This window comes from Elephas maximus, chromosome 3 (genome assembly GCF_024166365.1).
Source record: "Elephas maximus indicus isolate mEleMax1 chromosome 3, mEleMax1 primary haplotype, whole genome shotgun sequence".
Classification (NCBI taxonomy): domain Eukaryota; kingdom Metazoa; phylum Chordata; class Mammalia; order Proboscidea; family Elephantidae; genus Elephas; species Elephas maximus.
Genome location: NC_064821.1, coordinates 55,499,997 through 55,786,505, shown reverse-complemented (window position 1 = coordinate 55,786,505; position 286,509 = coordinate 55,499,997). Strand labels below are relative to the sequence as shown.

The 286,509-nt window shown below is 45.1% G+C and overlaps 7 protein-coding genes and 1 long non-coding RNA gene across 19 annotated transcripts; 4 read left to right on the top strand and 4 right to left on the bottom strand.

Moving 5' to 3' along the window:
• Positions 1 to 11,041: 11,041 nt before the first annotated feature.
• On the top strand, positions 11,042 to 18,860 carry FAM131C (family with sequence similarity 131 member C). The gene is made up of 7 exons (XM_049875512.1): positions 11,042 to 11,045; positions 11,576 to 11,691; positions 14,198 to 14,233; positions 14,529 to 14,622; positions 17,196 to 17,378; positions 17,591 to 17,701; positions 18,543 to 18,860. The coding sequence occupies exons 1-7, from the start codon at positions 11,042 to 11,044 to the stop codon at positions 18,800 to 18,802; spliced, it is 804 nt and encodes a 267-aa protein (XP_049731469.1). The 3' UTR covers positions 18,803 to 18,860.
• A 919-nt stretch (positions 18,861 to 19,779) lies between these two features.
• LOC126072611 (chloride channel protein ClC-Kb-like) lies at positions 19,780 to 32,314 on the bottom strand. 5 transcript variants are annotated; one of them, XM_049878022.1, is made up of 20 exons: positions 32,266 to 32,314; positions 31,549 to 31,654; positions 30,177 to 30,305; positions 29,249 to 29,377; positions 28,469 to 28,608; positions 28,037 to 28,114; positions 27,825 to 27,915; positions 27,140 to 27,265; positions 26,566 to 26,650; positions 26,344 to 26,445; positions 25,517 to 25,601; positions 25,046 to 25,219; positions 24,666 to 24,735; positions 24,381 to 24,488; positions 23,773 to 23,986; positions 22,541 to 22,674; positions 21,737 to 21,825; positions 21,506 to 21,589; positions 20,673 to 20,759; positions 19,780 to 20,308 (listed from the first exon to the last, which is right to left on the bottom strand). In XM_049878022.1, the coding sequence occupies exons 2-20, from the start codon at positions 31,646 to 31,648 to the stop codon at positions 20,261 to 20,263; spliced, it is 2,073 nt and encodes a 690-aa protein (XP_049733979.1). In that variant the 5' UTR covers positions 31,649 to 31,654; positions 32,266 to 32,314; the 3' UTR covers positions 19,780 to 20,260. The 5 variants fall into 5 exon arrangements, with proteins under 5 accessions (XP_049733979.1, XP_049733976.1, XP_049733978.1 ...); XM_049878019.1 differs by having other exon boundaries at positions 19,781 to 20,308; positions 24,381 to 24,491; XM_049878021.1 differs by having other exon boundaries at positions 19,781 to 20,308; positions 21,506 to 21,586; positions 24,381 to 24,491.
• Positions 32,315 to 36,855: 4,541 nt separating this feature from the next.
• Positions 36,856 to 42,862, top strand: HSPB7 (heat shock protein family B (small) member 7). Of its 2 annotated transcripts, none has more exons than XM_049878017.1 (3): positions 36,856 to 37,154; positions 37,662 to 37,795; positions 39,063 to 42,862. In XM_049878017.1, the coding sequence occupies exons 1-3, from the start codon at positions 36,965 to 36,967 to the stop codon at positions 39,240 to 39,242; spliced, it is 504 nt and encodes a 167-aa protein (XP_049733974.1). In that variant the 5' UTR covers positions 36,856 to 36,964; the 3' UTR covers positions 39,243 to 42,862. The 2 variants fall into 2 exon arrangements, with proteins under 2 accessions (XP_049733974.1, XP_049733975.1); XM_049878018.1 differs by lacking the exon at positions 36,856 to 37,154 and adding an exon at positions 37,177 to 37,289.
• Positions 42,863 to 53,414: 10,552 nt separating this feature from the next.
• Positions 53,415 to 55,757, bottom strand: SRARP (steroid receptor associated and regulated protein). The gene is made up of 2 exons (XM_049875881.1): positions 55,613 to 55,757; positions 53,415 to 54,231 (listed from the first exon to the last, which is right to left on the bottom strand). Exons 1-2 carry the CDS (start codon positions 55,644 to 55,646, stop codon positions 53,804 to 53,806), a joined length of 462 nt encoding a protein of 153 aa, XP_049731838.1. The 5' UTR covers positions 55,647 to 55,757; the 3' UTR covers positions 53,415 to 53,803.
• Positions 55,758 to 72,112: 16,355 nt separating this feature from the next.
• ZBTB17 (zinc finger and BTB domain containing 17) lies at positions 72,113 to 112,770 on the top strand. Of its 3 annotated transcripts, XM_049878013.1 has the most exons (16): positions 72,113 to 72,233; positions 74,416 to 74,502; positions 105,111 to 105,317; positions 106,168 to 106,356; positions 107,007 to 107,147; positions 107,424 to 107,549; positions 108,161 to 108,393; positions 108,507 to 108,649; positions 108,753 to 109,053; positions 109,540 to 109,627; positions 109,715 to 109,831; positions 109,921 to 110,041; positions 110,274 to 110,404; positions 110,709 to 110,918; positions 111,023 to 111,112; positions 111,193 to 112,770. In XM_049878013.1, exons 3-16 carry the CDS (start codon positions 105,113 to 105,115, stop codon positions 111,456 to 111,458), a joined length of 2,361 nt encoding a protein of 786 aa, XP_049733970.1. In that variant the 5' UTR covers positions 72,113 to 72,233; positions 74,416 to 74,502; positions 105,111 to 105,112; the 3' UTR covers positions 111,459 to 112,770. The 3 variants fall into 3 exon arrangements, with proteins under 3 accessions (XP_049733970.1, XP_049733971.1, XP_049733973.1); XM_049878014.1 differs by lacking the exon at positions 105,111 to 105,317; XM_049878016.1 differs by lacking the exons at positions 72,113 to 72,233; positions 74,416 to 74,502 and having other exon boundaries at positions 105,228 to 105,313.
• Positions 112,771 to 112,831: 61 nt separating this feature from the next.
• On the bottom strand, positions 112,832 to 210,529 carry SPEN (spen family transcriptional repressor). Of its 2 annotated transcripts, none has more exons than XM_049878011.1 (15): positions 210,138 to 210,529; positions 172,975 to 173,295; positions 169,555 to 170,031; positions 140,502 to 140,683; positions 139,002 to 139,202; positions 134,967 to 135,118; positions 132,301 to 132,426; positions 131,313 to 131,426; positions 130,148 to 130,261; positions 129,094 to 129,194; positions 116,193 to 124,371; positions 115,235 to 115,741; positions 114,888 to 115,082; positions 114,164 to 114,322; positions 112,832 to 113,999 (listed from the first exon to the last, which is right to left on the bottom strand). In XM_049878011.1, the coding sequence occupies exons 1-15, from the start codon at positions 210,218 to 210,220 to the stop codon at positions 113,868 to 113,870; spliced, it is 11,043 nt and encodes a 3,680-aa protein (XP_049733968.1). In that variant the 5' UTR covers positions 210,221 to 210,529; the 3' UTR covers positions 112,832 to 113,867. The 2 variants fall into 2 exon arrangements, with proteins under 2 accessions (XP_049733968.1, XP_049733969.1); XM_049878012.1 differs by having other exon boundaries at positions 140,502 to 140,662.
• An 8,058-nt stretch (positions 210,530 to 218,587) lies between these two features.
• LOC126072609 (uncharacterized) lies at positions 218,588 to 248,742 on the top strand. Of its 2 annotated transcripts, none has more exons than XR_007516538.1 (3): positions 218,588 to 237,105; positions 240,123 to 240,353; positions 245,707 to 248,742. It is a non-coding gene; the product is annotated as an uncharacterized LOC126072609 (long non-coding RNA). The 2 variants fall into 2 exon arrangements; XR_007516539.1 differs by having other exon boundaries at positions 240,123 to 240,901; positions 245,710 to 248,742.
• Positions 248,743 to 258,071: 9,329 nt separating this feature from the next.
• FBLIM1 (filamin binding LIM protein 1) lies at positions 258,072 to 285,939 on the bottom strand. 3 transcript variants are annotated; one of them, XM_049878009.1, is made up of 11 exons: positions 285,747 to 285,822; positions 282,219 to 282,274; positions 281,993 to 282,057; positions 281,533 to 281,802; positions 274,994 to 275,190; positions 274,253 to 274,370; positions 270,467 to 270,636; positions 264,713 to 264,891; positions 263,780 to 263,897; positions 259,668 to 259,797; positions 258,072 to 258,963 (listed from the first exon to the last, which is right to left on the bottom strand). In XM_049878009.1, exons 4-10 carry the CDS (start codon positions 281,780 to 281,782, stop codon positions 259,684 to 259,686), a joined length of 1,146 nt encoding a protein of 381 aa, XP_049733966.1. In that variant the 5' UTR covers positions 281,783 to 281,802; positions 281,993 to 282,057; positions 282,219 to 282,274; positions 285,747 to 285,822; the 3' UTR covers positions 258,072 to 258,963; positions 259,668 to 259,683. The 3 variants fall into 3 exon arrangements, with proteins under 3 accessions (XP_049733966.1, XP_049733967.1, XP_049733965.1); XM_049878010.1 differs by lacking the exon at positions 285,747 to 285,822 and adding an exon at positions 285,871 to 285,939 and having other exon boundaries at positions 258,072 to 259,797; XM_049878008.1 differs by having other exon boundaries at positions 258,072 to 259,797.
• Positions 285,940 to 286,509: the final 570 nt, after the last annotated feature.

The window sequence follows — 286,509 nt, the reverse complement described above, 5'->3', positions numbered from 1 at the left end:
TGATTGTCCAATTCAAAATGGCCAATACTGGTCCATCTCAGCTCATTGATGCCTAGGATATCAATCTTTATGTATTCCAGTTCATTTTTGACAACTTCCAATTTTCCTAGATGCATACTTCGTACATTCCACATCCAGATTATTAGTGGATGTTTGCAGCTGTTTCTTCTCATTTTGAGTTGTGCCACATCAGCAAATGAAGGTTCCGAAAGCTCGACTCCATTAAGGTCAACTCTACTTTGAGGAGGCAGCTCTTCCCCAGTCGTCTTTTGAGTGCCTTCCAACCTGCGGGGCTCAGCTTCTGGCACTATATCAGACAATGTCCCACTGCTATTCATAAGGTTTTCACTGGATGATTTTTTTCAGAAGTAGACTGCCGGGTCCTTCTTCCTAGTCTGTCTTAGTCTGGAAGCTCCATTGAAACTTGTCACCATGGGTAACCCTGCTGATATTTGAAATACCGGTGGCATAGCCTCCAGCATCACAGCAACACGCAAGCCACCACAGTACGACAAACTGACAGACGAGTGGTGGACATTAGCTGTGCTAGCTTTTTAAATAATTCTTATTACTCTTCTATGCAGACAGCTAAGTCTACCCTCTTAGCTGAGAAAGGGGAAACTACAGAGGCTTCAGGTCCCACCCTGCCTCATGGGAAAAGAAGTGGGTGACCGATACTTCAGTAGGTGGCTAAGGACATCAGGAAAGTGACTGGGACCAGATTAAGGCAACTAACTCTATTTCCAGGAGCTATTTTGTGTTTCTTATCTATTTTTAAGCTCCTGTTTGTTGAGCATTTATCCTGAGCTGGGCTGAGCCTTTACTCTCTGACCTAGTTAGTCCTCATTCAACCCTGCGAGGGGGAAATGGGGCTTAGAGATGGGAAGAGTCTTACCTGAGGTCCCACAGCCAGGATATGGTATTTGAATTCAGGTCTGTGTGACCCTAGAGCCTGAGTGTGTAACCCCTGCCCTTCGCTTCCTCCCATCCCCATAAGAAGGAGAGGTACTGAGTGTGTGGCTGATGCTTAAAAAACAACCTTCTAGGAAAATTCAGGAATCTCAGGGTGGTGCAAAAAGTTAATGTGCTTGGCTGCTAACCAAAAGGTTGGAAGTTCAGATTCACCTGGAGGTGACTCAGAAGAAAGGCCTGGTAGGCTGCTTCTGAAAAATCAACCATTGAAAGCCCTGTGGAGCACATTTCTGCTCTGACACACATAGGGTTACCATGAGACAGAGAATCTCTCAAGCCGTTCATATTTGATTTGGGCTCTGCCGCCACTGACGGTGACAGTCTTCCCTCCAGCTCCAGGATCTCAGTGCCCACCCCATGCCCTTGACACTGTGACTTCTCTTCCTGCCACAGCCCTCTCCTCTTTCAGGCCAACCACTCTGCCTTCTGGCCCCACTCCAGGGATCTCCAATGAACCGAGCACTGGGGAGCTGTGGGAGTAGAAATTGGAGACCAAGGGTTTTCTTCAGGGAGGTCGGACATCTGGTTATGTCTAGGAGAAGGCACAGCTCTAAGGGGGGCTAACCAGAGCCACCCACAGTATCCAGAACCACTAGCTGTAGGCTATCCCCCAAATTCTATCTCGCCTTGGTCCTAGCAGTGCCAGTGATCAGAATCTTACAGTGTGGTAGTGGGGGAGACCAAAGAAGGGGAAGATAGGGCCTTGCCCTTTGGGAGCTCAGCCTGATGAGGGAGGCACACCTTTGCCCTTGGAATAGCCTAACGGGGGAGGGAGGACACACACAAACACACACACACACATGGAAAAACACCCTAAGAACACTGTTAGGTGATCAGCACTGGTTAGTGTTTGGAGCACAAACTTTGGAGTTTCAGACAGGCCAGGGTTTGAATGCTGGCTTTGCCAGTTACTAGCTGGCATAAGTGACCTTGCATAAATGATTTAACCTCTCTGAGCCTCAGTTATCCCTTCTGTAAAATGGTCATATAACACCTACTTTGCAGGCTTGTTGTGAAGGTTAAATGAGAGATAATGGATGAAAAGGCCTAGGACAATATCTGACATGTAGTAGGTACTCAGTAAGCAGTAGCCACAGATCACTGCAGGCCAGACTGCACCCATTAGGGCCACTGGTGAGGGAGTAACCTAATACAGCTGAGGCCAACCCTGGCACGCTGCCTGGAGGAGGTGAGGCTAAAAAAAAAAAAAAGCAGGGTGTTTAAAGAGATTGGGCCACGATGGCAGTGGGAAGTGGAAAGGGGCCTGGTGTGTGGAAGATGCTACAGAGGACCCCCTTGTCTCCCTTCATCCTTTTCTGGGAATAGAAAGGGGCCCCTTTGGGCAGCACTGAGCTGTACAAGCCACCTGAAGAAGATGTCCAGCTCCTGCAGCCCTGGTGTCCTGTAAACAACTGTCCTGGGAGCAGAAGGCACTCTGTCCACCTGAGGCCTGGTCCCTCTACTAAGCTCTGTGGCCTGCACTGTGGCAGTGACTCACGAGGCCAAGAGGTGAGGACTCACCTTCAGTGGACTCTTTCTGCAGAGCTCCCAGGGCAAGACCCACCCCCGGGGATAGGACCAGAGGAGCAGCTGACCGAGATCTGGCCAGAAAGAGAACGTGAGGCCTGGGAGGGGCAGAGGAAGCTGCTGTGTTTATGGACAGCTTGCTGTGGCAGGTTCTCCATCCTCATGGTAACCCTTTCCAGCTGAGCGCTATTATCCTCATTTCTCAGGGCACTCTGAGGCTCCTGAGGGGCTGTGTCACCTGCCTACAGCCCCAGAGCTGGCAGTGGAAAGTTGGGATTGCAACCCAGGGCAGGGACCATAAGGCCTTGTCCACCGTGTCGTCTTTGGAGCTGCGGACAGTGCCTGGCACACTGCAGCTGGGGAAGACACACCTGGGGAATGGTGGGCTGAGGGGTCGCAACATGCATTCAGCCACAGGGTGCTTGCAGACGAGGCCTGCAGCTGGCCATGGAGGTGGCACCATGGGGGCTTTGGACCCTGGCTGCTGTTCAGTTACTACATGGCTTCAAGAGGAGGTTTTCCCTCTCTGGGCTGCTGGGCAAGAGTAGGTTAAACATGGTCCCTCCCTGCCCTCCTGGGGTTTGGCACCCTGGAAGACACCACAGGGGAACAAGGCAGCCAAGATGACTGATGGGCTGGTACCCAGAGCCCCAAAAAACAGCTGAAGGAGTTGGGTGACGCTGAAGAGGGTAGAGATGCTTCAGGGCTTATACTCAGGAACAATCAGAGAAAACCAGTATGAGTTTTGCAGCAAGAGGGGTTTAGATTAGTCAGGAGGAACTGCCTGGGTGGTTAGACTCTAAAGCAGATTGAAGAGCTGGTGTAGGAAGGCAGAAAGCATCCTTGATAAGCAGAGGAAATGCTCTACTTGAAGGCAGAGGGATGGAGGAGACATCTGGATGACTCTCTTCTCCTCCAAGGATCAAGATGGCCCCCTCCAAGTTCCCATGACAACCAGAGGCCTGTCCCCCTGTGGCCAGGGCAGGTGGGGGAGCGAGCAGGTCTGAGAAGGGACCTTAGACCTTGAGGTCAGGGGACTAGGGTGTGGACTGGGAAAGGGAGGGGTGCCCCCATAGCTCCTTTGAGAGAGGGAAGCAGCTGTAGGAGCCGAGGTTAGGGGTCTCCTCAGGCCATCCCCCAACCCCCACCCCATATGAAGTGCTGTGTTTTTCCAGTTGCTGGTGGTGACGTGGCCACCAGTCCCAGCTGGGCGAAGAGCAGCAGTGATTTCACCCTGGGCTGGTTCATTACCTGATGTCTCCATGGCAACCGGCCTGTGACATCATGGGGCCAAAGTCCTCAAGGGGAGAAGGCGGCTTATGGCAGAGGCACCCAACTAAGGTTGGGGGGCAGGCAAGTTGGGAAGGGGCTGGAGCCAGGAGCCCTCCCCCTCTACCACCACCTAAACAAACGACCTTGTTCCAGCCATGTCTCCTCTGGGCCTGTGAAGTCACCTCCCAGATTCTTCCATGCTGGGCTCCCCTTCTCCCTTCAACTTGGGGCTGGAGAGTTTTCAGACACCTTCATGGGACTGTCAGAGGCCCTAGAAATATTCCAGGGGCAACCCGTAGGCCGTGCCACCCAGTCTGCACCCGGGCGGGCCCCGGCTTGTGCATGTGACATGCAGAATTTCTGGAACCTTCAAACTATTTTGACTGGGACCCATAGGAATAAGTATATTTTGCATCATGACTCAGTAGGTACACATAGAAAATTCCTACATAGGTGTGTGTCTATGTAATTCAAACAGAAGCTTCATGAAACAGTACTCACCCTGACTGTGCACAGCGCGTGCTGATATTTTCCATTCTATTCAATTCCATTTCATTTAAAAAGTGTATAAAACCCGTTGCCATTGAGTCGATTTCAACTCATAGTGACCCTATAGGACAGAGTAGAACTGCCCCATACAGTTTCCAAGGAGCGCCTGGTGGATTTGAACTGCTGACCTTTTTTGGCTAGCAGCCGTGGCTCTTAACTACTATGCTACCAGGGTTTCCAAAAAGTATACATGACCTAGTAAACTGATTGCATGATCTGAAAAGTGCACCCCATGGTTTGAACACTGCCTTCGAGGGGCCTGGACAACACAGATGTGGTACAGATGGAGACTCGGAAGCCCAGAGAAAGGCAGTTCAGAGTCACAGGATGACTGAGCCAGGACTCGTGATAAAAAGCAAGCTGTATGGAGTGCTACGGAGTGCCAGGCGCAGGGTTGAGTGCACACAATCCCATGCTGCCCTCACCACCCTTACCTCCTCGTCTCCGGGTCCCTGCTCTCAGACTCGTTGGCTCCAATCTCTCTGTCCCATTGACTGCCTTTGGATGGGAATCCCTGGGCGGCACAAAGGGTTAAGTGCTCGACTACTAGCCAAAAGGTTTGAACCCACCCAGAGGCACGTTGGAGACAGGCGCGGTGATCTGCTTCCGAAAGGTCACAGCCTTGAAAATCCTATGGAGCACAGTTCTCTGCGCACATGGGGTTGCCATGAGTCGGAATCGACTCATCGGCAGCTAACAACAACGGTGGATATGAGCTAGACATCAATAACACACACCGTGTACAGACACTGGAACAGGCTATGGGCAGATTCTAGAACTCTCTAGTGTCTTCCAGATACTAAGTCCAGTCCAGTTTGGATGAAAACTTTCATCTCGTATCTAATTCAGCATTTACCTTCTCCCTCCTGGCCAGGGCTGAGGGTCACAGTCTGCTTTTGTTCTGCTGCCCCCTCTTCGTTCTTAGGGTCCCTTTCTCCTCTGACACGTTGGGGTCTGGCATGAGGACTTTGTGATAAAGTACCAAGGTGTTTTTATTTATCTGGAGGTCTTGTGTCCTCTTCTGGCTAACACTGGCTCACTGCTGAGGCCTCTGTGTGGCAGACATCCACATTCATTCTTACAACAAATATTTAATGAGCACCTACTATGTGCCATGTCCTATGGCAGGTGCTGGGGCTATAGTGATGAATAAAAAAGCGGAGGCCCCTAGTCCTCATAGAGATAGCATTCTTTCTAGTGGGAGACAATGAACAAGGAAACAAGGGAAAATGTGGGCAGTGATGGTGCTAGAAGAAGGGCAAAGCAGGATAACGCAGTTACCACCCAGTTGACTTCAACTCACAGTGACCCCATGTGTGTCAGAGTAGAACTGGGCTCCATAGGGTTTTCAATGGCTGATTTTTTCTGAAGTACATCACCAGGCCTTTGTTTCAAGACACCCCTAGGTGGACTTGAACATCCAGCCTTTTGGTTAGCAGCCAAGAACCTTAACTGTTTGTACCACCCAGGAACTCCATTGCAGGGTAAAAGGGATAGAAAGGATCAAGTGACACATAAATACGAAAGTGAGGGAAGGCTTCCTGAAGTAATAGTGTTCGAGCAGAGACCTGAATGGAGTGAGGGTGTGAACCTGTGGCTTTCTGGGAGGAGACAGTTCCAGGTCGGGGGAGGCCCTGAGGCAGGAGTGTGTTTGGCATGTCTGAGGAGCAGCCAGGAGAGTGATAAGTGTGGCCAGAGTGGAGTGAGGGAGGGAGGAGGAGGTGGTAGGAGATGACATGGGAGGGGGGACCATAGGTCTCCCAGGGTTAGCATGTGTTATAGGTTGAATTGTGCCCCCCAGAAATGTGTGTCAACCTGGCTAGGCCATGATTCCCAGTATTGTGTGATTGTCCACCATTTTGTCATCTGATGTGATTTTCCTATGTGTTGTAAATCCTATCTCTGTGATGTTATTAAGGCAGGATTGGAGGCAGTTATGTTAATGAGGCAGGATTCAATCTACAGGATTAGGTAGTGTTTTAAATTAATCTCTTCTGAGATATAAAAGAGAGAAGTGAACAGAGAGACAGGGGACCTCATGCCACCAAAAATGAAGAACCAGGAGGGGAGCATATCCTTTGGACCCAGGGTCCCTGTGCTGAGAAGCTCCTAGACCAGGGGAAGATTGATGACAAGGACCTTCCACCAGAGCCCACAGAGAGAGAAAGCCTTCCCCTGGAGCTAGCACCCTGAATTCAGACTTTTAGCCTCCTAGACTGTGAGAGAATAAATTTTCTCTTTGTTAAAAGCACCCACTTGTGACGTTTTTGTTACAGCGGTACTAGATAACTAAGATCACATGAATGAGTTCTCCAGGGATCCTTCTTGGTGGTGGGGGGCATGGTAGGGGGGCCTGCTGGGAGCAAAGCACATGGTAGGGAACAGTGCACAGAAACCAGAACAAGGGCTCCAAAATGATCTTAGGGGGAGGGTAGAGCACCCCCACTGCCCTCTAGCCCCCTCAGCTCTGTCCCCCGCCAACACCATGACAAGTCTTCTAGTCTCCAATCAGCCCACTCTCTACCTCCCCCACCTACTAGCTCCCAGCCCTGCCTCTGGATTTGAGTGACCCCTTCCACCTCCCAGCCCTGAGACCCTCCCTGGCCTCAGCTTCCCCCAGGAAGCTCTGCTGTTGCTGTCATGTGCCATCTTGTCAGTTTCGACTCATAGCAAGCTCATGTGGCAGAGTGGAATTGCCTCATAGGGTTTCCTAGGCTGTAATCTTTATGGGAGCAGATCACCAGGTCTTTTCTCACGAGGAGCCCCTGGGTAGGTTCTAACTACCAACCTTTCAGTTAGCAGCCCAGCTCTTAACCATTGTGCCACCAGGGCTCCTTAGGAAGCCCTACAGGCGGATATTTTCTTTTGCTGCTTCCATAGGCTGGCCCAAGAAAAGAGCGGTAGGGGCCTGCACCCAGCACAGGGCGAGACTGGAGGCTGGGACGAGGCTCTTGCAGAAGCACCCCCTCCCTGCTTCAACCCAGACACAGTCCTGCTGTACCATCCCCGGCTCCTTGATTCTCCCTTCTAGACCCTATGGTTTACTCAAGCTGTGCTCCTGCCGAGAACACCCTCCTCCCAGCAGTCCTCCTGGCTCAGCTGCCTCCATCAACTTTCCTGTGCAGCCCCCCACCTCCCCAACTCATCGCTCCCTTTGTGCTTTGGAAGACAGAGCGTGAGCCTTGGGTCAGGAGGTCAGGGTTCTAATTCTGACTGCCCTGGGCAAGTGATTTTCCCATCTGTGCCTCAGTTTCCTCATCTGTAAAACAGCTACAAAGTCTTTCCTCTCTGGGTCAATGTGAGAATTCAGTGCCATCACGCTGCAGGGAGGGCTGTGTGGAAAGAAAGCTCCATGAGTGCTAGGGTCCCCCCTGGGTCCCCCCGGTGTTTGAATGAGGAGTTTTTATGCCGGTTTCCTCTACAAGACTGGGGGCTCCATGAGGGCAGGGACAGAGTCTTAATCTCATTTTGTTCCCAGGCACTTGCCCAGTGAAGTGTAGTAGATGGATAAATGAATGGATGGGTGGCTGGCTGGCTGGCTGGCTGGATGAATGATCATCCTCCACGTTGTCACATAACTGGACCTTTCTCATCCAGTTATGGGCCACAGCAGGACCCATCATCTCACTTGATTTCTTCATAGCTATGACCCCTATCTAAATGACCTTACTCATTTGTGAGTTTTTTGTTAATGGTCCATCTCCCCCACTAAAATGTCAGCTTTGTGAAGGCAGAAACCAACTCTGTCTCATTCATCACTTTGTGCCCAGTGCCCAGAACAGTGCCTGCACACAGTAGGTACTCAGCTAATATTTTTTAATGAATCAAAGAGCAAATAAATACATTAATTAAATGAAGTATACGGGAGTTCCAGTTGTCCTCTGGAGATGGAAAGATCTCCTTCAATTCAGTCCATGAATTCAGTCCAAGAATTCCACTTAGAGAAAAAGACACGCACTTGTCCATTCCCTCAACAGTTTCTGCTAACCTATTAATGTGCTAGGCACCAGGATGCATCAAGAAACAGGACACGGTCGCTGCCTTCAACGAGCTGCCACACATAAATAGTTTTACCAAGACACTCTATGCTAAATGCCGTAATAAAGGTAGAACTCATTCAGTAAGTGTTTACAGAGCACCTACTATATGCCAGGCACTGTTCTAGGCTCTGGGGACAGAGAGTGAGCAAGGAAGCCGCTGTCTCTGGTCTCATGGAGCTGACATTCACCCAGGGTAGGTAAGGGGGTATGGTACGTGGTGAAAGCTTAAATAAACAAGGCATAACAGAAAGTGATATGTTATAAAGGAAGTAAAACTGGGCAATGTGACAGGCAGTGGCCAGTGACCAGAGTCGGGACAGGGAGGGCCACATGGGTACAAGGTCAGGGAAGACCTCTCTGAGGAGGTGACCTTGAGCTGAGGTGTGAATGATGAGGTTGGGGAAGAGCTGGGGAAAGAGTGTTCTGGGCAGAGGCAACAGTAATGGCAAAGACTGTGAGACCAGAAGAGACTTGACCATGTGAGGAGCAGAAGGAGGCCAGAGTGGCCAGAACAGAGTGAACAAAGGGGCAAGACAACTGAGGTCTGGGATAGGATAGGTGAGCTGGCCAGGTAGGGCTCTGAAGGCTGTAGGAACGTGCTGGCTTTTCTCCCAAAGTACAATGGAAGAAAGCCGTGGCAGGCTATAGGCAAAGGAATGACCCAATCTGACTTAGAACGTAAAATGCCCAGTGGCTGCTGTGTGAAGAGTGGACTACAGGGACAGGAGAGGAAGCAGGAGACTGTTGTGGTCCAGGAGAGAGACAGTGATGGCTCGGACCAGGGGAGCAGTGGTGGAGGTGGAGAAGGATGAGCCTGGAATGTATGTTGGTGAGTCAATAGGATTTCCTGGTGGCTTGGTTGGGATTGAGGGGGAATGAGGGAAGACAGGACTCCAGGAACTCTTAGGTTTTTAGTTGGTTCAACTGAGTGGACAGTTGCATCATTTCCTGGAGTCAGAGAGATGAAGAAGAATGGACACGGGTTTGTGAATCCTTTTTTGCCCAGACTGGTTTGAGATGCCCATTGGGCAGCCAAATAGGGAGTTGGAAGTTCATCCAGGAGTTCAAGCGAGGGCTTAGGGCTAGAGGTGTAAGTGTGAGCATCAGCAGCACGCAAATGAGAGAATGGAGGTGAGAAAGGGCACAGGATGGAGCTGTGGAGCAGCCAACAGTTAGGGGTTGAGCAGAGAAGGAGGAGCCAGCAAAGGGGACAAAAAGGAGCAGCCAGGGAGGTGGGAGGGAGGCCAGGAAGAGAAAGAGGAGGGCTGGGCAACATCCATGTGCTGCTGACAGGAAGATGAGGACAGAGAAGTCACCATTGGCCTTGGCCACATGAGGTACTGGCTGCTTGACAAGGCCTGTCTCATGGAAGCCTGCTTGGAGTGAGGAAGGAGAAGATGGGAGACAAGGAGACAGACGTGCTACGCAACTCTTTCCGCAAGTCTGGCCGCAAAGGAGGGCAGAGGTTGGGGAAGTAGCTGAAGGCAAACAGAGATGGAGAGAAGGTTTTTAGAAGATGGGAGATGCTTGGGCTTCTTGGATGCTGATGGCCTGACCCTGTCGTGAGGGGACTTGATGAGGCAGGAGGCAGGAGAGAGAACACAGAAGAGTTCCTGAGCAGAGGCAAGGAGGCATTGCAGTACACGCGATATTCATGGAGTGATTCGGAGAGAGAGAAACACTGATGACCCAGCAGAGAGAACAGAGCCCCAGGTAGACGGCAGGGATGCGGCCAGCTCCTGTGTGGAGGAGCTGACCTTGTGGCAGGAGAATAAGTAGAGGATATGGGCAGAAATGCAGGCAGGATGATGACTTGGGGTGGGAAGATCAGGGTGATGCCATCGAAGGCTTCTAGATTTCGGTGAGGGGTGAGGAAAAGCCAGCAGCAGAGTGTGAGGAGGTGAGCTGCGGTGTTGGAGGTTTGAGAAGGAAAACTAGTTACTTTCAAGTCGATTCCGATTCATGGTGACCCCATGTGTGTCAGAATAGAACTGTATTTCAAAGAGTTTTCAGTGACTGATTGCCAGACCTTTCATCTGAGGTGGCTTTGGGTGGTCTTGAACCATCAACCTTTCAGTTAGCAGCCAAGCTCATTAACCATTTGCACTACCCAGAGACTTGAGCTGGAAAGGTGGGGTGCAATAGTCCACCTGGTGGGAAGCAAACTTAGCAGGAAATGTAGAAGGATTATTGGGCAGTGTCCAGACTAGGGGTCACCAACTTAACACAAGGCTAGTGACTTCCTCCAGCAACATTCAGCTCCTCAGGCCCAGGCTCAGAGCAGATGGATAATTAGGTTACAGCCGAGCTGAGAGTTTAGGTATCTGCAAAGGAGCGCATATAAGATGAGCCAGGGAGTCTTAGCTGGGCAAGGAGGGAAGTGAGGGCATACAAAGTTATGGGAAAAGAATAGGACCAATGGCCTGGGGGTCTCTGTAAGGTCAAAAAATGTTGGAGTGTGAGTCTAGAATTAGGAAAAGGGAGTAAAAAGAAGCTGGGAAGTGAAGGCAGGAATGCAAACAAAAACATGGACACCAATGTTCATTGCAGCACTTTTCACAATAGTGAAAACAATCAAAATGTCCATCAGCAGATGAATGGATAAACAAAATGTGGTATATACTCACAATGGAATATTCTGCAGCAGTAAAGAGACATGAAGTCCCGATGCACGCCTCAACATGGGTGAGCCTTGGAAACATCATCCTGAGCGAAATAAGGCAGCTGCAAGAGGACAAATCCTGCCCAATCTCACTTACACGAAATAAGCAAATATAGAGAAACCAAAGGTTATTAATGGTAACCGAAGGTGGGAGAGAGGGAGAAAGGGGGAATTTTTGTTTGAGGGGCGTGGAGTTTATGTTAATGGTGGAATGTTTTAGAAAAGGATAGCAATAGTGGTGGTACAACGTGAAAATGTAATCCATGTCATTGAATTGTAAACGTGGAAGTTGTATTGCCCAATGTTTTGGCATGTATTTTCATCACTGTACGTGTGTATGTATGAAGAAGATGGGGTAAGAAATTCCTACAGAGAGGACCAGCTAGGAGAAGTGTGGCTGAACCCGTCACCTGCTGTGGACTTGACCTTTCCTTTCTGTAAAACGACAAAGGGTTATAATACAGTAATACCCATCATGCAGGGCTGATGTAAGGTTTTGTAAGCAGTAGGGGACTGAGCTTTTGTAAATTCCTCCTGTCATTTTTATTTTCAGATCTGTTCACAAGTGCCCACAAGGACTGCCCCATGCCCCAGGGCACAGACCCCTTGAACCCAGACCTGCCCTCCAGCCACCCGCCCACCATTGCTCCAGACCATGTCACTGGCAAGGTAACTGGTCACTCTTCACCCCTTCCTTCACCCCTGCTTGTGCTCTGGTCCCGGGCCTGTCCCCTGCAGCTCCCCACAGGGAGCAGAAATCGTTCCAATTTCCTTCCCTCCCTGCCAAGCTTGGCTACTTCCCGTGGGGTCAGGGACCTTAAGGCATTCAGCCAGGAGGGGCCTGAATTATGCTTTGCCTCTAGGCCCTGGACTAGGCAGTGGTGTCAGTAGGGCGTGGGAGGTGGAGGCAGGGAGTGCAGACTGCACCAGGTGACACTATCACAGGGTGACACCAAAATGACTATGTATAAAATTTTTGTGCAGTGTTTCAGCAGAAATTCATTACTTTTCATAAAAATATTCCTGTCGTTATAACAACAAAAAAAGTTTTCATAAGCCCAGCTTACATGTATCAATATACCTAGAAGGCTAAAACTCTAGGCTAAATTACTTTGTTGAGAATGAAGTAGCAACTGAAGGACAAGAAGGAGCAATATACAGGAATTACGATTTACAAGTAACATTAGTACAAAAAATGTTACTGGTCTGGTACGGGAAGAGGTCCGTGAGGAGGGCTGACACCATGAGTTACCACACTGAGTGACACCAACCCTAGTGATGCCACTGCATCTCAGAAACTCAGTTTCTTCTTCTGTAAAATGGGAACAGTGCCACTTACCAGACGGGTAAAAGCTTACCTGGAGAAGCATAAAAACATAACGTAGGCATAATTCCTACCACAATGCTATGTGGTATATGCTCAAAAAAAAGGGGGGGGGCAATTATATGACTGGTAGGTTCAAGCCACAAACCATGGGGCAAGGGTGGCAATTATGCTCCAGGATTTGGAGCCCCTAGCAAAATCCTCCTAATCCATATGGATGAGAATTCCATTCCAGAGAGCAGTGCAGGCTGCTAAGGAGCTGTGGGCTAGTAGCAGAATTTGTTATCTGCAAAAAAACCTTCAGTACAGGACTCTTTTCTAAACAAGCCTGGTCCCAGTGGTGTCACTAGGGTTGGTGTCACCCCGTGCAGTGACTCATGGTGTGGTAACTCATGGTGTCACCCCCACACCACCGTAGACCTTCTCCTATACCAGACCACACAGAATTCTTAGTAATGTTTTATGTACTTAACGTTACTTGTAAATCATAATTCCTCTATATCACTCCTTTTCCTTTGATCACTACTTCATTCTCAAAAAAGTTATTGATAGAGGTTCACAAATACTAATTACCACAATATTGTAGCTAAAACACCAGAAAATTTGACAAAATCAGCAAATATAAGAACACCAAAACCAAACCACTGCCGTCGAGTCGCTTCCAACTCATAGTGACCCTGTAGGACAGAGTAGGACCACCCCACAGGGTTTCCAAGGAGTGGCTGGTGGATTAAAACTGCTGACCTTTTGGTTAGTAGCTGTAGCTCTTAACCACTGTGCCAACAGGGTTTCCATTAGAAGGTTCAAAAAGTAAATTAGCATAGAATTTTAGCCTTGTAGGTGTATTGAAAGACCTCTTTAAAGTGTTAAAAAGCAAAGATGTCATTGTGAGGACTAAGGTGCACCTGATCTAAGCCATGGTGTTTTCAATCACTTCATATGCATGCGAAAGCTGGACAATGGGTACGGAAGGCCAGAGGAGAATTGATGCGTTTGAACTCTGGTGCTGGTGAAAAATATTGACTATACCGTGGACTGCCGGAAGAATGAACAAATTTGTCTTTGAAGAAGTACGACCAGAGTGGTTCTTAGAAGAGAGGATGGGAAAACTTTGTCTCGCTTGCTTTGGACATGTTATCAGGAGGGATCAGTCCCTGGAGAAGGACATCATGCTTGGTAAAGTAGAGGGCCAGGGAAAAGAGGAAGACCCTCAATGAGATGGACTGACACAGTGGCTGCAACAACGGGTTCAAACATAGCAACGATTGTGAGGATGGCGCAGGACCGGGCAGTGTTTCATTCTGTTGTACATAGGGTCGCTGTGAGCGGGAGCCGACTCAGCGGCACCTAACAACCAGGTATACTGATACATGTAAGCTGGGCTTAGAAAAAATGTTTTTGTTGTTATAACTGACTACAGGGATATTTTTATAAAAAATAATAAATTTCTGCTGAAACAGTGCACAAAAATTTTATAGGCAGTCATTTTGGTGTCATCCCCTCTGATAGTGTCACCTGGTGTGGTCCGTACCCCCTGCACCCCCTAGTGACCCCACTTCTGAGATGTTAAGTCAATAGTCTAAGGATAGCTGGCTAGGAAATGGCAGTCAGGTCTCAAATCCAGGTCTGACCCATCCCCTGCACCCACTGCCTCTCCTGGCAGTGCCACCATTGCCATCCCCCTCCTCTTTCTCTGTACGAGACACTAGGGCAAGGCCCACAGGTAGGCCGACCCTGGCCTCACAGAGCACCAGACGCTGACCTGACCCACCACCCAGGGCTCCAGGACTCTGCCATCTGCTGGCCCTGGGTGCCAGGCACTGCCTGATCCTCTTTCTCCTCTTGTTTTAGGACAAACAGATGGATTTCTGTTGGGATCCTTGGCAGGTCAGTGGACTTGCCTGTGCCCCAGCCTAGCCAGCCATAGCTGACACCACTATCCCCTCTGCTGTGCCCAGCCTGGGCACACAGTCCTGCCAACTCTGGGAGGAGGGAAGCTGATGAAGACAGCAGGGTGGGTGGTCCTGTGGGAATTAGTAGGATCTCCCTGGCTTTACCTGCCCTGTCCTGTCCTACTGCCCAAGGGTTCAGGGGTGGGCTGGGCATTGGGGGGTGGTATTGGTGGGAGAATGTCATCTGGCAGGTGTGCCCCATCCTCTCACCTCTCCTTCCCATCCTACAGAGGTGCTTCCAGACCACCAACGGCTACCTGTCTGACTCCAGATCCTGCTCCAGCAACTATAACGTGGCAGCCCTGGCTACCTCGTCCCTTGTGGGTAGGTTCCAGCTGCCCCTCTCTTACCCTTGTAGTCTATTGGCCCAGCCCCAGACACTGGGGGCAGCAGTGGTTCAGCGGTAGAATTCACACCTTCGATGCGGGAGACCCGGGCTTGATTTTCCGCCAGTGTACCTCAAGCGCAGCCACCACCCATCCGTCAGTAGAGGCTTCTGTGTTGCTGTGAGGCTGAACAGGTTTCAGAGGAGCTTCCAGTCTAAGAAAGACTAGGAAGAAACGTCTGGTGATCTAACTTTTGCAAATCAGCAAATCACTTCTGCAGGGAGTGAGGGGAGCAGGAAGGGCAGGGGCAGCAAAGACAAAGTTGCAAGAGAAGCACATTCTCTCTCAGCCTGATTGCAGGGGGAGCTCTGGAGCATAAATTACACCGTAGGATTTATCACACTTTGGGGCAGGGTGGCTGGACTTTTGTATGTCCACATCAGCCAGTCACTGGCTGCCCCTGGGGGGCCTCGGTAACCCCCCGGGCAGGCATCTCTGGCGAGGCATCTCCCACCAGCTAAAGGCAATGTCTTAATCATCTAGTGCTGCCATAACAGAAATACCAGAATTGGATGGCTTTAACAAAGAGAAATTTATTCTCTCACAGTAAAGTGGGCTAAAAGTTCAAATTCAGGGCGTCAGCTCCAGGGGAAGGCTTTTTCTCTCTGTCGGCTCTGGAGGAAGGTCCTTGTCCTCAACCTTTCCCTGGTCAAGGAGCTTCTCAGGCACAGGAACCCTGGGTCCAAAGGATGTGCTCTGCTCCCAGTGCTGCATTCTTGGTGGTATGAGGTCCCCAACTCTCTGCTTGCTTCCCTTTCCTTTTTATCTCTTGAGAGAGAAAAGGTGGTGCAGGCCACACCCCAGGGAAACTCCCTTTACATTGGATCAGGGATGTGACCTGGGTAAGGGTCTTACAATCCCACCCCTAATCCTCTTTCACATAAAATTACAATCACAAAATGGAGGACAACCACACAGTACTGGGAATCATGGCCCAGCCAAATAGATACACACATTCTGGGGAGGACATAATTCAGCCCGTGATAGGCAATTCTCCTGAGAAGGGTGCAGATATGAGCCATTAGCAGTGGCTGGGGGATGGGCACCAGGCCAGTAAAGAGGTCTCGGCAAGGAGCCCAGCAGCTGTTAGGGCTACAGCTTGCCCACAGCCCAGCCTTCCAGATCTTTCTCAGCCTGCCAGCCTCTTCGCCCCATTTTATTAAATCCCTCCCAGCTACCTAAGGTCCCTTGCTTTCTCCCCTCCCCACATTTGCCTATGCTGTTTCCTCACCAGAAACACCTGCCCTCCACCTCACCTGCCCTTCAGGGGCCAGTTAAACACTACCCCCTTCTCGAAAACACCTTCCCTGTTTTCCAACACTCCCCAGATTGGGGAAGGGCTCCCCCTCTTCTTCTTCACCCTGCCTTTCCCATTTTCCCAGAGTTTTTTGTCTTTAGTTTCCTTTGTAGAAACCTCATCTTTCTTAAATATTGCTATTCCTTACACTGTGGCTTCAGGGACCCCCAGTGACTCCCAGATCTGTTTTTCAGTCTTGGCTAATGAAGATGCTGAATCATGCTTGACAGCCCTCTCTCAGTCATGTCCACGTCCAACTGGTCTAGTCCAAGAACTCCCCCAGCCTACCGCCCCCACCCACCCCAGCCCTGCCCTGACTCTTGCTGGGTTATTCCAATGGTGGCTAATGGTCTCCCTGCCTCCACCCATGGCCCCCACGACCTGCTAATTAGGAGGTTTTTCCTAAACAGCAGTTCTCACCTGTCGCCCTGTCACTCTCCTTCTCACTATCTAGCTGTGGCTCCCCATTGCTATAGAGAGACATACAAGCTCCTGAGCCTGGCTCTCCAGATCTGCTTGGCCTTTGATTGGTTCTTTGCCTATCCTGTCACCCCAGTCCTGGTGTTGCCCCCATGTCTAACCCCCAGTAGTCCTAGAATCACACGGAACTGTTCTATGCCTTCGTCCTCTCCTCATCCCTGAAGTAGCCTCCAGTCTTGCCTTCATCTGCCCAAACCCAGCCCCATCCATCAAAGGGCAAATCCAGTCCCACCTCTTCCAGGAAGTCTTCCCTGCCTGCTCCACCCGATCAGATTGTACTTCAGTGGAGCTGGCGCTGGCCCAAGCACAGGAGATGCTCTGTCAGAAATTGTTAATTGATAATGGACAATGGATCTCCTCGGGCAGAAAGGTCTGAACTTGGTCAGAGGGGGAAGGAGGGGTATGGCAGGCCTGGGAAAGAAGCACCAGGTGGGCCATAACATTGACTGGGAGCAGGGCATTGGCGGGCAGTGGGGAGTGTCTGAGTGAAGTAGGGCCGTAGAGCTTGAGGAGGGCGAGAGGCAGTGAGTGGGGACAGGCATTGGCCAGGCATGAGGAATTACATAGGTACAGGGCATTGGGTGGGTATAGGGCTTTGAGGACATGGGACATTGGGTGGGAACAGGGCATTTGGTAGTCAGGGGCACTGGATGGATGTGGAGTATAGGCTGATGGGTGGGCCTGAAGTACTGGGGACCTGGGATATTAAGGTGACTTACCCTCAATGCCTCCAGGGGTGGTGCAGAGCATCAAGGACCACATCACCAAGCCCACAGCCATGGCACGTGGCCGCGTGGCCCACCTCATCGAGTGGAAGGGCTGGAGTGCCCAGTGGTCAGGCTGGGAGCTCTCGTCAGCCGAGGATGAGCATTACTGCTGCCTGCCAGATGAGCTGCGTGAGGCCCGCTTTGCCGCAGGTCAGCCTGGGGGTGGGTGTGCAGATGGGGGCTGGCGGGGCTCTGCAGGGTCAGCCCTTGGGCACTGTCTGGGCAGGGAGCAGTAATGGGCATGGGGTGGGCAGGGCAGTAAGTGGGCGTTCTTGACCACTCCCAGCCTGTCCTACTGCCAGCTTGGCCTGGCACCCTCTGCTTGTGCCCCCACTGAGTTGGGTCTCACTGTCCCCCCACAGGGGTTGCCGAGCAGTTCGCCATCACAGAGGCCACAATGAGTGCCTGGTCCTCACTGGACGACGAGGAGCTGCACGCTGAGAACAGCACCCAGGACATTGTCCACCTACAGGGTACAGCCCAGGGGGGCAGCAGGGCGGGGCAGGTGGTAGAGCTGAGGCCAGGTGCCTTGTCTGCCACCAAATCCACTGTGACCTTGGGCAAGCCCCCTCCTTCCCTCAGCCTTAGTTTCCTTGTCGTGAAATGGGGCTGGTGACCCTTGCCCTGTTCACGCACTACCCAGGGATGCCATGAGCCTAAAGGAGAGAATAGTAATTACAACGGATAACATGATGTGAGTGCTTACTGTGTGCCAGGCACCGTGCTTCACATGTGTTATTTCACTTCATCCTCACAACAGCCCAGGAAGTAGAGCCGGTTATTATCACCATTTTACAAATAAGGAAACTGAAGCACCAAGAGATTCAGAAACTGCCAGATTACACAGCTAGAGACATCAGCCAGGATCTGAACCTTAACACTGGGCAGACCAACCACCTTTCTAGAAACCCCGGGTGACTGCTGAAGGCTTCAGCGAGCCTGGGTCCTGGGTGAAGCCTAAACACAAATTGTCTCATTTAATCCTCTGACAGTGAGGGGCAGATGAGGGGGAGAGGCCCAGGAGGAACACTGGGTATCCCATTTCTCAGAGCTGCAAGGATTCGAGGCCAGCCAGGCTACTCTAGAGCCTGTGCACCTAACCGTTAGGCTTGGGCCACTGCTACCCCTGGAACCCCCAGGGAGGAAACTGGGTCTCAGAGAGGTTCAGTGACTTGCTCAAGGTCACACAGCTCAGCAGCAACAGGGATCTGGATTCAGGTCCTCTGTTCCTTGCCTTCCCTCAGACACCAGGAGTGGGTGAGGGACAGGGTCCAGGCAGGGCTCCATCCTCATCCCCACCTGTTGGTTTTCCAGACCTGGAGAGCATCTACCTGCAGGACAGCTTCCTGAGCCCCTCGCAGGATGACAGTCTTCTGGCCTTCTCCTCCCCTGGCCTCTCCCCCAATGGCTGGCCCTCACCCGAGGAGCCCCCCATCACAGTGGCCTGCCTGCAGCCCCCCAGCCCTGAACTGCAGCATTGGCAGTGGCTGCCAGGGGACCCAGCTCAAGGCTCCCTGTCCTTCGTGAACAGCAGTTCCCTCTCCGAGGAGGAGGATGAGGTGTTCTATAACTGAGACGGGGCTCACACCCAGGATGTGGCCTGGTGGGCTGCTGGGCACACTGGGGGTCCAGGCTGAGCACCCCTCCAGCCCTCGGGCAGGCACAGGGTGGGTGTGGCAGGGATGGGGGCTAGCACTCCTTGCAAACACTGTGTGCCTCCATGGACCTACCCCCAGCCGTAGGAGCTATACCCGCCTTCTCCTTTCTTCTTTACCTGGCTCAGGTGGGCACCTTCCCCTGCCAGGGTTTCCACCATCAGCAAACTCAAGAACTCTCAGAGCAGACACCAGACAAGCCGCCCCAGAGAGGCTGACAGCCAGGCCTCAGGCAGGCAAACTGTGGAAGGTGCTGGAGACCCACTCAGTGGGGTCTTGGGATGCTGTCTTGATCCTGGGGGGCTCAGTCCTCCCCCACTCCCTCTGTGCTTCTGCCTCCCTCACAGGTAGGGCAGCGCCTTCTGGTAGCTAAGCATTCCCTCCTCAGCTCTCTTCACCAGGACTTCTATGGTTCTGTCTGGAGTGTCTGTCCCTCCCTCACTTTCTGAACTTACTTCCTGGGTACTCCCACCCCAGGGATTCGACTCCCCATCCTGCACCCCTCCTACCTCCCTTGAGGTTCTCTGAAGACATTAAAGTGGTGGATTTATCCTGGATGAACTTGGCCTGGTCTCTACCTGGGAAGGTTGTCCTCGGGCCTCTGGGGGATCTAGCAAGACTTAGAGGGACACACACAGCCTGGGGAGGCCCCATGGAGGATACATAAGGCTCTGTGGACTCCCTAAGGAGCCACATGGGGGCCTACTGTATCAGCCCTGGCTCAGCTAAGCAGAAGACTGGGTCTAAAGGGAAGGTAACTGGGCCACAGGGTCCCACTTATACCCGAGGACAACTGTCATGAGACCTGGTGGAGGGACTGGCTGGAGCTCTGCCCTAAGGACCATCTTCCCCACATCTCCCTGCCAGGAAGTGGGCATGAGGAGGAGTGGGAGACCAGAGACCTAGGACTGCAATGCCTGTGACCACCAGGGGCCCCAAGAGCTCAGTCAAGGGGCCAGGACAGGTAAGAAGCCAGATGCCAAGTCAGCATCCTTGGAGCTAAGGTGAGGGATGAACAGCAGCTGTGGGGATCAGCTTTATTTTTCTCAAGAGCCTGTGGTTGGGCATCAGACAACCCTCATACAGCATGTGTGCCTGCCCTTGGTGACAGGATACGCCAGCCTCCTTATTCATGAATCTGATGAACATTCACTGAGCACCCACTGTATACTGGCTTTCTGCTGCCCAGCTCTTTGAGCTCTGTCCAAGGTGGAATTTGTCCTTCAAGACATGTAGTGGCTGCCCCGGCAGGACAGGGCTAGGTTAGAGCTGCCTGTTTCGCCAAGGAGTTGAGCTGGGCTGGAGGCATGGGGGCGTGCTGGGATGACAGAGAGTCACCAGGTCACTGAGTGCCCCATTTTATCTGGCCAGGCTGGCTCACTTTGGGGCTGGTGGATTCGTCAGGTTAGAAATTGCTTTCTCCAACTAGAACAGAGAGAAAGGGAGTTTAGGAGGGAGGATGTACAGCAGGTTACGAGTGGGAGCTCCAGCTTTATTTGATTCCCTCAAGGGGTCAATTCTAGGGTAAATGTTAGAGCCGGTGCCTGCCCATTGCACAGATGGGAACATTGAGGCCCAGAAAGTGGCAGGGCTGGTCTAGACAGCGGCAAAGTAGTAGTAGCCAAGCCCAGCTGGCCCATCTTGGGGGCTGACAGGAAGACTGGGCCAGGAAGGAGGTGCTCATCAGAATTCCAAAAGCCCTGCTTCCAAATTTGGACGGAAGGATATTAACGCCCCTCAGCCCTGTAGCCTGCTCCTCAGCTTTGCTCCACCCTCGGGACCCTGGTACCTCCACCCAGGACACGAAGCCCACAGCTCTGCCCCGCAACGTCACGAAGAGGGACTGAAGGTTCATCAGCTCAAAGAGGTGGTGTGCCTGTGGGGAGTGTCAGGAAATTCTAGTGGGGGGAGAGTCCACCCCAGGGAGGTGTCCATCCCACCCCTCTGGCCTCAAGGTCTCCCCAGCCTGGGGGCTTTGAGCAGAGGGGGAGGTCCTGATGAGAGCTCTTGCCCCAGCCATGCCCACTCCCCACATCTCTGTGGAAAACCAGGGACCTAGACCTGCAATCTCAAATGTGACCACCAGGGGCCCCCAGAATCCATCTGGGGCTTCAGACGGAAAGGACCTGTCCATCTAGCATCACCCAGTGGCAGAGAAGAGTCCGGTCCATCCCTGGATCCCCAGCTGCTTCTGCACTGCCCTCCCCCTCACCCCCAGCCCGCCATGCTCCAGGCTCTGTGCCTGGGGGGAGGGGGAGCTGAAAGAGGGAGATACTTGCATTCAAAATGGCTAAGTAATTTGCCCAAGATTACATAAGGAGAATGTATGTGGTAGACCCAGAATTGAAACTGTGACTTGGTGCAAAAACCGTACTTCTAACCACTGTGTCTCTCCATCCAGGGGCTTCTATTTCCTAAGCCCTCCCACTTCCCTGGTCCTTCTGCATCATCCCAACACCCCTGGGAGTGAGGCACGGATAGGGCAGGCCCTGCTATACCCATTCTCTGGATGAGGAGTGGACAGCAACATGGCCAGCGGGGGAAACTGGAGCCTAAGTTTCCCAACCAGGCTCTTCCGCTCTACCTCAGTGGCCTTGTCTACCCATGTGCCTGAAAGCTTACCTGTTGCAGAGAGGTCTCTGGGGACAGCTGCAGGGTCATGGGCTCCATGGGACAGCCCCCGGCTAAGATGTCCTGGAGACACTGCTGGATGGGGGAGGGTTATGGGGCCTGGGCCAGGAAGCCTCCCCTTCCCCAGGCTACCCCTCTCGGACTGCCTCTCCCACAGATCAGCTGCCCCCCAACCCCTGTTGCCCACACCCCCGCCCCTGCTGACACACCACTAGTGCCCACCTGGTGTCCCGGAGCCCAGGAAGGTGACTCAGCCTGGAGGGCCTGTACCAACTGGGCCCTTCGTACAACGCCCACGAGGATTTGAGATTCTGGACAAGTGGAGAAGGAGAGGAGGGGGAGAGGAGCATTATAAAGAAGAAAGAATTCATTTACTGAGCACCTACTATGTGCCAAGAGCTGTGCTAGTTGTTGACATGTCTCCCAGGAACCTCCCAGCAGCCATATGGGTCAGGAGCTATTAGCACCCATTTTGCAGAAGAGGAGAGGTTAATTGTAGCTCTAGCTATATCCTTCCCCAAGATTCAGCTTACATGTTTTTAAACAAGGGCCGCCATTTATTTGCCTTTAAAATTATGGTTTTTCTCATGGCAACAAGGGTTGTGGGGAGGTAGGGGTGCTTGAAGGGGACCCTGAGTGGGGGAGGCCTTTTGGGAAGATGCTAGTAGTGTCCCCATCCTCCCATCCCCACTCTCCGAGCACACCAGGCCTGGTTCCTAGAATTCTCCTGGGAAGATGGTTAATAATTCCAAGAGTACCATTCACCAAGCACTTTATAAGCATCCTCCCGTTTAAACACGTCAGCCACGTCAAAGTAGGGTAGTTATTATCTCCATGTTACCGAGGAAACTGAGGGTCAGAGAAGTGAGGTGACTTGCCCAAGGTCAGGCAGCTGGTAAGTCACAGATTCAGGTTTGCCTGACAGCTCCAATGCCTGGCCTACCCTGGGCCTGAGCTTCTGCGGCCCAAGAGGAAAGCCAAGGGAACCCGCCCTGCCCAGCCAGCCTCCCCACTTCGTGCTGGCACCTGTGCTCTCCACCAGGGAGTACTCAGCCACGTCTGTGGAGGTCACGACCTTGACCACCTCATCCAGTGGCGTGTCCTTGGCCAGCGTGGTGATGGCGCAGTTCATGAAGTGTTCCACAATCACACCTTCGGAGCTGTGGGCAGAGGGACAGGGTGGGGGGACATCCAGACCCCAAGATGAAATGGGGGATCTGGGGAGCTTTGCTGGAACAGGGACTTGTGGTTCTCAAGTGTGGATAGGTACTGAGGGGTTCCCGGAATGAGGAACCCCAAGGTGGGCAGGAACCTGGGGCCCATCTCACCTAATGGTCTGGCTCTGGATCCAGCCCCCTGAGCCCCTATCTCCCCCAACCAGCCCCACTTTGCTCCATTTTATCCAACAGGCTGCCCTGAAGAATTTCATTTTTAGAAAAATTTCATGGCCAAAAAAAAAAAAAAAAACCCAAAATTTGAAAAGCACTGGAGTAACTACCCCATTTTACAGATGGGGAAACTGAGATTGGGAACAAGGCAGCAGCCTGCACACATTTGGAGCTGGGTCTTGGACCTGGGACTCCCAGAGCCTCTTAGTCCTGCTTCTCCCAGGACAGAGGCTGCCCTTGTCTGGTCAAGTGAGGACCTCAAAGTTCACTTCCTTCCTCTAGGTCCCAACATTCCCTGAACAAAACAGAACAGGGAGTGAAGAGAGGGAAGAGGGTCCCCCAGATCTGGCGCTTATTGGTATGACCTGGAGCAAGACACAGCATCTCTCTGAACCCCAATTTCCTCACCCAACAAATGTTATGAAAATGGAATCCTTAGGTAATGCAAACAGATAAACGAGCTTGGCTGCTACCACAAAGGTTGGAAGTTAGAGTCCACCCAGAGGCACCTTGGAAGAAAGGCCTGGCAATCTACTTTGAAAAATCAGCCATTGAAAACCCTATGGAGTACAGTTCTGCACACATGGGGTCACCATGAGTCGGAGTGGACTCGATGGCACATGGTGGTGGTGTGAAGATGGACCGATGACTGGTAGGCCATCTGAAGTCCAGGGAAGCCAAGAACTTGCCCACAGTCAGACAGTGGTGACAAGAGGGCAATCACATGTCTGCCCTTCCTTCCAACCCCCACCCATGTCCAAGGTCAGCCACGGTGGGCTTTCTTGTTCATGTGTAGGGAAGGAGCCCCCACCCCCAACCCACCCCAGACACCATCACCCCAACAGCCAACCTGAGCCAGGCATCACTCACCTGATGTTGCGGCCCCGGATCCATGGCAGGTACGGCAGCTTCTTGACAATGATGGTGCCATCATAGAAGGAGGCCTGGCAGCTTTGGGCGATGGCGTTGGCCACCAGCACTGCCATCAGCACAGGCAGTGCGTGCAGGATCTGGCCAGTCATTTCGAAGGCCAGCATTGCAGTGGAGATGGTGTGGGTCACCGCCCCTGAGAAGGCTGCAGCTCCTGCAGGGTGCAGAGCCCAGTGGGGCAGCTCAGGCTGGGGCCAGCCACATGGGAGGGCAAGACAGGTGTGGCTATGGCCATGGGCCAGGTTGGGAATTGTCCAGAGGTTCCCTGACCCAAGGCCATACACTGGCCACTGTTGCAGTGCCCTAAAGCCCGGGCTGGGTGAGTGGGAGAAGGAAGAGTAAGGGGTAAGGGAATGGGGACCCAGAACAAGGCAGGAGCTAAGAAAGGGTAATGGGTGCTCAGGGGATGGGGGCTTGAGGAGGGGACAGGTGGGGGCTCATCCATAGGGTCAGGGAACACCCTTATGTCGTGCAAAACCACAGCGGGTGCTCAAGGTCCACCCCAGCCCCATGATGCTTGCCCACCCAGCGGGGACCCAGCCACTCACCTGCCAGGGCATACCCCCCGGGGATGATGGGATAAGTGACCCCTCCAGCCATGATGCCCTCAGGGAAGGCGACAGAGAGGGCCTCTCCAAAGAGACGTCCGATGGCAGCTCCTGGACGCAGACTTGGGGTAAGGAGGAGGGAGCCTGGCCGACCTGGCCCCTACAGCCTCTACCGCTGGTGATCAGCCATGGAACAACTCCAGGGATGGATGGGGTGGGCTAGAAGCCCCTGCCATAGCCCCACTACAATAACCCTGAATCTTTCCCCAAGGGCCTCAGACTCACCATAGATGAATACAGGCATGAAGTACCCAGCAGGCATGGGGATCGTCGTAGCCAGAATCAGCATCCAGAACTAAGGGCAGGGGACACGGGAGTGTCCGAAAGAGAAAGAGGGTGTCCAAATATGCTTTCCTTCTTCCCTCTCAACTTCCCCTTTAAGGGAGGTATAGTAAATTATTCCCATTTTACAGATGAGAAAACCAAGGTTCAGAGAGCTGAAGTGACTGGCTAGGGCCACGCAGAGGGCAGGGATCAGATCAGGGAGTCTGGGTGGAAGGCCTGGCTCTGGGCTGCATGCCGTGTGTGGGGAAGCACCCCCCCCCCCACCATTCCAGATCTCAGCTCTGTGCACACCCTGGCGTGAGTGGCCACAAGATGCCCACCTTCATAACCAGGAAGAAGGCAAGGGTCCCCAAGACGGTGAACTGCGGGTGGTACCACTCGAACCATAGGTTCTGGGGGTCGGGCTTGGCGGGCCAGGGTGGTGATGAGTTCCTGGTGATGAGCATCCACGAGTTGTTGTCGATCAGGGAGTCTAGAAGTTCCTTCATGGACAGCTGGAGCAGGGTTGGGCAGAAGCCTGCATCACGGGGGCCCAAGGCAGTCCCCAGCCACCCTCCCCACCTGCCGCCTGCCTCAAATCCCACTCTGCCACCTCCCAGCTGGGGGACCTTGGCAAGGCCTCTGAGCTTCCCTGAGCTGCAGCTGCAGCTTCCTCATCTGCAAACCGATGGCAGGTAGCTCCCTATATACGGGTGTCGCCAGGACGAAGTGAAAGGGGGAGCTCAAGGTGGGCACTGAATGTTGTCTCCCTTCTTCCCCAGCTCCTCTGCCCCCAGCCCTGCACCCCTTACCCGAGAGGCCATGAAGCGGCCCATGCCAGGGGGGTAGGTGATGGAGGCAAGGATCAAGGTCACCAGGGCAGTGTATACCGGCTTGCTAGGGGAGGAGGGGATGGTTAGCTCCAGTGACACCCCTCCCCTCCCCCCACCATGAAGGGTGAAACAGGACCTCACCGGGCAAGGGCAGACCCCTGCCCCCCACCAGCTAACAGGAGAGCTGGGAGGAAGAGGCAAGGGAGCGGAGCGGGGGTGGGGGGAGCAGGCATGAGCCAGCCCGCACCCCAGAGGGAAGAAGCATCTGTTGCCCGGGACCACTGGATACAGTAAGGGGCAGGGCTGATGGGAGAGCTGGGTACAGAGGTAGTCTGGGAGGAAGGACAGGGCCAGACCAGGCCAGGGTGGGGCTGGTACAGGGCTGGCCCATGGCAGGAGGAGGGCAGACTTGGGTGGGGGAGTGGGGGTTCTGTGGGAGGTTTGGGCTTGGTGAGAGGAGAAGGCATCATTGAGTGGATGCTGTCCCAGTGAGGACATCAGGGTTCAGTGAGGGATGGGACATTAGTGAGAGGGGTATGGGCTCAGGGAGAAGGTGGGGGTTAAGTGAGGTGGTTGCTAGCCCAAGATGGAAGGGTGGGGCCAGTGACTGTGGAGGCTTGGAGAGGGGTGTTAGTGAGGGGGTGGGACTCCATTAGTAGGGCGTGGGCTCCAGGAGTTTGGGGGCTCAGTGGGAGAGTAGCCATTCAGTGAGAGGGTAGGGCTCTATATATAAAGGAGTTGTGGGTTCAGGGGAGCTGGAGCCAGGGGTTCCTCTAAGAGGCCTCCAGCCCCAGTCCAGCACCTACCTGGTAGCCAGCAGTTTGGAGATGAACCGATTGGTCCTGGTGAAGCCAAGGAAGATCCGCTGACAGAAGAGGTATGCACAGCTCAAGATGCCACAGATGGCCCTGGAGGTGTAAGGCAGATAAGCCCAGCCCCAAGTTCCTCCGCAGTGCCAGAGGCAGTGGTTCGGGCCTGGGGGAGGCCCCCAAGTGGGTTCTCTCAGGAGGCCAGAGGCTCCCACTCACCCCAGCACCACAAAGAAGAAGATCTCCGGCAGGTCAAAGGGGACGTCCACTCGGAAACTGGTCTTGAAGAGGGAGGTGATGGTCTCTTGGGGAGGAGGGGAGTTGGGGGGCAGAGGTCACACACCTACCCACCCAAACCCAAGTCCAGAATTACTAGGCAGGGTGGGGGCAGAGCCAGGTCCTGCCCACAATACCCCTTTCCTGGCATTCAAGGCCCCCTGAGCCTGGCCCTCGCCTCCCTTTCCGGCTTCACCCCCTCTGCTCCTCAGAGCCCCCCACCTTTTATGTCCAAAGGGTTGGCTCCCTTCTATCCTCCTGGGAGGAGGATGGGGAAGAGGAGAGAAGGGAAGAGGAAAGGGAGGAGGGCTGGGAGGAGGGAGGAGGGAAAAGGAAAGGAAGAGGGAAGGGGAGAGAGAAGGAGGGAAGGGAGAAGGTGGGAAAGAAGAAAGCAGCGTGAGGAGAGGAAGAGGTGGAGGCAGGAGGGGAGGAGAGGAAGGCGAGAGGAAAGGGGAGGAGGGACAACCCTGGCCCTGTTACCCAGGCCGGCGAGGGTCAGGCCGCGGGCGGGGCTCACCCTGCTCGTTGTTGAAGACCGCCAGGAGGCGGAACATGAAGGCCCCGCAGGTGGAGGCAAAGAAGCACCTCCAGTAATCCCAGACGGTGTAGTGGGAAGCCAAGACCTCGACGCTGAACAAGACGCCTGGGGGCGACGTGGAGCTCAGCCCCAACCCCACCCATCCCAGGCTGCAGGGCTCCAGGGCGGCACAGGGGTCACCTGCTTTCTCTCCTACACCTGGACAGACTTCCATTCCCGTGGGTGGTGAGCGGACATGAGGGGAGGGCAGGGCCTGAGCCCTGGGCTGGGACTCCAGGACCCTTCTGACAGAGGAACACGTCAGCGGGGAACGCACGTCTGTGCCCAGTCCGGTTCTGGATCTTCCTGGACATGTTATTTAATTCTCACAACAACCCTACCGGGCAGGGACACTCACAATCCCCACTTGACAGATGAAATGAGGCTCTGAGAGGTGGGCTCACCAGCCCAGGATCACACAAGGTGAAATTTCAAATCCAGGTTTGTCACCCGGAAGCTTCCTGTCATCCCACCCCATCCCAGCCTTGGGGTGGCTGCACCCGCAGCAGGAACCCCACCCCTCCATCAGGCCTTGCAGTCAGCAGAGGAGGGTCCGGCTGTGAGGGGCGGGTGGGGAGGGAGGCGGGGAGAGGTGCAATCGGCGAGACGCAAGGGGGGGCCTCACCGCTGAAGGGAGCCCCGAAGACTGTGGCCACGCCCACCGCCGCCCCAGCCACCAGCATTTCCTTTTGCTTGGTCTTGTTGGCTTTAGGGTTCTGGGAGAATCCGAGTTTTGGGCTCAGAAATCAGCCCCTACTTCTCCCAGCTTCTCCCCTCACGAGCACTGGCTGTTGGGGACCCCATTCCTCAAAGGGGGGCTCACACTGCACCCCTTACCTCAGACTCCCTGACGGCCTTGGTGCGCACGAGGCTCAGGTAGGCAGCTATCATGGCAGACAGGTGCACGAAGGGGCCCTGCGGAGGGGAGACGTGGGTGCAGGGTGGGCACCCCGGGGGGAGCTGGGGCCCTTTCCCCTCCTCCTCAGGTGTGAGGTGGGGGCAGAGAGCGCCCCACTCAGGGCCAGTGGTGGCAGGGCTGCCCACCCATATCCTTCTCTTCCATCCCCCAATCCCCAGGGGAGTACTGAGGTGCCCTTTATCACACTCTGGGGACTTGACCTGCCTCCTCCAAGACTAAGAGCCCCCAGAGGGCTGACCCAGCTTCAGGCAGGGTGATGGGGAAAGGCAGGCAGGAAGGTCAGAGCAGGGTGGGGTAGGGTGGGGTGTGTTGGGGTGGGGTGGGGTGGGGATGCTCATGCCTGCGCATACCACTTTGCCCAGGAACACTGTGCTCTCGCAGGCCAGGGTGCAGGTAAGGCCCACCACCTTGGCCCCAAAGTTCTTGATATCCAAGTAGTCCTCCAAGACCACGCCAGACAGGATGGTCTTCAGCTCCGGGATTCCAGAGCCTTGGTGGGGGTGGAGGCGGAGGGGGCAAGAGGAGGCGCAATATTTAAACTCTTAAATTTTGACGCTGCACCAAGTGTTTTCACATCACAAGCTTGTTAGATCCTCACCAACCCTGTGAGGTTAGGATTCATAAACCCATATCTCAGATGAGGAAGCTGAGGATCAGAGAAGGGAAGTGATTTGACCATGAACTCCCAGCTGGGCCTGGCGGACAGCTGCCATGCAGTGGGGGGACCTAGGATGGGAGCTCAGGCCACCCCTGAAAGCACACCTGGCACTCTCCTCTACTGGGCTGGAGCTGGAGGCAGAGCTGAGGGGCCTGGGGGAATTGCGCCCCTCCATTTGCCCCACCCTGGAATGCCCTTGGCATGGGTCCTGCAGGGGACCTACCACCAGTCCTTCTTGTCACGGCCCAGAGGAGCCTTCAGAAAGCAGGTAAAGCCAGCAGCCACCCAGGAGTTAAGAGATCTGTCATTCTCACTGTATGTCTTTGGGCAAACAACATGACTCATCTGAGCTGGGCTATGAGATGCGGTTACTGATTGCTGCCTGCCCCCATCAGAGGCCCCATAGGGTATGAAAAGACTTTAGCCAGTGGGGACTGCAGTGCAAGGGCAAAGGGGTGGCACCTGGACTCACCTCCAGAGGAGGGTGTGATGCTCTGGGAGAAGCCCGATGAGAAGGAGGTGAGGGCCATGGGATACACAGTCCAGGAGATATACCGGAGCAGGTGGCTGTCCCCAATCTCCTGGTACAGCCAATTGTGTGCTGGGGATGGCAGGAAATCAGGGAGCCACCCACAGCCACTGCAGCCCTCAAGCTCAACACTGTGGTACCCAGATACCATCCAGAAAAGGGAGCCCCAGGGCCACCCAGTGAGTGGCAGATCCTAAGAGGAGGTAGCAAATAGGACCCTGAGTCCATATCCCAGTTTTTTCACTTCCTGGCTGAGTCACCTTGGGCAAACAACTCAACCTCTCTGAGCCTCTGTTTCCCCATCTGTCCAATAGACTAGTGATGGTACCCCCCTCACAGACACTGTGAGAACTAAATGAGGCAGGCGTGAAGTGCTTCACACAAAGCTTTGCGCATAGTAGGTCCTCATTATGGCCACTAGGGAAGCTCCTGGAGAAGATGATTTAGACTCTTCCTGCCCCATGTCCCCTTTTCCAGGGAGCTCTTAGGGTGGAGAGAGCCTGCTGAGGCATACGGAAAGAAAGTTTGGTGCCTAGTGGTCTAGACAAGTGTCCTCCTCTAGGGTAACCAAGCTGAGAGCAAGTAGGAGGGAGGAGAAGGAGCAGGGGTGGCATGAGAGGTGGGCGCAGAACTCAGACAGGGAAGGGCCCTTGGAACATTCAGGTCTCTGTCACTCACTACACATGAGGAGGCTGAGCCCCAGAGAGGGGCAAGAGCTGCCCAGGGTCACACAGCGAGTCAGGAGCAAAGCTGGGAGCAGACCCAGGCCTTCTCTCTGCCCCACCCCAGCTGTGCCTGGCAGCCCATCTGGCATCCTCAAGAGCGTGCCTGGAAGCCCTTGGTCCAGAGCAGTGTGTGCGTGCCAGATTACCTTGGACTACACTCCCGACTGCAAAGCTCATGGCATAGCTGATGAGGGCCATGAGCACTCCGAGGGTCATCAGAAGGTGCCAGTCCTCGCCCATGTGGAACAGCTTCTGCTTCAGCCACTTCAGGCCATCTATGTAGGGACGTCAGGTCAGAGCCCAGGATGGGGGTGGGGAATGGACAACCCTTCCCTGGAGGCCCGCTCAGGCTCTGGGCAGGAAGGGCTGGGATGGGGGTGGGCTGGGGCCAAGTGGTCCTATCCAGGGCAGCCTGGAGGGGGCTCTGCCTCACGGGAGGGGCGGAACAGGTTTGTGGCAGGTGAAGGTAGTAACACAGTGGGTACCAGGCCTGTTGCCACTGCCGGGAGGCCTTTGTCCTCTCACCCTCCCCTCTCCGCCCATGTTGTTGTCGTTACTTGCCACGGAGTTGATTCCGACTCATGTCAACCCCATGTGTGCAGAGCAAAACTGCTCCATAGCATTTTTAGGGGTGACCTTTTAGAAGCAGATTCCCAGGCCTGTCTTCCAAGACACCTCTGGGTAGGTTCAAACCACCAACTTTTTGGTGTTTAACCATTTGCAACACCCAGGGACTAACTGTGTCCCATACTGGGGCACTTCTGGAAGAATGAAAAATGGGGGAGGAGGGGAGTGTGGATGGGGGCCAGGAGCTACAGCTTTCGTCAGTATCTCAGAAGGGTCCTTAACATAGAAAGCCAGAGAGTTTAGCAACACTCCATTGTCCCACGATCTGTGTGGCTGTCCTACAGACCCCACTGGTGCCAGGCCAGAGAGCCCCTGCTTGCCCCCTAGGAATCCCCTCTGCCCATTGGCTGCCAACCCAGCCTGGGAACTGGCCCTCACTGGTGGTGGGTATCAGCCCCAGGGCTGCACATAGCCTCTTTCTGGGATCCCCATCTTCTCTGCCCCCCAGCTAAGGGGATGGTCCTGATCTCAAAGTAGCAATGCACTTGGGCTCCAAGGAAAGGTGCTAAGTCCACACTCGCCCAGCCACTGGCTGTGGCACTATCGGGCACCTCCCCTCAGGGTCCCCACTGGTGCAAGTGAGTGAGATTCAAGTCATCCCACCAGGGAGTGGGAGTTTGGGTGGAGGCCTGGCTACAGGGCGGGCACAGTGATCAGACCTTGGGGCTGCATCTCTCAAAAGCAGACACCTGGCACACCCAACCCACAGACAGATGGACAGATTCCTTCCCTCCCTGCCACCCAGGAGACTCTGGGCAGTGATATCCCAGGAAAATGAAGGAGGGGGCAGCCCTTGAGCTTCCCAGTGGGTGGGGGAGGTGGGGCCTGAGTAGGGCTGCTGTCCTGAGCAAATGGTCTTGGTTTGGGAGGGGAAGGGGACCCAGCTCTCACCTCGGATGCCTCGCTGGATACGGGGACATGGGCTCCATAGCTCCCGCAGAGTCACGGGGTTCCCCGAGGACCCCTCGCGCAGCCCCACCAGCTCCTCCATCAGCTTCTTGGTGGAGCAGAGGAGTGGACCCTTCCTGAGCTGCTCCCAAAAACTTACCCTGCCATTTGCCCTGTCCTATCACTGCTGCTTCCCAAACAAAAGAATGTGTGTGTGTGTGTGTGTGTGTCTGTCTGTCTGTCTGTCTGTCTGAAGTCACCCGGTCAGAAGCGGACATAGGTCTGGGATGCCCTCACCACTGGAGTGGTGTCCATGTGTGTTGATGTGCAGGTTGGGTGGTGGGGGGGGCAGCTTGCTGAAGGCCCAGCAGCAGCTTGGTGACAGGCAGGATCCCTGACCTCAGATCCCCTCTTTCTTCTCTGGCCACCGCTCCCACCTCCCGTGCGCTTGGCTGCCTCTACTGCTCAGAGCAGCTTCAGCCTGGGGGATGCCATTCTCTCACTGTGGGGTGCACTCACTCTCCCTGTACTGCTCTAACTACCCATGCCAACCCCTGAACACCCCTCTCAGGCTGCAGAGGTGGGAAAACCCCAGGCCCAAACGGAGACCCTATGAGGGTTAAGAGAGGTGCTGGCTCCCCGGCCCCTGCCCTCCTGCCCTAGCCTTGGCAGGTCCCATCCAAATCCCCTGCCCAGCTTCGCACCCAGTGGCCCCCTCACCTCTGCCAGTCCACCCTGCAGTGGCCCCAGCCAAGCCTCCTCTAACAGAGATTCCTTTGCCTCCAGCTCAGGTGCACCTGGACAGGTGTGAGCTCCACCAATCAACACCCTTCCTCCTCCCTCGCCCCACCCCCAGCCCCGGGGTTTACTGTGGCCATTAAGAATGTCCTTGACAAACCACCCAGAACTGCCCAGGCTGGCTGAGCTGTGCAGGGCAGAGCCGCCAGGAGGGCTCAGGGTACGCTCCCAGCCCCCAGGAGCCCAACTGCACTGCCCGCCCCATGGTGCTGTGGGTGGGGCCTGGGAGGGGATCGCATGTACACACTAGGACAGTGAGGGTCATCTGCCAGGGCAGAGGGCCAGGGGTCTGGATTCGCAGAGCTGGGCATGGAAGGGGTTTGAAAAAGCAGAGGAGGAAGGGGGAGACCCCAGCAAGAAAAAGGACACGGGCAAATGTAAAGGGGGCCTATTATCTCTGCATCCTTCTGTGTGCCAGGCACTATGCCCAACCCACCCCACAATTACCAGGAGTGCTTGCAGAAACCCATTGAGGCCGACAGGATTAACCCATTTTAAAGAAATGGAGTCTCAGAGCCAGATTCCCACCCAGGTTTGCCTGACTCCAAACGTGTACAACCTGCTCCACTTTCCTGCCTTGGTGGTTCATCTCATTCAAGGGCAGTGATGGGGCCAATAAGCTGGAGCAAGGACAGATAATTGGGTCCCCCAGAGGCCTTCGAGCCCTGGTGAGGAGCTAGGGCTTGATCCTCCTGTCCACCCCTTCCCATCTCAGAAAAAAAAAAAAAAAAATTGCTTTTGATTCCAACGCGTGGTGATCCCATGTGTGTCAGAGTAGAACGGGACTCCGTAAGGTTTTCAATGGCTGATTTTTCAGATGGAGATCACGAGGACTTTCTTCCAAGGTGCTTCTGGGTGGACTTGAACCTCCAACCTTTAGGTTAACAACATTAACCATTTGCACTTCCCAGGGACTCACTATCTTAGAAGACTGTCTTTCTAGCTGCAATGCCCAAGGGGCAGTGGCTCTGGCTAGGAGCTTCATGATAAACGCCACAGACTTTGTCCCACCCTAACAGAGGGTAGGAGCATGGGCATCACTGGGACATGGTGAGGGAACGAGCATATGTTGCCAGCTCCATGCCAGACACTTTACATTTGAGACACCACTGTAAATTGGGAATAACATCACTGTTTTGCCAGATGGCAGTTGGAGAATCAGAGAGGTGCAGTTACTCATCTGAGGTCACACAACAGAGGCTGAACCCAGACCTGGACTGTGAGGCTTTGCCCCTCCCCAAAGCTCCTCCAGCTCCTGTGGCTTAATCAATGGGGTAATGGTCTGGGTACAAAGCAGAGGATTGGTGCCTGATGCCACCCTTGGGAGGTTTGGGCAAGAGATTCACTGCCCACAGCCCCCCAGACAGAGCCCCCTTCTGAAAATCATTATGGCCCTTCAAAGACTTATTAAAATCCTGAGAACCTGAGCCACCCCCTGCTCTTAGACACCAGACCAATTTAAAATTAAGAACACGTGCTCACGCACACGTGAGTGCGTGTGTGTGTGTGTGCGTGCGTGTGTGTATTAGGGAGTATGGGTGGAGAGCTTGCTGTTTTGTGTGGACCTGGGCCCACTCTTGCCCTGGTCACCCCAACCTGTTGACTGTTTGTAGTAACAGGATAACTAGCTGTCCTGTTGACATCCCAAACCCAGCCTCTGGCCTCAGGCAGCTGCCGGCCACAGTTCCACAGCCAGCATCAGCTAGTCAGCCGGCGCTGCGTGTCCACACCCTCACCCTCCTGCCCTGTGAGCACCAGGAAACTGAGAAGAAGGCAGCAAGGGAGCATAGGGCCCAGGGCAAGCCTCTAGCAGAGCCATTTCCACCACGTGGCAGCTCCTAATATCTCTCTCTTCCCCCTGAAATACTCAGCAAGTGGAGAGGAGGCAGGTCAGCATGGGAGAGAGCAAGCTTGAAGCTAGAGCAACTCTGCCTCTCCTGACTGTTCTTCCCTACTGGGAATCTCGGTTTCCTCTTCTGTCCAACTGGGAAAACCTGGGAGTCACGGGGTCAGGGGCCTGTATCTGCCTAGTCCCTAGAGCCAAGAACAGTGCCCAGCACATAGCAGGTGTTCAATAAACATCTGCCTAATGATGAAACACTGGCCTGTGAGCTGGCTGTGTGGGGAGCTGATGGAAATAGATTCCCTGTCCTTTCTCTAGACCTCTATATCGGAATCTCAGGGTGCAGGGGGAAGAGTCTGTTAAAAGCTTCCCCAGGTGACTGGGATGCCCTGAAAGGTTTGGGAATCAGTGGCGCGGGTCATCCCTGAAGCTCCTTCGATCCCTGTGAACTGAAGGGAGAGGCATGCCTGGAGACAGAGGAATAGCCTTAATGACTTTTTGAAGTCCCTCTTGGCCACCAAACCCAGAGAGCCCAGTAAATGTGAGGGTGAAGCCCCAGGGATGGAAAAGTGGGAGGAATGGTGGGCGGGGGTGGGTAATGGGATCTGATGTCCAGTAGTCATGACTCAGGCCCTCAGCACCATGACAGTGTGTCTGCATTTAGCCACTGGCTCCTGTTTCCCTGGCAAGCGGCTGGCTTCTGGGCCCCCCACCCCACCCCACCCCACCCTCCTTCCATGGCGCCTCAGTGCTGGTAACTGCCTGACAGCCAGACTAGAACCCTCAATGATTCAGTCCTGGCTCAGGATGGGTGACAAGGGCCAGGCAGGGATTTCCACTGGGGGTGATAGACCTCTCTTGCTCCAGCCACCACCTGGACCCCTAGCTCAGCCTATGCTCTGTGCTCTGCCATGCCCCCACTTCACATACCGCTGGCACAAGTAATTACCCCTGTGGTTGGAGCCCCCCAAGGATGAAGCTCCTTACTGGACTCTGTGGGTGGCAGAGGAAAGAGGAATAGTCCCCACCTTTGGGAGGCCCCAATCTAACAGGGAGACAGAAGAACCCTTGTTCTGGAGGGATTATCAGTCTGATAAGAGAAAGAGAACACAGCCATGAAATCAATGAATACAGGGAAGTCCATGTCACACTGTTAGGACTTGGGATGGGCTTCTGGGTAGGGCACCCCTGGGTGGCTGGAGCAATCCAAGAGGCCTCCATGGAGGAGGAGGGCCTTGAGCTGATCTGAGAAGCAAGGGCAGGTCTTGGAGAGGAGAGTGAGAGGCCCAGCCCTCCAACCCAGGTGGAGGGCCTGTCATCTCCCAAAATGGCCTTCCCACAGTCTCTGCCCCCAGTCTCAATGATTCTGCCCTGACTTTATTGAGTCAGGGGTGGGCAGAGAGGGGTATCTAAGCATTACCCATACATGTCTCCATATATGTATGTTCAAATCATCCCAGCCTCCAGAAGACCCTCAAGGTCCAAAGCAAGGGCTTGGGATCAGATGCCTGTGGGTTCAAATCTCAGCTCTGCCCCTCACAGCTGTGCAAGCCCCTCCATTTCTGGGAAGTCCCATTTCCCTGTCTATAAAATGGGAACAGCACCTCCTCCTTCCCAAACAGGGCCATGCTGGTAAAGAACGCAGCCAGGAGCTGGAGTCCAGAAGGCATGCAGAGCTAGAATAATTGTCTTTGAGAATTCTCCTTTAGCACTAACTGAAACCCATCCCACAGCAGTCTCAGGTGTCTGGGCGGAGATGGAGGGCAAGCAGACAGTGTCCCAGCAGCACAACCTTTTAAATGTTTAAGGACAATCATCCAGTTATCTGAGCCCAACTCCCAGTCTTGCCTCAAGCTGCCAGCTCTCTCCTCCTGGGGCCCCTAAATGTTCCAAGAATCAGAGGGGGAGGGCAGATATGGAATCTGGTCCCTGTGGGAGCTGGCAGGGGGACAGCTGCACATTCTACCTCCTCCCCGCCAACCAGGCTGTCTCAAACTTTCCTAAGAGATGGGCCGTAAACATCGTCTGCCCTGAGGAAAGCAAACCCTCACCTCATACAAGGTCCAGCAGAGGTCAGGGTCCCCTACGTACCCCTGACTTTCTGACCTTGCCATCTCCTGGGTCCCTGGAGCTGTTTGTGGAGTCAGAGGCTTGGACCCCTCTGTCCTGATCACCCACCACCCAGATCCCCCCCTTACCAAGGACTAGAACTTCAAGGGAGAGGGATCAGAAAATAAAAGAAACCCTGTCCTCAAAGAGCTTACGGTCTGATGGAGGAGGCACAGCCCTCAGAAACTAGACTCTGAAGGGGGAGACACAGTCTTTAGGGAGCCCCGGGACTGACGGAGGAGACAGAAAACACAGAAACAGCCAGAACCTTCCAGAACAATAGTCCATCAAGCACACAAGGTTGTAGGGCAGGCAGGGGGTTCTGAGTGCGAGGGGCCAGAATCCAGCTCCCCAACCCCCAGCATTGCGGAGGCCCCTGGGCTGGTGTTATCAGCCTGGAATGCCGGCGGCAGTGAGCTCAGCCCGCAGCCTGCGTTCATCGCCTGTCAGCAGGGCAGTCTGTGGAGAAGAGTTCCAGCCCCCTCCAGGGCCGCAGAGAGGCCTAAATTTAGCTAGTAGACAAGGGGCTGGCCCAGAGCCCAGGGACAGTCGGGCCTTATAAAGCGCCGGCAGTTGGGCCCCCGAACGCTCCCCCAGAGGCCTGTCACCCACATCCCTCTCCTGTCCACCCCCTGCCCTCCTGGACAGGGCCCGGCTGCCCACCCGTGGATGAGCCACCGGACCTCCTCCACCTTCAGAGCGGAGAGAAGCTTCCATTCCTCCTCCTCCTCCTCCTCTTCCTCCTCGGCCTCTCACGCCCTCCCAGCCCAAGACCCACCCATGGACAAGGCCCTGAGCATGTTTTCTGAGGATTTTGGCAGCTTTATGCGGCCCCACTCGGAGCCCCTGACCTTCCCAGGCAAGTGCCGGGGGCTCTGAGGGGAGGGAGACATGCAGGTAGGGGACATCCATTCCAGGGGACCATTGAAGATGGCCAGAGTTGGTGCTGCACAGCCTGCAGCCAAGTGGCCACCAGATGTGGCCGTGAGCACAGGTGGGCCTCCAAGGACAGCTAGGGCCCGGGGCTCAGATATGGCTCTGGTGGCCAGCTGTGGCTGGTCCTAGCTGGAACCCTGGAGGGCTGGGTGGGGCTGAGGCGTGGGAGGCATACGCCAGCCTCCAGGCCTGGAGAGGGGTTGTTACTGCCAGAGTCACACACACACCCCCGGCTATGCTGGGGTGAGGCTCCATCCCCACCAGGGAAAAGGTAGGCTGTGAGAGGTTAGGGGGCACAGAGGGCTTTAGGGGCTACAGCTGAGGAGGAGGCCAGGCCAAGGGAAGATGCCTCTTTCCCAACAAGCCAGAGACGCAGGTTCTTGGAAGCAAGTCTTCCCCTGTGTCCAGCTCACTGCAGCCTTCCCCACAGCCCGTTCTGGGGGGCAGGGCAACATTAAGACCCTCGGAGATGCCTATGAGTTTGCAGTAGATGTAAGTGACTTCTCACCGGAAGACATCATTGTCACCACCTCCAACAACCACATCGAAGTGCGGGCTGAGAAGGTAAGCCTGGCCTCCACCCCTTCTGTTCCTTATCCTCTGCCTAGTCCACCCCCTGCCCTCAGGACTCCCCTACTCCCATGCTCCATCCTAGGAACCCAGACCCTGACCAGGGCCCCTTCCCTCCCCCACAGGCTCCCCTAGGATAAACTGGGGACCTTGTCCCCTGTAACATATGGGCCATGGGACCCCCTGACTGCCTCTCTCTGCCCGAGGGTACCCAGGTTCTTTCTTCATGTCCCCAAGAGCCCAGGGCAGAGGGGAGTCTGGGGTGGGGGTGAGAGGAGGGAGATGGTGATGGTGAGGGAGGACAGCTCCTCTGGGGGGTGGGAGGCGGTACAGGAAGCAGGGTTAGGCCTGAGCAGCAGCAGGGAGGAGGTCCCCCACCTGACACACCTTCAAGCTCTCTTTCCTCCAGGAACCAGAGGACAAGCCCCCTCCTGGGAACCCTGAATTGGGCCCAAGGCCAGGCAGAGGGTCCCATGGACTCCAAACCCCATACTCCCTCCACCCACAGGTCTCAGGGTCACTGGGTCACTGGGGTCCCTGAGTCAGGAACTTTCAGCCAGGAGAAGGGTGTGACCGGGACTGAGCAGGGATGCTGCCCCAGGTGGGGTGGCAGCCACAGGTGCCCTGTGAGAGGAGGAGAGGGTCTGCTCAAGGCCCCCTCTGGATCCCCATGGCCTGGCTTCCTTCCCTGAGAGCTGAATGAGGGGGCTGGAGTCCTGGGCACCCATGCCAGCGAAGCTAAGGACTGTGGGCGCCAGCACCAGCAGGCAGCACATGCCAGCTTTGCCACCCCCCCGCGGTGACTCAGCCGCCTCAAGCTCCTCTGGACACTGTGTGCTGGCCGAGCTGTGGGGGAAGGGCCACCGGCCCAGCCCATGGCAGGGGACACTCAGTGTGTTTGGGTGTCCAGGAGGACAGAGCTCTTGTCTTTGCCACCTTGTCCTGTGTTGCTCAGGACCCCAGATTCTGAGCCATTGACACCAAGCCCCCTCCCTCATCAAGCCCCTCGCTTACCCCTTGGAACTATCTGAGTTCACCCAGTCACCTCTGTGCCTGTCCCTGCTTAACCCATGGCCTATGGTCATCCCCACCCTGGTCAGCCCCTCCATGCAGCCTCTACACCTGCAAACAGAGCCCCTCGACCTCTGAGGGCTCGGCCAGGCTTAGAATGGTGGGAAGGCGCCTCTGAAAAAGGGTATGGGGCTTTTATGCATGGGACAGGGGTGGGGGCAGCCAGCCCTGACCCACCTCTCTTCCCCAGCTGGCGGCTGACGGCACAGTGATGAACACCTTTGCCCACAAGTGCCAGCTGCCTGAGGATGTGGACCCCACGTCAGTGACCTCAGCCCTAAGGGAGGATGGCAGCCTCACAATCCGTGCGCGGCGCCACCCGCACACAGAGCACGTCCAACAGACCTTCCGGACAGAGATAAAAATCTGAAAGCTCTTTCCGACCACCCTTAACCCCTCAGCCCCCACCGACTCTCCCACTGTCCTGCCGGACAAGTTTACCTACCCCTCCATGACAGCCCCCAGACATCTCAGCCAAGCTTCCAGACCCTGAAACCCCCCAGGCCCCAGGTGGGTCATCCCCCCAAATTAGGGCCTTCCACTCTGCCCAGGGCAGGCCTGAGACCCCCTTGCCTCACCCATAGCCCCCAGCTTCCAGATGTGGGTTCCTTCATTTAAGCCGTAATAGAATGGCTAAAAAAAGAAAAAAATTTTTTTTTCTTTTTTTTTAACCATTCTATTCCAAATTGGGAACCCAGAGAAGCCACTTTGGGAGAGGGGGACTGGGCCAGGCAGGACCTCTGGGCAAATAATCTGCAGGACAGACAGTCAAATCCTTTGCTCTATGGAGTCTCTACAGGGCAGGGGCTGGAGGACCCAGGACCTGGGACTCCTTGGCCAAGGGGAAGGGAGAGGTGGAGGAAAGATCATAAAGGTGCCCATTTCAAGTGGCACTGCCTGAGGGCATAGGGAGGCCAGATCAGACATCCGTGAAGGTGAATCTCCCCCACCACTCTCCAGGCCCCAAACCAACTGGCAGGCTGCCTGCCCACCCTGGTGCCCCCAAGCCCGTGGGGCCCATTCCCCAGTCAGCCAGCTATGCCAGGGCAGTGCCATGTAGTGTCTGTATATAGATGGGGTTTTTCCAATACAGCTGGTTCGTGCTAAACTGTGTGTAACTCCTGCCGTCTGTTACCTGCTACTGGAGCCTCCAGGGAACACCTGGACGAGGGGTAGGGCTGGTCCTCCTCCCTCCCCCCAATATGCCTGGGGCACCTGGGGCTGCCTCCACTGCAGACAGGATCACCCGACAGAGAGTGGAAGAGAGAGCACGAATGGGATGTCAGGTCCCCAAGGTAGGACCCCAGCTTCTTGCTAACCTTCCCTCTGGCCAGGCGCCTCTCCCGTTCTTCCCCCTCCTAATCTAGGAACCTATACACGTAGTGTGTGTTTGCCACACACATGCACCCCCCTATCATTGTCCTTCAAATATCAAGCAGTGTCCATTGGTTGAGGCCAAATCAGCTTTACAGTCTCCATTTTATCAATGGGGAAACTGAGTCTCTGAGCAGTTGAACACCCAGCTTTCTCACTGAAGGCTGGATTTAATCCCAGGGTGTCAGAAGCTGTTCTCTGCCCATGTGTACTGGGGAGTATTTCCCCTCACTCTGTCTCTCTTGGCTTATGCACCCTGCCCCACACCTTCCTGCTGGGGTACAGAGGTGGGGGGGATCATAGGAAGAGCCCATAACCAGTCCCCGATGCAAGACAGGGACCTCTGTCAGCCTTAACGCCAGGAACCTGGCTTCTCCCAGTGACCCTGGCTCAGTTTCCCATCTACAGAAGCAAGGAGAAACAGGGAGGTTAGTTATGTCCCCGGGGGAAGGGGCAGGGCCAGCCTTTCCCCTCCAAGCCCTGCCATTTTGGGGTCATTGGAGGAGGGTGGGGGAGGTCATGGGAGGGTCCTGGCACTGCACCCTGTGGACACTATAAATGACAGAATCGCACACTTCTGGAGACCACCTGCCTGAGGTCCTCAAATTTGGGGTGGAGCTGGAGCAACTGGATGTGGAACCCCAGGATAAGGAGACACACCTGCCATGAGCAGAGTGGCACTCTCAGATTTTGGGGGGCTGGTGGGCTGGTGGGATGTCAAGTTAAAGCTCAACACATGAATGTACCCTTGGCTTCCTTGTGATCCCCTAGACCCACCTAGGCGGTAATTCTGGGATTATTTCGGTGGAAAAGCTTTTGACTTCTCCAACTTCCGTTTTTATTCATTCATTCATTTATTCAAGAGAGATTTATCTATGTATCAGGCACTGTCCCAGGTGCTGGGACACAAGGGTGGACAGGCTGTACCAGGTCCCCTCTTGAAACCCACTTTGTACCAGATTGGGGGGAGGGGGAGGCTGAGGCCCAGACAGGCTGAGTAACTAGCCCAGGGTCACACAGCTCAGAGGCAGAGCCCCCTGGAACCCAGCTGGGGGGCTGGCTGGTTCAGGGAGCCTGGACACTGTCTTAAGGGGTCCTCACACTCCACACACACCCAGGTACTGCCCAGTGTCAGGTGCTGCCCAGCGCCGCGGGGTTCCGACAGAAGAAGGGGAGGGGAGGAGAGGGGGCGCGGTATTTCCAGCCTCCATGACTCACTGATTCCACTGAGCTATTTGCAGCCCCGACACTCATCGGCCTGGCGGAGAGGGGAGGGGCCGGACGAGACCCCCCCGCTTCCCTTCCCCCGGGGTCAGGCTCACCTTGGCGCCCCGACTCCAGTGAAGCCCCTCCCTCGGCAGGCCAGCGGGGTAGCTGGCCAGGGACAGCAGGGACAGCCCTGGCTGAGGCAGGGAACCTTTTCCAAGTAGCCCCTGAGCTGAATACCTCCCACCCTCCAGGCTCCAGCGCCCCCTCCTCAGACCGCCGTTTTGGGAGGTGGGGGCTGCAGAGGAGGCAGAGCCGCTGCTGGGGACTAGCAATCAGGTCTGAGGGAGCCTGTGGCCGCCACCCGGGCCAAGGTGACCCCAAGGCAGAGGAGGGCGGGTCATTCATCGGCTCCGCCCTCTGGGCGCCTGAGTTGGTCGCAGTGCTTTGTCTTCCAGCTCCCGTATCCCTTTCCAGGCTAAATATAGACCTGGCTGTAGACCGGCGCCACCCTCCCGCCCAGGGAAAAAATAATTATAGCAGCCCCATTCACAGAGTGCCTAGTGTGTGCAGGCACACCGTTCCCCCACAACGATCCCACAAGGCAAGTACTATTATCCTTGTATGGAGTTCATGGAGGTTCACAGAGGTCAAGCAACTGGCCCAAGGACACCCAGCTTGGAAGTGGCACCACTGGGAGCCTGGACCAGTCTCCCCCGACAACCAGGGAGCAGAGGCAGCCTCCTCCCCCAGGGCCTGCTTGGGGACCCTGAGACCTCTGGCAGCCCCCACGTAGAAAGAGGACTCCCACATCTTATAGCTCCTGGGTGGGCATGGGCACAAGGCAGGGGATGTTGAAAAGATGCAGCCCTTGTGGGCTGGAGGCCTATGAGAGGATTCAGGTCAGGTGGAATCAGAGAACCTAAGGGCATAGAGGACCCAGGAATTGAATTCACTTTAAAAGGTCTGGCTCAGCGCAAAGGCCTCCTCCTCCAGAAAGTCCTCCAGAGATCCAGGCTCAGAGTCACAGCCTGAACCTAAGAACCCTAGGACCCAGGTGTTCAGACCCTTTTCTCTAACCTTGTCTTTCTAACTCATATGAAAGCAGCACTTGCCTGCGGTTAGGGGCAGAGGACCCACCCATTTTGTTGGCCAGCTCCATCCTCCCCAGGGTGACCCCTAAATATGGCCCCACTATGTCCTTGGGGCTCTGAAAGTCAGTCCAAACTCCTCATGATATGATGGTGAGACTCAAGCTCAGAGAAGGGTGGAGCCTTGGCCAGGGTCACACAGCAAGTCAGTGGCAGAGGTGGGATGAAAATCCCAGGCCTCCAGAACCTCAGGCCAGGGCTTCTTCACCAGAGCAAGCCTCCTCACCCTCATGGCCACCCCTCCCTGGCCCAGAGGTGAACACTGCACCCCCCCCCCACCTCCAGTCTCATACTCCTCTACCTCTGTTAGAGAGTCTGCCCTGGATCCCAGTTCTCCATGCTAGAAAGTGCCCTATTCTGTCTCTTCTGCTCTCAGACCTGACATGGGAAGGGATCTAAATAAATGTTTGTGGGATTATAAATAAATAAACAAGCAAACGAGCCTCAGTAAAGAGTAGAGGGTAAGCCACAGATTCTGGAGCCAGAGTGCCTGGGTTCACATCTTGGTTCTGCCACTTATGAGCAACTTAACGTCTCTAAGCCTCAGTTTTTCTATCTGTAAAATGGTGCTAATAGGATCTACCTGCCCGGGTGGTTCTGTGCATTCAGTGAGTTAATTCACACAGTAGCCTACCATAGCACACACTTCCCATCCACTGAAAATGTGCAAGAGGATTCAGCTACTGTTATTTCATTTAGATTTGGATCCTGACACCCCAGCTTGACCTCCACTGGCCCTGGCCCCAGGCCAGATGATGGGCTGGAGGGGCAGAGAGGCTGCCCCCAACACCTGCGGACTTCTCTCCAGGAAGTGGAGCTAAAACTTCCCCGCCCCTCTCAGAGGACTCTGTTGGGTCCTGGGGGTGGGAGAGGGGGAGGGAAGCCTCTGGAAGCCTTAGTTTCCTCATCCATAAATAAAGACAGTGATGGTACCAGGGTTGCCATGAGCAACCAGAGTGCGATGGTGTTTTAGTATGAGCTCAGTAAACTGAAGCTGTTGTTAAAGTTGGTGCAGTTTTCTAGACAAGACAAGAAGGCCAAGTTCCCACTGACCCTCTCCCTGCCCTCAAACAAAAGAGGACCTTGAGGGGCACAAGCCAAGTCTGCTGGGCTAGTACCTGAAGCAGGAGCCACTTGACAGGGGTGGGGGTGTTGTTTACAGTCAGCACAGCTGGGCCCTAGAGTTGGCCTACTGCTGAGGACAGCTCCCTTCAAGCAGGCAGTCCAAGCCAGTCCTGAGCTCTGAGGTCTGCAGGGGACCGGACCCAGGGACAGCCTTCTATGGCAGTCTGGGGGTACTGGACAGGGTGGGGCCCCCTGGGGTGCCGCCTTGAAGGGCAGAAAGCAAGGGCTCCCTAGGCCCAGGGAGGTGGAGAAGAGGTATCTGCAAGTCTGCTCTGCCTGCCTGCCTCCCTCCCTCTCTTCTTTCCTCCCTCCCTCCCTGTCAAGAATTCTGTCCCCCAAAACATATGTGTCAACTTGGTTAGGCCATGATTCCCAGTATTGTGTGGTTGTCCTCCATTTTGTGATTGTAATTTTATGCTAAAGAGAATTAGGGTGAGATTGTAACATCACCCTTAGTCAGGTCACCTTCCTGATCTAAGGTAAAGGGAGTTTCCCTCGGGTGGGGCCTGCACCACCTTTTATCTCTCAAGAGATAAAAGGAAAGGGATGCAAGTAGAGAGTTGGGGAGCTCATACCACCAAGAAAGAAGCCCCGGGAACAGAGGGCATTCTTTGGACCTGAGGTTCCTGCACAGAGAAGCTCCTACTCCAGGGGAACATTGACGAGAAAGACGTCCCTCCAGAGCCAACAGAGAGAGAAAGACTACCCCTAGAGCTGACACCCTGAATTTAGACTTTCAGCCTACTTTACTGTGAAAAAATAAACTTCTTTTTGTTAAAACCATCCGCTTGTGATATTTCTGTCATAGCAGTACTAGATGACTAAGACACTCCCCTTATTCCTTCCTATACATTTCTTGACCACCTACTATGTACCAGGCATTTTAAGGCACTGGGAACAGAGTCCTAAGTTAAACATGGCTGCCAAGCTAGAAGTGTATCCATTCATTCAGTTATTTTTTGATCGATTGATTGATTTACTCACTGATTCATTTACTTAACAAATACTCAGCAAGTCCCTATAGCGTGGTCAGTGACTAAAAGCTTTGAGGTCAGGCAACCTACATTTCAACCCTGGCTCTGCCACTTACTAGCTGTGTGACCTTAAGCTCGTAGTTTAACCTCCGCGAGCTTCAGTTTCCTCATCTATAACATGGGGATAGCACCTCATTGGGTTGTGGACAGGACTGTTAAATAAAAAAACACATCCAGACTTTATTAGGGAGAAGCTGTATTCAGAAAGAAAAGGGTGTGGAGCCATGGAGGCTGGCTGAAACTAAGGCCCTGAGATAATCTTTAAACCTTAAACCAAAAATATCCCCTGAAGCCTTCTTAAAACCATAAAGAATGTCTGCCTTGAGCATTGTGCTCTTTTAAGATCTATCTATGTGGGATAAAGCTGACAACAGCAACTCAAAAGATCAGACAGGAGACTTCAGAGGCAGTGAGAGTATGTTAATGGGGGAGGAGCAAGTCAGAAAAGGAGGATGAGAATGGCTGCACAATTTGAAGAATGTCATTAATGTCACTGAATTGTACATGGAGAAACTATCGAACTGGTGTATGTTTTGCTGCGTATATTCTCAAAAATAACAAAATAAATAAAATTTTAAAAAAGGGTGAAAGGGAAAAAGGACTACTATAGTGGTGGGGGAGGGGACTCTCGTAATCTGGAGACCACTCTAACCATAGCATCAGCAAGTACCCAAAAGAGTTAGGGGAAAAGCCTTTTTCTTTTATATTGAGTGATAGTAAACAAGGCTGGAAAAAAAAAAAAAAAAAAAAAAACACCCAGGTGTGGGGAAGTTGTATGAGCGGGTGATGTCATCATATTAAATCAGACTGTTTTATGCCGAGGCCACCCTCTTCTCTGGGACGGGGCCTTAAAGAGGGGTAGAATATTGGCTAGGCTGAGGGTAGGTCAAAGTTCAGGGACTTGGGCAAAGGGGAGAAGCTTCACCAAAGTTTGGATAAGAAGCACTTTGTTTCATCAGTAGGGACAAGCAGTTACTCATTTATGAGGCAAAGAAGGGGAATTTGGAGAGTCCGTGTCTGGTCTTGTCGTCCTAGGTGTACAAGGGGCATCCATGAGTCTTATCAAAGTCATAGGGGAAGGGTGGTTAATTGCAGTGAGCTGTTTTCCTGAACACAGAGGGTAGGAGGATTTCTTTAACTATCTCTGTTTTCCAGTATTGCAGGGTTCATGTGAAATTCAATATTAACAGGACTAACCAAGTCATAGGAGCCGTGGTGGCACAGTGGTTAAGTGCTCGGCTGCTAACCAAACGGACGGTGGTTCCAACTTCGAACCCACCAACTGCTCCTTGAGAGAAAGATCTGGCAGTCTGCTTCCATAAAGATTCCAAAAACCCAAGATTACAGCCTTGGAAACCCTATGGGGCAGTTCTACTCTGTCTTATATGCTTGTTATGAGTCAGAATTGACTTGATGGCAATGAGAACTGAGTTATTTTTCTGAAAGGGCTTCATGAGGTGCCTGGCATATGGGAAGTACTCGTAGCAAATGTTCGCATGATCATTATTGTTTAGCTTCACAGAGGACCTCTGTCTGGCACTCTCTTTCCTTTTCAATCTCTCCTTTTCTCCCTCTCTCTCCTCCCAGCCTCACTTTCTTATGGCTTCCTGCAACTCTCCTTCTCTCTTTTCTTTGTTAAAGGATTAAAAAAAATAGAGAGCAGATGCTGAGTTAAGAGGGATGGAAAAATTCAGGAATGGTTAATGGTGATGGTTGAACAACATGACGAACATATTATCACTGAACTCTACATGCGAAGATTGTCAGAATGGCAAATATTTTGTGACCTATGTATTTACCACAGTAAAAAAATAAATAAAGTGAAACCGTGACTCTCATACATAAATAAAATGAGCATGTGTTTAAGATTTTATGTAACTCATTATTAATGAAAAAACCACTAAGATATTACAACCAGTTCAAAGGTGAAGTCAAACAACAAAGTCATTTATGGATCAGAGATATTGGAATGAATGTGCAAATGGACGCGAAACTGGCTTCTTTCACGGTGGGGGAATGTCTTAATTTTCCAGGGCTGCCAAAACAAATACCACAAACTGGGTGGCTTTAAACAACAGAAATTTATTCTCTCAGAGTTCTGGAGGCCAGAGGTTTGAAATCAAGGTGCTGGCAGAGCTAATTCCTTCTGGGGGCCCTGAGGGAGAATCTGTTCCCTGTCTTCCCTCATAGCTTCTGCTGGTTACCGGCAATCCTTGGTGTTTCATCACTTCAGTCTCCACCTTCACATGACTTTCTCCTCTCTGAGTCCGTGTTGCAATTTCCCTCTTCTTATAAGGACACCAGTCATGTTGGATTTAGGGCCCGTCTTAACTTGATTACATCTGCAAAGACTCAGTTTCCAAATAAGGTTACATTCACAGGTTCCAGGTGGACGTGGATTTTGGGGGGGACACTATTCAACCCAGTGTTGTTGTTAGCTGCAGCCTGTTGTTCAGTCGGCCCAGATTCGTGGGAACTCTTATGCACAACCCCAGTCCTGCACAATCGCCATGATCAGACTGTTGTGGTCCAAAGGTTTTCACTGGATGTAAGATAGCTTAAAGGCAATGAAGGCGCAGAGCCCCCAGAGAATCAAACAATGCAGTTTTCATTGGAGACATTCATGGATATTTTTTGCCTATTATAAATTTTCTCATACTTCCTTAAGCCTTGGGGCTGCCAGCCTGGTCTCACTCCACACCCTCCCTGAATGAGCTCACCCAACCCTCGGCTTCAGTCACCAACCTCTACGCGATGGCTCCCCATCACCAGCCTCGGCCTCTGATTGGGGCTTCAGAAGGGAGCAGGCCACCACCTGCCAGCATCTCTCCCACATGTCCCGAAAGCCCCTCACACACATGTCCCTTCCTCCCCTTGTCGCTTCCCCATGTCCCCATTCATTTCTCCACCTGTGTGTCTCAGTGAGGGCCCGCTCAATTGTCAGTCACCAAACATGCCCCATGCACTGCCAGGCCCTGGGCTGGGTCCTTGGAAAATGACCGTTCTTCCTTTATTCATTTACGCAACAAATGTGAACAGAACGCTTGCAGCATCGTACAGGGTCACAAGCCCAAGCATGCAGTAACACTGCCTGGGGCTTGGGTCTGCTTTCTGCCACTTTTCTAATTGGTGACTTTGGGCAAGTTTTTTAATTTCTCTGTGCCTCAATTTCCTCATCTGTAAAACGGCCATAAATATTGTAGTCACCTCAGAGGACTGGTGTGGGATGAACTGATATGACGTGTGGTGCATGGGAAAGTGTCTGGTCAACAGTAATAATGACAACTGCCTTTAATAAAAAAAAAAAAATGAGTGGTCCCACTGAATCTTCGCCAGGATCGCCACAGTTAAATTCCGAAATGTTACTTTGGTGTCTGGCATAGAGTAAGCACTCATTTTTACCGATGAAAGGAATGCTAGAGTGAACATTTGACTTCTGACGGACCCCACTGGACTTCTGAGCCACAGGGCTCAGGTCTCAGACCCTGAGGTCCCCCACCTTCCCTCCCAGGCCAGGACACAGTGGCCTGCAGCCTAGTGATAGGGCGACACCTGCTGGTGAAAATCTGAATGTGCAGCCACAGCCATTGTTTTTCTTAAAAATCTCAAACTCCATGTGCAACCATGACTTTGGACCCTTCTAGACTGGACGGCACTGGGTTAGTCTGATGGAAGGAGGTGGGAGCTGGTAACGGCTTTCCTGATTAGGCCTATACTCCCCACATTATACTGTCTCTACCTGTCTAGGTCAAACCACCGTCCCACTTTGCCTGGATGAAGGCACAGTCCCCTGAGCTTCCTCCCCTGCCTGCCTACTTTCTATTCTCAGCACAAGGGCTAGAGGGATTCTTTTGAAAGATCTGGTCGTGTCATTCTCTGCTCACAATCTCCAATTGTCCATGTCTTAGTTATCTAATGCTGCTATAACAGAAAATACCACAAGTGGATGGCTTTAACAGATTTTTTCTCTCACAGTTTAGGAGTTTAATAAGTCCGAATTCAGGGCACCAGCTCCAGAAGAAGACTTTCTCTCTGTTGGCTCTGATGGAAGGTGTTTGTCATCAATCTTCCCCTAGTCTAAGAGCTTCTCAGCCCAGGGACCCCAGGTCTAAAGGATGCACTCTGCTCCTGGCTCTTCTTAATTGGTGATATGATTTCCCTCTCCTCTCTGCTCACTTGTTTCTTTTATATGTCAAGAGATTGACTCAAGATGCAACCTAATCCTGTAGATTGTATCCTGCCTCACTAACACAACTGTCTCTAATCCTGCCTCATTAACATCATAGAAGTTAGAATTTACAACACAGGTTAACTATATCAGATCACAGAATGGAGGACAACCACACAACACTGGGAATCATAGCCTAGCCAAGTTGACACAGATTTTTGGGGGACACAATTCAATCCATAACAGCCCCCATCTCAGAATAAAATCTGAAGGCTTTATCGTGGTCAACGAGGCCTCTTGTGAAGGGGCAGATTATCCAATAGGCAAGGTAAACACAGTGCTTACATTGCTTACCAGGTTATCTGTAGTGAACAATTTCACATTTTTTTCACCACATCGAAGATTCTGCTTGTAGATATGGCTGGGCACCTGTCTCTCTCCCAACCCCACAGCACCTTCCTACAGAATCAAAGCCTATTTTCAAATTCACAATCCCTGACAGGGACAGATTACCCAACGAGCAAGGTAAGCACGGGCTTACTTGTGCTCACCTACTGATCTATAGTGTCCAATTTCGCATCTTTGATGTGGTGAACCTCATGTGAAACTGGTCACTAGATTAGTAAGTAAGCACAAGTCAGCCCATGCTGACCTTGCTTACTAGGTAATCCGTCCCTGCTCACATGGTCTGGTCCCCTTCCACTTCTCAGATCTCTTGGTTTGCTTTGTGGGTGTGCATTGCCCATCCACCTCCCCACCACCCCTCAGCTAGAGGGTAAGAGCCTTAGTGAGAGAGCCTTTCTCTGTCCTATTTACTGTTCCACCCAAGGGTCTAACTTGGGGCCTGGCACCTGGTAAACCCATTGCCATCAAGTCGATTCCGACTCATAGTGACTCTATAGGAGAGTAGAACTACCCCACAGGGTTTCCAAGGCTGTGATCTTTATGGAAACAAACTGCCACATCTTTCTCCTGCAAGGGCCTCCAGTGGGTTCAAACCACCAACCTTTTGGTTAGTCGCCAGGTGCTTAACCACTATGCCCCCAGGGCTCCTTTGACACCCAGTGGGTGCCCAATATATACTTAGTGAATGAATGAATACTCTAGCCAGACTGAACAACTCTTGGATTCTTAGCCATCATGTGCTCATCCTTCTGCCTACAACACTCTCCCCCCACCACCCTTACCTCAGTCTATGACTCACTGGCCAGATCTCATTTTAGATGTCACTTCCTGCAGGAAGCCTTTCCTGATCTGATCGCCCCAGAGTGGGCTGGGTGTCTTCCTCTGTGCCCCAATTTCTCTCTGCGTTGCCCTCACCGTAGCACTTACCACAAGTTGTGGCAATTAGTCGGCCTTCTTTCTTGTCTCCCCCATAGGGCTGTGAGAACAGGGTTATGTTTGTTTTCTCTGGATCCTCCTGTCTAGGTAAGACCCTGCCAGGACAAGAGGCTATATGGCGTACAGTCAGGAGCAAGAGCTGGTGTGCCAGGCTTGTCTGGGTTTTAATCCCAATAGTACCAGTCTGTGAACCTTGAGTGAATTCCTCAACCACTCTGTGCCTTAGTTCCCTAACCTGTAAAATGGTGTAATAATGGCTTGGGGGCAGCATCTGATCTCTAACTTCATGTGGGATGAGGAGAATCAAGACCAACAGCCCAAGGCTGATTCCTATGAGGCAGAGGTCAGACATGCCTCTTTTCTCTGCCATCTTTGCCAATTCTGATACTAACTGTCCTTCCCACGGCACTCTCTGCTTCTCTCCTGGGTTAGATAATTCATTGCAATGGCCACACAGAACTCACAGACAATAGTCTCTATTATGGGATTTATTAGGGAAGTAAAGGTTACAATTTAGATTCAGCAACACTCAGGATACAGGTCTTCCATCAGGACAGCCTCTTCCCAGCCGAGCTCGCAGGCACGCCTCTCCCAGGCCCTCAGCCTCTGCCCAAAGGCACTTAGCTTTCTCAATCCATGGGCCGGGAAACCCACCACACCACCTCCTGCAGCCAGGCCTCTGCTGTCTTCAGTCTCTGTTACTGCTTCTCACTGTCTTCAGTTATAGCTCACTCTCTGTCTCCTGGGTCCAGGAGCTTCCCAGTGCAGGAATTCAGGATCCAAAGACGTGCTGGCTCCTGGCTGTTCTTCCTTGGTTTGGCCGTGGTGGGATCTTCTCTTTCAAGCCCAGCGGGATGGCAAAACTGACCAATCCCTCTGGTGGGCCTTGATTACCCTATCACACAGTCCTGCCCAATCGCTTGGGTGGGAGTTACAAGACCATGGCTAGAAAGGCCACACGAAAGTATCCATCACACCGCAAATGGGTACAAAAACACTGCTTCACCATACTGGCACTGTGAGAATGCCATTTTCCTGGCACAGAGAAAACAGTCAGCGGATGTCAGATATTAACGTTTGTAAGAACCTAATAAAATAATACAATAAAAAAAACTCACTATCAGGGCAACTCCTGTCTGGAGGCAAGATGAGAAGGAAGAGGAGGACAGGAGCTAGTTGAATGGACACGGTGAATACAGGGAGGACAGGAGGAGTGTGCCGTCTCATTAGGGGGTGAGCAGCTAGGAGTACAGAGCAAGGTGTGTATAACTTTTTGTATGAGAGACTGTCTTAATTTATAAACGTTCACTTAAAGCACAATAAATAAAATTAATTAGGGAAAAAAACCCAGTCAACACTCGTGGAAACAGCAGTCAAGAAATCAAATGATGAATTGCATTGTGCAAGTCTGTTGAAAAATAAAGATGTCACTCTGAGGACTAAGATGCGCCTGGCCCAAGCCATGGTATTTTCGATTGCCTCCTACGCATGCGAAAACTGTACAATGAAAAAGGAAGAGCAAAGAAGAATTGATGCCATGAACTGCCAGAAGAATGAACAGATCTCTCTGGAAGAAGTACAGCCAGAATGCTCCTTAGAAGCGAGGATGGCGAGACTTTGTCTCACATACTTTGGACTCCTTTTTAGGAGAGACCAGTCCCTGGAGAAGGACATCAGGCTTGGCCAATGAAAAAGAGAAAGACCCTCAACGACATGGCTTGACACAATGGTGGCAACAATAGGCAGAAACATAGCAACGATTGTGAGGATGGTGCAGGATTGGGCAATGTTTCATTCTATCGTACATAGGGTCCCTATGAGTCGGAACCGACTTGATAGCACCTAACAACAACAGTAAAATAATCATTGACTAAATAAATGAACATTCAGTGATTTTTTTCTGGGAGCCTGAATCGTGCCACCCAAAATATATGTTGGAATCTTAACCCCTATACCTGTGGTTTTCTTTTTTATGTTAAGGGGGCCGTATCTGTGTAGAGTGGGTCCTAAACCTAATGACATCAGAAGCACAGACACAGAGACAAGCAAGCACAAAAGTGGGAAGACAGACTCCATCTGAAGATGACAGAGACAGACGAATTACAAGCCCAGGAACTCCAAGGATTGTCAGCTACTAAAAGCTGAAATAGACCAGGAATGGCCTTGCCCTAGAGCCATGCTTTGAATTTGGACTTCTGGCCTTCTGAACAGTGAGAAAATAGATTTCTGTTCTTTCAAGCTACCCACTTTGGTATTTCTGACAGCAGCATTAGGAAACTAAGGCAGAGCTTAAGACACACTTCATCAGATGAATCGATTTAGCGTTCCACCCAGCTTAGCAGTCTCTACTATCTCTTGACCCCACACACACACATTCAGAAACAAGATTGTCCTGTGGGGCAGGGACCAAGTCCTTTTTTTCCCTCCTGTGTATGCCTAGGAGACAGCATGAGTCTAACATGCAGTAGATGCTCCATAAGTTGTTGTTGGGTGCCTACCACTCTATTTCGATTCATAGTGACCCCATATAACACAGTAGAACTGCCCATAGGGTCACCTAGGCTGAAATCTTTACGAGAGCAGATCAGCAGGCCTTTTTGCCTGCAGAGGCGCTGGTGGGCTTGAACTACCAACCTTTTGGTTAACAGCTGAGCACTTAACCATTGTGCCACCAAGGCTCCTTGCTCTATAAGTAGTATCTCTTATTTTCATTTGTTCAAATACAACCCTGCATTCCCTTTCCGGGCATCCGGTCTTGAAAAGTTGGTTCTCCTTATTTCCCGTCTCTGACCGCCAGGTCCCACCAGGGTTGCCCTCTAGGATGGAGTCTCCGGAGCCTCCCACTCCCTCCGCCACGTGCTTGAATCTCCTCTCCCCATGTCCCGTGCCCTCCTGGGACCTACACACCTGCATCTGAGCCAAGATGGTGGGAAGCCATGTGTGCCCTCCTCGGTCAGGCCCTGTGGAGGTAAGTGTGTACAGGGCTGGCTCCTTCTCATCTTTTAGATTCTACTTAAATGGTTACTGGCTCAGAGAGGCCTTTCCCAATCACTGTATCAGAAAAGATCTGCCTGACCACTCTCCACCCAGCACCTAGTTTCATTCCCTTCACAGCACTCATCTTTGTTCAAGATTATCTTCTTTATTTATTTTGGTTACTTGTTTAACTTTCCCCTCCCCTTCCCTGTTTTTCAAGAAAGCCATGGTGTCTTCCCTAGCTTTCCCAGGGTCTGGCATGTAGAAGATGCTCCATTAGTAATTTGAATGAATTCCTCTTTTTCAGCATGGAGGTGTCTTATCTCTTCTTTCCTGAGGGAATAGCAAAGAGGGTAATAAATGAGGAAGTAGGAGGTCCTTGAGTGTGCGTTTGGTGGCTGTTTCAGAGCTTCTTTAGTAGATCTAATGTTCTTTCCTTGGCTCAGGCATTAAGGACTTCTGCGTAGCTGCAGAAAAGGGCCAGGCCTTGGGACTTGCAACCCCTGGACAGATGACGCTGGTGCGCCAAACCCTCCTCTATGCTGGACCCCTCTAGTTAATCCGACTGCCCACAGACACAGGAGGAGAGGGCTTTGAGTGAGCCCTTGACTGTCCCCCATGCTGAAGACCTTGTGGGCATGGCTTTTAAGGGGCTTCCCTTGGGTTCAGGAGCTTCCTGGGGGCAGAGCGAGCTGATTGGTAGGGAAGCCGGGGCCCCAATCTCTCTGTGGGGTGGCAGGGTGCCCCTGGCCTGGGCAAGGCATCCCTTCCCCAGGGGGGCCTTCTGAGCAAGATGGGGCCAGTTCTCCCCACAGAACACAATGTGGGTCTTCATTGAGGGGGTGACAGGTCCTCGGTAGGGCCTGGGGAATTGGGGTTGCATTGGGGGTGCTGCCAGGGAGATCCGTTTCCTACAGGTGAGGTCAATAATGAAAGTGAGGTGAGCTGTAGGGATGGCTTTCTGATGGCGGACCAGCTTCCCTCCTAGAAACAAGAAAGAGACCAAAGATTTGTGTTGGCACAAGCCGGGGACGTGGCTGTACTCATTCATTCATTCATTTGTTCATTCATTCAAGCAGGGTTTAACTGAGTTAAAGTGGGAAGGCACTTGGAGGTTAAGAGTAAGAATTTCAACAACCAAAATGCCCATCAACAGATGAATGGATAGACAAAATGTGGTGTATCCACACAATGGAATCCTACTCAGTCATAAAGGAAAATGAAGTCCTGATGCATGCCACAACACGGATGAACTTTGAAAACATCATACTGAGTGAAATAAGTCAGCTGCAAAAGGACAAATGCTGGATGCTCTCACTTATATGAAATCAGTAAATACACAGAAACCAAAGATTACCAGCAGTTACCAGGAATGGGAGGAAACGGGATGGGGGAATTTTTGCTTAGGGGCCATTGAGTTTATGTTAATGGTGGTGGAATGATTTGGAAAAGGGTGGTGAGAAGGGTTGCACAACTTGAGGAATGTAATCACTGTCACTAAATTGTACATGTAGAAATTCTTGAGATGACATACATTTTGTTGTGCGCATTTTCACCAACATTTTTTTAAAAATGTCAATTTCAGCATCAGAGAGCCCTGAGTTCAAATTCTGCCTTCCCCCTTTATCAGCCGTCTGCCTTCCAGGAGCTCAGCTTCTGCTATATCAGTGCTTCTCAAACTCTACTGTGCACGTGAACCACCTGGAGATTTGGTTCAAATGCAGATTCTGAGTCAGTGGGTATAGGATGGGGCCCCCAAATCTGCATTTCTAACAAGCTCTCAGGTGCTATTGATGCTACTGACCCACGCACCACACTTGAAGTGCCAAGATCCTCAAACCAGAGGAAGACCCTGGTTCCCTTTTACAAATGAGGAAACTGAGGCTCTGTTGCTCTCCCCCTCCCCACGTGATCTTGCCCACAGCCTCAGGGAGTACCATCAGTGCCTGGGCCCACCTGGTGCATCCTACTGTTGTACCTTCCAACCCAGCAGAGGGCCCAGCATATGGTAGAAGAATGAGCCAATCAATTGATATGTCAATGAAGCGAGTGGCAGAGCAGGATTTGAACCCAGTTCTATCTGAATGAAATCCTGTGTTCTTAAAAAAGTAACTTTGCCAGCTATCCAAGTAACATCCATATTTGTTTTCCTAACTATGTGCTCTAAACCACAACACAGGCTCAGAAGGAAGCCTATTTCTAGCAGACTGGTTAACATAGGAAATAAATGAAGCCCACCCAGGACTCTAGAAGGCCAGTCGTCCTCAGGAAGGTAGGGTACCTGCCCTGATGTCTGTCTCTGGCCTCCCCAGCTTCCCTCACCTGGCCTTTGTGCTGGGCTGAGACACCCTCCGCTGCCTCTTACCGGAGCTGGTCTCCAAGCCTGGCTTGAGGCTCATGGCTTTGAGGCTGGTTCTCCTGTCCTTTTGCTCGGAGTTGCTGGCGTCTTCTAGGTAGGCCAGGCCACCACCACAGCACCTGGTCTAGGTCTGGCAGGAGGGTAGTGATCCTCAGGCTCGACCCCGCCTTCCAGGGTGTAGCTCCCTACCAAGGACCAGGCCTTTTATGTTTACCGGATCTACTGAGTCGGGCTCAACCAGGAGCTCAGGAACTGGCCTGGGGCAGTCAGGGGACTGCTTTGATCAACAGAGTATGTCAACAAAATTGTTGAGTCACTCACGAGGAGGCAGGCCTTCTACTAAACAGGCATGACTTGCTTCCAATTCCAGCTGCTTCCGGACTTGGGACAGGCCTTTGGAACCTTTTCATGCAGGCCTCAGTTTACCAATACTCAGTCATTATCTGACTGCTTTACCATTTTTTTCCTGCCTAAGTACTATGTGTAAGGCTATTTACTTAACCCTTGCTTTAAATTGATCAACATTTTTACTGAAAAAAAGTGTACTTTAAAAGGAAAGTTAATATTGCTCTATTAAATGGAAACAGTATCACTTCCAAAAATAAAATCCAGCTCCTGTTGAGATTGAGTCAGCTCTGGCTCCTGGCAACCCCACGTGTGTCAGAGCAGAATTGTGCTCCATAGGGTTTTCAATGGCTGGTTTTTCAGAAGGAGATCACCAGGCCTTTCTTCTGAGGCAATTCTAGGTAGACTCGAACCTCCAACCTTTTGGTTACTAGCCAAGTGCATTAATTGTTTGTACCATCCGGGAACTCTACTTCCATGCATGGGAGGTAATTGTGTGTGGTAGGCAGGATAATGTTCCCCCCTAAGATGTCCACACCCTAATCTCCAGACCCTGCGAATACCTTATCTTACATGGCAGAAGGGACTTTGCAAATATGATTAGGAGTACAAGCCTTGAGATGGGGAGATTACCCTGGATTATCTGGGTGGGCACAATATAATCACATGAATCCTGGCTGTGTCAGAGAGAACTGCAAGGACAGAAGAAGCCATTGAAAACCCCATGGAGCATAGAGATGTGACTTGAGAAGGATTCCACCCAAAGTTGCTGAGTCTGAAGATGGTGGAGGGGGACCATGAGCCAAGGAATGAAGGCAGGTCATGAAATACAAGGACAGAGTGAGAAACTGATTAAATGCAATGTGGAATCTTGGGTTAGATCCTAGAACAGAAAAAGGGCATTGGTGGAGGAAAAAACAATAGCGGCGAAATTCGATTCAAGTCTGGAGTTTAGTTAATAGTAATGTACCGTGTTGGTTTCTCAGTTTTGGCAACTGTTCTGTGGTCATGTAAGATGTTAAGAAGAGTGGAAACTGGGTGTGGAGGCGTGGGGGAACTTTCTGGACTATCTTCAAAACTTTTTAGGAAATCTAAAATTATCTTAAAATAAAAGTTTATTTAAAAAGAAAGGGAACTGGGATGATGTAAAATGTTTGGAAATGAACAGTGGCAATGGAAGCACAACATGGTGGATGTCATTAATGTCACTGAATTGTACATTTAAAGCAGTTGAAATGACAAACTTTTTGTTACATGTATTTTATCACAATAAAACATTTAAAGTTAATATAAGAAAATAAATAAAATGGATTTTAATTTAAAAAGAGGGCAGGGATGAGGAGAACCCTCATTGGACCAGTAGAAATAATCAGGACATCTTCTTACTCTGAAAATTGGTAATTAAGAGGAAATATGTATCAAAAGACAGACAATAAAAAGTGTTAGCCAGGATGTAGAGAAACTGGAACGCTCATCCATTGCTGGTGGGAATGTAAAATGGGGCAGCCACTTTGGAAAACAGTTTGGCAGTTCCTCAAAAGATTAAAGATGGAGCTACGATAGGACGCAGTAGTTTCACTCCTAGGTAAGATACCCAAGGGAATTGAAAATATATGTCCATACAAAAACTTTTACAAAAATGTTTACAGTAGCGTTATTCATAATTGCCAAAAAATGGGAACGAGAGTGCCCCAGACAGAGTGGGAGAAAAATTGTAGAACAAAAAACCAAATTCACAGAAAAGACCAAAGTCACTGATCTGATAGAGTCTAGATGAACCCCCGAGACGATGGCCCTAAGACACCCTTCTGAACTGGAACTGAAGCCATTCCCAGGCACCACCTTTCAGTCAAACCACAGAGAGGTCCATTAAGTAAAAAATAACACTTGAGAAGAATGTGGTCCTTGGAACAATCAATTACATGAGCTCCTAAGGGCAACATTTGCCCCAAAGCAAAGATGAGAAGGCAGGAAGGGGTAGAAAATCAGGACTAAAGGAACTGGGAAAACTAGGGTGGAAATGGGGAGAATACGGACACATTGTGGGGAATGAAACCAAGGTCATGGAGCACTTTATGTAGAAACTATCAAGTGGGAAACTAATATGCTCTGTAAACTTTCACCAAATGCACAATAAAAAACTAAAAAAAAAAAAAGAAACAACGCGAATGTCCACCAACTGATGAGTGGATAAACAAAATGTGGTGTATTACATAAAATGGGGTATTACACAACAGTAGAAAGAGTGAAGTACTCACACATGCTATATCACAGTTGAACCTTGAAAACGTTTTACAACACTAAGTGAAAGAAGCCCGTCACTGAGGCCACATATTGTATGGTTCCCTTTATATTAAATGCCCAGAAACAGCAAAGCCATAAAAACAAAATTCAATCAGATTTTGCCAGGGGGTGGAGGAGAGAGGAATGGATAGTAACTTCTAATAGGGGTTTCTCTTGGGGTGATGAAAATGTTTTAAAATTAGATAGTGGTGATGTTTGCACGGCCCTATGAGTATACTAAAAACCACTGAATTGTATACTTTAGAATGGTGAATTGTATGATATGTGAATTATAGCTCAATAAATCTGTTAAAGAAAGGAGGCTTATCTCGCCTTTCCTGAGTGAACTACATTTCAGGGTAGCCATATAACCCTCGTTGATGAAGGAAAGCTCTTGTTTACAAAAGAATTCTGGCTAATAAACGTGGAAGAAATGATAGAATTAGAAACACACCATTTTGCAACATCTAATGAAACCATTGGAGCTCGGATGGCACAGTAGTTAAGAGCTACGGCTACTAACCAAAAGGTTTGCAGTTTGAATCCACTGGCTGTTCCCTGGAAACCCTGTGGGGCAGTTCTACTCTGTCCTGTAGGGTCACTATGAGTCAGAATCAACTCAACGGCAATGGGTTAATGAAACCATTGACTCAGACAAGGGTCTTCAAAGGAAGAAACCATTACATGGGGGGTTGATGGGAAATTTTCCAAAGGAGGAATCAGGTTGTTGCCCCCCAAATGCACCAACCTGTTATAACATCACTAAAGGCGGCCCTGATGTGACTCCATAGGAAGCACTCAGAGCACCACCGGTGAAGTGTTCTTACCAACAAAGCTGAACCTCGATCTACTCAGGCCTCTAGAGCTCATTTACAGGAAATAAAGGCCAAGGGAGCAAGTCAATGACAGCTCAAGGGAGCAAACAGACAAATCCAGGATGTGGGACATTCAGTGGGAGGGGTGGCCCCATTTCTGCAACAAAGCAATGAAAAGGAACAAACACACACATAACAAGGAGAAGGTGTTGCTTTGGAATAAGAAGGACTCAGAAGTCATTTAAAAACCCAATTGTTAGTATGAAAAAAAACAAAAACAAACTTCAATTGTGGGAAGAGGGAATGAATAGGTGGAGCACAGGGCTTTTTTAGGGCAGTGAAAGATTCTACATGATACTGTGTATGGATTGAATTATGTCCCCCCAAAATATGTGTTAGAGTCCTAACTGTTACACCAGTGAATGTAATCCCATTTGGGAGTAGGACTTTCTTTGTTGTGTTAATGAGGCCCATATCCATGTAGGGTGTGTTTTAAATTTAATCATGCTTGAGATATAAAAAGAGCAGATTAAGAACAGGAGCAAGCAAGCACAAGTGGGGGAAGATGGATGCCACATGGAGATTGCCAAAGAACTGAGTAATGCCAAGGCTACAGAAACTAAAAGAGATCTGCCCCCAGAGACAATAGAGAGAAAGAACATTCCCCTAGAGCCAGTGCCCTGAATTTGGGCTCCCAGCCTCCTGAACTACGTAAAAATAAATTTCTCCTCTTTAAAGCCACCCACTTGTGGTATTTCTGTTACAGCAGCACTAGCAAACTAAGACATACTGTATTGATACACACATGACTACGCATTTGTCAAAATTGATAGAACTGTGCAACACAAAGAGCAAACTGTAATATAAACTCTGGACTTCCGTTAATAGCAACACATCAATATTGTTTCATTGAGTGTAACAGATATGCCACATTGATGCAAGATGTTGATAACAGCAGATACTGTGTACGGGGGAGAGAGGGAGTATATGAGAATTCGTTGCACTTCCTGTGCAATTTTTTTGTCAATCTAAAACTGCTCTAAAAAAATAATGTTTATTAAGAAAAAAGCAGCAGTTGATGAAAAGAGTTTTCTGTGAGAAAAAGAAATGGGATGAAGCATAATAAAAAGACTTGGGGGAAAAAATGATTTAGCACTTTCAACTATGTGAATATATAATTTGATTGATTTTATTTTTTTATTATTTGATTTAAAAATAAATATTCAACAATCAAACAAAATAAAACACTGTAACTGTGATGTGAGGATCTTGTATGAATCTTGATTTGAACAAAACAATCATAAAAAGACTTTTTTTTTAGACAATTAAGGAGATTTTATTGTAGCTGGATATTAAACTATTCCAAAGAATTATTCTTAATTTTGGTTGGCATGATCAGGGCGTTGTGAAAACATAAGATCTTTTTTTTTTTTTTAAGAGTTGCGCACTGAAATATGTAGGGATGAAATGACATAATACCTGGGATTCGCTCTAAAATATTTCAGCAACGGGGGGAGAAAAAGAAAGGAAGGTATCTTAGTTGCCTAGTACTGCTATAACAGAAATACCACAAGTGGGTGGCTTTAACAAAGAGAAATTAATTTTCTCACAGTCTAGTAGGTTACAAGTCCATATTCAGGGAGTCAGCTCCAGGCGAAGGCTCCCTCTCTCTGTCAGCTCTGCAAGAAGGTCCTTGTCCTCAATCTTCCACTGGTCGAGGAGCTTCTCAGGTACAGGGACTCCCTGTCCAAAGGACACACCCTGCTCCTGGTGCTGCTTTCTTGGTGGTATGAGGTCCCCAGCTCTCTGCTAGCTTCCCTTTCCTTTTATCTCTTGAGAGATAAAAGGTGGTACAGGCCACACCCCAGGGAAACTCCCTTTAGTTCAGATCAGGAATGTGACCTTAGTGAGGGTGTTACAATCCAGCCCTAATCCTCTTTAACATAAAATTACAATTACAAAATGGAGGGCAACCACAGAATACTGGAAATTAAGACCTAACCAAGTTTATACACACACTTTTTAGGGGATATAATTCAATTCATGACATTCTACACTTTGGCCCCCAAAAAACTACATCCTTGCAACACGCAAAACAAATTCATCCCATCATATCATAGCAACAGTCTTAACTCCAAGTACAAAATCCAAAAATTCCTCTTCATCTGTGAAATCTGGAATACAAGTTATCTGCTTCCAAAGGTACAATGGCAGAACAGGCACAAGCTAGACTTTTCCTTTACAAATGGGAGAAACTGGAGGAAAAAGAGGGATAACAGGCACCAAGCAAGTCAGCAGAACACCTTACATTAGCCCTCGAAGCTTTGAAAATAATCCTCTGTTCTCTGAGACAATTTATACAATGGCCCTGTCCTCCAACCTCTAGGTATTGGCCACACTCTCTGGATTCTGAGTGGAGGCCCCTCGGCCCTGGGCTTCAGCTCTGCCTTCCAGGCCCACAGGGACAGCAACTCTGCTCCCTCAGCTTAGGGGCACCATTCTTCTAGTCCATCTGACTGGCAACTCCACCCTTAGAAACACCAGAGGCCATGGCGCCACCTGTTGAAACCGCTGAGGTCATGGCCATACCTTTTGAGACTGAGGCAGCTCAGCTTCTTGTGTTCCTTGCCTCTTCAGTTTCTGTTTCCTGGTTTCTTGGCCTCTCAACCCCTTGCACCTCACACCCGCATCTGCCCTGCTGGGGCAAGTGTTCCAAAGCTCAGTAGCTCCACCGATAAGTGCCCAGAGGCACCCCACTCTGCCAGGAAGCCTCCTGTGCACATTCAGCTCTCTCGCTCTGTAGGTCCGCTCCAGCACCGTCTCGCACTGGTCTCCTGGTTCTGCTGCTGCTGGTTCTCTGCTGTTGCCGCTTCTCTGCCAGTGCAGTTTCTCTGCTGTGCTGGTCCTCTGCTGCTGTCACAACTATATCCATTTACTGTTTCAAAACTGCTTCCACGTTTTATGTATCTGTTAGAGCAGCACCCTATCCCTGGTACCAAATTCTGTCTTAGTTATCTAGTACTGCTAAACAGAAATACCACAAGTGGATGGCTTTAACAAAGAGAAATTTATTTTCACACAGTCTAGTAGGTTACAAGTCCAAATTCAGGACATTGGCTCCAGGGGAAGGCTTTCTCCCTCTGTCAGCTCTGGAGGAAGGTCCTTTTCCTCATTCTTCCACTGGTCGAGGAGCTTCTCAGGTACAGGGACCCCATGTCCAAAGGACATACTGTGCTCCTGGTGCCGCTTTCTTGGTGGCATGAGGTCCCCCAACTCTCTGCTAGCTCCCCTTTCCTTTTATGTCTTGAGAGATAAAAGGTGGTACAGACCACACCCCAGGGAAACTCCGTTTAAATTGCATCAAGAGTGTAACCTGGTAAGGGTGTTACAATCCTACCCTAATACTCTCTAACATAAAATTAGAATCACAAAATGGAGGACAACCAGAGAATACTGGAAATCATGGTCTAACCAAGTTTATACACACATTTTTTGGGGGACATAATTCAATCCATGACAGAAAGAAAGGTAAATTAATACATATAGAAAACTTTCCCCCACCTGTTTGTCAGTTTGTTGTACTGTAGGGGCTCATGTGTTGCTGTGATGCTGGAAGCTATGCCACTGGTATTCAGATATCAGCAGGGTCACCCATGGAGGACAGGTTTCAGCTGAGCTTCCAAACTAAGACAGACTAGGAAGAAGGACCCGGCAGTCTACTTCTGAAAAGCATTAGCCAGTGAAAACTTTATGAATAGCAGCAGAACATTGTCTGATATAGTGCTGGAAGATGAGCCCCCCAGGTTGGATGGCACTCAAAAGATGACCGGGGAAAAGGTGCCTCCTCAAAGTAGGGTCGACCTTAATGATGTGGATGGAGTAAAGCTTTCGGAACCTTCATTTGCTGATGTGGCACGACTCAAAATGAGGAGAAACAGTTGTAAACATCCATTAAGCAACAATGAGCTCAAGCGCAACAATGATTGTGAGCATGGCTCAGGACTGGGCAGTGTTTCGTTCTGTGGTACATAGGGTCATTATGAGTTGGAACTGACTTGAAGGCACCTAACAACAACAACAAGAAAACTTTTATTAAATCTGGATGTGGGTACATAGGGGTTTATTGTATTGTTTTCTCTACTTTTGTTTACCTTAGAAATTTTCAAAATAGAAATAAATGAAAAAGCATGGGCATAACAGAGCTATGTATGCCAAGGATGCCTTCAAAGAGTTAAGGAAACCATTTCATGACAAATGAGCAGAGAAAAAAGCAGTGTTTCTAAATTAATATACTGTTTATATAATTCAGGACTTTTTAAATGTGTGTATTCAAATTAAGAAGCTAAATTTTATAAATAAAAATCTGTCAGTTTGTCTACACCCCTTCAAGTTTATATCTACATGCTGGTCAACCACTTAAAAAAATTCTTTTTGGGAGAACCCAGGTTTGCCCACATGTGACTATTAACTGAGTTTTGGGAAGACATTAGAGAAAACGGTGGAGGAGGTTTACGCTGGAGAGGCTGGAGATGGTGATGGGCCCTGTATGACACCCTGGCAGCTGAGAAGATAGATTGGAGGAGAGGGGCTCGGGACTGATAGACCTGGTTAGTAATATACTGGAGCAATGGCACCTAATGAGAACCCGAAAAACCAAACCAAACCCGTTGCCGTCAAGTCAATTCCAACTCCTAGTGACCCTATAGGACAGAGTAGAACTGTCCCATAGGGTTTCCAAGGAGCACTGGAGGATCCGAAACTTTTGGCTAGCAGCCAAACTCTTAACTACTGTGCCACCAGGGTTCATTCACTCAATCAACTCAACCAACACTTGTGTACTTAACACCTGCCGTGTTCCCGCCTCCTAGACCAAATTCTTAGATTCTGCCTGTCTGAGTTGTCTACTGCTGCTATAATAGGAAGGAGATTTGGTAGTCCAGTGGTTAAAGTGCTCAACTACTAACCAGACGGTTGGTGGTTTGAATCTACCAGCTGCTCTGAGGAAGAAAGATGTGGCAGCCTGCTTCTGTAAAGATTACAGCCTTGGAAACACTATAGGGCAGTTCTACTATGTGGGTTTAGTTTGGCTATAACAGAAATTCCACACCTGGATGGCTTGCTTGTTTAATCTCTTTTTATCTCAAAAAATACTGACTCAAGATATACCCTACACTAATTCTGCCTGTAGGGTTGCTATTAGTCAGAATCGACTAGACAGCAATGGTTTTTTTTTTTTTTTTTAATTCCGCCTCATGAACATAACAAACACAACGCATTCCCAAATGGGATTATAACCACAGGCATAGAGGTTAGGATTTACAACACATATTTTTGGGAGGCACAATTCAATCAATAACACTGTCCTCTATATTATTCTAAGAAGTTTGTGGCATCTCGACTTCATTTAATGAAGACTGTATATTTTTTTATTAGGTCAGTCCATATTTTAATCAATGAACTGAGTTAACTGTTAGAACCATCCCCAGCTGTCTGAGCTGGAACATTCAAATCTGTGTTACGATTTCAGCAAAGTATCAGGATACAAGATAAACATACAAAAATCAGTTGGATTCCTCTACGGCAACAAAGAGAACTTCGAAGAGGAAATTACCAAATCAATACCATTTAGAATAGCCCCGAAGACGACAAAATACTTAGGAATGAATCTAACCAGAGACGTAAAAGACCGATACAAAGAAAACTCCGAGACACTACTGCTAGAAACCAAAAGAGACCTACATAAGTGGAAAAATATACCTTGCTCATGAATAGGAAGACTCAACATTGTGAAAATGTTAATTCTACCCAAAACGATCTACAGATACAATGCAACCCGGATCCAAATTCCAATGACATTTTTTAAAAAGATAGAGAAAAAAAATTACCAACTTCATATGGGAAGGGAAGAGGCCTCAGATAACTAAAGCATAACTGAAGAAGAACAAAGTGCATGGCCTCACAGTATCTGATTTTAGAATCTATTATACCGCCATGGCAGTCAAAACAGCCTGGTACTGGTACAGCAACAGATGCATAAACTAAAGGAACCAGGATTGATAATCCAGATGTAAATTCATCCGCCTATGAGCAGCTGATATTTGACAAAGGCCCAAAGTCCATTACGTGGGGACAAGACAGTCTCTTTAATAGATGATGCTGGCATAACTGGACATCCATTTGCAAAAAAATGAAACAAGACCCATACCTCACACCATGCACAAAAACTAACTCAAAATGGATCAAAGACCTAAATATAAAATCCAAAATGATAAAGATCATGGAAGAAAAAATAGGGACAATGGTAGGAGCCCTAATACATGGTGTAAACAGACATTACTAACAATGCATAAACACCAGAAGAGAAACTAGATAACTGGGAGCTCCTAAAAATGAAACACTTACATTCATCCAAAGACTTCACCAAAAGAGTAAAGAGACAACATATAGACTGGGAAAAAATTTTTGGCTGTGACATATCCAATCAGGGTCTAATCTCAAAAATCTACAAGATACTACAAAACTTCAACCACAAAAAGACAAATAACCCAATTAAAAAGTGGGCAAAGGATATGAACAGGCACTTCACTAAAGACATTCAGGTAGCTAACAGATACATGAGGAAATGCTTTAGAGAAATGCAAATCAAAACTACAATGAGATTCCGTCTCATCCCAATAAGGCTGGCATTAATCCAAAAAACACAAATAATAAATATTGAAGAGGTCGTGGAGAGACTGGAACACTTACACAGTGCTGGTGAGAATGTAAAATGGTACAACCACTTTGGAAATGGATTTGGCGCTTCCTTAAAATGCTAGAAATAGAACTACCATACGATCCAGCAATCCCACTCCTTGGAATACATCCTAGAGAAATAAGAGCCGTCACACAAATAGATATATGCACACCCATGTTCACTGCAGCACTGTTCACAATAGCAAAAGGATAGAAACAACCACGTGCCCATCAATGGACAAATGAATAAACAAATATGGTATATTCACACAATGGAATACTATGCAATGATAAAAAAAAAAAAACGATGTATCTGGAAAGCATAACATGGATGAATCTGGAAGGCATGATGCTAAGTGAAATTAGTCAGTTGCAAAAGGACAAATATTGTATGAGACCACTATTATAAGAACCCAAGAAAAGGTTTAAAAGCAGAAGAAAACATCCTTTGATGGTTATGAGGGTGGGGAGGCAGGGACAGCGGAATTCACCAACTAGATTTAAAAAAAAAAGAAAAGAAATACCGTTTCTCTGGAGTCAACTCCTACTCCTAGTGACCCTATAGGACAGAGTGGAACTGCCCCATAGAGTTCTAAGGAGCACCTGGTGGATTCGAACTGCCGATGTTTTGGTTAGCAGCCATAGCACTTAACCACTACGCCTCCAGGGGGTCTGCTAACTAGTGGCGTAATAGTTAAGAGCTATGGCTGCTAACCAAAAGGTTGGCAGTTTGAATCCACCAGGCAGTCCTTGGAAACACTATGGGGCAGTTGTACTCCGTCCTTTAGGGTCTCTGTGAGTTGGAATTGACTCGATGGCAACTAACTAAAAAAGAATTGTCTTAGGTGAAGGGAAGGATAACTCACAATACAGGGAAAGTCAGCACCACCAGACTAAACCAAAAGCTAAGAAGTTTCCTGAAGACAACCAAACACTTCAAAGGACAGTGTAGCAGGGGCGGGAGCCTGGGAACCATGGTTTCAGAGACATCTAGGTCAACTGGCATAACAAAGTTTATTAAGAAAATATTCTGTGTCCCACTTTGGTAAGCGGCATCTGGGGTCTTAAAAGCTAGTGAGCAACCATCTGAAATGCATCAGTTGGTCGCAAACCACCTAGAGCAAAGGATGATGAAGAACATCGAAGACACAAGGAAAATATTAGCCCAAGAGACAAAAGGGGCCATATAAACCAGAGACTTCATCAGCCTGAGACCAGAAAACTAGATGGTGCCCGGCTACCACCAATGACCACCCTGACAGGGAACACAACAGAGAGTCCCTGACGGAGCAGGAGAACAGTGGGGTGCAGAATTCAAATTCTAGTAAAAAGGCCAGACTTAATGGTCTGACTGAGACTGGAGGGACCCCAGAAGACATGGCCCCTGGACTCTCTGTTAACCTAGAACTAAAACCATCCCCGAAGCCAACTCTTCAGACAAAGAATAGGCTGGACGATGACATAAAGGAAAGCCTGGTGTCACAGTGGTTAAGTGTTCGGCAGCTGAACAAAAAGTCAGCAGTTCAAATCTACCAGGTCCTCCTTGGAAATCCTATGGGGCAGTTCTACTCTGTCCTATAGAGTCGCTGTGAGTCGGAATCAACCTGATGGCAACGAGTTTGGTTTTTTTGTTTGTTTGTTTGTAAGATATAAAATGATACTTGTGAAGAGCATGCTTCTTACTTCAAGTAGATACATGAGACTAAGTAGGCAGCTCCTGCCCGGGGGCAAGATAAGAAGGCTGAAAGCGATAGGAGCTGGTTGAACGGACCCGGGAAATCTGGCATTGAAATGATGAATGTGTGGTCACGTTATGGGGATAGCAGCTAGGGTCACATAACAATACGTATATAAATTTTTGTATGAGAAACTAACTTGAGCTGTAAACTTTCACCTAAAGCACAATAAAAAAATTTTTTTAAATCTGTGTTACATGCACTTATATTGATAAATTTAGCCCAGTCCAATGTTAAGTTTCTTCTTTCCTGACCTAAAAAAAAGAAAAGAAAAAAACCAATAACAAAACCAAACCTATTGCTGTGGAGTCTATCCCAACTCACAGCGACCCTATAGCACAGAACAGAACTCCGCCATAGAGTTCCCAAGGAGCGGCTGGTGGATTTGAATAGCCAACCAGTGCGCCCCCAGGGCCCCTTCCCTGATCTGTTGTTGTTGAGTGCAGTTGTCGAGTTGATTCTGGCTCATAGAGAACCCATGGGTCACAGTAGGACTGCCCCATATGGTTTCTGAGGAGTGGCTGGCGCATTCAAACTGCCGACCTTTGGGCTAGCAGCCTGAGCTCTTAACCACTGCACCACCAGGGCTCCCTGACCTAACACCCATAAAATCCAACTCCACCCTCATCCCCCATATTTCAGACCATTTAAGTAGCTAAGGATTACATTTTTGGGGGTGAGTGTGTAAGCCTTCTTGGTCAAACTGTGTGCTTGTCCCCTGGGGCATTCTGGAATCTGACTCTCCTTACAGATCTGGAGTTGAATGAAGGGTGGAAGGGTGACCATTGAGAGTAATCAGCATTCCTTTACAAAATAACTTTTTCAGGTGTGGTCATTACTTCTCCAAGGAAAGCGGGATCAGCCTCATCGGATGGGAGGAGGTGCTGCTTCTTTTGCCAAAGGGGCCTAAGTGGATCTTGGGGTCAAGGAATTGAGTTCCCTCATTTCACTTTCTAAGTGCCATTTGTTCCCATGTGACGCACCAACTTTCACATTAAAGACCTGGTCAGGTGCAATTCATTGACCCACAGGATTAGCTTTGTCCAATTTTCAGCTACAGGGGCCTGTGACTACCAAAGATTAGAAACATGTTTTGGAGTAGCCAGGAATGGTCCTCAGTCCTCTGACCCTGTCTTGAGCTGAGAATTTAAACATTAAACTTTTCTTTTTAAGCTCTCTGGTGCAGTTATAAATAGCCAGCCCGCCCCTCAGTCCTTTTGGTGTTGGGTGCCGTCAAGTCAATTTCAACTCCTAGTGACCCCATGTGAGAGAGCAGAACTACCCCATAGAGTTTTCTTGGCCGTAATCTTTATGGAAGCAGATTGCCAGGTCTTTCTCCTGCTGAGCCGCTGGGTGGGTTTGAACCGTCAAACTATTGGTTAGCACCTGAGTGCTTAACCGTTGCACTGCCAGGGCTCCTTATTCAGTCCTCATAGTCCCACCATAATGGTCAGTTACAACAACAGCTCCATCTTGTCTTCATCAGGCAAATTTCCACAGGCATAGATACTTGTTGTGATAAGTGGTAACCTAATGTAACTATTTTTCCCCTGCATGAAATGGATAACCAACAGTAACTTGATCCTTATCACCTTCACATCCAATTTCCTAATTTCCACCCTTGAGGATCAGGTGCCTGCAACTTCCCTGGTACTAAATCTGTCTCAGTTGTGGTTTAGTAAAGCAAATAGATAGCTCTCTAGGCTTTTTTAAAAATTAAACATTTTATTTTGAGATAATTGTAGAGTCACACGCAATTGTAACAAATGATACAGAGAGATCTCATGTATCTTTTCCCCAGTGGTAACACATGGGAAAACTACAGTACATATCACAACCAGGATATTAACACTGATACAATCAAGGTACAGAACATTTTCATTATCAAAACCAGGATCTTAACAATGATACAGTCAAGGTACAGAACATGTCATCATTTGTCTGTCTCTAGACTTCTTTTCAGCAGAGAGGGATTTAATACAGAGAATTGTTTATAAATTTTTGGAAGGGCTGAAGGAATAGTCTCTAGACTGGGCCTCCAGGAGTGGCTCCCAGAACACTATACAACTCACCAATTAGGAGCTATTATTTCTGCCACTATCAGGAAGATGGAGAATCAAGAGGCCACCAATGGAATTATTACATTCAAGAACACATCATCAGAAATGGGATTCATGGATCTAGAATTTGGGACTAGAAGTTGGTTCCTGGGAACTGGAATACTGAGTTTGGCTACCACTGCAAAGATGCTTCTGGACAGTCATGAAGTTGGAGAATGGCCACCAAGTACTGCTGCAAACCCCCACATCTGCATGACCTTGCTTGCCTGGAGAAATCATTCAAAAGCTATAGGACAATGGCCACTGCCTCCCTTACACCTTCCAAATCTCACTAACTGGTAGAACCCATCCATATCTGGGATCTAACTGCACTTAAGTCTGGGAAATGAAATTTTAGTTTTGTGAATTATGTAAGAAATAGATGCCGAGTCCTGACTGACCTCATCCAACACAGATGGACACAGAGGTAGATTTGTATGCTTAGTAAGACTCGAGGCTTCTATTAGGTTTGCTATGGTCTTAGTTATCTAGTGCTGCTATAACGGAAATACCACAAGTGGGTGGCTTTAACAAACAGAAATTTATTTTCTCATAGTCTAGGAGACTAGAACTCAGAATTCAGAGTGCCAGCTGTAGGGGAAGGCTTTCTCTGTCTAAAGGCTCTGGAGGAAGGTCCTTGTCTCTTCAGCTTCCGCTTCCTGGTTCCTTGGGGATCTCCATGTGTCTTGGCATCTATCTTACCCCATCTCTCTCCCTCTGCTCCCTTATTTAATCTCTTTTTATATCTCGAAAGAGATTGACTCCAGATACACCCTACACTAATCCTGTCTCATTAACAGGACAAAGACAACCCATTCCCAAATGGGATTATAATCACAGACATAAACTAAAAAAACCTCAAACCCACTGCCATAGAATCGATTTGGACCCATAGTAACCCTATAGGACAGAGTAGAACTACCCCATAGAGTTTCCAAGGAGCACCTGGTGGATTCGAAATAGAGGCTAGGATTTACAGCACATATTTTGGGGGAACATCATTCAATCCGTAACAGCTATTATTTCCCCCCAGCTTTTTAGTTTCTCTAGTCATTGTGAAGACAGAAGTAGTAAGTAGGCCAAAATGACATTTGTTTAAGTCCCGCTTAAAGCTTGTGCTCTTGAATTTACAGGGAACAGCCTGCCCCATTGTGTATTTTTCTCCCACTGTGCTTGGCTATGTGGGTACAGGCAGAGAAAAGGCTCAGTTGAATTAATTCAGAGGCAGGATTCTTATCAGATCCATGTGACAAAGAGACAGAGGTGCAAAGAAATTTAGGATGTTGACCAAACCAAAACACCAAACCCAGTGCCATCGAGTCGATTCTGACTCATAGCGACCCTATAGGACAGAGTAGAACTGCCCCATAGAGTTTCCGAGAAGCACCTGGCAGATTTGAACTGCTGACCCTTTGGTTAGCAGCCCTAGCACTCAACCACTACACCACCAGGGTTTCCAAGGATGTTGACAGTTTTGTTAAAATTATGGAGCATAGAAAATAAACACGATCAGAAATGAAAAGGGAAAAGGCCTGTACTGTGAGGAGGTAAAGAAGCCCTGGTGGCACGGTGGTTAAAGCGCTTGGCTGCTAACCAAAAGGTTGCTGGTTGGAACCCACCAGCTGCTCTTCCGGAGAAAGATGTGTAGTCTGCTTCCCTAAGATTCACAGCCTTGGAAACCCTATCGGGCATTTGTACTCACTGAGTCAGAATCAACTCCACGGCAGTGGGTTAGGTTGTATTTGGTGAGGAAATAGAGAAATCAGTGGCCTAGAAGTACTGAGAAGGTGGAAAGATCGGCTTAGAGGGACTGGTTCAAGTCTGCAGGTACTTTGTTTTCAGACTTCCACGCTAATCCGCAATCTGTCTAAACAGGGAAGAGGGTCATGGTTGGTTCAGAAAGTGGAAAACCAAAATTAGGGACCTGCCGGGGCAAAAGGATCAGCTTTGGAGCCGAAACTGGGTTCACATCTCCTCTCCACTACCACTTAGAAGACACGTAACTACGGGCAATTTGTCCTTTCTGAGCCTCACTTCCCTTCTTCAAAATCGGGAGGATAATACGATCCTATGGTGGGCGCGCGGAGCCCTAGTGGCCCAGTGGTTAAGCGCTTGGCTTCTAACCAAAAGGTTGGCCTTTCGACTCCACCAGCCGCTGCTTGGAAACCCTATGGGGCAGTTCTACTCTGTCCTATAGGGTCGCTATGAGTCGGAATCGACTCAACGGCAACGGGTACAGTTGCTGTGAGGATTTAATAATACTCGTAAAGCGCTTAGCACAGTGCCTGGTGCACAACAAGCGCTGAACACGTGGAATCCGTTGATATATTTGGAACAGAAAACCGAGGAAGAGGTACAATGATGACAATTCCAAGTGCCGAAGCACAGCACTGTAACGTAGAACTTCTGGACAGTTAGGCGCATGCGCCTGTCTGCAGTCGCACAGCTAGCGTGGGCGCTGCTCATGCGCCGGAAGTTGCAGCCGGGAAGCCGGCGAGGTCGATTCCGCCCGACTCTAACATGGCGGCGCCCTTTGTCTGCTCTGAAGTGCCGTCTCCGGCCTTCTCGCGGCCGTGATGCACCTCCCTCTGTGGTGGGGTCCGGGACATGGCAGGTGAGGGTCGGCAAGCGCCTCGGGCCGGGGGAGTCTGGGGAGTCGGGGCGGAGGCACGGGTGGCGGGGGCGATGAGGCGCGGCGGGAGGCGGGGGACGGTTGTGGGGGAGGGGAGGAAAGTGGAATGGGACGGGACCTGGACTGAAGTGACAGGACAGGAGGGCGTGGGACAGCTGGGCGGGGGGCGCCGCCGGGAAGGGGGTGGGGAGTGGGCGGGCAGACCGGCTGTCCCGGCCTGGGGGCGCGAGTCGCCTCCCAGGATGGATGACTCCCCAGCTGGTAGCATCTCCGCCCCCGCCCGGCTGTCACCGCCCCTTGACCCCGCGCGCCGCGGCGGGTGGGCGTTCTGCTGCTGCGAGATGATGGCCAGGTGCCGGGGCAGCTCTCATCGGCTCTGGCCGGAGGGCACAAGCCTGGGAGCGCTTAAGAGCTGCTGGCAGAGTAGGAGGCAGACACTGTTTCTATATAAAATTATTTCATTCATTCAGTCGTTCCACTGAATGGTTCAAGCACCTGATAGGTTCCGAGGATACAGCAGGTGACCCAGACAGACTCGATCCCGGAGTAGTGGTTAGGTGTGTGAACTGTGGAGTCAGACTGCCGGGGTTTCAATCCCGGCTCCGTACTGCGTCCTTAGACATGTTAGGTTCTTTTCTGTTTGCTGCAGTTTCCTCATCCTTAAAGCAGATATGATAGTAAAATCTACCCCCTAAGGTTGTTATGGAAACCCTGGTGGCGTAGTGGTTAAGTGCTACGGCTGCTAACCAAGAGGTCAGCAGTTCAAATCCGCCAGGCCCACTTTGGAAACTCTATGGGTCAGTTCTACTCTGTCATATGGGGTCGCTATAAGTTGGAATCGACTCGACGGGGGTGGGTTTGGTTTTTGTTTTTTTAAGGTCGTTATAAGGATTAAATGAGATAGTAGGTGTAAAGTGCTGAGAAGACTTCCTGGCGTAAAATAAGTGTTGTGTAGTGTTAGTTACTGTCCTTATCCATATTATCTTCATCACCCAGAGCTCAGAGACTCATGTGGAAGGTGTATAGATGAGTAGGCAGTTCTGATGCTGCGCTGATGGAAGAAAAGCTCTCCTTGCTCTGGGAGTGCAGAGTAGGGGCACCTCACTCAGTCTAAGGGAAACCAGGGGGGCATCTGTCTCTACGGAGCTGAGACCTGAAGGATGTTTAGTAGGATGGAGTCAGGAAGAGGGGAGAGTTGAAGATGTAGCTTGTGAGAAAGCTCAGGGACCAGTCTAATTGGAATACATTTTCTGCCTAGAGAGAGAAAGATAAAGATGAGAGACTGAAGAAGCAGACTGTGATCTGGTCCTATGGGGCCTTGTAAACCTAGTGAAGGACTCTGAATTTTAGATTAATGGAAAAGCCATTTAAGGATCAGATTTGTGAATTAGAAATATCACTGTAGCTATGTGAAGACTAGATTAAAGGGAGTGGGTCTGGGGGCTAGTTAAGAGGTTACTAGAATAATGCAGGTGAGAAATGAGGGTGGCCTTGAGTTAGGGTAGAGGCAGAGGGCAGGGAGAGATGTTTTGGAAGTGAAATTGACAAAACTTGGTGACTGCCTCAGTGAAGCAGTTAGGGGAGAGAGGAGTCAAGATTGACCGCAAGGTTTTGACTGGTGGATGGTGATGCTGCTCAATGGGATAGGGAACATTGAAAATGGGGAGCAGATTTGAGGAGAGAAGATAGGTTCAGTTTTGAACATGGTGAAATTAAGATGCCTGAAAACATTCAAGTATGTCCAGTGAAGCTATAGCAGTTGTCATCCATCAAAGGTCACTAAAGTCATGCGAGGGGACTTACCTAGGATGACAGTATGAAATGAGAAGCCGTGCCCAGGATGTCCCAGAGGAATGCTAGTGCTACAATAATACTTGGGCACAGCCTTGGTGTTTTTTGCTTACCAGTGTTATATTGTGTCTTTTATTGAGCAGCAGTTCTCTGAGCATAGGGACTGGGACTGGGCTTGTTCATTGTTGCATGCCAGGTATCCAGCACAGTGTCTGACATATAGCAGGCCAAGATGATAACATTTAATGTTTATTGAGCACTGACTTTGTGCCAGGCTCTGTCACGCTCTGCAATTGCCTGTGTTTGGTGAATGAATAAAAGAGCAACTCTTAGGGTTCTCATCAGATTTCCCACTTGGGTATCTTTGATCCAGGTCCTGAGCTGGAAGAGGGGAGCCAACCTGGAGTTTACACAGACAGACTGTCAGAAAAGCGTGGCTTGGGCTGTTTGGAAATCTGAGGTATGCCCATAATACTCAAGGATGAAACAGACTAGGAGGGGTGGGGGTCAGTTTGTCTGTCCTTTTTTTCTAGGTTCAACATGATTCAAATCACCTTTCAAGATAGCTTTTTGCGTGGGAACACTTGCCTAGAGTAGGACAAGAAAAAAGGCGGCATAGTAGAAATATGGTGACGCAAACAGTTAAGCATGTGACTATGAGCCAAAAGGTCAGCAGTTTGAACCCACTCAGAGATGCCTTGGAAGACAAATGTGGCAATCTGCTTCTGAAAGGTCACAGCCTTGAAAACCCTATGGAGCACAGTTCTACTCTGCACACATGGGGCTGCCATGTGTTGGAATCGACTTGACAGCAACTAACAACAGTTACAGTTTGTTTGGGAAGTTGTTGATAGTAGTATTGTTGTTTTATCAACAAAGACCAGAGTCAGTTAATCATTAGACAATGCTCACACCTTGTTTTAATTAGGTACAATCTAAAATGCTCCAACAAAGTGATCCCAAAATATAGTGTCTGAAACAAAATAGAATTTTATTTTCTCCCTCTTAACAGTCTGGACGAATTGCAGTCCAGAGCTGGTAGGACACCTAGGTGTGTTCTCTGAAGTCAGCCAGGAACAGGGCTCCTTTGATCATGTGGCTCTCCTTGCTCAAACCTGGCCTTCTGTTGCATGGTCTAAGCTGGCTGCTGCAGCTCTTGCCATTGTGTACATACTTCATCTGAAAGAAGGAGAGAGACAGAACGGGAGCTCATGCCCATTCCTTTTAAAATTCTAGTGTTTAAAGATATGTATTTTTGTTACAACATGGCCTCAGACATAAGCCACCTGCTGCATCTGGTGCATAAGTAAAGAGGAATTAGGACTATTCCAAGGTCGAGGGGAAAGCTGGCTAGGAGATGTCCAGTGTGATGTTCTCCTAAAGGATTTTCAAGGGAAATTTTACTGTTCTCAACTATGACTCGGTTATTCACTTTGGAGCTTGGTCCCAGCCTGAGGTGAAGTCCACTGAAGTAAGTGGTGAAAGAGGGCTGGGCCTACTCACCAGGCCTCTGCCTCTCCAAGGCAGGCTGCTCTGGCTTCAGGTAGGTTTGTGTTGCTTGGGCCCAGGGGGTCCAGGCTTGTTTGTGCATTCAGCGTCTCCTGTGCCAGTGAGTAGCAGACACTGTGTTAGGTGTGGGGGTGTGGAGATGAGTAAGGTGGGATCCCGGGGAGCAAGGGGCTTTTAGCTGAGTGGATAATCACAGTACAGTGTGAGAAATTCCACAGAGGAAGAGCTTTCTCGCTGAGGACTGCTCAAGCGTGCATGGGTACGTAGGAGGAGGCGACTGATGGCGGAAGGCTTGTCTGAGGTGGTGAAGATTTAGAAAGAAGGGCGTGATCAGATTGTCATTTTGCATTGCTAACTGTAAAGGTCCACTCAGAGGCAGCATCAAGGGCTCTGGGGTTGAGTGTGAATCCCTGCTCCTCTCTTTACTGACTCTATATGTCCAGGGGGTCACTTCCTCACTGAGCCTCAGTTTCCTCATCTGTAAAGTAGGGATAACAATGTCTACCTCAGAATTGTTTGAGAATTAAATGAGACCAGGTATGTAATTCACAATGTCTGCTGTGTAGAAGGAGCCCTGGTGGCACGATGGTTAATTGCTCAGCTGCTAACCCGAGGTTGGTGATTCGAACCCACCAGTGGCTTCATGGGAGAAAAGACCTGGTGATCTGCTCCTGTGAAGATTACAGACTAGGAAACCCTATGGGGCAGTTCTGTTCTGTCCTTTAGGGTTGCCATGAGTTGGAATCAAGTTGACAGCACACAGCAACAGCAGCTGTGTAGTAGGCACTTATAAAATGTTAGTTACCTCCTGCTGCAAGGTGCAGAATGGTTTGGAGGCGATTGCAATAGTATGAAGGCCGAAACCCATGCAGAAGCCAGGTTGCCCTTACATCCCTGAGGCAGGAACTTAACGTATCCCAGTTGCACCTGAAGGATCGAGCACTCCTCTCTGCCTTCCCTACTTCTCAAGAGTTCACCAAGCTTTCTAATGAAAGTCAGTCTGTGCCTTCTCAGAGACCATGCCTTCGAAGGTCTGGCGAGGGATACTTGGGAAGGAAGGATTCCCTCTGCCTGTTTATTCCTTCAAGCTCAGTTGCCTTGGGAAGAATTTAATGAGTTAATACCTGTAAAGCGCCTAACACAGTGCCTGGTACACAGTAAGCACCGAACACATGGAAGCTGTTGTCATTGTATTTGGAACAGAAAACCAAGGCAGGGCTGCGATAAGGACAGTCATAAGAGCAAAAGTGCTGTCTTATAGTACCTACCCAGGCCCCCCCCCACCACCCTAGCTGAGTTGGGAGCTCCTCTTCTGTGACCTTCATATTGTAATCATAGGTTTCCTTGTCTCTCTCCCTGCTGCACCATCAGCACCTTGATGCAGGGGTAGGGTCTTACTTATCCTGGTATTCCCAATGTGTAGTTCATTTTCTGGAGCCCTGGTGGCACAGTGGTTAAGAGCTTGGCTACTAACCAAAAGCTTGGCAGTTTGAATCTACCAGCTGCTCCTTGGAAACCTTATGGGACAGGTCTACTCTGTCCTTCATTTCCAGCCATACAGCTGGGACTCAGTAGCTGTTGTTGGCTGGCTGGCGGATCAGCCTTCACAGGCTGAAAAAGAACTGGCAGGTGGGGCTGGAGAGAACTCTGATGTGATGAGGGGTTGGCCATACTACTGACTGAACAGACAGAAGGACCTGATGGTTTACTTGGTATTTGGCTATAATATGGGGAGTGGACATGGTGGAAACACTGAGAGAATTTAGGTCAGAAGATGGCTTCTCTGTCTTTTTCCAGTAGTGCAGGGTTTCTGACCTGGGTACTATTAACATCTGGGGCCAGATAATTCTTCATTGTAGGGGACTGTCCTGTGTACTGCAGGATGTTTAGCAGCATCCCTGGCCTCCACCCACTAGATGCCAGTAGTGGCACCTCTCACCCCACCCCTCCCCCCTAGCTGTGACAACCGAAAATGTCTTCTGACACGGCCACATGTCTCCTGAGGAGGGGAGGAGCAAAATCACCTCCCTCCGTCCCTCCCTCCCCACTTCAGAACCCCAACAGTGCAAGGTAGTGGTTAGAAGCAAGAACTAAGTCACACACATCTGAGCTCATATGTGGTTCTTACGCTTATTAGCTGTGTGCCTTTGGGCAAAGAACTTGACCTCTTTAAGCCCCAGTTTCTTCAGTTGTAAAATGGGGATAATGATTATCTCACACATAACTTTATTGGGTGAAATTATTAAAAAGGCAATGCACAAAAAGTGCTTAGTGGAGTCCCTGACTCCATAATTGGTAACTAGTGGTATTATGGGCTAGTTAGGAGACCCTTGAGAGGGTCAAGAAAGAAAATGTGCAAGTTGAAGGAGAAAAAAGATGTTTGGTATAGGAGTACATGCACAAGGTTACACAAATGAGAAGGTTCTAAAGAATGTACTATGGAAAGCAAGTCACCCTCCCACGTCTGACCCAGTTGCACTTCCAGATAACATAGTATCTACGTATTCTTCCAGGGATATTCTGTGCGTATCTATGTATGTATAGGGAAGACCATTTTTAAACGACAGTCTTGAAGACAATAAAATGGCTTGATTTTGTTGCACAGACACAAAGGTCTGTAGGTCTTTCAAGTAGTCTCCTGAACCCTCCCATATAGAACATAGGAAGGGCAGCCTCTGTGGGTGGGGCTCCAGAGGTCTAACGGTTTGCTAAGAAAAGGACCAGGTGGCCTGTTCTCCACAGGCCTGGAATTCCCCAAGGGGTAGTGCCTGCATGGGTGGGTAGTGGACATCATAACAGGGAAGGACCGCAGCCTTAGAGAAAAGAACTCCGAATACATTTTGTACACAAAGCATATTATTCTGGAGACCATAATCCACTTCTTTTGCCAGCAACAACTTTTAAATGATTGAAATGATAGAGGTCAAAGGTTAAGCATTTAGCATTAAGTGATTTCAGCATTTGCTACAGATGTGTGTATTGAGTGTTAGCACAGGTGGCTAGCACTCCAGGAGGGCCTCGTGGGTATCAATAGCTTGACAGTTTGAGGTCAAATTAAGACTGACCTCAATGATGTAATCAACACAGAGACATGTAGAAAACTGGGTCTTGGGTTTGTGAGTTCAAACCTGTTTGCTATGAATTCGAGAGAAGTTTCTTATTATGCCTTGAGTTGAAAGAAAGGAAGCAAAGACATGGCTAGGATTGAGAGTTACTAGCTCATGTGTAAAGGGCAGCTTGGACAAAGCCTCAAAATGGGGACTAGGCCAGAAAGCAAGCTTGGTGGGTTCATTGTAATACCACATACATACTCAGCCGTGCGCAGCTTTTGGTTTTAAAGGTCTGGTCATAGAATCTGTTCTCCTCACCTGTAAAGATCACTGATACCTATTCCACTTCCTGACACCAACTGAATTCAGTTCCAATTCACTTCTGTCCAATTCAGTTCCAGTTCTTACTCTGACCCTAGCCATCACAGCTAGGTCAGATCTCACAAGTTAAAGGGCACAGACCTCCAGACTGCCAAGTCTGCCCCAGACTTCAGACACCAGCAACAAGCTTGGGAATCCCCATGACACCCTCACATCTGACCTGCTGATTACAAATTTGGTGTTTTCCCACTGCTCCCTCAGGATGCCAGCCATAAGTTCAGGGATCCTCGGGGCTTCCTCACTTCTGACCTGCTAGCTTCCGTTACCCTGGACTTGATAATTCACTAGAACGACTCACAGAACTCAGGAAGGTACTGTTATACTTATGGTTAGAATTTTATTATAGCAAAAAAGGATATAAATGAAGAGATGCATAGGGCAAGGTCTGGGGGGGTTCCCAACAAGGAGCTTCCATATCCCAAAAAAGGACACGCTACCCTCCCACATGCATCAATGTCTTTCACCAACCAGGAAGCCCCTAGAGCTTCTGTGTCCAGAGCCTTTACTGGGGCCTCGTTATGTTGTCGTGATTGATTTAATCATTGCACCATACGGATGAATTCAACCTCTGGCTCTCCCCCCTCTCCTGAGGTCAGACTAATATCACTTGGTGGGTCTTTCTCAACTGGCCAGCCCCTACCCAAGAGGCACTTATTAGCATAAACCCCAAGATGTAGCCTAGAAACAAAAAACCAAAACCAAAATCGTTGTTGTCAAGTTGATTCTGACTCACAGTGACTCTATAGGACAGAGTAGAACTGGCCCATAGGGTTTCCAAGGAACGGCTGGTGGATCTGAACTGCCGACCTTTGAGTTAGCAGCTATAGCACTTAACCACTGCGCCATCAGGGTTCATCAGAGACACCTCAGTCACTGGGAATTCTAAGGTTTTAGAGTTTATCTCACAGGAATTGAGGACAAAGACCAAATTCTTTGGGTAAAGTTAAATTCTTTATCCCAGACCACCCTGCCTGTACCACTTCCTATACTAGAACTGTTAATCTAAGCAGCTCACTTTTCCTGTCCCGAAGGGAAGGCTGTCCTCTAATTTCGAGGTCCTGCCCAGTGGGAGGCTGTGTCTCTGAATCCCAGAAGCCAGATTGGTGAAGACTTCTCACTGCAGGAGTCGGAGGGTCATGTGGGCCCCTGTCAGCTACTTGCCTCGTTTATTGTAACTCAGTCAGTGGCCCAAGTTAATGTTTCAAAACATCGTTAAAGGAAGATAAAACATTGTCTAATTTTATAAACTGTTTTTGTTAAATACCAGAGTAGATACAAAATAATAGTTACAGTATACAGCACGTAAGGATACAAGGAACACCCATGTACCTGTCACCGGGGTTATGAAAAAGAATGTTACCATTACCTGTGGAGTCCTGCCCCACCTCTCCCGGATCCTTTCCCACCCCGACCCCACCCCCAGGGAATCACTGATTTTGTTTTTATCATTCTCTTGCTTTTCTTTATGGTTTTTACCTCGTGTTTATAATGCTGAACAGTGTATTGTTTAATATTTTACATGTTTTTGAACTTAATATGATATCGTTTTCTTCAAAGACTTGATTGAATTGCTCAAGTTATGTTCTGGAGATTACTCCATGGTGTTGTATTTCACTTTCACTGATGATTTGTAGTATCCCATTATCCTTTACATTGTCGGTGGACATTTGGGTTATTTCTTCTTCTTTTTTGAGACAAATGGTGCTGCCGTGAATGCTCCTGGGGCATGTGTGAGGAGCCTCTCCAGGGCAGGCGCCTAGGTGTGGAACCAGGTCACAGGGCATGTGCATCTTCAACTTGTTCAAATAGTACGTAGTTGTTTCCATAGCAGTTTTCCCAGTTTACACTGCAGCCAGCAATGTGTCAGAGTCTGGTTGCGCCACATCCTCCCTACAGTGGTGGTATCATCAGACTTTAAAATTTACCAACCTCATGGGAGTAAAATGGTATTCACGTTTTTTTTTGTTTGCATTTTCCTGATTCTTAGTGGGTTGAACATCTTTTCATTCAGGTTTCAGCTTCTCTGAAATGCCTGTTTAAATCTTCTGCTCATTTTACTATTGGATTGTTTGTCTTTTTGTATGTAGACGTTTTTGTTTGCTTTCATTTTAGATACTAATCCTTTGTCAGTTATATGTGTTATAATTATTCACTCCCGATGGTGCCGTGTGTTTTCTCTTTAGATCTTTTTTGACAAATAGAAATTCTTCATTTTAATGTAATTTATCAATTTTTCCTTCATAGCTACTTTAGGAACTTCTTCAAATTCATAAAGCTGTTCCCTATGTCTTAGTTATCCAGTGCTGCTATAACAAAAATACCACAAGTGGATGGCTTTAACAACCAAATTTATTTTCTCACAGTTTAGGAGGCTAGAAGTCTGAACTCAGGGCACTGGCTTTAGGGGAAGGCTTTCTTTCTCTGTCAGCTCTGGAGGAAGGTCCTTGTCTCTTCTGAGCTTCTGCTCCTGGGCAGTCTCCCTGTACTTGGCATCTCTCTTCCCCAGTCTCTCTGCTAGCTTGTGTTTAATCCCTTTTATATCTCGAAAGACATTGACTCAAGACATAACCCTACACAAATCCTGCCTCATTAACATAACAAAGACAACCCATTCCCAAATGGGATTATATCCACAGGCATAGAGGTTAGGATTTATAACACATATTTTGGAGGGACATATTTCAATCCATAACACCCTAGATGTTGTCTTTTAAACATTTTATGATTTTGCCTTTTACATTAAGATCTTTTAGCTATATCGATCTACCTACCTACCTATCTAATGTATTGTATATATTCCATTATATACATAGATAACCCAACCCAGGGCCAATATAGGTATATATATATATATTATATATATATATAATATATAATCGGCACAAGCAGATAAGCCCTTGACTACTAACTGATAGGCTGGTGATTTCAACCCTCCCAGAGGCACCTAGGAAACCCTGGTAGCATAGTGGTTAAGTGGTATGACTGCTAACCAAAAGGTCAGCAGTTTGAATCCACCAGGTGCTCCTTGGAAAACCCTGTGGGGCAGTTCTACTCTGTCCTGTAGGGTCGTATGAGCCAGAGTTGACTCGATGGCAGTGGGTTTCGTTTTGGTTTAGAGGCGCGTAGGAAGACAGGCCTGGTGATCTGCTTCTGAAAGGTCGCAGCCTTGAAAACCCTATGGAGCAGGTCTACCCTGCACACCATGAGTCACCATGAGTCAGAATCAACTCAACAGCAGCTAACAACTACATATATACATATATATATATACACACACACAGTTCTGCACTGCATAATGTCTGGGTAGTGTCTGACCACATACGTGTCTGCAATCCATAAGGTTATAATAGAGTTCAGAATCCCAGTCGGAGGATGGGACACAGCAGATGTAACAGACATAATGGGATGTAGTGGACGAAATAGCTTCCTGCATGCAGCATGTTGTTGAGTTTGGATTAGTGCTCCAGCTCCAGCAGCTGCTGGCTCATGAAGGCAGTATGGGGCCAGTGGCAATTCCCAAGCAGGTTAGACTGTGCCTGAGCTACGGGTGATGTTCACACAACGTTCAAATCACATACTGTCCTATTTCACAGGATGTGTCATGGACGTTAAGCGATGTGTGACTATACATATGTGTGTATTGTACGTATATATATTTATGCTGTAAACGATATCAAGTATGTGTTTTTTTGTAATTTTGTGACTGTCTTCTTTCACTTAATATCATATTTTAGTATTTTCAAGGTGCATCCATGTTGTAGCATGTGTCAGTAATTCTTTTTATTGTCAAATAATATTCCATTGTGTGTACATACATACATTAAATGTATATCCATTCATCAGTTGATGGGGATTTGGGTTGTTTCCACCTTTTGACTATTGAATAATTTGCTGTGATCATTTGTGGTCAAATTTCTGTGTGGAAATAAGTTTTTCATTGTTGATTAATTTTTCTGTTTTTTTTTTTTTTATTGTGGTAAAAGATACATAATGTAAACCTTGTGTCCCCTTCAAGATTTTGCTTGGAAATCTCCTCAGCCAACTATCCAAGGTCATTATTTACAATCTCTACCTTCCACCAAACATTTGAACGTAATTCAGAAAAGTCCTTTGCCACTGCACAAAAAGCATCAGCGTCCCTCCAGTGTCGAATTACATGGTTATTATTTCCTTTTAAAGTCTCAACAGAAGCGCATTTAACATCCACATTTCTAGCAACATTCTGTTCATGACAGTGGAAGCTTTCTCTACTTCTGCTTTCTCAGGGTTTCTCATTTCTTTATGAGTCCTCATCAGAATTGCCCTTCCCTTAATGTCCATAATTCTACCAACAGTCTCTTTAAGGCAGTCTGAGGCCTGACTGTGAAACACATTAAAATTCCTCCAGCTTCTACCCATTACCAATTCCAAAACCACTTCCACGTTTTCAGTATTTGTTACAGCAGCATCCTACTTCTGGTACCAAATGCTTAGTTTGCTAGTGGTGATGTAACAGAAATACCACAAGTAGGTGATTTTAAAGAACAGAAATTTATTCTCTCACAGTTTAGGGGTCTAGAAGTCAGAATTCAGGGCACCGGCTCTAAGGGAGCCTCCCTAGTCTCAGCCTCTGTAACCCTGGCATTCCTTGGCAATCTCTACGTGGCATCTGTCTTCCCCCCTTTGTGCTTGATTATCTCTGTGTCTAAGCTGTTCTTTTTCTATCTCAAAAGTTTTAAGACACACCCTACACCAGTATGGCCTCATTAACACAACAAAGAAGACCCTATTTCCAAATAGGGTCCACATCTACAGGTATGTTGTTGTTAGGTGCTGTCAAGTCATTTCCAACTCATAGACACCTTATGTATAACAGACTGAAATGCTGCCCAGTCCTATGCCATCCTCATAGTCATTGCTATGTTTGAGCCCATTGTTGCAGCCACTATGTCAACCCATCTCCTTGAAAGTCTTCCTCTTTTTCCCTGACCCTCTACTTTACCAAGCATGATGTCCTTCTCCAGGGACTGGTCCCCTCCACAGGCATAGGGGTTAGGATTCCAACACATATTTTTGGGGGACAGAATTCAATCTGTAACAGTGTCCTTTGATGTACAAAAGTTTTTCATTTTGGTAATGTTCAACTAATTTATTTTTTCTATTATTGCTTATGCTTCTGGTGCCATACCTAAGAATCCATTGCCACATCCAAGGTCATAAAGCTTTTCCCCTGTTTTCTTCTAAGAGTTTTATAGTTTAGCTCTGACATTTAGGTCTTTGATCCATTTTGAGTTGAGTTTTGTAAATGGTATATAAGGTAAGGAAGGGTTCAGCTTCTTTCTTTTGCATGAGGATATCCAGTTTTCCCAGCACCATTTGTTGAAAAGACTGTCCGTTCCCCATTTAGTCTTGGCACCCTATTGAAAATCAATTGATTTATATGGGAAAGTTTATTTCTGCGCTCTCTATTTATTGGTCTATATGTCTATCCTTTTGCCAGTACCATACTGTTTTTCTTACTATAGCTTTGTAATAAGTTTTGAAATTGAGAAATGTGAGTCCTCCAACTTTCTTCTTCTTTTTCCATGTTATTTTGGCTATTCTGAGTCCCTTGAAATTCCATATGAATTTTATGATGAGTTTTTCTATTTCTGTGAAAACTGTTGTTGGGATTTTGATAGAAATTACATTGGATATGTATGTTGCTTTGAGTAGTATTGTCATCTTAACAATATACGTGTTCTAGTCCATGAACACAAGATATCTTTCCATTTATTTGGGTCTTCTTTAATTTCTTTCAGCAATGTTTTGTTGTTTTCAGTGTGTAAGTCTTTCACTTCCTTGGTTAAATTTAAGTATTTTATTCTTTTTGATGCTATTGTAAATGGAATTGTTTTCTTAATATCCTTTTTGGTTCGCTCCCTGCTGGCATATAGAAATAACAACTCCTTTGTGTATTGACTTTGTATTCTGTTAACTGCTGAATTTATCAGCTCTAACTTTTGTATTTATTTATTTATTTTGATTCTTTAGGGTTTTCTGCATACGAAATCATGTCATCTGCAAACAGAGATGGCTTGACTTCTTTCTTTCTAATTTGGATACCCTTTATTTCTTGTCTAATTGCTATGGGTAGAACTTCCAGTACTATGTTGAACAGAAGTGGTGAAAGTGGACATCCTTGTCTTGTTCCTGATCTCAGGGGACAAGCTTTCAGTCTTTTGCCGCCGTGATGTTAGCTGTGGATTTTTCACATATGGCCAGTACCATGTTGAGGATGTTTCCTCCTGTTCCTGGTTTATTGAGTGTTTTTATCATGAAAGAGCACTGGATTTTGTCGAATGCTTTTGTTGCGTCAGTGGAGATCATGTGGTTTTTCCCCCCGTATCTATCCTATTAATGTGGTGTATTACATTGATTGGTTTTCTTATGCTGAACCACCCTTGTATTCCTGGGAGAAATCCCACTTGGTCATGGTGTATGATTCTTTTAATATGTTGCTGAATTCAGTTTGCTGATGTTTTGTTGAGGATTTTTGCATCTATACTCTTAAGGAATATGGGCCTGTAGTTTTCTTCTCTTACCATATTTTTGTCTGGCTTTGGTATCAGTGTAGTGGCCTCATAGGATGAGTTAGGAAGTGTTCCCTCCTCTTCCATTTTTTGGGAAGAGTTTGAGAAGGATTGATGTTAATTTCTCTTTAAATGTTTGGTAGAATTCACCAGTGAAGCCATCTGGTACTGGGCTTTTCTTTGTCATTCTTGATTCATTTATAAGAGCCTTTTGTGTATCAGGACTGTGAACCCGTTTTTTTTGTTTTTTTTTTTTTTTACCATATAAGCTGTAAGTATTCTCCTCTGGTTTATATTTGCATTTGAGAAGTTGAGGATCATGATTGTTGTTGTTAGTTGCCATGGCATCGACTTCAACTCATGGAGACTCCATGTGTGCAGAGCAGAAGTGCAACATAGGGTTTTCAAGGCTGTGACCTTTCGGAAGCAGATCACCAGGCCTGTCTTCTGAGGTGCCTCTGTTCTTGATGTCAGGTGCTGCCAAGTCAGTTCCATCTAGGTCGGTTCAAACTGCCAGCGTTTTGGCTAGTAGTCAGGCACTTTAAGCACCACCTAGGAGCTCTTGAGAATGGTAGGAAGGCGAATGAAACAGAACGTTTAGATTTCTGACCAGTCTTTCACACTGCTAAGAATTAAGCTGTAAACCCTGCCTTCCCCACCAGGGCCCCCCTAAGCAGCCCTTACATCCCCGGTGCCTCTGGGGCACTGCACCTGGTGTCTCTCTCTCTCTCTCTCAGGCTGCCTGTCTTTGGACCAGGAACCAGGCAGCACTTGGGGGTGGTTTCCAAGTTTCTCTCAGAAATTCACACTTCAAAGTGGGTGGCTAAAAAAACCCAGAAACCCCAGGGTTGCAAGTCATCCATTAAAAAGCCTTCTAAGCAGCTTTGCTGATTCACTCCTGCTGCAGGTGGTGGGGATTTGAGAGGCTGGAGGTGGGCCACACTGTTCAAGAGCGAGCTCTAGGGCTGTGAGCCACTCTTAATCCACACAAGGGTGCCGTCTGGAAATTCCGTTCCAGTGCCGCATTCAGCATCTGGCTTCGAGGACCCCAGCAGTTAAAGAAATCCTTGGCAATTGTGGATATTCCAATCCCACCTGCTTTTTATCCAGGCCTAACTTGGGGTTTTGAGATCTCAAGATACTCCTCTAAAATATCCTCTTATCATTTGGCTTTTCCCAATCAAGGTTTCCAAACGCTTTAGTTCGAATTCTCTTTGGAACAGTAAATACATAATTTGATGTTGTCTTCTGTCATGTGTAGTTCTCATATGGTTCATGTTTGTAGTTAGAAATCTTGAGATATAGGGAAAATTTTAAATAAAAAAGAAAATATGCAAAATGCTAGGTAAATAGCTCATTTTTATCAGCACCCACACAGATCCTATGATACTTCAGATGCGTGTGGCTGCGCGTGGCTGCGCGCATTTGCCCTAGAGCTGCTACACCAAAATAGCACAAACTGGCGGCCTTTAGGAGCCCTGGTGGCACAGTGGTTACGAGCTCGGTTGCTAACCAAAACGTTGGCAGCTTGAATCCACCAGTCGCTCCTTGGAAACCCTATCGGGCAGTTCTACTCTGTCCTAAAGGTTGCTATGAGTCGGAATCGACTCAATGGTAATGGTTTTTTGTTTTGTTCTGTTTTAGTGGCCTATAAGAATAGAAATTTGTTGTTTCACAGTTCTGGACGCTAGATGTCGGAATTCAGGGTGAATTCAGGGTGTCAGCAGTCATGTGGTCTCTGAAGAACCTTTCTTAGGTCTCTGGGCTTCTGGGAGCTTTGGGCATTCCTTGGCTTGCTACTTTGGCATAACTGCATGGTAACTCTGCCTGTGTCTCTTCTCTTTTGTAAGGCCATCACTCAGACTGGATTAGGACCCACTCCACCCTGGTATGGCATCATATGAACTAATAGTCTCTTCAAAGATTCTGTTTCCAAATAAGGTCATTCACAGGCGGGGCGGGGGGCGGGGAGGGTGGATAGGACTTAAACCTATCTTTCTGGGGGACACAGTCCAATCCATAATAGCATGCACTTGTAATCTGGAAGTCTCACGAATGAAATCATTCATTCATATATTCAGCATTTATTAAATCTTAACATTAGACAGGACCCTAGCCGTCAACTAATCCTAATGGGAAGACAAACCCAGAAGAAGAGAGTCACATGTGGAAACATGTGCTGCATGGAAGTCCTACTACATCCACTTCCAAGCAGTTTGTATTGTACCTACTTTTTTCTTTTTGGCTGGGATTCATGATCTTAAGTAATATCATGGGACAGCTGATCCCTTCATTTGGAACTGTCGTGTTCTGTTTTCTTTCTCCACCCGTCTGTCAGTGAAGGCTTGAGTGTTTCTATGATGTTGAACAGGTTTCAGTGGAGCTTCCAGACTAAGGCTAGGAAGAAAAGCCTGGTGATCCTTTTTCAAAAATCAGCCACTGAAAACCCTGTGGATCACTCAATGGCCCTACCCACAACCGATCATGGAGATGGCGCAGGATAGACCAGCATTTCGTCCTGTTGTGTGTGCTGCTGCCACGAGTCTGAGGCCAACTCGATGGCAGTTACAACAACAGTCTTTCTCACTGAAAGCCTAGCTGCTCCTCCAGAATCATCGTGTTCCTTGTAGAAAAAAGGTGGCTTTTGCTATTAAGTATAAGCACTTAGGCTGCATATTCTGGTTACAGTTGGGTGCAGAAAGCATTGCAGTTTGCGGGGCCTTTTTCTGGTCTTTTTTTTTGGGATGAAACTGCATCTGTGATGGATGCCTGAATTACTTAGGTTATTTTTACATCCAGTTTCAGAAGATAGGGCAAGGATTAGAGGGTTGGGTCCCGCTTTTTTTCTGTAATTTATCAATATTGCTGGCATGAGTTTATATGTAGTAATAAGAACGATGATGGCCAACAGCAACTTTATGAAGTAGAAACTTTTATTGTCATCCGCGTCTTACCAGAAGGAAACTGAGTAACTTACCCGAGGTACTTAAGTATCGCTGGCTTGATTCCAGGGCAGTTTTTTTTTTTTTTTTATCAACATTTTTTTTTAATTGTGCTTTCAATGAAGGTTTAGAGAACGAACTAACTTCTCATTAAACAATTAATACACATATTGTTTTGTGACATTGTTTGCCAGCCCCATGACATGTCAAGACTCTCCCCTTCTCAACCTTGGGTTCCCACTACCAGCTTTCCTGTCCCCTCCTGCCTTCTTTTTCTTGTCTTAAGGCTGGTGTGCCCATTTAGTCTCGCTTTGTTTTATGGACCTGTGTAATCTTTGGCTGATGGGTGAACTTCAGGAGTGACTTCAGTACTGAGTTAAAAGGGCGTCTGGGGGCCACACTCTCAAGATTTCTGTAGTCTCTGTTAGACCAGTAAGTCTGGTCTTTTTTTTCTGGGAGTTAGAATTTTACTCTACATTATTGTCCAGCTCTGTCCAGGACCCTGTATTGTGATCACTGTCAGAGCAGTCGGTGGTAGCCGTGTACCATCTAGTTGTGGTGCTGGACTCGGTCTGGTAGAGGCTGTGGTAATTGTGGTCCATTAGTCCTATGGACTAATCTTTCAGGGCAGGAGATTTTAATTGGACCCAGGGAGTCAGTAAACTCCCTGAAATGGCATGCAGAATTGTGTGAGTGTGTGCGTGCGTGCTCGCGCGTGGGTGCTCACCTCCCTGGGGAGAAAGTCTTTAGCTTATTATATCACAGTGTCAGAGGCTTTCATCTGTGTCTGGAAGAAAGGGTAAGAACTGCTGTTCTAGGGGATTTTCACAGTTTTGTCCCTCTAAGGAATTTTTGCTCATAAAGTTTTCCCCAGTGACACATTCTTTGTGCAGATTACCACAATTTTCCATTTCCCTTATGAGAAATGTTTTCCTCTTGAGCAGTTTTCAGTCATCAGGGCTTGTAAAAAATGTCTTAAAAGTTTTATGGTAAATAGAAACGAAGAAGTTTGAGAGCTCTGACTTTGTGGAAATTTTCTTTTCAATGCAAGTAACAGATGTGAATTCTCCACGTGGGTTTATGGTTTGGGACAGACAGCATGGTCCAGCTTTCCCTAGGAAAGGCCAAGGTTATTAAGGGCCTTAGAGCTACTCCAAGAAGAGGCACTTAAAACTTTCAAAGGATGCTGTCATGCGTAGTGGAGAGCCACTTGCGCAGGCTGCCCTGAAAGCGCCATATGCAAGTGTGTTGGACTCCGGGCTCCAGCCGAGCCTTCCCAGTGCCAGCTGGGTGTGACATTATCCCATTTTTTATGTCCCAAGGGTCTAGGTCTGAGGGACTTCCTAATTTGTTTTTCTGCTTCTGGTCTCCCACTTTCACTGTTCTCCCTACTTCTACAGACAGAGCAGCCTTCCAAAAATGTGAATCTGACCGTGGCCCTCTCTTGTGTAAAACCCGGGAATGGCTCCCGACAGCTGAGGGTGAACACTAAGGCCTGGTGTAGCATGCGTGGGCCACGTGCCTGTCTCAAGCCTACCCCTCCAGGCGCATTTCTGGCCGCTTTCTCCGCCCACTCCTTGCTCTTGTAATGCCGAGGTGTGCTTCCCACTCCTGGGTTTCCTTGTCACACACTCACACCTTTGCTTATGCATCCTCTACCCCAACGCCTTCTCACCTTAGTTCATGGGGCTTTTTCAAGATGTGGCTGGGTGCCATATCCTCACCTGTGGGTGGCCCTCGGTGGCAGCCTCCAGCACTCATCACAGGGTCATGAGAGAATCTGTGGCTTTTTCCCCAGGTTGGGGGCTCAGACCTGGTCTTAGGCCCTGGGGAGCCTCCAGCTCCCAGCAGGGCACCTGACACTTCAGAAGTGGTCTGTGGTTGATTTTGAAGTAAATGCCCCCTGCTTTATTCCTTCAGCCCACTAGATGTGAAAATTGGACCCAGAACTCAGCCTTATTGAACTTGAGTGGGCAACTGTTCCCAGCCCTGCCTGACCAAGTTCCTCAGTAACCAGCGGCTGGCCAGCAGGAGCTCGAAGCCAGAAGGGAACAGCAGGTATACTTTTTTGTCACATCGGACCAGACTGTGACTCCTGTAGCCCCACTGACTCCCTTCTTGAGGCTCTGACCAGCTGCCGTTGTCAGGGAGGAGCCGCGAGCTTCACTGTAAACGGAGTTCACTTGGGATAATCTGGCTTGTTGTTGTCTTAATTAGTTTAGTTTATTTTTTCCTTTTGTTATAACTGTGACTCAGTCATAGACTTCAGTAGGGAAGGTTATATCTAATTTCACTTTTGCCAATATTTTTGTTACACCTCCTACTGTAGTCCCTGGGTGGTCCAAACAGTTAATGTGGTCAGCTGCTATACCTGATAGGTTGGCAGTTTGAATCTACCCAGAGATGCCTTGGAAAAAAGGCCTGGTGATCGTCTTGGAAAAATCAGCTGTTGAAAACCCTGTGGAGCACAGTTCTACTCTGATACACATGGGGTCACTAGGAGTTGGAATTTCTTGATGGCAGCTGGTTATGTGGTATTCCTATCTCAGGGGTGAGCAATCCAAAACTCAGGTTAAATAACTTGCCAGAGGTCACCCTGGTAAGTGTTAGAGCCAGGATTCAAATGCATGTCCTTTGATTCTGAATCCATTTGTCTCTCATTTATCAGATATTCTCCTGGTGATCCCATTTAGTCTCAGGGCTTTAATTACCATCTCTACACTGCTGACCCCAGATCTCTAGCTTCAGTTCTCACTTATCCCTGGAACTTCAGACACAAACACCCACCTGCCCACTTGACATTTCCATCTTGATATAAAGGAGACATCTCAGCTTTTATTGGCCAAAACAGAATTCTTGATTTCCCCCAACTAAATCTCTTCCTTCACCATTGTTTCTCATCTCAGTAAATAGCACTCCATTTGGCCAGTTTTTCAGGTCAAGATGTTTAGTGTCATCCTTGACTCCTTCCGTTTCCTCATACCCCACATCTACTCGATCAGCTAATTATGCTGGCACTACCAGAATCTCACATATGACCACTTCCCACCTCTGCTGTTAGCGCCAAGATGCAGGCCACCAGCATCTCCTGCTTCTCTATGGCAATAACCTAACTGATGTTCCTGTGTCCACGCTTGTCCCTTTGTGTTCTGTGTGCTGCAACCCAAGTGTCCCTTTAGAAATGTCACTCTTCTGCTCTCAGTGCTCCCAAGGTGTCCCAGTGCACTTAGAAGAAACTCCAAAGTCTGACGTGTCTCTGAGATCTTGGTGATCTCAGCCTCTACTACTGCCAACCACATCTCCCGTTGTCCTCCCATTCACTTACTCCTGTCCAGCCACACTGACCGCTTTGCCAAGGTCAGGGTTGCCTCAGGGCCTTGGCATTTGCTTCCTTGTGTCTGGAATGGTCCTGGGGCTTGCAGCAGCATGACTCGCTCTTCACTCCAGTCAGGTCTTTGCTTAAATGCCACCTACTCGGAGAGGTCCTTCCCAGCTCCATTTTTTTTGTTTTGTTTTGTTCTGTTTTTACATCTTATCATTAGTAATATGTACAACATATAATTTTGCAGGACGTAATTTACTGATGTTATCATTTTTTTTTAATTGAGCTTCAAGTGAACGTTTACAGATCAAGTCAGTCTGTCACATACAAGTTTATATACACCTTACTCCATACTCCCACTTGCTCTCCCCCTAATGAGTCAGCCCTTCCAGTCTCTCCTTTCGTGACAATTTTGCCAGCTTCCAACCCTCTCTACCCTCCCATCCCCCCTCCAGACAGGAGATGCCAACACAGTCTCAAGTGTCCACCTGAAACAAATAGCTCACTCTTCATCAGCATCTCTCTCCTACCCGCTGTCCAGTCCCTTCCATGTCTGATGAGTTGTCTTCAGGAATGGTTCCTGTCCTGGGCCAACAGAAGGTTTGGGGACCATGACCGCCGGGATTCCTCTAGTCTCAGTCAGACCATTAAGTATGGTCTTTTTGTGAGAATTTGGGGTCTGCATCCCACTGATCTGCTCCCTCAGGGGTTCTCTGTTGTGCTCCCTGTCAGGGCAGTCATCAGTTGTGGCCGGGTACCAACTAGTTCTTCTGGTCTCAGGATGATGTAAGTCTCTGGTTCACGTGGCCCTTTCTGTCTCTTGGGCTCATAGTTATCGTGTGACCTTGGTGTTCTTCATTCTCCTTTGATCCAGGTGGGTTGAGACCAATTGATGCATCTTAGATGGCCGCTTGTTAGCATTTAAGACCCCAGACACCACATTTCAAAGTGGGATGCAGAATGTTTTCATAATAGAATTATTTTGCCAGTTGACTTAGAAGTCCCCTTAAACCATAGTCCCCAAACCCCCGCCCTCGCTCCACTGACCTTCGAAGCATTCAGTTTATCCCGGAAACTTCTTTGCTTTTGGTCCAGTCCAGTCGAGCTGACCTTCCATGTATTGAGTATTGTCCTTCCCTTCACCTAAAGTAGTTCTTATCTACTAACTAATCAGTAAAAAACCCTCTCCCACCCTCCCTCCCTCCCCCCTCTCATAACCACAAAAGTATGTGTTCTTCTCAGTTTATACTATTTCTCAAGATCTTATAATAGTGGTCTTATGCAATATTTGTCCTTTTGCCTCTGACTAATTTCGCTCAGCATAATGCCTTGCAGGTCCCTCCATGTTATGAAATGTTTCACAGATTCGTCACTGTTCTTTATCGATGCGTAGTATTCCATTGTGTGAATATACCACAATTTATTTAACCATTCATCCGTTGATGGACACCTTGGTTGCTTCCAGCTTTTTGCTATTGTAAACAGAGCTGCAATAAACATGGGTGTGCATATTTCTGTTCGTGTGAAGGCTCTTATTTCTCTAGGGTATATTCCGAGGAGTGGGATTTCTGGGTTGTATGGTAGTTCTATTTCTAACTGTTGAAGATAACGCCAGATAGATTTCCAAAGTGGTTGTACCACTTTACATTCCCACCAGCAGTGTATAAGAGTTCCAATCTCTCCACAGCCTCTGCAACATTTATGATTTTGTGTTTTTTGGATTAATGCCAGCCTTGTTGGAGTGAGATGGAATCTCATCGTAGTTTTAATTTGCATTTCTCTAATGGCTAATGGTCGAGAGCATTTTCTCATGTATCTGTTGGCTGCCTGAATATCTTCTTTAGTGAAGTGTGTGTTCATATCCTTTGCCCACTTCTTGATTGGGTTGTTTGTCTTTTTGTGGTTGAGTTTTGACAGAATCATATAGATTTTAGAGATCAGGCGCTGGTCAGAGATGTCATAGCTGAAAATTCTTTCCCAGTCTGTAGGTGGTCTTTTTACTCTTTGGGTGAAGTCTTTAGATGAGCATAGGTGTTTGATTTTTAGGAGCTCCCAGTTATCTGGTTTCTCTTCGTCATTTTTGGTAATGTTTTGTATTCTGTTTATGCCTTGTATTAGGGCTCCTAACGTTATCCCAATTTTTTCTTCCATGATCTTTATCGTTTTAGTCTTTATGTTTAGGTCTTTGATCCACTTGGAGTTAGTTTTTGTGCATGGTGTGAGGTATGGGTCCTGTTTCATTTTTTTGCAAATGGATATCCAGTTATGCCAGCACCATTTGTTAAAAAGACTATCTTTTCCCCAATTAACTGACACTGGGCCTTTGTCAAATATCAGCTGCTCATATATGGATGGATTTCCATCTGGGTTCTCAATTCTGTTCCATTGGTCTGTGTGCCTGTTGTTGTACCAGTACCAGGCTGTTTTGACTACTGTGGCTGTATAATAGGTTCTGAAGTCAGGTGGAGTGAGGCCTCCCACTTTCTTCTTCTTTTTCAGTAATGCTTTACTTATCCGAGGCTTCTTTCCCTTCCATATGAAGTTGGTGATTTGTTTCTCCATCACATTAAAAAATGACATTGGAATTTGGATCGGAAGTGCATTGTATGTATAGATGGCTTTTGGTAGAATAGACATTTTTACTATGTTAAGTCTTCCTATCCATGAGCAAGGTATGTTTTTCCACTTAAGTAGGTCCTTTTTAGTTTCTTGTAGTAGTACTTTGTAGTTTTCTTTGTGTAGGTCTTTTACATCTTTGGTAAGATTTATTCCTAAGTATTTTATCTTCTTGGGGGCTACTGTGAATGGTATTGATTTGGTTATTTCCTCTTCGATGTTCTTTTTGTTGATGTAGAGGAATCCAAGTGGTTTTTGTATGTTTATCTTATAACCTGAGACTCTGCCAAATACTTCTATTAGTTTCAGTAGTTTTCTGGAGGATTCCTTAGGGTTTTCTGTGTATAAGATCATATCATCTGCAAATAGAGATAATTTTACTTCCTCCTTGCCAATCCAGGTGCCCTTTATTTCTTTGTCTAGCCTAATCGCTCTGGCTAGGACCTCTAGCACAATGTTGAATAAGAGCAGTGATAAAGGGCATCCTTGTCTGGTTCCCGTTCTCAAGGGAAATGCTTTCAGGCTCTCTCCATTTAGAGTGATGTTGGCCGTTGGCTTTGTATAGATGCCCTTTATTATGTTGAGGAATTTTCCTTCAATTCCTATTTTGGTGAGAGTTTTTATCATAAATAGGTGTTGGACTTTGTCAAATGCCTTTTCTGCATCAATTGATAAGATCATGTGGTTTTTGTCTTTTGTTTTATTTATATGGTGGATTACATTAATGGTTTTTCTAATATTAAACCAGCCTTGCATACCTGGTATAAATCCCACTTGGTCGTGGTGGATTATTTTTTTGATATGTTGTTGAATTCTATTGGCTAGAATTTTGTTGAGGATTTTTGCATCTATGTTCATGAGGGATATAGGTCTGTAATTTTCTTTTTTTGTGATGTCTTTTTTTTTTTTTTTTTACCTGGTTTTGGTATCAGGGATATGGTGGCTTCATAGAATGAGTTAGGTAGTATTCCGTCATTTTCTATGCTTTGAAATACCTTTAGTAGTAGTGGTGTTAACTCTTCTCTGAAAGTTTGGTAGAACTCTGCAGTAAAGCCATCCGGGCCAGGGCTTTTTTTTGTTGGGAGTTTTTGGATTACCATTTCAATCTCTTTTTTTTGTTATGGGTCTATTTAGTTGTTCTACTTCTGATTGTGTTAGTTTAGGTAGGTAGTGTTTTTCCAGGAATTCATCCATTTCTTCTAGGTTTGCAAATTTGTTAGAGTACAATTTTTTGTAATAATCTGATATAATTCTTTTAATTTCAGTTGGGTCTGTTGTGATGTGGCCCATCTCGTTTCTTATTTGGGTTATTTGTTTCCTTTCCTGTATTTCTTTAGTCAGTCTGGCCAATGGTTTATCAATTTTGTTAATTTTTTCAGAGAACCAGCTTTTGGCTTTGTTAATTCTTTCAATTGTTTTTCTGTTCTCTAATTCATTTAGTTCAGCTCTAATTTTTATTATTTGTTTTCTTCTGGTGCCTGATGGATTCTTTTGTTGCTCACTTTCTATTTGTTCAAGTTTTAGGGACAGTTTTCTGATTTTGGCTCTTTCTTTTTGTATCCCAGCTCCATTTTTAAATATTAAATAGCCTCTTACCTCTCCATCCCTCAGTGTGCTTTCGCTTTCTTCACAGCACTTAGTATCTGACATTATGTCACATATTGATTTATTTTCTGTCTTCTCTGCTAGACTCAAAGCTCTATCCCCAGTATGTAAGAAAACATTGAGTAGGTACTCACTTTATGTTTGTGAAATTAATTAATCTTTTCTCCATACATATTTCCTAATTTATGGGCTGAGGACCCATAGAGGGCAATGCAATAATTATGAGTATTTGTGGGCTGGCTTGTTGATCTGTGTCTCTGCCCCTGAAAAGGGACCAGCTGTAGAACTGGAGTGGAGGGGAGGGTGGGGGCAGGCAGGTTTCATGCAAGACTGACCTGCTCTGAACTTCCACTTCCTTGGCCCGAGGTGTTGCTGCTGAGCTACATACAGGAGTCACCTGTATTTCTAGAAAATCAGGAACTCTGAGCAACTGAAGGAGCCCTGGTGGCGTAGTGCTTAAGAGCTTGGCGCCTAACCACAAAGTCAGCAGTTTGAATCCATCAGCTGCTCCTTGGAAACCCTATGGGGCAGTTCTACTCTGTCCCATAGGGTCGCTAAGAGTCGGAAGCGACTTGATGGCAACGGGTTTGGTTTTGGTTTTGGTTTTGGAGCAATTGAAAGCCAGATGGTGAGCCCTCTCACCTGTTTTCAGGCTTCTCAGAGCCTCAGGACATGAGGTGGCTGTGTTCATGTCCAGGCTTGAAGCCAGTGCAGCACATTCTATAAACTGGGCCTGCTGTTTGTGATCCTTGGGGTAGACTAGATGTTTCCTGGCCTAATGGCTTCCCTCTGTCTGGCATTGTGGAAGCCCTCCCTGCAGTTTAATGGTTGCTAATAATCTGAGTGTTTGTCAGGTGCCTGTTTGCCTCTAAGATGGAGCCGTGCGCAGTGCAGCACTTAGTGCTCTGGGCAGGCACTCGGGCTTCACCTGGGAGGGGAGCCCTGCCAGGCTGTAATGGAACACTTGTTCCATACAAAGTGCTTCCCTGGCAGAGAAAATCGCTCTGAACACTTCTTGCTGAGTACCCTCTCCTCCCTGCTCTCCCTTTCTTCATGCTCATTTGGCTCTTGGATTTTTCCAGATTGCATTTAGAAGGAATAATGGGTTATGATTACAACTTCTTAACAAGATCAAGTCACCGAATAGTTATTGAGTGTACCCAAGGTACCAGGTGTAAAAGGATATGTAGAAACCATCTGATGTGGTCTCTAGCCTAATACATATACGTATACATATACATATACGAGCCCTGGTGGTACAGTGGTTAAGAGTTCGGCTGTTAATCAAAAAGTCTGCAGTTCAAGTCCACCAGTCACTCTTTGGAAACGCTGTGGGGTGGTTCTGCTCTGTCCTGTAGAGTTGCTATGAGTCAGAATCGACTCAATGGCAATGGGTTAACAGAGCTGGATAGTCCTTGGGTAGTGCAAACGGTTTGCATTCTGCTGCCAGCTGCCAGCTTGGCGGTTTGAACTCACCCAGCAGCATATGGAAGAAAAGCCTTGACGATCTGCTTCTGTAAAAATTATAGCTAAGAAATCCCTATGATAAGTGGTAACTTTGGCGAAGGGTAAGACAGTACACAATACTGGGGAAGCCAGCACAGCTTGTACAAGGCAAGGTCATGGAAGCTCCATAGACACATCCAAACTCCCTGGATTATTGGGCTGAGGGCTGTGGGGACCATAGTCTCGGGCAATATCTAGTTCAATTGGCATAACATAATTTATAAAGAAAAGGTTCTACATTCTACTTTGGTGAGTAGCATCTTGGGCCTTAAAAGCCTGTGAGCGACCATCTAAGTTACTCCACGGGTCTCACCCCTTCAGGAGCAAGGGAAAATGAAGAAAACTAAAGACACAAGGGAAACATTAGTCCAGAGGACTAACGGGCCACAACCACCGTGGCCTCCACCAAACTGAGTCCAGTACAACTAGATGGTGCCCAGCTACCACCACTGACTGCTCTGACGGGGATCACAATAGAGGGTCCCAGTGGAGCTGGGGAAAAATGTGGAACAAAATTCTAACTCACAAAAAAAAAGACTAGACTTACTGGCCTGAAAGAGACTGGAGAAACCCTAAGAGTATGGCCCCTGGACACCCTTTTAGCTCAGGAATAAAGTCACTCTCGAGGTTCACCCTTCAGCTAAAGTTTCAACAGGCCCATAAAACAAAATGAGACCAAAGGGGCACACCAGCCCAGAGGCAAGGACTAGAGGGCAGGAGGAGACAGGAAAGCTGGTGACAGGGAACCCAAGATCGAGAAGGGAGTGTTGACATGCCATGGGGTTGTTAACCAATGTCATAAAACAATGTGTGTACTAACTGTTTATGAGCAGCTAGTTTGTTCTGTAAACCTTCATCTAAAGTACAAAAAAAAAAAATTATATAAATTGAATCATAAAAAAAAAAAAGAAAGAAACCCCTATGGAGCTCAGTTCTCCTCTTTAACACCCATGGGGTTGCCACGAGTCGGGGCCAACTCAGCAGCAGCCAACAACAGATCTGGGAAGCGGTATCATCAGCCCCATTTTGTAATGGAGACGCTTTGCTGAGGTCGCCTGCTAGAGTGAGCAGAGCCAGGATTCAAGCCCTGGCTGGCCTCGCCCCAGAGGTTTTGCTGCTTTCGGGATGCTGCACTGCTTCGAATCTGGAAGTCTTGGAAACAGCAGTACAGAACTCGCTGCCCAGAACGGGCCGTGTTCTTAGTTCTTAGGTGATGAGAGTGGGCCAGGCACGGCTGTGTTGCTGGCATGCTGAAGAGGCCCCATAAATGTCATTTTGTCATTATTGGGGGAATCTGGGATTCAGGCTCTGTTGAATTGACTAGGGTAGATTTCACAACCCAAATAGAAACCGTTCTTACATCAGCAGTCTGTTTGCTGACATTTTGGAACCGAAGGACAAATGAAAAGGATTGTTTTCTGCAACCAGCCCTCCTGGATCCCACCCATGTGAGCCTCGCTGAAACCTCACTGATGTGCTGCCGTCCCAGGGGCCCTGGCAGGACAGACTGGTGAGAGTGGCCAGGAACATGGTTGGAAATGACCCTCCTTGCCCATGGGCTCTGCACTGTGCCTGGATTGAGCCTGGCACCTGTACCTCATTTTTCTTGTTAAAACTTTTGTTAAATTTTGAAATGTCTTCCATACAACAGTGTGTGAAATGTACACGTTTAGTTTAAATTAAAAATCCACATATATCCAAGTAAAGAAATAGCACAATCCCTGTATCTCAGAACATCCTTATCTGCCCTTCCCCCCATCCTGAGAGAACCACTATCCTGAAGTTTCTTGCTGCCTATTCCCTTTTCTTTGTAGTTTTACCATCTGTCGTCCATCACTTATCTATTGCTCTATAATAGACCACCCCAAAATTTTGTGGCTTAAACCATCAGTAATTTTTTTTCTTCTCTGTTTTCTGGGTCGACTGGGCAGTTCTTTTGCTCCACATGGTGTTGGTTGAGGACATTCATGTGGCAGCATTCCGCTAGCAGCTGGGCTGGAAGGTCCAAGAAGGCTTCTCCCTCTTGCCAGGAGCCTTGGTGGTGTCACCTGGGGCCTTAGTTCTCCACGGGGCTCTCCATGTTGGTGTCGCGTCCCCCAGAGCCTCTCCATATGTTCCCTCTCTCCAACAGGAGAGCTCGGACTTCCCTATAGCATAGTGGCTGGATCCCAACAGTGCAAAAGCAGAATCTTCCAGGCCTCTTCTGGGCTAGCCCTGAAAGTAGTCCAGATTCATTTGGAAGGAAGTAGACTCCATTTCTTGACAGGAGGTGTGGCAGGCACTCATGGAGGAGGGAGGGTGAGGCTGGGCAGCCATCCTCAGATACAGTCTCCACGCCATCACGTGTTCACTTGGGCCTGTTTGCAGTCATTCTGCAGATATCCCTCCCCCCTTTTTCATTAACCCCGTGAATTCCAGGTGAGGCAGGCCAGGGCTGTGTGTCTTCAGAAGAGCATTCCAGCTCTAACACCTGAGGTCTGACCCATCACTCAAGTGTCAAAACCGAGCAGCTGGAGGTGTCACGGGGAAAGGTGTCAGGTTGTAGCTAGGAGTTCATGTTGAGAGCAAGACCAGTCTCTGAGTGGCCGCAGCAGGTTCCTGCGCAAGTCACACGCCCTTTTCAGGCTTCACTTTCTGCATCTAAAATGAGGACCCTGGGCCTGATGGGCTCTGTGGTGTTATCCTATTTGCATTTTCTGTAGTTGAGTTTTTAGAGTTCTTCTTAGAAGTAGCTTTAGCTGGCGCCCACATTTATCACCCTTAAAGCAAGTGAAATAAAGGGGATTCCCACACTGTGCTGGAGTGAAGGGCACCCTGTACCATGGGTGGGGGCGGTGAGAGCTGCCTGTCTGGCGGGAACAGTATTTTATTGCTGACATTGTTTAGAATTGCCTGCACACTTGGTGTAATGAAACACAGACTAACTATTGATTGTATTATTTTTTAAAGTCTCTGTGGACAGTGCCTTCTTTATTGCATGTGCCCTACAGGCTGCTTCACCTCCCTGCCCCTGCTACCCAGCCTCCCGCTGTGTGGCCCAGCCCTCACCTCTTTTCCTGTACCCTTCTAAGCATGGCCAGATCCTGGTTGGAGTCCTGTTGCTGTGGAGTAGACAAGACAGGAGACAGTCGGAGGGGTGCTGTGATCATCTGAGAGCATTGCTCACAGGCTGGGGGGAAATGCCTGGGTCTACCTGGTGAAGGCTGGTGCCCCCACGCTCACGCCACATCGCCTCAGGGAGAGAAGGAGTTGTGTGAGCTGTTCGCAGGCAGCCAGCTGGTGGAGGTGAGAGTGTGAGGACAGCCAGTGACTCTCTGAGCTCTACTTGCTGCACTGGGGCAAGGGTGGTGCATTTGTCAATGCCACAGCTGCAGCTTGATGTCACAGCTTGTGGGTGAAACCATTTAGCCGCGTGGGCCGCACACTCACTGGGGTGTTGCTCGCGAGACTGCGCCTGTGAGCCTGTGTTCAATCTCCTGCTTATCCGGGGAATCAGGGCTGACTTCTCTTTTCTTCCTTGGCTCCCCTCCCCTCCTTCCCTTCCCTTCCTCATCTTTTGCTGCTTCCTCTGTGGCTTTCATCCTGTCTCCTGGTTTCTTTCTTCCTCTTCTTTGATTCATTCAGAACAGATGCTCTTTTATGCGTGTTTCTCTGTTGGAACAGCCTTGGAGGCCACCTCAGGGGAGTGGTAGATGCCACTGGTTCTTTCTTCCCAGCACCCCACTTGGGGAGGAGTCCAGTTCTGGCAAGCTGCGGCCCAGGCAGCCTGTTGCTGTCTTGCATCAGAAAGAAGAGTGCGGTTAGCACTGAGTGGGAAACGTTAGTGGTGGGCGCACGCCCATTCTCTCCTGTGTGTGTTGAGGGGGGTGCTGGTGGTACTGGGGTACCATCCATGTGCCAGGCAGGAAGCCCTGTCTGCCTGGGGCTGGGCTGGGCTGCCTTTCCCAGGAAGCTCTGGGGTGGGTGGCAGCATTAAGGCTCGGTGCACCCATGGGTCCCAGACATGGCAGCTAGTCACCTGCCCTTTGAACCGTTGCTGCCCTGTCCCCCCTGTTGGCTGGAGTCTTTTCACACAGTTACCCTCCCAGCAAATAGTTCTCCAGCTGGAGGGCCTGGGAGCAAGTCTGCTCCTCCTGGGTCTAGCCAGTACTCCCCGGGTTGTTGTACAGCCTAGGTGATAGCCCACCCCAGCTCAGTTTTCAGGTGGCTCCTGGCGAGGGTGAGGGAGCCAGGCCTACTGCCAGAAGGAGGGGTTTGGACCTGACTTGGAGGCTCTGCACTGGCTTATCTGCCCAGACCCCCAGATTCATGGACGGAGGGTGAGGTGCTGGCTGGGGGGGGGGGGGCTCCGGGGCCCCCTCCCTTTCTGCATCTGCCAGATCTTTCTTGGGGCTCCTGAGATTGTGGAGGGTGACTGGTGGTGGGAACCCAGGGGCTGCCCCCACCCCCACACACACCTCTGCTCACGTCCCTTTTTCCATTGCAGAGAGAGAGGAGAGAGCTCTGGGGTTGATTTGCCCTAGGGATTGACGATCCTAGAGGAAGATCCCTTTATGAGGTGTCCTGTGTTGGTAGCAGCCTTGGCCCCCCAGGTAGATCCCTGCTGCTGCTGGCTGGTTTGGCTTCCGAGCATGTTGTTCTGCTGACTTCAGGGCTGGCCCCTGGTTCTTCCCTGCTTATACTGAAGCATTCTAGCCACAGGCATTTATAGATACAGCTGATAGAGCCAAGGAGCAGAGCCTTAGTGTCTGGGACCAGAACAGAGTCCTGGGGACACAAGGAGGGGGGAAAAGGGTGTTTCCAGGTCCGCAGCAGAAGGAATATACGACTCAGAGGCTGGCACACCATGGCACAGGCCTGTAGCCGCTGCCACGGTCCCCTTACCTGAGGAATCCCTGCCCACCTACCCGGTTTCCTCCCCCAGCTCAGCAAATACATATGGTTTCCCTCTGCTCTCTGAAAGTAGAGCATTCCTGTGAAACCTTTCGTAAGCCAAAATGGCATAAAGTGAAGACGCAATTACCATTAACTTATATAACCTACCAAGTCATACCAAATAACATATAGAGCATAGAATAACACTAACACAGTAAAAGTAAGAACGGTACGATAAATACATAGCCTACATAGCGATGTCTGCACAGTGTAGTTTTACAAATGTTCACAGACACAGTACAAGCTATGATACTGAGATGCTGAGTGTGGTTCCCGGGGAAGGAACTTGGCAATGCCATCATTGCTGTCTGGGGTGCGTGCTGCCTCTTTAATGGTTTGCTGCAAAACAAACGCTAAACACTATTTCCACTTTTCGCCTTTTTTCGTAAAAGTGAAAATTCTCTTAGGGTTTCTATCGGTTAGCGGAAACAGGTGCTAATATAGGTCTTTTATAAAAGCAAAGTGGTGTAAAGCGAACTTTTGAAAAGCAGGGGATACCTGTACCCTACTTGTGAGTGGGTGGACTTTGCATCTGTCAAAGCTGATCTGAGCTGGCTAAGCCATGTGCACAGAGGGGTGTGGCCTTCATTGCAGCTTGTCCTAGCCAGACACCCATACATGGTCACCATGCACCTCAGGAGTGACTCACCCCTCTAAGGCTGATGTAACCTGGGGAAACGGCCAGAGCCAGCTAGGAGCTGCTCAACCTGGGGGCTGGGAGCCCCAAAGTGTCCTCTTCCTAGAGACAGTCTGGGGGAGCTCTGAGCAGACCTGGCCTCAGAGAAGAGGCTGACGGGTTTCTGGAGTCACTGGAAGAGAAATCACTGCTTCTTACCAGCCTTGTCTTGTGGGATCCAGTAATGTGGCCCCAGAGAGTGGGGGCTGATTTTTATTCTGAAACATTCCGAAACTGATTGTTTCTGGAAAGGAAGGCTTACTTATTTTCGCCAGAAAAGAACTGATCTTGGGCCTGCTGCCGGGGTGGTGTTACAGGAGGGAGTGCTATGTTGGGTACTTATTTAGTCATGGCCGGTGGAGGTCGTGATGACTAGGCATCATGGAATCTTTCTGAGCATTTTCACTCAAGACAGTTGTAGGTTGTGCAGGCATTAAGTGGGGCCCTGGACTGAGAAACTGTGGCTTGGCCAGCAACTCTTGGGGTCAGAGCTAGAGCTCATTGTTTCTCCAGGGTCCATCATCAGGACAGAGGCTTGTGGAGACAGAGGACTCCCCAGCTTTATGTGGCTCCCTGAGCCCACGAGTCAGAGAGACATGGTGTGGTGGGGGAGAGAGGGAGAGGTTTGTAGCAGGAGAGGGGCCAGGGTGTCTTTCATCCTCAGCCGAGTCCTGAAACTCCAGGCGATTAAAACATCTGCCTTGCCATATCTTCCTAAACACGTTTCACCTGTCCACCATGAAATGAGACACCTAACAAAATAGGTTTTTCACAAGCCAAATGTGTCCAGTTGAAAGAGCTTTTATTTTTTTTCTAAATTTTTGTTTTGTTTTTGTTGAGAATATACACAGCAAAGCATACGCCAATTCAACAGCTTCTACACATACAATTCAGAGTCACTGATTACATTCTTTGAGTTGCGTGACCATTCTCACCCTCCTTTTCTGAGTTGTTCCTCCCTCATTAACATCAACTCACTGGCCCTGAGGGTCGTCTCTGATCTTTGGCGTCGATGGTGTTAATTTGATCCCATGTAGTTCTTAAAAGAGCATAATGTTCAAGGCAGACCTTTTTTACTAGTTAAACTAAACTATTGTTCAGTTTTAAGATGACTTCAGGGAATATTTTTGGTTTAAAGTTGAAGGATTATCTCAGGGCAATAGTTTTTGGGTTTATCCACCCTCCATGGCTCCAGAAAGTCTATAGTCCATGAGAATTTGAAATTCTGTTCTGCATAGTCCCCCTTTGGATCAGGATTCTTCTATGGAATCTTTGCTCAAAGTGTGCAGTAGTGGTGGCTGGGCACCATCCAGTTCCTCCAGTCTCACGGCAAAGGAGGCAGCTGTTCACGGAGGCAGTTACCACACATGCCATATCCTCCTCATATTCCTGCCTCTCCTTCTTCCACTTTTGCTCCAGGTGAATAGAGACCAATTGTTGTGCCGTGGATGGCTGCTTACAAGCTCTTAAGTGCTATCCTCTATTTTAAGCTTATGTCTTGCATACTATATATATATATATATATATATATATATATATATATATATATATACACACATGTGTGTATGTGTGTATATATATATACAACATATATATATAGTATATATATATATGTTGTATATATATATTTGTATATATATATTTTGATATTAAACTGACCAGGTGTTTTCTGGTTGGTTGGTTGGTTGGTTTTTTGACTTTTCAATGTCATTCCCTTGCAAGGCACAAAGGTGGCTGTTTTATGTTGGCCCCTCCTAACTTTTTGAGAATTTTCCTGCCCAGTGAAGCCCAAGGACGCAGGAGCCACTGGTGGGTCTGTGCTTGCAGCATCTGGACTTCTCTGTCCTTCTGTGCCAGAAGTACCACGCTCTTGTTTTAATTCTCCCATTCCTTTATCTGGGAAGTCTGGGCTTGACTGTTGAGCCCAGCTAGCATCCCTCCTGCACGCTAACATGAAGCCTTCTGGCTTCCCCAGCCATGGATTTCCCCCAGCACAGCCAGCACGTCCTGGAGCAGCTGAACCAGCAGCGGCAGCTGGGGCTCCTGTGTGACTGCACTTTCGTGGTGGACGGGGTTGACTTTAAGGCCCATAAAGCGGTGCTGGCTGCCTGCAGCGAGTACTTCAAGATGCTCTTCGCGGACCAGAAGGACGTGGTGCATCTGGACATCAGTAACGCGGCAGGTACCCCGGGTGGGCCCAGGGCCTTCTTGCCGAGGCCAGAGGCTGTGGCTGGGTCCTGGGGCCATGCAAGACCCTCCTGACACAGCCCCTATGTCAAGCTGTGGGATGAGCCAGGCTTCCCACAGAGGCCTCAGGCCAAGAGCATGGGGTACTAAATTGCCACCACCTTTTTGGAGCCTGTTTTGACTGGGGATGGGAGTGGTAAGGGGAGAGCTGCTGTGGGAGGGGCTCTCCAGAATGGAGTGGACATAGGGCAAGGTCCATTGGGAGGGACAGCAACCAGTGGGCCCTGAGGGCCTGGCCCCTTCCCATGGCTGAGTCAGTCCTGAGCCCCTACCCCAGTGCCGAGGGAGTATGTGGGGCGATGGTGGGGTTGACCAGGGCAGGGGTATGTGTATGTGGTGGTGGTGGTGGTGTCAGGTAGTCCTTGGGAATGAGGAAGGAACTGGTCCTGGATTCAGGCGCCCAACCCAGAATGGCGCGACATGCCACGAGGAGGGCAGGGCAAGGTGATATTGCCCCATTTTATAGATGTGGAAACTGAGGCCCAAAAAGGTCAAGTGACTTGCCTGGAGGTAAAATAGAGAGTTGGTGGCCGCTCCCTGATGAAAAGCCAGGACTGATGCTTGGGGTGGAGTGTCCTTGGTTGTGATGTTCAGTTGCTGGGTGCACAGGGTGAGGGCAGCACTCACACCTCTGTCCTCTGAGAGTGTCCTTACTTTCTGAGCCTGTCACTGGGCTGAGAGCCCACCCCCCACAGGAGTGGGGAGGCAGGTGGCCCGCCGGCTAGGTTGGCTGCTGGTGCCAGGCCCTGAGGCAGGTCTGTGATGGCTGGCTGTGTCGTTGGCAGGCCTGGGTCAGGTGCTGGAGTTCATGTACACGGCCAAGCTGAGCCTGAGCCCTGAGAACGTGGACGATGTGCTGGCCGTGGCCAGCTTCCTCCAGATGCAGGACATCATCACGGCCTGCCACACCCTCAAGTCAATCGCTGAGCCAGCCACCAGCCCCGGGGAAAACATGGAGGCTGCAGCCACGGAAGGTAAGATCATCATCGGCAGGCTGTGCCTGAGCAGGTGGCTGGAGACCTCGGCTTTTAATGGGGCTCTGCCTCTGACTCTATCACCTGTCCAGGTCTCAGTTTCCCCATCTAGCCCTGCCTCTGTCGTGGGGTGCTGGTGAGGACTGGGAAAGGCCAGAGTAAAGCCTGGGAAAGGCCTCTGGCAGGGGCCCTTCTACCTGCCCCCTTCTGCCTTTCACCAGCTTCCTCTGTGCTCCACTGCCCAAAAGGCCAGGGAGTTACCCCTCCCGCTTGATGTTTGCGCATCCTGGAGTTCCCTTCTCCCCGCACCCTTCCTTCTGCTTCTCCTGATCTCCTCAAATGGGCCGGGTGTGGGTCAGATTCCTTGAAGAAGTATAAGCTTTCCTTCCAAGCACCAGCCCTGGTCACTGTCTTTATCTTCTGTGTGAGGCTTGTGGCCCTGATCAGACTGCAAGCCCCATGAGCTCACTGTTGTTGTCCCAGTGCCCAACTAGCGCCTGTCACAGAGCAGGTGCCCTGTGAATAACCTCTTGAATCAACAAACCAACCAGCTACTACTTAGATGTCTCCCCAGGGAGGGCCTGGAAAAGTTAGCAATTTTTGATGGGCACTTGATGGGAAATGGCAGGTCTGTCCTGTTCCATCTCCAGCAGGGGACAGGAGAGCCAAGGGGGAGAAGGCTGCTGCCACCACGCTGAGCGAGGTGGACCAAGCGGGAAGCAGTCCATTGGCAGGCCCAGGCAGGGAGCCCAAGGAGGAACGAGGCGGGCAGGCCGAGAGTGCGGCCAGCGGTGAGTTTGTGCCTCTGAGGACCCGCTGGCTGCCCCACATCTCCCAGCAGCCTGGGGTCCTGGTGTAGTGAGGGGCTTTTTCAGGAGGGTCCTGGTGGCTAGGAGGTAGGGTCACACGGGTAACTGCACTTCCTGAGCTCAGGTTACCGAGGAAGACCTGTTGTTGGTTGTGGGGTGCCTGTTCCAGCCAGAGCCAGAGACACACCTACCTGAGTTGTGGCCCCCCTTCTGGGCCACAGAGGGTCCCAGTCCCAACTCTGCCTCCTCCCACCCCAGGGGCAGAGCAGACGGAGAAGGCTGATGCCCCCCGGGAGCCGCCGCCTGTGGAGCTCAAGCCAGACCCCACCAGCGGCATGGCTGCTGCCGAGGCCGAGGCCGCCTTGTCAGAGAGCTCTGAGCAAGGTACGCCCCAGGCCGGCCAGGCACCTTCCATTGCATCCCCGGGCTCCCCCACTCTCCTCACTTGGCTTTCTCTCTCCCTCCAGCCCATCCCTCACTGAGCCACCCCTCACGTCAGCTTTTGGAAAGACCAGATGTCATCTTTCCTCATTCTAGAATTCCAAAATCAGTTCTTGGTTGTACAGCCTGGCCCTGGTCTCCATTAGCACAGAAGCATTGCTGACGCAGGGCTAGAGCTTCTGCCTCTTCCAGCCCTGAGCACCTGCAGCGGACGCCTTGCTGGCCCACACACCCCCACAAGGGACTGTTGGCTGGCAGTACCCTGTGGCTAGCGTGAGTGCCCACCCAGTGGACTGAGGCCCCAGGTAGCAAATACCCAGCCGCCTGACTCTCCAGGAGCTTCCCTGGCAAGTGCTGGGGACATTTATTTGTCACTCCCAGGCCTGTCTGGAGCCCAGGCAGAGCAGGGTATGGGTGCAGAGACGAGCCCCATGATGGCCGGGCCTGGGGCACTGGCAGTTTAGGCTGCTGGCATCGGTCTGGGTCTGAGATCAGATCCCTCTGTAGGCCCTTCTCACCCCCTGGCTTCTCAGGGCCTGCCCTTCTCCTTGCAGAGATGGAGGTGGAGCCAGCAAGGAAAGGAGAAGTCGAGCAAGAGGTGGATGGTGCTGGGCCGGCCGCGGTCAAGGAGGAGGGACCCCAGCTGGAGAATGGCGAGGACAATGAGGAGTCCGCGGGCACGGACTCGGGCCAGGAGCTCAGTGTGGAGGCCCGGAGCCTGCGCTCAGGCACCTACGGCGACCGGACTGAGTCCAAGGCCTACGGCTCCGTCATCCACAAGTGCGAGGTGCGAGGGCCTCCCTGCCAGCCTTCCCTGCCCGCCCTGCACTCCCTCCCGGGCCCTGGGACGCACCCCCTGCCAGCAGCCCCCTCATGCCCCTTCCCTGCTGCGCCCCGCAGGACTGTGGGAAGGAGTTTACGCACACGGGGAACTTCAAGCGGCACATCCGCATCCACACAGGCGAGAAGCCCTTCTCGTGCCGGGAGTGCAGCAAGGCTTTCTCCGACCCGGCCGCCTGCAAGGCCCACGAGAAGACACACAGGTACAGGGGCCCCCCAGGCAGGCCAGCCTGCTCCTCGCCCCCACTTCCCTGCCCTGCCCAGATCCAGTGACTCCCTCTCGCCCTGCCACGCCCTGCCCACCAGCCCGCTGAAGCCTTATGGCTGTGAGGAGTGCGGCAAGAGCTACCGGCTCATCAGCCTGCTGAACCTGCACAAGAAGCGGCACTCGGGCGAGGCGCGCTACCGCTGCGAGGACTGCGGCAAGCTCTTCACCACCTCTGGCAACCTCAAGCGGCACCAGCTGGTGCACAGCGGCGAGAAGCCTTACCAGTGCGACTACTGTGGCCGCTCCTTCTCCGACCCCACCTCCAAGATGCGCCACCTGGAGACCCATGACACTGACAAGGAGCACAAGTGCCCGCACTGTGACAAGAAGTTCAACCAGGTCTGTGGGCCCACCCCATGCGTGCTCAAGAAGTGGTGCACGCAGGTGGGGCTGGGGGGCCTCGTCTACCCTCGGGTGTCCAGAGCCCTGGCTGCACCCTGGGGGAGGGGCGGAGTCAGCCCCGGTCCTCTAGGAGCTTGATCTGAGGGGAGGGGCGGTGATGCTTTAGGGGAAACATCGGGAAGCAGCTCTGCAAACCTGTGGGAAAGGGAGGTGCTGCTGGCTGCAGAGAATGTGAACGGAGCTCTGCCAGGAGACTGGGACGGCCGGTTGGGTCAGGGTAGGGCTTGGCCAGAAAGAACTGTGGTGAGGGTGGTTTTACTGTCATTGCTGAGGCCTAGAACATTCTACCGGCCTCAAGAAGAGGGAGCCATCCACAGGCCCCTGGGAGGACTGCGAATCACTTGTTCCTGGGGGGAGGGCCTAAGGAGGGACCTGAGGCCACGCTCTGTGGGGTGGCCCAGCTGACCCCCTGCCTGGGCACAGGTGGGGAATCTGAAGGCCCACCTGAAGATCCACATCGCAGATGGGCCCCTCAAGTGCCGAGAGTGTGGGAAGCAGTTCACCACCTCAGGTAGGGCCAGGGCTGCCTGGCTGCCCGCATCCCTCCCTCCTCAGCCCTCGGGGTGCACCATGCCGGGTCTCCCTTGGTCTCACACAGGGAACCTCAAGCGGCACCTTCGGATCCACAGTGGGGAGAAGCCCTACGTGTGCATCCATTGCCAGCGGCAGTTTGCGGACCCCGGCGCACTGCAGCGGCACGTCCGGATCCACACGGGTGGGTGAGCGAGCCTGGTGGCGGCCAGGGGTTGGGGACGCAAAGGAGAAGTAGGCGCCAACACCTTCTCCTGCCCCTCCCGCCCCCAGGTGAGAAGCCGTGCCAGTGCGTGATGTGTGGCAAGGCCTTCACCCAGGCCAGCTCCCTCATCGCCCACGTGCGCCAGCACACTGGCGAGAAGCCCTACGTCTGCGAGCGCTGCGGCAAGAGGTCCTGCCCCACCCCCAGGCCCGGGGCTCTGGCGCCCAGGCTCTGTACCTTGAAGGGGGTCAGAAATACACTGAGGGCTTGGTGGGGAACCAGCAAGCTGCTGCCCAAGCCCCAAGCTTAGGTCTGGGGGGTCTTCTCCAACCTAGAAGACGAGGCAGGAGGCCCCAGCTCAGCTCCTCCTGTCCCGGGTGCAGGCAGTTCAGTGCCAGCCCCTCCCTCTGTGACCCTACAGATTTGTCCAGTCCAGCCAGCTGGCCAATCACATTCGCCACCATGACAATATCCGCCCCCACAAGTGCAGCGTGTGCAGCAAAGCCTTCGTCAACGTGGGGGACCTGTCCAAGCACATCATCATCCACACTGGTGAGCTGTACTCCTCTGCTTGTGCCCCTGCCCAGCCCTGCTCTCATCATAGCCTTGGGTGCTGGCACTTGCTGCAGGTGGCCCTGAAGGCAGTTCAGTTCTAACGAGGACCTCACCCCGTTTTCTTGGAGCCTCAGAAGGTGCAGGTGCCATTGGAGGCTCTGTGCAGCTCTGGCGGCTGCCCCCGAGTACCTCCTGGAAAAGACGGGGCTGCTGGGGAAGCTGAGGCACAGTGAGGTCCTCCCACCCCCATCCCCAACTACTCTATCCCAAAAGACAGGAGATAACCTTGCCTACTCCCCAGGAGAGAAGCCTTACCTTTGTGACAAATGTGGTCGTGGCTTCAACCGGGTGGACAACCTGCGTTCCCACGTGAAGACTGTGCACCAGGGCAAGGCAGGCATCAAAATCCTGGAGCCAGAGGAGGGTGGAGAGGTCAGCGTGGTCACAGTTGATGACATGGTCACGCTGGCCACCGAAGCACTGGCAGCAACGGCCGTCACTCAGCTTACAGGTGCGGGCTGTGGGCAGCAGAGGGCGGTCACAGGCCACTTGCCTCCGGGGTGGCAAAGATGGGCAGGTGCCTTTGGCCTTAGGCGCTGCCAATTCTGCCCACAGTGGTACCGGTGGGGGCTGCAGTGACAGCTGATGAGACAGAAGCACTTAAAGCCGAGATCACCAAAGCTGTGAAGCAAGTACAGGAAGCAGGTGAGAGGGGCTGCCCAGGGTGTGAAAGCTGGCAGACCCTAAGGGCCCTTCTTTGCTAACTGAGGCCCCACCTCCTATAGACCCCAACACCCAGATTCTCTACGCCTGTGACTCCTGTGGGGAGAAGTTCCTGGATGCTAACAGCCTGGCCCAGCACGTGCGGATCCACACGGCCCAGGCCCTGGTCATGTTCCAGGCGGACACGGACTTCTACCAGCAGTATGGACCAGGCGGCACGTGGCCCGCCGGGCAGGTGCTGCAGGCCGGGGAGCTGCTCTTCCGCCCTCGGGATGGGGCTGAGGGCCCACCTGCTCTAGCAGAGACCCCACCTGCAGTCCCGAACTGAAAAGGGTGGCTCGGCTTCCTAGAGAATAAATTTGATTATTTTCTAATGCTGCCTAGAGCTCCCTGTGGTGGGAAAGGGGGGTAGCTGGAGAGCTGGCAGCTATGGCTGATGCCATGGAAGAGCTACCCAGCCAACAGACCTGCTTCTTGGAAAAGCCCGGCTGTTCCTCCTGTGGACCTGTCTAGAACCTGCTTTCCTGAGTTTGGGTGTGGGCAGCACATAAGGGCAGAGAGACCAAGGTGCCACATAGCCCGCACAGGCTCCTCTTGGGAGGTGTCTCATCTGTTCAACTTTAGGATCCGACCTTCTCTCGCCCCCATGGAGCAGAGCTTTGACCTTGCCCCCGCTAGGCTTACGGGGTTGAAAAACTGGGAGAAGGGGCCAGCAGGGCCTCGCCAGGACCCAGGCAACCCAGCGAGACCCCAGCCCTAAGGCCGCTTCTGGCAGGCTCAGCTCAGGGCCTGTTCAGAGCACCAAGGCAAGCAGAGAGCAAGGCCCAGCAGATGCCGGCCCAGTCCCGTGGGCCTGGGGAGGCAGGAGGGCTTTTCTGCACTTGGCTGCACCAGCTTTTTGGGAGCATTTACTTGCCCTAAATCAATGGAGTGTCTATAGCCAGGCTGGGTCCCCTGGAGGGCCAGCTATGAGCAGCTAGGAGCTCTGACGGGAGATAAGGACCACAGCGCCGTTACTAGGACCAGCCAGCAGGGGCCAGTGGAGCGGCTCCTTTGGGGGCTCATTTCTGCTCTGTCAGCAGCGAGATCCATTTCTGCCCCCGTTTTCCTACAGTTTGCCCCCAGCAGCTGTAACACCTCACTCAGAGATAAACCATCTTCTTGCGCTGGAAGTGTGTCTATTTGTAGGAGCCCCACTGGATACTGTTGAGTAGCCCCCACTTCCCTGCCCTCCCACCTCCCCAGCTTGTAGTGGTTCTAGCAGAGGGGAGCCTTTCCTACCCGCTCCTGCCTCCTGTCCAGAGGCAGGTACAGGATTACCTGCACCCCAAGGAGCACAGCAGGCCAAGCTCTGCCCGCTGCTCTGGGAGAAGGGAAGGGGCAAGAGACAAGAAACCAAAGCGTGAATAAGAGGTGTGGCGTTTGTGTGGGGGTAGTTTAGTCTGTAACCAATTTGAAGTGCCTTCAGCATTACCTAAGAGCCAATCAGAACCTTTTAGTTTCAAAAATCATTTACACCACAACAGTGAAAAATGGTTCAAGTTCAGCATCTGTGAGAGACATTTCTTTGTGCGAGAGCCATCAGTCTTCGGGGAGGACAGATGAAAGGGCAGAAAAGCAGCAGGTCCCATGTACAGACGTGGGGGGAGAGATGGGGACAGCGCGGGGGGGATTTGAGACAAGCAGAGCGAGACCCAAGTGACAATCACACTCATACTTGACATGTTTTGTATTTTTTAATAAAGTTTGTAATCCAATGGACACACAAAACAAAACTGCGCTGAGAAAAACAGTTTCATAAATTAATAAGTGTTAGGAAGTTGGGGGAGGTCCAGGTAAAGGAGGAGACCAGCCAGTCTTTTTACAGGTGCTGAGTGACACTTCCACGTCACAGGGCAGGCCTGTGCTGTGACGAAGCGCACTTGTACAAATGAGTGACAATACAAAGTCTGAGTATGAAAATAAGATTTTTTCTGAAAACACATTTTTGGCACAGATTAAAAAAAATGTATGTCGGGGAAATTTGATTTTTTAAGTCAGTATTATATATATTTATATATATTATATATTTATATATACACACATCCCGAGTTCTGCATATCCCACCAAGAAAGAAAATGAGCTATCCTTCTGTTTGCCCTTTGCAAGTGTAAACTGTACATCCAGGTGCCTCACAGATGGTGGCGGCAGAGAATGAAGAAAGGTGACATCCAAATGAGCATGGGAAGGAAGGAGCGGGGACCAAAAAACCCAATGAAATGTTCCTCGACCCCAAGGTTCCAGCAGAAGTTGGAAGTCCTGCGTGAGTCTGCAATGTGTGTTCACGTACACCAAACATCCAGAGAGTCACAGCCTGTCTTCACTGTGCAAAGTCCAAGTCACTAATTTAGTGCAAAGGCAGTTCCATTTTCTTGTTTCTTAAAAACAAAAAAAAAAAATTCCACTGCCCTGTTCCTTTTCTCCAAAGAGGAGAGAGACCCAGCCCCAAGGTGTCTGCGAGTCCATCGTTTCGTGGTCTGTCCTTGGGCTAAAGCATCATGTAAACATACAAGGTAGCAGCACCACTGCCCGAAGAAGGTCTGGCTGACGGGAGCCGGGCGGGCGAGCGGGAGGCTGGCCGTCTGGCAGTGGAGTCTGTCCCTTTCGGCAGCTTCCTCCACTTGGCTGGGTTGTCCTGTGTTTATTTTTTGCTGCAGCGCCTCGGGAAAATACACCGAGGTGGTGACCGTTTGGTGGCTCACACGGAGGCAATGACAATCATGAGGTGAGGAGAAATGTTGGAGATGCTGGCAAGGAGGTCAGGGGCCAGACGGGACAGGTGACTCTCAGAGAACTCGCAGGGCGGGAAGATCTGCAGCACATAGGCGGGCTGGAGAAAGGGACGAGAGACAAATGGGATGATGCCCTGTCTTCACGCCACCCCCCTCCCCACTACCACTCTCCTTCAAGGGGCCCAGTACAGAGAGTTTCCCAAGCAGACTGTGCCCAGCCCGAGTGCGCGCTGCTGCGTGCAGAGGGAGGACGCCCGCTGACCTGGTTGGAGCCAGGGTTAGGAACATTGATGATCCCTGCTGCCTGCTTAGCCTGCAGGTATGTGATGAAGGCGGCCTTGAGGGACTCGGTCTGGTTGACGACGTCCTCTTGGTCACGGCCGCAGGGCAGAGCCAGCAGCAGGCAGTAATCCGTCTCCACCTGGGCAGAGAGGCCAGCCGTCAGCGGCCAGAGCCCGTGCGGGGAGGCCTGTCCGACCCGGGTTATTTGATTGTGGAGTCTTCAAAAGCTCCCACCTCTGAGATGCCTTTAAACCCACCTCCAAAAAGAAAGCCAAACCCACTGCCATCAAGTCAGAGCCCTGGTGGCACAGTGGTTAAGCACTCGGCTGCAAATCAAGAGGTCGGCAGTTCAAACCCACCAGCTGCTCCACGGGAGGAAGAAGTGGCGGTCGGTCTGCTTTCGTAAGGATTACAGCCTTGGAAACCCTATGGGGCAGGTGTCCTCTGCCCTGTAGGGGATCCATGAGTCAGAAATCTACCCTGAGTGAAAAAAGCCTTGTTTTGGGGCCTAGAGACCTTTTACGACCCTGAAGGAAGATGGAGCACGCCCTTCCCTGTCCTCTTCAACAATACCATTAACCATGTCTCATGACCACCAGGGCTGCCGGGGGCCCCTATGCCTTCCTTTCCCATGGGCAGGTGGGTAGCTGTGGTGCTGCCAACTGCTGCTCTCAGCAGTGGTTCACCTGGGGCCTACGTCTTACCGTCATCCTCCGGGCAACGCCTTCAAGTTGTGAGGCCTCCAGCCGCATCCTCTGGGCGATCCTCAAGGGGGGGCCCCCTTCAGAGAGAGGGAGGGACCGATGGGCCAGGACATTGTTGCCAGAGACAAAGTGCAGCTGCACAGCAGCTGTGTCATTCTTGAGGGCCAGTAGGCCCTGCCACACGATGGGGTACTTCTGCTCAAAGGAAACAAACAGGAAGTGAGTGCATGGCCAGAGAACTGAGCCAGGCTGGGCATGGGCCTCGGTTGCAGCTTGCTGGTCTGTCAACCACAGCATCTTAGGACATTAGCACGTGCAAAGCTTGGGAGGCCCCTGGCCACACTTACCTTCAGAAGTTGAACCATGTCCACAGCTCTCTGGGAAGTCAAGCGTGGAGAGGAATCTTGTTTGGGGGTGGGCTGGGCTTCCGGATGTGGCAGAGCCAGTCCTGGTGGGGTGCTGGGGCCAGAGGTCGTAGGGACGAACAACGGCTGCTTTGGAGTAGCCTGAGCTGGGAGAGGGGCCGGGAGGTCAGGCTTCACGGAGACAGACACGGGAGAAGGGTGAGAAGTCTGGCCTGTTTCCACCTGGGGTCTCTGAACCTGGGCATGAGGCTCAGGTGGCCTGTTGGTAGGTACGGTTGTGAGGCGAGGCTGCTCGACAACTCCTGTCTGGGTCCCCTTCGCCTCCTGGGAGACCTGAGGCATTTTGCTGCTCAGTGGTTGGCTGGGCTGGCTGAGCTGGGCAGGCTGCACAGGCTGGGCAGGCTGTGTGGATGCAGTGGGCGGAGTTGGCTGTGTGGCTGACGGGGCAGGCTGAGTGGGCTGCAAGGGTTCCCCTTCAGGTGGAGTGCCCTGGGAGTCAGGAAAGAAGACAAAGGGACAGTCAGAGTCTGTTGTGCACAAAGACCTGGCCCCTAAAGGTCACGGGGAGAGGCTCAGATGCTATGAGATATAGGAGTCTCCTATAGGTGATACTCTCAGGGCTTCATGATTGAGGGCTCAGGTAAGAAGTGGTCACCTAGTCCCTTCCCACCACTGTGGGCAGAAGCCACCTATGTCAACTATTCCCGAAGAGTTCCTTCCCCATGCCCTGAGTGCTCTGTGGTGGGATCTGACCTGAAATTCTAGAAGTTCCTGTGCCTTGAGTCCCACAAAAAGGTCAAAATGTTTCAGGGAACATCTGAGCACACTTGTACCCCAACCACCCTCTCGACTGAAAGGCAGACTCTTAACACACCGTTGCTCCAACCCCTCTGAGCCCCCATGTACACATCTCCACATACAGGAGACTCGGCTTTCTCACCTGAGCAGGTGTCTTGGTCCGGGAAGCTGGGCCAATCGTGGAGGCCGCAGGAAACTGAGCGTGAGCGAGCTGAGTGGGCGCATGGTAGGCCCGGATGTCACCGTACCTGTACTCCTGAAACAACTCCCCGCTCGAGTGCACAATCTGCACGCCGTGGGTCACCACCACAGGAGGGGTCAGCGGCAGCCCCTGCAGCTGGTTGCTGGGGGTGACTGTGAGGATGCGGGCTTCACCATGGGAGGCAGGCGCTGCTTTGGCATCGGTCGTCTTGGCAGCTTCCTTCCCTGGCTGTGGAGGGGCCTTGGTGGCTGGCGGCACCTTCACCACGCCCTCTGCAGCCCTGGGCTGCTCGCTGACCGCCGTCACGTGGGGATGCACCATGATCCTCACGTCCCGTGGCACTGTGTACGGGTGCAGCCGGTACTCAGACTGCATGACCAGCACCTCTGACTGCACAGGGGCTGAGGCTCGGGCAACAGGGAGGTGATAGTGCACCTCTTCCTCGGGAGGGTGCTGGGAGGCCAGAGCAGGCACACTTGCCGGGGCTGGCTGGGGCGTGCCCGCTCGCTGTGGGGCCCTGACCTCTATCTGCTGGGGCTGCAGGGGGGCCCGGGGAGAGTGGAGCTTCTCAGGCCGGATGCTGTAGGTGATGCTGGGCAGCGTGGGTGTGTTCATTCTCACCTCGCCCTGCGACAAGTGGCTGAGGGACACAGTCTGGGTGATGCTGTGGGGAGGCATGATGACGGACTGCTCGGGGTGTATGCTGGAGATGAACTGCGGCACAGGAATGCCCGCTGCCAGCATGACTGTGGCGTTGGTGGAGAGGGCTGTGGATCCAGTGCTGCTGGGGTGACAAGCCCTCGGGAACGGGGATGGAGCAGGCCCGCTCGGTCGAGGAGGATGTGCGTCTGGCTTCGTGACTGCCAAATGGGAGACTGTTCGGTCTGTTGGGGCGTTGGGCCCTGGGTTTATGTGGTTCACTTCTGCGGGCAGTTTGCTGGGCAGAGCAGGCGGGTGGTGGGGAGTGAGAGTTGACCCCAGGCTAGCCGGCTGAAGGACCTTGGTCTCTATTTTGAGGGTCACAGGGTCAGCAAGCTTTTTATTAGTGGTGACTATGCTTGGGGTGAGGACCAGCTGGTTGTGAACCAGCACTGGGGGTGTGTTTATGCCCTGGGTGAGCACCTTCACTGTGCCACCTTGGGTGACAGGTGTGGACACGGAGAGGTGAATGGGCTCAGGCTTCTCTAAGGATGGGCGATCGGCCTTAACAGATGAAATCACGGGAGATGCGTTATACGTCTGGGCAGTCAGAACCAGAGTAGAGTGGGTGGCCACATTCGCATAGCCTGAAGGTGCTTGAGGGCCTTTGGGCGGAGGCTGAGATGGTGTGACAGAGTCAGGTTTGACCTGGGACTTGGACACCGACTGTTGAAACTCAATGTCCATTGCACTTGCTGGGGGGATCTGACTGATCTTGGCGCTGATCCGCTGGGGGCCTTCAGTCTTCTGCCCTGAATAGCTCAGGAGGACAACCCCTTCTGAGGTGTTCACACGCAGCCCAGCACCAGAGCCAGTGTCAGCCGGACGATCGTCAATCACAGACATCGATCCCGGGTGGAACCGGCTGTTTTCGTTAGTGCTCGATCTCTGTTTGCATTTTGCCGATGGTGCAATCACTGCCCCTGCTGCCATGGTCACTGCACCTGTTGTGGCAGTCACACCACCAGATGCTGCAGTCACCGCCCCGGCTGTGACAGTCACTGCACCTGTGACAGCATTCAAGGGACCCGTGGCGGCGTTCACAGTGCCTGTGGCAGTGTTCACCACACCTGGGGTAGCGTTCACTGTGCCCACAGTGGCATTCACCGGAGCGGTAAGAACATTCACGGGCCCCGTCAGGACATTTACCGGCCCTTTGAGGACATTCACAGGTCCTGCAGGAGTGTTCACCAGACCCTTCAGTGTTGTCACTGAGCCCTTCATAGGCCCTTTCAGAGCATTCACTGGGCCAGTCAGGGCATTTACTGGGACCAGTGAGACGTTCACCAGGCCCGTGAGGGCACTCACCAGGCCAGTCAGAGTCTGAGGAGCAGGCTTTGCCAGAGTTATCTTCTGCGAATTCTCCAAGTCAATGCTGACAGGCATCCGGCTAATGACAGAAGTAATTTTGGGAGCGATAACTGGAGCCGTCTTTTCTTTGTCAGTGGCTACTGGAACCTCTGAGGTTTGTTGTGTGTCAGAGGTGTTGGCTACTGGAGCGGCTGGTTTTTCCTCTAAGAGAGGCTTTTTAGGTTCAACTGGAGGGGGCGGTGCCTCATGCAGACAGGGGGTGGCACTGACAGGCTCTGCAATGGAGGTTGTGACACTCGTGGAAGTGACACCTGTGGCAGACACGTATTTGGGGTCCATGAGGATCTTCCTCAGCGTACTGGAGCTGGTGTCAATGTCAGAGGCTTTTGTGTCTGGGGGAAGAGCTGGAGATGGTGTGGACTGAGCTCGTGGCTCCTCCTGCCTTGTGATCCACTCTGTCACCTTAGGAGGAGGGGGACTCTGATGCGAGATACCACCAGAGGTGACAGGGGCTGGGAGCTTTGTTACAGCTACAGAAGGAATTGTGGGTGTGAGTATGCTGGAGTCGCTGGGTGGGGTTACTGGGTCACTTTCAATAATTGAATGTACCTTGAATCTGGCTTGATGGTCATCATCCCCTGGTACCTGCTGAGAAGGGGAAGATAGGTCTGGGGGTGCTGGCCCTTTGGTTGGTGTCTTTTCTTCGACTCTGCTCTCCTGGGAGACATTCTCCCTGGGTGGAGTCTTGCTTGGATCAGAAGTACACGACTCAGGAGGAGTGGAGTGGGGCTTTTCTTCCTGTGGAGTTTCTGGGGCCTGTACCGTCGCCCCCTCGTTCACAGCTGGACTCTTGCTTTGAGCCTGGTCAGGTTCGGAGGTATGGGGCTCTGCCACAGGCCCTGTTTTCTTGCTTGTATTCCGTTTGCGGCGCGATCGAGTTGTCTTCTGGCGCCCTTTGTCTTTCCGAGCAACTTCTGCTTCTTTGGCCCCTCTGGCTTCCTGCACTGGGTGGGAGGGTTCACTGCCATCCCCTCTGGCTTCCTTGGTGTCTGCTGGGCCTGCTGAGGTGTCAGGAGCACTGGCAGGTGGCCCAGAAGATTCTGTAGCAGCCTCAGTCTCCAAGATGCCAGACACGGCCTCATCTGTCTCAGGCTCCATTCCTTCCTCAGCAGGCTGCAGGCCTTGATGATGGGGCTGGACATCTCCTTGAGACTCCGCGGGGTACGTGGGAGGTGCTGTGAAGTTTTCTGGCTCCCCAGAAATGTCATTGATGATGGAGCCGATGGCCGCGGCAAGTTCTGTTTCACTAGCTTGATGGGCTGGCTTGTCCCTGTCCTCCCTGGCGAGGCCCTCAGGTGCATCTTCAGCTGCTGCCTTGTAGGTCGAGGCAGCTGCGGTTTCTGCGAGCTTTTCAATGTTTTCCACGGCCTGCTCCAGCTCCATCTGCTTGGCTAACTGCGTTGCTTCCGGGCAGAGCTTAGCGTCAGAGACATCTTCCTTCTCTGGTTCCTTGTTTGGGTCAACAGGATCACTCTTCAGCTGGCATGATGAGCTATCCTCCTTCTGGGGATTCTCACTTTTCTCGGGAGAGACTGCTGTAACCTCAGCTTCCTTCTCTCCTGCCAGCCCCAAAGCCGCACTAGCACCTGCATCAGCATCCACATTCTTCAGGTTTGCAGATCTGTCCGCTGCTGACCTAGAGTTTCGAGATCGTCCTCTCTTTGATTTGGAGTTTTTTTCAGGGGTTGTTTTTTTCCCCACCACCTCAACAGGGGGAGTTTCAGGTGGATTTTTGTCTGTGCCGATTTCTTTTCTGTCACGTTTCTGTTCATTTCCTGCTTCTTCTTTATCAGGTTTGGATTTTGTGTTGTTTTCTTTCGTGTTTATTTGAGAGCCCACCTCAGTGGAAGCCTCAGGACGTTCAGGTACAGTATCAACTTTCGGGTCATTTTTCCCCTTTCCCTTCCCTTGTGGGCCACCAGCAGGTACTAATTTTTGAGATCGAGGGGATCTCCAACCTTCAGCTGGTTTGAGTGTTTCCACAGGTTCTTTTGCCTCCATCTCCTCATCTTCATCAGCTCGACGGCGTGTTTTTGGAGGCCTTCCCCTTCGCGGGGTTGTAGGAAGTGCCGCAGCTTCCTGAAGTTCTCGCTCCAATCTTTTTCTGGTCAGTCTTGGCTGCTCTATGGGTTCTTTTACTGGAGAGCGGCTTTCATGGTCACTCATGGTTGCATAAACACTCCTTACATTTCGGCGCCTTGTCCGGCTGAGGGGCAAACTTGGCTCGGGGTGTTCAGAGTCCCCAGCAGAGGTTTTAGAAGCAGTCCTTGTAATCTTCTCTGCCTCCATCTTCAATTCTAACAGTTTCTGTGCTTCTCCTCGAGGAGAATTGGACCGCTTTAGCTTTTCCCGGTCTATCCTCTCACTCTTCCTTGTGACAGGCTTCTCCACGATGCTTGATGCAGCTGCCTGAACTGGGGTCTTGGAACGTTTGCTTTTGTTTGGCTTTTTATCTTTTGCAGCAACTGGAGCCTCAACCTCTAAATCTTCAGAAGCTTGAGGCTCGACCTCAGGAACAACTTCAGCTTTCTGCTTTGCATGAGGCTCAACATTAGCAGCTGAGTCTGGCTGTTCTGCCTTTGGCTCATTGGCTTCCTCAGCCTTCTGGGTCGGTTTGCTAAGTGGTGGGGTACTGTCAGGTTCTGGATCTACAACGATCTCTGCCTGGGAAAATGAGGCCCCAGGAGTTGGAGGCTTGGCATCCAGGTAGGGGAGCTGGTCAGCTGATGAGCTTTCTTCAGCCACTAATGGAGTCACAGCAGCATCTTTATCGGTGTCAACTACTGGGGGCAAGATTGTTTGTTCAGGTTGTTCCACAGGGACAGGAGTCAGTTCAGATACAGATTTTGCCTCTTCTGGGACCGAAGCAGACTCTACACTCTTCTCTTCAGCTACTGAAGGCACCTCTGTTGTTTTCTCACTAGCTGTCTTCTCTAGTGAAGACGGTGCTGAGTCCGGAGTTTCAACGGTGACACTAGCAGGCCCAACTGAAGATGCTGTTTTCAGTTCTGATTCTTTATTCTCAGAAGCAGATTCTGGGGTCTTGGGTTGATTCTCTGTATCTTCCTGTTTCTCGGTCTCTTTGGGCTTTTGGTCTTTTTCTTTTTCTTTCTGTTGCATTCGCGTGAGTTCCATAAATCTGCTATGAAATAGAACAACTGGCTCTTGAATTAAATCAGTTGTGCTGTTTGCTCCATCAGATATCTGCCTCCCATATGACCTACCAGAAATGAAGTCAGGTTCTTCTTCTTTTCTCTCCAGATGCTGCAATCGCTTGGAATCTTGTTCAAAGATCGAGCTGTGTAAAAAACGAGAAGCAAACAATTCTTGCCTTTCCTGCTCTTCTTCTTTACGGTCATCTTTTTTATCATCCATTTTTCCTTCAGAATCAGTCCTAATTTTCTTCTTTTTCATGTACCAGGATGGAATCGGTCTTGGAGCAGAGTCCACCTTTTCTTTATCTTTGTTGTTTCGAAAATTAGCAAATCGAGAGTCCCAATCAAGAAAAGACCAATTTTCTTCTCGAGATGAAGAGAGGGATTTGGCTCTTTCGAGCAAAGCCTTAGTGTCTGGTGTGATTGTCTTATCCAATGCAAAAGAATAGAATTTGTGCCTTTCTAAAGAACTGGAGAGTCTTTCATCTCGGTCACGAAGTTTGTCTTCTCTGTCCCTCAATAAAAAAGACAACCGGGAACTTTCATATAACGCAGAGGCTCTGGGTGAATGGGATTTGTGTTCACCATCTTCATCAGAATCAGAAGGCACCTCGCCAGGTTCCAGGTCTCGTACAGACCTCTTTCGCAGGCTGTCTCTCTTGATTATGCTGTTTGGGAAACTCACATCAAATCTGCTGGCATCCTGTTTCACTCCCGAGTCCCAACGATTTAATTCGTCTTCAGAATTCAAGACAGACAGCTTTATCTTGGCCATGTCTGCCATCTGTTCTCTCCTGCTAGAATCATAGGGATTAAATTTTAGGGACTCTTCCCTGACTGTTATATTAGAATAGGGGAGACCTTTTTCATCTACTTTAGGGGACCCTTTTACTGACGTTAGCCTAGGGGAGCCAAGGGGGTCATCGTCTTCCTGGAAGGAACCATGCCGGATGCTGGGAGAACCACCAGTCCTTTCAGAATCTTCACTGATTTGGCGTGAACTTCTGTAATTCCTCTCTCTTTTGGTGCAGATATCAAAATCAACATGATCCATCCTTTTCTTTTTGCTGGGAGGAGAGTCATCAGTGACATCCTGAGGGGGCTTGCCCACCTCATGAACAAGGCTACGCCTCTCATATTCATCTACATCTTTTTTAGGACTGCCAAACTTCTCGGACTTGGCTATTTCCATCTCCATCTGCTGTTTTCTACGACTCTGTTCCATTTGTTTTCGGTAGCTCTGCGTGTGATCAATATCAATGCCAATTTTTTCTTCAGTACTAACTGAACGTGGTTTGTCTTGGCCTGATTTACGTTCAGGTGTCTCATCACGAAGATGGCAATAGTTTTTCCTACTATCCTCTCTCTCTGGTCCTTGATCATCTAATAGCTGTGGCTGTTTGAGCTGTGGTTTCGAGGAAGTGGGTTTTTTTGTTTGGATTTCTTGATTTTCTGCAGATTCACCTGCTGGTTCTCCCAGCCTTGCTTGTAGGTCTGAGCTGGACCTTGAGCCAGCCCCAACGGAAATACTGGCAAGCTCCTGACAGTCTTTGGGGCTAGGAACAGTATTAAGTCTATCCAGTTTGATTTTTTTGGATTCTCTTTTAAGGATTTCTTTCCTCACAGGCTTTCTTTCAGACTCGCCTTCCCTTAGCAGAATGGTGTCTCTAGATGATAGGTCAGGCTGCTTTTTTAAAAGCACCCTAGCCTCCTCCACCTCTGGACTGCTTTTCTTGACTTCTGCTTTCTGCCGTTCTGCTTTCAAATTTGAATCTGCAAAACGCCTTTTCCTAGCTTCCAGCTTCTCCAAATCTACAGCACTGACCCCGTCAGCAGTCTGCTCTGGTTTTAGGTGCTTCCTGGGCTTAAGCCTGCCTTCTTTATCTACCACTTCTATGTGGCTAGAAAGGCCCTTTTCCTTTGGCACTTTCATTCTAACAGATTCCAGTTTAGACAGGTCAGATTTTGCAGGCTCAGTCTGAGAGGCCTGAAGTTTCTGATCTAGAGCAGATGACTTTACACTGTCATTATCAAGCTTGGTTTTCAGCTTTTCAAAAGCCGTGTGGTCAATAACCTTCCCCTCTTTTTCTTTCACTCGAGTTAAAACCACACAAGGCATGAGTTCGAGGCGGTTTTTTGCCATTCCTTCTTTGTCAGCTTTCTCTCTGCTCAGTTTATTGGAGCTCCTTGGTTTTTCTGGGCTTGGTTCTCTCTCATTCTCTTGGTCTGTTTCTGAAGACTGGGAACTAGGGGAATGAATTTTTCCTTTTCGTTTCTGCTTGTCAGTTTTGTCCTTTTCCAGTTTTTCCTTTCTTATTAAGCGTCGCTCTCTCTCCCCTCTCTCGGGATGATCAAAAGTTCGTTCTTTATCTGTCTTTTCATTTTTTGTATAGCGTTCCAAACGAGGTTTGTCAAGTTTCTCATATCTTGGAGGGGAAAGTGAACTACAGCTTCCACTGCGGTCTGAGGACCGACTATACATCCTCCTCTCAGAATCACTGGGCAACCTCTCTGACTGTGAAGGAGATGCCTCAGGACTCTGCGGACGTCTCAAGTGGACTGGACTCTGACTTCGTTCAATTGGCCTCCTCTCATGGTCTCTGTCCCGGTCAGACTCAAATCTTTCACGTTCTCTTTCTCGTTCCCTTTGCCTGTAAGTGTATTCCCGAATATCTTGTTCATAAGGATCACTCCTATAATCCCTGTATTCTCGAGGATCATCGTAATAGCGTGAGTCATAGTACTCTGCTTGGTAAGTTTCCCATTCTGAAAAAAATTCTCTCCCTCGAGCTGGATAGTCCCGTCTGGAATCCTCGGGATAGGTACCTGGAGTACGAACATTCTCGTAGTATGTACGATCTTGGTTATAGTCATAGGATGCCCTTCGCTCATCTCTGTCAAAAAAAAAAAAAAAAATTTAGTTCTTCTGTTTCCTTGGCACTTATGCATTAAATCATATATAGGTGATCAGAAAGCCCTGCTTCTAAAAATCTTTGCCATTATGTCGTCATTATTTAGACTTGTGCTGGAAATGAAGTTCGTCTGAATTGAGATGTGCTGGAAGTATAAATTACACACCAAATTTCACAGACTTAGGTTTAAAAAAAAATAAAAATAAAAACCTCAATAATTTATTCACGGTGATAACATGTTTAAGTGATAATATTTCGGATATACTGAGTTAAAAAAAATAAAATTAATGTCACCTTTAACTTTTAAATGGGTTACCAGAACACTTAAAATCACCTATGTAGCATTTTGTTTCTACGAGACCGTGCTGGTTGAGCCCGCTGTCATTCTTTGGTAATTTAGGTGGTATGCAGTAACGTATAAGGGACACCAGTATCAAATGTACCGCATACCCACATTTCTAAGTCTTTCATAATTATTTTTCTGCCAAAAGACATTCATACTACCACATGGGAAATAAATGCACCGTTTTGAAAAAAGTTCTACCACCTGTGTGACCTATATGATACTGGTAACACCTCAAACATACTCGAGAGGTTAATCTCTCTGCACTCAGCCTCCTCACTTGTAAACTATGATGCCTTCTCCTAACAGGGCTCTTAAGATTAACTAAGGAAAACTTTCCTAGCATAATGCTGGGCACATACTTGGCATTTAGTAAACTGCCCGAGCCCGCTAACTAACAACTCAGGGATGGTTACAAGCACTGTAAGAGGGTCCCTCAATTTGTAAAGGAAATTATAGTGGATCTTCTCTCTCAGTGACCTGTCACAGTACATTCAAAACAGGGTTAAATATACACACAAGAACACGTATGTTGTACAAAATGAAATACACCAGTACCAGAGCCCAATTCTTTCCTTCTTGTTCACTCTCAGAAATTTCTGCTCTCTCAAGCAGGCATGGCTTGCTCATTCTACACAGTACTGCCATTGGTGGGCTCAGTGAAACACACTAAAACTAGAACACAAGACCCATAAAAGCACTGGTTTTGTCTTGTTCATCACCAATTCTCTAGCTCTTATAACAGTGCTTGGCTCACAGCAGCCAATGAAATATTTTTGGACGAATGAACATTCAGAAAAATATGTCAAAGCCTGCTACTGGGTGATATTCTAACCTCAAATATTAACAGCAAAAAAAGGCATCCAGAGTTAACATTAAAACACTGGAAGCATCAATAATGATTATATGCATTTATCCTGAACTCTCGCTTCAGTACTGAATGATAAATCTATGATACTTGGTTTATTGGGTTCAAGACGATCCTTCTACATTCCTTATGAATCACGTTCTTTGCCTAAATTACTGGCCAGCCATCTTGCCAATAATGTTACTGGGCATGGAACATTTAGGCTAATTTAACTCATTATCACCATAAATACAAACTCCAAGGAAGTATCATTTTCACAAATAAAGGTGAACACATTACATGTTTTCCAAAGTTATAAAGTGAATAAGACACTTAAAGCCATATTTAGAAAACATAGTATCAAGATGTTTTTTAAATTAAGCAAACTAAAACTATATCCAAAAACACGAAAAAAGTTACAGAAGTCGAAGGTGCGTGTGAATCTTAGTGCTGAGGCACTGCAACTATTATTAAAATAACCAGTCTGCTGGGCTCCGTGACTGACTACAGAGAGAAATCAGAGTTCCTGCACTCCAGGAACTCAACAGCAAAGCGGGAGACAATGCAACTGCGCGCTTGTAACCCTGCACAAAGGGCTAGGGCAGAGGTACACAGAGTCCCCAAGGAACTGCGAAAGGGCAGGTTTTGAGATGACGCTGTCCACGTGACTGCACACTATCCAAATTTCCAAACTACTCTGAGTAGGTGGGAAATTAATCTACATCATAATGCAGCCCTCTAAATTCATCTGAAGAAGCACTTTAGTAAAGCGTGAGGCTCAGTGCGCTAGCAGCTAACAGCCCTGGGCTTATCCTCAGCCTAATTACTTGGTAGCCTGTGATCTTATTAGCAAAGTCACTAAGCCATCTGACCTTAGGTGAAATAGGACAACAGTCATGGCCCTATCTCCCTGATAACAGTATTTGAAGAATCAAATGAAATACTACTTTGTAAACTGTTTGCAAATGGGGTTCTCGTTTGCATTCCTGAGCTGAAATATCATTAGAAAGCAGAGGTAACACTTTTTTCCCGTTTATGTATCAACTACTCAGTGGGATGACTCCCCTCTATGGAAAGCACAAAACGTCCTCAAGTTCAAGTTCTATAGGCACTGCCATCTGAAACCAAATGGGGCAAAACTGAATCACGGTGAGGCCCAAGCCCCTCATCCTCCCCATACCTACTTCAGGAGATAAATTCCATTCTACAGGGATAAATTATCACGGGTGAGATGCCCAGAAACAAAGTCAGGGTTCGATCTTCACTACAACGAGTGAATTTGAGTGGTAACATACTAGAATTAACACCCACACAGCATTATCTGACACTTACAAGGCACTGCTTTTTTAAAAAAATATTTAATGTACACACACGGGATTCTTATAGATGCTTTTGTATCTTAGGTGCAACTTGGCTTCCAACAGACTTTCCATTCATTTATGGAGAAGAATTTCTGTAAGCACATAATGTATCTGGCCTTTATTGTCATTAACAATGACTTCAAACTGCTGTTTGGAGAGCCAGGAGCAAGGACTTTTTTTTCTCTCCCTACTCACATGCTCTTGCTCACTCTTGCTCTCTCTCTCTCTCTCTCTCTCTCTCGCATGCGCGCGCGCACACACACACACACACACACACAACTGAACAGGACCGCCTATTAAGGCTGACTTTCAACTTTCAACTGCTGATTTTTCATTTTCTGGAATTTGGGTTATGATCTACTAGTGAGAAATGATCAAAATCTTAGAAGTTTGAGCTTTGGGGAAATTTGGCCACGGGTAGCATTTTTCATTTAAAAATCCCCAAGTATTCAATGACTATTACATAATACTCCACTAAGAAACGCCTCAAAGAGATACGTACTTTCTAGGATTTAACAGAAACTGGCAAAGAAAAGAGGCAGTAGGAGGGAAATACATTCGATAGGTTTCTGGTGGCAGCACAGAGTTTTGCTGATCATTGTCACGGAGCCCTTTTTATACCTGAATTTAGGTGTCTAAAGGTATTTTTCACACAAAGCCTTTTGTCTAATACATATGTACAGAGATAGAGATCTAGCTGTAACATTCTAGGAGGCTTAATCGCCTAGGCATGCCTGGGCATGTCTGGACAAACAGCTTCAGCACGCAGGTGATGTGTCATCCGCTACTGAAGAACCAGTGGCATTAGATTGTTGTTAGCTGCAGAGTTGGCCCTGACTCACGGTGACCCCATCCACAATGGGATGGGATCACTTTTAGCTATAAGGTTTTCGATGGCTTTCAGAAATAGATCACCAGGCCTTTCTTCCCAGTCTGCCTTAGTTTGGAAGCTCCACTGAAACCTGGTCAGCATCATAGCAACACGCAGACCTCTGCTGACAGATGAGAGTGGTGGCTGCCCATGAGGTACACTGGCCAGGAATCGAACCTGGGGTCTCCCACACTGAAGGTGAGAATTCCACCACTGAACCACCACTGCCCTCCAGGCATTATGTCAGGATGTTTTAATATATTCACTCTAAAAAAGAATCAATCATCAGTTTGGGGACAGTTTTAAGCTAAAGAAGACAGCTGATTTGCATTTTGAGACCTTAAATGATGCTGAAATATAATATGTTTGTAATATGTTTCCTATAAGCAGCAGAAAAAATATCATATAGTATTACGACTGAAAGAAATTAAAAAGGGGAAAAAAGATTTACTTTCCACGTTGCTAACATTACCAGTTTATATATGCTTTGGCTTACTGATTCACATATATTTAAAAGATTCAAATTTAAAATAAAGTTGTTTATAGTCTTTAAAAGGAGGTTGTTGGTTTTGTTTTGTTTTTTAAGTTAAATGTATGAGCATGTGCATGGTGACAACCTGAATGTGGTCATTACTAAATATGTAGGGCATTTAACAGTTTCTAATGTATTTTAACATGTTATCACATTTGATTTAAAACTATAAGGCAGGTCTCAACAACAACAAATATTAAAAATGTAAAAGTGAGATAAGAATAAAGACCTCCCAGTTTGAAAGCCCTCCAAGATAATCTTAATCAAAATTCTTTTTAAAAAAACCTCAAACGTAGAGTGATTTCTATTAAACTCGTAGCTGTCGAGTCGATTCCGACTCACAGCAACCCTACAGGACAGAGTAGAATTGCCCCCATAGAGTTTCCAGGGAGCTCCTGGTGGATTCAAACTGCCAACCTTCTGGTAAGCAGCCGTAGTACTTAACCACTATGCCAGCAGGCTTTCCTGGTTTCTATAAACTGTACATAAAATTATAATCTGGTCAAACAGATTTTCAAATTGTAAGGGCATTCAGTGAGACATCTGGACAGCATACTCCAACCACTATGAGCCAAATGAAAACCAGATTCATAAAACAGACCTATGTTTCCATACAAGGGGAAAAAGAGGAAGAGTTTTATGGGGACAAGGATAAAGACAAGGGATGAAAAATAAAATTTAATCTTATCTAAATTTTAGGTATTTGAAATTATAAAATTCAACCTACACTAATAGGTTTAAAATACATACCTCCTTTCTGTTAACATTTCATAAAAGTCTCTGATATCCTGACCAGATTTCTCCATGCAGTGATAAAATGCCAACTGACTTTCCCGATTTGCAAAATCCACCTTAAAAAAAAAAAGGAATAGAAGGTATTTTATGTAAGTTCCAGATTTTAATTTGCAAGTTTTTTCTAACATAACCCTTTTGGACAAATTTCAGGAAAGAGCTATCTATCTCAATTAAGTATAATAGTCCTCATAACTGAGACTACATTTTTGTTAACCTGCAATCATTCTCAAATTCTGCATCTTGATACGGAATTATAATTCAGAGTTCCAGAACCCAATCCTGAAGGGGTAGAAAAGCAAAATGGTAAACTGAAACAACACCTACCAGGGTTCTAGGTTGTCAATTAAAAAATCAGACCATCTAAATTCAGCAATCCTTGTTGTACACAAATTTACTAGAACCAAAGTTAGAACATAAAACAAAACATGGAAGAACATTTACGTTTACTCACAGCTGGGCCTCAAAATCATGAGAACAGATGACATCTATCACCTATCAACACCTTAACATCTAACCATCATGTTACTAAATGCATAAATTTCTTCAAACTAATATGAATACCAAGTTTTAAAACAAATACACCAGACAAAAGATCACACTTTGAGTGGTTACCCACTCTTTAGAAGAGGAGGAAAGAAGAGGAAGAGAAGAACATTCAGTATGCTGGGCTGACTGACAATTTGAGCTTCTGGGTGTACAGATGCCCACAGGTAACTGTGGGCTGGCTTACGACGAGTACGTACAGGTGAGCATCAGGTACCCAGGGCAGAGAGAAGCATACTTCTTCAAATGAGAGGATTTTTAGAGAAGGTTTTGCAGCTAATGGTTTAAAAGACCCTGCGCTTTCAACTAGTTGAGTATAAAAATCATAACATTCCCTTTAAAACCTGAAGACATATATACAAGTCCTGTACATGACTCCTGATTGGCAACCTGCAAGACGCCAGTTATGAAAGGGTGAGATTAAAATACAGTTTTGTTTGCTTCTGTGTAAAATCATTCTGCACACCTTAATTTTATTTCCACTGATTTTCCTCCCCTTGGTTTCTTTTACAGCTGCTTGTGCATATTCAATTTCATTGTAGAGAACCAGGGCCATTCCTTTTAAGCGGTCAAACACCACCTGTAAAAAACAACAAAACAAAACAAAACCGAAATAAGAGCCTCATCTGCTGGACTTAGTGTCAGTCCCAACAAAATCCTAAGTCTCACGGACACTGCCAAGGTGCAGAGAAGAAAAAAAAAAACAATTTTTTTTTTCAGGCTTTTCCTAATGATGCACATTGACTGAAAACACACTAAAATGTGCCAGGGACTGTCAGAATCGTGGATATTGTGACTTGAGGTATATTACGCCTTTATTTTGTTTTTCTGTATTTTATTTTATCTTCCTTGTTGACTGAATACTGTAGTGTACATTTTTCTAGTTTTGGGTCCAAAAAATTAACATCCTTGAAAGGGAGGGGAAAAAATTTAAATACTGAACCAACACAGAATTTCAGTGAATTTTGGTTGTAACAGTTGTCTTAAAGCTGCTGGATTTTTATTTATACTGCAAATATTTAAAGATGTGTATTTCTCCAAACAACAAAAGCCACATTTAAAGAAATATCAAAATTATGTTAACATACCCACCAGAGTAAATTTGCTTTTACAGAATTAAAGCTTTACCTTCACCCCATGGAATGGGGTCCAGATAGCCTTTTCCTGTTATGTCTGTGGGTGTGTTACATAAAAAGCACTGGTTAGATGAAGCTTCTGCTGTGTGAATTTCTCTTTAAACTCATCATATATACGTACATATATATAAAACAACCAAGTCTCATTACATATTAGTGTGAATGTAAACGATTACATAATTAGACCGTCAATTTCTAATGTGAGGTGAAATTATAAAAAAATCTCTAAGAAGCATTCTATCTAGCTTTACAATGCAGATTAGTTTAAAAATTAGTCAGCTTAGCTGGTTCAAAATAATTTTTCAAAATACTCATATCATAAGCTAATAGATGCAAATGCCCTTATACGCCAAATTTTGGTGAAGAGCATTTTAATATATGTGCTATTGGGGAAAAGAAAAAGGCAGCACTAGAAATTAGGATTAAAAGGATAGAATACCAAGAAAAAATGAGTCAGAAGTAACTTTGAACTACACACCAGAACCTCCCACCTACCTTTATCACAGGCCCATATCGGCAGAAATGTCGTGTTAAATACTGATCCGACACGTTTGAAGAAAGTCCATCTAACCACACGCAGTTCGTAGGCATGCTCTTTCCAAAACCCAGCTGAATGTACAAGGGGAAATTTCTATTAGTAAAGTTCACAGTACTACTCAACTTCAGAATTCTGAAAAAACCAATCTTTTTATTATTATTATTATTGTACTTTAAGTGAAAGTTTATAATTCAAGTCAGTTTCTCAAGTCAGTTGCTCTCCCTATAATGTGACTGCACACTCCTTCTCTACACCCTGTATTTCCTGTGTCCATTCAGCCAGCTCCTGTCCCCTTCTGCCTTCTCATCTCGCCTCCAGACAGAAGCTGCCCACATAGTCTCATGTGTCTACTTGAGCTAAGAAGCTCACTCCTCACAAGTATCATTTTATGTCTTATAAGTCCAGTCTAATCTTTGTATGAAGAGCTGGCTTTGGAAATGGTTTTAGTTTCAGGCTAACAGAGAGTCTGGAGGCCATGTCCTCTGGGGTCCCTCCAGGCTCAGTCAGACCATTACGTCTGGTCTTATTACTAGAATTTGAGTTCTGCATCCCACTTTTCTCCTGCTCCATCAGGAATTCTCTGTTGTGTTCCCTGTCAGGGCAGTCATTGGTGGTAGCCGGGCACCATCTAGTTCTTCCGGTGTCAGACTGATAAGAGTCTGTTGGAAAACCAATCTTTGGTAGGAATCTTATCAAACTAACATCTCAAGTGGAAACTATTTGGTTAAAATCAAATAGAAATTTACATTAAAAAAGTAACCCTGTGTGGCTAACCACTATTATTTCAGATTATAGTATAATAGGATGAGGCTGCAAAAAAGCCTATCACCTTTACGGTTATCTAACTGTATTACTACAATTTTAAATAATCAGACACACACACACCCCCGAATCTGAAAAATGAAGCAAATCATAACAGCACAATATTTATCCCCATTCCTTTACCTTGAGGCGATTATTTCCAAGGTATTCGCCATCCATCTTCTTAATGGCCTTACAAACGCTGGCAATATCACAGTATTGTAAGAACGCATACTGAGGGACTCCATTTACTTTCTTAATATCAATATCCTGAAAAAGCCAATCAATACCACTTAGTGATGGGCCAAAAAGAAAATAAATCTGAATAAACCAAGTCCATATGGGGTGTTTATTCCTAAAAAAAAAAAAAATCTTTATTACCAATAATCATTTTCTTAGTTAAAATTGTACATCCCAATGCAAAAGTAAATTAGTAGTCTGAAAACTGTACAACACACCACCTGTAGTCACAAACCATGAAGTCCTTCCCATGTGAAGCTCTCTGCAGGAGGGCAATTACAACACAAGTCAAAATTAAGTTTAAAATCCAGAATATCAGTGTTAAGAGAAACAGGATAATAAAGAGAAGGTTGCCTATTCGATGAAAACGTAAGAAATAATTCCTTTTTGCAATACCTAAAATCCTTAGTAGAGGCCAGGCCATTTAGAATATAATACCTGAGAACAGTGTTTTCAGAAAGCTATTTAAAACATGCAATCCTAAATTAGAAGACTCATTCTATCGGTATACCCAACCGAACCAAGTCTGGTGACTGGTAAACGTGGTAATAATCTCTTATGTCCAGAATGACAGGATATATAAATACCTGAACTCTACCTCGGTGAAGATGCATCAGGACACCACGCCAGGATTAAAGAAACACTCTATAAAGGAACACTCCCACCTCTTCAGAATTCACAAAACCTGTAGTCATACCTGACACTCCTGTCCTGCCTACTGAGAGGTGGTGGTTAGACAACCTGGCTTACACATAAAATTGGTTCAGGGAAGCCAGACACTTGGATGGTGAAACTTGTACTTGAACAATAATGGCCCAGGCCATACATTGTAGAATAAGCATTGTGATTACTTAAGCCTCCTTAAGGGTCCCAAGCCCATAAAGCTTGAAACAGAAAAAAATGAAAAAATGCATTTAAAGAACTCTTTGATGGGTCCTAAGAAAATGCAACAGTCTACATTCAAAGTTGTTCAAAGTAATGGTAAACAGGAAATGATTTTCACCATTATGGAGAGAGTGGAAACCCAGAATAACTCCATTTAAGAGAAACGGTCTCCAAAGGATATTGGTGGGTAGATTCACTAAACAGGTTCTTCTGGCTATGATGACATCATCTGTTATCGATAAAGCAGCAAACCATTTTGCAAAAGTTTGTGTGTCATTAAAATACTGACACTTATCAGCAAGTGCTAACACGATGAGATCATGGTTTCCACACAGAATACTGGCACGTCCACCTTATTTAGAATTATAGCTCTCAAAAGTACAATAATCATTCCATTTTCAGCAATCCAGGTGGTAGAAATGTATTCCTGTGCCCAAATACACTTTTTACTCCTCCGAAACTTAAAGTAGCAGCTACATTCAAATAGAAGTGTGTCCAAAAGTTTTATCAGTTTATACACTCATGAATGCCAAACAGCAAATGAAATAGGAGATAATTGTGAAAAAAAATAAAAGAAGCTGGAGCTCTGAGAGGTAACTGAACTCAAAGTCACCCATCTAGGCAGGAAGTAGAGCAGCAATTATCGAGTATACTCCACTCTCATAAAACTAAAAGAACTTAAAAAATCAAAATAATTGAAAAGGAAGGAAGATGAACATACAGTGTCTCTGTTCTTAAACTTTTTTCTACCAATCACTTCTATTTCTTGCCCCTAGTCCATATAAAATGAGATTTAGATCAGCCACAAGCACAAATAAGGTTTTGTTTACAAGACTAGGATCTTTTGCTTAGAGTAGCAGTGTATAAAGAGAGATGGATGGACATACAGACACACACACACACCTGAAAGATTAACAATAGCTGTTCCTACCTGAGACATTTCTTTACTCTCCAAAGTCCAAACATAGCAGAAACTTTCTTCACTATTATTAATATACAGAGAATCTATAAATGACAGAAGTAATTTCCCTATTTTTTTTCAAATACAGAATAAACCCAGTGTATCCCAAGGGTACGAAGTTGTGACCAAACTATTTTCACCGACTCAAGTTTTTAGTCATGGGAATAGGAAAAACCTTCTATCCCTAAATCTAAAAATGACTTACATAAAAAAAAAAAATACATGACCAAAAAATATGATGTGGCTCTACTTAAAGCTTCAAAATACAATGGAACTTTCAGCATGACAGCCATATTTAAGTAATCCCTGCAGTACTACCCGGGAGTCCTTCTGATGTGCATTGTGATCACACAGTAATCATATGCTAATTTGCTGTTTTTTCACAAACATGCTTTCTCTCCCAGATTCTCCTTTCAAACCACAGAATTTGAGGTAGCATTGAAACATGACCCAATGGACAAGGAAAAAAGAAATGAAGAATGGATTAAAAAAAACATGTCAACAAAATTAAGACATATACATCACATTTTTATATACACACATAAAACAGTACTCAATAGGCTGCTCCAGGCCAACTTGCCACAGGAGTTAAAAATGCAAAGAGCAAGTAAGAAAAACATTTATTACAGCATCGAAATACCATCTTCCCAAATATCATCTGTGTTATCCTCTGTGTTTTATGACAAAGATCTAAAGCTGCATTTTATTATAAAAAGAAGCATACCACAATTTCTCCAAAGCGCTGGAAGATGTTCCGAAGGTCATGGTAAGTAGTTGTTTTTTCAAGGTTGCCAATAAAAAGGGTTCTTGTTGCTTTAGGGTGAAATTCATCTATCCTTTCATCCAAGGGGCGAAATTCATTTTCACTTTCTGTTTCTGTAAGTGGGATAGGATAGGGAAAGAAGGGAAGATACCTTTTAATGTACATTTATGTATCACGAGGAGAATCTACATTTAAGAAACTAAATCTCTGAAACAGCCAGCTTGAATACCCTCACAAACTGAAAAATTATTAACACCTTCAGAAATAGCTGCCCCTTGTTAACTCCCAAAAGTAAAGAAGAGGACTACAAAGGCTAAGAGAACTTGTCAAAAAAATTTTTTAGGGTGAAGTAATATTTCATTTGATCTTTAAAGCAGAGGAGTGGGCTGAATTTCAATCTACTTGGTTGACTTGTTTTAAAAATGATCACTGAATAGATTTTTAAACCCCCACAAAAATGGTAATCATGTGAGCCTAATTTTTTTTTTAATCTAGAGGGTCCCTATGAGTTGGAATTGACGACGACAGGTTTGGTTTGATTTGTTTTTTAACCTTAGGTTCCAAAATTATGCAGTAGGCTCTCAATTTTATTAATCTGAAATACACATAAAACTCAGTGAAAAATAGTTGGTGTATATTATTTTAATTTACTTTGTAATGTTTTATAGGATATTTGGCATTTCCCGATTGTCATACTAATAAAAAAAACCTAGTTAACATAATAACCCAACAGTCTAAATGCAGAAATTTATTACATACAAAAATAATAATCTTACGAAAATTAAATGAAGAAACATTTACGGAATACCTTCTTTTGGTGCTGCAGGGTCCCGGATGAGAAACAGAGAGGCTAAATGACCCTTAATGTTTCTATGTTTTATGAGCAAATGCCATGGCTTACTTCCCAATTCAGTCATAGACTTTCTCTGAAGGCTGATTTATTAATTTGGTCTAGGTAGGGACATCCAAGGTTTTGGGTATGTTCTCTAACTCTTGTTTTTAATGTAAAGCAAAAGTCATCCAAAAAAATTTACTACTTACTCAGTGTTACTGAACCAAAGTGCTTAGTGCCAGCCACTGAACATTACTGATGATGTCAACACTAGTATTAAGGCTCAACTTCAGAGTTGTTCAGTGAACTCAGCCAGACCACATCTCACTCCTAATCCCAGTTTGACAGCCTAAGGATAGCTTGGTTTAATCTCACCAGTTTCATCAAGGAATAAATGCTTTCACTCAAGTGGACCCAGAAACTGCCCAGGGATCATATATATGCCTCTCGCTATATTTTCATTCTCTCTCACGAGGGGATGGGTCTATCTTGCTCTAAGCCTGATTAGTTCCTCTTGAAACTACCTGAGAGAGGGCAGGCATTTAGGACTAACTCACAAAAAAGGGAAAAAAAGAAAAAAAAAATCCACACACATTTTGAGGACTGTAATCCAACAGGCAGAATGAGAGATGTAAAGCATGATTTGTAACCATTAAAATCTGTAATGGTTTCATTTTCAATTAGCAAATTTTCAAAACCGCATCACTTTAGCAAGGGAAAAAGAATGTGCTTTCCACATATAAACTCCTTGATCTTGATTTTGTAATCTACTTGACCAATCTAAACCTTAATGTGTACACACCTTTGGAAAAAACTTGTTTTCCTGCAATTTCATGTTTAGGGGGTTCTACAGTACGCACAACAGCACACTGTGCACAGGATTAAGAAAGTACAGTCTCAGAAGCCACCAGAATGTCAAAGTTGGGTTTCTTGGATTTGCACCTAAGTCTAAACGGTCCTTGGTCTAAGCAATCTGCTCAATGTATTTCAATACATTTAAAACAACCATCTGACAGCATAATTCCAATCAAATTTCCATATATACATTTAACTGATTTCAAATAGTCCATTAACTGGTATTTATGCTGTCCTATCTGGGAAAAGGAATTTCCAGCTTTTCTGTACCTGAACGAACCAAACTACCCAAATTTTTACTGGCAGGTGGTTAAAGCTGATAACTAATTAGGTAAAACACTTCTTACAGTAAAATTCTCAAGCTAGCCTCACCACTTCAAGATCAGAGAGAGGGTCAACTACTGAATGCCCCTGTATTAGGCCCTCACTGCTTAATAACTATGAATGGCTCTTAAAATGTATATAAATTATATAACATTCTAAATGTCAGATAATTCATATGTTGTTGTTGTTGTTGTTAGGTGCTATCAGACTCTTAGTGACCCTATGCACAAGAGAACGAATCACTGCCCAGTTCTGTGCTATCCTCACAATTGTTGTTACGCTTAAGCCCACTGTTGCAGCCACGGTGTCAATCCATCTCGTTGAAGGTCTTCCTCTTCTTCACTGACCCTCTACTTTACCAAGCATGATGTCCTTCTCCAGGGACTGGTCCCTCTTGATAACATGTCCAAAGTACGAAGACAAAGTTGCGCGATCCTTGCATCTAAGGAGCACTCTGGATGTACTTCAAGACAGATTTGTTTGTTCTTCTGGTAGCCCATGGTACAGTTAATATTCTTTGCCAACACCAGAATTCAAGGGCATTGCCAACAATTCTTTGGTCTCCCTGATTCATTGACCAGCTTTGCATACATATGAGGCAACTGAAAATACCATGACTTGAGCCAGGTGCACTTTAGTCCTCAAAGTGACATTTTTGCTTTTTAACACTTTAAAGAGGTCTTTTGCAAGAGATGTGTCCAATGCAATACATCATTTGGTTTCTTGACTGCCGCTTCCATGGGCATTGATTGTGAATCCAAGTAAAATGCAATCCTTGACAAATTCAATCTTTTCTCTGTTTATCATGATGATAATTCGTATGTCATGTTATTCCTCAAGTCAGTTCTGACTTGTTTCAAATGTGTTAAGAAACAACTCTTGAGCTGCTCTTATTTAGCCCAGTATAACTTAAAGCAGTACATCTCAAACATGGTAGAGGAGAGGTAGGAATCTGAAGGTGTGGCCTCTAATTCTCTTCGAAAAGATAATATTGCTTTGAATTCCCATGTTTTATCATAAAATTGTGCATATTTGCATTCTTCACTCTAACACCTCCGTGACTGTTTTAATATATGAATAACCTTTACATTCTTATCAGGAAAATTCTATTTTTTCTCTTAATTGTCAAATAAAATAAATATTCTAATAAAATGGGCCCTGTTTACTTGGAATTCCACTCAAAGCAAGTCTTAAAGTTCCAATTGTCCCAGCTCCATAGGTGACTGCATGATTTTAACATTTCTAGTTATTCCTTTACAAATTTATGCACAGGTCGCCTTAAATCAAGGGTTCCCAAACCTGAGTGTATGAACTCTCAATCAGTAAGCCTGGGGTAGAACCAGAGTGGGAATTTTAACCAAGCAGGGCAGGTGGCTCTGACACAGGAGAAACACTGACTGGCCCACGCCATGCCTGAAACTTCCTGCCTTACGGTAGGTCTTACAGATGGGTTGGAGCTGATAAAACGTTCCTTTGAAATTCTCAGTGGGTCCCACCCATAAGACTTAATCCTGGTTCTCTGTCACTACCTTTCAAGGTCATGGATGCTAGAATAAGATTCGGTTTGTGCTGGGCATCATGGAAATAAAAACTGGTCTAGTCAATCTCTCAAGTAGATTATTGACAAGCAGTTCGCGTTCTAATTCAGAATAATTTCACTGTCATTCTCCTAGGAGCTATCTCCTAATCTCAATCGATTCATCCTTTTGGGAAGGCTGGACTCAACATGGGGCTAAGCTCTGTCTTTCAGTCTTTTAAAGGTCAACATTTCTCCTTTATGGAAATACAACAATCTTTACTCTCTCTAACCTAAACAAGGTTTGTTATTAGGTTGAACAATAAATATAACCACCCTTTAAAATACAAGATGCTGGAAGTATATCAATAAGTAAAGCTGAAATAGTGCCCACATTTGGGACAATATGCTACCCCTTTCATAAAATGGAATAAAATTACACTAAAACTCAAGTTTCTTTGTCTCTTACCTGGCCCTATCCATGCTGTTACTTCAATTTGCATGCCGAAGAAAAGTTTTCCTTTTGATGCAGTCAATGCTTTTTCTTGGTCCTCTTGCTGTCGGAAGAATACCAGACCATACCTCTCTTCTGAGGCTCCATGTATCTGCACTGAAGTCACCTTTCCAAATTTCTTAAATTCATGGAAAAGACCATCTTTAAGGCTTGTATCTAAATTCCGAAATAAAAACAAGTTACTTATTATTCTAATTCAGTTACAATTCAGTAAGCAAGCTACTAAATCTTTAGCCTGATTTTTGAACTAAGTTTTGTTAACACTGAAACATTTTTTCAAATATAGTTAACTCTAAAATGACATTTTGAACACTGTTGCACAATTCTGAAAATGGACTAGGTGCTAGATGATATTACTGGTTATTTGTTAGGTTAAAAAAAAAAAGGCAACAAGAACAGGAAAGAGGGAAAGCTTGGAGACAGATGAAGCAAGTGTGCCAAAATGCTGATAATTTTTGAAGCTGGCGTATGGTATAAGGGGGAGGATTCATTGTACTATTCCTTCTTCTTTGGAGTACGTTTAAAACTCTTAAAAAATTGTGTGTGTGTATATACACACGTAAAGACTTCAGAAGGAAAGCCATACTTTCTATGGCATGTAACATTTTAAACAACAGTAACACCTTTTACAGATGAATCATACCATCTGGGGGTCTTGTGATAATGTGCTCCATTATAAGAAGTGTAGAGAAAGACAAGTCAATTTTACTCCCTAGCCCATTTCTACGTACCCTAAATCATGAGCTCATCAACATTTGTGTCTCAATATCTCTATTCACAAATCTTGGTATCTAAGGTTTGCAGGATGGTTTAATAAATAATTTAAGTTATACCTGAAATGCATGTAGCTGAGAAATACTTAAATTGGTTTTCATTGGTTTCATCATCTATGCTTTTTAACCATTTATATACTCAAATGGCCAATGCTGGAATAACAGTATACTATGTCAGCTGTTAACTAAAATTATTGAGAGTAAAGGAGAAACTATAGTCTAACTTTTAACTAGACTTCTCCATTATTCACTGCTTTTCTCACTTAAAATGTTACTACTTTGAAAGGTGTTTTTATCATAATTTTATGTCCAAAGTTATTTCACAAAACAGAGGACTGCAGGCCAACACAATAAATCTAACTGAAGACAGTATTAGGATTGCCAAATTTTCCATCATACCAAATTTCCCTCAGTACCAAAATATTTAATTCAGAAAGCATGTTTATTCAAAAATGAATCATGCTTTCTTTATATACCATCCACCATGCAATCTGTGTATATTATGTATAAGAGTAACAACCTAGAAATTAAACTACATAAAGTCATAATAACCACATGCTTTTTCCTACGTGGCATTAAATGTTAATGAAACACAAAAGGCAAAGTATAAAGTTCAAGTTTCTCAGTCTATCTCATTTCCCAATAGAGACTGAGAGGAAACTACGGTTGCACACAATTTTACCTGTAGAGCGTACTGGAAGGTTCTGAACCTTGATCCCAAAACTTTTACGGGGTTCATCTTTTTCCAGACATGAAAGCAACTGGGAAGTGGGTGCTGGGACTGCTGCAGATTGAACAGATCGGGCTGGAGACTCATCACTTGAAGTACTGCTGGAATCGCTGCTGCAGGAGGGCGAAAGCAAACTTTCAGGAAAAGACAAACAGAAAATGAGCACCATATAAAACTTTTTTAGAATGACAATAAACAATAATTAACAGGTCTAAATTTTAGGTCTGGGATTTCTGGAAGCCCTGCCTTCTCCGTGTCTATCTCATACTCTACCCAAAATAAACAGAACTGCAAATACTCATCTGAGAATGTGGAAGCAAAAGCAGCACTCATTTGCCACCACATGCCACCTAAATCCAAGTATTGTATTCTACGCATAATTTGAGCAAGTTTCTTCAAATGAAATAAGACCACGAATGCAATTTACTTTAAGTAATAATAATAGAATTGTGAATACAGGTTTTGGACTCAGAAATCTTGATGCAAATCTTGGCTCAGACACATAACAGGTATACTTGGACAAGTCACTTAACTTCTTGTTAAGCTTCAGTTTTCACATCTGTAAAATGGGAACAGTAATAGTACCTACCTCGCACGGTTAATAATTAAAAGAAATAACCCACAGGTGGACAGAATTTGGACTATGACAGGTATTCAGTAACCGAAGCAGCACCACTTCTGTTACTATTGTCATTCTTACTATTGCTACACATGTAGTACATGTGTGCACGTGTAATTTTTAATAGAACATAAATATCCAAAATCATTTACCAGGCAATTTTAATTTTAAAATTTTTGAAGCACTAAACCAAAAAAAAAAAAACCTACTGCTGTCGTGTCGATTCCAACTCATAGTGACCCAGCGGGACAGAGGAGAACAGCCCCACAGGGTTCTCAAGGCTGTAAATCTTTCTGGAAGCAGACTGCCACGTACTTCTCTAGAGAAGCAGCTGGTGGGTTCAAACTGCTGACCTTTTGGTTAGTAGCCGAGCGCTTAACCAGTACACCACCAGGGCTCCTTTCTGAAGGACCAGTGAAGGAATATTATGGAAATTACTTGAGTCTTGCTAGTTTAAGCTCTCTTTTCTGTGGGTAATGTGAGAATTCAGAGTCAAAGAATCCTGAATTTACTGCTTTCTTTGGTTTAATAAAATTCCCAAAGAGGAAGTCAACAGAAAGAGAAGAAAGACAAACAAACGTTACATATACAGTCAGATTAACAGAGGGATATATTTAATGTACTTATTATTTATATTATATGTAATATATTTATTATGCCTAGGAAGTATGTGAGGAACATAAAATTCCCTCTTCTGTAAGGGATGTATAAGACGACTGGTATGATTTTAAGTTCTTTTACAGTGTTCTTGAATATATTAATAAAAAGCAATTTACAGGTACTACTGTCTTTCTTCCTCCAATCCTGACTGGAGGAAGACTCACTGACAACCTGGGTTATGCAAATGACAGAATCCTGCTTGATGAAAGTGAAGAGGGCTTGAAGCACTTACTGACAAAGATCAAAGATCACAGCCTTCAGCATGGATTACACCTCAACATAAAGGAAACAAAAATCCTCACAACTGGACCAAAAAGCAACAGCATGATAAATGCAGTAAAGACTGAAGTCGTCAAGGATTTCATTTTACTTGGATCCACAATCAAGACCCATGGAAGCAGCAAAAAATCAAAAGACACATTGCGCTGGGTAAATCTGCAGCATTTTTAAAGTGTTAAAAAGTAAAGATGTCACCTTGAGGACTAAGGTTGTGCCTGACCAAAGGCATGGTGTTTTCAACTGCCTCATATGCATTCAAAAGCTGGTCGATGAATAAGGAAGACCAAAGAAGAATTAATGCTTTTGAATTATGGTGTTGGCGAAGAATATTGAATATACCAGGGACTGCTAAAAGAATGAAAAAATCTGTCTTAGAAGAAGTACAACCAGAATGCTCCTTAGAAGCAAGGGTGGTGAGACTACGTCTCACATATTTTAGACATGTTATCAGGAGAGATCAGTCCCTGGAGAAGGACATCATGCTTGGTAAAGTAGGGGGTCAATGAAGAAGAGGAAGACCTTCAATGAGATGGACTGACACAGAGGGCTCAAGCATAACGATTGTGAGGATGGCACAGGACCAGGCAGTGTTCCGTTCTGTTCTACACGGGGTCGCTATGAGTTGGAACTGACCCGATGGCACCTAACAACAATGACAATACTGTCTTTCTGAAATTCTGCTTCATACCCTGTTGTCAAAGCCTTCTCTTTTAAACAAATAATTCTGGGGAGGGGCGGTAACCCACCTTAAACACACTCACTAGAAGAAAAGACACATGGTAGTTTTTGTCACTTGACCTAAATCTACAGATCTTATATCCAGGATAATCACTAACACAGTCAGACAATCAGTACAGGCACAGGCTCTGAGAAAAATGTGCTATTCCTTTTTTAAAAAAAAATAAACACATAAACAGGGTGTTAAAACTAAGCATTTACACAGCATTTTTATTTAGCTCTCACATGCTAACAAAAGAGGAAAACTTCACGAGGTTATTATTAGAGCTTTCTGGACTTTGAAATGTAGGGAAATAAACCGACGTCAGTAAAAGCCAAATGGAGGTGGCTGCGCTACAAAATACAAACTACTAGGGACAAAACCTTGAGATAGAAGCACAAGTCGTCATTGCCAGACCACCTATAAATGACTGGGTTTCAGTTTTCCCAGCTATAAAAAGGAATTTTTTTCTAGATCACCCATCAAAAGTAGTGTCACTAGTACTAAGTAAATTATATCTTAAATAGGATGCTATAGCTTCATTGAAATTAAGGGCTGACAAAACCGATCTTTTGTTTTCCACACAGGGGCCATATGTAGGGGAAAAACGCTTGTTATATATATATTAAATACTCCAAACAACACAAGATTAATTGACAAGGCCACCAGATGACTATAAAACATTATGCGACTTCATCAACTTAATTCTAAAGAATCATGAAGTAACCATTAAGAAAACTATTTTAAATACAAAACTACCAATATTACACACACCAAAATTTCTTAGCAATAGTGGATAAAGAAGTAAACACACACGGGCAAGAGCAGAATTTCTGGCTATTGAAATAACGAGGCAACAAAGTTCTGTGCAAATATGTATTATAAAAAGGGAGACGACAGTAAGCAATCCATGGTAAAAATGATTTTAAAATAAAGCACAAAACAGTGATAGAAATTAGATTTGTTATAAATGTCATCACTCTCTTGATGAGTCCCCTGCTACCACATCAATTTTGAAACAAGATGTAGAATTCAACTGGCAGAATTATGTGTTGATCACTTTGAAATGATGGCTAGAAAGTGAAAAAAGTTTTAAAATGAATTATGAAATGATAAAATGATACAAATTTTGAGCTCACATTCTGATACACTAAAGTACACTTGCAAATGGGGACACAACTTCAGACCCCCAAATACTTTTCAGTCGTACTAAAACTGACAGAAAGAAGCCCAAAAACCCAGAACATCTGTGTTGATTTTTAATTTTAAACTTTGTTAAAAACTAAAGAATCAAAACAGTTCATTAAAGCACACGGTATATAATATTTAGTTGTTTCTTCCACTACCTGTCAGTTTGTCATACTGTAGTGGCTTGCATGTTGCTGTGATGCTGGAAGCTATGCCACCAGTATTTCAAATACCAGCAGGATAACCCATGGCAGGAAGGTTTCAGTGGAGTTTCCAGATTAAGACAGGACAGGAGGAAAGGCCTGGAGACCCCCCTCTGAATACTAGCCAATGAAAACCCCATGGATCACAACAGAATATTGTCCCATATAGTGCTAGAAGATGAGCCCCCTTGGTTGGAAGATGCTCAAAATACAAGTGACCACAATAGACTCAAGCCTATCAGCGATGGTGAAGCAGGACCAGGCGACATTGTGCTTTGTTGCACATGGGGCCGCCACTAGTCGGAGCTGACTCAAGGGCAACTAAGCACAACAACAGTTGTTTCTTGAAAGCCAAGAGTGGTTTATCAGCTGCTATTCCAACAGGCGTTGTCTTAAAGCAGTAGTAATAAAGGTGTACTGATTAATAGTTTTAAGAGAGCTGGCTTTAAATTTAGCTGAGCATATCAATATTAAATTTTCAACATCAATTAAAAGTACCTTTCAAAAAAAAAAAAAGTATCTTCCCAAATGGTGAATAACTTGAAAGAAACACACTATGTAAAAGAAATGTCATTAACTTTTCCTGAGCATATAAAAAAATTAAGGCTGAATTACTCCTTATATTTGCTTATAATTTATAATTAAGATCACTAAGAAAACTTAAGACTCAAATCTGATCAAAATTTCCGTAATAGAGAAATATAAGAATAAGCAACTGATTAACAATTCTTGATAAAGCAAACAGAATATGGGCTGCCAGCATTCTCTTAAATCAAATCGTGCTGTCAGATAAATCAACCATTCCTGTCCCTACAGCCATTTTATACGCAGAACTACAGTGAACATTTGACTCTTAACACTGAAAACTTCAAGGCACTGGGTATTCTATTTATAAAACGACTCAGGTCTAAATTTGTTCACTCAAGAGTGACAGCCAGTGACCGACTTCTACATTCTGTATTCCTGTGTTATTTGTAAACATTCGATTATATTAAATACCCATCTACGTTGGTTTTTAAAAGCTATAAGATTAAAAAGTATTTAACCAAATTGAGTTGCAAAACAAAAATCTGGCATTAGGGGATTTTTTAAAAAGGAGCAATTAAAGCAATTAGAAAACTACACTTAAAGCAGCTAAGAGAAGCCATTTGCTAAAAGCAGACAATAGCAAGTGACACTTTTCCAAAGACCACCCTTCAGCTAATCATTTTTTCTTTCTACATAATCAATATATAAACTTGGGTCAAGAAGGAAAATATGCAAAATGCAGATTTTCTATCAGAACTTAAAATATGCAATTTAAAGTATGCACATTGTCCTCCGTGCTTCAAAATCTTCTGTGTAAACCCTGAATGGAAAGCATCAGCACGTCAGGTAACAATCCCCCTGAATCCTATTTTTCACAAGTCCAAATTTTCAAGATGATATCTTTAAGTGTGAGGTCCTCCCTTGTTTCAACTACACGTATGTGCGAGGCCCAACTGTCTTCATATACTTCAACCAGAACAACACAATTTGAATGTAGAAGTAGGTATCAAAACATAGTTGTCTTATTACCAGAAACCAGCTGCCATCAAGTCGATTCTGACTCATGGCGACCCCATGTGTGTCAGAGTAGAACTGCACCCCACAGGGTTTTCAGTGGCTGTGACCCTTCAGAAGTAGATCGCCAGGCCTTTCTTCTGAGGCACCTCTGGGTGGATCTGAACCACCAACCTTTCGGTCAGTAACCGAGCACTTCATCAGTTGTTGTTAAAACATCCTACAGTGCACAGGTCAGGCCCTAAAATAAAGAATTATTTGCAGAATGAGGACTCTAGTTGTCTTATTAAACTGGACAAAAAGGATATTTGCAAAAAGGTAAAACTCTGACACTCTTCGCACAATTTTTTTGTACGTTTGTTTTAGGAAATACTGATGTTAAATGAATTAATATTTTAAATTAAGTTTCAATTTCTAATATGGTAAGTGTTAATAGGTATTACCCACAATAAACAAAAGCTCAATAATTTAAGAATGTTAAGAGTCCTGGTACTAAAATGTTAAAAACAAAACAAAAAAAGCCCCACTAGTTTAGCAGAACAGTCTGCTGTGGTCCCAATGCCACATTCAACTCTCCCACTTCTGATGTAACCTGAATGAAGTCACAGGTTTCACTAAACCTCTGTGTTTTATCAGGAGAAAAGGGAAGAAACACTCAACTGTGTGGCCTACGTAAGGCACCTAACTCTGCCTCTCTAAGCTTCACTCTCCTTCCTTCACAAGTTATGGAACCTCATGACCTTCGAAGCTCCGTTCTAGCTCTAGGGTTTTATGACTCTGTACCTACTGCCAGCCTTCAATCTCTGATAGCCCCCAAATACCTACAGAACAAAGTCCACATTACAAGGTAGCGGTGGCCCTTTACAACTCAGCCCCCAATTAACTTTCTAGCCACACCCTCTGTTCCCTCTCACAACTCCTCAACTCCACCCACTAATGATCTATTCTCTGATTATTTACCAGTTTTTTTTTTTTTTAATCTACCCAGGCACCTTTTTCAAATTAGATATGAGTCCTTGGCTAAATCCCTTCCTCTAATCCTTAATTTTCTTGTGTGTAAATGGTACACCGACTACTTACGTGGGACGGTTGTGGGGATTTAATGAGTTAATGATTATAAAGTGCTAGCACCCTGTCTCGAATATAGCAAGCATATGAGAGCTCTTGTCCATATCCACTCCTATTAAAAGAGCCATCCTTACGCTCCTTGCCTGCCTTCCAGGATTACCCCAGTGTTTACTCCCTGCTCTGTGGTTCTCAACTGGGGCTGTCCCTGACCTACTCCACTTCACAGAATTCACTGGTCTCTTAGCTGTATATTCCTAAGACTCTTACTACAGTTTCTATCTCAAATCCTATCATTCTGCATTATAGCTATTCATTTACCAGCCTTCTTTAAAGTCAATACTAAATCCATCTTTGTAAACACATACCACAGTGCCCAGAAACGTAATAGATATGCCTCAGAAACTCTTGATTTGAACTGTACAAGTGATTGAGGTTATGTCTAGGGCAGCATACCAAACTCAGTGAAATGAAGGTGGTAAATACACTCAATATCTAAAAATAAAATGAAAATTTCTGCTGTTACTTGGCTGCAAACTGAAAAGTTTGCTTGGTCTGATATTTCATTAAATATTTAAGAAAAATAATGGCTGTTCTAACTAAGGTACTAGGACTTTAAATGACACCTATTAATGAACTGAAAAATCACTATAAAAACAAAAACGCTTCATGGATCTGTTATGGAGAACTTTGTGGAAGATGTTTTTTTAGAAATAAACATTTTCTGGGTTGAAGGCTGAAATATAATTAAAACACACAAAAATATGTTTTAAATGTCTAACAAAGTCCAGCATCTTTTTCATGTACATATCCTATGGTTAAGAATACCTGCGTCAGTGGTTCTCAATTGGGGCAATTCTGCCCCTCAGGGGACAACTGGCAGTGCCCAGATACATTTTTTGTTTCCAAGCTGAGAGCGGAGGAGGCATGCTATTGGCATCTGGTCGGTACAGCCCAGGGATGTTGGTAAGCATCCTACAGTAGACAGGTCAGCCCCTACGATAAAGAATTATTTGGCCCCAAATGTGGATAACACTGAGGTTGAGAAGCTCTGGCCTACATTATTTCTTTGATGGCTTCCTCTTATTTTAAAAAACCTGTATTTTAAGCTGCAATCCAAACACATCCCGGAATTCCCCTTTATTAAAAATGTATCACTTCATAAAATCTTTGAATACTTCCAAAATTATAGAAAAAAGGCCAGCTTATCAAAATTAGGTTATTCAAGGGTAAACTGGGATCTGAAACAACTTTGCAGTACTCGAATTTAGAAAACAGATAATAAAAAAGGAAACCGCAAGTAGCTTTTTTAAAGTATGTGCTTCCCCATATCAGTACCAAGGTCAAAGAGCTTTTAGACAAAAATGTTTCATAATTTTTAAACAAATAATGGATGAAATATACTGTATTTGTTACCCTTATCCTAGTAAGGATATAGGGTTGCTATAAGTTGGAATCAGCTCTATGGGAACGGATTTGGTTTGGTTTTAGGTTTTATCCTAGAGTAAGGAGCCCTGGTGGCACAATGACTAAGCATTCGGCAGCTAACCAAAATGTTGGCAGTTCAAATCCACCAGCTTCTCCTTGGAAACCCTATGGGGCAGTTCTACTCTGTTCTGTAGGGTTGTTATGAGTTAGAATTGACTTCAGAGCCATGCATTTTTTGATATGTACCCTGATAAGGTTTTATATCAGTGAAAATTATTCCATTCATATTAAAATAATTTTTTAGCTCAATAGCTTTTTTCACCCTCGACCTAGGAATTTAAGGTGGCAGTTTAGTATCACAATTAGATTTTCCCTTCACAAAAGTCCCATGCTCCAAATAAATTAATAAAATTTCTGTTTTGCATAAAGAACTTAGTAGAGAATTTGGCTTTGTAATTTAAGATATCACCTTTAAAAATACAAAATGAGTGGTCCTTCTCTTTGGTCCTTAGAAAAAGACAGGCGATTCCAAACCAGTCCACGTAACAGGCTACCCGTTGCTTTTTGTCAATAAGGCTCTGCTGAATCAAGGGATCTCGCAGTCTGCCTTACCCTGGTGGATTCTTTAAATAAGGATAACTACTCTCCTTTCCTCAGAAATTACTTCAGAGAAATGAGTCAGCTTTAACTGATGATCGTGCAGCTATTACAAAAGAAATGGGGAAAGCAGTACAGGACTCAACTGTATAAACCTTTCAGGGCCAAAGTTAAAGTTGTATGGAGTCTTTAAATTCAGGATACTTATCACTGAGAAAAACTGTGTTGATGTATCAAAGTGCAAAAATGCATTTTTTTATTATGAAACCAATATTTTAACTTCAATTTTGTTTAGGCCCCCTAGATTTCTTTTATCATTGGAAACTACAAAGATTTCTAATGGGAGAGATCTGATAAGAAAATGAGAATTAGGAGTGAAACTGACAAAAGAGCAAAGCTCTCTCTTACCAGACAAAACTAGAGGCAGAAACAAAGAGAACCATAATCCACCACCAAGAGTAACTTTTCTTCTTACTGCTATCAACTTTTATTGTTAACCATAAGAAACTGATAATTTATTTCCTAAGAATTTCTGAGTACAGTAGAAAGTCAAGACTCAGAAAAGATCTGCTGGATAATCAAAGCTTATCAAAAAATACTGAAGCCTTTATTAAGTTTTGGCATTAAAAACATATTACAGTAATTTCAAAATGCACTGCTCTAATAACAACAGTAAGAACGGAAAGAGGATATGCTCTTGTTATCTTATTACTAAGAATTATGAGGCTTATTTTCTGGTGGGCTTTACTGGGCCCTAAAATTTCCTAGCTAACTTTTAAGATGATGACCTAGCACTGACCCAGTCACAAAGTGCTTCCTACCATTTCTTGTTTGGATTTTTTTTTTCCCTTAGATATGTGCTCAGATTCTGCTACAGACATATACTAAGTACAAATTTATAATGGGTAAAGTGGGAAAAAAAAAATTTTCTCCTAGGTATTCTGTGTCCAAAACCATCTTGGCCCTAGAAAGTACTTTTAGCTTAAATTCCGAAGAGCCTGGGCATGCACAATCATTACATTCTTGAAAATCGCTCAAGACTCAGAAAACCTGCTTCTCAAGTAATTCAAAGTCAAAAGCATCAAACATGCATGGTCCATAAAAGTAATAGGCAGATAGATATGCATGTATGCCTCAGGAACAAGGAAAAGAAACTCTTCTACGTGCCAGCAAAGCCTTTAGAACATCCAAGATATGCCTCACTCAAGTGACAAACTGACAATAAAACTGGAACTGTCAATTACAGAATAGCAGGATTTTCTCATTTCCTTAACCACACAGTATATAAAGACAGGTATCTTTCTTGTATGTACAACTAAAATGTTTCAAAAAGCATAACCAAGAAAACAGAGAGATCAAGTGAAACTGAACTAACTTGGTTCAATTTCATTCCTAATGCTTTTAGAGAACTACTGTAAGTCTTTACCAAACCCATGACTAAATCTGAACTTCGAAGTTTTATGTTTTTCCAATTTAACTTTGGTGTTAATTACATCTCCTTCCCATCCAAAATGAAAAAGAAATTTGCTATTTCCCACTTCTGAGCTCCCTATTAGAGCAGTTCCAAGACCAAGAAATTAGAAGGGTACCTAACACTCCCCACCAGAGAGCCTAAGCCAGCTATTGTTTGGTACAGTTGCTAAAAGGTTCCCTTCTTATGGGGACGGCACTGGGTTCTTATAGAGTTCATTTAACTCATCTAAAAGAACTAAGGAATCAGTGTTTACTTATTTGTAAATAACTAGAAAGTACTTAGTAAAATATCCCAGCCTAAAACTGTTCTACTTAAATATAACAACTTTTCTACAGTTTCTTTCAGTGGAAACAGACTACAATCCAAAATGGTTCCAACCACCATGACACAGCATATTCAGGCGGCTCGTCTGCTCCTCCCCACACCATTGAAAATAACAATCAAAGGCTCAAAGGGTCATATAAGTCATGTCTAAAAGCAACATGGGTGGTTACTAAATGAGTCTTAATTCCAAAACCAAAATGCCACTATATGTAAACAAACACATTTTAAACCCAGTGTCAAAGTATTAGCCATCACTTAAAAATTACTTCAGAACTAAGGTTCTTTTTTAAATTAAAAAAAAAAAAAAATCATTCTACTTTAGGTGATTTCATTTTCTCATTGGGGATTAAACTAATTTATTCAAGGGGTTAGATATTTTTAACAGTTAAAGCCATTCCCTTGGACACCCTAGAAACCAGTATGTATTTTAGTCTAATCGATATCAAATTTGTTGAAGATAGAATCCAGAAGAAGACTAGTTTATATCTGAAGCCAAAAATTCCCGAGACTTTTCCATTAATCCATAAATTCAAAGAGAATAAGGGGTCTTGAAACTTTTAAGAGAAGGAAAGGATAAAAAAAAACAAAACCAGATTCTGCTCTTCTTTAAACAAAACTGAAAAGCACTACATGGATGCACAAACTCCTATGTGACATTACAGTCTGACAGAGCTTGCTTTTAGGAAAGTGCGTCCGATAGAAATGTAATAACAAGCCAAAAAAGTAGCTGTAAATTTTCAAGTAGCCACTTTTTTTTTTTTTAAAAAAAAGGTAAAATTAATTTTAATATTTTATTGAACCCAATGTACTCAAATTATCATTTTAACACATAATCAATATAAAAATTGTTAAGAAGCTATTTATTATGTCTTCAAAATATGACGTGTATTTTTAAAACAGTTCTACTGATAATCATTTTATAAATTCATCCATTTATAAGTTGCAAGTAATGGTCTTTAGTATATTTATGGAGCTCTACAACCTTTACCATAACCTAATTTTACAACATTTCCTCACCCTAGAAAGAAACTTCATATGTTATTAGCAGCCACCCCTTAATTCCCTTCCGCCTCCAGTCCTAGGCAACCATTTACTTTCTGTCTCTATAGAATTACCTATTCTAAGCATTTCATAAAAAAGGGATCATACAATAGGTTGTCTTTTGTAACTGCCTTCTTTTACTTAGCATGTTTTTGAGGTTCATCTGTGTCGCAGCATGGATCAATACTAGTGCGTACTTCAAGTGCTCAATAGTCACATGTGGCTGATGGCTGCAGCATTAGACAGTGTAGATCTAGAGCCCACAATCCTCAATAACCAAGTATAACCCAAAAACCCACTGCCGTCAAGTCAACTGACTCACAGCAACTCTTAAGAATTGCCCCTGTGGGGTTTCCAAGGCTGCAAATCTTTACAGAAGCAGATTGCCACATCTTTTTCCTACAGAGCAGCTGGTGGGTTCTAACAGCCAACCTTTCAGTTAGCAGCCGAGCAGCACTTTAACCACTGTACCACAAGATCCCCCAAAAAACCAAACCTACTGCCACTGAGTCAATTCTGACTCAGAGTGACCCTACAGGACAGAGCAGAACAGTTTTCAAGGAGAGGCTGCTGGATTCAAGCTTCCGACCTTTTGGTTAACAGCCAAGCTCTCAACCATTGCACCACCAGGGTTCCCTTAAACAAGTATAAGAACCAAACCCGCTGCCGTTGAGTCGATTCTGACTCCTAGCAACCCTATGGGACAGAGTAGAGCTGTCCCACACAGTTTCCAAGGAGTTCCTGGTGGATTCCAACTGCCAAATTCCCAGTTAGCAGCTGTAGCTCTTAACCACTACGACGCCAGGGTTTCCTAAACGAGTATAAACCAAACCAAACCCAGTGCTATCAAGTCGATTCCAATTCATAGCGACCCTACAGGACAGAGTAGAACTGCTCCATAAAGTTTCCAAGGAGCACCCAGCGGAATGAACTGCCGACCCTTTGGTTAGCAGCTGTAGCTCTTAACCACTAGGACACCAGGGTTTCCTAAACAAGTATAATAAAAATAAAAAAATAAACAAGTACATCATCCTTTAAATACAAGAATGTGTTAAGGCCATTACAACGCTGAAACCATTTTTCCGTTAAGCGCAGCTCAGCTGAATAAACAAAGGCCGTTTCAGAGGGCCAACACTTTAGAGGTTTAGCACATCTAAGAACAACTGTTACGGCATAAAAACCGGTAAGGTTCCTAGGTGGCGCAAATGGTCTGCACTCTATTGCTAACCTAACAGCTCGTGGTTCCAACACTCAGTAGTGCAGAAGAATGGCCTGGGAATCTGCTTCCATCAAGATTAAACAGCCACAAAGCCCTATGGCGCAATCTACTCTGTTAACACACAGGGTCGCCATGAGGCAGAATGGATTCGAGGGCAACCAACAACAACAGAAAAACTAGTAAGAAAACCTAATGCCACAGTGTCGTCTTGATAAAAGTCACATATATTTCTCATTATAATTCCAGTCAGCTCTGACAAGTGAGCAAAATGAGTTCTAAAAGTGTGAATTTCCATTTTAAGAACAGAGAAGAATACAATCAAAAAAGTAGAATTTAGTTTCAGGATGTTTATTTAGTTCAAACTTTTTAAACTATCTTTGTTGACATTTAAAAAAAAGTCATCCCTTATTTGGTGCAAGGTGAATTACATCAACAATTCACAAAAGTTTAATCTTTTTTTAATTTAATGACATTAAGAAAAAGTCAAATGGTTATTAACTAAGGCAAATTTTAAAAACGTTAAGCACTACTTTAATGAACTACTTATATGTTCTCCCTCCTATTTCTAAGAATGTTTTACTACCCCCATCTTAGCATATACGTCTACCTCTTCTTCTACACCCAAGAAATGTTTTTCGAGTACACCACCTAGAGCCTGAAATTCTTAAGAGAAAACTCTAATTTGCAAAGTAAATTTTAAAATACATTTAATTTACTATTTTGTCTACCTGGAAAGAGGAACTTCATTTACTGTACAAGATGGATTAGGAGGAAACCCTGGTAGCATAGTGGTTAAGAGCTAAAGCTGCTAACCAAAAAGTTCGAATCCACCAGGAGCTCCCTGGAAACCGTATGGGGCAGTTCTACTCTGTCCTATAGGGTCGCTGTGAGTCGGAATCGACTGGACGGCAACAGTTTTTTTTTTTTTTTTTCCGGTTATGGATTAGGAAGATGTTTTATAGGGGCGAGTTTGTTCAATTTCTAACAGCAGTAAACTCTAGTAGCGTATAACCTAATGAATGACTTAATAATTTAGGTAAATAAATTACCAGAAGTTAGGATACTCTTCATTTTTCACACAGGAAGTGACCACAAAACTACTCTCTGTAAATAAAGGCAATCACACAGTTCTCCATACTCCATGGCACAAACCTTTAAATAAAATTAAAAAAATTTTTTTTTTTTTTTTTTTTTTTTAGGAAAGGGTGCCTATATTGAAATCCTGGCTAATTCTGAACTTCAGGAAATGTTAATGATTAATTTATTTTAAAATGAGAATATCGCATTTTCCTTTATTTCTGTGCATGGACTTCCCTTGTTCAGAGCAAGGTGATACTATACCACGGCTTCTGAGAATGACCATAGGGTACCTCCAAGTGAAAACAACCCAAAAAGGGTAAGAGAAGAACAAGACCACCAAGAATGCACTGAGAAACTGTGACCATAAATAAAAATGACTAACTGAAGTTATCTCATTCCAAAAGTTTAAAACCTAAGAAGAGGTTATGAAATTTTACATTTTCTTATCTTACTGGCATCCAGTAAGACGAAAACAAACGTACTCTTTTATCTGTGGTTTTACTCTAATATTCTTAAATTTCTGGGTGTTCTCTGATCAGAAATTAAGTCATGCTTAATCACTGAACTCCCTTATTTCTCAGAGGCAAGGTTAAAAACAGGCTTTTTATCCATAACGTAGCTATGCACTAGAAACCTGCACATAATACTGCCTTTTTAAACAATTTACACAGTTTGCTTTCAAGTCAAACAAATACAACTCAAAGAGGCATTTTTAATTTTAAAATTTACTGTTTGGAACTGAATATGCTGAGTTACTTTTTGTTAATTATTAAAGCAACATTTTCAATATGAAGAAAAATCTATAACCACGTGAAATTAAAACCCACAAGATACCAAGTCACAACTTTACCCCTAAAACCTATTGCCATTCCCTTTACATAACAATCAAACCAAAAGAAACACAGAACAAACTAAGTGGAGAGAATAAAAAGGGAGAGACAGTTCTTTACTTAAAACAAGCTAACTAAAAGCAAAGCTTCTGGGTACTTCGGTAATAAGTGCCTTGTTTCAAGTACAGATCATGTTGTGATATACAGCCAAGCAGGGCAAAAGCCATTTTTTCAAGTGTTAGCTTTTAAAAGGCAGAAAACAAAAAGTTACAGTTAAAAGCAAGGGGTTAATAATGGAATGATGTACTCAAAATAGTAGGGTTCACACCAGCTTTGTTGTTTACCCTTGTTATAACTAAAATACCTCCTTCTTTGGAACAAATCAGGGTTAACTGACAATTCACAGCTAAGCACTGTGAGCACCTCCAGTCTTCCTGGTGCCTTCTTCCCATCCGCGTCCCCACCCCCGCCCCCTCCCCCACCCCCCTGGCTGAGGACTGGGCAGAAACTCTGGCAGAATAAGGAAAGCTCTGGGAGGCGGCAAGCAGCCAATTCGAACTGGATGGTTCCAGTTTGGGCTGGTTCGAGTCACAAACAAGCAGTTCCTAGCTCCCCCCCCCCACCCCCCATATTCAGACACGGTGCCTGCCCTGGCAGTACACAATGCACTCTCCACTTTTGGTCTCAGAACTAAGTATACCCTGCTCTCATTTCTAGCAGCAGTCATCTTAAATGAAAGCAGGGTTCTCAATACAAAGCAAATATGGGTGTGCCCTAGCACTTGTTTCCAAAACTGACTGCCTATTCCCTACCGCTGACACACACCTATACCTCTCTCAAAAGCCTACACCTCTCTCAAAAGTGATGGAGTCCGGTAAAAGCCAATTAACAGTTTTATTGGCTGAGTATGGTTAAATATTCTCTCTCCTTGAAATACTGGTATCTGAGTTCTTAAAAAAGTAACCTAGTACTTAGAGGAAAAGGAGTTTATAGAGAAAAAAGAACAGCAGGCATATTAGTGTGTCTGCAATCCTGGAGAAAACTATTAAACTTAAAATACACTTGACAAAAAAGGAGATCAATCTATTTATAGATTTCCATAATGGGAGCCCACCAGAGCAATTAGAAGCAAGCACTTTTCCATTTTTAGTACAATAGAGGCTTGGCCGGCTAATATGGCTCCAAAAGACAAAAGGTTGTTTGTAGTGTATTCGCACAATACCAAACAAAGCAAACTACACAGCCGCCTAGAAAGGAATGCATTTCAAAAACGTGGGCTCTTCAGTGACCTCTGCAGTTTGCCTGCCACTGATGGGAATGGAAACACACACACACTTTGGTATAAATGCTGCTAAGCATTTATTCCATGCTGCTAAACTACCCCAAAACTGCGTTAATGGCAATGAAAACCCAGCACAGTGCCGTCGAGTCTACTCCACCACATAGCGACCCTATAGGACAGAGAATGGGAATGAGCAAATACTAATTCCTTTGGAAAGTAATAGGTACTTTAAGACAACCACTCAAAAGGGGGCAGGTGTATTTTAAGTCTAATAGTTTTCTCCAGGATTGCAGACACACTAATATGCCTGCTGTTCTTTTTTCTCTATAAACTACTTTTCCTCTAAGTACTAGGTTATTTTTTTGAGAACTCAGATACCAGTGTTTCAAGAAAAGAGACTATTTAACCATACTCAGTCAATAAAACTATTAATTGGTTTTTATGGGACTCCATCACAAACAACAGTTGCAATTTTCAAGATAGAAATTTCATTTAACAGCTGGAAAGGTTTAGATCAATGGATACATTTTATTCATAGCACTGATTTTCAGCAAGACTATTTTCCCTTTTGTAAATCTCAGATAATTTCAACTATCTGAAAAAGTAAAACCAAGGCTGAAGAATGGCTTGTGAAATCCAGAAATAAATTAGCTGTTTGAAATGCAATATATGGTATCTTATTTAGGTTTAAAGTAAAAGTGTAAATATTTTCATTTCCAATGAAAAAAAGGGACGAAAAGATAAGAAACAAGTCTTCTACAACATCTATTTTCCTTGACTTTAGCATCTTAAAGCCTTTGCTAAACCTTTACTGTTCCTCCTTGAAAAGCGCTCTAAATGCTCCCAAAACACACACTGCAGTTATTATTCCAAAAATCAACATACGCCTAATCACTGATCTTCACATCTTAGTTCAGTATAATTTACAATGATCTCTGAGCACAAGTATCATCTTCTCTTTACACAATCAAAGAACAAAAAAATCCCTTTCAATTTAAGTGATCCATCTGTAACAGGCAGGTATATCAGAGTAGCAAAGAGGGGAAAGGTGGCATTATGCAGTAAAACCAAATTCATTAATTTCTATAATTTCACGTCAATCCTATGTAGCTACTAACAGAAAAGCTAAAAAACCAAATCGTGGCTTCTAATCACCAATTTCCCAGGTAAGGTTTAATTTCAGCTACATCAATTTTTCTGAAATGAAAATGCACTGTTTTTAGTGGTAATGACTTCTTCCATTAAAAAAAAAAAAAAAAAAGCAATAAATAAAAAGCTCTTTTGATCCCACAAAGTATATCTCAGAATATGGAATCACAGTGCAACACAAGAAAATTTGGTTATCTCTAGCTTAATCAAGAAACTATTTGCCTATTCATTATTATAGCAAAGACCACTTTTGATGATAAAAATTCGGACAAATGTTTTTTTATTAAAAATTGCACTGCATCATAAATTTGAACCAGTGCTACAGAAATTACTAATCGTTAATTCCTTTAATAGCTTAAGAAACCGACTTTTACATCTTTTACATATTAGAACTGCTGTCCTGTCTGGCAGTTTCCAGCACACGACACAGATTACAGCAAGCTGTAGAGCCAGCTAATAACGAGCATTCCTTCTCCCACCCAGTATCTGATGAAGCATCCCTGTGAAATGAGAAATGGAAGGTGCTCTGTCACTGTCACTTTGATACATGTAATGCCACCACTCACAATGGTTCCCCTCATCTTTTCAGCCTCAGCCATATCCTTTCACAAGGCTTCAAGATGACAGCAATGGGGCGGGGAGGGGGGGGGGAGTCTATATGAACTCAGAAGAAAATCATTACTCATAACTAAAATAAATGAACTGCAAAATTTTCCTCATGAAAAGAAAAAAAAGATATTTGAATAAATTCCCCCTTTAGGGAAATGTGTTCTATAACTTCTAGATTGTTCACAAAATGATTTGCAGCTTGGACTTTACAGGAAAAAAAAAAAAAAAAAGTTTCTTATTAAACTAGGGACTTTTATGCTAACACGTATTTAGACCCCAAGCCATGGTATTTTCAATCACCTCATATGCATGCGAAACCTGGACAATGAATAAGGAAGACCAAAGAAGAACTGATGCATTTGAATTGGGGTGCTGACAAAGAATACCATGGACTGCCAGAAGAAAGGACAAGTCTGTCTTGGGAGAAGTACAGCCAGAATGCTCCTTGGAAGCAAGGATGGTTCGTCTCACAGACTTTGGACATGTTGTCAGGAGGAACCAGTCCCTGGAAAAGGATATCGTGCTTGGTAAAGCAGAGGGTCAGTGCAAGAGAGAAAGGCCCTCAGTGAGATGGCAGATGCAGTGGCCGCATCGATGGACTCAGGCACAGCAATGATCGTGAGGACAGTGCAGGACCGGGCAGCGCTTCCTTCTGTTGCACACAGGGTTACTATTAGTTTGAACCGACTCGAGGGTGCCTATCAACACGTCTGATTCAAAAATCCAGAATTCCTTCGATATGCTAGTTACTATTTCACCATGATTCAGATTAAAAAAATCTTAAATTGTCTAACACGTGGTGGGGGGTGAGTAGGGTTGTAGACAACTTTTGATATAATTTACTCAAAACATGCTATTTTTAAAAATGTCTACAAACATCACCAGCAATAAGAAATATTTTTTATTTAATAAAAAAGTAAAAAAAAAAAGTAAATTATTTTAATGGAAAGTTAATCATAGAAAAGAGGAATATTATGCATGCCACATTTTAACATAGCCTAAGATGAAAAAGTCTGATTGCTCAAAGTTTTATGTTTCTTGTTACTTTAAGCAAATATTATTAAGGCTATTTCAAATATCAGTTTTCCTGCCCAGGAATTGTGTATATGTATGTGTCTCTCTATTTCTACCTCTTTTCCCCTTTCTGCCCCCAAGCTTTTCTCTTATACCATCCAACTTAAGAAAATTCAAAGAAATCCTAATAGTGTGGCAACTAAAAAAAAAAAAAAAAAAAAACCAAACCTACTGCCATAAGTCGATTCTGACTCATAGCAACCCTATAGGACAGAGTAGAACAGCCCCACAGGGTTTCCAAGACTTTAAATATCTTTATGGAAGCAGACTGTCACATCTTTCTCCTACAGAGCATCTGGTGGGTTCGAACTGCTGACCTTTCGGTTAGCAGCCAAGTGCTTCAACCACTGCGTGACCAGAGCTTCTACTGTGGTAACTCTAAAACAAGAATTTGAGGAAATGTAATCAAATATATTTTTTAAAAATCAACTTATTCCGACTACAAGGACCACTGAGGTCATGGTCCCCAGACCTTCTGTCAGCCCAAGACAGGAACCATTCCCAAAGCCAACACTTCAGACAGGGATTGGACTGGACTATGGGATAGAAAATGATACTGGTGAAGAAAGAGCTTCTTGGATCAAGTAGACACATGAGACTATGTTGGCATCTCCTGTCTGGAGGGGAGATGAGAGAGCAGAGGGGGTCAGAAGCCGGCCAAATGGACATGAAAAGAGAGAGTGGAGGGAAGAAGTGTGCTGTCTTATTAGGGGGAGAGCAATTAGGGGGGTATATAGCAAGGTGTATATAAATTTTTATACAAGAGACTCACTTGATCTGTAAACTTTCACTTAAAGCACAATAAAAATTGAAAAAAATCAACTCATTCCCTGGAAGATATGGCTCCCAGACTTTCTGTTAGCCCAAACTAAAACCATTCCTGAAGCCAACTCTTCATACAAAGGTTAGACCGGACTATTAAGACATGAAATGATACTGGTAAAGAGTGTGCTTCCTAGCTCAAGTAGGTACATGAGACTAAATGGGCAGCTCCTGTCCGGAGGTGAGATGAGAAGGCAAAAGGGACAGGAGCTGGTTGAATGGACACAGGAAATCCAAGGTGGAAAGGAGGAGTGTGCTGTTGCATCATAGGGAGAGCAACTAGGGTCACATAACAATGTGTGTACAAATTTTTGTACGAGAAACTAACCTGAGCTGTAACGATTTTTTTTTTTTTAATCAACCCATTCCAATTTTAAAATCTATTTAAGAAAGCTTGCTTTAAGATTCTGATTTCTTCAAACAGGTGTCTAAGCATGATTTAGGCCACGTGGCTTACTGAAAGCCACAGACAAGATATCACCCACTACAGTTACTTTCATGTACTTATCTTTGCTTATTACTGTATTTGTTTTAAGAAGTTGCATCTAAATGTTTATTTCTACTATTAGCAACATAAAAAATGTTTCTTTTTATGATTTAACGGTCTGTAGTTGCTTGACATACTCTCCCTTCAGATAAACCAAGAGAGTTCAAAGGAGCAAAAAGGAAATGGCTGACTGGAAGCCAAAAAAAATTTTTAAGAGTCCAGAAGATGGGGCTATCCTTGGTAAAGATGAAAAGAGACACCTAGCCACAGACATCTAGATTAACTTAATTACATGGTAACTCTTAATTAGAAATAATAGATTATCTGTTTTAGATTAATGTTTAATCCAAATCAATTACATTCTTCAGGCTCCACACAACCAGCCACTGCTCTATGTTATTCTATAAATTTGGTACACAAAAAGGCAGTATTTATTAAATGAATGGTTGGTTCAATGTAAATTCAAAAGTTAGCTTTAGTTTAAATACAGACTTCGGAAATAACTTGTGGGAGGGGAGGGAAGTAAAACAAGACAAAGTTCTGGATTATCCAAATCTAAACTTCCATTGCCCTTTCATCTGTTCTTCCCCCATTCATTCAGTAAACCTTTATAAGGTATACAATCAAGGCCAACTCAGCTACAAAGGTGCCCCAAACCAAAACCTACTGCTGTTGAGTTGCTTCCGACTCATAGCAACTCTACAGGACAGAGCAGAACTGCCCCATAAGGTTTCCAAGGCTGTATATCTGTACAGAAGTAGGCTGTTGCATCTTTCTCCCACAGAGCGGCTGGTGGGTTCGAACTGCTGACCTATCAGTTAGCAGCCAAGCGCTTAACTACTGTGCCACCAGGGCTCTTACAAAGGTGCCAGGGACTCCTTTTTGGTAGTCTGGTGAAGCCTATGGACCACTTTTAAGAATAATGCTTTTAAACTCATCAAGTAAAACAAACAAATTAAAAGGAAACCAATTATACTGAAACATTTAAAATATTTTTCAATTCTTGTGATATACTATCACATGTCTTTATTAACATTAAAGAACAAGATTTTGCATTGGATCTAATAACTATCACATTTTCAAAGTAATGATAAACATAAACCCAATTTTGAGATATCTACAACTCTAATAATATTAAAATATTGTGGATTTAGTCACACACACTGTTAATAGTACAATGGTTTGTTACCTACTTTTGCAATGCAAGGCAATGCTTAATTTCAGTTACTTTTCACCCCATCCAAGTTCAGGGACCCCTGAGCCAACCCAATCATCTTTGGCTGTGATCAGAGTGAACACCTGGGAAAGAAAGCATAGTCAAAACTATTTGGAACACCAACTCATGATAAAAACTCTCAGCAGAATAGGAATAAAAGAAAAATTCCTTAACATAATAAAGGGCATTTATACAAAGCCAAAGGCAATATCATCCTAAACAGAGTCTGAAAGCATTCCCCTTGAGAATGGGAACCAGAAAAGGATGCCCTTTATCACCACTTTTATTCAACATTGTGCTGGAGGTCCTAGCCACAGCAATTAGGCAAGAAAAAGAAATAAAGCGTATCCAAATTGGTAAGGAAGAAATAACAGTAGCCCTATTTGCAGATGATATGATCTTATACACAGAAAATCCCAAAGAATCCACAAGAAAACTACTGGAACTAATAGATTTCAGGAAAGTATCAGGATACAGGATAAGCATACAAAAAACAGTTGGATTCCTCTATACCAACAACTGAGAACTTCAAAGGTGAAATCACCAAATCAATACCATTTACAAGAAGACAAAATACTTACAAATAAATCTAACCAGAGACATAAAAGACCTATACAAAGCAAACTACGAGACACTACTGCAAGAAACCAAAAGAGACCTACATAAGTGGAAAAACATACCATAGGAAGGCTCAACATTGTAAAATGTCTATTTTACCCAAAGCAATCTACAATGCAATCCTGATCCAAATTCCAATGACATTTTTTAACGAGATGGAGAAGCAAATCATCAACTTCATATGGAAATGGAAGAGGCCCCAAATAAATAAAGCATTACTGAAGAACAACAACAAAGTGAGAGGCCTCACACTATCTGTTTTTAGAACCTATTATACTGCCATGGTAGTCAAAACAGCCTGGTACTGGTACAACAACAGATACATAGACCTATGGAACAGAACTAAGAATCCAGACGTAAATTCATCCACCTGCTGATATCTGACAAAGGCCCAAAGTCCGTTCAATGGGGAAAAGACAGTCTCTTTAACAAATGGTGCTGGCATATCTAGATATTGATCTGCAAAAAAATGAAGCAAGACCTGTACCTCATAATAAAATCTAACTCAAAATGGGTCAAAGACCTAAATACAAAATCTTAAATGATAAAGATCATGGAAGAAAAAATAGGGACAACACTAGGAGCCCTAATAGATGGAATAAACAGAATACAAAACGTAATTAACAAAGCATGAACGCCAGAAGAGAAACTAGGTAACTGGGAGTTCCTAAAAACCAAACACTTATGCTCATCAAAACACTTCACCAAAAGAGTAAAAAGACAACCTACAGACTGGGAAAAAAAATTTGGCTACGGCATACCTGATCAGGGTCTAATCTCTAAAATCTGGAAGATACTGCAAAACTTCAACAACAAAAGACAAATAACCCAATTAAAAAACGGGCTAAGAATATGAACAGGCACTTCACCAAAGAAGACATTCGGGCAGCTAACAGATACATGACGAAATGCTCTCGATCATTAGCCATTACAGAAATGCAAATCAAAACTACAATGAGATACCATCTCACCCCAAGAAGACTAGCATTAATCCAAAAAATTATAATTATAATAATAATAATAAACGATGGAAAGGTTGTGGAAAGACTGGAACACTTACTTACACGCTGCTAGCAGGAATGTAAAATGGTACAACCACTTTGGAAATTGATTTGGCGCTTCCTTAAAAAGTTAGAAATAGAACTACCATACCGTCCAGTAATTCCACTCCTTAGGATATATCCTAGAGGAATAACAGCCCTCGCACGAATAGATATATGCACACACCCATGTTCACTGCAGCACTGTTCACAACAACAAAAAGATGGAAACAACCTAATTGCCCATCAACAGATGAGTGAATAAACAGATTATGATACATTCACACAATGGAATACTACGCAACGATAAAGAACAAAGATGAATCCGTGAAACATCTCATAACATGGATCAATCTGGAAGACACGATGCTGGGTCAAATTAGTTGCAAAAGGAAAAATATTGTATGAGACCACTATTATAAGAACTCAAGACAAGGTTTAAACACAGAAGAAAACATTCTTTGACTGTTACGAAGGTGGGGAGGGGAGGAGAGGGGAAATCACTAACTAGATAGTAGAGAAGAAATATCTTAGGTGAAGGGAAGGACAACACACAATACAGGGGATGTCAGCACCACTGGACTAAACCAAAGCTAAGAAGTTACCTGAACACAACCAAGCCCTTCGAGGGGCAGAGCAGCAGGGGTGGGGGTCTGGGGACCATGGTTTCAGGGAACATCTAGGTCAACTGGCATAACCAGGTTTATTAAATGTTCTGCACCCCACTTAGTGGCATCTGGGATCTTAAAAGCTTGCGAGCAGCTAAGATGCATCAACTGGTCCCAACCCACCTGGAACAGAGGAGAATGAAGAACACCAGAGACACAAGAAAAATATTAGCCCAAGAGACAAAAGGGGCCACATAAACCAGAGACCCTATCAGCCTGGGACCAGAAGAACTAGATGGTTTCTGGCTACCACCAATGACTGCCCTGACAGGGAACACATCAGAGAGCCTCTGACGGAGCAGGAGAAAAGTGGGGTACATAAATTCACGTAAAAAGACCAAACTTACAAGGCTGATTGAAACTAGAGGAATCCCAGAAGACATGGCCACTAGAGTCTGTTAACCCAAAACTAAAACCATTCCCAAAGCCAGCTCTTCAGACAAAGATTAGATTGGACTATACGACATAAAGGAAACCCTGGTGGCGTAGTGTTTAAGTGCTACGGCTGCTAACCAAGAGGTCAGCAGTTCGAATCCACCAGGTGCTCCTTGGAAACTCTATGGGGCAGTTCTACTCTGTCCTATAGGGTCGCTATGAGTCGGAATCGACTCGACGGCAGTGGATTTGGTTCAGGTTATACGACATAAAATGATTCTCATGAAGAGTGCGGCTCCTGTCCGCAGGTGAGATAAGAGGGCAGGAAGGGATAGGAGGTGGTTGAATGGACACAGGAAATCCGAGGTAGAGAGGAGGAGTGTGCTGTCACATTAAAGGGATAACAGCTAGGGCCCCATAACAATGTGTGTACAAATTTTTGTACAAGAAATTAACTTGAGCTGTAAACTTTCACCTAAAGCACAAAAATTAAAAAAAAAAAAAACTGAAGATATTAGGAAAGCTTATGAACTAACTTAACTTCAACAAATACTTCAATTTTCTTTAACCTATATACATAAAAAAAAAAAACCTCAGTGACAGAGAATTAGGGAAATTAAGTATGCTCAACTTCAATCAAGTGCTTTTAAAACAAACACTTCTGTGGAAAACTTACATATTTAAAATGTTCTGTTGAAAGGATAAGTGATTCATTAAATGGTCAGGACACAGAAAGAGACATACAGCAGCACAGGGCGGTATACTGCAAGGTTTATGCCATGAAGCCCTAATTGTCACCGGTTAAATACTGTGAAGAGCTTTGTAGAAACAGTGGGTGTGTCATCTATAAGGGCTTCGCAACTAAAGACTACCATTAATCCAATATTCACTCATCTGAAATGCGCTGCTAGGAATCTCTTCACCAAAACTGTAACAATCAAGGGAGAAGAAGGATGACTAATTTCCCAGTCAGTCATCCAGCCAGAAGGGAAACTTGTTTCTACGAGTATATCCAAGCTATATTTTGCCCACTACAAAAGCGTTACTTTTAATCTTTAAAAGACTTTTAGGAATATAACAGTTTCCCAATTGTGAAGTTTTAAGGAGTACAAAAAGAAATAACTATTTCTTCCAAAATGAAACTGAACATTTACCTGAGTTTACATACCATATCAAAATATTATACTTTGAAGGCGATATAAAGGAAAAGAAGACACTGATAAAAGGGAGTCTAAATCAAGGGATAATGGATATGCTCTGAATATCAGAAGACTTTATTGCTGTGAGCTTGTTTCAATCACAATTTAAGGGCCAAATCTTTCGGTTATTTACATCAATATTGTTTATCCTTTGTGTTAACGAAGAATTGTACCTAAAGATTTCAAATATCTATTGAACACATACTCTGAGAAAGGCAATATACGAGGCCCTGTGTGTGCATAAAACAGACCTGGTCCCGAACTTACAGGATATCCTCAAAAGGCCCATCATTCAATCGCATCACCAAAAAGCTCGTTCTATTTTTCATAAATCAGCATAATCTGATTCTTAATGAAACATCTCTCTCACCTGTTTCAAGTTAGACACTCTCACAGTCCTAGTTATCCTTGTCCAAACTGCTAAAACAGCCTTCCTAACCAGAATCCCGGGCTCCAGTCTTTCCTATTCTAATCCCTCAGTTGCTTCTGTAAAGCAAGGATCTCAACAAGCTGTGTTCCTTCTCATAACCTTTCATCGGCTCATCTGTGCATACAGAAAAAAAGCCCAAAATTATTAACATGGTTAAATCATTCTAAATTATTTGCTGTTCCCGGAACATTCTTCCACCCATTTATATCTCTTCAGGTTGCTGCTTCTGCCCATGATGTTCCCTATCACACCTAAAAATCATCTCTGTATCCTTCATGGCCCAACCAAACGCTATCTCCCACATCTCAGTAGTCAATATAATTTCCTCTGTGTTCTCCCACTGTTCCTCTGGTATACAGATATAAAAACTGCACTACATAAGTTGTCACTTCAGTGAAACCACAAGGAATCAACAGCTAAAGAACAAGGTTCAAGTAACCTATCCTAAAAGTCATCTGTAAATGTTAAGTCTTGAAAAATACAATATGAAAGGAAGCCTATAACCTAGGTAAAAGTACTATTACCTTTCCAAACAAAAAAATAACATTTTAACAGAAAGAAGACATAAGAAAGGAGGAAAGAGAACCAAGAATCTGTCACCCCAAGGGAAGAAGTTGTCTCAAACCAGGAGATTTCAGTATTCTTATCCCCTCTGTCAGACATGTTCCTACAGTGCAAACAAGAGGTGGTAAACTCACAGAAATCCAAAGAACCAAAACCACTGCCACTGAGTCAACTGCACCTCAGTGACGCTACAGGACACAGAAGAAATTCCCAACAGGGTTTCCAAGGTCGTAAATCTTCACGGAAGTAGACTGTCACATCCTTCTCCCAAGGAGAGGCTGGTGGGTTCGAACCAAACTTTCAGTTAGCAGCTGAGCACTTTAGCCACTGCAACACCTGGTAAACTCACAAGGTGCCCCAAATCTGGGCTTTTAAGTGAAATTCTAAGTTTTTAAACACTGGCAATAATTTAAATTTAAAACACTACACAAGGCATGGAAGCGGCAGTCAAGAAATCAAACAACGTATTGCATTGGGTGAATCTGCTACAAAAGACCTCTCTTTTAAGTGTTGAAAAGCAAAGATGTCACTTTGAGGACTAAGGTACACCTGACCAAGCCATGGGATCTTCGACTGCTTCAGATGCATTAAAAAACTGGACAATGAATAAGGAAGACCAAAGGAGAACTGATGCCTTTGAATACAGTTCCGGCAAAGAATAATGAATATACCACAGACTGCCAAAAGAGCGAACAAATCTGTCTTGGAAGAAGTACAAAGTGCTCCTTGGAAGTGAGGATGGTGAGACTTCATTTCATATACCTTGGACATGTTATCAGGAAGGACCAGTCCCTGGAAAAGGACATCATGCTTGGTAAATTACAGAGGGTCAGTGAAATAGAGGAAGACCCTCAATGAGACGGATCGATGCCGTGGCTTTAACAATGGGCTCAAACATAGCAATGATTGTGAGCATGGTATAGGACGGGGCAGTGTTTCGTTCTTTTGGGCATAGATAGGGTCACTACAAGTCCGACGGCACCTAACAACAACAACAATGCAAGGCAAACTAAACTTGTCTGCTGGTCAGATTTGGCCTTCCAAGCCTCCGGGTTGTACCCTTTGGTGTAAATAGATAGTTACCGTAACTTGATATAGTAGTCATTATTAAGTCCTCCTGAGCACCGACCCTTGAATTGTAATTTAGTCCCTCATGTATATTTTCTAAGTGCAACCTGCCCATCTGGCAGTTATCTTTCTGATCATAAATAAATACTCAGAAGCAAACAGCTCCTTTTTTTTTTTCAACGAGATGGACAGGGTTTAGTTCCATCAAATTCATCAGAACACCTTGGGATTCAAACTGTTAAGCCTACAATGAAGCTGAAGGCCAGATCCCAAATTACAATAAACTTCCACCAAAGTACAATGCCACTCTAAAGCTCTGTATTATCGATCGTTTCTCCTCTGACTTCAACACCTCCACAATAGACGGGCTTTTCAATAAGTTTTGATCCAATCAAATGCAGTAGCATCCCTTTGAGGAGGTAGATTTGGGGAAAATGGCTGAACACTTGAGTATCTTAGGCAGTTCTATGCAGGATAAAGTATGACGCAACAAGAGTTTATAACCAGCTTATAGAGTTCAAAGGAATCTCATCAACCATTTATCCGGCCCAGTATACCAAAGGAAATCAAGAGCAGTTCCTAGGTTTCATCCATGTCACAGAGCTTTTAAAGCTGCAGCCAGAACCTACCTCTCCTTACTTCCTCAATTAAATGCTTGTTTCATTATAATATACATCTTCCAGAATGTTTCAATTATATCCAGATAAATATATACAATGTTTGTATTTACTCTGTTCATTTAGAAAATTTAGGAGGCCTAAAATAAGCCGTTCAATTATATAATGATTTGCTTTTCTTTAAATTGATTCTAAGCAGGCAATACAATAACTAGTCCCAGCATCTTCATCAGGTCAAAATATTTGTATCCTATAATTTTTTTTCTAAATTTTATCAAATATATACCATCTAAATTTAAAACTATGATATCTGGGATTAACAGGTCAAATAATAATAATTGGAAATGGGAAAAAATTAAAATAACCCATTTCTTTGCCCAAAGACTATGAACACGTGAAGTAGTAATAATAATAGCTAACAATTATCAAGGACAATATTTATTTACCATGTACTGAGTATCAAGCAAAGGAGCCCTGGTGGTGCGGTGGTTAAGTGCTTGGCTGCTAACAGAAAGGATGGCGGTTCTAACCTACCAGCTGCTCTGAGGGAGAAAGATGTGGCAGTTCACTTCCATAAACATTACAGCTTAGAAACCCTATAGGGCAGGTCTACTCTGTCCTCTAGGGTCACTATGAATTAGAATCAACTCAACAACAATGGTTAGGTTTGGGACAAAGCGAATCACTTTCATGCGTTTTTCATTTTAACCTTTAAAATAACTTAACTGAGTAAGGTTCCTATTAAAAAAGATGAGAAAGCTGAAGCCTAGAGAGTTTAAGTAACTTGTCCAAGATTATAATAATAGTACGTTGTATCTTCTACTTAGATCTGTGATTGCAAAACCCATATATCTAACTTTTAAACTAAGTTTCCTATTAACGTTACCTTCAATTTATTATTTTCATCTTTGGAATAAAACTCCTTTTTAAGAATTCTCAACTAATGGAATAAGTTTACTCAGCCTTAGTGAATAGTGAAGTAACAACTTGCAAGGAAACAAAGATTTTCTACTTGAATTTGAAAACTGGATACCACCTTGATATTAAAACATGTTCTTAAGGTGATTTAGTTATTTATAATAAATGAACCAACAATATATTTCACCAATACATTCTTTTAACTTTAAGAAATCTTCAACAAAAATAAAAAATAAGTTGATATTATACAGTTAAGAAACTAAAAACTCATTATCAATGTTACTGGAAGTTACCATTTCATACAAATAAAGTTACCGTTTCTCTTTCTTTTTAGCAATTTAATTTAATATTGAGCATCTGGACGATGAAAAAAGCATTTGCAAATCATTACTTAGCTTCAGGCACTTGACAGAATTGTTAATTCAATGACTATGTGCTAATAATCAAAGTTTCTTTTCTTGTTACATATATGACCCAGGTTTACTTTCTTTTAAAAAAAAAATTACTATGCTACAAAGCCATTACTTTCACCAATCATTCATCTTTCAGAATTGCATTCGATCGAACCGCTTGTCTGTTATAATAAAAGGCTGTTAACCTACCTGTCACTGCTGGTACTACTGCTGCTGCTGATTGAATCACTACTGGAGGATCTACTCCTAGAGCCGCTGCCGCTAGGGGACCTTGTGGGTCTAGATGCTTGGCTAGCCAGTCTCTGAGGAGACTGATTTCTAGACTGGGATGAATGTGGCGACCGACTCCTGCTGTGCTGGTAATTCCGGTCTGGCCTTCTGCCTCGTACCTCCCGGGTAATATCATCCCTGTAGATGTCCCTGTGTACCACACTGGGCAGTGTAAACTGCTCCCGAGCCCTAGGTTCATAGCGGGGGTCATGAGCATCAAAGCGGTTTGGACTTCGACTCCGGGAAGTGTAATAGAGCCCATGTTGTAAAGTCCGCTCTCGAGGATCTCTATAGTAATCCTGATCGTAATGTCTCGTCCGATCAAATCCTCCCGTCCCCCGTTCATGGTGTCCATAGGCACTATGTTCATAAGCACGCTCCCTGTTATCTGAAGCCCTGCATTTAGGAGGGGGGGAAAATATTTAATAAATCAGAAAGAGCAAGCGAAACTAAAAGCAACTCATGCAAACATTCACTTCGGCATTGTCTTTGGCTTCGCCACTGGTCGTTTTCTAAACAGCATTAACCTATTTAGTAAGCAAACACTAACGAGCTTAACATTGTATTTGTCTTCAAAAATTACTTTCACAGCTGAGCGATCACTGTTTTAATACTGGGCTTTCATGACTAGTGTTCTGCATTTTGACTAGTGTTCTGCTTTTTGGGATTTTCTGAATTATATACTGAAATATACATATGCCATCTCCTTTTCCTTTTAAGTTTAATCAAGTAAGAGATTGTCCTTTCAATATGAAAGTTATCTACACTTTCATCTGATTAAAATACATAACACTTTTACTTACTTTGCAAATTTATTTTAGGCAAAATTTCCACGATACATTTTACACAGACATGAAAGCCCTACTGTAATACATGTCCCAGCAGTAGGAAGGCACTTTCAAAGAAGCCCAGAAAAAAACCTTTAAGTGTAACTTTTTCTCATTAATTTTTGACTTCTTGAGTAGTGAAAAAATACTAGCCTATGTAAATTGCTGTGCCTAAACAAGTGCACTTAATACTAAAAATGAAATCTCAAAAAACTACTGAAGGTATCAAAATACTGGGTCATCACATGGTATTCTATGTAAATTTAACTAATTAAAGAATAAAAGTTATTTTATCTCCTTGTACTATTAAATTCCCCCTAACTTTTAAAATAAAATGTCCGTTCTAGTATTCAATTTGTTAACGGTTATAGGAAATAAGTTCTCTTAGCTTTTACCTATACTCAAGTTGCCTATGATGAAATTAGGCAATGTTGGAAACCAAGACATTCTACAGCTGCTGTTAGCAATGACTTAATTTAAAAAATATTTAAGTCTGATGTATTTGTCAAGCTAAGAGTACAAAAACTGTTGCAGGTACAATTACACATATGCAATTATGTGCTAATATTAAAAACTAATTTTAATTCTATAAATTAGAATCTCTCCACTGAAGAATATTTGGCAAAAATCCTACAACTAAAATATATCCTGTTGTGTACCATGTCATCATGAGTCAGAATAGACTCCATGGCACCTAACAGCAACAATATATGCCTAAATTCCAAATCTCTCTACTAATCTTCATTTTTACCCACCATTTTACTTAGTAGCAACCAAACTTCTGTAAGCTGTTTTAGCTTTTTGCTGCTACTATGAGAAGCAACTGGTGTGGCAAAATATTCAAATATCTTTCCTACTTACATTGCATTAAATGACTTTCGCCTTTCTTATTAGCTACAATTCTTGAATTGGGATAGAGATGTCAATGTCTTAACAAACTAGAGAGTTTCCTTTAAGACAAAATTTCATAATTTAGTACCTTATCAAATGTTAATCAGTGAAAGCTTTTTGTTTTTCAATTATATAACAGGAGCAATAGGCAACAGTTCTAAAATGACTGCTATAGCTGATATTTTACAAATATGCAAAGTTCTTATCCATTAGGAAGATACAGAAGGCAGGCACAAGAGCTAGCAGAGTTGAAATCTAATTGCTATTCTTTGAATCATCTATTAGTACTAAATACTTCTAGAGTTAGTGGGAAAAAGAGAGAGAGTTTAACTTGGGTTAGGAGAGGGGCTAATATACACAGGTCAGGACATACCAACCTTTTCCAAGTGTGGAAACACGACCTATAATCCCAATTAAATCTAGGGAGAGAATTGTGAACATAACTTCCCCAATTTTGGCCCCTCTTATGGGGGTAATCCACCTTCTTAATGGGCAAGGGTGTCAAATGATATTTAGATGAACCACCAGAAAAAAAAATCTTAGTGACCAGACAAAATAATTCCACTGGAAGCAAGTAGTCCCAGACAAACTGTAACTCTCAAACCCCCAGACTTCTTTCTTGAGATAGTAGACAATTATAAATTGATCCACATTTATAAAAATTTCCAGTCCTAAGTATGAATCAGGCAGCTGGCAGAAATATCCTCTACAATTCCAACAATGAGGAATGCGTAATCGGCTTGGCAACAGTTCACTTTTGTAGCCATCCAGCCCAGTCAATTTTGATTGCTGTATCCACACTGATCATCACCATGTGTTCAAAGTTAAAGTACCTTTAATTAGACAGCAACCGCTTAACACAGTAATCCTCTTCCCCTGGACTAATGGAGTCTTGACTGAACAACATCCCATACATTCCAACAATTAGAAAAGAATGGCTATATTCCAGGGTTTAGGATCGTCCATCATCTCAATTTCTCCCCATTCCATCGACAGGTGTAATTCCAACATGGAAATTATGTAGATCCAAAATGGAAAAATCAAGCATTGCCTTCTCACTTCTTCATCCAAGTACACATTTCCAGGTTCAGGTACTGTTTGTAGAATCCAAGCAGTTGAATTATTACGGTCTGCTAGATTTTCTGGTGACAATCCAATTCGTTTGTAAACTTTAAGTAGTGAAAATTGAGAAGCAGATATGAACTTCTAAAATAATCTGTAGGCTCTAATATTCCAAAAATATTCCATACAGTACAATCACAAAAGCTGTAGCCACATAGCTCCGTAAGGTAGAAGGATATATCCAAGGAAAGCCTTAACATTATCCAAGAGAAGGAATCATCAATTCTAGAAGACTGGTAACTCCCAAACTGATGCTTCCATAGGAAATCTTCCACCACCTTATATCTCAAGAGTAGATATCCAACCAGCTGCAGGAAATATCCTCTACGATTCCGTAAGATACCAGCCACTGGGACAGAAAGCACTTCGTTTCCAACCCAGATTAGGAAACATTCAGAATGCCCAAAACTTTAAATCCATCTGGGGCCCCTAATTATGAGTTTCTGTTTCTCACCAAATCAAATACAAAATACCTGCCTACAGAAACCTTGGAACTTACCCATCAAGTCTCCGCTCATAACGTCCTTCTCGTGCATGAAGTGACGGTGGAGGGCCATAAGCAGGTCCTCCACCACCTCCTCTGAACCCAGAAACCTCTCTACTACGAGATGCTATGGAAACTGTATCATCCAATCCCCGAGCAGCACTCGGAATGGTGCCTGGTTCATTATAATCCGTGCGTAGGTCTCTGTCTCCCATTTTGTTGACCGAGTTGTGAGCTTTCTGTGCACTTTTGATGTCCACAAAATCCACAAAGGCAGCCACTCCTCCTTCAGATCCCCTCTTGGGGAGGATTTTGACACTTTCCACGCGGCCATATCTAGAAAAAATAAAGTCAACGTTATTGCTAAGAATCAATAATTTTCCAACATGAGTTTTAAAAAACAAGATCATTTCTAGACAATTTACATTTTTTATGTATGTCGGTTTGCAAAGTGACTTAGATATGGTTTTCTTTTACACTCTTAATTTTTTCTCTCAGGGCAGTTATTTGCAAATATTTTATCCACATTATTGTATTACTCTCATTTCTTCAATACAGTATTAGCTAAACTACTTTTCCAGAACACTTAGCTGAAATGAATCTCTCAAAAGTTACAGAAACTTTTACATTCCAAAAAAAGGATACTGAACCTAAGACAGACTCAAAGTAATTTAAAACGTTCATTAAAATAAAAACTGTAGCTACACATATAGCTACAGATTTCATATGAATTTCTTAAGTGACAATGATCTTACTCAAAAAATAAGATGCATTCAAACACTCTTACTCAAAGGTAGAATAAATTCAAATACTTTGTGTGTTCATTTGCAAGTAACAGTCTAAATTTTTTAATGTAAATTTTTTTGTTATTTTATTTTCTAGGGGGTTAAAATATTGTATAACTTAAGTATCATCAAAAATTTTTTCATATAAATTAATAAACCTGAGAAAATCTTTTACTAAGCCTTATGTTCTAATTTTGATTTTAAAATGTTTACTTTACGGTACCCGGCTACAACTGATGACTGCCCTGACAGGGAACAAAACACAGAACCCCCGAGAGAGCAAGAGAGCAGTGGGATGCAGACCTCAAATTCTTGTAAAAAGACCAGACTTAATGGTCTAATACTAGAAGGACTCCGGAGGTAACGGTCCCCAGACCTTCTGTTAGCCCAAGACAGGAACCATTCCCAAAGCCAACTCTTCAGACAGGGATTGGACCAGACTATGGGAAGAAAATGATACTGGTGAAGACTGAGCTTCTTGGATCAAACAGACACATGCGACTATGTGGGCAGCTCCTGTCTGGAGGGGCGATGAGAGGACAGAGGGGGTCAGAAGCTGATGGAATGCACACGAAAATAGAGACTGGAGGGAAGGAGTGTGCTGTCTCGTTAGGGGGAGAGCAACTAGGAGTACACAGCAAGGTGTATATAAATTTTTGTATGAGAGACTGACTTGATTTGTAAACTTTCACTTAAAGCACAACAAAAATTAAAAAAATGTTTACTTTGTTAAGAAAAAGTTTAAGACACCCTTTTATGTTTTAAAGCACATATCTAAGATAATTATTTGGAATCACAAAAAAAATTCATGAAAATTCTGCAAATTTCATTAGGAATTAGTAATTACATTTTATGTACTTATAATTTGGCATTTAAGAAAAGGCAGGCACAAGCAATTTTAAATATAGCACACTCTTATTTGCTGACAATCCAAGATCATAATTTTACACATCCCCTTAAGAAGCTGCCAATATCAGAAAGCAGAACTTTTCTTCTCATATGCCTATGATTTACGTTACTATAAGGAAACACAACCCTAAAATCCAGTTTTACGTGATGCAAATGAATTGATGAAATGGTCTTTTTAATTGAGAAAGAAAATGGATAGAAACTGAAATAGCTCTTTTCAAACAAACATGAAAAATATTTTCTGATGCATCTGATGAAGCTCTTATATCTAGAACACATAAAGAAATCTTACAGCTCAATTCATTTTTTAAAATGATTTCAAAAATATTTGAACAGACACTTCACCAAAGAAGATATACAAATGGCAGAGAAGCATTTGAGAATGGGCTATAGTGGAGGCAGGGACACCAATCAAGAGGCTGGAGCTCTGGTGGTGCAGTGGTTAAGTGCTTGGCTGCTAACAGAAAGTTCGGCGATTCGAACGCACCAGCCACTCAGCAGGACAAAGATGTGGCCGTCTGCTTCTGTAAAGGTTACGGAACTAAAGATTAGTTCTACTCTGTCCTAGAGGGCAGCTACGAGTTGGAATTGACTCTACAGCAATGGGTTTGGTTTTTTGTTTTGTTTTATCAGGTTAAGACCAGGGGCAATAGCAGTGAAATGCAAATCAAAACCCCAATGATATGCCATTTTACACCCACCAGAATGGCTAAACTTAAAAAAGACTGACCATACCAAATGCTGACAAGGATGTGGAGCAACTGGAGCTCTGCTAGTGGGAATGTAAAGTAGAATCACTTTGGGAAATAATTTGGTAATTTCTTAAAAGTTAAACATACATCTACAGTACGATTCAGTCATAGCACTCCTAGGTATCTGTACAAAAGAACTAAGTGCCCACGTCCATGCAGAGACCTAGACATGAAAGTTCATGGCATCCTTATCCATAACAGCCAAAAACTGGAAATCATCCAACTGCTCATCACCAGTTAGGCTCTTTTATCTATCATTCCAGCAAAACAGCTATTGTGGTTATCTTTCAAATGTCTGATTTTCTTATCAAACCTAATATAACCACTAAAAAAACCTCCTGATTCCCACCCCAACCTCCTCAAACCTGCTTATCCTAAAGTTTTCCCATTTCAATAAATGGCAATTTTATCCTTTGGGTTGTTCAGGCAAAAAAAACCTTGGCTCTTATCCTTCAGTTACTCTCATTATCTCACACCTCACATCCAATCCATCAGGAATATATCTTTAATCTGACTCCTCCCCACACTTCCACTGTCCTCCTGCCTACCCTTACAGTCCATTCTCAACACAGCAGCCAGGATGATCCTTTTAGAAGGTAAATCAAAACATCCTGTCTCAGAAAAACCAACGTTCTCGCCGTGGCCTATAAGAATCTACAGGATCTGCCCCACCACCTTCATTTCCTATCACTCTCCTCCCCCTTTGCTCATTCTGCTTCAGCCACATTGGCTTTTCCTTGATGTTCCACACACTTGCCACAAATATATTCTGCTTCCTTGTCTTTGTACTCTGTTCCCTCTCCCTGGAGTATTCTTCACCCCAGATACATATGATTTGCTCCCTAACTTTCCTCAGTTCTCTGCTCAAAGCTTTTCAAAGAGGCTTCCCACGACCACCCTCCTCTCTAGAATACCATGTGTGTGTACCCACCTACCCACAAACACCTTGTCTCTCCTATCCTTTTATCCTATACCTTTATTTTTCTCAATAGCACTTATCACGACCTGACTTACATTTTTTGTCTCCCCTCACTAAAACATAAGCTCTGTGAGGGCAGGAAGATTTCCCCAGTGCATAAGAAAACAGTGCCTGGCATTTAATAGACACTCATGTATTTGCTGAATGAACAGATAAATGTGACCAAAAAAATATCATGACCATCACAAGACAGCTGGATATAATTCACTTTACAGATTACTTTGAGTAAATTTGGAAGACAGCTACCTGGCCAACTGACTGGAAGAGATCCATATTTATGCCTATTTCCAAGAAAAGTGATCCCACCAAATGCGGAAATTACTGAACAACATCATTAATATCACATGCAAGCAAAATTTTGCTGGAGATCATTCAAAAGTGCCTGCAGCAGTACATCGAAAGGGAACTGCCAGAAATTCAAGCCAGATTTAGAAGAGGACGTGGAACCAGGGATATCATTGCTGATGTCAGATGGATCCTGGCTGAAAGCAGAGAATACCAGAAAGGTGTCTACCTGCTTTATTGGCTGTGCAAAGGCATTCGACTGTGTGGATCATAACAATTTACGAATAACATTGTGGAGAATGGGAATTCTGGAACACTTATAACTGTGCTCATGAGGAATCTGTACAACAGAACAAGGGGACTGCATGGTTTAAAGTCAGGAAAGGTGTGCATCAGGGTTATATCCTTTCACTGTATCTATTCAATCTGTATGCTGAGCAAATAATCCGAGAAGATGGACTGTATGAAGAACAGGACATTAGGATTGGAGGAAAACTCATTAACAACCTGCGTTATGCAGATGACACAACCCTGCTTGCTGGAAGTGAAGAGGACTTGAAACACTTACTGATAAAGATCAAAGACCACAGCCTTCAGTATGGATTACACCTCAGCATAAAGAAAACAAAAATCCTCACAACTAGACCAATAAGCAACATCATGATGAATGGAGAAAAGGCTGAGGTTCTCAAGGATTTCATTTTACTTGGATCCACACAATTAACACCCAAGGAAGCGGCAGTCAAGAAAACAAAAGATGCATTGCACTGGGCAAATGTGCTGCAGAAGACCTCTTCACAGCGTTAAGAAGCAAAGATGTCACCTTGAGGACTAAGGTGTGCCTGACCCAAGGCAAGGTGTCTTCAATTGCCTCATACGCATGTGAAAGCTGGAAAATGAATAAGGAATACTGAATAAGAATTAATGCCTTTGAATCCTGGTGTTGGTGAAGAATACTGAATATACCATGGACTGCCAAAAGAACAAACCAATCTGTCTTGGAAGAAGTACACCAGAATGCTCCTTAGAAGCAAGGATGGTGAGACTATGTCTCTCACATACTTTGGACACGGTTATCAGTACTGATCAGTTACTGTAGAAGGACATCATGCTTGGTAAAGTAGAAAGTCAGTGAAAAGGGGGAAGACCCTCAACGAGATGGACTGACACAGTGGCTGCAACAATGGGCACAAGCATAGCAAGGCTTGTGAGGATGGTGCAGGACCAGGCAGTGCTTCGTTCTGTTGTGCACAGAGTAGCTATGAGTCGGAATCGACTCGACAGCACCTAACAACAACAACAATTCCCACCAGTATATTTGGCATAATAAATCAAGCTCATATCAACCTAAGAAAAGCCTCAAGGGCTCTGTTAGGGAAAAGTTCATAAACTTCATCGTAAACTTGAATGTGTGTGCCTTTGGGATGCTGGGATCATTTTAAATTATTCTACTGTACCCCTCCATAAGTTTAGATTATTAGGAATTGATGTTAAACAAATTCTAAATATGGGTTTTAGGAAAACGATAAAATCATCTATGAATATAAGAATTTGATTACTACTGACCTAGGACAAAGTGAAACAGTCAAATACGACTTACTGAAGTTCTCTCATCTTTATTCCTACTCCATCCCTTGATATGGCCAGTACCCTTGAATCATACCTAACATACATACACTCTATCTCACCAAGGCCTATGCCTCCTAAGTTTTCCACCCCTCCCTTGCAACATTTACCATGAGTCTCAAACACCTACTAGGAGCCAAAGATTACATGACGGGTACTGGGGAGACAAGACAATTAATTAAGACATGTTCTTTGCATAGCCGCTTACAATCTAATTAGGAAAACAAATATTTAAACCAATAATCGTAAAATATGAGAAATGCTATGTATAAAGTGATAAAAAAATAGGGTACCCAAATTCATTTCAGGGCTCTGTATTCCTTTAGGACTTTTCCAGAATGATAACTATTGATAAAACTGACCATTACTAAAAGCTCACATGGGTTTACAGATTGTACGATGGCAAGTAAAACATTTGCACTCTGTCAAGTAATTCAATGCTGAAAATTTTAAACATCCACTTTACATACTTGGAAACCAACAGCCAGTGCTTCATTAAATCTTGACCACGTAAAAATGAATCTATTGACTGAACTGAAGTTGCTTAATCATATGGCTTATCTCAAAAAGCACCTTAAAATATGCCAAAAATATATACATATATAATGCCAACCAAATATACTTCACTTACTACTGTCATTCAAAACTGTCTTAACATCTTAACATCACTGATTCCCTTCACTAAAAAAAATCATCTTCACTTTACAGACATTGACAGGAAAGTCATTTCATTGAGGAAACTGAAGAGTCCCTGGGGTTTTAAAAGTTTATTAGAATATGATAAAGTAAAATCTTAGAATCTAATTTTCATGCCTCAAATAAAATACAATAGTGATTTTTATTTAATAATCTTATCACAGAAGTTACACTAAAGAATACAACCAAACACCCAAACTTAGTCTGCTTGTGAAAAAATCTGCAATCAGTATAAAAAAGAATGGTTTGCATATAATAGTATAAATGCTCAACATATTTACACAACAGATCTAACCAAGATGAAACATCACAATTTCTTAACTCCATATTTAACTAGAAACTTATTTTCCAAGCAAAGTCCATTAGGCACCTATACTCAGCCTCTTCTATGAACTGACTACACTCCACTAGGTTAGATGGACACTGGTAAGCTTTGGTTCCTCTGATTTCTTAATTACTCCACAGCACTACTTGTCACATCTAATTTTACTTAGTGGCATCATTTATGATACAATTTAGTTACTCCTGTAGGCTTGACAGTTTAGCCCACAAAAGCAATGGAAAAAAAGATCACATTCTGTTCAAAATGTTTTCTTGGTACACAACAATAACTATACATCACTGCAGGCAGAGAGTAATAAAGTGGTCTGAGATAAACGTGTTCTATTTCATTCCTCTCTTCTCAGCCACAAAGGTTGCAAAGGCCCAAACCAACCCCTTCTGGGCTGTACACGACTGGTACACAAGCTCTCTTTTGTGGCTAAGCTACTACTAGAACTTTACTGCTTCATGTGATCTGATTTACAGACCTGCTAATGCAAAGCAACCAAATACATGAGTTTATCTTATTAGCTATTTATTTTATGTATTGTTCGGGAGTATATTTCTTACACTTGCAGTTATCATCAATACTATAAGATGGTGAAAGATAAAAAGTAAAAGAAATATGGCTGTGTTCTTGCTGCATAAGATGATCTAACAGGAAAACAATCTTTCGTAAGTTAGTGCTTTTCTCAATACTGTACTTCAGGTTTAGTACTTTTCTAAATAGCACATTTCAAGTTTAAATCCTATAAATTCACCTTTTGGAAGGGCTTCTACTTCCCAAAGGCAAGAAAAAAGCACAAGGAAGCATTTGCAAGTAACAACTATCAAATATTTGAAATCCAGGAAAGCCGCTACCTTTCCAAGCCTCTCCCCTAATTAAATCCATCATAAACTAGTACCTTGTACGACTTGCCATTTGGTTACTTTATTCTGGTTTCTCTTCAGCAAGCTGTAATATAAGAAGTCCAGTTCCCTTAAGTTACTGAGCTAGATAATTAACATTCATACTGGTAAAGTTATACTAATCTGTTTACTAGCACAATGCTGTCGAGTCAATTCCGACTCATAGCGACCCTACAGGCCAGAGTAGAACTGCCCCCAGTCTGTTTACTAGGCAAGAAAAAGAAAGTCAGTTTTGTTATTACGGATTCATACATTTTCTGTAAAAAGCCACTGAAAGTGAGTGGGCTCTTGGCTATCGTGTCTTAATTTCTAACAGAAAACAGTGAATATGGGCTAAATTGCTGCCTGCCACCAATGCAGGCCCAGTCTCCCTCCTTTTGTTAGACCCAGTACTCCAGTATTTCTCACAGAATGCACAACCAGGGTAGAAGGGGAAGAGAAGAGACTTCTTAGTCACACAGAGAGAGAAAGATATCAACTACATGTGCTAGGCACTGTGCTAAATGTTGTAGGTATAGCTGTGGGCAAAAGAAAACTTCCATTCTAGTTTATAATGTATGATATGGGGCATAAAGGAAATCAACTACATGTATGAATAGAGAATGGAGATTACACTACTTTAAACAGGGTGATCAGGAACAGGTACATACAAGGGCAGTCAATTTACCGAGAGGGTTATACTGAGATAAACTTATCAAATAATGCACATGTTTTTGAATTATACACCATGTAAGTATCATCTATCCAAAAAAGAAGTATTTTAAAATTATATTCTGATAGCCACTAGAAATACCACATTCTATAGTCCATTTATTCATCCAACATATGTACTACTACTATCTGCTAGGTGCTAGACACCGTAATAGATGATGGGTGTGCAGTGAGTTCAACCTGCTCTCAAGGAGCCTGAACACTACTGCAGGACACAGACAAGCAAACAGGTGCTTATAATATATGTACCTTTTTCAATGTATGGTTGAAATGTGAAGTGATTGGCTTCTGTCTCTAAACTCTCAATACCCTGTGTATGTACCAGAAAATACAAATGGAAAGACATAAAGGAGGGAAAATAGATATGAGCTGAGAAGTGAAAGGGGGAAAAAAAAAAAGGGGGAAGTAGCAGCCACCCTTCCCCTCTCCAAAAGGCAAATAACCAAAGAATAATGCTGGCGAAGTGTTTAAGCTTAAATTCTGAATAAAAAGCTAAACGAAATAGAATGCATATAGAATGATGAACCAAATACTCAATGAACAGATGCATGCATGCAGAAAAAGAAATCAAAGCATATTCTTTCTTTATGTACATAAGAAGAAGACATTTTGGAAACAACAAATTTCGCTCCAAACTTAACACAGGAGAACTTGATTAGGTATTACAAATCTACACTACTCTTCTATAGGGAGAAAACTGACAACGGCCAAAAAAAAAAAAGCTTCATATTCATGAAAATTCACTTGGTAAACCTGGTGTTCTCATTTTTTCTACTCTTTCCAAAACAACACATTTCATCCATTAAATGGGGAAAAGACAGTCTTTTTAATAAATGGTGCTGGCAAAACTGGATGTCCACCTGAAGAAAAATGAAACAGGACCCATACCTCATACCATACACAAAAACTAACTCGAAACGGATGAAAGACCTAAATATAAAACCTAAAACAATAAAGATCATGGAAGGAAAAATGGAAACAATGCTAGGGGCCCTGATACATGGCATAAATTCAATACAAACCATAACAAGGCACAAACACCAGAAAATAAACTAGATAACTGGAAGCTCCTAAAAATTAAACACGCTCATCAAAAGACTTAAAAAGAGAACCTATAGACTGGGAAAAATTTTTTTAGCTACAGCACGTCCAACAAGGGTCTAAATCTATAGAATACTTCAATACCTCAAAAACAAAAAGACAAATAATCCAATTAAAAAATGGGTAAAGCATACGAAGACACTTCACCCAAGAAGACATTCAGGTGGCTAATAAGACACATGAGGAAATATTCTCAATCATTAGCCATTAGAGAAATGAAAATCAAAACTACAATGGATGCCATCTCACCCCAACATCACTAGCATGAATCAAAAAAACAGAAAACAAATGTTGGAGGGGTTGCGGGGAGATTGGAACTCTTATACACTGCTGATGGGAATGTAAAACGGTACAACCACTATGGAAAACAATATGGTGCCTCCTTAAAAAGCTAGAAACAGAAATACCATATGATCCAGCAATTCCACTCCTAGGAATATATCCTAGAGAAATAAGAGCTGTCACACTAAAGGACATATGCACACTCATGTTCACTACAGCATTATTCAGAACAGCAAAAAGATGGAAACAACCTAAGTGCTCATCAACAGACGAAGGAACAAATCATGGTACCTATACACAACAGAATATTACACAACAATAAAGAACAATGATGACTGACAAACGTCTCACAACGTGGATGAATCTGGAGGGTATTCTGCTGAGTGAAATCAGTCAATCACAAGATGACAAATATTGTATGAGATCACTATTATAAAAACTCAAGGCTTACATGTAAAAAAACAATCTTTGATGGTTATGAGGGAGGAGAAACGGGGAGGGGAAATCACTAGACAGCAGAGAAGTGTTAACTTTGGTGAAAGGAAAGATAACACACAATATAGGAAAAATCAGCACAACTTAACCAAGGCAGAGTCACAGAAGCTTCCTAGACACATCCAAACACCTTGAGGGACCCAGTTACTGGGGCTGAGGGCCAGGACAATAGTCTCAGGGGACATCTAAGTCAACTGGCATAACGTAGTTCACAAAGAAAATGTTCTACATCCTACTTTGGTGAACAGCACCTAGGGTCTTAAAGGTCGTGAGTGGGCACCTAAAATACATCTATTGGTCATAATGTTCAGAGCAAAGGGGGATGAAGAAAACAAAAGACACTGGGAAAATAATCAGTCCAAAAGACTAATGGACGACATGAACCACAGCCTCCACCTGCCTGAACCCAAAAGACCTAGATGGTGCCCAGCTACCACCAGCAACTGCTCTTACAGGAATCACAATAGAGGGTCCCAGACACAGTGGGAGAAAAATGTAGAACAAAATTCAAATTCACACACACACAAAAACACCAGACTTACTGGGGGCTGAGACTATGCCCCCCAGACATCCTGCTAACTCAGAACTGAAGCTGCTCCCAAAATCTACTTTTCAGCCAAAGATTAGACAGGCTTACAAAACAAACAACAACAGTTGTGAGTAATGTGCTTCTTAGTTCAATCAAGTACACAAAACCAAATGGACAATAGCTGCCCAAGAGCAGAGAGAGACAAGAAGGCAGGAAGAGACAGGAAACTGGGAGGAATGAACACAGGCAAGCCGTGGTGTAAAGGGAAAGGGAGAGAGCGCTGACATACTGTGGGGATTACAACCAATGTCACGAAACAATCTGTGTATAAATTTCTGAATGAGAAACAGATTTGGACTAAAACACAATTAAAAAAAAAAAAAACCCGCATTCCTTTAGTATTCAAGATTATATGATGAAACATTTACCTGACACTGAAGAGAAAAATGAATCGAACCACAATTAGATAATTTTCCTTTTTTTAACAACATCAAGCCTTAGCTGCAGGTTTCACAGAACTTATAAAATATTCTCCAGCAATCATAAAATATCAGCTTCTAAAATGACATGGCTAGTGGTTTTGGTAGTATGTTGACTCATTTGTAATTTTTAAAGAATAAAGAAAACCTAACTTAAACAAAAATAAGAACATAATGCTAAGAAATTTATGGATTGAATTGTGACCCCTAAAAATATGTATTGTGAATCCTAGCCCCCATATCTGTTGTTATGATCCTGTTTGGGAAGGGGTTTTCTTTGTTATGTTATTAGGACAGAATTTGTTACCAAGAAGTGGGGGTGTTGTTCTACAAATACCTACAATGTTGAAACATTTTGGAATTGGGTAATGGGTAGAGACCGGAAGAGTTGTTTTTGTTTTTATCGTACTTTAGATGAAGGTTTACAAAACAATCTGGTTTCTCATTAAACAGCTAGTACGCATATTGTTTTATGACATTGGTTAACAACCCCATGACATGTCAACACTCTCCCTTCTCCATCCTGGGTTCCCTTTTATCAGCTTTCCTGTTCCCTCCTGCCTTCTAGTCCTTGCCCCTGGGCTGTGCCCCTTTAGTCTCCTTTCGTTTTATGGTCCTATCCAATCTTTGACTGAAGGGTGAACCTCAGGAGTGACTTTATTACTGAGCTAAAAGGGCGTTCAGGGGCCATACTCTTGGCATTTCTCCAGTTCTGTCAGGCCAGTAAGTCTGGTCTTTTTTGTGTGAGTTAGAATTTTGTCCTATATTTTTCTCTATCTCTGTCCACGACCCTCTACTGTGACCCCTGTCAGAGCAGTCAGTGGTGGCAGCCGGGCACCATCTAGTTGTACTAGACTCAGTATGGTGGAGACCGTGGTAGTTGTGGTGCATTAGTCCTTTGGACTAATCTTTCCCTTATATCTTTAGTTTTCTTCATTCTCCCTTGCTCCTGAAGGAGTAAGACCAGTAGAGTATCTCAGATGGCAGCTCACAGGTTTTTAAGACCCCAGACGCTACTCACCAAAGTGGAATATGGGACATTTTCTTTATAAACTATGTTACGCCAATCAAGCTAGGTGTTCCCTAAGACCATGCTCCTCACAGCCCTCAGCCCAGCAATTTGGTCCCTCAGGGAGTTTGGATGTGTCTATGGAGCTTCCATGACCTTGCCTTGTACAAGCTGTGCTGCCTTCCCCAGTATTGTATACTGTCTTACCCGAGACTGGAAGAGTTTTAAGGTGCCTAATAATAAAAGACGAGGAGCCCTGGGCACAGTGGTTTAAGCACTTGGCCTCTGACCAAAAAGGTCAATGGTTCAAGCCCACCAGCTACACCTTGGAAGAAAGATGTGGCAGTCTGCTTCCCTAAAGTTTTATGGCCTTGGAAACCCTACAGAACAGTTCTACTCTGTCCCACAGGGTTGCTATGAGTCAGAGTCGATTCAATGGCAGTGGGTTAGTTTTTTTGGTTTTTGGTAATAGTAAAAGCCTACACTGTCTTGAAGAGACCACTGGTAAAATTATGGATGTCAAAAGCAATTCTGGTGAGGGCTCAGAAGGAAGTGAGGAGAGCTACAAGAAAGTCTCTATTATTTTAGAAAATACATATGATACCTGCAACAAAATGTTGCTCGAAATGTGGACATTAAATGTGCTTCTGGTGAGGCTTAAAAGGAAATGATGGGCATGTGACTGGACAATGGAGAAAAGGCGATACTTTTTATGTAGTGGCAAAGACCTTGTCTCAATTATGCTCAAATGTTTGGTGGAAGGTAGAACTTTTAAGTGATGAGCCTGGATATCTGGCTGAGGAGGTTTCTAAGCAAGATCTTAAAGAGACAGCATGGTTTCTGCCTGCTGCTTATAATAAAATGCAAGAGGAGAGAGACTGACTTAAACATGAGCTGTGCAAAATGAAAACAAAACTTAAAGATCTGGAAAATTCTGTTGTAGAAACTAAGGACACATGTCCTAGAATTTTCACCAAGGATGTGCCTACACAATCTTTTGTTAAAGAGATTAAGCCTGTGACTGATGGATCTAACCAACTACCACAGCAGAAAACCTATCAGCTTAGAGTGAAGGGGACAGAGAAAGAATGAAAGTAATGAATGCTGTCTGCCACTGAGAATTCTACAGGCAGGAAACCGGCTAAAGGAGCTACATCTGTTGTCCTCCAAGAAAAGAAAAGGACCGTCCTTGGAGTGGCTCGGAGATTGGAAAAACTGTTGGAAGGAAAGCGGGAAGCAGGGCTGCTTCAGTTTCAAAAAATGGAATCATGGCCTGCTGGTTTCAAAGAGTATAGCCTCGGCCTCCTAGGTTTCAAAGAGTAGAGTCTCCGCCTCCTAGGTTTCAAAGAGTGGAGTCTCAGCTTCTGGGTTTCAAAGAGACAAATCCTCACCAACTTGGTTCAGGAGTGTGGGGCTGCCATTCACAAGTGCCAGGGGGATGGGGCCGCTGTCCAAAGCAGAGGAAGCAAGGCTGCCATGCCCAAGGGACAGAAGAATGGGGACTGATGGGACTGAGTTGACACTCAGATGGACTAGGAGAATGGGGCCATCCAAATCCAAGACAGCAGAGGTGCCATACCAGTGGGCCTGGAAGACACAGTGAAGCCCAGGGCCGAAGGGTCTCCACCCAGAATCCAGAGGGTATCCAGAGTCTGGAGGGTAGGGCCATTGCCCAGATGGTCTCAGAGAAGAGAGGATTATTTTGAAGCCTTGAGAGCTAATGTAATTTGTTCTGATTTTGGGCTTGCTTGGCACCTGTTATCCCTTCTTTCCCTCCAACTTCTCCCATTTGTGATGGAAATGTCTACTTTGTATCTGTTCTACCATTGTACTTTGGAAACAGGTAACTGGTAATCAAGATTTCTTAGGTTCACAAATGAAGAGAATTATTGCCTCAAGGATATGCCTAAAGTCTCACCCATATTCTTTATTTAGATGATTCAGAAGATGAGATTTGGGGCCTGGAGTTGATTTAAGACTTTTGGGATGATGCGATGGGGTGAATAGGTTTTAAATGTGGGAAGGACATGAATTTTGGGGGCCAAAGACTGGTATATGATGGATTGTGTCCCCCCAAAATACGTATTGTAATTCCTAACCTCTATGCCTGTGGCTATAATCCCATTTGGGAATGGGTTGTATTTGTTATGTTAATGAGGCTGGATTAGCATAGGGTGAGTCTTGAATCAATCTCTTTTGGGATACAGTCATGCACCAGATGACTTCCTTCCTGCAATGTCCAGACCACATATACATCTGATCACATATACATCCGTAGTACCATAAGACTATAAAAGAGTTCAGAAATGGTACAGTACATATATAACATAATTTTTTGCCTTGATAGCCATAATAAACACCTGTGTTACTGGCTTACGTATGTACTGTACTTTCCATTGTTATTTTAATGTTAATTTTCCCTACTTACAAATTAAAAATTTACTGTATAACAGCATGTGTTTCAACTTGCAGGCAGCAGCATCCAATCTCATGTATTGCATGTCTCCTGAGTGTTGTAGTGTTATCTACTCAATTTTCTTTCAAAAACATTATTCTGAAGCTCATCATGGCTCCCAAATGCAGCAAAACCAGTGCTAGTGACAACAGCAGCAAGAGCCAAAGGAGAAGTACTGATTTGGAAGCAAGACAAAAGGTTATTAAACAACACAAAGGTGGAAAATCAATGAATGCTATTGCTCACAATTTAGGAATGTTTGCACAATACACAAATCACATAATGTCCTATTTCATAGAACGAATCATGGATGTTAAGTGACACATGACTGTATAAGAGAGATTAAACTAGCAAGTGCAGAGCAGAAACAGGGGAAGAGAGATGCTAAACCACATGAAGATCACCCAACAACAGAAGTTCAAAAGAGAAAAGGACCTTCCTCCAGAGCCAACAGAGAAAGCCTTCCCCTGGAGTCCGCACTCTGAATTTGGACTTCTAGGCTCCTAAACTGTGAGAAAATAAACTTGTTTGTTAAAGGCCACCCATTTGTGGTATTGCTGTTATAGCAGCACTAGATAACTAAGAAACTGTGCTTCATTGCTATAAGAAACAGTAGAAAACAATCTAATGAGTTTGTCTTCAAAGACACAATTAAAAAAAAAAATACTAAATCGGTTTGGTCAAAAATTGTCACCATCGCTAGAATGGTATTAAATTGAACAACATACATTGTTTCTTAGTTATCTCATGCTGCTATAAATTCCACAAGGGGATGGCTTTAACAAACAAGAGGTTTTTTCTCTCACAGTCTAGGAGGATAGAAGTCCGATTTCAGGGTGCCAGCTCCAGGAGAAGACTTTCTCTGTCGGCTCTGGGGGAAGGTCCTTGTCATCAATCTAGAAGTCTGTCAGCACAGGAATCCCAGGTCCAAAGGATGTGCTGTTCCGGGCACTGCTTTCTTGGTGGGGTAAGGTTCCCCCTGTCTCTCTGCTCACTTCTCTCTTTTACATCTCAAAAGAGACTGACTCAAGATACAACCTAATCCTGTAGATTGAGTCCTGCCTCATTATCATAACTGCCTCTTAATCCCACCTCATTAACATCATAGAGGTAGGATTTACAACACATAGGAAAATCACATCAGATGACAAAATGGTGGACAGTCACACAATACTGGGAATCATGGCCTAGTCAAGTTGACACACATTTTGAGGGGACACAATTCAATCCTAACACATTGTGTTCTTCTAAATTTTCCACAGAAGAAAAAAAATTACCCCAAATAATTCCAAGTTTCCTAAAATGTTTGCTCTCCTTATATTTGACAGTTCATAACAGTTCCCTAAAAAATATAATTTCAGTGTATTAATGGCCTTGAGAGCAATGTGATATTGGGTTTTGCTCCTGACTCAGTTATTAATTATATGGTTTCTAAAAAGTACTGTTCTAGGCATGTGATGTATATCAGTGAACAAAAAACAAGGATCCCTGCCCTCAAGGAATTTATTTACAAACCTCAGTTTCCTGATGTGTGATATTCTTAAAACTGTTTTCATTAACTCTACAAGAAACTCACCCAGTATTTTCCAAAGCAACAATGCTAGAAACTGAGGAATTCTTTTTAAATCCTTCTTTCCAGAAAAGACTGCTTTCAGCCGTTACGGGCTGAATTATCAACAGGAATACAATGATTACTGTTAGTCCTGGCTCTTACAACTAACACTACTAATTAACAATAGCAAAGAATTACCACATGGTTCATTTTCACACAATTTTTCCTAACTAAAGAACAATCCTCCTTGAGTCATTCTTGAAACAAGACACAGGCACTCCACTGACAAAAGAACATGTTCGCATTTTGCATCTACATCTCCTTTGCCCAGTAAATTCCTAGAGTTAAAAGATCACATCTGGACCTTTTATGATCACTAATATTACCACTCTATTTCTAGGTAAAAAGATCTCAAAAGTTTCACCGTGCTACCATTCAAGAAAGAGCTGTAGGATTGTAAATGAGAATACTGACCTATTTGAAGAGGCACGCAATTAACCTAGCCACACATCCACTTAAAACTCAATCTATCGCTTTCCAAAGATTACGTATTTTATGAAACTACCAATGGCTTTGTGTATTTCCTACTTTTCCATCCTTCCATCCCATCATCATCAAGTTGCTCCTTACTCAAAAGGAAATAATCATAAACAAAATGTGGTACATACATACAATGCAATACTAAACAGCCATAAAGAATACTGATGAGTCCTTGAAACATCCTATAACATGGATAAATCTGGAGGACAGTAGGCTATGTGGAATAACCACAAAAGGACAAATAGTGTATGATCTCACTTTTATAAAAAGAATAGACATATATAAGAGACCAATGCTCACTGGTTATCAGGGATGGGGTTGGGGAGAGAAGCACTCTTGAGACAGTAGACCGTTGTTATTTTTGGTGATGGGAAAGGTGGCATCAAATGTGGGTGAAGTGCACACAGCTTGAACAAGGTAAATGACGTCACTAAAAAGTGCACAAGAGAAAAGGATGTTTTTGGTAAAGGATATGACAAATATAATTCTGCAACAACACCAACAACAACCTAATATGTGTGTGGTTACACAAATATATATATATACACACACATAAGCATATTATGTGTATGGGTATGAATATGTAAGTACATACATGTGCACAGACAGGTGTATCTACAGGCACATGTACATACAGGTATATGTGTGCATGCCTGTATATCCATACATATAAAAAAGCACATCCACACACCTCACGAGATTGGTTTTCTGGGTTTGAAGGCTCAAGACCATAGCTTCACAGTACAATTCAGTTAACTGGTATAATACGGTTTATAAAGTTTATGCTCTACATCCAAATGGGGTGAGTAGTGGCGGGGCCCTTAAAAGCTTTCAGCAGCCATCTAAGATACAAATATTGGTCTCTATTCATCCAGAACAAAAAAAGAAAGACTCAGAGAACACAGGAGTCTACAGGACTAACAGTCTACACGAACCACGCCTCATCAATACCCCGAGACCAGAACAATTAAATTGTGCCCAGGCACCACTACCAACCATTCCAATCAGGGTCACAATACATGGATCCTGATAGAACAGGAGAAAAATGTGGAACAGAGCTCAAATTCCTAAAAGTTTAGACTTAATGGATCGGTTGAGACTACAGGATCCCTGAGACTACTGCCTGGAGTTACTCATTAAACCTTAAACCGAAATTATCCCTTGAGGTCACTTGTTAGCTAAAAAATAGACAAGCTCATAAAATAAAGAATATCACCCCTGAGTAATGGGCTCCTTTAAAAAATCATCTATGTGAGACCAAATAGTCAAAAATTACCTTAAAGCAAAGATGAGAAGAGGTTAGGGAAAGTAGAGTACTGGAAATGGTACAACTAGAACAGAATGATGACAATGATGACACATTGTGAAAAATGTAACCAATACCACCGAGTAATCTGTACAGAAACTGCTAAATGGGAAGTTAATCTGCTGTGCAATAAAAGGTTAATTTAAAAAAAAAGGAGTAAACTACCAGTAAGCATGGATAGACAGAAACCAAACAGCAAAAGGGCATGCCATAACAGATAAGAAGGTCTAAGTCACAAATATTAAAGCTTGGTTGAGCAATCTGTAACAACAGAGACAATTAGTGTGTGCTTTTGTGTTTTTTTATAGTTTTAAAAAGATTCAAAATTATTCCTGTTTTTAACTCAAACAACTCATAAAAGACTGGTTTCCCCCCTGTGTCAGATCTTTATTTTTTTCTTATTTCAGTGACTAGAAGACTTCAAGTATGCAAATCCCTAGAAACTTAAATAATACATTATAACAATATTTAGAGTAGGCCACATTTTTTCTATATATTATCATCACAGTCCAATCTTTAAAAATAATCGAAGCCATTACTTTGCATCAACATAAATTAGAGATATTAGCTACCTCATTCATAATTACTGATATTCCCATACTTCACGATAAACTTAGGGTACAACTCAGAATCATAACTCAGGTTGCAGGGCTCCTGCAATGTTGACAGAATCAAATAAGATGGTGATATCTGTAATATGTCCTCTTATCAAATCAGTTAAAATCAAATAAAACCAAAAGAAAAACTTGTTTTCTGGTTTTTTTAATTAAAAGTTTTAACAATTTCTAACATCACAAAGATAAATTTAGGTAGCATAACAGTGACAAATTAAAACAGTTAACAGTTTTAAACTATTCAGAAACATTTTCAAAAAGATATAAACCCACAGGTTAGGAGAAAATATCTGCAAATTACATATCTGATAAAGAAGTCTTATAACTCAACAATGAAAAAGACAAAATTTTAAAATGGGCAAAGGGTCTGAACAGGCATTTCTCCAAAGATACACAAACGGCCAATAAACACATAAAACAAGGCCCAATATCATTAGTCATTAGGAAAATTAAAACCACAATGAGATACCACTTCACACCCAGTAGGATGGCTAAAATAAAGACAGACAATAACAAGTGCTGAAGAGGATAAGGAGAAATCTGTATCCTCATACACTGCTGGTGATAATTGTAGAACGGTGCAGCTACCCTGAAAAAGAGTTTGGCAGTTCCCCAAAATGTTAAAGATAGAGCTATCTTATGACCCAGCAATTCCACTCCTAGGTATGTACCCAAGAGAAACGAAAACATATGCCCACACAAAAACATATGTACACGAATGTTCACAGCAGCGTTATTCATAATAACCAAAAAGGAGAAACAACTCCAATGTCTATCAACCGATAACAGATAAACCAAATGTGGTATGTCCACAAAATGGAATATTATTTAGCAATAAAAAGGAATGGAGTCCTGATACATGCTATAATATGGATAACCTTAAAGACATTATGCCAAATGAAAGAAGCCAGTCACATATTCCATAATTCCATTTATATAAAAGGTCCAGAACAGGCAAATCCTTAGAAACAGAAAGTAGATTAGTGGTTCTCAGGGGTTGGAGGGAGGTGAGAATAACAAAGGGATTGCTAATGGGTACAGGGTTTCATTTTGGGGTAATGAAAATGTTAGAGGCCCTGGTGGCGCAATGGTTAAGCAGTTGGCTGCTAACCAAAAGGCCAGCAGTTCGAATCCACCAGCTGCTCCTTGGAAACCCTATGGGGCAACTCTACTCTGTTCTATAGGGTTGCTATGAGTCAGAATCAACTTGTCAACAATGGGTAATGAAAATGTTCTGAAATTAGATAGCGGTGATGGCTGCATAACTCAGTGAATTTACTAAAAACCACTGAGCTGTACACTTTAAAAGGGTGAGTTTTATGATATGCAAATTATGTCAATGAAGCTTTTTTTTATATATATAAAGTAGTACTTATTTTTATCACTGTCTTTAAAACAAATTATTTTAGTCACAAGCTTCTGTATTACCTCAATATGAATCAACTGTATGCCGTGTTTCCTGTTACTAGGCACACTTGGAAGACATTTTCTATTAGAAGCATGCCTGACTGGGGAGGTAAGTAACCTATTTCTCAAAACAGCCAAAACCTGTTATTTTTGTTTCACGGTGATAAGAATTCTTTCAGGAAATCTATTGTGAAATGAATTTATAAAATACATTTATAAACTGTTCTTGAATAATTAATATAATCTTTTAATCACTCTATCTTTTGGGTAAGCAGGAGTAATTTTTAAACATGGCAAAAGACATACTCCCTAAAGTCAGTAAAAGACAGTCCAGCAGAGAGCCCTAGTGTCATTTTAGAAAAAGCAAATACCCTGAAATGTTTCCCCACTTGGAGAGGTGGGGGAAAGGAGAAAGAGGAATGATTTATTAATACTTTGTTGACTTGCGTCATCTCTCTTCCAAAAACAATTTAAAAATTAAAGATAAATGAGGAAGGGGGGAAATGCTTGTAACACATGAATTCTTATGAGACAATGGCCAAATGAAAAACAGACAAAATACATGCACAGGAACTTCTTTACACTCTCTTTCACACACGCACACATGCACATGGACACACAAATGGTAAATAAAACAAAATGAACACATTTCAAAAAAGCTGCTCAATTTCACTCAAAATGTTAAAAAATCCAGATTTAAAAAAGGTACTGTGAAACACTGAGACTTAAATTTTTAACAATACCTAGTTTTAAACAGAGTATGAGAAAATAGGCACTTTGACAATATACTAGGAGCCCTGGTGGCACAGCGATTAAGAGCTTGGCTGCTAACCAGAAAGTCGACAGTTCAAATCCACCAGCTACTACTTGGAAACCCTACAGGGCAGAGTTCTACCCTGTCCTACAGGATCAGAATCAGCTAGATGGCATTGGGTTTGTTTTTTGTTCTTCGGTTTTCACAATACCGTCTGCAGGAGTATAAATTAGAGAAATCTCTAAGGAAGACAAATTGAAAGCATCAATAAAAACTTAAGCATTCAAACCCAGAAATTCCATCCCAAGAATTTATCATACATGTATAAACGCATAGGTCCAACAAGCTATGCACAAGAATGCTTACTGCAGCACTGCTCTAACAGTAAAAAACAAACAGACAAAATTAGGGAAAAACAAGTGAAGGCCAAATGAAGTGTGAAGTTTAGTTAACAGTAATGTACCAATGTTGGTTGCTTCGTCGTGACACACGTACAAAATAATGTAAGATGTTAACTTAGGTAAGTAATGTAATGTAAGATGAAACTAGGTGAGGGGTGTAGGTGAAATTCTCTGTGCCATCTCTGAAACTGTTCTGTAAATCTAAAACTCTTCTAACATAAAAAAAAAAATTTATTTCTTTTTTTAAAGGTAAGTGCTAGAATATTTCTGGTAAAAAAAAACCATAAACAGAGTGCTAGAGTGGGTTATAGTTTTTATTTTATTCCATTTTTGTCTGAATCTCCTGGAAATACGGATTATACTTACTAAATAGTCTTCTGGAAACCCTGGTGGCATAGTGGTTAAGTGCTACAGCTGTTAACCAAAGGGTCTGCTGCTAACCAAAGGGTCGGCTGTTCGAATCCGGCAGGCGCTCCTTGGAAACTCTATGGGGCAGTTCTACCCTGTCCTATAGGGTCACTATGAGTCGGAATCGACTCAACCGCGCTGGGTTTGGTTTTTTGGTTAAACATTCTTCTAACTGAAAATGTTTTTTAAAGTGCTTCATTATATCCCATGAAAAGCTCGGTTATTTGTTACAAGTGTTGCTAATAATTCAATTAAACACCTACTGGACTTCTATACGCAGATGCCATGCTGAGCAGCGGAAAAACTCTAATGAGCTCAGGTTCAGTTTCCAGTTCTTAATTAAATCAGCCTTGTGACCCTCGGCAAGTCATCCGATCTAGAATCTATTTGTTTAACTGTAAAAATGGTGCTGTTAAGTATCTACCAAGCTTTTCCTTTACGGTTCTCGTAAATTGAAATGAGAATATAGGTAACAGCTCTCAATGAACAGTAAAAATAATAACTTACTGCACAATTTTTTTTCCTTCATTTTTGTGAACCCACCCTATGTACTGTATTACTCCAAGAACCAAGATACATGGTAAGATGTGGGCCTTGGAACAAATCTGCTCCAACCATATTAAAATGGGTCAAAGTGATTTCGTAATAAACTGCTTCATTATCATAAGACTTAAAATAATTCTCTCAATCTGATATTTTTAATAATGTTTAGACAATAAGCAATCACCCACAAATAGAAAAATAATTCAAATGACTGAGAACTGAAGCAAATTATTTTAGTCATTTCACCATCATTGTACCATGAACATCCAATTCAGATCAAACTGACATTAAGAAACAAAACCAAAAAAATCAAACATCAATTTGAGATGCCCAAAACTTAAAAAAAAAAAAAAAAAATCACCTTTTGTCCGTTCACTGTAATAGAATACAAAATTCTTCTCAGTGTAAAGAATCAACTGCTTGCACAATGCTGACTTCCATCTACATTATCATGTGCCTTCTCAGGAGAGTTTTTGATCAAGCACACAAAAGAAATAATTTTTTTTTTTTTTTTTAATGTTTCTTTACACTGACACTTTAATTCCATGGCTTTTTCTAAAGTTCTATCCATCCTTTTAAGCTACTGGACTGACTGGGCTACTTAAGACACAGTTTTTAAAGAACTCTGAATTCTCCGTCTTTACAAACTTTCAAAGAATCTAAGCAAACATCTCAACCTTAACAAATTTTGCTTGCTTATAGTGTCTCAGATTTTGAGGTTCCCAATAACTTCTCCATGTGGAGTCTCCTTTTCAAACAAGCAATCTATCAGTGGCAACAGGTGTCAAAAGACAGTATTTATGAACATACTTTCTTGCAGGGTTTTTCTAAATGCTTTAGCAAAAAACAACAACCTTTCTTCAAGAACACTTGGAGGACCATAAAATCAAAACCAGCACAAGAGAACGATAAGAGTGAAAGGGGATTAAAAAAAAAAAAAAAAAGGTTACTTTTTTAAATGAAAAACTACTTACTTATTGGTTCTCATTAAAAAAGAATGTAAGAAAACTTAAGATTGAAGGATGAGCTTATTAATTCAACCAACAAAACCATACTCCTTATCTGTTTAACCCATGAGTGCCTAAGCTCCTGTACATGAAAATACTTGATAACTGTAATTCTTGGGAAAAGGTAAATGTTTCCAGTAAATCCCTGAATGCTAAAATTCTCCAGGACTACTACAGATACCATTGATTCAGTGACAAACAATAGAAAAAATTTTTTACTTCAGTCTAAAGAGAAATGGCTTACTAATTAGAACTTTCAACAGAACGATTGTGCTCAACTAATATACAAAAAATATACAAGCCGTTATTTTTTAGTCAAACTTCTAAAAAATTGTCCTATTATAAAACCAAAACCCGTTACCGTCATGGAGATTCCGACTCACAGCAATCCTATAGTAAAGAGTAGAACTGCCCATCGGGTTTCCAAGGAGCAGCTGGTGAATTCGAACTGCTGACCTTTTGATTAGCAGTGGAGCTCTTAACCACTGCGCCGCCAGGGCTCCTGTACGATCACAAGGGAGGATAATTCCAAAGGTTCTATGATCTTTAGATTCTCCTGGTTAGATCAAATAGGACGCCTGAACCCTTCAGACAATTTCAGGAGAATGCATGACGCACTTCACCCCCAGGGAACAGAAGGGAGGAGTCTACATTGCAAAATACTACAGGCTGAGGAATACAGATAAATCATGACGACTGACAGAGCAGCTTTGGACCTTTGTTCTCACAATAATCTGTGAATAACTGAATAAATGTGTCTGACTTACATATTACTTTTTTTAGGAATCGCTCAAGGCTAATTATAAATCAAAAGCAAATGTCAATACTAACGATTTCTTAAAGTTATAGCAATAAATAAAGCAGTTAGATGAAGAAGAAAAGGGGGGTAAGAAAAAATTAATCAAAAAGGGATGCCTCCAAAGAACAAATGAGCTGCAGCAGCAGCAAAAACCATGTGGCTAAATGCTAAATCAGCCAAAATGCATGTCAAGAATCCCTGGTTCAAATGCAAAAAGCTCTTTGAATATGTGCTCTGGCCTATTACCTACGATAAAATTGCTGAGAAGGAAATTAACTTGTATCTTTACAATTTTTTTTTGGAAGAAAAATAATCCAAAAAACTGACTTTGAGAAATTAATGAATACATTAAGTCCCCAGGTTATAAACCTCTGACTTATGAACAACCTGTTCTTGCCCTTTAATGTTATGTAAATTTGCCCACACTTTGAAATGACTGAACCGACCTCTAACTGGCAACAAATTCTTCATTACAATCACCTTCATTTACTGCAAGTGCAGCTTTTAAACCACTGAAAAGGTTTTGAGTCTTTTCTTGCACTAACCCAGATCCAGTGCCATCAAGTCGATTCCGACTCACAGCGACCCTATAGGACAGAGTAGAACTGGCCCCATAGAGTTTCCGAGGAGCAACTGGCGGATTTGAACTGCTGATGCTTTGGCTGGCAGCCATAGCACTTAACCGCTATGCCACCAGGGTTTCTTGCACTAAAATAACAACACTTTGTACCTGTTCTACTTTACCTACCAATTCGACTTAAAGACACACTTAGGAACGGATCTCGTTCATAACACGGGGACTGCCTACACTTCTAATATTTCAAGCATAGGTGAACTTACACAGTGACTTGTATCCTTATTTCATAATGCAGGGCTGCTTATAAAGAATTGAATCTAAACAAAAATGTGATCCCATCTTTTTGTAATATACACAAATTCCATACTCTTTTCATATACTAAGTATTTTTGTAGAATCATTGAAGGCTACCTCTACTTACAGATTAAGGAAATGAGGTTCTTCTTTATCATTCGTCAATCTTAAAAGTTCTGTCTTTAGATTTTTCTACTCAATTTCACTGTTTTGTAAAGTCTTAAGTAAACACGTTTTTCAATAAAGAGTGTTGGCATGAAATTAACCCTACCAAATTAAAAAAAATTCACTAAACTCTATGCCTCAGAGTGCTTATCATTCCTTAAAGTTTAAAAAATATCCAAATCTCCCAGTCCACATTGCAATCTGCTTAATTATAATATCTCTAGAAATAAAAAGCTAAAGCCTTTCAAGAAGAGTTCTGTCAGAAGAGAGTTTTTAAAACTTCAGTTTCAGTGCCAAATAAGAGTGAAGTCAGCATAACTCGACCAAGGTAAAAGACAACACTAAGAAGTATATGAGAATAAAGGGATGGTTTTGGTAAGAGCCACAACGTATACAATTTTGCAACAGCAGTAAAATAAGCAAAAAATATGTGTGTGGTTACAGAGATAGATATATTTTTTATATGCATAGGTAAGCACATACAGATATACAGGTATGCACACACAGGTGTTTCTGTAGGCAAATGTATATACGTGCTGGTGTATACAGCATATATATATACACATAAAATAAAGCACGTAAGGCGCATGGTTATAGATACTTCCTAGACATAACCAAACACTAGGTTACTGGGTTTGAGGGCTTGGGACCATAGTCTCAGGGGGGCAGCTTGGTCAACTGGCATAACATAGCTCATAATGTCCTACATCCTAGGGTCAGGGACTTAAAAGCTTGAAAGCAGCCATCTAAGATACAACCATTGGTTTATGTGTCTGGAGCAGAAGAAAACCAAAGACTCAATGAAGAAACTAGTGCACAGGACTAACAGTCTACACAAACTACAGCCTCGCTTACCTTGAGACCAGAAGAACTAGATGGTGTCCAGCTACCACTATCAACCATTTCGACCAGGGACACAATAGATGGTCCCATGTAGAATGGGGAAAAAATATAGAACAAACTCAAATTTCTAAAAAAGGTCAGATTTACTGCACTGATAGAGGCTAGAGGAACCCCCAAACTACTGCCCAGGGACACCCTTTAAACTTGAAATTCAAACCAGTCTCAGTGGACACAGATCAGCCAGAAGACAGAGTAGCTCATAAATAAATAATATCACCCATGAGTACTGTGTTCCCCTAAACCATCATCTAAATGAGGCCTGACAGTCGACATTTACCCTAGACCAAAGAAGAGAAGGTAAGGGGGGACAAGGAAACTAGAATAATGGAAACAACCACCAGAATGGAAATAATGAGAATGCTGACACATTGTGACAAGTGTAATCAATGTCACTGAATAATTATATACAGAAATTGTTAAATGAGAACCTAATTTGCTATGTAACTTTTCTCCAAAATCACAATAAAGTATTAAAAAAAAAAGTTTCAAGTAAATTCACCATAACGGAAATCAAATATGAAACTCCTATGAGACTTAAAGTTGTGACTTAAGTTCCTTTTACATATCCACTTTTCAGAATGACAAACTTAAAGCTGAAAAGAAATGATCTGTATCAAAAAACCACTGTGGAAAAGACTACCTCAGAAGAAAACCAAACAGGTAGAAGGGATCAGAAAAACTAGAGCTATCCTTAGGGTAACAAACCACACATACCATTTTTAAAAATTAACTGCAATATAACTTTGAAACTTCACAAATACCATTTAACTTCAGTCTTGACCCAGGAAAGCTATTTTTGACTAAAGAGTTGGTCAGCAGAATGAGTCATTTAGAAGAGACTCATACAATGTAATATATCATGGGTACACAGTAACTGCTGATACTGAGCTCTTTTACAATCCAACTGATGGCTGATATATGCTTTCACGATCTTCATAGCATTCCACCATTCATGTGCTATGAAAAATGACAGCTCCAACACGGTTTCTCAAACTGAAAAGACCTTAAAAATCTTATAGCCCAATTCCTTCAATTTATGGGAGGAGTTAAGTACCCTCACTTTAGATAGTTCATGCATTAATGAAGAGTTAAAAAGTGTATACTTCATCATACACCAGTTGAATTTAGGAGCTCTCTATAAACCTGAGATTTTCACAAATCTTGTTTTCTTTAATTAAACCTGAACCCAAACAGAAGTATCTGTCATGGCATTTAATTCTAATTTTTTTTTATGGGTGTACCTGAAATTCATTCCATCGGAAAGAATTCAACCAGACTGAAAAGAACATCCTTAAAAAGCTAAAGATTCTATAATTTCTAAAATACAGGAACGGGTAATTATAGAAAACTACCCCCCACAATAAAAAGAGTAGTTCTAAGCATGTAAGCTGACAATGAGGAAAAAGACAAGGGGTGGGGTGGGGCGGGGAGGAAGCAAGCTATTTACAAGACACTTCTTTGTTTGGTTTTCTAGCTTACATTTTTTTGGTAATTTTTATTTTTTCAGTTTGAACCTTTTGTATGTCACAGCGAAAATGGGTACTTAAGTATGCTTCTGCCATTCTATTTTTAACCTAATGATTTGTTTAAACTGGGGGTTATTAACTTTCTTATGCCATATGGACCCCTCTGGCAGTCTGATCAAGCCCTAAACCCATTCCCAGAATATTATTATTAAATGAATAAAAATAAAATACACAGGATTATAAAGAAAAAAATTATGCTGATATACAGTTATCAAAATATTTTAAAACAGATGCGCTTCTGAATGCACAGGAAATATCGAGGACAAAGGGCATGTTAAGGTATATATACCACAAGAGAAATGAAAACAGCAAAATCTACATTATGTAAGAAACTCTACAACAATCAACCTGGTGGTTTTAAGAATGCATGCACGTCAAAATTCAGTAGACCGTACACTTAAAGTGGGTACAGTTTATTATATGTAAATTATCTGTTATCGTTGTTAGTTGCTGTCAAGTCACTTCCAACTCACGGTGACCTATGTATAACAGAATGAAATGCTGCCTGGTTCTGTACCATCTTCAAGATCATTGGTATGTTTGAGCCCACAGTTTTGACTATTGTGTCATTCCATCTCATTGAAGGTTTCCTCATTTTTTGCTGACCTTCTACTTTACCAACCATGATGCCCTTTTCTAGCAATCAGTCTTTCCTAATTTCATGCCCAAATTAAGTGAGCCCAAGTCCCGCCATCTTTGCTTCTAAGGGGTGTTCTGGTTGTATTTAAGACTGGTTTGTTTGTTCTTCTGGCAGTTCACGGTATATTCAATATTCTTCACCAATGCCACAGTTCAAATTCATCGATTCTTCTTATTTCTTCCTTTTTCACTGTCCAGCTTTTGCATGCACATGAAAATTATACCTCAATAAATTTTATGACATATTACTAATAACAATGTGTACCTTATTTAGATCCTGAATTTTTTAAAAAAAAGATGTTTAAGACAAATGCAAATTTGAATATTTACTGGGTTTATTTGAAAAAAAATTTTTTTTTTTTTTTTTTTTTTTTTTCGGTATGATGAAAGTATTGTGGTTAAATCTTTCAACAGTCCTCAGCTTTTAGAGACAGGGAAACATTTATGGATAAAACAATGCCTGAGATCTCCTCCAAAATAATCCAGGACATGCAAACTCCAGCATTCTGGGACTTGTGCCAAGGAATAGGGTCCCAACAATTCATTACTAGGAACCCCTGTGATTTGGAAGGGGGAGGGCAAAAGCACTGAAGAGGAGAAAATGAAACAAGTTGGGGTCAATAAGGTTTTTGGCAAGGCAGGGTCAGGGCAAGCATTTGCTGACTGCCCCCTGAACGGAGCTTCAGGGTTCCTAACATTATTCCTTAGAAGCAAACTCCCTCCTCTCCTGATCCGAATAATCCAGAAAGTCAGTGTTGGAAGAAGAGAATCAACACTTAAGTCTTTAAGAGCTGACTTGCTCTAAGTTTTCTTAAAAATGGCACCAGTGACAGGTAATCCATTCATCCACAGGTTTTCTTCTACAATGAGAGAAAAAAGGGCAAAAAACATGCAAGTCACTTCTGTTCCCACTTTCCCTTCCTTTCCTAGCTATCTTCCCATGTGGGTTTCCAAGGAAGAGAGTGGTTTCAAAGGAGGTGATGCCATGCAGAGGTAGCATGGACAACACACCCAGAAGTGGCAGAGGTGGGGGCTGCACTGGCCTGAGAGATTGGGAGTATATCACTGAACCAGTAAGTAAATGTATGGAGAATAAGAGGAGTCAGGTTTCTCACTGTCTGAGAAGGGATTTACAAATATGCAAAGGGGAAAGTTAGAAAGAACCCTCATGCATTGGAACATGATACACATGTATACATGTACACATATATACACGCATGTATACACACACACCCATTTTTGTAGTTCTATAGCAACAAGCAAACCAAATTTTGGTTTTTAAATACCATCCTACCCTTAAAACAAAAACCAAAACCCACAGGGCCTTTTGGAGAAATGGCTGAACTCAGGGGTGGGGAAGAGAAAGTACAGGATGAGCCTCTGTTGTGCCAGAAATAAAGCAATGTTTAAAGGATGATGTTGTATGATCGGGATATATAAAAAGGACACAGTAGCCAGCTTGAAGAGTACTATTTGAGTCTCAAAACAAACACTGGATTAAAACCCATTGAAAAAAGAGGAATTTGTGAATCTTTTAACAAACAAAAGGGAAGGAAAATTTCTTGCCTACAGCAGAATAAATGTAAAAGGAATCACAGTAACAACAGATCAGCCAGTCTCATCCCAGCGGTAGATAATACAGGCAGGAGTTAGCAATGGATGCTAAGGCCAGCAGGTGGAGGTTTGATGAAGACAATATCAAAACAATGTCAGAATATCTCACCAAAAAATGTTAGGCAAAGGGGAAAACGGTAGAGACGTAAACTTGACGTGGCAGGATGGCTCGATATTGTACGCCTACTGATACGGTACTCTGAGAAAACCACGGTATCACTTCTGTGGTGTTCCCACCAAGAAGCCATGACCTGATCTGGTCATGAGGTAACATCAGACAGACCTAAGCAGAGGATCATTCAGCAGAATACAAGGTCTGTTCTCTTTAAGACTATAAAGGACATGAGAATTAGGCAAACACTGAGAAACTGTTCCAGACTGGAGAAGACTGATGAGACATGTATCTAAAGGCAACAGGTGGTACTGGACAGGTTCTGGGCCGGAAAGGAAATAGGGACACTACTGGAACGGCTGGCATTATTTCAACGGGGTATGGGTCGTAGTCTTGTACCAAGCTGATTTCCTGACTGGGAGGGCTGTATGGTAGCAATGCAGGAGAGTGTCCTTGTTTTGGGGAGGTTTACACTAGAGAATTTAAGGGTGATGAGACATCAAGTTAGAAAAAAAGACGAGAGGGTTACGGAACAAATGTGGTAAAATGTTAACTATCGGGCTATTTGAGTGAAAGGGATATGGGAGCTATTTGTACTGTTCTTAAAACTTTTCTGCAATGTCTTAGTCATCTAGTGCTGCTATAAAAGAAATACCACAAACAGATAACCTTAACAAAGAGAAATTTATTTTCTCACAGTCTAATAGGCTAAAAGTCCAAATTCAGGGCATCGGCTCCAGGGGAACACTTTCTCTCTGTGTGGGCTCTGGAGGAAGGTCCTTCTCATCAATCTTCCCCTGGACTAGGAGCTTCTCCACAAAGGAACACCGGGTCCAAAGGATGCACTCTGCTCACAGTGCTTCTTTCTTGCTGGCATAAGGTTTCCACTCTCTCTGCTTGCTTCCCTTTCATCTCTTCTAAGACAAAAGGTGGTGCAGGCCACACCCCAGGGAAACTTCCTTTACACTGGATCAAGGATGTGACCTGAGCAAGGGTGTTACACTCCACCCTAATCCTCTTTAATCACAGGCAGAGATTATGATTTATAACACATAGGAAAATCACAAAATGGAGGACAACCACACACTGCTGGGAATCATGGCCTCACCATGTTGACACATATTTTGGGGGGATACAATTCAATCCATGACATGTAGTTTGAAACTATTTCAAAAATTTTGAAATGAAAAAAATAATAATATAAGGAGGGAAGGCAGACTAGGCCATGGTTGATGGTTGTGGAGGCTAGGTAATGTGTTCTTTAATTATTTCGTCTACTTTTGTGTACATTCAACATTCTCTAAGATAGTAGAGTTTTAAAAATATAACTAAAACACAAATCTGTCATTCAGTAATGTATATACTTCGTTATTAATGTTTAAGTAACAGTATCTAGCAACAGGTCTAGAAAGCCAAACCAAAACCTTTGCTGTCGAGTTGATTCCAACTTGTGGTGACCCCATGTGTTGAGAGTAAAATTGCTCCACAGGGTTTTCTTGGCAGTAGTCTTTACAGGTGCAGAGCACCACGCTTTTCTCCCATTGTGCCTCAGGGTGTGTTCGAACTACCAACCTGTAGATTAGCAGCCAAGTGCAAACCATTTGAGCTACCAAGAAACCTACAGGTCTGAGAGCTTCTGTAATTTCTAAATTGTGAAGGGCACTACTAATAATTTGAAATATATGCAACAACTGTAGCGTTAAATACGAAAATATATATTATCTATACTAGTGACAAAACCACTGGTACTACTTATACTGCCATGTTGGATTTTTTCCCATATTTGTAATTGAAGGAAATATTAAATTCCAGTAAGGAAAAAAAGAAAAAATAACCCACTGCCTCCAAGTCAATTCCAACTCATATTGACCCTTTAGAACAGAGCAGAACTGCCCATAGGGCGGTTTCCAAGGCTGTAAATCTTCATGGAAACCAACCATCCCATCTTTACCCTGAAGAGAGGCTGGTGGGTTCAAACCGCCAACCTTCAATAAGAGGTTACTCATTCAAGTTTAATACCACCCCCAGAATTCCGGCCTAAGGGGTAGTAGTCTTCACTGAAGATTCTAACATCCTTTTGATATAATAAAATCATCAACTGTTCTTTTACCTTCTGCCTTTTACTTTAAGGTGATTTAAATAATCTTGAATGCAAAAGAACCTTCACTGCACACAGTATAATTTTTTTAAGAAGATCAGTTGTTGAAGAGTAAAAATATCTACTACCCACCAATTTATAGATTTATAAAAGACACTAGTCACTATACGTCAAATGTTGTTCCGTAAAATGTAAAACGTTTAATAAAGAAAAGAACAGATATCCCTTCTAGTTTTTAAATCAAAGAAATAAAATGGTGGGGTAAAGATTTTGAAAGAATCACTTTTAATCAAATGACTTTAAGAATTAAAGAAATGATAAGTATATTTAAAAGTATAGGTTTATACTATGTGTAAACATGAAAGGACTGGAACAATCAAAGCCAATAAAAGATATAATTAGAAAATCTCAATTTCATTTCTCAGTGTTCTCAAATAACCCAAATACATCACCTAACGTTGCTGTTGTTGTCAGAGTTTACTGCTTAACTAAAAATCTAGCACCAGGTACACAGGACAAGCAATGAGACATGTTTTTCCCATTTGACTTTTCCAAGAAATATTTAAGGATTAGAGCAGTTCCTTATATTATATGATAAAATCTTTAAATATAGTAGTTTCCAATTCATCTCTATATTCAAAGTGAAATAAGTAATTAAATCTAAAAATTCACTAAATTTAAGTTAGGATTTTATAGAAACATTTCACTGTTGATTTTTTAAGATGCTTGTAATTTTCAACTTGGCAGACACGGACATATACAGGAGAAAAAAACCTGAATATTGCCAATACTTTAAAATTATGCTGAAAACATCTTTTTACGGCAAAGCCACTTTTTCCACATACTAAAAACCAGTTAAATATTAAAAATCAAAAAATCACATGGTTTCTAATAAAATTATTAAACATTCAAACTGGTTTCCACAGTAGAGTATGCCATTTTCATTCAAAATATGAGCAGCTGTAAGGCAAATAATAAAATGAACAATAAGGAAGATCGGATGTTTTACTACAGATAAATTGTATTTTCACACTACAATGCTTAAGTAGAGTGGACAGGCTAACTCTTAGGGATCAAACTGACACTAGAGATTAAAAAAAAATAAGAACAAAGAAATACAGGATCTCCAAAGAGATATGCTAGATTTCATTAAATATTCTGAATTTTTTTTTTTTTTAATTAAGAAAATCTCATATTAAGATTTGGAAGACTATGTGGAAGTCTTCATTCCCATTCCCGTTATCTTTATAACTTCCATGTAAACCTTTCCAAAGCATCAGTACTGGAAGGATTTAAGATGTCTCATTAATCAACCCTGAAAGCTCTTCTTCACAAGCAGCCAAACAATGCAATGCCCAAGCAATTAAGAGTCTATGGTAAAGGTAGTTGGAAAAAGGTGCCCTCTACACAAGTCAGACACCATCATTCTTCCTGGCACTAAGGCCCATGTTTTCCTCCAATTTGCCAGGAGTATTTTTTTTATTCTACTCAGGAAATAAAAAAACAACATTGTATGCATTTTGTATTAATTTCGTAAATGCTATTTCTCAAGATAACTCTGAAGTATTTTTATTTTTGAAATGTACAAAACCTATCATGGAAAACCTGAGGCCTTTCTACACAGAAGAAAGCATCAGTCTCAAAAGAAGAAACAATGTAACAAAGATACGCTAAGGTGAGTCAAATTTGTTTAAGTCTAAAAATATCTCTAGTATGAAAGGACAAGGAAACATTCTTTTCCCTAATGTTTTATACTATGTTCCAAAGGCAAATATATTTAAATACATGTAACAAATACCCCAGCTCTTTAAGTTCAGGAAAATTATTGTGGTAAGACTATTTAAAATTGGTAAAAACAAAATCGATTTTTTAAATGGGTGTCTGACAAAATTTTTACATGAGCAGTTACCTCACTCAATGTTTAACCTGTATTCTCTAAACTGGGGGATGGATGGGGACCTAAGTATGTGATTTACTTAAAATCTGAAAATAAGCTATAAAGAATTTTAAAATCTTTAAAGAGATCTATTCATTTGCTCATTCTAATTCAGGGAGTCGCCTTTCACTTGTGTTTTTTCCACACACCTCTCTCTCCCTCTTACAACTACAAGACAGCAACCAATTGTTGTATAACTCCTCCCTTCCCCCTTCAACCTAGCTAACATACAAAGGAGAGGACTTTCTCTATTGTGCAAATTCAGTCCTTGCAATGAACCTTTGTTAGCTAAAACCTGATTCAGAAATATCTCTCATTTAATTTTCTAAAGACCAGCATATTGAAAGGTATAAAGATAATGAACACAGTAGACACTGCAAGAAGGTAGAGTCAAAATTTTTAAATGCTCTGATTACATTTTAAAGATTTGGACTTCCTTCGGCACTGAGGGAAAATGCCAAAACAGCATCCTTCCCTCCATCTATTTTCCACCAAAAACACTGATTAAAATCATAAATATTAACTCTGACCTTTTTTTCTCTTTAAAATGCCTCTAAGTTGCTCTGCTCGAAAAACTGTCCGATTTTTTTATCCACTTACTACAAAAGCCTAGTCACTGTTAAAAGAACATTCATTTTGCAAATGTTTTGTATTATGTATTCCCAGTGTACACCTCTTAATCCTCTAAAAACAGTTATTAGTTAATGCTGTAATCAGCTGGGAAAAGGGGGAAAGTCGGGACTTTAACCTCAGTTTTAACACAGGTATTGTGTGGTTTTTCTCATTCTGATTTCCAGATGACACCAGAGGTAAATATCTTTATGTTTTCTTGCAGAGCCATGTTCTGGTACAACTGCCTTTTTATCCCTTTCGATTAAATTATTCAGATTTAGTTTTCCTCCCCGGTAGCATCACACACAATAGAAATAAAAGGCTTTGAATTACTCCAAAAATGACTCACAGCTGGATCAGCAAGGACATTTCTTGTACATGTGGAAAAACTCTTTTTAAGGATAAACAAGAAACCAGAAACAGATACCTGATGGGGAGGGGGAATGGGTACCGGGAGACCAAAGGTCAGGGGTGGTGGGGAGATTTTTCTCTGTATACTTTTTAACGCTCTAGTCAAATAACAGAATACATGTTTAAACATGAAGAATCGCCTTTAAAATAAAGACGTTTCAGGGAAACACAGTCTGCTACATTTTAAAATAACCTGCTTTTATAGGAATCACCTGCCTTTGCTCTGTTAACAGGTAAGGCACTCCTTTCAGTGCAGCCGTGAGCAATGTGCCAGCTAAGCCCTCTGTAATACAGTACTGGTCCTCCAGACTGCCGCTTTCCAAGGCAGCCTGCGCGCATCCTCCGTCCCCTCCTCCCTCTGTGCATTCTGAGATCTGCTCTGCTGATTCCCACATAAAGTGGGTCCTAGCCGCCATTTTAGAAAGTCATTCACACAAGACAGACTGCAGCACCATCCACTTAGAAGCCTTCCAAAACTCCCTTGGGCAATTTCCTCTTTCCTATCTCTCCCCCTCAATTTGCAGAAGGGTCAAACTCCCCTAGACAAGCGATGCAATGCAATGCAATGCATGCCATGTCTCTGGAATCTGCATAATGCAAAACGACACGTCTGGCCACAGAACACGGAGCAAAGAGAATGCTGCAATGCACGTGTTTGCGCGTCGGTGCGTACGAATTTTCCATCCAGCAACCTACAGATAGAGTCCACAAGGAGATAAAAGTCAGCGCATCTAAGCGGTTTATCTCCTCCAAAAATCTGCACCTAAATGATTTTTCCACCAAAACACTGAGGACGAGGGATAGGAGGGAAAAAGGGGTGGAGCAACGCCAGGAAGAGAAAGTTCTCATCTGCTTCCCAATTCAGCTCAACGACTCCCCTTTATCATCGCGGGCAAAGGCGAGTTTTTGCCTGGTCTCTCAGGCACAACGTAGTAAACACTGGGAGAGTCCCTGGAAGCGCACCTCCCCCAGCCCTGCTGAGGACAGTTTTAGCAGGTTATGAATGGTCTCACTATTCCCGGCTCCTTTTCACACGCGGACACGCGCAGACGCGCGCTCCAGACGTGAAAATTTAATACCCCAGGAACAGCAACCACCAACAGAATCAATGATCCTCCATTTGAAAAACAGGGGCTCTGCTGCCGCTGCTCCTATTTCCTTATCCACGCAGCTCAACAGCGAGCGACGCAATCTATTTTTCCCATGGTGACTCACTAATAAGGACGCTCCATAATTTCCCTCACTCACCTAAATAGTAAGAGGAATTAGGAGTACACCAAACTTAATACCTTTCAGGGTCATGAATACGAAAAAAGCTAATTTCTGAGAATGATCATAAAGATTTGTACGGTCCTTCTCAATCTGCTCCAAGTCTAAATAAATCGCTATTTTAATTATTTTATTTTGAGACCTCTTACCAGTTGTGGTACACATACATTTCACAAAGAAAACAAGTGCTAAGTGCTACAAAAAAAAAAACCAAAAAAAAAAGTGCTACTAAATAAAAAAGATGTATCAAAGACCTTTTACATTTCATGGACAAATAATTCGCGTAGATTAAAAAAAAAACATTAATCTTAAAACACTTGCATTTTTAAACCATTTGATAAATTATGGGTGGGGGAAAATACCATTATTTTTAAGAAGGATATGCACGATAATGCCAGCACGGCCGCAGTAGTAGGTCCCGGAGCTTCCTCTGGGCTTCACAGCGCCTATTTGAGGTGGGTACCTTCCTATTTGAGGCTCTGTTCCCACCATCCTCCTGATGGGCACCCGAGGGGGCTGGAGGAAGAAAGGCGAAAGAGCCAAAACTGGGGCACAAACTTATTTGCAGACCTCATTCTCCACCCAATCCCGCAAAAACAAGAAAAAAAAGACAAAAAGGAATTTGCCATTTTCATTTCGTTCCCAGGTCTGTAACTCTTCGGTGTGAGAGATCCCTAGAATCTAGCAGTGTCTTCCCAAATCAGAGATGTTCCTACGTTACCTACCAAGACTTTTGTTTTTGTACCTCTTCTTTCGCACAAAACCCACTCTAAGTCAGACATTTCCATGCGCCCTTGTGCGCGGAGCGGGAGTTGCTACGAGAGTCGGGAGTCTGCGGTGCCGGGGCCGGAGGGGCAGGGGGCGGGTCTGGGACAGGTCCGGGTCCCGGGCCGGCCGCAGCCTGTCAGCCGCTGCTCGGTTCCCGGTTCGGCCGCCTTCGCCGGGCGGATGCGGGTGGCTGCTCGGACCGGGGGCGCCGGGAGGCGCGTCCCAAAGACCTGAGAGCGGCTCGCCGGGGCAGCCGGCGCGCAAGGACGCGACCCCGCCGGGGAGCGCCACCAGAGCGCGGCACTGACCCGCTTCCTTGCCAACGCCAGGGGAACCCTCGGGCGCCTGCTTCGCGGAGGCCAAGCGACAGTCTCCTTATTCGGAAGGGAGAGGGTGGCAGCTGGGCCCCGCGGCCCCGCTCCGCCGAGGCCCAACGCCGGGACCTGGCCGAGCGGCCGGCGCGGCAGCCCGCGCGCCCCCCGCACCCGTCCGGGAGTCCGGGACGGGGTCCTCCTCCCCAGTTCCGAGCACGGGGAGAGCCAACAACGGGCCAGCGCCGCGGCCGGGGAGAGAGCGCGGCCCGGGCCTCGTGTCACTCACCGTTTGAAATGCTCGATGATCTTCTCTTCCCGCACGTTCTCCGGTAAGTTGCCCACCCAGAGGTGCCTGGTTTCCCGGACCATGCTGGGCGGCGTGCCGGCGACCGCCGCTGCTGCTTCTCCCTCGCCGGCTTGGTACGAGCCCTTCAGCGCCGGGAGGCGGGCGCAGCGGCGGCGGCGGCGGCTGCGGCGGTGGCGTCGGCAGCGGCGGCGGCTCCTCCGGCTCCCCCCCGTGCAGAGACCATCCCTCTCCCCCAGGTTCTGACTCTCGGGCCTCGCAGCGCCGCTCTGCCGCCACCACACACCCGAAGCCGACCCTCGCGCTCCGGCAGCGCATGCGCCCGGGCGGCGGCAGGCGGGGGGAGCGGGGAGGAGGGGCGAGCGGGACCCGGGCGGCAGCGACTACGACGGAGCTGGCGCTGTGGCAGCCGGACGCTTCCCACCGGCGCGCGCGCGGCCCGCCTCCCGTCGCCTGGCCGCCGCCCCCTCGCCGCGGGCGCGCGCGCGTCCGTCCGCCGAGGCCGAGGCCCCGCGTCCCTCGCAGCCGACGCGCAGGCGCACGGGCAGGGCGGGGGATGGCGGGACGCGGGGCGGGGGAGGGACGCTCGCGCTCGGTCCCGGTGCGCAGCCGCGCGGGGCGGGCGCGCCGTCAGGCCCCCGGCGCGGGGAGGCAGGAACGGCTTCCAGCCTCCCGCGCGGGGGTCCTTGGCGCCGGCCTGGGGGAAGAGAAGAGAGAAATGGAGTTGGTTTTGACAAGGCTTCGTGTCCAAGGGGCAGCGAAGGCCTCCGTCCTAGGAGATGCCAAAACCCCTTCCTCTGCTCACCCTCCGGGCAGCTCATGGCCGTTTCCGGGCACTTGGATCCCCGCCTGCTTGGGAAAGTGGTCAGAACAGGCCGTCCTTCCCACCGCCCAGCCAAGCAGTGATGGCTTCAAAAACCCACCCCTCCCAGGAATCATTAGCTTGTAACGTTAAACAACTCTATTTTACATAGCATCTTGCGAAACCTTTTGCAAGATACCCTTGCTGATCGTTAGGGTATACCAGGAGTGGAAATGAAATGGGACAGTTAGATGTCTAATTGTTCTCAGATGTCTCACTGAGATAGTACGTAGACCTCTGACTTTCCCAGGTCTGAGGACTTTTGAAACCTGAAATTGAACAGCTTACAGAAACCTAGGTAAAACCCACAAAATTCAGCCAACTGTATTCAACTGAATCCAGAAAATGTGAATTGTTTAAAACAGCAACTCAGTTTTCCCCCATTTAATCCACAGATTTATCAGAGGGGTAGTGCTTCCTTCTGTTGTACATGGGGTGGCGATCCGTGGGAGCAGACTCCACAGCACTCAACAACAGTGCTTCAGGCACAGGCCAGATCTTCACTCTATGGTGCCACTCACTGTCCACTTAAATAGAAGCCAATTGATCATCAAACTACACTACTTTTAAGTGACAGATACGGTCACCATAACCAATGATGATTCAGCACCAATAGGTGAGGTCACCTGTCCAAGTCATCTTATATTTTGTTCCACAAAAGCTAAAGCCCTGAGCCTTTCGTTTGCCTTATAGTCTAACGTAAGTTTGTTAAAGACTGAGTCACAGAGACAGAGCAGAGAACTACCTCAGAGTCACATCAACCTTTCCTGTATTTTCTTTACTAGTCCATGCTGTACTTAATAAACTTGATCTTAGATCTGATGAACTGAGAAAGCTGTCTTCTCTCCTTTCTCAGGACTTTCAGAAGGCTAAGTAAGCCCTCACATTACACAGTTACAGCTGTTACAGGATAGGCAGTCCCGGGTTACCAATGAGATCTGTTCCTAAGTCAAATTTGTAAATAAGTCAGAACAGGTACGTACAATTCTTATTTAGTGTCAGCCAAGTATTTGTCTTAGCATATAGATCTGTATTTTACACGTAAACACTTCCAAACTGTGCAATGTTTTCATGAGTGTCGCAAAGTATTGTATGCATTCCTTATTACAAACCTTTGTATGTATTTAACTCAAATTTTTAATATAATAGGCTGTATGACAGTCCATTCCGAAGTACGAGTTGTCTGTAAGGCATAAGTCACACTTTCGTAACCCAGGGACTGCCTGTACAGAAGCAAACCTTGCCATCTTGGTTGACATTTTTCCATGGAACTGATTTTGGAAATTTAATTAGTTACTTTTAAAAACATTCAGATTCTGGGCTAGATAATTCAACTGGTTTATTTTCTATGTTATTTTCCTGATTTATGTTTTCATTTTCTATTTCAACACTTTTTTTTTTCCTGACTATTTTGGGAACTTTAATAAGGGCAGGAACAAAAGGAGAAGATCTAAAATATGTGCCACCACAATAGTGGCACATATTCATAATTTAGTTAAGGTATTTAGTGCCAGGTTAGAGGTTGATCTTGTCCTCATGCATATCAAAGAGTCACTAAATGAAATGGAAATTTTTATTCTTGAAAATATGGAATTGATTCTTCAGTTAAAAAGGAAAAACAAATCAAGCTACATTAAGATGTAGGATTGGCCATTTACATTTGGCCATTTCTGTCATAACTGCTGTCACATAAATAGTACAACATCAGCACAATATTACCTAAACTCATGAACTATAACAGTGATTATGTAGCTTTAGTTAGTGAGCCTCAAACTGACATGCATTTTCCCATGAAGCATAAATTCAATATAAGCCACTACGGTTTGAGGCACGTTTGAAAATAAGATATAAATTGCTCATCTAAAACCTGATAGGCTCTGAATTAACTGAAAACTTTTAGGAAAGACCAAAAATGTCACCCTGAAGACCAGAGGAGGCCCAGCTCAACTGCATATAAAAGAGGCAACAGACAAAGAAGAGGATTGAGAAAACAGTATTTTGCAACTACAGAAATAAAGGGCGTATCTCACCTTGGATGCAGCCTTCGGTTAAAATCATGCTGAAGAAAAATTCAAGGGCCCAAAAAAAAAAAAATGTAAAAGTCTTTTAGAAGCAAAATCATTAGAAGAGAGGCTAAAGTAATGACTTAGTATGGTATTTTGTATCCATCTTTGACTGCCACAGAGCAATAAAAGGATAAACTAGAACAAAATAAGAGGCAATTAATATGTATTTATAATACTTTCTCCAGAGCATAAGAATTAGGGAGAGTTAAATTTAAGTAAAAAGTAACATGTTTACCAAATAAATACAAAAACAAATGTAGTTCTCCTAGATTAGGCTAAGGGTCTTGCTACAGCAGTGCTGTTTCCCCAGGTAAAAAGCAGAGTAGATACTTAATTTTGATAAGGTAATTTGAAATGGGCAACGTTCTTTACATACACTTTGAAGCCCCCCAACCTTTTAGAGAAGAGCAGAGGGAGTGGAAGGGAAATTGTGGTATACCATTACTAAAAAATTGTTAAGCAAAGTTGCGCTAAAGCTTTCCAGGAACCCTTAGAGATCACAGAATGTCAAGAAGACCTGAAGCAAATTAAGATACCATTTTTCATTTTACCAGAGGTCTATCAAAAAAAAAAAAAAGTATAAACTGTCTGTTTAGCAATTTAAAGGCAAGTAGTTTCTCCCATTAAACATCATTTGTAGAACCTCATACTCAAATTCTCTTGAAGTGTCGTCGTTAGTTGCCACAGAGGGGATTCCGATTCATGGGGACCCCACATCTGCAGAGCAGAACTGGTCCATAAGGTTTTCAAGGCTGTGACCTTTCAGAAGCAGGTCAGGCCTTACTTCTGACTTGAAGTGTTAGTTTAATCAAGATACATTTTTCAGAAATACGGGTGCCAAAAATAATGACAGAAATATCCATTATAGTGTTGTTTTTTTTTTAATCTGACATATACTTCTCAAAAGAGAATTCTCAGTTTATAAAATCCCAACAGGTATCAGCCTAAATAGACATGCAGATTATTCAATGAGTAAAACAAATACTTTGTATTCAAATTTTAATGTGATCCTCTGACACCAAAAATGTTACTGTAATTTCACTTCTGCAAATTTATTTGAAGGGAAAATAGCTACATACACCAGGTTAAAATAAGCAATTCCACTGGGAATTCTATCCATTTCTATAAAAGATTCTTTCATGACAACAAACACCTTAAAGTTCAGGAGATTCTGAAAACCACTAACAGTGTAATAAGAGATATCATAGCGTAATGGAAGGAACGGTGAGGTTAAGAGTCAAAAATTCCAGTTGCAATTTTGTCACTGGCTATGTGGCCTATATCCTATAGGGTCGCTACAAATTGGAATTGGCTCAACAGCAGTGGGTTTTGTTTTGGAGCCCTGGTGGTATAGTGGTTAAGAACTTGGCTGCTAACCACAGTTCAAATCCACCATCAGCTGCTCCTTGGAAACCGTATGGGGCAGTCTGCCCTGTCCTATAGGGTTGCTATGAGAAGAAATCAACCAGACAACAGGTTTTGCTTTTTTTTTTTTTTTTGAATAAGCAAGACAAATCCTCAAAGTTTCCTTATCTGCAAAATGAGGATAAAAATACCTGTTTTCTCTACCTAATAAGTTTGCTAAAAGTATCAGATGTTACATGTGTTTGAAATTAACATATCATATGATTATGACTACCATTAAGTTGACAGTTAATTTCACAATAATAGCAAAAGTAAGCATCAGTGGAAGTAAAAACACATTATCAAATGCATAATATTTTCATTATTACAGCCAGGTTCTGTAGTCAAATCAGTACTCAGTGATTACATGTCAAGTATGCAAGTCCTTGCTTTTTTTTTTTCCCCTGACCTTTTCTATTGCAAAAGCGCTTACAACAACAAAGCTGATAAATAACATGCCCTTTGCACAGCCCCAAATCAAGTGTTTGATTTTCTTAGTGCTTTTCATTTTCACTGGCAATGCATCAGGAAACACTGGGAAAGCTTTTCTTTCTGTCCTTGTTACAAATATTTCCAAGGGCAGAATTTCTTTATAAACATTCATCTTTGTACATATTAAATAGAAAGACGACCCACTCTGTTATCCTTAAATGCTTTTATATTTATTTGAACAATTGATGCTCATTGAAAAAGGTCAGAAAGTAGGGTGTGATCTCTTTTTTGCATGATAGATTGTGAAGTGAATTTCCTCATTTTAGTATTAAAGATAATTCAGAAAGGTGACATGAAAACAGCACCATTTACAAAGGGGAATTAAAATAGAATTGTTTTGATTAGTCTTATTTTCACACTGTGAGGAGCTCCTGCATTTAGGATGCTAGACATATTCAAAGAGTTCAGTCATGTGTAATGGAAACCCAGTTGGGGAAAGCATCTGAGCCTCAAACTCAGGCTTTGAATGCTAGCATACCTACTAAAAAAAGAGCAGATTAATTAATATCACTAACTGAACAGGAGAACAGACTAGTTACCAGATATTCAAAAAGAATTTGGTTACAGATTGGATCCCAAGCTATTGAAATTAAGCTATTTCATGAGTAAACATACACTTAAAATATAAGCATATCATATAAAAAATATATTACCTAGCTCTGAAGTAGAAACCCTGGTGGTACAGTGGTTAAAGTGCTACGGCTGCTAACCAAAGGGTCAGCAGTTCGAATCTGCCAGGCGCTGCTTGGAAACTCTGTGGGGCAGTTCTACTCCGTCCTATACGGTGGGTGTGAGTCGGAATCGACTCAAGGGCACTGGGTTTGGTTTGTTTTTTTTTTAAGCTCTAAAGTGATCAAAGCCCCAACCACATGAGAACTTGACAATACGAACAAACTTCCTTTATCTATTATTAGAATCAGTTGTTTTTTCAAAACAGTAGAAAATAAAACTATATTACTTTCAAATAATGTTTGACCTCTTGCTATTTTTGAGGGTCAAATGCGAGAGACCAGCCTAATAACAGACTTACATTGATATAGAAGGCTCTTTCTGATGAAATTATCTACATATACATCATTAGAAATTCAATCACCTCTAAAATATTAGCTAGCTTCTCTAGGCCATTCTTTCAACAAGTTAACATTTCATAATCTACTTTTCTGTTCAATCCTCTAAGGAAACAAAATAATTTATTCCAAATGGTCTTTAGTTCCAGAAATGAATATAATGGCTGATTATTTTCTTAAAAGAAAACTCAATTCTATGTTTCTACCATTCTTTTTCCCTGGGAAATTGCTAAAAGTAATCTTTTCCTCCATTTCAGGAAATATTGCTAATGTACCCAGTATTTAGTATCATCAGTAGAATTTACATAGGTAGGGAATTCAAATAGAAAATAGACTGCAAGGATATTTGCAAATGTTAAATCATGATTATCCCTATGTGGTAGAATTTGAAGTTTTTGTTTTTTTTTTTTTTTTACTCATCTATATTTTCTAAGGAGTCCTGATGGCACAATGGTTGAGAGCTATGGCTGCTAACCAAAAGGTCAGCAGTGCCATTCACTCCTTGGAAACTACAGGGTTGCTCTGAGTCAGAACCAACTTGATAGCAACGGGTTTGAGTTTGGGGTATTTTCTAAACTTTTCTCTGGTTAACGTGTATTGCTTTTATAATTAGAAAAAGGTTATAATGAAACTCAGCTTCTGGGTCACTTTAGTTAAGTGTTCCTCTTAATTTGATTACATTAAGTCAACATATTTATGTTAACAGACCCCACATGAACAAAATATTATTAGGCTCTATGTTAATTCAACCAGACTTTTCATTCAACCTTTTAAGAGCCTACTGCTAATTACTTTTTGAGAAAAAACTTAATCCTTTCACTATATGTGATATAAGTGTATAAAGTCAAAACATCTCAGGTTTAGGAGATTGCAACTTTTAAAACATTAGGAATAGTACAAATCAAAGCTATTGATTAATTCAGAGAAGACTATCCACAACAGCACTTCATGGAATCTCAAAAACAATAATACCAAAATAAAATGTGTTTAGTAGCTTATTAAGTATCTATTGAAAAGCTCAGCAGATTTAAGGTTTTAAGCTTCCCTATTGCTCCTCTCACAGGCCTGGCTAGAGTTTGAAGAAAGAAAACAAAAAAGTACTTCTGTACTCATTCAAAATATATTTTAAAACATTTCCATTTTAATTCAGTTATTGCTATTTAGTAGTAATGCTTCTTTAAATCGCATAGCCTCAATTTTTGCATTAACTGCAGGATGGTAATGATTGCTGATTTTATATATATATATATAAAACACTTGAATCTTGTTGAAAATAAAATCACTGTTTAAAGACTAGATAGTTCATGACGCATTTCTGAATGAAATAATAAAATTATTTTATTCTTAAGGCTTTAAAAAGTTAAATTCCAGTGCTTTGATAGAGGAGATATAGACAGAATTTTTTCATACAATATACTACAACAATCCTGAGAGTCATCCCTTCACTTCTATTTGGAAAATACTTTTGGCTGAAAAGAGAATTTCTCAAGATAACTTTCTTTAAAAATGCGGATTAACTTAATATGGCCTTTCTAAGAAAGAAAACCCAACCAGTAAAAGTCATTATGACTAAAGATTTCACCCTATAACCTGTTATCTGGTGGGAGGGGCATGGGATATTGTGTTTCTTCATTCCCACAAGATAATTTATGACACACACCTAAACACAAACCATTTAAAATTTTCACCCGAAAAAGTGGCCTTAAACCAGGATACTTTTGTCCTTCGTAAATTTTCAACGTAAACATTGTTTCACTCAAGATCAATTTCCAGAGATTCTAATCATTAAGCAGCACGTAAGAACTTTGATGTTATGCCTATTTAAAATGATAAAATGCACGCACTTAAATTTTTCTTCCCCTTGGTTACTGTTATCCTTACTGTATGAACTCCGATTTTAAAGATCTTGACTAACCATTATTTATTCAGGACAGAATCCGTACCAGAACTTCTGCGATGACCTGGTCATTTCCAAACCTCAAATTATAGCCAGGTTAGCAAGAGAATTCTATGGTTTGCTAGTACTTAAATATCCTCTAGATAGCTTTTTATATACTAAGAATTCCTAAAACGAATCTGGCACCCACTCAAAATTCCCACCAGGAAGAAAGATCTCCCTTTGTTAGGAACCACTCAGTGGCTCCGCCCAGAAAGATGACCTGGACTGACCTCGGACCTCGACATTGTCAATTGTGCACACGCCAGGGCCAAAATGCAGCCCACGAGCATAAAATGCCAGATTGCAACTATCACATCAGCCTTTAGGAGAGCCCCAGTGAACTTTCTTCATGAGCAAGTTCCCTTTTTAATACTTTTCATCTACGAAGATCTCAAGGTGCACTGCAAACTAAAGAAGGCAATTACTCCAGCAGGTAAATGAAAGTATTTCAAAAGGAAAGGTGGAAAGGAAAAAAAAAAAAGTTCAGACTCGAGGAACTGGGGACAAACTTCTGTTCCTTGACAAGAAAATCGTAATTTGCTTTATTTCAAAAACGAGGTTGGAGAACAGAGTTTTGTTTTGTTTTGTTTTTTTTTAAGGAATTCACAAGCCTACCAATTTCCACATTCTGAAGGAAAAGGAAAAAAGGCACCTCAAGAAAGAAGAAATGCGGTTACTATGGATACCACGCGCCAAGCTCAATTCTGCAAAGGGAGGCCGAGCCGTACGCAAAAGCCTTTTTCTTTGTCTGCATCCACACATCGAGGATAAGCCTAGCAGCCAGCCCGCCAGCCTGAGCAGACGACTGTTTGGAGAACCAAGGGCAGCATTCAAAATAAAGAACACCTTTTTTGGGTGGGTTTATTTTGGCTTAGTGAGCAAGAACTCCAGGCAACGCCTGATGTAAGCCAGCCCAGGCACCACCCAGTCCTTCGGCCAGGGCTGTTCTCCCAACTTTAGAGAAGGCTCTACCACATTCCAGTCACCGAGTCCAGCAGCCACCCAAACATGGCGCAGTAAGGAGACAAAGGGAAGTCAAAGAAACATAGTCCATCGACAGCGCCTAGGCTAAACCCGTGGTATAGAATCAATAATCTCTCAAGAAGCTACAGTTTCCGCGAATGGGAGTCGAGGAAACAGTGCGTATGAAACAACTGAGCTGCTCAGACCCACTTCGTTTCAAAGACGCTACCACCAACGGCGCGGAAAAAACACCGCGGAACCGATAATCCAGTGCGCAAGCGCACGGAGCGACGACTCGGCGTTTTGGCCGTGCCCCTCCCCCTTCCCTCAAAGGCCAGGGGCACCGCCCCAACGCGCTTGCGCGTCTACGGAACGTTGCGGGAGGGGTAAAAGTGGCCTGAACTGTGACAGCTGCTCCGCACGGCAAGCGCGGGCGCGCGCGCACGTACCACTCTCACACTTGCACACGCGCTCCCCCAGCTTGCCGCCCTGTCCGTTGCGCATGCGCCAGGAGGGAGGTGCCGGCCGAGCCTGCGGCATTTTGCTGAGTTTCCCTGAGAAGTTTCTGGAAAGACGGCCAAGGGGAAGCGGGGGGATGGGGAGCACGGGGAAGCAAGCGCTTGAGAGAAAGGAAGCGAAAAATCCAAAGCACCCTGCCACCGCCCTGCATACAACCATCAAGCCAAGGCCAAAGCAGAGCCCAAGCCCACCTGGACCCTCACGCCAGGGAAAAAAGCATGAGGACCGAAACAGCCGCTCCTTCCTCTGCCTGTGCCCAGCCCCCAAGGCCCCTCAGCACAGGGAGAAGGGAGAGGGCAAGGGGTAGAGATGAAAAGCCTAGAATGCTCTCTGGATGTTTGCATGATGGACTGAAAGCCGAAATCCGCCCGCTGGAGCTGTCTGTGCACTTGTGGGCCACCGAGGGCTCTTCGCTGCTCTCTCAAGTGTGGGTTTAATACTCCAGGATTCAACGTGGCTGCCAAAGTCTTGGCTTTGGGGAGTGCTTGTACCCCTTTTTCCTGAATTTTCCCTCATTGGGTTTTTTTTTTCCCCCCTACCTCTTCCTGTTTTCAACTTTGGTGATCTGGAGTTAAAGCTGCGAGTTTGTGGTTTGTTGTTGTTAGGTGCTGAGTATGTGGACACCCTAGAAAAAAAGCGCTCGCTCCCTCCCCGCGCCCGGGTCTGAGGGGACCTCCTTGGCGGGGGTTACTCAACAGGTGCGACGCTCTAGTCTTTCCAGTTTTGACCCCTTTAGGGGGGAGTCCGGAAGCGCAAAGGTAGTGCACGCACAGAGGCGCTGCGTCGTTGTGGACTCGAAGTAGTCGATGGTTGCGGGGGCGCAGGGCCTGAGGAGGCGCCCTAAATGGGGCTTTGTGGTAAGCCGGGCTCAGCCCCGCCGGTCGGTGGGACCTGCGAAGGCTCCTGCCTTTCCGTGGCCGCAGGGGCGCGCCATTGGCTGAGGAGGGGAAGGATTCCTGAAAACGGCCAAAAGCAGCTCAGGCTCCCGTTTCTGTGCTGGGGGAGGGGTACGCACTGCCTTTTATTTCTCCCGCGCCCGCTCCTCGCCTGGCTCGGCTGCCATTTTGTGGCGAGGCCGCCATTTCGCGCGGCCAGAGGGGGAAGGGCGGCGGGGGAGGGGCGCGCGCGCCCCCGCTTCTCTTGGTGGGCGGGGTGAGCGCGCACTCCCGCTGGCGGGCGTCGGGGGGCGTTGGCGGCGCTGGGGAGAGCGCCGGCGGTGTCCCCCAGAAGCTAGGGGCGACTACGGCCCTTTTGTTCTTGGCCCCGTGTCTTGAGGCGCGGGTCTTTCCCACCGACGCCTCGGAGTCGGGCTGAGTGCGCGTCGTGTGAATCCCTGAAAATCAGCAGAAGGGCGTACAAATTCCCCCATCTTTTCTGCTCCATAAGCCCTTTAAAAGTGGAATTTCTCACCCCCGCCCCTCCAGTGTGAAAGGAGTACATTTTAGGGGGAAATGCTTCGGAGGCAATCGCGGGCGGCTGTAATTTCACCCTGAGAATGGGGGCGTTTTCTGGAGACGTGCTGGTGGGAGTAGTAAGTCCGTTTGAATGCCGTGAATTGAACCGTAATGGCGCTCTCCAGGTAGAAGTTAAACTGCAGAGCGTACCTGTGAAGGCGTCGGGAGCCGCTGTGAGACCGAACAAAGGTGCTAAAAACTAGTATAATCAAGAGGGCGGTCTCTTTAAAAAAAAAAAAAAGTGGCGCCTTTGATGTGCGGTGGGTCGGAGGAGAACCGAGATGTTGTGTCTCATTGGTTGGCTGTTAGCACGCACTGCGCAACTATTTTCAGATTAGATTTTATAGTCCATTATTTATAGCTGAGCCATAAACTTGAACAATAGATTGGAATATTTTATTCCTGTGCGTTGAAAACATCTTCCATTTGACTTCTTTTAAAAATCCCCTATGAGTATGTGAATAACAAATTGACTCAATAAAATCTCCATAATGTGCCTTCCAGTGTCATTTCAAATCCTGAAAGAGCTATTGTTTTTCAGACTTCAAGGGAAATGTTTAAATGTAAATCTGGGCATTTTCATGTCAAAGTTGTGGCTCGAATGAACAAAGCCAGGAAATTTCAAGAGCGATGGTGCTAAATTTGTCTCCAAGCCTTGCCTTTATGCAAGGTATTTTTGTTTAATGGGTTTTTTTGGTTTGTTTTTCTTCACAACAGCGTGAGTTCATAAACGAGCCAGCCCCTTCCTGGCTCCAGTTTATCGGTGTCACGCCTACAGTAGGTGTTTCGTTTTGTTATGTTTCCTTACTATGTGTAAATATAGGGTGTTCGTTATCTGTTTTAGTAATAGGATAAAAGTCATAAAGATAGAATGAAAAGGTGGAAAGTACATTTGTTGCTGAGGGAACCTATCTGGATTTGATGGCTTCCAGATGAAAAAAACATGAGGGAGAGACACAGCGATTTCAAATTTTGTTTTAGTTCCAGTATGACTAAAAGCACTGCAGAGCGCTTTACATTTTTATTGTGTATTTCAGGGTTCTGTAATGTGCATTCTTTTGGCAAGGAGAGCTTATGAAAGAGTATTATTTTTAAAATGCTGTTACTTTTTCTTTGCACAGCCAAAATAGTATGAAACTATTCGTTTTATTTGCAAATTAGGATATATTATGCTAATACAGGCAAAATATTGTGCCCCTCATTAGCAGAGCAGCTGAAATCGAGAATGATTGTACAATCTTTTTTCACTTTGTACAGACATTGAATGATCTGTTTAATTAAGCAGTTCTAATTCCTAGAATTTGTTATTTGTAAAATACGTGCTTAATCCACACCTTTAAGTATTAATTTTAACACAGAAAGCACACCCTTTTTTGTACAAAAATTGTGTCAATTTAAATTTTCTTAAGAGGTAGTATTGTACTGTTCCTTATGCCAAGGTCAGGAGTTTGCAAAATAGCTGAACAGAAATCCAGGGATAATCCTCCTCCCCCATCCTAATATTGGCCTCAGAACATTTTCCAGCTTCCTAAATCAATAAGCTGAAATATTGTTGGACAGGTAAACTTTAAATGTGCAAAGAACCATGTTCAAATAAACAGATTTCGAATTACCACAATCTCATGATCTGTCCCAGTGGTGAAATGACCTTTGTATATGTAGTCTTAGGTCCCACTGTCCATTCATTTTTGAGTTTACCAATCCAGGCATTACCAGTGAATTCCAGGATTGCTAATTTATTGTTCCCATAGTTTTTCTTTTATTCTGAAACTGAGGTGTCTGAGTTAATTTGGACCACATTTGTGTTCCCTGAAAGAGGCTAGGTGTTAACCAAAACCTTTAATTGTACCCAGATCCTTAGGATAGTCAGTGCAGAATAGAAATGGTGTGTGCAGGGCCTCTTTAGCTCATGCTTCTGGATCTTTTGGTATGTTGTGTTTTTTTTTTTTTTGGCATTTTCATGAAGCTTGTGTGCAGTTCTTCTAAACAATAAGTAGAAATGCTAGGTAAGTATCCATTGTTTGACGAGAGGAGAGCTTTTTATGCCAAACTTTGGCATAGAAGGGAATATAAAACATTAACAACAATAGTAGCCTTTTCCTGGTAACGATAAATGAACTCCTTTAGAGATTTTAGTAACATGGGAAGTCTTTCAAAATATTTTTGGCAGCAGTTAACACTCCCACATACTGTAATAGTCTTTTCCCCTTTGAGGCACAGTGTTCAGATAGTTGGTTGTAAAATGTTTCCCTTGCACTTCAGAAGCATTGGAGTTCAAGGAATAAAATCCTTGCAGCCAACAGTATGCTTCTTAGAAAAATAGAAATACATGTGTAAAAAATAACACTCCTGGAAAACCCAAAATTTGTCTTGTCAGAATACAAATGGTCATGCCTAAAGCAGCCTTCTATTCCAACAGCTGTGCAGATTATATGAAACCTGTCGATCTATCGTTTTGCCATCATAGTTTAAATCGCCTAGTTAGATAATACATTCAAAAGATTTCTGAAAGGAGTTTTATTCGTTTATTTAACAAATAATTTTTGAGCATCAGCCATGTGGCAGATCCTATTCCATGTACTTAGGATCTACATCAGTGAATGAAACAAATATCCTGTTTCCATTGAGCTTTATCCTACGGGGGGGCGTGGGGGGGGGACAATAAACATAATAAGGAAATTAAATAATATGCTAAGGATGGTAAGAGCTATGGTGAATATATAGAGAAAAATAGAATAAGTGAGGGATGTGTTGGGTACTGGGTTTTGTGTTGCAATTTTAAATAGGATGGTCAGGGTGGTTCTCATTACGAAGGTAATATTTGAATCGCCACAGTAGTCAAAACAGCTTGATGCTGGTACAACAACAGATACATAGACCAATGGAACAGAATTGAGAATTCAGATGTAAATTCATCCACCTATGAGCAGCTGATATTTGACAAAGGTCCAAAGTCTGTTAAATGGGGAAAAGACAGTCTCTTTAACAGATGGGGTTGGCATAACTGGATATTCATCAGCAAAAAAGTGAAACAAGACCCATACCTCACACCATGCACAAAAAATGAACTCAAAATGGATCAATGACCTAAATATAAAATCTAAAACGATAAAGTTCATGGAAGAAAAAATACGGATGATGGTAAACCAAAAAACCCAGTGCCATCGAGTCGATTCCGACTCATAGCGACCCTAAAGAACAGAGTAGAACTGCCCCATAGAGTTTCCAAGGAGCGCCTGATGGATTCAAACTGCCAACCCTTTGGTTAGCAGACGTAGCACTTAACCACTGCATGCACTGGGGATGATGGTAAGAGCGCTAATAGATGGCATAAATGGAATACGAAACGTAACTAACACTGCAGAAACACCAGAAGAGAAGCCAGATAACTGAGAGCTTCTAAAAATCAAACACGCTTATCGGAAGACTTCACCAAAAAAGTAAAAAAGAAAACCTATAGACTGGGGAAAAAATTTTGGCTACGACATATCTGATCAGGGTGTGATCTCTAAAATCTACAAGATACTGCAAAACTTCAACAACAAAAAGGCAACCTAATTAAAAACCTGGCAAAGGATATGAACAGGCACTTCACCAGAGAAGACATTCAGGCAGCTAACAGATATATGAGGAAATGCTCATGATCATTAGCCATTATAGAAATGCAAATCAAAACTACAACGAGATACCATCACCCCAACAAGGCTAGCATTAACCCAAAAAATACTAATAAATATTGGAGAGGTTGTGGAGATACTGGAACACTTACACACTGCTGGCGGGAATGTAAAATGGTACAACCACTTTGGAAATGGATTTGGTGCTTCTTTAAAAAGCTAGAAATAGAAGTACCAAACGATCCAGCAATCCCACTCCTTGGATATATCCTAGAGAAATAAGAGCCGTCACACAAATAGGTATATGCACACCCATGTTCATTGCAGCACTGTTCACAATAGCAAAATGATCGAAACAACCTAGGTGCCCATCAACAGGCAAATGGATAAACAAATTATGGTATATTCACACAATGGAATACTACACAGCAGTAAAGAACAAGGGCAAATCTTCACAACATGGATGAATCTGGAAGGCATGATGCTGAGTGAAATTAGTCACAAAAGGACAAATACGAGACCACTATTATAAGAACTCAAGAAAAGGTTTAAACAGAAGAAAACATTGATGGTTACAAGGGTGGGGAGAGAAGGGGGAATTAACTAGATCGCAGACAAGAATCATCTTAGCTGAAGGGAAGGACAATACACAGGGAAGATCAGCACAATGAACTAAACCAAAAGCTAAGAAGTTACCCAAACACAACCAAACACTTTGAAGAACAGTGTAGCAGGAGCAGGGGTCTGGAGATTATGGTTTCAGGGGAGAACTAGGTCAGTTGGCATAACAAAGTTTATTAAAATGTTATGCATCTGGCTTTGGTGCGTGGCATCTGGAGTCTTAAAAGCTAGCGAGCGGCCATCTAAGATGCCTCAATTGGTCCCAACCCATCTGGAGCAAAGGAGAGTGAAGAACACCAAAGACACAAGGAAAATACTAGCCCAGAAGACAAAAGGGGCCACATAAACCAGAGACTCTCCATCAGCCTGAGACCAAAAGAACTAGATGGTGCCTGGCTACCACTAATGACTGCTGTGGCAGGTAACACAACAGTGAGTCCATGACAGCAGGAGAAAATTGGGGTGCAGAATTCAAATTCTAGTAAAAAGACCAGACTTAATGGTCGAGACTGGAGGAACCCCAGAAGACATGGCCCCTGGACTCGCTTGATCCAGAACTAAAACCATACCCAAAGCCAACGCTTCAGACATAGATTGGACTATAAGAAAATGATATTTGTGAAGAGTGTGCTTCTTAGTTCATGTAGATAAAAACATGAGACTAAATGGACAGCTCCTGTCTGGAGGCAGGAAGAGAAGGCAGAAGGGGATAGGAGCTGGTTGAATGAATGGACACGGGAAATCCTGGGTGGAAAGGAGGAATGTGCATGCTCATTACAGGGATAGCAACTAGGGTCACATAACAAAGAGTATAAATTTTTATATGAGAAACTAATTTGAGCTGCAAACTTTGACCTGAAGCACAATTTTTTAAAAAAGGTAACATTGGAGCAAGGACTTGCAGTAGCTAAGGGAGCAAATCATGTGGAATCTAGGGAAGAGGTTGCTAGCAGAGGGAACAGCAAGTGCAAAGGCCCTCAGGTGGGAGCATGACTGGCACACGTGAAGGAAAGCAAGGAAATCAGTGTGGCTGAAACACAGTGAGCCAGGGAGAGAGTATAGGAAGTGGTGGATGTCAAAGAGGTAAGGGGAGTAGGGGGCAGATCTGTAGAACCTGGTAAACCATAGGGAAAGTACTTTGGCTTTTAATTGTCATGGAGGGTTTTCAGCAAAAGCGTTACGTGATATACGACTTAGGTTTTAGGAAGATCACTTAAAGTGTTGAAAAAAAGCTGCCCGAGGGTAGAAGCAAGAGTCCAGTGAGGAGGTTCTTTCAGTAATCCAGGTGAAAAGTGGTGGTGGTTCCAGTAACCAAGGATCTCTGGATGTGTTTTGAAGCTAAGTCCAAGAGGACTTTTTGATGGATTGAACACGGAGTTGATTAAAAGGAGTTAAGGTGAGCTTGAGGTTTTTGGTCTGAGCAACTAGAAAGATCGAGTTGCAGTTAACTGAAATAGGGAAGACCATAGAACAGCTTTCCAAGGGAATATCAGGAGTTCAGTTTTGGACATGTTTAAGTTAGAGATACGTATTAGACTGCTGGATATATGAGTTCAGGAAGAAGTTGAGGTATATATATATATACTAAAACATATATATCCTTTTTATGTATTATGTATGAGATATACATGTGTGCTTGTGTGTGTATATTTGATTTGAGAGTTGTCAGCATGTAGATGGCATTTAAAGCCTGAGACTGGATAAGATGACCAAGGGAGTAAGTGTAGTTAGAGAAGGTAGGAGAACCAGGAAAGCCCTAGATTGTTTCTCACTTAAGCTAGCCAACTAAGAGGAGTAACCAGTTAGGTAGGAGGAAAACCAGAAGAGGGTGATGTCGAAGTCAAGTGAATAAAGTATTTAAGGGAGGAGGGAATGGTCAACTGTATCAAATGCTGCTGAGAGGTTAAGATGAAGCCTAAGCATTGACCATGGGATTTAGCAACATGGAGGCCATCGGTGACCTTGACAAAAGCAGTTTTCGTGGAGTGGTAGGGGCAAAGCTTGATTAGACTGTATTAAAGAAAAAAACTAATGAGTCTGGAGTCTGACCTTTGGAAAAGTTCTCCAGTGAGACTTGGAGGGAAAGATGCCAGTGACTGATAGCAGAAAGTATTTTCAGTTTCCAAAAGTTGCTGTATCAGTGCAAGAACTAGGAACTTAAGACCTTTAGACTTCTGGAGGAATTTTTACACCCACAGAATATGGTCTGCTGCTAGCCTTGTGTCTGCTTCATAATGACACAAATAATAACATGATTTCTTTAGAAAAGAATACTACTTCCTATAAAATACGCAAATTCTGAACTTGGAAGAATTTGGGCAGTAGGACAAAGAATCTAGCAGAGAGATTTTTCTGGAATTTAAATAACCATCAATCTCACCAGTGGTCTGGGGTGATTCAGCAGGTCATGACAGAGCTTAGAGGTACAACAAAGACTTTGCCCTGGTTTCTCAAGCCTGTGTTGCAATAATCACCAATAACTTTGAAGCCTTTGTTGGACTTCTGTAAAGGTATTAGAACAATGGTGGCAAACTGATTTCCATCACAAGAGTGGTAATGTCCAAAGAATTAAATACCTGGATGTTTTATAAGTTTTCTTCCATGTTATAGCCTGCTCAGTTCCACCAATCACCTGTAACAGTTAACCAGATTGGCTGTGTGATTTATATGAAAACGGATTTATCATTCCTGAATTTAAGCTTTGCTTTCAGAATCCTGTATACCGATAAGAATAAAAGTTGGAAATGTCCCTCTCTCCAGTGTCTGGAACTATGTCCTTGACTGTTTTTCCCTTGTCCCAGCATACACTATACTTCCATCATCTACATTGGTTCATAATGGTAGTGATTCTTTAAGAGATTGAGGAGGACTGTCACCCTGGAATGGAATATCAGAACTCCGGGGGATTCTGATACATGTATTTTATGGGATTTGTCTTTGTCATCTAGTGCTGCTGCTATAACAGAAATACGTAAGTGGATGGTTTTAACAAAGAGAAATTTATTTTCTCACAGTCTAATAGGCTAGAAGTCCAGGGGGTCACCTCCAGGGAAAGGCTTTCTCTCTCTGTCAGTTCTGGAGGAAGGTCTTTCTCTCAATCTTCCCCTGGGCTAGGAGCTTCTCTGCATGGGAGCCCAGGGTCTAAAGGATGCTCACTGTTCTCAGTGCTTCTTTTTTTGGTGGTATGAGGTCCCCAACTCTCTGCTTACTTCCCTTTTATCTCTTGAGAGAGATAAGGTGATGCAGGCCACACCCTGGGGAAACACCCTTTACATTGGATCAGGGATGTCACCTGGTAAGGGTGTTAAAATCCCACCCTAATCTTCTTTAACAAAATTACAATCACAAAATGGAGGACAACCACACAATACTGGGAATCATGGCCCAACCAAGTTAATACACATTTTTGGGAGGACATAATTCAATCCATGACAGGACTTTTCTCACACCTCCTGAGAATCACTGGTGAAGAATTTAAAATATAGCTGGGGAATGAAAGACCATTTCCTTAACAAACCTGTTAGTTAACTTGAGATGCTTTCCTGGTCCTGTGACTGCGTCAGTTGCTGTTAGTGGAGGATGTGTCCTGAAAATTCTACTTCTCAAGAGGTCCAAGGGGATTATTAAGTTAAAAAAAAAAGATACCTCCTTTCAAAAGAAGGTGAAAAAACAAATGTGGTGGGCATTATAGTGGGGAAATTGCAAGAGTTTGTATAAATATCATGCTGCCTGTTTGATCCTTAAACATTAGTTATAGTTCTGCCCTTTGGAGAAATGCAGAACCAGTTTTGTGGTTGGTTGGTTTGTGACAAGTCCTCTGAATATTTTAACTTACTTATCATCTTTACACTAAACATTCCCTGGTTCATTTATTGTGCATTTGTTCAGTAACTACTTAATTGGACTTATTTTTTAAAATGAGAGAATGGAAGGAGTTTTGCTGGGAAAAAAAAAAAATGGAGTGGTAGCTGGTAAGGGGTGAGCGGCCAGGGAAACTGGGATCAAGAGAAGTATGTTTTTAAGGTGGAAAAAATTACAACACTTTCGTACAACACTGCTGATGCAGTAGGGAATTGATGCGGGTGGGAGAGAGTTGACTGGATCCATGTCCTTAAGCAGGAGAGAGGGGCTGCTGGCTTTAAATAGCAGCATTCATAGTCCATCGAGCAAAAAACTAGAAGACAGAGATAATGGGTGCAGATGCTGGTGAGCGGATGTGGTTGAGTGAGTGTATGCAAGAGCTGTCTCTATGAGACAGTCAAGATAATTAAGTTATCTATGCTTCATTTTTCCAATTTAAGATGTGAATAATGATATCGTATAGTGGTTAAGAGCTCAGCTGCTAACCAAAAAGTCAGCAGTTCAAATCCACCAGCAGCTCCTTGGGAACCCTATGGGGCAGTTCTGCTCTATCCTAGAGGGTCGCTATGAATCGGGATCAACTCCATGGCAGTTTGGTTTTTTTTTTTTTTTTTTGGTATACCAGTAAGAAGGAGTTCTGGTGGTGCAGTGGTTAAACATTTGGCTGCTAACCAAAAGGTCGGCAGTTTGAACCCACTAGCCTCTTCACGAAAAAAAAGATGTGGCAGTCTGCTTCTATAAATATTATAGCCTGGGAAACCCTATGGGGCAGTTCTACTGTGTCCTATAGGGTCGTTAGGAGTTGGAATCAAGTTGATGGCAATGGGTTTGATTTTTTTGGTTTATACCAGTCAAAAGGATTTGTAATCACTTTCTATGTTCTTGGGCAGGTTACTTAAATGATTTTGGCAGGGTTTTGGGGTGTTTTATTTCCCACAGAATGGTCATTGTCTAGAATAAAAAAAAAAAAAACCGGTTGCCATTGGGTCGATTCCAACTCATAGCAACGCTGTAGGACAGAGTAGAACTGCCCCATGCGGTTTCCAGGGACCGCCTGGTGGATTCAGTCTTTCGGTTAGCAGCTGTAGCTCTTAACCCCTACACCACCAGGGTTTTGCTCAATAAATATTAATTGAATTAATTTTTTTAATGAATGTATGAAATAACTATACTATTTATGCCATATCTACCACACAGGGTTGTTTTGAAGATCCAGTCAAATGAGATGATGGATGTGAAAGTGCTTTATAATCTGAGAAATGCTATTCATATCTAAGATGCTTACTTTAGGGAAGGTGAGGGTAACAGCCACCAAGTTCTTGACTCCTTAAATGGTGAATACAATATAAATATGGAAACCATAATTATTAGTTGGATTTTTAATTTTTATTTATTTACCAAGACCTAAACATCCCATGAACTGGTTTGATAATGCTAGGGGATAGAGTGTACAATACACAAAATGGGATTTGGCTCAAAAACCAAGTAGTGTTACAGAACTACAAAAGTATACAGAGGCAAGAAAACCTTTGAAGTCAATTGCCTTTATGTGAATGTCATGAATTAAGTCCGAAGTTACGATACTGAGCACATGAATTTTATATTGCCTTTTTTTCTTTTCTCTGATTTATAATTTCCAAAGAAGTACAGTATTGGAGTTGTGGATTTACTTTTCTAGGTACCATAATAAAGTTTTGAACTTTTCAAAACTTTATTATGTTTATTCCTCAATTCCTTCTTAATTTATCATACCCCAAGTACATTAGACTGTTTATTTTCACGACGAATTTATTCCAAACCCTTTGCCATCGAGTTGATTCCAACTCATAACGACCCCGTAGGACAGAGTAGAAGTGCTCCATAGGGTTCCCAAGGCTATAATCTTTATGGAAGCAGACTGCCACGTCTTTCTCTTGCAGAACTGCTTGATGGGTTCGAACTACTGACCTTTCAGTTAGCAGCCAAGCACGTTAACCACTGCGCCACCAGGGCTCCTTCAAATTTATACAGTCTTCTCAAATAGTATAGGATTCATCTGGACCAAAGATCTGGCTAATAAAAATAAGAAAAAAATCCTTTTCAGTGCCTTTCCATTTTCTTATGCATTTCAGGGACTAAGTAATATACTTGGTGGCCGAAGTTTGAAAGTAAACAATAATTTCCTGTATAAAAAACCCTTTCCATTTTCTTATGCATTTCAGGGACTAAGTAACATACTTGGTGGCCGAAGTTTGAAAGTAAACAATAATTTCCTGTATATTGAGGCTTTATTCCTATGAGAAGCCCGTATCATTGGTCCTGAGGGAATACCTGCAAGGAGAAAAGAATCAACTGATGCCATCATTTTCACATTTTTCATCATTGTGACTGGAGATTAAGATATTATATAATTAGCCAGTCTGTACAGGAGGAGTCAGTGGAGCAATTTAGGATTAAATTTAGGAATTAGACATTAGGAACTCGTTGAGATTCCCATATGTGTTTTTAAGTGTTGCAATTTGGGGATACTTAATTAGGCTACCAGCCTCGCTCCTGCAGTTTCCCAGCACCAGGTCTTTCAGGATTACTTTGACAGAATGCTCAATTCCCAGAAAAATCTCAGAAGTCAAGCTCAGGCTGAGGAAAGATATTTGCTGAGTAATGCAACACAGTCCCCTTCCTTGTAAAGCCCGAAGTACCATGTGTGTTTTTCTAATCAGCCCTGCCAGGTTTCTTTTAGGCATGATTACGCATCATGAAGCTAACCGTTCTGCCTCTGGGGATTTATGCATTCTCAGTGAAATTTCTCTACACCATATGATGTGAAAATCTGACTATACAGGTTTCCTGTGGCCCAGTTCTGGGTCACGTTGAAGGATTGTGCCACATGGTCTTAACCTACTCCCTCCCCCGCCACTAAACAACAACAGTGGTAACACCCACAAAATTTATCTGCCCTTGCAATAACACCAGTCCTTCCTGCACCTTGCGTGGGCACCTTTTAATCTGGAGGACATTGAAGCCCTTTGTAAACATTAATTATACTTCATAAATACCTCATTGATTCTAGGCTTTGAGCCCTACTAGCCCCATTTTATAATTGAACAGCCCAAAATAAAGAGCTGGAACCTCTTTAGCCCACTCCGAACCAGAGGACAAATCTGGGCCATGAGCCCAGCTCCACTAGCCCTATTAAAACTGTTTCAAGGCCTCTAACTTCCTCTCTCTCCACGCTCTCCTAATACGCAGAAAACACTTTTAAAATGCCTGTGTGGGTGCTTCTCTGAAATGCCTAGCTTTCTCTTGCCACTAATTTGTCCTCTGTATCTTCATTTCTAGCTAGATGTGGGGAATTTTTGTGCTTGAATTAAACTGGCAATTTGTGGAGGAAAAAAAAATTGCCTTTTAGATTTACATTATTATGCCTGCACCCTCCACCCCTTTTTTTTTTTAAAGGACAAAACAATACATTGGTTCTATTTTGGCTTTCTCATGGTTAAGAGGAGCCCTGGTGGTACAGGGGTTAAGACCTCGACTGCTAACCAAAAGGTCAGGAGTTCAAATCTACCAGCCCTTGTTGGAAACCATGTGGGGCAGCTCTACTCTGTCCTATAGGGTTGCTATGAGTTGAAATTGTCTGGAGGGGTTTCGGGTTTTTGCATGGATAAGAGTTGCCCTTTGGAATCCCTTTAGCCAGTGCTGCCCTCTTGAGTTTACAGAGGGACAGCACCCATGCTAGAACCCAGGTTAGGCTTGGGTGAGAATGAACAGGGATGAGGCATATAAAAGGACCCAAAGATCGTTGTCATGAGAAACCTCTGCTCATCTGCTCTTACATGGAAGTAGAGTGAAAAACCCATTGCCATCGAGTCAACTCCGACTCATAGCAATTGGCTAGGACACAGTAGAACTGCCCCGTAGAGTTTCCAAGGCTGTAATCTTTATGGAAGCACGCTGTCACATCTTTCTCCCACGAAGGAGCAGCTGGTGGGTCCAAACTGCCAACCTTTCAGTTAGCAGCCAAACGCTTTAACCACTGCGCCACCAGAGCTCCTTAAGTATAGTGACAAGAGCACTGATAGGGAGCCAAGTTCTCATTTCTGCCATGGGCTTACTGTGTGATCTCAAGCCAGCCACTATGTCTCTCTATACCTCAAGTTCCCCATCAATAGAATGGGAGCTACTGGTCTAGGCCAGGGGTTGGCGAGCTTTTTCTGTAAAAGGCCAGACAACAAGTATTTTAGGCTTAGAAGGCAATGTCTCTGTAGCAGCTACTCAACTCTGCCATTTTAGCTCAAGAGCAGCCAGACAGCATGTAAACAAATGAGTGTGGAGGTGCTCCAACCAACTGGATTTATGAAATTTAAATTTCATATAACTTTCAAATGTCAGGAAATATTATTCTTTTGATTCTTAGCTTCTGGGGCCATAAAAAAAAAAAACAAGCAGTGGGCCATATTTACTGGCCTCTGGACTGGATAACCTCAGAGATCCTTTGTAATATAAAGGTGACAACTATATTTCCTTTTCTTTTTTTCCTCGCCTTTTTTTTTTGGAGGGGGTGACCTAGCACATGCTTATCTAGTGTGATATGAGTGACATTAGAAAACACCTTGCCCCAAAAGATGTCTACGCACTTCACATTGGTCAGTCTCAAAACTAAGAATTCTACTTCTGGAGCGGCATTACCCAAGACTGTAGCCACTAGCCACATGTGGCTACTGAGCACTTGAAATGTGGCCAGTCCAAACCAAGATGTGCTATAAGTGTAAAATACACACCAGATTTTGAAGAATACAAAAGAAAGAATGTAAAATATCCATTAATATTTTCATATGGTTAACCAAACCAAACCCACTGCCGTCAAGTCAATTCTGACTCATAGCGACCCTATAGGACAGAGTAGAACTGCCCCATAGAGTTTCCAAGGAACTGCTGACAGATTCGAACTGCTGACCTCTCGGTTAATAGCCATAGCACTTAACCACTACGCCACCAGGGTTTCCGTCATATGGTTACACATTTAAAATATTTTCATATATTGAATGAAATGTATTACTAAAATTAATTCCATCAGTTTTTTGTTTTGTTTTGCTTTTTAAATGTAGCTACCAGAAAGCTTTCATGTTATCAGGAGGGACCAGCCCCTGGAGAAGACATCATGCTTGGTAAGGTAGAGGGTCAGCGAAAAAGAGGAAGACCCTCAATGAGATGGATTGACACAGTGGCTGCAAGAATAGGCTCAAACATAGAGACAAATATTAGGAAGCTGCAGGACCAGGCACTGTTTTGTTCTGTTGTACATATATATAGGGTCGCTATGAGTCAGAACTGACTCAACAGAACCTAGCAACAACAGAAAATTTTAAATTACAATGTGGCTTCCGTTATATTCCTATCATCTAGCACTACTCTAGAGACACCTCAACTTGTTTCATAGATTTAAGATTTGTCCTTCATTCAAATGCAATATCCTTGGTAGAAATAACACATTTAACTTTACCTTCATTTAATACTAATAAGAATGTGATAGAAAGTTGAGCATGAATATTGAGAGGAATGGAGGCCCCGGAAATTGTATGTGTGGGAATGGAAGGTGGTGAGTAGAGAGATGACTGAATACATAAAAGTTGGGGTGAGATACGTTTGTCAGTGTTTTAGAGTTGACCCTAACATCCTGGGGTTCACATGACATATTTCTTTAAGGAAAGCAGTCTACTGGGAGTCAGGAAAACTGAGTCTTGGCCTTGCCTTAGCTTACTCTATGTAACATGGGTAAATCATTGCACGCCAGTTTCCTCATCTGCAGTACAGGGATGAAAACTATCCAGCATACCTCCCAGACCTCAGAATGTGTGTGAGAGTGCTTGTGAGCTCTCCAGTGTCCTAACAGCGTCAGTAATGTAAGTAGTGCTTGTCTTTTTAAATTATCCACCTCGAAGCTCACCCAGACTAGCAAGCTGTACCGCAATGTCGCTGCTACTGCTGCCCTAAAATCTCCTTACCCTGACTGGCAGTTGGAGACCAGACACCCACCCTACCTTTAGGACAGCTGGTCCAAGCCTTCCAACTTTAATTGTCCCAAGTCATGTAGGCCGACTTATTAAGCCATACTTGGCCTATAGTCAGCTCCCAGGGAGTGCCTAGATAGGTTAAATCTACATACCTCACCCAGCTGAAAAATAGCCACCATTCCATGCAAAGGTTACTTGTCATGGATTGAATTATGTCACCCCAAAAGTGTGTGTATCAATTGGGCTGGGCCATGATGCCCAGTATTTTGTGATTTTCCTATATGTTGTAAACCCTGCCTCTATGATATTAATGAGGGAGCATGGGCGGCAGTTGTGTTAGTGAGGCAGGGCTCAGTCTGTAAGATTGGATTGTGTCTTGAGGTATAAAAGAAAGAAACTAGCAGAGAGCAGAGAGACAGGGACCTCAGACTACCAAGAAAGTGCCGGGAGCAAAGCACGTCCTTTGGACCCAGGGTCCGTGCGCAGAGAAGCTCCTAGTCCAGGGGAAGAGTGATGAGAAGGTCAACGGAGAGAGAAAGCCTTCCCCTGGAGCTGACGCCCTGAATTTGGGCTTTTCGCCTACTTTACTGTGAAGAAATCAATTTCTCTTTGTTAAAGCCATCCACTTGTGGTATTTCTATTACAGCAGCACTAGATGACTAAGACAGTTGCTCAAATACACAGTACTTATTTCCACCTCAGGACCTTTACTGTTTCCTCTTCCTGGAGATCTGCACGTGGAGGGCTCCTTCACATCAGCCAAGTAGCACTTCCATAGGTTCTTTCTGACCACCAAGTATCACCCCTACTCCCATTTTCCTCTATCCTTCCATTGCTTTTTTTTTTCCCTTGTACTTATTTCTACTTGCATACTGTATTTGTTTACATGTTTTTGTCTAGGTCTGGAGCTTACTGTAATGTGAGCTCCAGTGCCTGGAAGACTATCTGGCGGTAGGCACTCAGTAAAGTGCATCTCCCCAGCTTTCTCCCCCACAGCTTAGCCACCTCCCCCAGAGTATCCCTATTCCAGTCAGACCAATCTCACTGCTACCCCCGTGAGTGTCCATGCCTTATGCAGGGCCAGGACCTCTTCCTGGTATCTTGTAACTACTTCTATCACCCTACAAAATATTTTTAAATTATCAATTTATTGGATGCTGTATTGGTCAGAACACTTAGGAAAAACAGAAAATTGTCTACATAGTTCAAATAGATGTGGATTAGATGCAGGCAGGTGATTGCAAAAGGGCCAAAAGGGCTGGAGGAGCAAAAGGGGGAAGGAGTCCAGAAGCCCACTTTGCAATGATGCTAATGGACCATCCTCGGGTCAGACATACACCTTCTTCCAGTGGATGGGTACCCTGGGACAGAGACTAGCCTAGCCCCATGGCTAGAAAACCAACCAGTTTCAGCTTGAAGAATTCACTTGGCTGACATGTCCAAGATAAGTCATGACTCCTTGAGGACTGAAATTCTGATTTCGTTTTGTATCTGCCACAGATAGGCACTTAGTGAATGGATATGGCTTGGATTCCTAGTGTTGGCTAATACTGTCTTCCCACCAATGTACTTCCTCTTCCCTTTCACCTTCCCAGTTCTACTTTATCCATCCAGCTCTACTTCAAGATTCATCTCTGAAAATTTATCCTTTCCAGCCCTCACTGGTCTCTCAGGTCTTATAACATTTTCTTCATTGTCATTAATTTTAGCTTTTTTTCTAAACAGTTTCACATGTTCATGTTTTATTTCCTGTTATGGATTGAATTGTGCCCCCCAAAAAGATATGTCAAAGTCTCAACTCCTGGTACCTGTGAATGTGACCTTGTTTGGAAACAGGGTCTTTTAAGATAGAGTAGGGTAGATCCTCATCCCATCCGAATGGTGTGTGATAAAAGAATAGAACAGAGACCTAGACAGAAGAAAAACAACCATATGATGATGGAGGCAGATGGAGCTGCAAGCCAAGGAATGGCAAGGATTGTCAGGAGCCACCAGGAGCTAGGAGTGAGGCATGGGACAGCTTCTCTTTCAGAGCCCTGAGGAAGAATCAACATGGCCGACACCCTGATTTGGACTTCCAGCCTCCAGAACTGTGAGACAATAAATTTCTGTTCTTATAACCACCTATTTGTGGTATTTTGTTATGGCAGACCTAGGAACCTAAGACATCTCCCCAACTAGGTTTTACACTTCTAGAAGGCAGGAACTCTTTTCATGTAGAACTTTAGGGTGTATCTTGTCCAACCTCTCACCTAAGTTTGGACCCTCTTTATGACATGTCTGACAATTTCTGATTTGGTCTTTGAAGACCTGCAGTTCCGGGGCTTTCACTATCTGAAGTGGCCTGGTACAGTATAGGCATATGTGAGAAGGTGCTAAATACAATGTTGTTCAATTCATGCTACTTCTCCCTTAAGACTGAGTCAGTCCTTGCCTGGGTGTGGGATAGGGAAAGGGAGAACACTGAGGCCTGAACAACTTTTTGGCTAAAAATGTTGGGGAATGTTTCCAACAAGCTTATTCCGAACTGTAATTCATGTGTTTTGATTTAGCTCTGGCCTAGGGTTATTTAGAGTAAGTGAAACACAAAACTTAGACTCAATCTCTGTTTTTTCTCCCTTAGGAAAGGCCATGGAGAGTAATTATTTGGGATGACTTTCATTTAGATGGCTAGACAGACTTAGCCATATAGCTAACATTTGTCAGGAGCTTTACAGTTTTACAAAGCCCTTTTCAATACCAGCTCATTAGAAGTTTTTGGAGTAGGCAGCAACATCCAAACTTTATTAAGGAGAAAACTGAGATTTATATTAAGTCCTTAGGGTAGCAGAGCCAACACTCAGACTCAGGCCTTTTGACTTAAAAAAAATCTAGTGCTCTGTCTTCACTACGGTAGACAGTCATTCATCTTTTTTAAAATAAAAAAAAAAAAACCCTACCACTCCAATGGAGTTCACTGCTCTGTTGTGCAAAGCTGAATTTGGCCCTGGAGGAGAAACAATCAGGGCCAACAACTGGGTGTGGATGCAGATATGCAGATTCCTCAAATTCCAGGAATCCCAGGATGAATGGCAAGGGCTAACTAAATACTTCTCTAGTCTTCCTCTCATCAGCCCCTGCCCCCCTCCACGAGAAGTAGATAAATTATTCAAATACCTCCCTGCTCCAATGCTGTGAAATGTTTACCTAGGCTATGTATTGAACAGGTTCTGTTGCTTTGGTGGCAGGATTTCAGGGACTTGTTGATAACGGTTGTCATGAATTGAATTGTGTCCCCCAAAAATGTGTGTCAACTTGGTTAGGCCATGATTTCCCAGTATCATGTGGTTATGGAAGCCCTGGTGGCGTAGTGGTTAAGTGCTACGGCTGCTAACCAGAAGGTCAGCAGTTCGAAACTGCCAGGCGCTCCTTGGAAACTCTGGGGCAGTTCTACTCTGCCCTATATGGTCGCTATGAGTTGGAATCGACGTGACGGCAGCAGGTTTGGTCTTTTTTTTGGTTTATGTGGTTGTACTCCATTTTGCCATTGTAATTTTATGTTAAAGAGGATTAGAAGTCGCAATGATCCAATGTAAAGGGAGTTTCCCTGGGGCGTGGCCTGCACCACCTTTTATCTTACAAGAGATAAAAAGGAAAGGGAAGAAAGCAGAGAGGGGGACTTCATACCACCAAGAAAGAAGCACCTGCAGGAGAGCACGTCCTTTGGACCCAGGGTTCCTGTGTGGAGAAACTCCTAGTCCAGGGGAAGATTGATGAGAAAGACCCTCCTCTAGAGCTGACAGAAAAAAAGCCTTCCCCTGGAGCTGATGCCCTGAATTTGGACTTCTAGACTACTAGACTGTGAGAAAAACTATTTCTCTTTGTCAATGCCATCCCCTTGTGGTATTTCTGTTATAGCAACACCAGATGACTAAGACGATGGTGCTGATCTCATCCACACTCAGTGGCTATCTCACCTGCGATGTCACGACTAGAGCTTTTTTCCTTTTGCTTTCATTGTGATCCTTGTTAAATGAAAAAGCCCTGGGAGTGATACCATTTTAACACCATTAAAAAAAAATACCATTAGTAGTCACAAATCTGGGTGCAAGTGTTTCAGATTTTTTCCTGAGAGTACACTAAGAGTGTGTAGTATCTTTTTTTTTTTTTAATGGAAAAATGAGACCTAGTACACCAGCAATAAATACTAATTATAGAAAGGCAAACCTAACCAATAAAAAAAAAAAGAAAAAAGAGCCCCAGAGCAGATCCACACTAATCCTGATACAGGCGGCCTTGCTGACCTGGGGAAAGGAGAAACCACAGGGGTAATTGTAAGCTTTTTGGAATTAAATGAAATTGGGTCTTATCTCACTATGTACAAAAAAAAAAAAAAAAAAAACTCACTCCCAGATAAAGAATTACATATGAAAGCAAAACTTTAAAACTTCCAGAAAAATATAATTGAAGATCATTCTGAGCTCAAGGCTAAGAGGGATTTCTTAAGATGAAAGGAAAGAAGATGCAGGTCATAAAGGATGAGATTGATACACTAGCTCCATCAAAACTAATCAAAAGACCTTAAAACAGGTTCTCAACTCTGGCTGCGCATGAGGGTCACCTGAGGGACTTTTTAAAAACCCAAGTCCCCCATCTCCTCTAGGAATGGGACCTGGGCAAAATCTCAGTCCTAATATATGCCAGGCCTGGAGCAAGTATGTGAAAACCCACATACTTAGGTTTAATTCTTTAAAAGTTACAAGTCAAGCTAAAAACCAAAACCAAACCCAGCACTGTCGAGTCGATTCCAACTCATAGCGACCCTATAGGACAGAGTAGAACTGCCCCATAGAGTTTCCAAGGAGTGCCTGGTGGATTCGAACTGCTGACCCTTTGGTTAGCAGCCATAACACTTAACCACTACGCCACCAGGGTTTCCCAAGTCAAGCTGACAAACTGGTAAATACAATATTTTTCTATTCTCCCACCTTGACGAATCCTCCTTCATAACAACCTGGAAGGCCAGGCTCAAATTTAAAATTCTCAGACTCTTTGGGTTTTCATGACAGAAGGTGGTGGTTCAAGGAGAGTTGGCTCTTAGTCTGAAGGCTTCCCTTCTTCTCTTCACAGCTCTGATGCCATTCTGAGCCTTGTGCACACCTCTCTGGACAGCCCAGCCTCCACATCCAGGCGCCAGCCCACTACCTACAAAAAAAGCCCCTTGGCCACTTCTGTGTTTCCTAGAAGTGCAAGCACCAGCTAGACAGTCCACCCTTAGAAGAAGGGATCCTTGAAGAAGAGACCTTTGCAGGCCCTGGAAGTTGACTCAGAGTATTTGGGCAAGGAATTCCAGAGTCCTAGGTACCTGCAGCAAAGTGGAGAAGTGGAGCTATGGGCCTAGGGTGGGCACATCGCCTTGGCTGTATGGACTTGTTACTGGGCAGGGAGCTTTAAATCATCAGGCCCAGGGCAGAGTTTCCTTCTCCCTGTGTCTTAAGGTGGTACTGCCCCAGAATCTGTACTTTATGCTTAACTTTCTATTGATGTTTATGCGTACAGATATATGTATGGAAAACTACACAAATTACAGGTATTCAGATGTATTGCTTTGGGCAGATCTGCTGCAAAAGACCTCTTTAAAGATGTCACTTTACAGACTAAGGCGTGCCTGACCCAAGGCGTGGTATTTTCAATCACCTCATATGCTTGAGAAAGTTGGGCAATGAATAAGGAAGACCAAAGAAGAATTGATGTCTTTGAATTACTGTGTTCGTGAAGAATATTGAATATACCACGGACTGCCAGAAGAAAGAGCAAAGGTGTCTTGGAAGAAGTACAGCCAGAATGTAGAAGCAAGGATGGACACGTTATCAGGAAAGACCAGTCACTGGAGAAGGACATCGTGCTTGGTAAAGTAGAGGGTCAGTGAATAGGAGCAAGACTGTCAACGAGATGGGTTGACATAGTGGCTGCAAGAATGGGCTCAAACATAGCAATGATTGTGAGGATGGCGCACGACCAGGCAGAGCTTTGTTCTGTTGTGCATGGGGTACCTATGAGTCAGAACTGACTCGATGGCACCTAACAACCACAACGATAGGTATTCAGCTTGGTGAATTTTCACAAATATATTTATTAAGGACGTATGCATATATCACTTAAAAAAAACTTTAAAAGAGAATAGCAACATAAAGAAAAGACTGTTAAATACAAAATTCAGGATAGTGGTTTCCTCTAAAGGGGAGTCAAGGAATGGGAGGGGGAAAGAGCACATTATTAGAAGTGTTTTAATCACTAAATTAAACAGCAAGTTCACAGTGTACTGTGCTTCTGAACTCAAATATGTCGCATATATTCTTTTCACGTGTCCAGCATCACATCAATAAAATCACCCCAAGGTCCTGCAGTCTGTAGGCATTCTGCTTAAGGACAAATTAACCGTCTAAGGCTCCTGGGAGCATTCCTGTCATTGAGAATCTCGACTCATTCAAAAACAAAAGAAAACAGGTCTAGTACACTCTAAGAAGAAAGGAAAATGTGGAATACATCTTAAAACAATTCAATGTACAGAGGTTACTTTTTATCTCTTTTACTGGTAACAAATATAATACATAATATTCAAAATTTAAGCACTATAGAAATCCAAAGCATGAGAATTAAAATCTCCCCAAAATGCTCTATCCTGCAGAGTCAACACCATCAACAATGTGAGGTGTATTGTTCAATGTTTTAGCATTATTACTGATTTCTGCACAGATGGGTTCATTTTTGATAAACTTGTCTGCGCCTTACCTTTTCACCAAGCAGTAGTCTGTTGAACTGCCTTTTTCCTCGTAACTTTGGGAGAACAGATGGAGATGGAAAATGCCCACCCCTTCTTCGACTCAGGAAACCCTGGTGGTGTAGTGGTTAAGTACTATGGCTGCTAACCAAGAGGTCAGCGGTGCGAATCTGCCAGGCGCTCCTTGGAAACTTTACGGCTTCAGTTCTACTCTGTTCTGTAGGGTCGTTATGCGATCAGAATCGACTTGACAGCAGTGGGTTTTTCTTCCCCACAGATCCTCATCACATGCATTTCTCAAAATTCAGCTCGAGTGTCACCTTCTCCATGAAGCCATCGGATGCCAGGCATAGAGGGACCCCAGATGTCTGCTAGTCTGGCCCTCTTCTATGTTACAGAAGGGGAAACTAAGGCCTCTAGAAGCAGCAATTGGCCCAAGGTTACTGGGTGGATATAGTGGTTAAGCTGGTCCAGGATCCAGGGCTCTTTGCTTGCATTGTACATGCTGGTCCCTGGGAACCATCGAGTTCTACAGAATTTAGTCTGTTATTACTAAGTCTCACTGTGTGTGTTTTCACTTACTTTCATATAAAATGAGACTATGTATACATTCATTCATTTAACCAAAATTTATGAAGTACCTGGTGCCAGCCATGTGCCAGAGTACCTACCATGTGAAGTGGTACTTATATTCTCATGGGGGCGTTTGGGAAATAAATAAGATGATTTCTGATAGAGATAACTGTGGAGATAAAAACAAGCTGCCTCCTCAAAGTAGAATCGACCTTAATGACATGGATGGAGTAAAGCTTTTGGTACTTTCATTTGCTGATGTGGCATGACTCAATATGAGAGGAATGTCCTGATGACCCCCTAAAGTGTAAGAATTCCAGGCCTCTCTTAGTATCTTGAAAGAAAGAAAGAAAGAAAACAGTTGCCATCTAATAGATCCTGATTCATGGTAACCCCATGTGTGAGAGCAGAACTATGCTCCTGGAGTTTTCCACAGCTGATTTTTCAAAAGGAGAGTGCCACGCCTTTCTTCCGAGGCACCTCTGGGTGGACTTGAACCTGCAACCTTTCAGTTAGCAGCTGAGCTCATTACTGTTCGCATCGCCCAGGGGCTCCTCCAAAACCCAGACTCCTACAGGACACTAATTTGGATTGTTTGTCTCTTTGAGCTTGTAATTGTACACTGTCAACTCTGAAGCAGGAGAAAATCCGAATGTTCTGTCCCATAGCCACATAAATGTTTGTCAAGCAGATAGTCATCAAAGAGAAGTTTACCATCTTTGTCTGTGTGGGAAAATGATGCATGCAAATCACCCAACAGAAAAAGCTCCCTTGGGACTTTGATCTTATTTCCCCAGAATGCTGTATAAGACACATTCTAGCTTTCTCTCTCCAAGGTTTTCCTTTATCCTGTCCTGATGAGGGATCAGTATTAGCTGGGGGCCCAGGAAACTGGAGCCAGAGACAGAGACCCCAGCCTTCCAGAGCAAGTCTTGGGAGGTGATAGATTGTCTGAGGGACAATCCTTTGGTATCAGCTGGGCTTCCAACTGTCGTTCTCACAGGGTTAGAAAGACAGTGCAGAATAGCACATTTGGTCTCTAACGCAGTCACCTAGTTTGCACTCCTGGTCACAGTTGTCAAACAGTGTTTCTACTGTCACGTGGTGTTGTGGAAGAAGAAAATACAGAACAGGCTTGGCCAGGTACTGTGGCCCCTGGACTGTGGGCCAGAGGGGGAGACTAGAGCTGGCTGCTCTCTTTGTTATGAACCAACTAGCCACACATAAAAAAAAAAAGAGCCCTCTTATTTGTTTTTATTTATTTTTCTAATTGCAATTTTCATCAACAGTCATGTTCACTGTACAAAATTAAAACAACAGTTTCTAAAGGGAAAATGGTGATTTCTAATTTTTTGCCATTATAAATAATTCTAGAATAAACACGCTTATACATCCATCCTTGCATACATAGAAAGAAGCTTGGGTAATCTTTTAAAATATATTTATTTTATTATTGTTAAAGAAATACATGCTGATAGTAAAAAAGTCAGAATGAAACAACAGAAAATGAGAATCATCCACACCTAACCTCCAGTCCCAGCTACTAAGATAATTAACATGTAGCCTTACGGACTTTTTCTGTGTCTTCAGACATCTTTTTTTGAAACAAAAACAGATTCATTCTATTTATACCAATGCTGCAACCAGCTTTTTTTTTTTTTTAACTTGCTATCTCAAAATGTTTACATTCATTCAACAAATATTTACTGAGCACCTACTGTGTTAGAGGCAGAAGTTAGGGGCACAGCAATGCTCTTGCCTTCAGAGTTTATACTCTATTGGAGGGGCAGATACAAGAAAGAAACAAGCAGTAATGAAAGCAGAGATATCTCCCCGAGGACTAAGGTTCGCCTGACTCAAGCCTTGGTATTTCCAGTTGCCTCATGTGCACGCAGAATCTGGACAATGAATAAGGAAGACTGAAGAAGAATCGATGCCTTTGAATTATGGTGTTGGCGAAGAATACTGGATATACCGTGGAATGCCAGAAGAATACGCAAATCTGTCTTGGAAGAAGTACAGCCAGAATATTCCTTAAAAGCCAGGATGGCAAGACTTTGTCTTATGTACTTCGGACATGTTATCAGGAGGGACCAGTTCCTGGAGAAGGACATCATGCTTGGTAAAGTAGAGGGTCAGGGAAAAGAGGAAGACCTTCGATGAGATGGGTTGACACAGTGGCTGTAACAATGGGCTCAAACATAGCAATGATTGTGAGGATGGCACAGGATTGGGAAGAGCTTCATTCTCTTGAATATAGGGGTGCTATGAGTTTTTTGAAGCCAACTTGACAGCCCCTAACAACAACACTAATGAAAGCCAGAGGAACCCTGGTGACACGGTGGTTAAGCACTCAGCCACTAAGCAAACGGTCAGTGGCTGGAACCCAGCAGCCTCTCTTTGGGGGAAAGATGTGGCAGTCTGCTTCCATAAAGATTAAAAAAAACAAACAAACCAAACCTACTGCCATCAAGTTGGTTCGGACTCATAGCGACCCCTATAGCCTTGGAAACCCTATGCAGCAATTCTATTCTGTCCTGTAGGGCTGCTCTCAGTCAGAATCTACTGGATGGCAATGGGGCAATGGGAATGCAAGCCCAAAGGAAATGACAGGTGACAAGAGTTAATAGGAACGTGGTTTGGGTGGTTTTACCTCACTGTTTAACAATTCCATGGTGTGCAATGGAGTTCCCATGTTTACTGTGTTACAAAGGATGCTGCAAGAAACACCTTTGTCACATACATTTGCGTGCTTATAGAAGCAGATCTGTAGTTAGATGTTAGATATCTGGAACCTCTTTTCTTTCTAGAGGTAGTAAACGTTGCCATATCCAAGGCTAAAAGGTGGATCCTATGACCAGGAGGTTTCAGGAGGCAGAGGGTAGTGGGAGCTGCAGTGCCACTGGGGAGCGAGCACTGGGCTTGAAGTCAGACTGACAGTGAAACCTCACCTAAGCCATTTGCCTGCAGTCTCTGAACCTCCCCATCTGTGAAATGGGAGCAATCATGCCATCATTCATCCTCACATTCTTCCTGGAACAGGTATAATAAGCATTTTCTTCTTTCATTCATCTCATCAAACAAATATGAGAGATCTATTAAAACATATCCAATAAGGAGAGATTTTCCTAACGAGTAAGTAGCAAAATTTGTACAGTGCTGTTTCATTCTCTGTGCTATTCGAATTTTGGCCTGGAAACCTGCAGCATCAGTATCACCTGGAAGCTTGTTAAAAATGTAGAATCTCAGGCCCCACCTCAGACCTATTGAACCAGTTTTTCATATTAGTAACAGCCCCGGGCAATTCATATACACACGTTGGTTTGAAAAGCACTAATTTAGAATTTTTTTTTTTTGCAGCAGATTTGCCCAGTGCAATACATTGTTTGATTTCCTGACTGCTGCTTCCGAGGGCATTGATTGTGGATCCAAGTAAAATGAAATCCCTGACAACTTCAATATTTTCTCCATTTATCATGACGTGCCTGACCGAAGCTGTGGTATTTTCAATCGCATCATATGCATGAGAAACCTGGACGATGAATAAGGAAGACCGGAGAAGAATTGATGCTTTTGAATTATGGCGTTGGCGAAGAATATTGAATATACCATGGACTGGCAGAAGAAAGAACAAATCTATCTTGGAAGAAGTACAGCCAGAATGCTCCACAGAAGCGACGATGGCGAGACTTCATCTCTCGTACTTTGGACATGGTATCAGGAAGGACCAGTCCCTAGAGAAGGACATTATGCTTGGTAAAGTAGAGGATCATCGAAAAAGAGGAAGACCCTCAATGAGATGGACTGACACAGTGGTTGCAACAGTGAGCTCAAACATAGCAACAATTGTGAGGATGGTGCAGGACCTGGCAGTGTTTCGTTCTGCTGTACATAGGGTCACTATGAGTTGGAACCAACTCTAGGGCATCTAAAAACATCAACAACAATTTAGAATGGAAGATAAAATGGCAGATAAAGGGTCAAGGGCCTCTGAGGGATTGGAGAGGTTGTGACCTAAACCATTCTTCTGGGTAGAGTTTGGCTTTTCTGCCTGAATTACCAATGTTACATATTTACCACCTTAGGCAGAAAACTCAAGAGACAAAATCATTTCCTTCATCGGTTCTTTCACCAAGTGTGGGAAGCAGACTGTCTCAAGATCTTGAGCTGTCAGGGTGGGAGGGGCCTGAGGTGTCATCGTTCCATCCTGGCCCTCAGCTACTTCCCTGTTCACCCCGCCCACCCCATTTTATAGGGAGGTCCTGAGAAGGGCAGAGACTTGCTCTAAAGAGCACAGCAAGTCCTCCTGGCTTCAGGCCAGTCCTTATCTCTTCCCTATTTCAAGGTTTAGTCCATTATTTTTTTCTTATGGGTTCAGTCCATCTTTTTTAAAAGGTGAGTTTAAATATATATATGTGTGTATATATATGTGTGTGTGTGTGTGTGTATATATATATATATATATGGAAACTCTGGTGGTGTAGTGGTTAAGTGCTATAGCTGCTAACCAAAAGGTCAGCAGTTCAAATCCATCAGGCACTCCCTGGGAACTCTATGGGGCAGTTCTACTTTGTCCTATAGGGTCACTATGAGTTAGAATCGACTCAGTGGCAATGGGTTTGGATATATATATATATGTTCATTAAACCAAAAAAACCAAACCCACTGCTGTCAAATAGAACTACCCCATAGAGTTTCCAAGGAGCGCCTGGCGGATTTGAACTGCCGGCCTCTTGTTTAGCAGCTGTAGCACTTAACCACTACACCATCAGGGTTTCCATTACAAAGTAAAAAAAAAAAAACCCTCATTAGGGACAAAGCAACTAGGAGTACCTAGCAAGGTGTATATAAATTTTTGTATGAGAGACTGACTTGATTTGTAAACTTTCACTTAAAGCACCATAAAAAAAAAAAGGAAAAAACCCAGTTGCTATCGACTTGATTCTGACACATGGTGACCCCATGTGTGTGAGAGTAAAACTGTGCTCCATATGGTTTTCAATGGCTGATTTTTCAGAAGTAGATTTCCGGGCCTTTCTTCCAAGGCACCTCTGAGCAGACTCAAACCCCCAGCCTTTCGAATACTAGCCAGGCGAATGCATGGGAACTACACTATGTGCCACCACGGCTCCTCGAATGAAAGGAGCCAGTAACAAAAGACCACATATTGTAGGATTCTACTTCTATGAAGTGTCCAGAATAGGCAAGTTCATAGAGACAGAAAGTAGACTAGTGGTGGCCCCGGGGTGAAGGGAGGAGGTAATGCCGAGTGACTGCTAATGGGTATAGGAGTTCTTTTTGAGGTGATGAAAATGTCCTGAAATTAGATAGTGGTGATGGTTGTGTAATTCCCTGACTAAACTAAAAACCACTGAATTATACACTTTATTTTTATTTATTTATTTAATAATTTTTATTGTGCTTTAAGTGAAAGTTTACAAATCAAGTCAGTCTCTCACATAAAAACTTACATACATCTTGCTGCATACTCCCAATTACTCTCCCCGCAATGAGGCAGCACGCTCCCTCCTTCCAACCTCTCTTTTTGTGTCCATTTCCCCAGCTTCTAAGCCCCTCTACCCTCCCATCTCCCCTCCAGGCAGGAGATGCCAACATATAGTCTCAAGTGTCCACCTGATCCAAGTAGCTCACTCTTCACCAGCATCCACCTCCAACCCATTGTCCAGTCCAATCCATGTCTGAAGAGTTGGAATCGGAAATGGTTCCTGTCCTGGGCCAACAGAAGGTGTGGGGGCCATGACCACTGGGGTCCTTCTAGTCTCAGTCAGAGCACTAAGTCTGGTCTTTTTATGAAAATCTGGGGTCTGCATCCCACTGTTCTCCTGCTCCTTCAGGGGTTCTCTGTTGTGTTCCCTGTCAGGGCAGTCATCGGTTTTGGCCGGGCACCATCTAGTTCTTCTGGTCTCAGGATGATGTAGTCTCTGGTTCATATGGCCCTTTCTGTCTCTTGGGCTTGTAATTACCTTGTGTTGAATTGTACACTTTAAAGAGGTATATTTTATGGCACGTGAGTTCTATCTCAGTAATGCTGTTATTTTAAAAATGATAGAAGGAAGACAGTAACATAACCCTTTAAGTCACCCTGCCCCAGACTCCCCAAGTAGCCACTCAGTCACTCCATAAATGTTCACCAAGGGCCTGCTTTACACAGACCGTGGGCTGAGAAGTCCCCATGAACCAAACAGCTCACATCCTTAGAGCACTGGCCACCCTGGTATTCATACCTCCTCCATGATTTTGATCCCCACCTCCTTTGTTTCCCTCTGGTACCCCAACCCCATGTGCGGAGGCGGAGTAGGCAGAGAGCTGGGCTTCCCTGTGTCAGGGTTTTGTCAGGTGACTGATGATGCAAGAAGCGGGAACAGGACTGCAGGTAGTGGCTGACTGGAATGTGGTCTGGGTGGTAAGGACAGTGAGGGGGAGGGGGAAGGGACAGTGAAAAGGGGGTAGGGTCCATGGCGTGTGGGCTCCTGGCAGCTGAACGTAGAAGAGAAAAACACATCACCTTGCTGGCTAGTCTCACTTTAAATTCATGACTTGAGATTTCAATGGCTAGCAGCCCCTTAGTGCTGTCCGGATGTCCCAGTCACTCTCCCTGATGACTGATGCCTCTCCCCTCCCCTCTATAAAATGGGGACAGTAATACTTCTGTCTCCTAGGGCTGTGGACAGAGTTAGTGCCTGGCAGAGCCCTCCATCAGTGGCATAGGCCTCCGTCAGTGGTAGCCACGGGGGTTATTTTCTCAGGTCCTCAGTTTTTTTACAGACCAGGAGCTCCCTGGTGCCTTGGTCTCCAGGGAGACTCACACTCTGGTCATTTATTTTCTTCCACTGGTTGAGCAGGCACAGGCTCTTTGTCATATCTGATTATCCCAGAGAGTAAAGGGACCATTGGTTGTGAAACACATGGCAGGAGAGGGAGGTTACCACTTCCTGCAGCGATTGTTCCGGGTGACCAGTCAGGCCTGAGTCAGACTTTGAGCTGAAATGGAAACTTACCAGGGCCTCACAAAGGGTGTGCGTATGTTGGGGTGGGGTGTGGACCTAAGGGGTAGGGCAGGGAGGGAGGATGCTCCCCCAGGAATGAGGCGGTGCCTCCCTCCAGGGCACTTCAACCCAAGCCCAGGGCAGGAGGAAGTATGAACCTTGCTCCCCAGTGGCTCACGCCAGCCATTCATGTGGAGCAAGTCAACTCTCACCCCTACAGGAAGCCTGCCCTCCTCCCACCCAACAAGATCATCTGCCTTGGGTCAGTTTATTTGTAACACTGACCCCGACTGGCCTGCACACCTCATTCTTCCACCAGTGTACAGGTGCAGAGATGCTTTTGGGCATCTGGGGCCTGCCTATGACAAGTAGGTCCTGAAAGGTGTTAAGAGCAGTGGGAGGTGTGGGAAAAGCAGGGCTTCTAACCGGTTAGTTCTGGTTGGAAACCCTGCTGAGAATTTGTGTTTCTAACAAGTTACCTGCTGGGAATTTGCATTTCCGCCCCCCACCCCCATATTCTGAACCAGAATCTACATTTAACAAGATCCCCAGGTGATTCTTATGTATAACTTGCTGGGAACTTGTTTGAAATGCAAATTCTCAGCAAGGGTTCCAACCAGAACAACTGGTTTGAAGCCCTGGGAAAAGCCCTGCTCTGGAAGCCAGGACAACTGGGACTTGGCTACTACCCTGCTGTGTCAGCTTGGCAGCTCTCACACTCTCTCTGGTTCTCTGGGAGAAAAAAAAGGTGGACTGGATGCTCTACAGGTCTCTCAGCTCTAGAATGCTGCCAGAGCTAGGGGTTCCTCCCTCTCACTGGTGCCCTCAGGGGGAAGCCCCAACTCCTTTCCACAGCCCCTGCCCATGGTTGGACCTCACACCCTGCCACTTCCTGCACCCCCAGCAATATTAAAGGGTGGCCAGTTCAGAGAGCAAGTGCCTGGGCCCCTGTCCACACCACCCCCTCCTCTGCTGGCCCCCAAGCATTCTTCAGGTCCCAGCTTGGACACTACTTCCTCCGCCTGCTTCTCTTGACCCATCAACCTCCTCTGCTCCCCCCAACAGAGGCTGTTTTCTTTTTTCACCATTAGACTGTGATGAGGGCAGTGACTGGTGTACACAGGGGGTTAATGAATATTTTTGGATGAATGAATAAATGACAAATGAGGGAAGTGGAAGCTCCAGGCACGCTGGAGCCAGGGTTAACATCCTCCATGTGGGGCCTGGTGTGAGACCTCCTCAGAAAGGGCAACAGGGAGCTCTGCCAAAGAAGGGGTGCTGGTCAGAGGGGTGTAGATTTTCCAGAGAGTTCCAGCAGAGCTCCCTGTGGGTCTGAGCAGCCCTGGGCCCTGATCATGAATCTTGCTCCAGGAAGCTCCAGGCAGCCAGGCCTATGACTCATAGGCTCCAAGCTGAGCTTTCTTAATCCCCCTGACTTTTCCCCACCTGTCTTCTGCTGATAGGCTCTCCGGCTAATCCCTCTTGGGGTTCTCTCCTATGGCCTGATGGGCATTTCAGTTTGCAGGAAACCACTTCCTTTAAAGGACCAGCTCAAGATTCCTCGGCCTTATTGTGTTTTCCCAAGGAATCCTCGCTCCATTTATGGAGGGGAAAGGAAATGCCACCCATGCTGGCTAAAGGTCACCCAGATTTCTTAAAACTCCTCCAGACCCCACCTCCACACCAGCATCTGTCTCCGGGGATCGTTTGGCTGCTGGAATGGAGGGGAGCCCCAAGCCCTACCAGCCTTGTGGAGGCTGCCTGGTTTAGGGTACACCAGCCCCAAAGCCCTTGCAGCCCTTGCCTACACTGGCTGTCTGGCCACAGCCTTGAGGCCCTTATCTATACTGCCTGCTTGCACCCGGGGCCACTAGGCCTTCGCTCCAGTCCTGGGAACAACTGGGAATCCACAGAAATTGTGCCCAATCCCTACCTCCTGTTCTCTGCCCTCTCTGCCATCAACAGACCCTCTTCCCTTTCCAGATGTCCATCTCCCTCCTAGCCCAACTCATCCTGATAGCCCCTCTTGTCCTCGTGTCTATGGAAGACAGCACATCCAGGGGTTCAAGTTCACAGGCATTTCCCCTTTGCCCATTACTTTTATTTTTTTGAAAAATAAATGTTTTCTTTTGGAATACTTTTAGGTTTATAGAAACACCGCAAAGATAATACATCTTTGCATCTGGTACACCTGGTTATAGCTTATCTAACTATGGCACATTCGTCAAAACCGGCATCGGTATGGTACTATTCATTCAACTACAGACTTTAATTGAATTTCACCCTTTTTTCCACAAATGGCCTTTTTCTGTTCCAGGATCCAGTCAGTCTAGGAAATCACATTACATTGAGTCAGATGCTATTTAATCCCTTTAAGTCCGATGGTGGAAGATAATTATTTCCATTTTACAGATGAAGAAGAGGCTGGGAGAGATGAAGTGACTTTCCCCAGGTCAGGTCCTCAGAGAGGAAGGTGTGAAGTTTAGGATGTGGCATTTAGAGCCAGAAGCCACCTGCTGTGTAACCTTGAGCCTTAGTCCCTTTGTCTGAAGATGAGAGAGAATTACTTCAAGGCAGTTGTGAGGATCACATGAGGTTGAATATATTGGCATATACGTGCCCACAATACGGTCGCCGTTGTTATTGTTGTACAGTAAAAACATCACAAAGTTTAGTAAAGCCGAAAGGAAGTTTTATTCAGCATATGTCCAAAGAGGCAAAAGTGGGAAGCAGACAAGCCTGCTGCCACAGGAAATTACAGAATAGAGAGAAGTGAGAAAATGGACAAGCGTGCTGCCATAGCCATGCCTGTCCGAGTCCAAGGAAACTACAGAGCAAGCAAGAATGGGAAAGCGGACAAGCGTGCTGCGGCGGCCATGTTTGCCAGAGTGCAAAGAAAGTCACAAAGTCATCAATCTATATTAACATTATAAAATGGACAAAACTATGGAAAGCTTCACCTTTTCACAGACTGGCTAGAAACTGTGATCCTAGATTTTGAATGGCCTTTCTTAACAATCATTGGTACAGTTTTCAGTAACAACATTCAGGAGAGCCTTCCCTGATCCAACAGATTCACTCAATGCTAACAGAAAAAGGTAACAGTGGAAAGTCCTTTGTGTTCTGTTTGATTGGCTTTATGTGAAAATTCCCTAAAAGATATTTTCTAAGATTATCCTATCTATTGTCTTTATAATCTCAGGGCCCAGTTGATGTGTCCTTGTGAGTCCTTGTGAGCCCAGCTCCAGAGAATGATTCCAATATTATTTTGTAAATCATTATTAATACCGCCAGTGCCATTATTACTAAGGAGCAGTGTCCTGATCTTTTAGACTCCAAAGTTCTTTGTTAGAGATTATGTTTGTTTAGACAAGCCCTAGCCACTTACCCTCTGGGCAGTTAACGTCACCAGGAACCTAAGCCCCTCTCCTGGGGAGAAAGGCAGGCCATGCAGACATTGCTTTGACTAAGCCCTAAGGATTGGGAATTAGAAGCCCTAGGGTATAGTCCTGGTGTGGCCACTGGCTGTATGTCTTTGGGCAAGTCACAGCACCTCCCTGAGCCTCAGTTTTCTAACCTATAAAATGGGGTAGTCAGAGCCTTCTGTGAGAGATGTTGGGAGGACTCCAGGAGATAATGCACTGAGCAGGGGCCTGACCCTCCCCCCACCCCCCCCCCACAAGGAGCAGATGTTAATATGGCTTATAGCCATAGTCACAGGAGCACCCTGGCCCTGTGAGGATGAGGGGCTGCGGTTATAGCCGTATCTCCAAACCAGCCTGGCTCCAGGTCCAGTTCCACCTCCGTCAGGGTGGAGGCTCCAAAACTGGCTATCTAATCTTGCTGAAACCCAGCTTCCTGTCAGGGATAAGAGATCATCTTCTTATCTCCCACCACACCCTAAAGTAGAACTCAGGAAATACATGTCAGCTCTTGCTGCCCTTCCTTACTCTCAGGCTTAAAGGGGTTAAGTGTCTCAAAGTCAAGCAGTTGGTTAGTGGCTTAACCAGAGCATAGCTCCTAGATCTTGCTAAGGCCCTGTCCTACCCCCCACACCCGCTATTCCTCTACCCCTCCTCCTCACCCCTTTCTTGTTCTGAGACTGCTCAGGTAACAGCACCTTCTGCCTGCTGCTTCTTAAATCTGCTTAATAGGAACGCACTCTGAGGAGACACACACACACAAACACAGGACCCCCATCACCTCCCCTGACCTAAAGGTGAGCCCATTAACACCTGATAAAGCAAATGTTAAAAGACCATAATCAGATGAATGGATACACAAAGTGTGGTTTATACACACAATGGAATACTACTCGGCCATAAAGAGGATTGAAGTCCCGATGCCTGCCACAACATGGATGAACCTTGAAAACTTCGTGCTGAGCGAAATAAGTCAGCTCCAAAAGGACAAATACTGTATGATCTCACTTATATGAAATAAGCAAATATATAGAAACCGAAGGTTATTAGTGGCTACCAGGGATGGGAGGGAGAAAGGGGGAATTTTTTCTTAAGGGGCACTGAGTTTATGCCAATGGTGGTAGAATAATTTGGAAAAGGTCGTCTGCTACAAAGAATGTAATTCATGTCACTGAATTGTACATGTGGAAATTGCTGACCTGGTGACGGTTTTGTTTGTATATTCTCACTGCAATAAAAAATTAAAATCACTGAATTGTATAAAAACTATTGTAAAAAAGTAAAATCATGACTTATTGAGATATAAAATGAACAAGTCTTAAACATCTGAACTCAGAAGGGAACCACACAGATGTTACAACCAATTGGAAAGGGCAGCTGAAGAACATTCACATTTGTGGTTCGGGTATATTGAAAAGAATGTGCAAATGGACATAAAGCTAGTTTTTCCCCAAGTGGTGAAAGGGAGCCTCTGCCAGACAAGGCCGAATTTGCACGTCTACCAGTTACCTACGTTTTACAGAGTTGTAAAATAGCTCAAAGACAGTGGAAGGCGAGATAGAATCTGATGACCTGGAAGGATGTGCTGAGGGTAGACAGTGCCGTTTTCCACCAAGCACACATTTTTTCCTCCAGAAGGAAGGTCACGAATAGGGTGCATTCCACAGTCTCTAACCTGATGACCTTTCATTTAGAATTAGTGTGATTCACACACAGGAAGCAAGGTCCTTCCTGAAAAAAATCAGGGGAATTTACATCTCACTTGCAAGCAAGAAGCCTGCAGTCTAAAACCAGCAGTTATTAAGGTGAAGGGTTCAAGAAAGTAAGGTTTTTTTTTTTTCAGTCGAGTTTCAGCACGTGTTATAGGATGTATTCTAGAACATGAGTGTTTCTTATGTGGGTCTGTAGCAGAGGCTACGGAGTTTTCACTGAACCTGGTTTGATCTCAACTTTGCTGTGCAGCCTTGGGCAGTTACACCACCTCTCTTATGTTTCCTCCATTATGAAATAGTACCTACTTTATAAGTAACTTTTTTTTTTTTTTTATGATTAGCTATTCACTTTATGGAGTCTGAGTGGGGCAAACAGTTAACGTGCTCAGCACCTAACTGAACACTCTGAAGTTCGAGTCCATCCAGAGGCTCCTTGGAAGAAAGGCCTGGCGATCTTCAGAAACATCACCCATTGAAAATCCTATGGAGCACAGTTCTACCTCATACACGTGGGCTCACTGTGCGTTAGAATCAACTAGACAGCGACTGGTTGGTCATACCCCTATGTGACCTGTATTTTAAACTGGGAATACCGTTTCTTTGAAAACATCCGTAGTCTCTGGCATTCTTTATGGTCCTGCTTTCTCTCCCCTTTCCCCCTCCCCCAGCCTCTCCTGCTCTCCATTAATTCCTCATTTTGGCCATTTGTGTCCCTAGCAGTGCAGGGAGCAGCATTTGGTTGCTCAGGTGCCAGGTATCGATTTGCAGGCATGGCAGCATGGGAGGCTCCTGGATGGGCTGATGACAAATTCCATGTCCTGACTGGTTTTCCCACCAGGAAGTTGTGTTCCTGGGACAGCTGCAGCGTCTCCATGGCCACACCTCTTTCTAGTTTTCCAATTCGTTTTCTCTTCTAATCCTCTCTCCAACCACGTGCAGTTGGCAGGAATGATTCCCATTTCGCATCTGGAGAAACTGAGGACCAGGTGAGAGGCGTGAGAACTTCGATGCTCTGGGGCTGGACACCCAGTTCTCTGGACCATGCTGCCCTCTAGTGGCCCTGCACAGCACCTGCCCTTAGGGCTGCCACTTGTTACACAGGCGCCCCTAGAGTCCAGGTCAGCCAGCAGCATGTCACTGGGTTTGTAGATAGCAACACCTCTTCCTTGGGGAGGTGTCCCCCCACTCAAGACCCCCACAGCACTTTACCAGACCCTCGCCCTGGCCCTGAGCACCCAATTTAGTCTGCATGTTTTCTCTCTGCTAGCAGAAACAAGAGAGGCTGTGAAAACCATTTTTACCCATGGTGTCTTGTTTGTGCCTGGCACTTGGTGGGAGCCCTCCAACTGTTTAGGGGCAGAAAGAAGGGAAAGGAGGACGAAATGAGGAAATGAAGGACAGGGGAGATAAACAAATCCAAAACAAACAAACAAACCAAACCCATTGCTATTGAGTTGATCCTGACTCATGGCCACTGCATGCATAGAAGTGTTCCATAGGGTTTTCTTGGCTGTAATCTTTATGGAAGCAGATCACCAGGCCTTTCTTCCGTGGCACTGCTAGGTAGGTTCAAACCACCACCCTTTAGGTTAGTAGTTGAGTGTCAACTGTTTGCACCACCCAGGGACCTATGGGAGATAAATACACTGCAGAAATCGTTACAGAAGCATCCCCCATAGTATGATTTATAAATGTGCCGCCCAGAAGACAAATGCATCCCCCCAAATTTCATCCAGTTACCACCCCTCCAAACCTAACCAACAGGAAATAAGCTGGGACATGAGGCATTACGACATGAGGTTACAGTTTCATGATAGGAAAAGCCTTTGTGACTAAGAAGAAAATCAGTCCCTGACCATAGGGAGGCAGCCTGGCCCCCACAGCCAGATCATGCATGTCCCGTTGAACATAAACAACCTCACAGCTCACCTACATTGGACACGGTCACGCTGTGACTATGGTGATGTGAGTCAAAAGCATCCCCACTCTGCAGCCATGTCCTGGGCACATCACCTCTGTATAAACTCCAGTACACCAAAGTTCACTGCAGTACTACTCACAATAGCCAAAAGGTGGACACCACCTCAATGTCCCTCAACAGATACATGGATGAACAAAATGGGTTATACCCATACAATGGAGTACTACTACTCAGCTGTGAAGAGAAATGAAGTCCTGATACACGCCACAACACAGGTGAAACTAGAAAACATTATGATGAGCGAAGTCAGTGGCAAAGGACAAATACTGTATGACCTCACTTATATGAAATAAGCAAGTATATAGAAACCAAAGATTATGAGTGGTTACCGAGGGTGGGAGGGAGAGGGATAAGGGGAATTTTTGCTTGGGGGACACTGAGTTTACTTTAATGGTGGTAGAATAACTAGGAAAAGGATAAGGGTTACGCAACATGAAGTGTAATAATGTCATTGAATTGTGCACGTAGCAACTGTTGAATTTGCGAATGCTTTGTTGTGTATATTGCGCCAGAATAAGAAAACAGTTTAAAAAACTAATGGATGCCTCCTGTCTGGCTGAACTGCTATAGCCCTGCATTCTAGATAAAATGAACTAAGCAAGCTTCCCAAAATAGAATTATCCCAGCCTCCTCGCAGCACACATCCAGAGCAAAGTCCCATCTCCTTAAATCCTCCCCCAAAATCCCATAGTACTAGCTCAAGTCCTATAGTGAGTCCCTAAGACCGGTTTCCTGAGACAGCCCACAGTTCTCCATGCTGTGCACCCTCCCTTGTTAAAACAACATAATAACCCCAACTTTGCCGACTACACACGTGCTCCTGGTGATCTGTGATGGGTGGGCATCCACACGACCAATGTGAAGCGCTGATGAAAGGAGAGCTGGCTAAAGAATTGTGATCAGCTCCAGATGGAGCACTCAGGAGCCAGATGGGAGCCTCACGAGCCCAATGTAACTCTGATAGTTATATCATTCTCATTTTACAGATGAGGAAATCAAGGCTCAGAGAGTTAATAACTTGCCAACACCACTGAGTACGAGTCAGGTCTGACACCTGAGCCTCTGCCCCCAAATCCAGTGCTTTCTCCCCCCATGCACCCTTCTCTCCTGAGCTGCACCCAATAAACAAGCCCAGCTGTGCATGTATGAGTTTGCAGTGGGTGAGTAAGCGGCAGGGTGAGCAGTCTTGGTCGTGTGCAGAGAGTTCACCCTGTGGATGTGGACCCTGCTAAAGGATTCGGTGGCCCAAGAGGATCTCTGCAACAGGAGGGAGGCTCCAAGCCAAGGCTCCACCCTGGACATCCTGCAGCCAACCCCGTTGCTGGTGACCTGCGTCCAGGGTCAGCACACTTGTCTCTCATGAGTGTGGCTGATATAAGTCCTTACTGTTGGACACAAGGAGGAAGATGAGCTTCTCAGTCTGCTGAGCTGAGCCCACTCATGGGAAGCACAGGAACTTTCTCAACTCTCTACCACAAGCCACAGTGAGCAGATGCCCGGCGGAAACATTTCCCCAGTGCCACTGCCAAAAGGTTCACCCACCAACCCCTTAGGTCAGTGTTTCCATACGTGAGATCTTAGATGGAACACAGACAACCTTTTCAAACTTAAGTATTTATTTTAATGTGTAATAGGAAAAAACATAACTAGCACATCAGCATGTGATTGGGTGGGGATATTGCTTAGCACAAGGCTAAAGTTGGAAATGAGTGAAAATGAAGGGTGTTGATTTAAAGGAACTACTAAGGCAGTAACAGAATAGATGGTCCTTGGTTACGACAACTGTCAAGGTGGTATGTGCATGACTAAAGTTTGAGACTCGCTGCTCTAAGCTTAGGGCAAGAAGCTGTGCTTTGGCCTGAAGCCCCTAAACAGGTCTACAAAGAAACTCTCCCAGGTACTCAGAATCTGGGCATCCTCACTGGTGCGTGTGCTCCATTACAAAGACTCCAGGGAAGAACGCGTAATTGTTTCATTTCTTCACGCCCCATCGCCAAGTCTGAGAAGTCACGAAGCAACAACAGTGGTTTTCTTTAAAAGGGAAGAGTCTTCTAGGCGTGGCCTTGCCGAGGCAGTGGTCATAGGGCATCCAGGGCAGGAGGGCTTGGGGGCACAGCCAGGGGGCTGAAGGGATGCCGCCGGCACTGTCCTGGAAGGGTGTGTCCATGTGTAGGGATGAGTGTGCAAGGCCCCAGCCAAGGGTGCAGAAAGAACACTCCGAGTCCTGCACTCCGTTCCCCAGCATACAGCAGGCGCTCAATTCATGCCTGTTAAATCACTATAGCACACAGGAGGAGGCACCTGAGGCAGGGTGGAGGGGTTGCCTACAGCCCTGGCTGTCTAGGCAATACCACCTCCTCCTGCCCCTGCTATGCAGGCTCCCTCCTGGGCCAGCCCCATCCCCATTCCAACAGTACAAGTCTCAGATGTGAGATGTCCATGGCCAGGCCACCACGAATCCAGGGAATCCTATTTTCCACAGTTCAAACCTCAAGCTTAAAAAAAAAAAAAAAAAAAAAGCACTTTATGAGGGACCTTGGGATTTTACTCAAACAGCTCAGTTCTGCAAGTCAGAGCTGGTCCCAGCACCCCCTGTTGCTGGTGGTGTTCATTGTTGTCAAGTAGATTCTGACTCACGGTGACCCCATGTGTGCAGAGTAGAACTGTGCTCCATAGGGTTTTCAAGGCTGTGACCTTTTGGAAGCAGATTGCCAGGCCTGTCTTCCAAGGCGCCTCTGGGTGGGTTCAAAGTGCCAACCTTTCAGCTAGTAGTTAAGTATTTAACCATTTGTGCCCCACAGAAACTGCTTAGCACCCCCAACTAGACAGCTAAAGGGTCAGTGCTAGGGATGCTGGGCACCATCTGGGGACCACCTAACTCTCCCCTGGAAATGGGTGCCAGAGCCTTGGAAATGCGACTTCTGGGCATGATGCTCACTGCATAGAAGCTCTCCAGTGTCTGGAGGGGTCAGAGGCGGGGCTGAAAGTTTGAGGTGTTGTCCACCAGCCACCCCAAACCTGTGCTGGGAGGAGGCCCAGCCTAGGGGGGCTTAGGCCCCTGGGTCCCAGCCATGATGGGCAGGGCTGCAGGCTACTCCGTGTTGAGGCTTGAAAGGAAAGTGTGCAAGAGCAGGTCAGGAAGGGAAACAAAGTCAGGGAAGGGCCCCTGACCAGGCCGAGTGGGCCGCTGGCTGCCTACCACCCAGCGGGTGCTCTCAGCAGCACCCTGCAGCACTCCGCTTCACGTGGCATGGCTTGCAGAAGAGGTGGTCGTTCAGGGGGTAGCAGCCTTGGTCAGTGGGCTCAACAGACAAGAGGATCCTGCAGTCCTGTGGGAGAGAAAGGCACATGTGGATGCGTGTAGATGTAACCCAGGCCTGGGCACTGTGAGCATGGTGTGGAAGAGAGTTGGAACCCCTTAGTATGTTCTGAGGTCCCCAGGTGGTGCAGTCTGCACTTGACTACTGTCCTAAAGGTTGACCCCTGCCCTAGAGGTTGACCGCTGCCCTAGAGGTTGACCGCTGCCCTAGAGGTTGACTGCTGTCCTAAAGGCTGACCGCTGTCCTAAAGGTTGACTACTATCCTAAAGGTCAAACCCTTGAAGCAGTACTGTAGAAGAAAGGCCTGGCAGTCTGCTTCCATAAAGATGACAGCCAAGAAAACCCTACAAAGCACAGTTCTACTCTGTAACACATGGGATCACCATGAGTCGGAATTGACTAGGCTGTGATGGGTTAGTATGTTCTGATGAAATTAACAAACACACCCCCTAAGAGTGAGGAATGAGCTTCTCATTCCTGCTCTACCTGCCAACGCACTCAGCCAGGTCTTCACGGGGAAGACAAAACAGACACAGGGGGCTTGCTTTGCGCAGCATGGAGGTGCGAGTGACTGCGAACAGAATCTGCCTGGGGAGAAGTGAGGGCACTCAGGGTCAAGTGTACCCTTTGGTGAAGGACATCCCCTGAGGGATCATGGAAAGTTGGGGCTAGAAAGTCCTTAAGGACCACCCAAAGCCCCTTTAGAATGTAAGCGCCACAAGGCAGGAGCCCTGGCTACTGCTAGATCCCAGCCTAGACCGGCACCTGGCCCACCACCAGCATTTGGTAAGTATCTGTTGAACTCAGCCCGGTTCCTTCATTTCACAAATGGGGAAACTGAGGTCCAGAGAGGGGCAGGAATTGCTCCAGGCCACACAACTGGTTCAAGAGCTGGGACTGGACCACGTCTCCAGGTAGAGTTGAGGGGTCTTTTTGTTGCTCCTCAGCCAACACGGCTTCAACACTGGCACTAACTTTAATACTTCCAACTTTTCAAACCACCAAAGGACTTCAGCACGAGGAGGATGGGGACTCGGGGTCCAAACCTTGCCCACTTCACTGTTCTGCCCCAGGCCAGCACCTCACCTGGGCAAATGTGGGAAGAGTGATAAGGGAGACAATTAATGTCCAGAGATCTGACCAGTTCAGGGCACAGCTGGAGCCCTTTGGAAGCTGCATTTGTCTTTCAAGCCATCAGGGGGTCTGGTCCCCATAGAGACAACTTTGGGGTCACAGGTAGCCATCCTGACATAGCAGGGCCCCGACCACAATGTGCGTTCCTTTGCTACCAGCTGGGTAGGGCGCCCTTGTGTGTCTCTTCCCTGCAACTCCACCCTGAGTCTCTCAAGTGGACATCAGGCTATTTAATCCCAGTACTGATCTGCACTCTTGGAAATCCTGGTGGTGTAGTGGTTAAGAGCTATGGCTGCTAACCAAAAGGTCAGCTGTTCGAATCCACCAGGCACTCCCTGGAAGCCCTATGGGGCAGTTCTACTCTGTCCTATGGGGTCGCTATTAGTCAGAATCACCTCGATGGCAGTGGGTTTTTTTTGTATCTGTACTATTCATAATCATTTATTTGACATCAATAACAGCACCAAGTTCCAAAGGGACACAAGGTGACCTTTCTTACAGTAGAATCAAATGGAGAAAATACCTCAACTATGACCAAGTCTGCAAAGGAGCTGCGGGTTGGCAGAAAATTGGCTAGACCTGGCTCAGAGAAACACGGGTTGGGAACTTTCCTGAGCCTTGGCTTTCTCATCTTAAATGGTGACAATAAATTTCCTCTTGAAAGGCTGTCATTTGCATTACATGAGGCAATGTATATGGAACCATTTTATACATTAAAGAACACCACACATGTGTAAAGCCTGTATTACTCTTCCAACAATGGTAATAAGTAAGACGTGCCACGAAGTAAGGCAGGAGCGATGAGATGGGTGTGGGTGGTTCCTTGAAACCTATTTCCCTTCCTGGAGAAACAGCATCCAAACCACTCCAGGCCGTTCCAGTTTAACAGTCTTCCTTTCTGAAACGTAACTACCAGCATCCACATTCTGACTCACCGAGTAACTTTCACGGTAACCTTGGTCAAGTTTATCGGGACAAGGCAGGGAGGGGTTATTTGCTCATTAGCCAGGCTCCGAGAAATACTAATCACTTCTGGACCTTATAAGGGCTATGGTGGTGATAACAAAACTTGAATTTCGTCACTGTTCCTTCAAGATGAGTTATCAGCCAGACCTTGAACTATAACTAACAAAAACAACATAATTATGAAACAATCTGTCAACTTCTCTACCAAAGCCCTTCATCACCCTCAGTGAAAATTGCCTCTTGGTTCTGCGTATCTGTTTAAGTAAATGTTAAATGAGTGAATGAATGTTTAGAATGATTAGATTTGCTCTGGAGCTCTCCACTTAGGTGACAGCCACAGAAGTTGCCACCTTTGTCACCGTCACCAGAGAAAGCAGAAACGTCAGTGAGATGGGGAGTGACAGTGGAAGGGGAGGATTCTTGAAGGCTATCCAGCAGGACCAGCTACCCAATTTGTGGGACCCAGGGCAAAATGAAATGTGGGGCCCCTTGTTCAAAAATGAAGAATTTCAAGATGGTGATGGCAGAACTTTAAAGCAAGCGTGGGGCCCTACTGAGCACGGGTTCTGTACAGCTCCCTGGTTATTTTTTTTTTGCTGGTGTAACTACTGCACCAGCCTCCCCAGCTCCAACCTCCCTGCAGCCTGGAGTCCAGACTCCTTACCCTGCTACACGAGGCCCTTTCATCCTCTCTGGCCTCATTGCTAACCACACCACCAGCATGCTACACTCGAGATGCACTCAGAGAGTTCCACTTCCTCTGACTTTCCAGGCTTGCTGGAACCAAGTGGCTTTTCACAGCCTCTCCTCTTTTTCTGGCCTTCCCTTCCCCTCTCTATCTGGCAAACTCCTACTCATCTTTCAAAACCCAAGTCAAGCATCAAATCACCTCCTCTATGAAAATACTTTTGGTTCCTCTGCCCCAGGTAGGCTTCATCACTGTCTTCTTTGCCCCAAAGCTAATCTTAAACATGCTTTTTTCCCCAGCCCCCTGAAAGGACATCTGGTGTGCATCTGCCCAGCATTCTTTCTTCCTTCCTATGGTTATAGAAACTCCTCTGTAGGAGCTCCGGAGTGGTCAATCAGCACCCTAGCCCCTGGCCATGGTGATTGGCCCAGAATGGATACGTGACCTAAGCGGGGCCAATCAGAGGCCTTCCTGGGATTGTATGCCTTCCCTGGGCGAGATGGCCTCTCTCTCCCGGGGGGTTTCTAAGCAGGGAGGATGTAAACCAGGGTCATCTATGGCCGTGCACCACCTGTTCCTTCTCACAGAAGATGCTAGCCTGCAGGCAACATACCAAAAAGGCAGAACTGAGAGAGTGAGTGAGAGCCCTAATATCATTTGAGCCCCTGGGACTGCCACCACCGTTCCTCATGAGCCAACGGATTCCCTTTATTGTGGAAAGCAGTTTGAGTTTGGTTTCTATCATTAACAACCAATGAGTTCTGATTAATAGGCTATAAAAAAAAACAAAACCTGTTGCCATCAAGTTAATTCTGACTCATGGCAATCCCATGTGTTAGAGAATAATTGCTTCATGGGGTTTTCTTGGCTGTAATCTTTATGGAAGCAGATTGCCAGGACTTTGCTCCAAGGTGCTGCTGGGTGGGTTCGAACTGTCAACTTTTAGGTTAAGAGTCAAGCACAGTTTGTGCCACCCAGGGGCATTTTCATAGGCTATATTCCCAATTATTTCTATACCTATTTGTCTCTGCTACTGGGCAACCGGTGAGCAACTTGAGAGCAGAGACCTCACCCCAACTTGCTCCTGTGTCCCAGAACCCAGCCCAGAGCCTGGCACCCAGCAGGCTACCACGAAGGATCATGCAGCAACTGAATACTTACTATTAAAACAGCATGTTATTCAAGCCTCACTGCTCCACTCACCTCACACCTGTAGCAGTTTTCATGGAAATTTCTTCCCATGCACTCGATTTTGAAGGCATCCTTCCCGTCTCGGGGGATGATGGGATTCTCACAGATGCTGCACACAGGGGCGAATTTCCTAGAGGGAAAAGGAACCCACACTCGGGAGGCGTTCGTGCTGACGACCGCAGAAATTAGCTGTCAGAACTCCCAGGCTGGCTCCAGCTCACCTCCCAGAGCTATTTAGCCCCGTTGCTATGTGACCGCACCTGGCGCTACAACCACAAACGTCTATTTCTTCCCGGCAAGAGTGGAGGGGCAGCCCTCTGTAATTAGACCCGGCTTCCCAGAGTATAATTAGCTAGAGGCAAGGAAGTAACTGGGGGACGTTTGACTCTGAGAAATCTCCTGTGTGTTCTGTGAGCTGGGACCCATTTTATTTGCCTTATATTATAAATCACTCCTTCTCTTTTAATAGGCACATCTGTCTCTCTCCTTGGAGAGTGAGCCACTCAAAGACAAGGACAGAGTTTCAAGGATATCTATGTCCCCGTGGCCCTGAGGGCACAGAGGGGAGGTGCTGTGGTGTGGGGGTTCAAAGCAAGGCCCAGCAGCCAGGTGGATGGGGTTTGAATTGCAGCTCCAATGCTTACCAGCTGGGGGTGTTGGTAAAATGGGAATTTCCACAGTACCTCCTGGCAGGACAGTTCTGAGGATGAAATGGGCTACCCCAAGTAAACTGCCTGGCACAGGGCAGGTGCTCAAAAATGTGAGCTGCAAGCAGGTGCATGGTCAAATGTGTGAATGTAGAATAGGAAGGCCTAGTTCATCCAGGCCCAAGATTGCTGGAAAGCTCTGAACCAGCCCCTTCAGCACTCAGGTTCACCTCCTGTGTTCTACTGGAGCCCCGGTCTGTTCTCCCTACCCCTCCCAGCGTGCAGACCACTCTCGTACCTATAGAAGTCGTCCAGGCAGTACACCTCGTTCTGGCTGTCCAGGGCAAAGCTCTCGTCCCCAATGCACCGGGCGCAGGTCACACATGTGAAGCAGCTGGGGTGGAAGGCCTGGCCCAGGGCCCTGATGATATGATCCCGGACCACCTCTGCGCACTTGCCACACTTCTCCAGGGTGTCCTGAGACAGAGGGCCGCTGCCTTAGAGCCCCACCCCACAAGGGGCCCAGGAGGCCAGAAGCACAGAGAGGGGCTCGTAGTCACACAATCAGCCTATAACTATCACCCCAAAATTCTACCATCACTAATAATGCATTGAGCTTGGCACTGTATCCTTGGCTTGCAGCGAGGAATCCTGCCATGAAGATATGATTGCATTTTTGGGGTTATTGGGACATGCTTGAGGCCAGTATTCACTATGGCCTATAGGAGAAATTTCTTTTAAACTTCAGAGTCAAGAAAAGGGATTCTCAGAGGAATTAATACAGGGAATAAACCTTGAAAGTTTCCCTTTTCCATTTGGATGCTTGGAAGCTCAAGCCAAATTCCATGTTCCATTTTCAGGAACCATAATAGGGGTCTTTCATAAAATATTTTGGGGCACTAATTTTTCCTCTACTGACTATTCTACTTTGATTTTCATCTATTCTGATCTCTTTCTTATTTTATATCTCATAGTATTGTATGCTTTTTTTTTTTTTTTTTTTTGTATGCTTTCTTGTAAACTGCCTCAAATCCCTCTGGAATGAGGAGGGAGAAAAAAGAGAGAGAGAGAAACTCCTGAGGCACAGCAAGGAGCCTCCCACTAATCCTTCTACATTTTCTCCTGGACATGCTGTCTCTTCTCCTTTCTGGCTGCTCCTGTTCATTTTAACCTGATTTCACCTGGACAGATGTGTCTGGTGGGGGTGGTGTTTCCCCTTCCTTCCCCCTCCTCAGAGCAGCTCTTCTTTCCCCAGCATACTCCAACTGTAGCCCCGTCTTTGCCCCTCCCCTCCCAATGCCTCACCCTTGCCTGGCTCCAAGTAGAGGGAGGAAGGTAGGGACATCTCCCACACTTATGTTGATGAGGTCAGAGACAGGGTAGAAGAGGGCCTGGCCCCTTTCTCCTTCTCACAGTGCCTCACTGGCTGTGGCTAAAGTCAACACAAGGTTATGATCAGATTGTTCTGATTTTCCTGGGTAGTCCCAACTCCAAATATCCTAAACCCCTCAAATCAGTACTTCCCAAACTTCCATGTGTACCAGAATCACCTGAGACAGTTGTTAAAAATGCAGATTGCATAGAACGGAGAACCCAAAAGTAAATCCATCCACCTATGGGCAGCTGATCTTCGCCAAAGGCTGAAGTCCAGTCAGTGGGGGGAAAAACAGCCTCTTTAACAAATGGTGTTGGCAAAACTGATTATCCATTTGCAGAAAAATAAAACAGGATCCATACCTCACATCACACACAAAAACTAACTCAAAATGATTCAAAGACCTAAATGTTAAAGCTAAAACTATAAAGCTCCTGGAAGATAACAGAGGGACAAAACTAGGGGTCCTAATTTTTGCCATAAATAGATTACCAACACAACTACAAATTCATGAACAACAGAAGATAAATTAGATAACTGGGATCTCCTAAAAATTAAATATGCTCATCAAAAGACTTTACCAAAAGAGTAAAACTGGGAAAAAATCTTTGGCAATGACATATCTGACAAGGGTCTAATGTATAAAATATATAGAAAATTTCAACAACTCAGCAACAAAAAGACAAACTATTCAATCAAAAAATGGGCAAAGGACATGAACAGGCACTTCACTAAAGAAGAAATTCGGGCAGCTGACAAACACACGAAGAGATACTCGCCATCAATTAGCCATTAGAGAGATGCAAATCAAAATTACAAGGAGATACTACTTTACCCCTGCAAAAATATAAAACCCACTAACCCTAACACCCCTGCAAAAATAGTACTGTTAAAAAAAAAAAAAAAAAAACCAGAAAACAACAAATCCTGGTGAGGTTGTGGGGAGACTGGAACTATACACTGTTGGTGGGACTGTAAAATGGTACATATTGTAAACAGTATGCATTTTCTCAAAAAACCAGAAATAGAAATACCTTATAATGCAGCAATCCCACTCCTAGTTATATATCCTAGAGCTAAAAGAGCAGTGACACGAGTAGACATATGCGCACCCATGCTCACAGTACTATTAGTCACAATAGCAAAAAGATGGAAACAACCTAGTGCCCATCAATGGAAAATTGGTTAAACAAATCGTGGTACATACATACAATGGAATACTATGCAACTTTAAAGAAAAATGATGAATCCACGAAACATCTTATGACACGGACAAATCTGGAGGACATTACAGTGAGTAAAATAAGTCAATCACAAAAGGACAAATATTGTATGGCCCCACAAACAGGTATACATGCAGAAAGCAATGCTCTTTGATGGTTACCAGGGATGGGAGGGGGAGGGAGGGAGGGAGAATCACTTGCTATGTAATGAAAACCAAAACACTAACCCGTTGGCATTGAGTAGACTCTGACTCACAGCAACCCTATAGGACAGAGTAGAACTACCCCACAGGGTTTCCAAGGAGCGCCTGGTGGATTTGAACTGCCGACCTTTAGGTTAGCAGCCTAGCTCTTAACCACTGCGCCACCATGGTTTCCATAGTAGACACTTGTTATTTCTGGTGATGGGAAAGGCAATACACAGTATGGAGGAAATCAGCACAACTTGACCAAGGTAAATGAAGACACTGAGAGGCACAGGAGAATAAAGGACAATTGTGGTAAATGCTATAATACATATAACTTTGCAACAACCAAAAAATATGTGTGTGGTTATACAGGTAGATATTTATGCTATTTGCGCATAGGAAGGTTAAGTAAGTACATGTGGGTGCATATATAGGTATATTTGCAGGCATAAGTATATATGTGTTTGGGTGTGCTGCATATATATTCATACAGATAATAAAGCACATAGGGGCACAGTTATGAAGCCTCCTAGACATATCCAAATACCTCGTGGGATTGGTTTACTGGGTTAAGGAGATTGGGACCATAGTCTCGTGGGACAATTCAGTCAATTGGCACAACATAGTTCATGAAAGTAATGTTCTTCATCCTAGTTTGGTGAGTAGTGCCTGGGGTCCTAAAAGCTTGTGAGCGGCCATCTGTGATACAACTATTGATCTCTTTTCATCTGGAGCAAAAGAAAATGAAGAAAACCAAAGACTTAAAGAACAAACTAGTCCATAGGACTAATAGCCCACACAAACTACGGCCTTATGTAGCCTGAGACCAGAACTAGATGGTACCTGGCTACCACTACCAACCATTCTGACCAGGGACAAAATAGAAGGTCTCAGATAGAATGGGAGAAAATGTAGAACAGAACTCAAATTCCTAAAAAAGACCAGACTTATTGGACTGATAGAGACTAGAGGAACCCCTGAGACTATTGCCCTAAGAGATAACCTTTGAACTTGGAACTGAAGCCATTCCTGGTAGCCGTCTTTCAGCCAAATAACAATTTGGCTTACAAAATTAATAATATCACCCGTGAGGAATATGCTCCCTTAAACAATCAGCTATACGAGACCAAATGGTCAACATTTACCCAAAAGCAAAGATGAAAAGTCAAGGAGGGGCAGGAAACCAAGATCAATGGAAAAAAAACAAACAGACTGGAAATAATGAGAATGCTGACCCACTGCAAAACTTGTAACCACTGTCACAGAACAATTTGTTAAAATTGTTAAATGGCAACCTAATTTGCTATGTAAACTTTTACCTAAAAAAACAAGACAAAACCCCGAAATCCTACTCCTAGGAATATACCCAAGAGAAATAAGTACTGTCACACGAATACACATATGCACACCCATGTTCATTGCTGCACTAGTCACAACAGCAAAAAGATGGAAACAACCTAAATGCCCATTAACAGGCAAATGGATAAACAAATTATGGGACATACACACAATGGAATCCTATGCAACAATAAAGAACAATGATGAATCCGTGAAATATCCCACATCATGGATGAATCTGGAAGGCATTATGCTGAGTGAAATAAGTCAGTCATAAAAGGACAAATATTGAATGAGACCACTGTTTTAAGAGCTCAAGAAAAGGTTTAAACACATAAAAAAGCATTCTTTGATGGTTACGAGGGTGGGGAAGGAGGGGGAGGGGAAGTCACTAGATAGGAGACAAGGATCAACTTTGGCGAAGGGAAGGAAAACACACAATACAGGGGAAGTCAGCACAAAAAATAATAATAAATAATCTGCCAAAAATGTGGTTCCAAAAAAAACCACCAACTGCTCTAGCAGGGATCACGATAGAGGGTTCCAGAGAGGGTGGAAGGAAAAGGTAGAACAAAATTCAAATTTACACACACACACACACACACACACACACACAAAAACCAGGCTTGCTGGTCTGACTGAGACTAGAGAAATCCCAAGAGTATGGCTCCTGGACACCCTTTTAACTCAGTACTGAAGTCACTCCTGCGGTCCACCTTTCAGTCAAAGATTAGACAGGTCTTTAGGTGAGGGATGTGCTTCATAGTTCAAACATGTATATGAGACTAATGCGCACACCAGCTCAAAAGCAAAGGCAAGAAGGCAGGGACAGGAAAACTGCACAAATGGAAACAGGGAACCTGGGGTAGAGAGAGGAGAGTGCTGACACATCACAGAGTTGGTAACCAATGTCACAAAACAATTTCTATATAAACTGTTTAATGAGAAACTAATTTGCTATGTAAACTTTCACCTAAATCACAATAAAAAAAAGCAGATTGCTGGGTGCTACCAGTTAACAAGGACAGGGTGAGGCCTATGTACACCCAGGCGATGTAGCTACAAGTGGCCTAGAAACCACACTGAAAAATGCAGCCCAAAACCATCAAGGAGTCAGAAATTCCAGTAGCTCAGCACTCAAATCAGTTCTCCTAGCCTGTGTTTGGTCCCCAGAAGTGGCACATGTTCTCCCCGGAAATCCTGCATCCGGAACCTTGTGGCTGTAGGTGAGATGGCGGCGAGACCACGGGCAAGCTCCAGAACCAGACAGGCCTGGGGTAGAATCTCGGCTCCACTGCCTTTAGAATGTGCCCTTGAGTGGCAGGCCTAATGCCTGGAACCTGTGAATGTCACCTTGTATGCAAAAGAAACCTTGCAGATGTGATCAAGGTAAGGATCCTGAGATGGGAGATTATCCTGGATTATCTGGGTACGCCCAATGTAATCTTAAGTGTCCTTATGAGAGGGAGGCAGAGGGAGATTTGGCCCAGAAGAAGGCAATGGGACCACTGAAGCAAGATGCTATGCTGCTGGCTTTGAAGATGGAGGAGGCGGCGGCCAGGAGCCAAGGAATACAAGGAATGCGGGCAAGGAAACAGACTCTCCCCTAGGGCCTCTGGAGGATTGCAGCCCTGCCATCACCTTTACTTTGGCTTTGTGAATTATTTTGGACTTCTGACCTCCAGAACTGTAAGAGAAGTAATGTGTGTTGTGTTGTTTTAAGTCACCAAGTCTGTGGTCATTTGTTACTGCAGCTAAAGGTAAATAACACACCTTGGCTGAGCCCCTTCCACTCTGTGAGCCGCAGCCATCCGTGAAATGGGTCAATAGTGCCTACCTTCCAGGACTGTTGTGGGGATGAGATAATATAATGTCTTCCAAATACCCAGCTCAGTGCCTGGCACCTGGATGCCAGCTGCAGGGGTTACCTGGTAGCAGGGCTCACAGAGGGGCCGCCCATCCTTCTGGTAGAAGCTCTGCCCGGCCAGTTGGCGGCGGCAGGTACGGCACATAAAGCACTGGGCGTGGTACTGTTTCTTCATGGCCTCCACAGCCAGCTCTCGGGGGGACACGGTCTTGTGGCAGAAGGCGCAGATGTCTGGGGTGGAGGAGACACAAGTTGTCACCAGCCCTTCCTGAGTCTCCACCAAGAACATCCAGAGAGCCCAGAGCTCTGCCTTGAGCCCCTGAGTTTGTGACTGTGGCCTCCATTCCCTCATCTGACAAACGAGGAGAGTCATGAGAAGCATTAAAAAGCAATGAGACTAAAACCAGACTTAATGGTCTGACTGAGACTAGAAGGACCCCGGTGTTCATGGCCCCCAGGCCTTCTGTTGGCCCAGGACAGGCACCATTCCCGAAGCCAACTCTTCAGACATGGATTAGACTGGACAATGGGTTGGAGAGGGATGCTGGTGAGGAGTGAGCTTCTTGGGTCAGGTGGACACTTGAGACTATGTTGGCATCTCCTGTCTGGAGGGGAGATGAGAGGGTGGAGGGGGTTAGAAGCTGGCGAAATGGACACGAAAAGAGAGAGTGGAGGGAGAGAGCGGGCTGTCTCATTAGGGGGAGAGCAACAGGGAGTATATAGCAAGGTGTATGTAAGTTTTTGTGTGAGAGACTCACTCGATTTGTAAACTTTCACTTAAAAGTACAATAAAAATTATTTAGAAGAAAGCAACCAGACAAAAGAGATAAATTGGAATTCATCAAAATTAAAAACTTTTCCCTGAGATAATCTTTAAACCTTAAACCAAAAATATCTCCTGAAGTTTTTTTGAAAACCAAACAACAGTTCAGCTTAACTACTCAAGAATGTCTGCCTTGAGCATTATGCTCTTTTAAGGTTTATCTATATAGGATCAAAGCGACAACAACAGCTTGGAAGATTAGATAGGAACAATGAGGGAGGAACAACTCAGAAAAGGAGCGAGAGAATGGCTGTACAACTTGAAGAATGTAATCAATGTCACTGAATTGTACGTGGAGAAACTGTTGAATTGGTATATGTTTTGCTGTGTATATCCTCAACAAAAGAAAATAAAATAAAATTATATAAAAAAATAAAAAACTTCTTTGCATCAAAGCATTTTATCAACAAAGAGACAACCTATAGAGTGGGAGAAAATATTTGGGAATCATATGTCTGATAAGGGTTTAATATCCAGAACATATAAAAGACTCGTACCACTCAACAATAAAAAGACGAACCACCCAGTCAAAAAATGAGCAAAGGACTTGATAGACATTTCTTCAAAGAAGCTATATAAATGGTCAACAAGCACATGAAAAGACACTCAATGTCATTAGTCATTAGGAAAATGCAAATCAAATCCATAATGAGAAACCACTTCACCCCCCATAGGATGGCTATTATTAGAAAAAATGGGAAACAAAAAGATTTGGAACCCTTGTCCATTGTTGGTGGGATGGTAAAATGGTGAAGCTGTTATGAAAACGGTCCCTCAAAAAGTTAAACACAGAATTACCATGTTGTTTTTAGGATGTCGTGGAGTCAATTTTGACTCACAACAACCCCATGTGACAGAGCAGAACTGCTTCATAGGGTTTTCTAGGCTGTAATCCTTATAGAAGCAGATCACCAGGTCTTTCTCCTGTAGAGCCATGTGGCCCAGCAATTTCACTGCTAGGTACACATCCAAGAGACTTGAAAGCAAGAGTGCAAACAGGTACTTAAATACCAATGTTCACTGCAGCACTATTCGCAATAGCCCAAAGGGTGGAAACAACCCAAATGTCCATCAACAAATAATGAATAAATACAATGTGGTACAGGCATACAATGGAATATTATTCAGCCACAAACAGAAATGAAGTCCTGATACATGCTACGACATGGATGAATCTTGAAAACATTATACTGATTCAAGTCCATCACAAAAAGGCAAACATTGTATAATTCCACTTAAATGGAATATCTCGAACAGGTAGTATATACAGGCCTCAGTTTATTAGTGGTTATCAGGGGTAGGTGGAAGAAAGGGGGGAAGGAAGACTCACTGCTTAGGGGACACTGAGCTTCTGTTAAGGGTGATGGAAAAATCTGGAAATGGATAATGGTGATGGTTGTACAACATGAACATAGTTAATGTCCCTGAATTGTACATGTGAAGAATGCTGAAATGGCAAATGTTCTGCATATGTATTTACCACGATTTAAAAAAAGAGAGAAATAAAGTTTAGATACATGCTGTGACATGGATAAACCTTGAAAACATTATGCTGAGTGAAATAAAGTCAGACACAAAAGGACAAAGATTGTGTGATCCCACTTAAATGATGTATCTAGGATAGGCAAAGGCATATTAGTGGTTACCCACTAATAATAATGCATACTAGGGGGCAGGTGGGAGGGAGCAAATGGAGCTATTGCCTAAAGGGTGTTGGTAAAGTAGAGGGTCATTGAAAAAGGAAGACTCTCAATGAGATGGACTGACACAGTGGCTGCAACAACGGCCTCAAACACAGCAACAATTGTGAGCACGGGGCAGAACCAGGCAGCATTTCGTTTTGCTGTACACAGGGTCACTATGAATCGGAACTGACTCGATGGCACCTAACCTAACCTAACGCTCAAGGCAAACATTCTTTACTAATTGGACTAAACTATTGTTTAGTTTAACGATGGCTCCATGGGACAATTTTGGTTCAAGATTTTAAGATTATTTCCGGGCATTAGATTCAGGGGTTACCCCAGGGGTTACCAGTAAGTCTGGTTTCCATGCTATATATACTTCTACCATAATAAAAAAAGAAAAGAAAAAGAAACAACCTAAGTTTTTATCTATAGGAGACTGGCTAAAGGCAATCTGTATGTCCTGACCAAGGAATGCCATGCAGGTATGAAAAAGAATAAGGCGCTGCTTTGTGTTCTGATGTGGAGTGAGCTTTCAGGGGTACTCAGGAAAGAAGCAGTGCACCCTCGCACAGAGTGTGCTACTGTGTATAGAAAAGCGGGAGGTGGGGTGCTGAACTGCTATATGTCTTGCTGTGTATATTCTCAACAACAAAAATAAAATTAATTATAAAAAAATTAAAAAGTTACTTGTGAAAAAAAAAGGAAACATGCCAAGTTGAATAAAAAAAAAAAAAAGAAGAGTTGCTCAAATAGGAAATAAACATGTTTGTTTATTAAGAGATAGCATGGCCAACTAAGGAGTTAAATACCTAGCTGTGAAAACAAGATGAACATGTAAGGCAAAATACAATGGATGAAATAAAAAGATTTTAAAGCTGTCCACACCCCGCCCCCCCAAAAAAGAAAATGGGAGGGGGCACATATTTGTATTTGCTTATATCTGCATAAAATATCTCTGGAAAGATATGCAAAGCATTATCAGTAGAGGCTGTCTATGTGGAAGGAAACTGGGTAACAGCGATGGGGCCAGGGGAGACTTCTCTCTATGAGCCCTTTGATACTTCTCATTTTGCACTAGGTAAAAAAAAAAAAAAAAATTTTTTTTTTAAGGGCATCATGTATTTTTAAAAAATCCAAGGTATTTTTGCGAGCATAGCAAAGTTTGCTGATGAATGTGTAATTGGATTTTAAAGTTATAAAGGAAAAATTTAGGCAATAAAAATAAAATGGATGTCCAAAAATAAGGCCTCTCACGGTAATGTGAGCGGCAGACATTGGTGGTCTTGCTGTCTTAGTTCTCACCTGGAGACCACCCCAGAATCCTTCCAGCCCATACCTGTGGATGTCTCTCTCTCGGGAACACCAACAGGCTCTTCTGGGGGAGGCGGCAGCTCCTCTTCCTTGGGTCTGAGATGACCGGGCCGAGGCTGCAGCGGAAGCCCCTCTGCTGGGGCCTGAGAGACAAAGAGGGGGAGTCAGAAGGGTAACCAACCAGTAGGAACCCTACGGAGCCCTCTCAGCCCCCTCCTCATCTAGGTGGCACGAGGCACAATTAGCCCCACTGTACAGAGGAGGAAACTGAGGCCCAGAGAAGCAAGTGACCTGTCCGAAGTCCCTAAGCAGGAAGGTTACAGTGGCTCCCTCAACCAAATGAAGCCACTTCCTTCTTCTCCTAAGAAATTTTCCCTGGGCCTTGGACTGAAGTAGACTCAGCCCTTGGCCTGGAACCTGTGTCCTCTTTCCCTTCCCATTTCCACAATGGCCTCTATCAAGGGCAGATTAAAAATGGATTTCCTATACAGCATGAGGGATTTAGGTTAGACACTGGGAAATGTCTTCCTCAGAGCAGAAGCAGGTGGCTGAGGGGGAAGAGGGCATGGCACCCCTTCTTCATACCAAGAGGGACCTTGAAAACTGGCCAATTTCACCAGCCTGGAAAAGCTTCAAAGAAAAACTATCCCGAAGTAGGAGAATGGACCAAATGACCTCCAGGCCTATAATCCTTGAAAGGTCCAGAAGGCCCAGACTCTCTCTCCAACCCATGGCACTCTGTCAGGGACCAGGGGGTTGGCAGTACCTGTGGTGGGGGTGGGGGTGGAGGCAGATGCACCTGCAGCTGCTCTAAGTCCGCTATGAGTGATGCCCCCACTGGGCCAAGGGGCTCCTCATCTGGAGGTGGCAGGTATGCCGGTGGGGGTGGCGGAGGAGGTGGGAGGAGGTCCAGGTCAGGAAGTGAGTCCTCACCTTCCAGGGTAGGAGGAGGGGGGGAACACCCTACAACCAGAAGGAGAGAGAAGGTTGGCCAGAGCCTCTGCAGGTGGACAGAGGAAGTGTCCACGTATGGCGAAGGTTGCACGGCGTGGTGGCTAACAGCTCAGGTTGGGGTCACTCAGACTGGGTTCCATTTATTTGCTGTGTGTTAAGCAAGAGACTTAGTTTCTCTAAATCTCAATTTGCTCAGTTGGAAAATGGGTAGCAACGGCCTAGGGTGGTTGTGAAGGTTAAGTGAGATGATGCAGGTAAAGGAATTGGCACAGGAGTGCCACACCCTAAGGGCTCCGAAAATGGTCAAAGTCCTCCATGCCATTCCTCCACTACCCAGGAGCTAGAGTGCCTGAATCCCCCATTAGAGAGCCCTTGCTAAAATACAAGCATAACTAAGCCCCTAGGCCATGATTTTCAGTACGTTTCTGGACCAGCAGCATTAGCATCCCCAGAGTGCACCACCTGGGAGCTTGTTAGGAATGCAGCCCCAGGCCCGCAGAAGCAGACACTTTGGGGACGGGGCCCAGCCATCTGGATCTACAAAGCCCTCCAGGTGATGCTGATGCTGCTGAAGTATAGAGAAACCACCGTTTGAAGAAGATAACAGATTCAGGTCAGGATCACTGAGTGCTGAAAGCATTAGGTGAAAGGCTGATGGGGAACTTCCAAAGCAGAGATCAGGCTGTCACCACCTGAACTCACTGATCAACCTTAGCAGACACCAGGGGTTTTTTTTTATGTCAGGAAGTATGGACATTCCCTATGAAGTGCTCTCACAAAAAAGTAATAAAATAAAATAACCTCAATCCAATCAAGTCTTTAGAGCTAACTTCCATTTATAATAAATATGGAAGACAAAAGGGAAAGTTCAAGAAGACCACAAGGAAGCAAAGAGACAAATCCTGAATCAGGGACATTCTGCGGGACCTGACCTTGCTTATGCTACAAGTCAATGGCATGGGGAGTGAGGAGGGGCTCCCTGGAATGAAAACAGGCTTAAGAGAAAAACGACCACATATAAGGTATATATCTGCGCTGTCCAATGTGGCAGCCACCACCACGTGTAGCTACTGAGCATTCGCAATGTGGCTAGTCCACAATGAGACGTGCTGTAAGACTTAGTACGGAAAAAAAAAGTAAAATACCTCATTAATAATTTTTATGATCGATTACATGCTGAAATGGTAATTTTTGATATATTGATGGATGCATAAAATATATTATTAAAATTATTGTCATGTTCTTTTCACTTTTTCTCAGTGTGGGTACTAGAAAATTTAAAATTTTATATATGACTTTATACGCAATATCCAGAATAGGTAAATCCATAGAGACAGAAAGTACATAGTGGTTGCTCCCAGATTAGGGGCTGATGAAGCGGGTAGTGGGAAGTGATTATTGCTTAATAGGTACAGGGCTTTCTTTTTGGGGAGATGAAAATGGTTTCAAACTTGATAGAGGTGATGGTTGCACAATGTTGTGAATATACTAAATATCACTTAATTGCACATTTTAAAAAGGTTAATTTTATGTTACGTGAATTTCACCTCGATTTTTTCATATGTGGCTTGCATTGTATTTCTACCGGAAGCGCTGGCACTGACCTGGTTTGGATTCTGATTCAAAGGATTACTCATCATCTCACTTAATTCTCCTCATTTTGTAGATGAGGAAATTGAGGTTCAGAAAAGCTAAATATTCCACTGAATTTTATAGCCCAAAGGGAAGATATTCCTCTACAATCCAACAGTGAACAGGCATTTTAAAAGCAATCAGAGTAAATTAATTATGGACTGGGTATCAGGTGATCACGAGGCACTCTTATTTGTTTTGTTAGGTGTGATCCTGGAATTGTGGCCATATTTAGGGACTCACCCTGAAGAACAAGGCTGAATGACATGTTGACTGAGGTTTGCTTTAAAATACTTCGGCCAAAAAAAAAAAAAAAAGGAGGGGGGAGAAGGGGCGGGCTTAGATGAAACAAATGTGGTCAAATCTTGATAACATTGAAATTGGATCTGGGGCGTACAGGGTTGTACGGTCGCCCTTAACGTTAACTGCCAGTTGGTGCCCCTGACAGAGGGAGGAGGTGGAATTGGGGGGTCACCAGCTCCCGCCTCAGCCCCAGGGAGCAATCACCACAGGGAGCTCCCACTAGACAAGGGGCTGCCCCGCTCCCCCAGAGGAGGTGGACTGGACTGAGAGGTCAGGAAAAAAGCCTTGGTGAGGGGCAGTGACCACGGCCTGTGAAAAACTGCGGGGTACAGGGTGTGTGCTATTAACAGCCCCAGGGAGAAGGGACACAGGAAGTAGTCCGCCCGCCTCCTGTGACTGTAGTGCAAGCTGGTGCCAGGCTTCAGCGAGGGCAGACTGCCCCAGACACCTATGACAAGTGGATGGGACGTGCCAGAGGCCCCAGAGCCTAAAGACCTGGGCTCTAGCCCCAAAACACAAATCAGGTGCTATAGAGTCGATTCCGACTCATGGCGACCCCATATGTGTCAGAGTAGAACTGTGCTCCACAGGGATTTCTGTTTTTCAACTGTAATTTTAAGTGAAAGTTTACATAGCAAATTAGTTTCTCATTGAACAGTTAATATAGAAATTGTTTGGTGACATTAGTTGCCAACTCCATGATGTGTCAACACCCTCCCCTTCTCCACCCCAGTTTCCCTGTTACCATCCCTACAATTTTCCTATCCCTTCCTGCCTTCTCATATTTGCTTTTGGACCACAACTACTACAGCCTCCACCAGACTGAGCCCAAAACAAGATGTGCCCACTTACCACCACCAGCTGTTCTTTTTTTTTTTTTTAATAATTTATTGTTGTTGAGAATATACACAGCAGAACATATACCAATTCAACAATTTCTACATGTACAATTCAGTGACATTGATTACATTCTTCAAACTGTGCAACCATACTCATCCTCCCTTTCTGACTTGTTCCTCCCCCCATGAACATATACTCACTGCCCCCTAAGGGTCCTATCTAATCTTTTGAGTTGCTATTGTCAGTTTGATCCCATATAACAACCCATTGCCGCTGAGTTGATTCTGACTCATAGCAACCCTAAACGACAAAGTAGAACTGCCCCATAGGGTTTCCGAGGAGTGGCTGGTGGATTCAAACTGCCGACCTTTTGGTTAGCAGCCAAGCTCTTAACCACTGTGCTACCAAGGCTCCTGATGCCATATAGATAGGTCTTAAAAAAGCACAACACTCAAGGCAGACATTTTTAACTAGTTAAGCTAAACTATTGTTTGAAGATCATAGGGTTTTCTATAGCTGATTTTTCAGTAGATAGCCAGGCCTTTCTTCCAAGGCACCTCTGGGTGGACTTGAACTGCTAACCCTTCAGTTAGCAGCCAAGAGCTTAACCATTTGCACCACCAAGGGACTGGGCTTTTGCCCCACTACCCACTAACTCACTAAGTGAGCGCTCTGGGCTTCAGGCTCCTGATCCATTCCATAAAGATAATGGTTTCCCTCTTTCTCCGAGGGCTGAAGGGGCTGTGCAGATGGGAAGGCTGTTCTAGACCTGTGGGCCTCAAACTCAAGTGTCAGAATCAAACAGTGGGGAAGGGGCACTTGTTTAAACACTTTCCGCTGGGCCCCACTCCCAGAGGTTCTGGTGCAACAGTGCTGGACTGGGGCCCGAGAATCTGCATCTCTTCCTGCCTTCCAGGTAATGCTGATACTGCTGCTTTGGGGGCCGCACTTTGAGGACTATTACTGTGTTCCAAAGGCTTCTTATAGGTGAACCACTGACTAAAAACTCAGTCACGAGTCTCACCTGTTTGAAACGCAAATTCTCAGGCCTCACCCTAAACCTGCTGAATCAGAAACTCTGGGGGCGGGGACCAGCAACCAGTGTTAGAACAAGCCCAGGGTGACGCCGACTGTCGCTAACTAACGTGTGAGAACAGAGGAGCTACACTGAGTCAGGAACCAGATTTCAGGGGGAGGCAGCAGGAGTGCTGACCTCTCCAGGGCCCACTTAAAGATCCTAGGACAACTGGCTGTGAAAGGTCCCCGTTAGGGCAGGAATGCAAGACAGAGAAGCAAGTGAGAGCCGGGGAGCCAGACAGATGGGACTTGAGGGCATGGGCGGGCTCCCAGAAAGAGGGGGAGAGCAGCTTTTTAAAGGGAGGTCCTGAGGGAAAAATCAGCTTACGAATGAGAAACAGATGGTGTGTGTGTGTGAGTATCTAGTGGGGAAGAAGGAAAAGAAAGACAGGGACTTTTCCAGAATGAAGGAGCTAAAGAAATGTGAGGAAAAGCACTAGATGAGGCACGAGATGACAGTCTGCTGTGAAGGTGGCTTTAAGTGTGGCCAGTCTTTGTGTTCTGTGGTCAGGCCGGCTCAGGGCCAAGTGAACACCCAGAACTTATCTCACTCCAGGGGCTGAACCCCAAAACGCCACATGATCTGCTCAAGTCCACCGAGTCGGCAGACAAAATGGCTGATGGTGACTCTGACTGGTGGCTCTCTGGTGGCCCTCCCCTGAGGAAGGCCTGGTTTCTGTTACCACACTCCCGGGATCTTATGCCTACCATCCTAACAGCTCATGACAATGTCCAGGAAATTTTGGCGTTTTGGCATCCAAACTCTTTTTGCCGGGCTCCTTCTCCAAACCGGATGTGACATAATTTTTTCTTATCTGGACACACGTCCTGTTGTGTGATTTTGGGGAAAAATGGTTCTGGTTCTCCTATGGGGAGGGTGGCTGCGAGGGGGCTGTGTTCCTGGGACATGTGGTTAGGGAGGCAAGGTGAATTTAGCAGGCACATCCTAACACACTCTCACACATGTACATGCAGCGCTCCTTCCCGGCCTCCTGTAAATGACATTTCCTACTGGCCCCTAGGTGGGTTTCATGGTGATGGATGGACAGGGCTGCCCTAGCCTCTTCTGGGACACAGGACACCTGGCCAGGCACCTGGAGGATACAGAGGGCTCAGCTGCCATCCTGTGCAGGCCTCTAACCCTTGGTGTCCCAGGGCTTCACTGTCCCAGCTGGTACCCTGCCAGATGACGAGCCATCCCCACAGTCCCAGGCCCCTGGGCTGTCTGTCACTCTTAATTGATTCCACCTAACCTGACAGCTGAGACTTTTCATGGGAGTGGCAAGGAGTGATGACTGGAAGGCTCCCCGTTACCATGACAATAGGGCCAGTTTATGAATCATCTGTTTTGTGGTAGAGGCGACTGAATGCCCATTTTACAGAAGAGGAAACTGAGTCCCAGAGAGAGAGGAAATGGCTTGCCTCGAGAGCCCATTTTCAGCTCCTTTAACTCACCAAGTTTGTTCTTGCCTCAGGGCTTTTGCACTTGCTGCTTCCTCTGCTCTAGGAGCTCCACCTCCCTCAAGCCAGCTCCATCCTGTCATTCACATCTCAACTGACAGTAGCCATCCCAGTCACTCCAGAGCCACACCTCACCTCCCCACCTCTTCACCATGTTTTATTCCTTTATAATGCTGTGTCTAATCAAAAAACCAAACCCAGTGCCGTCGAATCGATTCCGACTCATATGCTGTGTCTACCTGACATCATATGATATACTTATTAAAAAAAAAAAACCAAACCCACTGCCGTCGAGTCAATTCTGACTCATAGCGACCCTATAGGACAGAGTAGAACTGCCCCGTAGAGTTTCCAAGGAGCGCCTGGCGGATTCGAGCTGCCGTCCTCTTGGTTAAGAGCCGTAGCACTTAACCACCACGCCACCAGGGTTTCCATATTATCTCTTATGTGGGTCAAAACTTTGTCTCTTCCCCTCCCCAGTGTCTGACCCAGAATTATAATAGCAAGAAACACTTCCAGGGCTTTCTACACGGCAGGCACCAGGCTAAGCACTTTACATATGTATTGACTTATTTTGTCCTCACAATAACCTTCTGAGGTTGTTGTTGTTGGCTGCCTGATGTCGAGTCAATTCCAACTCGTGGCAACCATATGCGTGCAGAGTAGATCTGTGCTTCGTGAGATTTTCAATGGTTGATTTTTCGGAAGGAGATCACCAGACCTTTCTCCCGAGGCATTTCTGGGTGGGTTCAAACTGCCAACCTTTTTACTAATAGCTGAGCACTTAAATATTTATGCCACTAGGGACTCAGAGGCACAGAAAGGTTAAGTGGCCTGTTAACATCACATAGCCAAGAGGTGGAGGAGCTGGGATTCAACCCAGGCAGTTGGGTGCCAGCGTCTGCCTGGCACATAGTAGGTGCTTGATAAATATTTGCTAAATGAATGCATGAATGAGTGACTTCAGAGCCTGCTCTCTCCTTTGCACCTCAGTGCTGCCTGTCTCTTGGCCTCCCACTTGGTCCTCCACCCTCTTACCTCCATTGGAGAGCTGAAAGGGTACAGCTGGTGTCAATGCCACAGCCTTGCCAAGGGGTGTCCGGGGGCTGGGCCTCCCTGCCGAGCCAGCCCCGGGTGCCTTCGTGGGGGCAGAGGAGTCCCTGGGGCAGCCAGGCCGGGCCTCACAAGCTGCCCCCCTCACTTCCTCAGCCACGGCCACATTTCGGCGAGGGGGTGCCAGGGTGATAAAGACAGATGAGGCAACCCTCTTCTCGGATTTTGAAGCCATCACCTTGGCTCCTGAAGGGGCTGGAGGCAGAGCAAGACTCACATTCAGACTCGAGAAGGACGCGGGGCCCGGAGGTGCACTCCCTCTGGACATGCAAAGCCCCCCTCTGCCCTGCGCCATGGAGCCTCTGTCCACCCAGCAAGATAGGAGCAGCCACCCCACAGCACCAGCACCCCAGCCCAGCCAAAGAAGCAGACAGCAGGTGCTCACCAGGTGATTTGGTCACAGGGATGGAGCCCAAAAGTCCTGTAGGTGCCGCTTCCCAACCTGCACACCTGGGGAAGCAAAGGGCAGCCCTGCACTGCTCACCTTGTCAATGATTAATCTTCCTCTTCTAGAAGCCTGAGGAAGGAACAATTCCTCCAGCTTCCCCACCCCCCTGCACAGCTGGCTGTCAGTCCCAGCTCAGGGAGGTGCCCCAAGTTACCTCCCTTACCTGGGACCCAGAGTCTTCGGGGAGAGCCAAAGTCCTCACGGTCCAGGGCAACTCCACTGTAGGAGGGAAACACAGCATGGACAGCAGGCATCAGGGCTGGGCGCCAGGATTACAAGAATTGTTGTTGACCAGACCTACTCAGTGCTGGCACTGCCCTCAGCACGTTCCACCTTGCTGGGGAGCACTAACAACATCCCCATTGTACAGACAAGGAGATTGAGATTCAGAGAGGTGAAGTCATTTATCCAGGGCTTACCCAGTGGCAGAACTGGGATTTGAACCCAGATAGTCTGACTCCAGAAACCCTGGTGGCATAGTGGTAAAGTGCTACAACTGCTAACCACAAGGTCGCACTTTGAATCCACCAGGCGCTCCTTGGAAACTGTACGGGGCAGTTCTACTGTCCTATAGGGTCCTATGAGTCGGAATCGACTTGATGGCAAGGGGTTTGGTTTTTTGGTTTAGTCTGACTCCAGAGCCCAGGCTTTTGGCCACCCTGCTCAGCTACCTTCCCCCAGTCCAGCCCAAAGGCCAACACCAGGGTGTCATCCTTATCTCTGCCCTCAGCCCCATATTCAATCAAGTCTTGATGATTCTATTGCCTGAAGTTCTCACTCCGCACCATCCTCCATACCAGGGCCCTGGTTCAGGCACAGTGGCCCCCTGGAAGGTCTTGAATTCCACCTCCTTACTTCCCTCTGGTGTGATCTTTCTAGAGCATAAATCTGTCTGTTTCACCTCTACCCAAAAGCCTTCCATTGCTCCCTACTACCATCAGAATAAAGCCCGAATTCCTCTGGCCTCAGCCTCTTTTTGACCACCCTAGACCACTCACTCTTCCTCGATGGTGCCTTTCTCCCTTACTTACCTTTGAGTGTTTCTGCCACCTGTTTTCCCTTTCCCACTCCCACAGGGTGAATTTTCGGCTAATCCTTAGAGGCCCAGGAGCTTATCACCTCCTCCATGAAGGCTCCCCTGATCCCTGACCTCCCCAGGGAGGTCAGTTGTCTGCCTCCACAGGGTGATGACAGCCCTGTCACACGACATGCTGGCTCACTCTCCACGTGTCTGCCCTCTCCCCCTGACAGTGTGTGCCTTCAGCTGTGTCTGCAGAGTCCAGCTCACAATGCAGGCACCAAATCATAGATGTGGGGGCAGGGTGGCTCACAGTGAGGGTCAGGGGAAGGCCATTTGCCATCTCTCAGGTGGTTTCTGCAGACAGTAGTGTGCGACCAAGGCCGAGCCTTGGGATGGGGTGAGTCAGTCACACCAGCTTAGGAGCTTCCCCAGGCACCCAAGGCTTGTGCCCTGGGATAACACTATGCCCTTTTTCTACCTCCCCCTTTCGGGCTATGCCACCCTGACATGGCCCCAAAGGACCCTAATGGTGGACCTGGAGTCCAACTGCCAGTCATGGGCCTCTTTCAAAGTTCACCAGCCCTCGTGGGCTCTCTTTGGTGACTACAAGATTACAATAATAAAAACAACAATGGCACTCACTGATAAGAATACTTGCTGTGTGCCAGGCACTGTGCTGAGTGCTTTACATGCCTCAAAGCTCACCTAATTCCCAACACAGCTATTTTACAGTGTAAGCCCCAAGACATTAAGTCATTGGTCCCAGCCATCGATGGCAGACCCGGAATTCTAACAGAGCACCATCCGACCACAGGGTCCAGGGAATGACCGCGGAGACACACTACGTCTTCCTCAGACATGCTTTTTCTTCCCTGAATGTCACTAACCCACTGCCGTCTGCGTCGCTAGGGCCCCCAAATTCTCAGCCTGTTCTCGCCCCAGAATGATCCAAACCAGAGCAAAAATCCTGTGGTGAGCACATTCTGGGCTGTCTCCAGAGACTGCTGGGGACCTTCAGGATGCCCTTTCACGTCCTTCTCGCCCTGCTCTGACCCCTATCCCCCAGCCCACCCGCTCTGGGAAGTTGAGTCGCCTGCTTTCTTGGAAGACTCCGGGGGTAAATGTTCCAGTCCTGGAGCCAGATGTGCACAGCTGGGCAGCCCCCTGCCCCCTCCCTTCTAGTGGTTACTGCTGGGACTCCAGGCCCCAAGGGAAGGGCCTGAGCTGGGTGGGGCTTTTCAAAGCCCTGTAAGGCCCCAGGAGGGGATGGGAGGCCCAGCTTCCTTTTGGCCCACTGCCTCCCTGATCACCCTAGAGGGAGTAAGTTCCCTGTGGGGCAGCCTCCCAGCCAGCAGGGCCCAGGGGATCCTCCATCCCTAACCTTCCTCTCCCTGAAGGTGAATCTAAGACCCAGTTGGGTAAGCAAAGAAAGTGGGAACAAAGGGAGGGAGAGTCATTTCCTGTTAAGAGGAAGGAAGGAGGCTGTGATCCAGCCAGCCACCCAGCCTACAGCCCCGGGGCCGAGGACAGACTGGCTGGTAGGGGGGCGCTTCAGGCAGAGCCCCCTCCCTCTGCTGTCCGCCTTCCTCCCAGCGCCCAGAACCACCTCTAAGCTTTGTTCTTTAGCACCCTCACAAAGTAGCCTGTGTTTGGGTCCTGAATTAAACTTTGCTGGGGGTGGGGGTGGGACTGTGCCCCCCCCCATTTGGAGCCTATAGCCCTGGTTAGGGGTTCCTGTTCCCTCTCTCCCACCCCAGAGAAGCACTCAGAGCTGGGTTCACACTGTGCCCACCTCTTTCTTGCTCGGTGACCCTGAGCAGGTCACTGGCCCTCTCTGGTCCTTGTTTTTTTTTTCATAAAATGAGAATAAAGGGGTCTGTCTTGAATAGTGGCTAAGAGGATAAATGGAGTGAGTGATCGAGATATTGGTGCTTGGTAGGTGCGAAGGAGGACAGCTGGTTATTCAGACCTCAAGGGCCTGGGGCGGGGTGGAGGGTTTCTGGGCTCTGCTGGAGGTCCCAGAGAACTGGGACCTGGTTTCCACCATTATTAAGAGCAGGAATGTAGCCGCTGCCCCAGCCTCTTCCTGGGGTCCTCAGATTTGGGATGCGGGAGGATCGAAGTGAAGATCACCCCAAGGGGACACACCTTAGGGGCCGCCCAATCCCTCGTCTCCCCAGCCCCCGACGGGGATCCGAGGCCCGAGAGGGGCTGCCCTGGGCCCCTTCCCCCCTTCGCCTGACCCCAGCTGGGAAGAGGGGCCCGGAGTCCTTGGAGCTCCAGAAAGCCCGGCGGCCTCCCGCAGGCGGCGGGGCAGGGCGGCTGGCCGGGTCGCTGTGGGGCGCCGGCCAGGGACTTTAATTCGATCCATGTGCGGGACGCTGGCTCTTTGTGCGGGAGCTTCCGCCCTGCGCGCCCCTTTCCTGGCGCCGGCTCCTGGGCAGGGACACGACCCTCCCCGCCGTGAGCCCTCCCCCAAACCTGCGCCCCCCTCCCCCACTCCGGGGACAGAGACCGAAGGGCAGAGACGGAAGGCCCCCTCCTGGAGCGCCGGGGCTGGGGTCCCGGCTGGAGGGGAGGTGGGCTCCTGCCAAGGGCTGCCCGCGCTGTCACCTGTGTGTGGCGGGGCAGGGACGGGACGGAGGACGGATCCCCCCCCCACCCGCTTACCTGGGCCGCCGCGCCCGGGGCTCTGCTCCGACGCCCCAGCCGGCGAAACCAGCCGCCGCACTCCCGCCCCGCCGCCTCCCCGCCCCTCGCTCCCTCCGCCCCCCGCCCCGCGCCGCCGCCTTACCATAAAAGGTGACGCTGTGGGGAGGGGGTCTGGGATCCCCGCCGGGCGGAAGCGGCCCCCACCTGCCCGGCCGCGCCCGCACCGCCCCCTCCCCCTCCCCCCTCCCCCTCCCTTTGTTCCCTCCACCACTCCTCCCTTCCCCCTCGGCCCAGGCCTGGGGGGCAGGAGACCTTCCCTGTGGCCAACCCCCCAAGTCCTTTGTGGACCCTGAGGGGTTGTTACTCCACTCTCCCCTCCCCCAGGTCACCTGGATCGCGGCCCGACCTGTTCTGTCAGATGGAGGTGGGTGCTTATATCCCTGGTTTGGGCTGGGGTTTCCCAGGGTCAGGAGGGTCAGGAGGATCTGGGTTGTATGGCTTCCCACTAACGGTGTGACGCTGGCAGTCACTCTACCTCCCTGAGCCTCAGTTTCCTCATCTGTAAAATGGAGATAACAGCCTGCCTCTCCAGGTAGGCCTGAGGGTAAAAGGTGATATAGACAGCAAGGAGTGATGTATGTTGGGCTTTGGGCTTTTTCAGGGGTGTTGGGGGGGGCTGCGGGGGGGTCTCTGAGATCCCCAGTGGAGCAAGTCACCTTGGTTTGCTGTCCTGTGCCCCTTAAGCCTTTTACATGTGGGCCCCAGTGGCCTGAGGGACAGG

What these genes read in the sequence shown, in the direction of transcription:
- FAM131C (XM_049875512.1), top strand. An exon ending in TCTGTTGGGATCCTTGGCAG is followed by an intron (nt 14,234 to 14,528) that starts GTCAGTGGACTT and finishes CCCATCCTACAG; the next exon opens with AGGTGCTTCCAGACCACCAA. An exon ending in GGCTACCTCGTCCCTTGTGG is followed by an intron (nt 14,623 to 17,195) that starts GTAGGTTCCAGC and finishes CAATGCCTCCAG; the next exon opens with GGGTGGTGCAGAGCATCAAG.
- LOC126072611 (XM_049878019.1), bottom strand. Translation starts at nt 31,648, where the DNA reads ATGGAGGAGCTGGTGGGGCTGCGCGAGGGGTCCTCGGGGAACCCCGTG. An exon ending in AGTCGGGAGTGTAGTCCAAG is followed by an intron (nt 29,378 to 30,176) that starts GTAATCTGGCAC and finishes TGCCATCCCCAG; the next exon opens with CACACAATTGGCTGTACCAG. An exon ending in TTCTTCTTTGTGGTGCTGGG is followed by an intron (nt 26,446 to 26,565) that starts GTGAGTGGGAGC and finishes TTACACCTCCAG; the next exon opens with GGCCATCTGTGGCATCTTGA.
- HSPB7 (XM_049878017.1), top strand. Translation starts at nt 36,965, where the DNA reads ATGAGCCACCGGACCTCCTCCACCTTCAGAGCGGAGAGAAGCTTCCAT. An exon ending in GGAGCCCCTGACCTTCCCAG is followed by an intron (nt 37,155 to 37,661) that starts GCAAGTGCCGGG and finishes CCTTCCCCACAG; the next exon opens with CCCGTTCTGGGGGGCAGGGC. An exon ending in TCGAAGTGCGGGCTGAGAAG is followed by an intron (nt 37,796 to 39,062) that starts GTAAGCCTGGCC and finishes TCTCTTCCCCAG; the next exon opens with CTGGCGGCTGACGGCACAGT.
- SRARP (XM_049875881.1), bottom strand. Translation starts at nt 55,646, where the DNA reads ATGAGCCTCAAGCCAGGCTTGGAGACCAGCTCCG. An exon ending in AGGCTTGGAGACCAGCTCCG is followed by an intron (nt 54,232 to 55,612) that starts GTAAGAGGCAGC and finishes TCTTGTTTCTAG; the next exon opens with GAGGGAAGCTGGTCCGCCAT.
- ZBTB17 (XM_049878013.1), top strand. Translation starts at nt 105,113, where the DNA reads ATGGATTTCCCCCAGCACAGCCAGCACGTCCTGGAGCAGCTGAACCAG. An exon ending in GCACATCATCATCCACACTG is followed by an intron (nt 110,405 to 110,708) that starts GTGAGCTGTACT and finishes CCTACTCCCCAG; the next exon opens with GAGAGAAGCCTTACCTTTGT. An exon ending in GGCCGTCACTCAGCTTACAG is followed by an intron (nt 110,919 to 111,022) that starts GTGCGGGCTGTG and finishes TTCTGCCCACAG; the next exon opens with TGGTACCGGTGGGGGCTGCA.
- SPEN (XM_049878011.1), bottom strand. Translation starts at nt 210,220, where the DNA reads ATGGTCCGGGAAACCAGGCACCTCTGGGTGGGCAACTTACCGGAGAAC. An exon ending in GAAATGTTAACAGAAAGGAG is followed by an intron (nt 124,372 to 129,093) that starts GTATGTATTTTA and finishes TTTTTTTGACAG; the next exon opens with AGATGAGCGAAGGGCATCCT. An exon ending in GCGTTGCCCGGAGGATGACG is followed by an intron (nt 114,323 to 114,887) that starts GTAAGACGTAGG and finishes CTCTCTGCCCAG; the next exon opens with GTGGAGACGGATTACTGCCT.
- FBLIM1 (XM_049878010.1), bottom strand. Translation starts at nt 281,782, where the DNA reads ATGGCTTCAAAATCCGAGAAGAGGGTTGCCTCATCTGTCTTTATCACC. An exon ending in TCTGTGAGCCCTGCTACCAG is followed by an intron (nt 264,892 to 270,466) that starts GTAACCCCTGCA and finishes CCTCTGTCTCAG; the next exon opens with GACACCCTGGAGAAGTGTGG. An exon ending in TGCCTGGACGACTTCTATAG is followed by an intron (nt 263,898 to 264,712) that starts GTACGAGAGTGG and finishes TTTTCCCTCTAG; the next exon opens with GAAATTCGCCCCTGTGTGCA.